Here is a 240,431-nt window from a genome sequence, read left to right as displayed (position 1 = left end):
TTGAAAGATATATGGAAGGGTTACAAAAAGGAAACCACGAATCATTTCACAACTTCGCTACTTTGAGCTTAGTTAGAACAGTGGGCACCAGGTTAGATAGTATAGCTACATTTTTTGAATGCTTAATTTGTGTCCAGCACGGTCCTTTATGTATACATTGTTTTGCTGAATCTTTGTACAACTCCCAAGAATATGATTATCCCTATTTTACAGAAAAAGGACACTAACTCTTAGAGAGGCAGCCTACAAATCTGGCACAATTGAGACCAGGATTTAAACTCACATCTGAGTCCAAGCCTTACCTTTTGACTATTGCCTGACAGGTGAACTTTGGGAAGAAGTCAAATATTTAAATGCGATTCAAAAAATCTAACTTTTCACTTTCAGATAAATTAATATTCACTCATTCAAAGGAGGTTGCTATTTATTTTGTTCTTAAAAATTGTCTGGAATAGTGATTCCTACAACTACCCCTGCTGTTCAGTCTGTGGATACAAAAGGGGTTCATGGAAAGTAACCTCCCAGGGTGATCCGATCATAAATTCCTAAATGAGCAGGTCATGGTGGCTGATCACACACCAGGGGTATAAGTTCTTTAGCAAAATGCTTATCTTTGCCTTAAGTAAGCCCTGTCCATTGTTTCTGTGCATCTCGGTTAACACACCTGCGAAATCCGCTGTAACCACCCTCAAGAGAGCAAAGACTCTTATAATCTGTTAGCTACCTTGCTTTCTCCGATCTTCCTTAAGTCCCCTCCCTAATTTCAAATGCATAAAAGAAGCTGCAAAGCTATTATTCTCTTGAGCATTTGAGATCTTGCTCTCAGCATGGTCATCAGTTTTGTTCAAATAAACTCTTATAAAAATTCTCTACAGGTTTGAATATTTCTTACATTGATGAGTCTAATGATTTTTGTTGCCGTGATATTAAAATATATAATTTTTTACGCCTTCCAGAAATCTCTTTTTCTAGGAAAGTGGAAAAATGAGGTAGCATGGTTTTGGCTGGATTTTCAAGCAATGAGGAAGTTGTAGGACCTTCCTTCTGTTTCTACTAAATCTTGTCATTTCTTCTAAAATTGTCACAAAATAGTCATTGTAGGGCTAAGAAATCTGGGATAAAGTTACATTTGAAATCTTTTATTGTTAAAAATACCTGCAAATGCCAAAAATGTTTTTCTCAGATCACAAAATTTAGAGGCTGATTTTTCTCTTTTTATGATTGTCTGATATATTCTCCATTAATAGGAAGTCCAGAAAAAATGCTTTTGATGGCTCTCAGAAATGTTTGCATAATACTTTATTAATGTCGTCTGCTTTTGCTTTATTAATGTTTTATTAAGGACCATCTGGCTGTTGCTACAGATCATACAGACTCTCCAATGTGTCGGTTCTCACCCATCAATAAATTATTAGGGTCATCATCAACAAAAGAGAGATTAAGGCAGGTAGTGGAAAGAGCAGGAGACCAGGACACCCATGTCCCAAGGCTGCCCCCAGCTGGCCTTGTGGCCAGCATCGTCCCTTTACCTCTTCTGTCCCTTGTGTTTCATCTGAAAATTGAAGGTTGCGCTCTGTGGACAAAAAAAAAAAAAAAAAAAAAAAAAAAAAAAAGCCACATAAGTGAGCTGCACCCTCCACAACTAGATTGAAGTCAATGAGCTGCCGCTGAGCCTCCGGAGGGGCAGCCAGATGGCTCAGGTGGTTAGAGCGCAAGCTCTCAACAAGGTTGCCAGTTCAATTCCCATATGGGATGGTGGGCTGTGCCCCCTGTAGCTAAAGATTGAAACCGGCAACTGGACTTGGAGCTGAGCTGCACCCTCCACAACTAGATTGAAGGACAACAACTTATAGCTGATGAGCCCTGGAGAAACACATTGTTCCCTGATATTCCCAAATAAAATTTCAAAAAGGGGGTGGGGGCACATGCTAAACCTGACAAGCTCAGGGGAGGCCAGCATGGCAAGCCTTACAAAGTCAGAGACCAAAAGTAACCACATAGGATGGTCCCAACATAAAAATTCCTAACTAAAAGTGGGTTATGGCGGGGAAATAGGTTTTATGCCTCTAGCTTCCCTGACAAAGGTCAGTCTTTACCTTAAGTCAGCGCATCTAAGATAACACACCTTTGAAATGTCAGTGTAATCTTTTTTTCCAGACCCCTCAAGGCACATAGTACCAGAGCACAGAACCCCTCCTCGTTGTTCTCTTGTTGCCTGCACACTCTATGTGCTGTAAAATGTTAATTATTAACTATTCTGTGCTGACTAGTATAAAAGAAGTATGTGTGTCTCTGTTTTACTTTTTATCTAATCCAGAGATTTCCCGCTTTGCTTTCTCCCACCCCCTTAATCTACCACCAATGGATTTCATGTAACCCTCCTTACATCTCCTCCTTTGATTCTAATGTGTAAAATAAGTTGCAAAACTACCATTCTCCAGAGCATTGTCTCAATCTATTGAAATTTTGCTTCCCAGCAATTGTCAGTTTGGCTCAAACAGCCTCTTATAAAAATTCTCTAGTGGTTTGGACATTTCTTACATTGACAACTCAATCTCTGAGATTACTTCAGACTTAAATTCTGGGTCAGAAGCGCAAATGCAGTACGGTGGACCAAAAACAGGGGAGGGGATTCTGCATGGGAGGGCAGATAAAAACCATCCTGGCTGTGGCCTGGGATCTAATGGACAAAGAACTGGTAAGATTTAGGACGGGTGGGGAGAGAGAATAGCATACTCCAAGGTAGGTAGAGTTTGGGGCTCTAGTAGGGAACAGACTGGACAGCAGTCTGGGGGGGACTTTACATGATAATGGGGCATCACCAATTAGATCTTTTCTCTACACCAATTCTAGGTTAAGCAATTGGATATACATTTGGTGCCTAATAAATAATACCTGTTGATTTCATGGAAGTCCTAATCAGATGCCCGTAGTTTCCATGAATGACTTGGTTTTGTGGCTTTGCAAAAACTATTGGGATTTTAGGAATGGATTTCCAGATGGTTCAGTACTTTTTCAGATATCCAGGTCACTAGAACTTAGGTGTTTCTTCGGTGTGGTTGCTTCTCCTTCCATATGCTGATGCCCCTTTTCCTTATAAAAGAGGCCATGAGATGAGACTTGATTTAAGAGAGAAAGAATCAAATTGTGAGGGACTTGAGTTATTTCAAACAATGAAACACCCAAGGACATCTAAGGACCTACGGAGACGTGGTGGGTACTGGTTAAATTATAGGGACACCATGCTCTTGAACCCTAGGCTGCCTTGTTGGTCTGGCAGGCAGCACTCAACAACAGACTAAGCTTTTCTTTCTCCCACCTCCATCCCTGAAGAGTCTGTCTGTAGTCTCTCGGAAACTCATCAATGACAATAAAAAAATTTTTTAATCTTATTTTCTTCATGAGCTCAATTCTGTTCAGGCAGAGCTTATAAGCTCTTGGGTAAAAACTAACTCGGTGTTTAGTTTTACATCACTGTTTAAATCATTTGGACTATAATTCTGTTTCATGATTTAGACATCTCAAATTATATAGCCAGTACCTGAAACACATTGGAAAAAAATTAAGTTTGATAGCATAAGGAAGAATGCTATTATTTATTCTTTCACATTTTAGTGCAAAGCATAAATCCACACATCCGTGGCCTTCATTTTAAACGCGTTTATGACTAATTCATTTTAATTGTGTTCACACTTGATGGCAATTCCTATTGTTCTTACACTTACTGATTCGCAATCAGTTCTTATTTTCATGTTCTCCGGAGACACTCAGCTTCAGAGATATTATGCAGAGCTAAAGAATTTTTAAGACTAATTAACTGTCATGGTTATGTTGTAATTTGTCAGTATAGCTCCCGCCCTCGCCCACCTTCATAAGAGCCTGTCTGTGTCTTCTGAAATATTGATGGCATGGGCCCTTGGGTTTTGCAGCGCCAGGACGCTTACAGATAATAAAGATGAAAACATGCCCTGGAAGAAACTTCCTAGAATCCAGTACTCTCCTTCTGATTTGATATAACTCTCTTTGTTGGCTTTGGGAAACTGTGATTCCTACGTGCGGTTACCAGAAGGCTCAAATGCCACAACCACGTCTTCCCTTGTTCTCAGAAGAACTATCTCCTTGCTTTTTCTTCATGGAGTCTTTCTTTACCTTGAATTTTCCAGTGTTTACAGATAGTAGATGTGTGTCTCTTAGAGGCACAGATCTCTTTGGAAAGTATGTGGGGTCTAGGTTATAACAAATGGTCCTGCTTTCTTTAGGATGGGAAAAGTCTGTCTTTCTGAGAGACTCTTGTCTGTACCAGTCTGAGTTATGAGGGACGTCCATGCTCCATCTCCTCCGTAACTGCATCATGACTACCTCAAAGAAGCCATCTCTCTCTAAGTCATTTCCTGGTGACACCACTCATTTGCCACTTAGTACAAACAGTAGCATAGTCACTTTTCAAACAAACAAACAAAATCCATATTTCCCCTTAAGCCCTCAAACCAGAACCAGCACCTCCCCAGAAGGGTTTAGGCATTTCCCATGATGTTTATCTCATGCTCTCTTCTGGCTTTAACATCCTGCGTCTGCAAAGTCCCCTATGCTTACCTAGCCTCTCCTCTCTTCGGAGGTGATCCAGCTATGGAATCCAGCCCCTGTCTTTCATTTACACAGATACCACCCACACAGGCATATGTGTGTGAAAGATGTTACTGAATGCTTGGAGAAACAGAAAGAGTTTATAAGAAAGTAAACAAACAACTAAAATTTACATAATAGGTGGCGTTGGGATTTTACTATCGCTGTGGTTTTCCTTCTTCCAAGCCACACTCTTGGCGTGTCATGTTTTCACCCAGTGTTATATCAAGTTCATTTTCCCAACGAGATGATTCCTTTCGTAAGAGGACTTCCAATACCAAGTTTCATGGTAATTTTTTCTCATCCTGTTACAAAACATTACATGGACACAATAACTTCCTCACTCTGCTGTAAGGGAGTGAGGAGTCTAGGAAGGCAAAGACCCTTCAGATTCAGCATGGCTCAGGAGAAGGGGAGGGATAATTACTGGTCATCTGCTGTATGTCAGCCATACTGCCAGGTAGTTTTTGTTAATTAATTTTTTTATTGAGGTACGATTGTCATACCATTATATTAAGTTCAAGGAAACAACGTAATGACTCAATATTTGTATATGATCATTTTTATACCTATTATTTTACTTACTTCTGTGCTATGAAGGCAGGGTACTTAGCTCCATTTTACTGATTTAGAAACCGAGGCTCAGAGAGATGAAATAATATGCCTAAAAACCACATTGGTTAGAATGCAAAATCAACCCAAATTTGCGAAGCAACTAGAATCCCATGACATTTCCAGCTTGCAAAGGGCTGTTGGGGACTCCTCGAGATTGCCGCCTCCCCTCCCAGCCACCTGCCTCCCCCTGCGTCTTACAGTCTGGGCTCAGGATGTGCTGTGGTGGGGACGAGCTCCTAGGCGCGGGCATCATGGTCGCGGTGGTTTATTTTACGTGAATAATACACTGGTCGTGGCAGTGGTCCTTTAGAGAAAAGAGAACTCTCAGAAATGGGAAGATGGAAGGGCCTGAGTCAGATTTTATTTGTCATCATGCACCACTTCCAGGGCTTAACTGTGGTCTGTTTTAACTTTTTATTATGAAGCTTGTCAAACCTATACCAAAGAAGATCCTAAACCCCCCTATCTCTATTATCCAGCTTCAATAATTATCCGCCCGTGGGCAATCTTTTCATCTCTATTGACTCTCCACCCCACACTCCCAATCTTATTTGGAAGCAAATCCTAGGTTTCCTTTTAGAACCAGGTCTTCACCACCTCACCAGGGTGCACTTCCATGTCATTTAAAAATTCAATTAAAGTTAAAGCAATAATGGATTGCTTTAATTAAAACTTCCTAGAGCAGATATAAATTGCGATTACACAAATGAACCCGGTAAGATGGGCACCAAAAGGGCACTCTGTCAGCTTAACATTGGCCCCGTTTTACCCTTTCTTAGCCCAATATTCTCACCTCCTGCCCCAAAAGCAATTTATTTCCCAAACCAATCTGATACAAATTGTGTCTTTCTATTTCTTAAAACACCAGAAATTCATTTATAGGTGTGATACAGAAACGCACATAATAGAATAGTGCTGAGAAGTGAAAAGTTATGTCCCAAAATATTAACAGTATTTTCTTGAGGTGATATAAACTCAGGAAATTTCTAGTTTATTGTTTCCTTTTGGTTTATAATTATTTCATTTTTCCTATTTCTAAAAGTAGGGAATTATTTTTATGGTTAAAAAAACGTAACAAAAATGTCCACCATGAAGAATATAACCTCAACGAAAATAACTTATTGGGTTCTCTACACAGGTTAAACATTTTAGGACAAATGGAAAATGGGGAAAAAAATTTTTACTCACTCCACAGAATTTGGACCCCCTGAAAGTGCCAGCATTGTGCCTATGGCTGGATCTACATCTGGCCCTACATGTTATCTGAACCAAAAACCATACCCCATGGCTTTTAGGGTTGCTTCAGGGAGCACGAAGCAATATAGAAAATGTACTTGAGGAATCGAACCATTGAAAGTTTGGGGGGATTTAGATGACTCTTAGTGACAAAAGGTAGGACATTTGAAACTAGGCTTTGCTGGAAAAACCCAGAGACACAGAGGGTCACTGGCTCCTGTTTGGGCTGTCCTTGCACGTGACTTCACGGAGAAGCAAGGCCATATCTTGTCACGGAGCCTGAACTCCTCTGCTTCCAACAAGAACACCCCATCATGCCCCTCACCAGAGAATCAGCTCAGCTCAAGTGTCCTTTGAAATGAGAGTGGTATCTCTTGGGCCACCAAAGGGGATTAAATCCTACTGAGTTGTACTATTCCCATTTATTTTGCCTTAAAAAAATAGTTTATGTAACCAAACTCCATTCTCTAAGTCTTCTGTCAAGAACTTGTATTGTGTGGTTTAAAAAAGAAAAACAAATCTATTTTGCCCTTGAATCCACTCTAGCTTCTGCACAAAGGCTCCCTCTAAAAGGCTGAGTATCAAAAAAGGGGAGGGGGAGAGGGGATAGAGGAGAGAGAAAGCATGTGTATATGTGCATGTGTGTACGTGTGTGTGTGTGTGTGTGTGTGTGTGTGTGTGTGTGTGTGTGTCTAGGGGAGTTAGCATGGACTAGTCAATAGGTTTCAGAAAGTCACTTCCCATTCAGGACAGGAAGGAGAGATCCCAGGAGAGAGACCAGGTTAGAGCTGTGAGTCAGTAAGGTCTCAGCCTCCCCAAGAGTCTCTGTAATGAGAGGTTGGAACCCAAACGGGAGAAGACCAGACAATGGGCTTAGAAATCCAGCTGAGGAGCAGCAGACCCCAGCGTCAGACCTCAGGCCGAGCAACAACAAACAGGTGGTCTTTAGACCAATGTATTTGTATTCATTAGGAGATAGGACAGGGTGATGGAAAAAAGAACCTCCCAGATACAGTGGCTGAGTCATGATGGAAGGGTTGTGGGGTTTGCTCTCCCTCTAACAAGGGTTCGAGTAGGTGGTCCAGAGTTAGTGTAGTGGCTCGATGGTGTAGGGTGACCCACTGCCCCAGTTTGTCCAGGACTGAGGATGTTTCTGGCTTGCGGGCTTTCAGTGCTAAAACCCGGAAAATCCTGGGCAAAGCCAGACAAATTGGCGTCCCTAAGGGCTGGGTGCCAGGATCTATCGACCTAGTTAATTTGCCAACATGCAGTTTCCATCTTGAGGTGGATGATAGCTGCTCCAGCTTCCAACATTGTGTTCATGTGCAGCCAGCAAAGAAGGGGGCATATTTCTTTCATTTTAAAGGCACAACCCAGAAGCTGCACATACTACTTCTGCTCCCAGCTTTATACTCAGGATATAGTCCGATGGACACACCTCGCAGGTGTCTGGGAAATGTCATTAGCTAGGTAACTATGTGCCCAGCTGAAGCTTCTATTATTTTGGGTTAAGAGGAAAACAAATTGAGGAGGGGCATCGGGCAATCTGCCATCTACTGAATAGATAATATGTATTTTGCAATGCCTGCCGTACTCCACAGTCCCCTTCTAAGTGGATCTTTCCGCAACAATTGTCATACTGGTTCCATGTGACCCTTCACCTCGGCCTCAGCTGGGTGGACCAATGACCCAGGTGCAATTTATAGTGTTGTCAGCAGCTAATGAGATGGCCTGACATGACAGCCTTACCTACAGGAAGTGACCTTTTCTAGAAGAACTGAAATGTAGATACATGAAGTTAGTCAGTGGCAGAAGCTGAAAGATACCCAGAGAGAAACGAGGGAGCAGAAACGATGAGCAAGTGGAAGCCATGAGAGAGAAAAGACGCTCGGGGAAGAAAGTTGTTGCTGATTGCAGCATGGTACGTGCAGACGCAGAGCAGAGCTGAGAGGGGGACTAACCCGTCCTGGAGGAGGAAAAGATCATCTTATTTATAGAAGTAAGTGGGATTCTGAGTAATTTTCTAGTTCCATAAATACGTTCCAGGTTCTGAAGTCCCAGGAGTAAGGCTGCTCCTACCTCCCCTGTGACACCTTAATTCCAGTTCCTAGGTTGAAGCAGTGGCACGTGGTATGCTATGTTTGTGTGTGTCGGTGTGGGCAGGGTGTCATTAGTGTGTATTCAGCTGAAAGAAAAAAATAAATAAAACACCAGAAAAACTCACAAAAAATGGCCTAACGAATAAAGACAGTTGTCACTGCGTATATCGAGCCGTGCAGGGTGGCTGACTGAGAGACTCAGCGACATCATCAAAGCCCCAGGCTCTGTCCCCATCTCTCACTGCCATCCCAGCTCCCTGGTGCTGCCCTCAGGCTGGCCCCTTCCTGGTTGGAGCATGACTGCAGAAAGCAGCCACACAAACCACAGTCCAAGGCTGGCAAGGAGATGGCCCTCTCTTTGGTCCCTTGTGTGAGACCGTGGAAAACATTCCCAAAGCTGCCAGCAGATTGCTCCCCTCATCTCATGGCCAGCACTGCACCCTGTGCCTGTTCCTAAGTCAGGGATGGGCAGGAGGAGAAAGTGCCATAGAGGCTTAGCCTGATCAAGATGCTGGGGCTGGGGAGAGGGCTTGGCGCCACTTCAAACACAATGTTGCCCACATCCAAACAGAGTCAAAGTTCTGTTAGTAAGTAAGGAGGAGGGTGCAGGGCTGACTAGAGAACAATGTACAGTATCCCGTCCAGGAGGGGAGAGAATACACGTATATATGCCTGGATATACGTGTGAGGCCCGAGGGCTCAGCTGGTTCTCTGGCAGACCTCACGGGGCAGTTCATGATTCGTGAAATCACAGCGAGGGCCTTAGTGTCACAGGTTAGAAACTTAACTCTGACGCTTAACACGTTCTGGGGTACTGATAGACCCTAGCCAATGGTTAATTTATAAATCAAGATTTCCATTTATTGATTTGTAATGCAGGATGCACAAATAGCTCCAATAGCTGGAAAACTCATGTTCACCATGCATCCAATACACGGCCACTAAATAGCCGATTTAATACGCAGAAAATTTCTTGGTTGAACATAACATCACAGCAAAGCGTGCCAGAGGGTTTTGTGCCCTTTCATGTGTGTGCCACACACTCTCATGCTCCTTTTTCATTGTGCACGTTCTTCTCCTCGCCCAGAATACCCTTGTTCTCCTTGTCTGCCTAAAGATGACCATTTAAACCGACTCAAATGTCACATCTTCTGTGAACGCCTCCTTGAACCCCTTTGCAATAGAAACAACTCTTCCCTTTGTTATATTTCCATACTCAGTCAACATTCATTGTGGGTTATTTCCCCTCTCACTCTACTATAATGTCAGTGGGACACGAGCTCCCCAGGGAGCAGTGTCTTAGACATCTTTGTCTTCCCAGCGGCTGGCACAGTGACTCTTCTGGAACCTACTAGAACTAGAAGTGTGGTTCTCAGAGTTGGCTATGTATAAAGTCACCACATCAACACAAGACTGTGTTTTCACAAACCATATTCTCATCTGACACCCTACAGATGGGCACTTGTCTTATTAGGGAGACCCCTTCACGGACGGTGCAGATGCCTGACCACTGTGCTGTACTCCTGATACTGAAGATGAATAATATTGAATGTCAACTATAATTTAACATATATATAGTAACAGGAGGTGGAGTACAGCATAGGGAATAGAGTCAATGGAATTGGAACAGTGATATACGATGCCAGAGGGGTAGTAGATTGAGGGAGGGTGGTTATCACTGTGAGGGTGTAAATGTCTAACTATGACAGTTTTGTACACCTGAAACTAATAAATAAATAAATAAGAAATCATATTCTCAGGCCATGTCTCCAGGGAGTCTGACTCAGTAGGTCGTGGTGGAGGCAGGAATCTGTGTATTTCCTGGCACCTTAGTGACCGGGTAGCAGGGATCCAGGCCACATTTTGGGAGGCACTGGCCTAGCCCATGATCTTTCTTGCATGGTACGTATATTGTTCTAGGGACGGGGAAATGGCTATATACCAGGAAGAAGGCCTCTTTCTCAAGTGCAATCAATGGGCAGCAACAAAATCTTCCTCGTTAGTCCCTTTCCAAGGAAATCAACAAAATCTTTCACGACTCCCTGCCCAAGTCACTAGGGTTTAATGGGAAGGTCACTGGACAGGGAGTTAGAGCTGTAGTGATTACTCAAGCAAGTCTCCTAAAAGATGCAGACGCCTGAGCTGAGGCTTAAGGAGGAGAAGGTGTGAGTTGGGTAGACATGGCAGGAGAGACATTTCTCAAACAGGAAGAGTGTGGAAAGGCTTGGGGATCTGAGACTACAGGCAGTTCAGTGTAGTAGGAGAGAACAGTGCCTGTGGGAAGTGACGAGAAATAGGCTTAGAGTAGTCACAGGCCAGTAAATTTATTATTCATCCAGAGCGCCCTATCAAATAGTAAAAACTACCATTTATTGAGCCTTCGTTCTCCACTAGGCACTAAGATAAGCAATTTACACATATTATGTAGGGCTTAGTGCTTAGTGTTGCATTTCTCCCACTGTTTGGTCTCAAAACCAAACATGAAGTCAGACAATTATATTCGCAAACTCATCCTAGAAAAAGTGCTACACACTTCATTGCTGAATATCACTGTGGTGACCTTAAAAGTACTCCCCTTGGGAAGCTATGCACCGATGCCAGCGCCCAGTCCACCCTTCAAAGCAATTTTGGAACTCTTTTTCTGGAGTGGCCATCAGAGCTGCTATCATATTACCCTTGATGTCCTGAATGTCATCAAAATGTCTTCTTTTCAATATTTCCTTTATCTTTGGGTAAAGAAAGAAGTCATTGGGGGCCAGATCAGGTGAGTAGGGAGGGTGTTCCAATACAGTTATTTGTTTACTGGCTAAAAACCCCCTCACAGACAGTGCTGTGTGAGCTGGTGCATTGTCGTGATGCAAGAGCCATGAACTGTTGGTGAAAAGTTCAGGTCGTCTAACTTTTTCACACAGCCTTTTTAGCACTTCCAGGTAGTAAACTTGGTTAACTGTTTGTCCAGTTGGCACAAATTCATAATGAATAATCCTTCTGATATCAAAAAAGGTTAGCAACATCATTGCAACAAGTTCTCAAACTTAATTGTCACATCTCCTATGCTCTTAAAAACTACACACTCTTAAAAAATTTTATACTCTTAAAAATTATAGACAACTCCAGATAGCTTTTATTTATGTAAGTTTTATCTATCAGTATTTACTGTATTAGAAATTAAAACTGAGAAACTTAGAAACATTACTTCATCTAAAATATTGATAATAAACCCATTATATGTTCACATAATATATATATATATAAATGAACTATGACTAGAGTCACCAAAACAAACAAATGGAAAAATAGAGGAAAGACTAGCTTGGCTTTATGTGTTTGCAAATGTCATCCATGTCTGGCTTAAAAGAAGAAAGCTGGATCTCAATCTGCTTCTGCAGTAACCTATTGCCCTCTCACATGTCATGTGGTTTCTGGGAAACTCCCCCAGACACTTGTGAGACAATGAAAGTGAAAAAGACAAATAATGTCTTCATATTATGAAAGTGTTGTAGACCTTGTACGCCCCTTGAATGGGTCTGAAGGGTCTCCAGGGTTGCCCACACCACGTGCTGAGAGCTGCTAGCTTAGAGGCGAAGAGCATTGAGTCCTGGCTTTACTGGGTACCAGCCTGTGGCTGTGAGTGACTCACCTAAGCTGGGTGTCAATTTCTTCTGAGATGATGTGGGGGTGTTAAGGGAGCCTTGGACTCGTGATTGGCGCAGAGTGAGGGCTTGGCATACGGCGGCCACCGGTGACCCTCACAACAGCCCTTGGGGGTTAACTCTCGTTTGCAACTGAGAAGACAGATAGCAGAGCCAGCGTTCCAACGTGTCTCTCTGACTCCAAAGGCTGGGCTTGTGACAGCTGTGTTACGTACACGCCATGGTCAGGTGTTTGTGCCGAGAAGGATTATAAAGAGATTAATGATAGGACTAGAGCTTAGAAAAATCACTCTGGTTGCAGCTTAGAGACTGGATGAGAAGGAGTTGGGAATATGGACAGCGGCTCCATTCAGCCGGGCAATCTGACCTGAGCAGGGCTGCGAGGCTAAGGAAGGGAAACTTCACAGGTAGGCTGAGCAGGACAGTCCCCGTGACCGTGGGGATGAGGGCGACAGGGGAGGATTTCTCACGTGAAGCCCTGCAACTACTATATGGGACAACATGTTCAGGGTACTGTCAGCCAGGGAAGCCTTGGTGTCCAGGGTCGGTCACATAGGTATGAAGCCCCCGTGTGGCTGACCCCAGTTACTTAGTCTCCAGCCCCTCCAGAGGTCAAACTGATCCCGCTTGGCCAAAACACCACACTATAAATCACTTTTTTCAGCATAAACTATCTGGCATGGCCCAAGGTCCCTGATATACAGAACCATGCTTTTCAGGAGCGATATTCCAAAGGCGTGGAGAATATCTCCCCGCAAATGATCAAGGGCTGGCTATTTCTTCATTTAAACATGCATGGTTTAAACAATCGGAACCTGCTGCATTACCCTTTACTACGTTCGTCTATCCACTGCCTCCTTAAGAGTACCTCCTGGAACAATTCACCACCGATTTTTTTTTTCACCAGAGCACCCAAATCTGCTGTTCCTAGTTTCCCTTATTTTAGTTCATGGCAACTCCATCCTTCTAGTAGCTCAGGCCACAGACCCTGGCGTCCTCCTTGACCTCTCTCCTCCCAACTCCCAAATCCTTCCCATCAGCCTATCTCTGGGTGGCTGAATGCTTTGATTCCACCTTCAAAGCATTTCCAGTTTCTTTCTGCTTCCCTCGACTTCCACTACTTCCACCCTGGTCCAAACCACCACCATCTCTCTCTGGATGAGTGTGATCACCTTCAAATGTGGCTGCCTGATTATGCCCCCCAGTCTCCACCAGGCAGCCAGGTAACCCTTTAAAATAATAAGTCAAATCATGCCATTCCTCAGCTCAAAACCCTTTATTGACTTTCACTCTCACTCAGAGTACAAGCCAAGTAAGTCCTCTGACCCCAAGCACCTCCCTGCCCTAATTTTGATTTACTCCCACTCAGGCTGCTCCATCTACACCGACCTCCTTCCAAACCCTGCCACACGCACCCTGGCCTCAGGCTTGTATTTGCTGTTCCCTCAGCCCAGAATGCTCTGCCTTCAAGTTCCTTCAAGTCCTGGATCTGTGAAACCCTCCCTCCCGCTCGATATAACATAACACAGCAACATCCTTCAGTCTTTCCTCCCCACCTTCCTGGGGTATTTTTCTCCATGGCATTTTCACACCTGTCATACCACACTCTGATCTGCTTATGTGCTCATTGTCTCTGCCCCACACCCTCTGCCCCACTAGATTCTAAGCTCCAGGAAAACAGAAACACTACTTTGTTTCCTCTTTCCTGTAGTCCCTGTATTGCTGGCTGGGTGAATGTGTACAGGCAAAGGCTCATATCAACAGGCTTTGCAGCAACGCTCACTTGGAGAATTTTGATCCCATAAATGTACAATGATTCAGAAGCTGACGGGATTTTCTAACCCCCTGCAATGTAATTCTTCCATACAGCCAAATAATTCTCATTTTCAGGGTAAAATAGAAAAGAATAATTTAGGGCAGATTCTGCAAGCTCCAGGAGGGAGCTGTCTGGCATGTGTTTTGTGTTCAGCTTAGAGAATGGATGGGAAGGAGTGAATGAATATTTGATGATTGACCAAAGAACATGTCCACCTAATCTTGAGCTTACTGAATGGCAGCATAGAGAGATCTTTAATGACAATCACCCCATTTGCTATCAGGGCTAAATGAGATTTGCAGAGGGCAAGTGATCTACCCACTAGAATTAGGTTTCCCAAGTCCCATCCCATGGTTCTTTTCCAACCATTGAACAGCCTGTGTCAGGTTCAAAGGCCTGAGGAAAACTTTGGAACAAAGTTAGAGAACAAGTATTTAAACTTGGAAGGGACAGAGGTGTTGGGGTCACACTGTTTGCATCTCATTCTGTAGCAGAAGGAACTGGATTTGGAAACAAGTCAGACACATGCTTATATCCCAGTAACGCTATCACCGAACTGTGAGAATTTGCTCAAGTCACTTAACTTCTGGTCCTCAGCAAACCATTCTGTCAAATGGCGATTGCCCACATGGCGCTGGTGGGAGGCTTCCGTAGTGGGGTCGCACACGCTAACTCACAAGGGAGAAAAACACAATGCTTTCACCTTGTCAGTAAGTGACCTCGTCTTCCTCAAGAGCATTTCCCCATTGGTTAGCAAGACAAAATGAACTCGAGGTCCAATTCTGTCGCACGCTTAGTCTAAATGGATAGAGAATTTCTGTACGTGATGATGAAAAAGTTCTGGAGATGGAGCGCGGTGACGGTCGCACAATGAGAACGCACTTGATGCCACTGAGCTGTGCACTTAAGAATCGTTAAAATGGTACACTTCTGTGTATATTTTACCACAATAAAACCTTTAAATAAACAAACTTAGTCTAATCAGATCATTTAGACAGTCTGCTCCGCTAATGCTCAGTCACTCCTGGATGGATGGTCAGCCTCTCAGGTTTCTCCGACGTGGCCTCCCGCCCTCTCACTAAGACTGTTTGGATATATTAATGGGGGAAACCCTGGAGGGGGCGGCTTATGTGACCTTGCAGCAGACAGAGAAGAGTGGGGTCCTTGGGCGTCATTTCCTTAGACTTCTCTGATTCCCTTGGGCATCTGAGCGCTGCCTGCCTCCACTCCCCACGCTTTGTCTCACGGCTCCAGGCTGAGGAAACAGGGGATATTGTGACACATCAAAAATTTCATTGTGACACTAGTTGGGAAGCAGTGTTGTGGCTTAACTGGCGTGGAGAGGAACCAGTGTGTAATTCACGTGTGTAATTCAAGACCCAAGGTCTTGCCACTAACTAGAATTAGGTTTCCCAAGTCCCATCCCATGGTTCTTTCCCAGCCAATGAACAGCCTGTGTCAGGTTCAAAGGCCTGAGGAAAACTTTGGAACAAAGTTAGAGAACAAGTATTTAAACTTGGAAGGGACAAAGGTGTTGGGATCACACTGTTTGCATCTCATTCTATAGCAGAAGGAACTGGATTTGGAAACAATCCTTCTCTGGTGGCCAAATTCTCTCATTCTCATCACTGTCTCTTCTCTGAGGTCTTTCTCGCCTCTCAGTTCCTGTCAGAACGCAGCTTGGTTGAGCTCTGCCACCTCCCCCCTCATCACCTGGGTGTCCTCTGTTACGGAGCCTTCTTGCCACATTGTGGTTGCTGACGGACCCCCCGGCTTCCTCCAGACTAAACGCTCCTCAACACAGAGGACTGTGTGTTCCCAGTGTCTGGGAGCATTCCTGGCCCACTAAGTCTTTTTTAAAGAATCCATCACAGCCACTGCTGGCTGCTGCCTGTCTTCAAGCCCCTCTTAAAGTACCCACGAGGTGTCACAGGGGGAAGAGGTGATGGGCTCCTATCTTTACCTTTCAAAGATACTACAAAAGCAACCTACAAAATTTCATGAAAAGGAACACGTAGTTGTTACCCACATGCCACTTTTATAGTCCTAGAAGAATCATGAAATTAGAAAGTGGTGTCCCAGCTCAGTAGTGAGCAAAGGCTGATCAACAAAATATGTGGGGATGTCTGGGTCTGAACCACCTGGGAAAAGCGTGTGGTGTGTGTGTGAGTGTGTGTGTGTGTGTGTGTGTGTGTGTGTGTGTGTGTCTAAAATTACCCCCAGGACATTAGCCAAACTTGAGAATCCCTGCTGAAGTTGATATCTTTCCCAGTCTGCTGTTTAAATTATGGCATTTAATAAGGAAGAGAAGCTGCCCTTAGCTCATTAAAAATGTTACAACAGTAATATCATGGAGAGCCAAAGACTTTTTAAGAGCACAGTTAATTCATCCTTGGTAAAAATAACTGCGAGCCAAAATAATTTAACAAATTCTAACCTCTCCAAAAAAGAAAAACATGGCTCTTAAGCCCATTTACTTACTGTAAATTTCTCTGGAAGCGGAGAGGTGAACTATTCTGGTGAATGTAGGGTCCAGGTCCTTGTTTTTGCCTTGCTGAGCCCTCCCCCTACCCGGGGCTGAGTTCTGAGAACTACACTGTTGGGGAGGGCGGCTCCCCAGGCTCACTGGGGTTCCCAGGGAGGCTGGAGGCTGGAGGGGACAGAGGTTGAGACAGTTCTCACTTACTCCGGTCTGGATGTTCTGGCAGAGGCTGCATGGCCCTCCACAGCTACAGCCCCTAATGGGTCTTCCCTCCTGGGGTCGGAACAACTTCCAGCTGTAGCTAATGTGCCTTAAACTTGCTAACATCTCCGCTAGCAGCCCTTTCATGTAAGTCTCTTGAATTCCAATAGGCGCTGGAATCTGTTTCCTGCAGAGACCCCAACTAATAAGACACCTTTGCCTGGTGTCAACTAGGACAGGTGATGTCCTGATTTGCTGGTCACTGATGGACGTTAACTATGTTAATGCTGGTGTTTCATTGGTATGACCAGAAGATACTATGACTAAGTTTCTAAACTAGGGGCCTGGAACTTGTAGCTCCAAATTTTATGGCCTCCTCAAAGTCGATGCCTTAGGATGCTTTAATTCCTATTCCAATGATGGCCCACATGTTAAAATATTCTGAAATTGCCTTTAAAGATCTCCTTTAGTGTCCATAACACATCCTTTAGAATAATGCTGGAAAATGGTTCTCCTTTGGTGGCATATTTGATTCAGATCAACAGGTAGTGTCACAACACATATACCGTGTTTCCCCCAAAGTAAGACCTAGCCAGACAACCAGCTGTCATGTGTCTTTTGGAGGAAAAATTAATATAAGACCCAGTCTTATTTTACTATAAGACCGGGTATAATATAATACCTGGTCTTATATTAATTTTTGCTCCAAAAGACGCATTAGAGCTGATTGTCTGGCTAGGTCTTATTTTCAGGAAAACACAGTGTGAGTATAAAAATTAGCAATAATTTCATGTTTATATGCAAATTTCACTAATGGTCCTCAAAGTATCTTTTATAGCTTATTTTTCTTTTAAGCCAGAATTTAAACAAGTTAATGAATTGCTTTTGGTTGTCTCTTTCGTGTTTTTAGGGATGCAGAGATATGACTTTATGTGTGGAACTCTGCAATTCTGTGCATTATATAAACATCACAAATGTATCAACTGAATCCAATGGAACTTCAGTGAAGGCTAAGAGCGTTCTGGCATTGCAAAGGGCACACCTTAAGTGTGGGAGGAGATGAGTCAGTCATTCGTAAAGGCCATTAAATTGGTATGACTATTAAGCATGCTCCTTTTTTCTGTTAGCACACACAGAAAATGATGCTATTTCCATAGCGTGCTGGGATTAACAGAAGGGGCCCTTGGGGACTGGCTGAGGTTCCAGCTGCCTCCGCTTCCCAGTGCTAAGGGCTGGGGACCTACATTTGTAGTACACCTTGGAAATGTTGGGATGAAAAGTATGGCAACTTATGGTGTCCAAGTTTCTTTATGCCCCAGGATATTATTTCCAACCCCCACCACTTTGGGTAACCTGATGTGTTTCTTCCTCAAAAGAGCCTTGCTTTGTTCCCTTTCAGCGGCCACATATACCCATTAATCTGGAAAAAAACAAAAACAAAAAACAAAGACAAAGGTGGCCTTTTCCATGTTATTTATTCACAGTCAACTAGCTACATGAGGGGGATAAACAAATTAGTCTTTTGGGGGAAGCATATGGGGATGGGTGGAACAGAAAAGAATCGTACAAATGGTTAGATGGAAGATTTACAAATATCCATTAAAAAAATAGTATCCTCTGTGGGTAACAGAGGAAGATAAAATCATCACACATAAAATACATTAGCAACTTCTGATCATTACGTTCCTCAAAACCAAAGTCGCCAAAAATGGTTTGCATTTCCGGCTTCATGATTTGCAGGTACTTATGGGACACATATTTCCAACACAGAAAAAGAAAGACTAACACCGAGTCACAAATTAATACAATGCAGAGGAAAATTGAACACGTGAAAATAGCTATCATCTGGTAGCAAAAATAGATTTATGCCGATGTTAGTATCAAAATTAAAGACATTCAAATAAATTATGCCAATACATTGGAACTATTATTCCTAAGATCATAAGAACAACTTCTTATTGCTTCTACTCATAACTAAAAGGTCTGAGGAAATTCTATGATATCTGGAAGGCATATAATAAGTTAGAGAACGTGTAGTAGACTTACAACAAGTTTCAACAGCCAAATAAAAACTTTGCAGTGTATTATTTTTCTTTTAGGGTTGACATTATTAATAGCAGAACAAGACTACTCATCATAAACCTGGAAAACACAGATAAAGGACAGTGCTCGAAGCCCAAGCAAATGATTTATGGGAAGTCATTCAAAGTAGAATATAAGAAAAGCCGCAGCCCAAATGAAGTCAACATTTTAAAAAAGTGGATTTCATATTTTTCTCTCCTAGAGTGTCCCATGGGAAGCACACGAAGACTGTGGGACTTATTCAGACATTCTGGGGATTTGACACATGACTGGACTGTTGTACCAAAGTGAATTGTTTAATTAGTACCAGAATCAGCCTGGCTTCCGGGAGGTGGACTGCACAGAGAAACTGCACTGAGACTTTGATTAATACATTTGACTCAGGGAAATACCAACCTAGGCTTTGGGGCCCTGGGAGGGAGGTGATCTGCTGCCTGGCTACATGGGGACTGTGGGCTCCTCCTCGGATGGCTCTCCTGCACGTTGGGGTCGGCAACGGTGGCCACAGGGACGTGTGAAGGGCCACACAAAGTCCTCCTTCTAAGAATATCTTTGTCAGTCACCATAAATTTGGGGTAGAATGTCAGGAATAAAAATGGAGGTTAAAACATGTGTCTCAAATGGTGTATTGATTGGTGTTAGTCAGGAGAGTCAAAGTCCAGAAAAATTAGTTTTTGTCTCGATTCTTCCCAAACAACGCCACGTTTCTGTTTTCTTCATCTTAAAAATATAAAATGCCGTTGAATTACAAATTAGGTGGGAAGGTGCTTTTGAGAATAGGGACTGAAAGGGAAAAAGAAGCCATTTCCCCCTCAAGGTAGTTTTAAAATTATAATATCAGGATGCATCAGCAAGCTGTTCAAATGTCAGAAAAGTCCTTTACAGATGCTGGTACTGATTAGTAGATTTTAAAATTTGAATATAGTTCTGTATCATATTCTAACCTCCCCCCTCATCTCAAATAAAATGACTACAAAGATGATAGTTGGTCCATTTATCCTTATAATTCCAAAACGAAGCATAATATCAATTGAAATCATAACATTGAGACAAAGAATTTCCAAATACTGCATGACAAAGCTACATCCGTTCAGGCTGGCACACGTCATTTTTATTTATTTGGTTTGGGTTTTTTTTGAGCCAGCTTCTGGAGCAGGCTTATTTAACAGTCAATATTACTAGAAATCTACATTTACCTTCACATTATGAAAACTAGATTCGCTCCCCCCTTGAGTACCCTTACATACACAATCTTCTTCTTCCTGTCTGCGAGCAGAATTTGGATACATGCTTGAAAAGCAAAGAACAAAGCACACACCAAAGAACGTGTTATTTAACCGCTTAGAAATGGAAATGATATTAACATTGTGTTCATTTTGATATCTTGATAAAATGGAATGGATGAACGCAACATTGAATGAATGCATTTATTGTTTTTAAAACGCTAGTCACTTGCAGATTCCAAAAGGCTACTGATACACTTTCCATAACTCTCCATTTTGAAAACGCAAAACTGGTTATTTGGTGTGACACTGAAAAATCATGCATTCTTTTTTTCTGTTATTTATTCTACTTTTTATTCATAGCATTCTACATGCTTTGAAGTTACTTAAATATCTAAAAAGGTTTTGGGGAGAAATATTTTTACCACACCATTTTACTTGATACTCCATAGAATTATTATGGATATTAGAGTAAAAGACTTAAAAATTAGGCTTTGGTTTTAATGTAACCTTGGCAGAAGTTTGAATTGCTTTGATAACACAATTGAACAACTGCACAAATTCTTATATTGTAATTTGAAATAACACATTTAAAAAGACAAAGTTTCCCCTTTCTGTAGTTATAATCTGTGTTATTCAAGACTGCTGCAAAACTCACAAAATAGTGATATAAGAAAAAAGTGTAGGAAAGGGATAAGACATTTAAAGCTTTATCAGAATACAACACAAAGGAAGAACAATTCTCTACAATTGTCTATAAGGCAGGTGGTCAAACTTTTTATACAAGATCTAAAATATGGTGCTTATTAAGAGGTAGAAAATACCAAAACAGTATTTTAAAACAATCAGTTATTTTGCTGAACTTTTACAAAGTCAAAGTGCTCGTGGAATGTGCTGTATGTTTTATACTAAAACTGGGACATTCCACACTCAACAGAGAGGTGGTCAAACACAGGACGGGAAGCTAGGGGTGGGGTGGGAAGCAGAAAATCGTTTCTTAACTTGTCAGGCATTCAGCTGTCACTATGGAGAAATTTCCGACTGCCGCTCTGGGATTTCATTATGACTTTAATTAATGGGATGACCCACCATTTCTCTGAGTAACGGTATAATTTTGCACACAAGGCAAGAAAACTATAGGGACAGATGAGCTCAAATGCTTCCTATCCAGGAAGGTGCCATATGCACCTTATATAAAAACATACATTCACTAAACTTACACTATCCTCTCAACCACCAAAATGTAAATGTAAATATTATCCAGACTCCAGCACCAGCAGAATTGGTCTGTCTGAGTAGTTCAAGAGCTGTCTGAGGCAAAAAGAGATCTGAGCTACCAAATTAAACTTGGGTAGCTTCCACATGAGTCACCCTGGGTATTCTTATTTCTTAATGCACCTGGGAGAGATGGATTTTTGTCTTCTCCAACTTAATTGTATAAGGCATAAATTTAATGTCAATTTTCCTAACCTTTGGAAAATTAGTGTTAAAGCTTCTTTCTCAACCCACACGTTAACATTCAATCTTTCATTTTTATTAAATAGTTTATATATAAAAAGAAATATCAAGGTGTTCTACATTCATATAAACAATCGTGATCACATTTGAAATTGTAAAGAAACCTACTGAAGAAAATACATAATTAAATACAATGCTAAGCTAAGCAGAAGTGATCATTCTAGATAATATCTGTTATATAGACACACGTTTGTGGCTTCAGAAAGCAAACACAGGAGAAGTAGAAGGATGTATCGTTCTTTCCTTTTTCACCACAAGACAGGATGGTCCAGTTTGGAAAAACCAAGATCTTTCCTAAGTTCCAAGTAGGTGCCATTGCTCACCCAAGAATCATCATCAGATTTCCTGTGAAAGATGAAAGAATTTCTTGAAGGCTCTTGAAAGTATTATCCTATGTTCTCTCTTCCTTTCCCTCCTCCTACCCCCGCTCCCCATTATCATCCTCACATGCATGAAATATCCCTAACAGTCCAGTACTGGAGCTGGGAGGGAGCCAGAATTCTGGAAACCATTTTGTTCCTTCTGACTTGGACGTCTCAAACTTACAAAAAGAAAAGGAATGGGAAGCCATAACAGTCTGGAGAAAATTGCCTTGGTTCACTCGTCTTTGAATCGGTATCATATTATATAAATCAAAATTCAGAAGGTACAAAAGGGTGGATAACTAGAAGTTTTCTTCCTACCCATATCTCCTAGCCTCCTCATTCTTTTCCTCAGAGGCAATCATCTTATCGGCTTCATTCTTTCAGAGAAACTTCATGCACGTGTGCACGCGTGCAGGCAGACACACACACACACACACTCCGCCCCTTCCATTTTTTTACACTGTATGGTGTCCTACCCCTTGAGTTTTTGACATAATAGTATATATTGGAGATTATTTTCCATTGTCACATTAAGGTCAGCAAACTACAGCTCACAGGCCAATCCCAGCCTTCTGCCTCTCTTTGCATACTGTTGTACTGGAACACAGCCATGCCCATTTGTTTAAGTATTATCTATGGTCGCTCTCCTGCTGCACAGTGGGGCTGAGTAATCACTACTGAGACCTTATGGCCTGCAAGGCCAACTATTTTTACCATTTTCCTTTTATCGAAAAAGTTCAGTGACTCTGTCAGTAAGAGAGTCTTCATTTTTTAAAAACAGTCGCACAATATTCCATTGTAGGGATGGACCAAAATTTAACAGTCACCCTACTGGTGGGCATTGAGGAGGCTGTTTTCAACATTGCTACTATGATAGATTAGTAACTAATGACTCCTACAAGTGTTTCTGTTGCTCATGAAAAAACAATGTCAACCAAAAATATCCCCCTAAACAACAACCGAAGCCTGCATGTCCTGAAAGCAGCACTGGGTGGAAGGGGTAAGGCAGGAGCCTGTGGTTTCTTTATATGTACCTGCTTTAATGTTGACTTTTAAAAAATGAATGAATAACCAAGTCGCTAAAACCATGTAAAGCCCTGGCCTGGTAGTCAAAGAGCAAGGCCCCAGTCTGGGACATCCCACTGTTCCCTGAGACTTTGTTTCTTCTCAGTTAAAATAAAAGAGGGGGTGAGGGGGGCTGATGATTCCTGATGCCCCATTCTATAGCTTTAAGTCTGTCTTTAGCAAGACCTTCTGGGCAACTTATTTTTAAATGAATAGTACAGGTTCCAAATCCAAGCCAAGGTACACTGAAACTTCTGCAATCCCGAATTAGACTACTTGGACTTTCCATTTTGATAACCAATGAGGTGATCATATATTATCTCTGTCACTCTGTAAAATACACCGAGGTGGGTGACTAATCTCAGACACGGATTTAACAAGCTGGCTTGGTATGAAGAGCCAGGCTAGGGCGGTTTCATTGCTTCTTGCACCAACACTTACTGAACACCTCCTGTGCAAACTCATGGGGTGAGGTGCTGAGAGGCAGCTGGGAAAGAGTGAAGGATGCAAAACAAGAAGACACCACTGCTGCAGAGGACAGAGGAAGGGACAGCCCAGAGCCAAGAGTCCATAGAAAGTCAGGCGCGCCCACAGAAGGGAGCTTTCACCACTCTGAAGCAGGAAAAATATAGAAAATGCTCGTATTTTAGGGAGGCGACACACGTGTTCACTCTCTTCATATCAGAGGCATCAGGTGTTGCCAGGACTTACCAGCCAATGAGCCACACAATCTGGATACACACCTGAAAAACCGCGGCTGGTGGTCCACGTTATTTTCTTCTAAGACCCGCCGCCTTTCTCTCTGTAGCTGTTCAACCCTCTGCTTTTGCATTTCAGCTTCTTCTAAGTTCCCTTCTTCTAGAAACCTGAGGCATGAGGGAAAAAATAAAGGAATATGAGTTCCATGAAAATATAACAATCATTACTACCGAAATTGCATGTGTCCAAACTAGATATTCCACATGCTTTCCTATACAGAAGAACCTTCTCCATCCCTTAAAACAATATTTTGAGGTAGTTAGGGAAGATATTATTTTTTGAATTGGTGATATATACAAGATATATACAATTGGTGATATATAGCAAGAAACTATAGCTATAAAAAAGAATTTGCGGTAAAGTCTCCTTCTTATCCTTGTCTCTAATTCTACCTATTTCCTCTCCATCCCACCCACCTTCACACCCCCCAAACAGGTAACCCACTATTAGTTTCTAGTGTACCCTTCTAGAGATGCTTTCTATGTGTACATAAGCAAACATACTATTCCCCTCCCTCCGTTTTTACAACATAAATGGTAGTGTGCTACACATACTGTCTATGCCTTGGTTTCTTATTTTGTTTTACTTTTTATTTAACAATACATCTTGGGGTTCTCTGTTGGTAGCACATAGACATCTTTATTTTTTAATAGCTGCATAATATTCAATTGTGTGGCTATACCTGAATTTATTTAAACCATTTCCTATTGTTAGACTTTTTGGAATGTTACCCATTTTTCAATGTTACAATTAATGCTACAATGAATGACCATGTATACCTGTCACTGTGCATATGGGTTAGTATGCCTGTAAAGAGGAATTTCTAGAAGTGAAATTGCTGGGTTACAGGGTTAGTTTGTAATATGGATATAAGCAAACTGTCCTTTATAGGGATTATAGCAATTTATATTCCTATCAGCAATGATATTAGAGTGCCGTTTCTCCATAACCTCAGAGTACATCAAATTTTGAATCTTTGTCATCTGAGAAGTTAGGAAATGATATGTCAATGTGGCCTGAAAAATTTCCATTTCTTTGAGTGAGATGGAGCATCTTTTCACATATTTAAGGGATGTCTGCCTTTCTTAGTTTGTGAACTGTTCATTTTCCTATGCCCATTTTGTCATAAAGGGTGGATCTTTATTTCTAGAATCAATTCATGAAATGAGTTGCACATACAGAGTTCTCAGTTTGTCATTTATCTTTTGACTCTGGGTATATATTTTACTTGCTTTGCCATGAAGAAGGGTGTTGCTGTGTGTGTGTGTGGGTTTTTTTTTTTTTAAATAAAGTCAAATTTTACCTTTCTTTTTTCCTTCTGGGTTTTGAGTCTTATTAGAAAGGTCTTAGGGAAGAGATTATTCTTTCCATTTTACAGAGTAGGACACTGAGGCTGAGAAAAATTAAAAGACTTATCATATGTAACACAGCGTGTTAGCAGCAAACAGAATCAGAAGTTAGATCTCAGTGCACTAAAATCATTGAAATTCGAGAGCTCGGGGGAACGGGACGCTTTTTTACTCTTTCAGCTATACAGGATCGATTGCATGCACTTAAACTCTTAAAAATAAGCACCTTTTCTTGACATTTCAATAGAAATGGGCTCTACTGATGAATAAAAGATATGCCACACACAGATCTAGTTGGGGTCCGTTCTTTCCACCTGATTGCATCAAGTTCCCATGGACCTCTCCTCCTGATGACATTGCCTATCTCTCTTAGGCTCCTTTGGTGGCCTGCGAGTTGTTAATAAGACTTTTCATAAAGAGTTTTACATCTTTGGAGATCTTTGAAAAATCCTTACCTTTGGTCTGGCCTAAATCGAGTGTCAGTAGGTGGTAAGAAAGATTTAAACAACGGATCGATTTCATTTAATTCTAGTGCAAACTGTGTGAAGCCATAATATTGTTCATAGCCTTTTGGCATGGGATCTGAAAGAAAAAGAGATCATTCATCCGTAACCTGCATTTCATTTATGTTACGTGTTAATTCCTCTACCTTTTTCATCTGAGATTAGCTATAATTCTTTTCTCTCAGCGCTAAACTCTTCCATTTCTATTAAAATATTCTGGCTAACAGATAGGGCTGAATGTTTCTCTCTAAATTTTCTTCTCTCTAAATTTTCTACCTACAAGGATAAAGCCTTCTTTGTGTAGTCATACAGCAAATTTACAAACACCGTGAAGTTTCTATACTGTTTAAACTACAAAAATAATTTGTTACCAAAATAAACATGTTAAAAAGAACTCTAGGTCCATTTTTCCTGACTAACAAGACATGCACTCTGGAGAGTCCATTTTTCATTTAAGTGATGGCAAATTCTCCTGAAACTCTGTCTAGCACCTAAAATAGTGCCGAACACCTAACAAGTGGTCAATAAACGTTATTCTTTTCTCCCACACCTGCCCTTCTCATCATTATCTCTTGCCTTTCCAAATCTTACATATTTTCATTTAAAACCATTTTAGCAGAAGCCAGGAACAGAGATGGATGATAGTGGCAGAAACTTTGCCACCTGGAACTAAAGGGGACAGAGAAACTAGACTGTTGGTCCTGCTACTCTGCAGGATGGGACCACAGAGCTACCCAGCTGCAAACATGTGCTATCCTTCAAGGGCAGGGAAGAATAACTCTGCAAGTGACTCAGAGATCCTCAGACTGCCACTCCCACCACAGGCCCAGGGGGCAAGGCAGCCTCCACCTTCTAAAGGGTGGGGCCTCTGCTGCAGCTTCAACATGCCAGGCTGCCACCACCCAGAGCCTTAGGGCCCTTGGGGGCAGGGCCACTGCCCCAATGGGCCCAGAGGGCTGGGCATTGAACCAAAGAGGATTATTCTGGAGACTTAAGATCGAATGGCATTTGCCTTGCTAGTTTTCGGTTTGCTTGGGGCCTGTCACCCCTTCCTTCTTTCCTATTTCTCCCTTTTGAGATGTCTAGCCTACGCCTGTTCCACCAGTGTATTTTGGAAGCACATTTTGGTTTCAGAGGTTCACAGTTGGAGAGGATGAATCATACCTCAAGTCTCACCCATACCTGATTTAGACGATAGTTAGATGAGACTTTGAACTTTAGAGTTGATGCTGAAATGAATTGAGACTTTTGAGGCTGTTAGGATGGAATAAATATATTTTGCATGTGAGAAAGACATGAATTTGGGGGGCCAGGGGCAGAATGTTACGGACTGAATATTTGTGTCCTCCGCAAATTCCCATGTCGGAGCTCCACTCCCGGTGTGGCTATATTTGGAGATAGGGTCTCTAAGGACATCATGATGGGTTAAATGAGGTTGGAGGGGTGGGGCCCAGATTTGGCGGCTGTCTGCAAGCCAGGAAGAGATCCCTCACCAGAACCCAAATTTGCCAGGACCTTGATCTTTGATTTCCCAGCCTCCAGAACTGTGAGAAAATAAATTTCTGTTGTTTAAGCCACCCAGTGTGTGATATTTTGTTATAGCAGCCCAAGCTGCTGAATGCAGGTATAGTGAGTGCCCTAACTTAAATGCCAGCTGAAAATACCTACATTTACATATTGGGTAAAACAAATGTAGACTAACAAAACCCATGGATAGCCTGAGCTCTAATTGTGCACACATACAAATACAAATGCTTTCCGTGAACTTTTCTGCAGACCATTTCTGAAGCCTCAGAAGTCCTTTTTCGGTCAAATTCTAGGTCTAATTCTCCGTGTGTTCTAAGCATGGAAAGAATATCAAAGCTTCCCAATGGGCCTTCAAAAATCCACCGTGTCCCTGTCCATCAGAGTGAAGACAGTGGTTTTTCTTGAAGAAGAGCCAGGGGTATTCAGAAAGGCCAAGGTGAAGATATAAACTCAGTGAATAACAATGACAACCAGAATAACAGCTTATGCAGTGTTCTTTCATCAATGTATTACTTTAACATCCAGAGAGGATGGTAACTGTCATCTGTGATACATACTTGAAGCAAAGGAGAGTGAATGTGTCAGAATCTCATGCCTGCCCCTGAACCTCTGAAGCTAGAAAGGCGGCTACTGGTGCCAATTCATTCTAGCTTCACGGCAACCTCTGCGATGGAGGAAGATGTGGCTGCTGCCCATAGGAAGAGACATTGTTGGCTGCCTCCCTTACATTCACTTCCCTTTCTTACTTGCTAACAGGAAACTGCTCTGGTCAGGTGGCATACTGCCCTCCCCAGGGCATGAATCTTGACCCATCAGAATCTCTCCCACCTACCCAGTTGCCCAGGATTGGTGCAAGGATGGGTTTGGGTCCACATCAGGCTGACAAAATATAAAGACACATTTGCTGGGGGACCGCAGGAAATACTTCATTTCTGAGAAAAGAGGCACAAGCAAAGAAAGTTCTTTTGTCCTCCCTTCTTCCTGCTTGGTGAGCTGCCACGTGGGGATATGATATTGAATCGTGACAACTGTTTCGCATCCGTGAGGGGAAATATCACCGCAATACTGGCAGTGACAGAATGTGCCCTCATTATCTGTGCTCTTGGCACAGGTAAGTTGCCTGTCAACAATCCTGGAGTCACCCACCCCCTCACTTATTATTAAGTATTAGTCCATATCCTATGGTTTAAGCCACTATTAGAATAATTTTCCTATTTCATTTTGATCAGCCTAAAGCATCCTAATAGTGGTCTCCCAAAACAATGGTTTTATAATATGACCATGACTTGGAAACATACCTGTCAGATTAGATGACCTAAAGTCTTAAGATGCTCTGGAAATATGTTATGAAGGTTTGGTTTCCCTAATCCTTCTCCCCATAGCTGCTGCTTCAAGGACTCAGCCTCCTTCTGGAATTGGGTGAATCTGGGGGATACCTAACTCTTGTAGAACTCCCCCCCACCAGGTCATTCTGCTTTTCTGGAAACAGTTTTCTCTTTGTCCTACTGTAGAACGACCTCTTGTACTTCACTGATATTCCTTCTTAGGGCCCAGTACAGATGCAGGAATGATGTGTGTTGACTGGAAGATAGAGTGACCGTGGATCAGCAATGGCTTTGTTCTGGGATTAAGTACCTAGACCCACCAGCCCAACGGAGGCATCAGAAGCATGAGTCTGAGGCATGATCCGGTGAATGAAAGAAGGGCCAGTAGCTCAAATATAGTCCAAAGCAGGCTGGAGACACCGGTGGACACTGAGCCTGCCCACCTGCAGTTCCTCTGGCCATGCCCCTCGCCCCCCTGGCCTGGGGCTGATTAACCCAGATACTAACTCGCTCTCCAGACACAAGAAGACGAGGACGAGCCACCGCAGTAGATGCTTTCGTGCCATTTCCCAAATAGCCGATGCACCGCTTTTCCACTCTTGTCAAACACCGTACCTTCAATCTCACGGGCGTTAGCGCTCCAGTATTTTGCCTAGGATTCAAATGAGAGTTGTCTGTTTAGTATTCTGGGGTCAATGTACTACAGATATTAAGAGAAACAAACAAAAAAAAAGGTGGGGGGGGAGTGAAAGAACCATAAAGATAATTCTACACTGCATATAGTTTGCTAGTTCTGGGTTCTAACTTTTTTTTAATCACATTTTTAATTATTTAATAAAAATTAGTAGCTACCCCTTTATTTACAGTTTGCAACCCAACAATCAACATTTGATACATTTTTTTTATGCGTATGATACATTTTTTTCCGTTCTTTTTCTACATGCAATGTAGGAAGGGAAGGCTCAGCTCTTAACCATCAGCTAAATAGTGTGGTCGCCCCCTCCCCTGGAACAGCTGTTCCCTGACTCTCACTGTGGCTTGGACTATTGCAATTTAAAAGAAATGTAACATATAATTTTTTTCTCTAAAGGAACTAGACAGTCCTTTGTAAATCATTCAAGGGAGGCTGCTCTGTAAACCAATCAATTTTCAGTTTATCCTGTTACTTTTTTTTCCCAAAACTAGATCTGTTCAACCAACCCGTGGTACCCAAGGTACCCCATATTCACCCTGCAGTTTGGTCCTGAAACCAGCTCAGCTCAGCTCAGCCCAGCCTTGTGGATTTTATACAGTACCACATTGCGGCCAGCAGAGGGAGCTCCAACTCTCTAGAGTCGCTTTTTATTTATTTTATTTTTTTCAAATCGCCCAGTTACCCGGTTGCCCTAAAAATCTCTAGGAAAAAACAGAAGGCATTACTCCATAAATCAAACATCCTAGTACTATTTTCAGCCCAAACAGAATCCATATTTGGAAACCAATAAAGTTGAGTGGCACTTCCAGGCCATATTCTGGTGGGTTGGCTTCCCCATTCCAAGTCTAGGGTAAAAACGGGAGGAAGGGAGGCGTACAGCAGTATCTCAGAGCTGAGTAACAAACGTAAAAGTGAGTTCTCACGTCATGTAGACATGGGGAAAAGGGATACAAATACTGTCCAGGCTCTTCAGTTTAATCTGAAACTTCAGTCAGATTTTTCTCTTAAGAGATATTTGCCACCAAATCCAATCCTGGCAATACACTGAGATGCCACACAGGGAGACAGCTACGTTCCACAGGTAATGGCTGCATCTGCTTTCAGATTTTCTTTCAACTCCAGAAGTGCGTCCAATATTCTAATTCTTTTTATCTCTCATGGCTACAAAAGAACTATTCTCCAGTTCTAAGTGGGTGAGTGGTAGAACCGGAGAATAGTTTTCTGTAGCCATGAGAGGTGGGTGGTAGAAATGGAAGTTGAGCGCATTTCCCTGGAGAACGTGCTGAGAACTAGGTGGTTCTCACCTGCATCAGAGGTGTATAGATTCTTGCTCCAGGCGGCCTTTTGTTTCTTTTTTGCAGAGAGCTTAGATGACACTTTCAAGGCAGGGTCATTTTTATTTCACCCCGAATCACTACTAGCTTTATGTCTGACTATAACCCAGCTTGACTTATAGGATATAAGGAAGACCCCAATCCACCTCTCCATAATGTCCTCCACCAACTACAGGTCGAGCAGAGAGGTACCGTGTGAAATTCCACAGTTAGAACCCAATCTCTCAGCTTCTGATCTTGCTCTTCATTCTATGCAAATATTTCCTGAGAAGGGTAACACTTTAAGGCCATTTTAGAAACATACGATTTTTAAGAGCAAGAGGGACTCTCAAGAGGAGGAGAAGGTGGGAGAAGGGTTCCAATCAAGGCAGTTGGAAAAGTACACAGACTATCCCATGTTTTTCCGCTTCAGTCCAATCAGCCAATCTATTCATTTATCCTGTGAATATTCATGAGCCTCTGCTGGGTGCCAGACACCATTTCCAGAAATCAGGCAACATCCCTGAGCAAGACAGACCAGGCCTTTGCTTTTCTGGAGTCAGGAATGATGAGGAGGGGGTGGGGAAGAGAGAATAAACAAGTGAACCAACAGCGAACAAGCTAACTACAGACAGTGCTAAACACTTTGCAGAAAATGGGATATGTAGAGAGTGACACAAGATGGGGCGGGCAATGGAAGGATCTGGGAGAAGAATCCAAGCAGAAGCAAATGAAGAGAGAGAAAGAAGGCCAGTGTGGTCAGAGGACAGTGAGGAACGAAAGGGATGAGGGAGTGATAGGAGTTTAGGTTGGAGAGCAATGAGGGTGGGTGTGTGGGGGTGGGGCCGAGGGGGGAGTGCAGGCTGTGCAGGGGCTTGTGGGCCATTGTAAGAATGCAGGATTTTACTCAGAAAGATGGACGTTGTTAGAGGATTTTGGTCAAGTATGACATGACTTTCTTTTCTTTAAATTGTGGTAAAACACACATGACATAAAATTGATCATTTTAATCATGTATAAGTGTACAGTTCAGTGGCACAAAGTACATTCACAATGTTGTGCCACCATTGCCTTATATAGGTCCTGAAATGTTTCATCTTCCCAAACTGAGACTCGGTATTAAACAATAACTCCCCATTCCTTCTTCCCCCCAGTCCCTGGCAACCACCATTCTACTTTCTGTCTCTAGGACTGTGACAGCTCTAGGTGCCTCATATGAATGGACTCATACAATATTGGGCCTTTTGTGTCAGGCTTATTTCACTCAGCACAATGTATTGTAGCATGATGACAGATGTCACAAGGGCCCCTCTGGCTGCGGCCCTGGGGACAGACCATAGGAGAGCAAGGATGGAAGGAAGAACCGTGACCCTGATCCAGGTGAGAAAGGTGGGCTGGGAACAGGGAGCCCCTAGCATTGCACATCTGCTGGCACAAAAGGGAAGGTGAAAAATCCCCCAAGACCCCTGTGCCCCGAGACCACAGCTCTGCCAAGGCCGTTCCGGGATCAGAGATCCCAGCCCCACCAGGGTTACCTTTATAAAATTCACTTTGCAGTAACAGGAATCATCATTCACGTTCTTGATGACGATCTCTCCGTAGTGTTCAATCCACCTCTGACCACTTAAGATGTTATGGATGCAAGAGGTCACTTTGTTCCACTCAAAATGGTCTCCAAACCTAAAAAGGAGGAAAAGGTGAGAGGAACAATTCCTGGAAGAGCCGGCAGCAAACGCAAACAAACACTGCTATTTTTAACTCTAAGTCACTTAATGCATTACTCATTCCTTCATTTACGGAGCCAGCCCTGACTGAGCACCGAAGCCATGCTGGGCGTCCTGAGCTTTCCCTCTCCGAGGAGGTGTGCACACAGTGGAGGGCCACAGCCGTCAGACTCGGGTGCTCGAGAAGCAGCCGGAGGCTCCACTAGCAGCTGCTGATTCCCTGGAACAATTCACCCCCTCCTTTGACTGAGGAGGAAACTGAGAGCCAGAGGTAACTCATCTAAAGTCACCAAACTAGGAAAGGGAAGTGGCATAGTAGGGGTTTTTCACAATTTGCTGTCTCTACTCACACCCATATATACACATACAGGTACATACATATGTATGTGTGTCTACGCATATACACATGTATACAAATACAGAGATCTTAAATCTTTTACAATGAGAAAGTATTCAGATACTACTTACAGAGTTAAATAATAATTGTGAGGATAACAGTAGTAAGACCAAACACTGATCTGGCACATACTATGTACTGAATACTATTTTACGTACTTTGCATATATTATCTGTTAAATCTGCACAGCAGCAGATGGTTTAGTATCCCCGTTTCACAGATGAGGGCACTGCTAACCAGAAAGGTTAAGTAACTTCCCAAGGACTTGCAATTAGCAAGTAGCACAGTGAGTCCATGAGTCCCAGTAGCCTGGTTCCAGAGGCGATTCTCATAACCATTTTTGCTTTATGAATAAGTATCAGTAATCCCTGAAAGGTCAAGGCCATATCCTTCTTAAAAGGAATTTTGACAATGAGGCAGCACAACACTGTTAAAGAGAAACCACTATTCTTAATTTTGTTAGAAAGTAGAAATGAGTTTTTTAAAAGCATCTGTTCCGGGAATTTTGGTCTCTGGGAAGCATTTTCATTTCAGGGAAAGAAAATGTGAGGTTGTCAAAATGAGGACCATTTAAACCTACTGTGAAACAGATGAGAAGGAAGAAACAGACACACAAGGCCTTGGGGGACAGTGGGCGTCCTGTTTCTAAACCTGTATCTCGGCCCTAAATTCTATAAAGTTCCTAAACCACAGAAGAAGGACTTACGCGGGCAGAGTCACATGCGTTGTGCCAATGGGAACAATTTCCATGGATTTGCCCCAGAATTTGTTTTTCCATCTCACGTCTGAAATAAAATTATACAAAATATTACATCTTTAGCAGGAGAGCTAGGTAGATAAGAAATGGATCACGTAGGCGGCATAAATGATCCATCACGATACAGAACAACCTTCATAATAAAATCCATTATCATACAGGATAACTTTTTATTCTCTATAAGTACCAACTGAGTACCCAGAACAGAATCAGGGAGACAACAATTATAAGATCAAGTACCTCCTCTGGAAGAACTTACAATGTGAGAGGCAGACAGAAGTGACAACTTGTAAGGCCCACACAGAGAGTATGTTGTAAAGTGAAATGGAACCAAAGAAAAAGGAATAACCAACATGCTTGGAAGACATCAGAAGAGGCTCGTCTAAAGTCGCCACTTAAATCAGGCTTTGAAGAATAAGCAGAGTTTACCAGGAAGCGAAAAAGCAATTGCAGGCAGAAGACATAGTTTGTTCAAAGGGGGAGGGGGGAGGTCTAAGAGAACATGGTGTGGTTCTGTCCTACTAGTTTCAGATTGTCTAGAGAAGAGTAGAAAGATGGAGTACAAAAAACAATGGACTCTACAGCCTGGCTAAGAAGTGGTTTGTGTGTACTGGGGGGAAATAAGGTGTTTGTTTAGCCAGAGAACTGATGTGATTAGATACAGACTTTGCAAAGACAACTAGCAACAATATGGAGAATGGAACAGGAGCAAGAGAGATAAAAAGAGGTGAAAAGTGACAAGGTTTTCACTGGTTGCTCATGTGTTAAATGAGGATGTAGTGGTGGAAATGATCCCAGAACCACTAAAGAAGTAGAACCAGAAATGGGGGACAAATCAGATGCAGATTGTGACTGACCGGGAGAATTTGTGGATGATCTCAGACTTTTCTAATTTGCATGAATGATGGTGCCCACAGGGAATAGAAAAAGAATGGCAGAGACAGATGATCTCTCTGGCTGCTGCATGACAATACACAGACCACAGGGCCCTAAAGGTGAAAGCAGGGAGGCCAGCAGGGGGCCATCCATGGCCATGGGCCAGGAGAGAGGTGGGCTGGGAAGAGGAAGCCCCTGGCCACATATACATGATTCCATTTATATGAAATATCCACACTAGGCAAATCTATAAAGACACAAAGTAGGTTAGTGGTTGTCTAAAGATGGAAGAGGTTGATGGAAATTGGAAGTTGGGATAGGAGAGGGCATTGGCTAAAGGGGTTTCTTTTTGGAGTAATAAAAATGTAATAAAATTGATTATCGTGATGATCGTACAAATCTGTGAATATACTAAAACCCATTGACTACCTCAACAAAGCTGCTACAAAAAAAAGATAATTGGTTGTTTAAAGGAAGAACAGCAACAATGTATTGAAGAGTTTATAACATGCATAAGTAACACGTATGTTCACAATAGCACAAAGGTTGGGAGAGGAGAAATAGAAGTATATTTTATAAGTTTCTTATACTATAGGTGAAGTGGCATAATATTATTTGAGGACAGACTACGATGCGTTAAAGATATATAATATGAATCCTAAAGTAACAACTAAGAAATTAAACAGAAGTATAGCTAATAAGCCGACAAAGGAGATATACTGGAATCATAGAAATTACTCAGTCCAAAAGAAGGCAGCAAAAAAGAAAAAGGGGAAGGAATAACAGATGCAACAAACAGAAAACAAGAGGCCAAATTTAAACCCAACTATATCAATAATCACAATAAATGTAAATGGTCTAAACAACCTAATTAAAATGTAGAGAAATGTCAGATTGAATTTAAGAAAGATTTGGGAGTCATGGGCCTATAGGAGTAGGTGGGATTGCCCGTGAAAAGCCTGGTGAGGAAGAGGAGAAGGGAGCTGAGGAGAAAGCTGTGAGTAACATAAGGAGCACACAGGAACTACTTCGAGAAGACCCTTCGCATTACATAATAATAGCTTAATAATAAAGTGCTTACGAGGTCAATGGCACTTAGGAATTAGGAGGTTAGAGATTTTAGGAGAATTATTTCCAGAGGGTTTCAGTGAAGTTAGAGAAGTTTCTAGTTAAGCTTTATTCTAAACTTTAGTAGCAAAGATTCAGAAACTATGGTACTTGGAACCTAACCTGGTAATACTGATTTGCCTCCAGAAAGAAGAACTGAGTGGCTGGGGCTAGGGTGAGGGAAGGAGGTTTTTTACAAAATACTTTTATATCTTTTAAATTCTGTAGATTTTTTTTTTTTTTTGGCAATGTGGCACATCGGGTGTTACCACTGTTAGCAGAGAAAAATGTTTTAAAAACTGGTATGTGCTCAAAGCATGAAAACCCAGGATACTCAAATGTTCCTTCTGTAGTACACTCCAACTTTTGAATTAATAAAGGAGTTAACAAAATTAATTAATCCATTTAGGAAATATTTGCAGCCTTATATACTTTTCAGAACAATCCATCCCCTCCCAAATCTAAAAACATAAACTGAATATAGGTACCACAACTCCAAATTGAAACAAACAAAAAAAGTCAGCAATGTAAAATGTGATTTTAGAAATAAAATTTAAATTTATTCAAAGCAAAAAACCCCTGTGCTATCTAGATTCTGATAAGTAACTAAATATCTTGTGTCTCTTGAAATACATGAGGAATTTCAAGTGGTGTGAATAAGAGAGAAAACGTTACAGAAATGAGTGGTGGTGGCCCAGACAAAGATGGAGAATTTTTTTAAAAGGGAACTAAATTATCCTCCTAAATCTTCAATTATGAGGTAGACAAATTCAGTTATTGTTCAGAGATGAGAGGCAAGAGTATCAAGTGTACAGATCCTTCCAACAAGGCCCAAGTCCAGGGCCCACTGTGACCTCGACATGCATTTACAGAAGTTTCTGAATAAAATAAATCTATAACATTACAAAAAAATGATGGGGGTCAAATATATCAGCACGTTACCTTGCCAGAAAACAAAATTTCCAGACTCAGCGTGACATGCAGAGATAGGTGGATGGTGGCTGACCTGAGGGAAACAAAGTCCGGAAACGAAAAATCGTATTAACTTTTGTTTTTCATGAAATCCAGTCCTTCTCCCTATGTCTAGATGCTCAGTATCTAAGTGAATGAAAACTCTTTTAGTTTTATTTCACCAAGTCTATTCTTGAGAGGATGCTCCTAAAACAAGTCAGCTCTGATTTGCTCAACTTTGTTAGGGGTGAGAAGAAATTGGGTGAATGGAAGCCTCTGGAAGCCTCAGAGAAAAATGGCCAAGTGGCCAGTGATGAAGACAGAGAACTGTTTTGAAAGACATGAAAACAAAAGCAGGAACATGCTAGGGTTGCCTGCTCATAAACCATATAACCTGACAGTGTCTGCCAATGACAAAATCTCTATTAGCTGTTCCAAACGTAACTGTGTTTAATTAAGAAGCCAAATAGTACATATTTTTCAATGCTATTTCTAAGCAACACAAAAACTCTGTTTGTCTCAGCAGATTTCATTCTTCTGAAAACATTATCCCAAAGTCCAGCCTCTTTTCAAATCACCTACAAGAAGACTGATTCAAGAAAAATTTTTTTAGAGAATAATGTTTCTATTTTAAAACGAGCTCAACAAACACATACTGAAGAAATGTTAGTCAGCTTCTAAGAAAAAAATTGTCTTCATATTCTGTCAAGATAAAAATAATTTGAGTAAATACGCAATCATGTTCTAGAAAAGACTCTTCTGCAGCAGAGACTGGAGCACATTCCCTGCCTTTTGTCACTGGGGTCATTACCTCTGTTTTAGTCACTAATAAAGAAGCTAATGAGGAAATGTCTCCTCAGTTAGATTTCCTCATTATCTTAGTAATTCCGGGCACGTGAGCAGTACATGTACTGTTATTATAATTCAGTATTAGTGACACCAGAGTAATGCTGACTGTGGTATCCCCAGACATCTCTCTGGCTGAGCTGGTCCTCTTAGATTTGGAGCATCATATCACAAATGAGACAGAAACCATAAAGACAGAAATAATGTTTCCCAAACACACTGCTAGGGAAGAAGTGGAGGTAAAACCCAGCATTTTGGGTTTATGTCAATGTTTTCAGGGGGGAGGTGACAAATCCTCAACCTCCCCTCCTGGCCCCAATTCTTCCGCAGTGGTGAGGAACATGTTTTGAAAAGCACTTGTGGGTGGAGAATGGTAGGGACTGGATAATCTAGAGTCATGTCAGATACCTATTTAACTGATGGGATTTCAACTGTATCTACCAGCTTGGCCCAAAGAAAAGCAGAGACAAAGATTTAAATACTGCAGGTATCTCTCAGGTCTCAATGAACATAGAGGACGATGCAAAGTTGCTGTCCTGTGGATGGTTTTAGTTCCCACCGGCCTCTTAAGAATGTGATCCCTTCCTGTGCCTATGGGGTTTTCAAGGGCAATGTTCACTTCTAGCATCGTTTAGAAACCTAACTCCCAAAATGCAACTCTCTGCATAAGCCACTCCTTGAATGCAACTCCTTGAAGATACTTCGTATAATAAAATGCTGTACTCCTACTTCCCCCACCCTCTCTCAATGAAAACACTGCAGTCAGCTTTTAAACCCTGGGATCACATAAAACTCAACCAGGACAAGATAATATCCCCAACTCCCCCTCCCTCCAGTGGAATAGGAGAAGAGCTATGGAATGCTCCCCTTGCCCCTTAATGTAGGCATAGTTTAAAGTAGATTATTGCAAAATAGATCATATTTATTCTTACAGAAATGATGCAGTAAAAAGTGTAGGGATCACAGCTTTGATCAAGAATTTGGCATTTTATAGGTTTGGCCCAATGTAAACATCAAAGCAAAATAAAGTATATAAATATTATAAACTTCTTTGGTAATAATTTTACATCCCATAAAATGGGAATAAATGTGCTTGTTCATATGAATTATAAAAGACGCCCTATCATACCATAAAGTAGATATATGTCCCATAAAAATGCAACTTTGACCTTTAAAGCTATTGTGAGCTTAATGAGTCGGCACCTTTTAGATGGGCTCAAAAATGTTTTCTGCGTGAATACGTTTCAACATTCAAACATCAATGATTTTGCTTATTTCTTTCTGGCTTAGAAAGGCCTTTGGGAGTGATTTATTTGGTACACATTGCTTTTAAGATGTTTACAAAGCTTTCCAGGGAAATTAAATTGATGCCTTAGTATTCTTTGATATATTTCCTTCTGACAGGTATTTCTTCATGAAACATTTCTGCCAAGTGCTACCCTAGTGTCAGGGAATGAGGGAGAGCTTTTGGAGGTCACAGATCCAGGTCCTAACTGTGCACTGTCATCTACTGGCTGTATGACCTTGAGGTGATCTTGAGCAAGTTTTTAAGCCTTTTGGGCCCCAGTTACCACATCTGTAAAACAGAGTTAATACCACTGATTTTGCAAACTAAAAAACAGAGGACACATGTAAAGTGACAGGATCATAAGCTGGTAGGAAGTAGGCAGGGACTAAATTTTAGCCATTTTTCATGAGAAGAATTTCCAGTTGGTTCTCATGGTGACCTTGTGTCTTCTTTATTCTTATTTTATAAATTCAGAAACAAATGAAAGAACCTGTCCAATGCTTCACAGTTAATTAGTGACAAGGGCAGCTCCTTAAACCAAGGTCCTCTGATTTCAAATATCATGTCCCTGCTCCCTCTCTATGGCCGCTCTCAAGTTGGGCTCTGCTACCGCCCCAAAGGGCGTTGTTGAGGTCCCATCTCATGAATATTTGAAGAAAGAATCTCTTCAGTCTGACCTTTCCAACTCTTTGAGTCTCATTAATTTCTTGGTAAAATGATGTCTGAGGGTCTCTCTGACTTCAAAATGCTCTAGTTTTAACATTTGCTTTCGATGTCTTCTTCAAAGCCCAGCGTCAGTGAGTGCCAGCCAACTGAAAAAGATTATTCTAAGGCTTTAACTAACTCAAATGCCCATGGAAAGGGGGAAATTCATGGCTAGTCATTTAATCTTTGTTGCTGGAAATCTTTCTAAAATCTACTGGAGTAGAGGAGAATGAGCACGATCTAACCTGTCTCAGTGTGAAATTTCATTGAGTTTCTATTCACCCTACATTACATGTTAACCCAGGTGTAACTCAGAAAGGCAGTAGATTTTGAGTTGGAATCTGAACTGCCCCAGCCCTGGAGTAGACCCTGTCTGTTAGCCTACTGGATAGTTTAGAGTGGTTTTGTTTTTAGCATCCCTCTCCACCCCAATCACACAAGAGCAATTTCAGATTGGGAAGGATCCCCAAACATTCAGGAACTTAGTATATATATGGTTTTTATTATGCAAATACTTATATGTACCTTTCTATAAGCCTGAAGTCAAGGAGTTCCAGTTAGTTAAGAATTCTTATCATTTATTTGTCTATCTGAGGTCTTTCTTCAATCTGACCTAATCATTTTTTATTTATGCTTTGAATGCATTTTATACAAGAGGTGGGCAATAAAGAGAGAAGCAGATGAAAAAAGAGTGCATTTCAATATTTGCGTATATTGTAAACTTTTGGATTCAGAAAAAATATCCTTTAAATGCGTCACTTTTACAGCTGTCTAGGGACTTTATGGTCCTCCTCGTCTTGACTCGCCTCCAACCTCAAAGGGCAGCTTATGGAAAAGAGAACAAATAAGTGCCAGGTGAAAAATCATCCAGGGAGGGGACCAAGAGGCCATTCATTCCATGGCATTCATCACTTACTGATTTCCTACAGGGTATCAGGCTTTGACCTTGTCCTGGGAATACAATAAGAAACAAAAATCTTTTCCCTCATGGAGTTGCCATTTTAGTGCAGAAGTGGGTGAGACAGATGATAAACAAATAAGGACATAATTTGTCAGGAGTAACATGTGTTAAGAATAAAGCGAGGCATGAAGATGGGGGGATGGTAAGTGGTGGTTGGGGCAGGACTCTCTTCCACACAGGGTGGTTGGGGCAGGACTCTCTATAATGGAAACCTCTGAGGCTAAAGATAAATAAGGAAGCCGACCACCCAGAGAGCTGGGAGAACTGTGTCCAGGCAGAGGCACTGGTTTAGTTGCCTTATGTTTGATTTATTGCTAGTTTTATTTGAACAGCTTAAATTTCCTCTGATAATGTCTTTAAATAAGATGCCCCTTTAAACAGTAGGAAATACCTTTGCCTAATAGTAGATAAAAGCACTATTCAGATGGGTGACGTGAATGTGCCAGGGGGGAAGTGATAGGTATGGCATTTATAGTCTGTCCAAGAACATATGTTCAAAGTTTCCTAATGAATCACAGAAAAGGAAGAAGGGCTGGGCCCACAGAGCAAAGGAAAAAAGACTTCATTGGACTCTTCCATTTTAGTCACTTTTGATAATTCCACTCAGCTCTTCTGTCACGAACTCTTACCAGTATGTGGCTGAGGTGGTACATGGTTAAAATGACCTGAGCAGGGATCTGACAATTGAAGTTCCAGGTAATTAGAAAAAGCCACTTTTAGGTAATAGCTTAATTGCATATCCTTTAGACACCTTTAAACCTTTCCCAAAGGTATAAAAGAGAAGCAAAGCTAAGTGAAATGAGTTTTTTGACCCCTCCAGTCCCTGGTGAAGCTCAAAACTAGTTAGCTTTCTCTCCAGGAGAAGCAATTGGGGAACAACCTGCCGGCAGGAGTTTCGGTCCCTGAGGAGAGAAAGGAAGTCCTTTCTTCCCGAATTCCCCTTTTACTGGGCTTCTTTAGAAAGCCAAGGCTGAATCAGATTTCTTTGCACAAAGGAAGCTCCTTGCCTGAGAAGGTGGAACATGTGACAGGAATGTTTATGATTTACTCCTGAATACCTCATTCACAAACGCCACTTCCCAGCCCACAATGGGAGCTGAAAACAAAGTCCTGTGTGAGTTTGGAGGATGAAAGGTTCAAGTGACAATGACAGACAAAATCCCATAGTCTGAACAGTGTGCGAAAGGCTATTTTTACATTGGCAGCTGATGAATCCAGCATTTCTGAGCACAATACCTAAACCTACACAAGAGACCCCCAAAAAGAGGAGGGAGAGAGGACACAGGAATGGAAACAGAGGGCGTTAGCTGAGGGGTACGGGAAGATGCTAATGCTCTCGGCCTCAGTTTCCTCGCTTATCACTGAACCTCACCTGCCACACAGGGAGTATTTTGAAGATCAAATAAGAGCCAGTACACATTTAAAAAATACAAAGTATTCTGCAAACTTAGTATATCTGGTCCCCAGGGTTGGTCTATTTTTCATAGTGAAATGCATATAATAGCACTCTACTGTATATATCAGTATCTTGTAAGCTTAGCTATTGTGATTCTATCCCTGAGAGATTCATCCATTCTTGGGTGTATTAAAAGAACCAACTATCTGAGGCCATAAGGCTATATTCCAGACACAGGAAGTGACTCCATCAGGATCAAGACGGGCAATATTACCATGGTAAAGCCAGCTGTGAGGACGATTCTTGGCTGCCTCATGGCTGGCTTTTTGTCAGAGACTCACCAGTGACATTATGCCCCCTTCAAACCACTTGAATTAGTAGCATAGATATAGTATATCTTACTTCAACACTCCTTTCACTATTCTTCACACTGCATATTTAAAAAGATTTTAAAAGTTGCGTTTGAATATAAGAGCAGAAACCATGTTCTGAATGTCTACTAGCCTCAGGACAAGCACTCCACACATTAGTGTATTATTTCACTTACGCCTTCCTGCAACTTAGGAGGTAAGTGTTACCATTTGTACTTTACAGGTAAAGAAACAACTGAGGCTCAGAAAGTTTAAGTCGCTTCTACAAGGCCACTCACAGAGTAAGTGGTGGAGTTAGGATTTGAAAGCAAGTCTGCATTACATGCAGCACACCCTATGCTACTAACAACGGCCAGATCGCTTTCTTGCTTGTTTCCTTGGGATCCATTTCACGGAACTAAAGACTAAGTTATGCAATGCTCCTTCCATCTTTGTGCACGTGTTCCAGGAGCCATCATAGGAGATACACAAGCAGATCCTGAATTTGGACCCTCCCACCCTCCACCCCTCGTTGGAGGCTCTGGGGGTTGAAGCTTAGCTTCACACAAGCTCACATTTACTACTTGTTCTTACACCTATTCATGTTGTCCTGATTGTCTGCTGTAGTTGGGGGCTATTTTGGGTCTTAATTTTTTCATGTGAGTGCATATAATGCCATGGCAACCAGGTTATATTTTCATTTATTCTCATTCCACTTCAGATTTAGGATTTATATAACCCAGTTGAATTTGAATCAAATTCTTTTACTACTGATCTAACCCCCTACCTCTCCAAGAACAGTGTTTAACTTCCCGTTTTTAGGTTCTAACTGGAAAGCCGCTGCCGAAAATGTGCTTTGGGATTACTGTGTATTCATTTTCCTTCGAGTTTCAGAGAACACTGCTTATAATTTACAGTTAAGTCAAGCACCGTCTTCATAAGCCTCTCAGCCACACTACCCTTCCCTTCTTACCCCCATAATGCACATCTATTGATAAAGAGGGCAGCAAGGAAACAGGAAGGAAAATCCTATTAAAGCAACCCATCCCTTTTTTCTAAGAATTGGGAGGAGAGAAAGGTACTGAAGCAGTCATGCTTACTGTCCCTCAGGTGACATTTAGGGATGTCCATGCATGGCAGACATGGTCAGTTGCTGCCTGAACCAGGGGAGAGAATGGCTTTTTATTTTCAGTACCGTTGCACCCTATTTTAGCTACACAGTTGCTTATTGGTAGATATTTTGGATGTTGCCAACATTCCACTCTTGCAAACTCTGCTGCTGTGCGTCAGTAACACGGGCAAACACTCCTATAACACTCTGTATACTTCCTGTATCAGACACCGGTCTAAGTGCTTTGTAGAGAGTATTTCATTTCATCGTTACAGAGCTTTCCAAGGTCTGTACCATTATCATCATCTTCACTTTAAAGAGGGAATTGAAGCACAGACAGGCCAAGTAATTGGCCCTGGGTTACAAACATAGTAAGAGGTAGAGCTGAGATATGAACCTACACTGTCTGGCTCAGAGACCCTGTTCTTGAATATTATTCTCTGCTAATTCTGAGGCGGGAAGAATCTCGCAGAAGCTCGGGGAACGTAGGCTGCACAAGAATGCAGTACTATGCCCATCCATTCGATGACAGGCCTTCTGATCTACCTTCAGCCCCCACCCCACTGCATTCTGCCAGCAACTGGAGCAATGCCAGGCACGTGATACATGTCTGAGAAATATTTATGGATTGAATGAATAAATACACGAACGAATGATTCCTCTTAAATAAACTCAAGAAGAATGCATTTATTTGGCGTGACCCATTCTGATGAGGCACTCATACTCTAGAACAGCGATGCCAGTGAGTGAGGGTGCACACTTTAAACCTCTATATTGCAATGTGGGCAAGCGCTTCATACTTTGAAAAGTCCTCTCACTATGACTGAACAGAAAGGGCACTGCTGGTGCATGGGGCCGAATGAGATTTGGCATTGCTAGGACCTTTATGCCCTGGGGGTGGCTAGGTTTCAGTGGAAGACACTTGATCCCTCTCTTTATGTGCAAAAGCACTGTAATTATCTCAGGGGCTTTGAAGCTAGTGAAAGGTGGAAAATAAATATTTCAGAAGTACATGTAATGGGAGGCATAAGCAACTCCTCCAGTGCAAGTGGACAAAAGGGTGTACACAACAAACAAAAAGGTACATATCCACCTGTTCTGAAAAAAACTGGAAGCCCTTGTCCTCGCGAATACACTCGTAGGTTTCTCCAAGAACGGGGTTAAAAGGCTTGCTTCCAGCTCGGAAATAGCTAGATGCATATGCTGATACAGCAAAGGCTGCCACGTACACCTAAGGAGAGGAAAGAAAGAACGTTGTTATTTCTCTGTCACCAAGAAATTTATTTTTACAAAGGCATGAGCAAAATAAAACCTTTATTTCTTTCTTTATGGTTTATTTTCAAAAGTCAAAGATGTGTCTCTGGTTTCACGACAACCAGATCAACTTTGATTTCAAGTTGCAGGTTTAATTAATGTTCGTTATGGCCTCAGAGACAAATGAACCAAACACGTTCAACTGTCCATTTGTTCTGATGCTTACAAGTTGGTAGAGGCTTTCAAGATGATGATACTTATCAAATGAACTCCTCTGTTTTTGAGCAGTCAGGCTGAGTCCAGTACCTCTAAACCTGACAAATATCTGAGAATCCTGATATCATGCTAAGGTTTTCGGGGAAGACAGGGCGAGAAGGGCATAAAAAAAGCCACACTTCCTGCAAATTTCGGGAACAGGCATCCTAACTTTAGCCATTCCCAATGTGATAACTGTATAAACCTCAAAACTCATTGTGACAAAAGAAAATCTGTGAGTCATTTCCTCAGCCTGGGCAACAATCCACAGGATAGAGCACAGTGCCTTTTCAAAAATTCTGCTTTTTAGGAGGATAAAGGAAAACTATAGGTGAAGATGAAATGAGCAAGATCCTCTAATGACCCTCGCCGTGAGGCTCTCAACATTTTTATCAGGTTTCAGGGCAAGAAAAAACACACATTATTCTTTTTGTCTTTTTTTTTTTTGTGGGGGGGGGGCAGCAAAAAAAAAAAATTAAACCTAATAGTGATAGCAACTTTCCCTTTCTAATATTGAGTAACAATCTCCATGTTTCCTCTTCCTAGCACATTTTATAAAAGAGCCGAGTGCCTTTCACAAATGTTCACTAGTTGCATAACTTTCCTTAGCCTTTTGAAAATAGGACCTACCTGATAACCTCACACTATAGAACTTTGTAGAGCAGCTGTAGAGTTTATAAGAATTAATTGACTATGCGCAATTCAGTCTCTGCTCTTGAAACCTGGCTATTTGTGCCTCTTTCTGCTTCCTCAAATGTTTGTTACCGTTAAATAGTAAAATCACAGTGTCTATATTGAATGCTGAATCCGCCCTGAATCACCTTCACAATTTAAAATATAACAAAATTGATAAAAGTACCTCCCTCATAGTACTGAGGAAGCAGGGGGGTGGGGGGGTGGGTGCGGTGGAGAGCAGACATACCCGTTTTGGGCTGGTAACAGGGGAGGAAATCTATGCAGGGGCCATGAGCAGACCCAGAGAACAGTAAACACAATCCCAGGATAAAGTTCCTGCTCAGTGCTTTCCGATACTTTCTCTTCCTGATGTATTGCGCTGGGAGGCAAAGCCTTTCCTAGAACTTCTCAAGGTCAATTATAACCAGTCAGCTGAATATCCTAACGGTCTCTAAATTGCCACAAGCATGAGACACCTTTATGAGTACTTTCATCTTCAAAGTCAACCGGTTTCTTTAAAGAAAAGAGCTGTCCACAGATGTTGACTTTTACCACTTGCCTTAGAAGCTATTTGCTTCCCTTTGTTCAGCAGAAATTCTCTGGGGAAGAGGAACAAAAAAGATTGAAAAGATACGCAGCCTGTTTTTCTCTCCTATTCTTATTATCACTAGTATCAAGAAAGCCTCTTTGATGGGAGAAGTCCCTGGGGAGTGTGTGGAATGCCTATGGGATGTCTCTTTTCACCCAGTAGTTCGATTTCCACGTAATCTTTAAATCACTAAAGAAATGAAGCTTTAATGAGGGCTAAAACTACAGAATGCTTAGAATTTAGAAAAGAATGGTGTCTTCCACCAGTGAGAGGGTGACTTAATGGCAAGTTCCTGATGCCAAGGGGGCATGCCAACTCCAATTCAGCCAGTCAGCAAATGCCCAGGACAGAGACTATGCACTTGGGGGAAAACACCAGTGTCCCATACAATGACGTTAGTGTTGAGCAGGTAGCATCTGAGAAGGCAAAAAGAGGAAGAGACACCCAATTTTGAAGAACAACATCAGCCACAGTCACAGAGAGGGCTGATTTGGCCAGTCTTACAACCTAGGTACCCCTTCCTGCCACCTGCACAACACAGGGAAAGGATGGGAAACTCTTGGAACACTCTGCATTGGAAGGGATACCGAGAAAAGAAGGTACATTTTTCTAGGATGAGGTGTTTTTGTTGTTGTTGTTGTTGTTGTTGTTTTTATCTCTCTATAATAAGGGCAGGGCACAAAAAAACAAGAAGAATCTTATGTGAAAACCTGTTCTGTGAATGTTATTTTTGAAGATGTAGGATCCAAAGGGACAATTCCAAAAATAAACAAAAACATTCTCAAGGGCAATTTACCCCGACAAGAAAAACAGCTTGAGAATTAAATTCTGTCCACCCGGGATAGTAAAAATAAATACCCAGACAGCCCTCCAGACATATTTTCCAGACAGGCATATCAGAACAATCACATGGAAGGTTCTGGAGAATGAGGAAGTGCAAATTCACAGACCAGAACTATCCCAGGGGCACCATCTGTCACAGGAAAGCCCCCACTACAAATGGCAAATCCTGACAGGCTGACTGAACAGAGCCAGGGAGAGGGGAACCAGATGTCACTGAACAAAGAACCTGTGTGTCTAAAGAACAATCCCAACGAACACCGGAGGGGACTAGAGCTCTGGCTCAGCCCATGTTGGCTCTGCTGGCCGGTGGATGGCCAGGTGATGCAGGCGGAGGCCGGACAATGCCCTTGGAAGGCTGACTCCTCACCATCCTCTCCATGGCGTTGGGGATGTGTGCGGCCTTGTCCAGAAGTTCGCTATACTCCAGCTCCTCGCAGAGCCTCTGCAGCGTGTTCAGAGGTTCGTTTAGCTCCACGGGCATGGCCACTTTAGACAGGTCCTTCCCTATGTTGTTTCTCAGGATGTTCCACAAGCTGATGTTACTGGTGTTGGGGCAGGGCGCCGGCAAGCAAGTTCTCCTTTTGGACTTCACTTCCGCACGACTTTCCGTAACAGGCTCTGAAAAGGAAGGAAGCCTCCTGGTCACTATAAGGTTTTTTACTCTAAATAAATATTTAACGTTTATCTTTATAAAGTCAGTCATTCTGAATAAAGAGGCTGCTTTGATGAACAGAAAAGGATAAAACTGGAGTCACACTGTGCAGTCTCATGTAAATTTAAGTACCTGATTAACTGTTGAATTTGTTCTTATGGCTCAACGTGGGCAAAAATCTGATTTACCAGTAGCTGCAAATGATAGTAGTTTTCAAAAACAGTTTTGCATGTAATCTCAAAATATTTTCTTTGATTACACTACTCTAATCTTGAAAGAATACTGTGTGATGACTGCTACTAACAGCTAATACAGATCTACCTTTTACTCTAGGGCAGCAAGTCTTCTAAGCATTGTATATATCTCACTTATTTTCATCACAATCTCTTGAGGTAAACAGTATTATTATCCCCATTTTACAGAGGAAGAAATTGAGGCACAGAGCAGTTAATTAACATGCCATAGAACACACAACCAGAGAGTGGCAGAGTCGGGGTTAGCCGAGGAAATCTGATTCCTGAATCTATATCCCAAATAATTTAACCTCCCCACAGTACCCATCATGGTGAAGATCCTAGTATGTGCCTGCTGATTTGAGGGGGAAGAAATTAATAGGAAGCACTCTAAATACCTAGTATGTAGGATGGGCTCAGAGAAATTCTCGTGTATTAATTTACCAAGACCTGGATCCAATCCTATTTCATTTTGTAGGCAAAATAGCATCATCAACACAAAGGCTATTTCTAGATCCAATCTTTTCAGTAGAGTACTGATGTTGATAAAATTAAAATTACCTGCCTTTTTTGGTGATCCCCAAAGAGTAGCCTCTTTGGCATTCAGATAACTCATCATCATCGTAGTTCACACATATTGACTGGGCTGGGAAAGCACTGAAATATCAAAAAGGACCTGCCATGGTCCCTGCCCTCCATGTAGAGATGAAAATAGGTGGTGCTCTGGGTATCCAATGCAAGGCACAGACAAACCGAGAGACCTCAAGGCACACTGAGTACCGAGACTGGGAGTATTTGATGCCACAGAACCAAAGCAGAGAACGGCCAATGAGCACATTCCTCCTAAGGGCACTTTGTGAAACAGACCTCAGTCTGCTCACTGAATTTTTAAATCAGAGCTGTTTGGGGATAGTCAGGCAGTCCAGGTACCCCGTGGTTCCAACTAACATTTCCTAGGCACCAGCCAGTAATAAATGGGCATCTTAGGATACCTTGAGGGCCCCTTCTCCCAGAAGGTATAAGTTTGTTATTTTAGATGTGTTATCGTAATGAATTTGGAGCTTAATTACCACTCAGACTAGACCTTTTTTATATAAGCCCTACAGGACTCCTAAATTATGAAAACTGTTAGATACCTAGAGGCAAAAGCTGGATTCTAACATTCGCAGACAGAATGTTTGTCCATCAGGGATATCTGTCACACTGATCTTTGATGTTTATATGTTAATTGGTACACCCTCACTTTAGCATATAGAAATTTATGCAAGCAGACAAACTTTTTTGAATGAATCTACTTTTCACATGTGAGTGCTGTCCCCCACCTAGGTTATAAAAACCTTGAGGGTGGGACCATGTCTGAATTGTCTTGTATAGTACTTGATACAGTTTTCTACCTGCAGCAGGTTCTCTGTATATGCTTATTAATATTCTGTGAAAATCCAAACTTTCAGAGATCAAATAACTTAAATCTTACCCAAGGTCTGTCTCTCATTATCTAAATCATTACTGAGATTGTCCAAGGAAAGGTTATCACTTATGTCACTGACATATGAATCATCCTCAGAAACCTACAGGAAATAAGAAATGCCACGCATTAGAGCAAGAATAAACAAGCCAGAGTTTCATAAAACTTTTACTCAAATCATCAAACATTTTGAATCCCACATTACAAACCTAGAGAAATAATTTTAGATGCTGTTTTCATAGAAGCCCATACACCAATCTGCCTCAGAGGTGTTTGCAACAAACACCTGTTATTAAAATCCTTATGCTTTCCTGATTTGTTCTCACAAGGAAAACACACGTAAACTCAAGATTTTAGTTGCTATTAAAATTCTTATTAATTCAGGCTGCAATGTTCAGAATGTGTTAGTGTTAAGGTAGAATGAGTTACAATTTGTCTTTGAACTAGTTGTGAAAAAAAGAATCTGCGATGGAAATTAATAAACAAGATTAGTATTTCTATACTGAAAGGGTAAAATTATTAATACATGCTTACACACAGCAACGCCAGCTAGGATACTTGCCTATTCATGAAAGTATGATTTTGTGCATCAACTGGAAACATATTATAGTATAATAACCACATTATAATAATCATAATATAATTGTATATTAGAAATTAATATAGGTCAAATTCAATGATTCAAAAATATATAAGGTGCTAATTTCTGGCCCTGTAGTAAAAATATTACATTATCAAATAGCTCATAGTCAAAATTATTAACCTGCAACTGAAAAGATGTACAACAAATCAAGTAACAGAAATGAGGAAGCACCCAACACCTACATTCACAACCTGTTTTACTAAGATCTTGTATCCTTTTGTGCTTCTGGGGTATAAAGGCCATTGCGTTTAGTGTTTCTAAACATGGGTATTTACTGGACAGGAAAAGCAACAAAAGAGATGTTGAGGCACCTAACTGAAAATAGTGCTCAAACCTCATTTTCTGAAGAGCTTGGAGATAACAGAACTTCCTGTGCGTCAAAAAACTCTGAGAGGGAGTCAGTGATGGAGAGTCTACTCTCATTGGAAAGCTGATGGACCAGTGGTCGGTTGTCATCTGTGGAGTTTTCCTAGTTGAAATACAAAAAAACCAAAAATGCATATATTTAGAAACAATCTCAAGAGAAGCAAAATAAACAACAGATTTTCTTGCACGATACACAAGGTCACAGGCCCATGCAAAGAAGAAGCTCAAAGCAGAGGTTAGCTCCTGAGTTGAGGGCAACAAGCATCACACAAGGTAAAAGGAAAAACGAAGGTCTCCCCTAAAATGGGCCCCTTACTGACAGGGACCATCACTGCTCAGGCACATGAACAAGTCTCAGACCACTCTTTGTTCCATTTAAGAGGGGAAACATTCCAGTGCTCTCTGAATCATATCCACTTACTCTCTACTGCTGCAAGATGTTTCTTTTCATCCTAAAATTTCCTCTGAATTATACTGAATGTATATCCTTGCATGGCTGGTTCAGAGCAACATAGCTTTCTTCTGCCCCGACACGCTCACTGAGGCCAATATGCTGCCTTTGAGGCGTCCCTTGACAAATAAACATTGTTTTTGGGTTGTGGTGGCAGATCATTCATTTTTCATGGATGAATGAGGTAAATTCTCTTTGTCTCTCTCCAACCACAATGACTCTGCAAGGGAAGGAAGTCCCCAAGCCCCTTTAGAAGCCTCTACTCAAACAGCACAATAGAGTATCATGATTTTCTCATCTCGTCTGGCCCTCCACCCCTACTTCACTGGGTCTAGACTTTCCTTCTGGGAAGCATCCAAATACATTGGGAATGTGCTTTCTATTCAAGTTGCAAGTGAAAATTCAGTTGACCTCCACAAATTGAGCAACTGCTTTGTGCTGGCCAGGGAGGGATATCATGATGAATGTGACAAGGTTTGTGGCCAGAACGAGAGGTGCAGAGAATGCACCCGACACACAAGACCAAGACCATGGAGCAGAAAGAGCTTCAGAAGCAGAGGGGAAGGCGAGATTGACTCTAGAGGGGGCTTTGCTTTGGCAAGGGCTTCACAGCAAAGGTGACACCCGACTCGACCTTGAGGAATGAGAACAGATTCAGGACAAGAGGCTTCAATTTCTCCCAATCAGAGGAGATTGTTGCCTTGAACTTCCCGACAGCTCACATTTCTCACTGGGCTCATAAAGGAGCTGTTTCTGCATCAGTATGTGTCTGGCCATTGAGTCCTAGGATCATATGGGGAACAAAAGTTATCGCACAGTATGTCTTTCCCGGAAGTGTGGCACATTCAGGACACAGTGCTCAGCCTCCTAAACAAATTACACCCAGGATGGGGATGCTATGACAGGAGGGCCACAGCAGATTTGCATAATTCATAAAGGGCAAGCGATCTCTTTGTGAAGTGTTTACTTTAGGAACATATTTAAATGTGTGTCCCTTCCTCTTGGATTCTTCCTAAATAAGATAGCTGGTCAAGGGATTTGTTGAAAGATCCTACACATTTTAATATCCATGTATCTTTCTGAAAAGCCGTCTTCTTCCCTACCCTAACAAAGAGATCACTGGAGGAGCTATAAATATGTACCACAGCTGTCACCTTCAAGGGAGAGGTCTCTCTCCTCAAAAGAAGAGACACACTGTAGCGAATAACAGAGCCACTTTCATGCTCACTGAAACAATAGAATTGTTCTTTGGTGTGCCACTGCCACGTAAGACTCTAATGATTTATTTACTTGTTCTACTCATTAATTTAGTACCAGTCACTCCTGCTTCTCTCTACCTTTCTCCTCTGAGACTGATGGGTCAGAAGGATTTCTTGGCTAATCCACACTGAAAATAACACACCTAACCCTTTCTGCTGTTTCATTCTTCTAGCAACTTCCTATTAATACCTGCTGAAACCTCAGTGGGACTGCAGCAGCCCCAAGTCCCCAGTGCAGTGTCTTGGACAACACAGGACCTCATCTATTAAAATATGGATCTAATCGATTCAATAATATCCCCTCAGGTTTGTAAAGCATGAGTGGTTGTTTATCTATTTTTTACATCACAAAAAGATAACTAAACAGAAAAGGGAGGGGACCTTCACAATCCGATCACGCTAAAACAACCACTGTAAGTATTTTGATACAATGCTCTACAATCTTTTTATACATATAGCTTTGCTTTGAAATAATTGTAATCTCTATCTAATTTTATAAACTTCCCCCAAACAACAGTGTGCCATAGTACATTTCTTTTTCAAAATTAACATTTGTTCTGAGGATAAAAGAAATGTGTTCAAAATAGAAAACAAAAAATATAAATAAAATAAACCTTACTTAGTCCCATCACTTAGGTGTGGCTCCTATTAAGCTGTTGGTATATTTTTTTTTTGTATTAAAATATATGTGTATAGATTGTCTAAGTTTGGAAAACTGGGGTCACACTGTACATAGTCTTTATATATAGTCTGCTACATTCACTTACCATTACTGTGAAATTTCCCCCAGGCTGTTGACAGTCGTTTGAGACCATGAACTTGAGTTGATAGATAATATTTTATTATAATTGTGTGTCATAGAGGAACCATTTCATTTATTGGATATTAAGGGTGTTTCCAAATTTGTAAAGATGGTGAGCCTGTTCGCAAAGGTGTCGCTGATTGTTTCTCATTATTCCTTAGACTCAATTCTCAGAATTAGAATGGTTAAAAATGTTTAAGGCAAAATATATATTACCTAATTACATCAACGACTAATAGAACTTCTGTTTTCTCTATACCCTTAAAGACACCAAATACTCTTATTTAGAAATATTTTGTGCTAATCTAATTGTTTTAATTCACATTTCTTGGTTAAGAATTAGGCTGAATGTGTTTTTTTTTTTTTCCTTTTTCAAAAACTAGCTATAGAGATGTTAGCATTGGAGGAAGTTGGGTCAGGGTACATGCCCTCCCCCCCAATTTCTTTACACCTCCCTATGAATTTATAAGTATTACCAAATAAAATATTTTTTTAAAAAACATCTGTATTTGGGAGTTTTAGTGAATTGTGTCTTTTTTCCCCATTTATTTGTTAAGGTCTTAATTTGCCTGCTATTATTTATTATTTACAGATTAAATACATTTTCACCTATTTATTAGGTTAGTGCAAAAGTAATTGCAGTTTTTGCAATTATTTTTATTCAACATTTTAAACTGCAATTACTTTTGCACCAACCCAATAGCATTATCTAAGTCTGTTGTTCTCAATGAAAATATTTTTCCTAGTCTATTATTTGCATTCTTATTTTTTCATACACGCCATCTTTTTTTCCCTAGCGGGGAAAAAGGTAGCCAAATCCAGTCAACATTTCTTTTGTAACTTTTCCTATTGCTACCACATTTAGGAAGTCCTCCCTACTCTAGCCATTTGATAAGTGTTTCAATCAATGCTTTTCAGTTTGAATTTTTATATTTAACTCTGATTCACTAGTGATTCATTTTAGTGTGGAATGAAAGATTTAAATTGCTTTCCAAATTGCTTTTGAGCTGTGCCAACCTAACTGATTGAATAATCCATCTCTTTCCCATTGATGTCTGAGCTGCTTCTATCATATATTTTTTTACCTGAGATAATTATCCTTCCCATTCTTACACTATTGCCACTGTATTTTCTCTCCTGGAGTTTCACTCTGGATGTTATTTTCTGGTTTGGCATGTCTTTCCTCATTACAAAGCAGGGGGATGCTGTTGAGAAAACAAGTGCTCTGGACTCATTAGACGTGGACTTAAATCCCAGCTCTAGCTCTTACTAGCTGTGTGCCCTGGAGTAAGTAATTTAACCTCTCTGGGCTTTAGTATCCTTGTCTCTTAAAATTTAATCATCACTTATCTCACAGAGTTATGATTTTGCAAGATAATGCATTCACACACACAGAAAATAGCAAGCAGGCAGTTAAAAGAATTAAGTTCCCTTCTTCTTTTTTAGACTTTTCTTTAATGTTCTTGCTAACTTAGTCTCTTAAATAGACTTTAGCTTTCCTAGAATGTTCTCCCCGGTGTCACTTGGCCTTTCATTTGGCATACACAATAATATAAAATCACCTAAGAACACATAACCCGATAATATTAAGTGCTCCCATTCAGAAATATAAACTAACAGGATTTGATAGGATGTGGGAGTAATTTCTGATAGGAGAGAGGAGATTTTAGACTCCAAGTAGATTTTAGAACACTAAAGGTGGGTAATTTGTGCAGCTAAAAGGTAGCAGAAAGTGAGGAAAGAAAGTGAGTGGCCCTAAAACCAGAGTATCCTGGGCTGACCCACTGTGGGGACGGTCATTCCCCACAGTGGTTGAGGTGTCTCCGAGCTACTTAAGAAAAATAAACTGGAGTTGGTTTGTCAGGCTCTGGGGCGGCCATTTCCACTCACTCTCTTATTTCCTCAGGAAACAGTGGCTTTTCCCTTACTGGGAAAGTTAGCCTGTGTCACTCTGTGAAAAGCAGGATAAAACATGGGAAACAGAAAAACCACTGAAAGAGGAATGAGATAAATGAGACAACTGCATCATCAACTCAAGACTCCAGAAGGCTGTTTCAGAAGGTGTGAGTCAGAGGCGATGTTATCACTCTTCCTCCAGGACCACTGACAGCATTTAAGCCTTCAGGTACATTACTTGTGAAATCAATGTAAAAACATGCATTTTAAAAGACGTGTGGTTTCGGTTTCCTTTCCAAAATTCAAAAATCCATACATGAAGGGTCCACTTGCCATAGAACTGTAATTCTGTGATAATGCTATTCAAAAGGTAAGTACTGCCTGGAAGCAGACACGAAACCCCATAGAATACCGTGACATTTGGCATCAAACAACTCTCAGCGATGGCTGGTATGGTGACTGGGCCCGGCTTCAGCAAATGTGCAGATTCGCGAGACAGCCCACCCAGTTACCACATGTCTCTGCCCAGGCCTAAAATGAAGACCACCACAGGTCAGGTTTAGGGGCTCCGTCCTGCAAGGGACTCAGTTTCGGTGTGGGCTAAACTGAGTGAAAAGATGTCTTTGGGGGGAATGAGTGTGTAGAGGAATTTCATAGTCAACCACTGACTTGTGTCTCAGAAGTAGTAAGAAACCAGTGAGCCTCTGCAGAGAGAGGGGAACTCCCTCAACAAAAGAGGGGGTCCCTCCCAGCAGCATGTGGCACAGTCTGTGCTTCAAATGGGGGTGGATACCTGGGCCTGGCAGTCTGTGCACTGACTGATTTCAGCCTCTAGTCTTTTCATATCCGACAAGACACAATAGCTTCCCAAGGAGGGAAGACACTGTGTGAGGGTGAGGATTTAGTTTTCTTTGAGGACAGGAAAAGGGTGGATTAAGATTAAACATTAGAAACTCCTTTTAAAAATTTACACACACCCCCACCCCCACACACACCTTGTATATTACCTTCCTTATTTTTTTTTTTATCTTAAATGCACTCAGTCTAATAAATTCGTTAATAAAAACACTGGCACATCTGAGACCGGCATATAAATATAAGGGAGAACTAAAAACAGTTTTAACGCTTAGTACCCTTTTCTACTTCTCAAGCAATCCACTTGTATTTTTCTGAAATTTCTCATATGGAACACATTCAAAGAGTATTTTGGATAAACATCCCACGTCTTAAGAAAAGACATTTTTAACATACTATTCGCCGACCAAGACACTTCAATTGTTATACAATATTTTTTTCTCTCAGAAGATAAGGTTGTACTTTTAAAAGAAAAAAAAAAATCACAGGCAAGGAAGACGGGAACAGCTGCAAAAAAAGAGTGGTTCTCACAGAGGAAGCAAAAGACTTGCAGGGAGGAAACTGGGTTACTAAGGTCAGAGAAATTGGGGTTTCTTCAGAAGTAACAGGAGAAAATAATGTCTGTCTCTCTACAGTTCCCACTCCAGTCACACCTAACAAAAGGGGTGATACTTAGGAGGAACATGGGGGAAAGAAATACAAAGGGAAGAAGAGTTCTGAGGAAGAAAAACAGCTGATTTAAAATGCAGTTAGCAGCAGACTCTCAAGAAAGCCTTGGGGGGGCGGGGGTCGACTCCCAGACACTGCCTCTGTGGGAGGCAGCGACGTGAGCAGCACTTAGGAGGGGGAGGCAGGGAGACAGGGAGCCAAGTGAGGTCGGGGAGACATTACCACACAAGAAGCCATACCCACCTCTGCCAGGCCGTCACTGGACTTGGCAGCAGCAGGGGGGTCGAGGAGCAGAGACTCAGCATGGATTCTGCATAAGCGTTCTTTAAGATCTGTGTTTTGTGCTAGGGCCTGGAACATATTAAAAACAGGGTTTCAGAAAAGCACAACAGTGGGCCCCTGGTAACAGAACCCTGGACTTTTTACTTGAATGCTATCCAACAGAATACCGGTTCTGATATGCCTGGGAAATAAAAGATATTAAACTCTGCAAATGCTGGCTCTTCTCTAATCTCATTTCCAGAGACAGAGGGGTGGGTAAGGTTCTCCTTTGAGTGGAGAAGGAAATCACCAACAACTTTGGCTCTTATTCTGACTAGTGGTTTCGTAGCCCCTCTTCCTTCCCAGCTGTATTTACAGTGTCCCTGGTATCCCCAGGGGACTGGGTTCCAGGTCCCTACATGGATATCAAAATCTGCGGATGCTGAAGTCCATTATACAAAATAGCGTAGTAGTCACATGTTAGCCTATGCACATTCTCCCGTATACTTTAAATAACCTCTAGATTACTTATCATATCTAATACAATGTATATGCTATGTAAACAGTTGTTATACTATATTGTTTAGGGAATGACAAGAAAAAAGTCTGTACATGTTCAGTACAGATGCAACCATCACAACCGTCTTCAGGCCTGACTACGTAATACACATCAGCAACAACATAACAATTTTTTAAAGAATATTTTCTATCCTTGGCTGAATCTGTGGCTCTGGAACCTGCGATGTAGTCTCTTTGGCCAGCTCCCTCCTTAATGATTCCAAGCTTCTCTCATCTTTAAAAAAGATGCTTCTCTCACCCTTTAAGATTGGCCATAATTTACTGTCATTTAATTATCATACCAGTTGAATTGGATCTTAGGAAGTATGCTGGGAAGTAGGATTATTTTGAGGATTAATTTTACTGTTTCCTAATATAGGTGTTGATTGTTTTATTCATTCTTCATGATTAAGATATTTTATTTTAAAAAAAGAAGTTACTTACCTGGATCAGGGCTAAGGATCAGGGAATGGGGGGTTGTGAGACAGGAGAACATGTAAGCCTACCCAGACCTCTTTTATCTCTCCCTGGGATGGTCCGATTCCCTACCCCAATCTCCCAGCTAGGAAGGAACTGGCTTGATGGTAAAGGAAGATGCTTTCATGCTGATATTCTGCGTGCTTCATGACCCACTGCTCTGCAAATCATCTGGCTTTGGAAAGGGACATGTTCACTGATTGTCCCCCCAGACACTCCCATAGTCAGCTCCCCAGGTGCTTGTACAGGATCTATCCTGTTAGCTGTCTTCCTGACACTCTTCCAAGAATCTCAGAGCCTTTCCCATCCATCAGGGCCCACAGGGTCCACCTGCTGAGAACACAGAAGGCTGTGGTACTGTCCAATCCACGGCCTGGATCGCAAACAAAACTGTTGGCTTTATTTGTTAGTACCCATGGATGGAATAGGTTATTTGGAAATTCCTGAGAATCATTTAGGAAACACTGAGTAAATGTTTCTTAAACACGCAAAAACAGGCATTGTTATCATATATCACTGGTATTTTAGGATAAGGGGCTAGAATCTATATCAGTGGCTAGAATCTTAGTATGGCCTGAAACATGTGTTATTGTAGTAGCTTCTTTTTTTCCTTTGCAAGCCATAGGCAGAAGAAAGAAAAATATCAGGATTGCACATACAACACAAACATATCCATCCTGATAGCTCTGAGATGACTCTAAAATTTTATTTTAACAAAGTCTTGACTCTAATTGGGAATCCAAGAGAAAAAGGAAAGAAAGGATCATTATGTTTTATCTTAAGTTTCCAAAATCCTAAACATGGGTGAGAGGGGACAACAACTCTGACCAAGGATACCTCAGCCAAACGCGTCTCTTTAACTAGAGGAGGGCAGATCTCCACTGGGGGAGGGAGAGGGAGAGGACATCACAATGAAAGGGACTTTGGGCGCCCATACAACTGAGGTACCTTCTAAATGTACTGAAAGCCAACCTACCGGGAACAAGAAGAAATGTTTTTCACCACTAAAAAACAAACTTAAAAAAAAAAGAACCACCTTGCTTCTCTCAAACCAAAACAGCATCCAGTGTGTATCTGCCTGTCCATCATCTGAAAGGGGGTGTTTCTATCTCTGACCTGAAGAACTCGGGGCCCGGAAGGGCAGACCACGTTAAGACTATACATGGAGTTGGTCTACTTTATTTCTTCTTTCTTTCAAAGGTAACATACTTGGACTGAGTGAATGAATAGTCCTTAAGAATTTTACCACAATAACATGTACTACTGGTAATGTATTTACCATTAACATTACACCAGAACGTTAGTTTTCTCAGTGACATGACGATAGAAAACACGAATGGATTGTTTTCTAGTTCTCTCAGTGCCTGCATTGGCTTCTGCAAATAAGATCCTAAAATTCATCTCCCCTACCTGACCCTAAATAGAAAGTTCAGGATTGCTTCCGATGGTAACTTCACAGGTGTGCACGCATTCTGCGTCGGAATTCCAAAGTACAAGCAAAGGAGAGAAGCAAATAGGTATGTCATTTTAAAAGTTCTCCAGCTTTTAGATAGATACAGAATGAGTAACCAGACAACATCAGCTATTGAAAATAGAGTTCAAGGACCCTGCACTTCAATGGAACCCAACTCTTCTGAGGAATAAACTGGAATCGATGGAAAAAAAGGAGAAAGAATGACTGACAGAATGGCTCACTGTTGCTACAAAGCAGAATGACTACCAGATGTTCCAGATGACTCACCTCTCTCTACCCATGGGTGGGGGGAGATAAATGTTTTGTGCTATCAAATCAAATCAAATAATTGTCACATCTTTGGAAGAGCGGTAAATAGGATCAGTGCTGCACAGCAGAGAAGATAACAAGAGTGTGAATTTAAAATTTCACTCTGCTGCCTGTCATTGGGAAAGTCAGTCTAAGCTTGTGAAGCCCGAGGTGTAGAAATCTCCAAACTGTCCGACTTTGTAAGCATAAACAAACGAATGTCACTCAGACACACATAAACACACACAAAAATCAAGATAAAGAGGAGGAAAGCAAATGTGAAGTATCTAATACTCAGTGAAATACTAGCTACGACGATTTGAGGTAGGCTCAGTTTTGATCTTTAGCATAAGCAGATCTGATGAAAGGTTAGCCTATAATTTGGATAATTTGTTTGGTTTGCTCATGAATTTTCAACACAACCATGCAGATGGAAAATATAAAAAATTCACGAGCCTGGACATGTTGTCAGACATTTCGGTGACATTGACGTGTAACTTACGGATGACAGGGCGCGTTTCAGGCCAATGACCTGGGCAGAGGGGGACGAGGACACATCCTGCTCCATCAGCTGCTTCAGTTTCTCTCTCTCGGTTGATATGGTATTAAAAGTTGACCTTAGAGTGAAGTAAACTATAGAGATAAAAAAAAAAATCATAAAAGGAATAAAGGAAGAGGCATAATTAAAAACAAGATACAGAGAGATGAGTGTCTTATAAAAGAACTTAGAAAAGTAACGACCCTGTATATTTTGAGTACAGCAAAGGTACACTCTAAATTGACTTTTAAAAAACACATCTGGAAGGTACAATACAACACCAGCAGTGAACCCTAATGTAAACTGTGGACTCTGGGCAATAACAGTGTGTCAGGGTAAGTTCTCTGATTATAACAGATAATCACTCTCGTGGGATATTGACAGTTGGTGGGGGAGGCCATGTGTGTGGGGCGTGGTATATGGGAATTCTATAAGCCCAGTTTTGCTGTGAACCCAAAGGCTGTAAAAAAAAAAAAAGTCTACAAAATATTAAAAATTACACACGTTTGTCAATGCCAAAGCCCCTGTCCACTATAACATTCCATGATTTTGTGACTTATCATCAAGATATTTTGACACTTGAAAGGACCATACTTCTGGATTCTCAATTATCAACAGTTAGCTTTGTTTGTATCCCCAAAGACTGGACATGTTTGGAAACAAAAGCTAATTTGTTCTCAGGGGGGAAATAGTAAAAATGCAGTGGAGAAACAAGACATCACCTTAACTAGGTGACTGAAATTAACGTCCAGTGAGAATGGCTCAGGTGTAATGGCCTGAAAAAGACACACTGTCATTTTTGTTGCATGCCAGCGGGGAATCATGAGGAAACATCAGACAACCCTAAAATAAGGAACATCCTATTTTTAAAAAGTGGCCTATATGTCCATTTCATCAAAGAGAAGGACAGGCAGAGGAACTGCTCCCAATTAAAGAAGACTAAAAAAGCATGACAATTACATGTAACACATGAGCAGGGACTAGATCCTGTCTACACTTAAGGGAGAAAGTGCTATCAAAGGACATTATTGGGATAACTGACAACATTCAAATATGGAAGATAAAATAAGTAAAAGTTCTGTCTCGATGCTAAATGTCCTGAATTTCATAACTAAACTGTGGTTAAGAATATCCCCTTTCTTAGGAAATATACACTACAGGGTGCAAAGGTGTAAAAAAAGACATGACGTTTGATTTCTACTCTCACCCAGTTCAGAAAAATAAGCTCACAGGCATGTGGATGAGTGTACAAAGAAAGAAAATCAATGTGGCAAAATATTAAAAATGGTGAATTTGGGTAAAGTATATATGAGAAGTGTTTTTCTGTATTATTCTTGACATTTGTAAGTTTGGAATTATTTCAAAAATACATTGGGTGCTACCTACCCTCTTCCTTATTAGTCCTTCCAGCTGCTTGACCCAGAATTCCCCACCTCTAAACTGGGCAGTCGGCTAGTCTGCTCACTTCGGTAAGCGTTCAGGTACAATGAGAGCTTAGCACCTGTAGGCACTCAGATGCCTGAACTGACATTTTAGAAACCATTCACACAAACAGCAAAAAATTCATCCGGTTTTGATTCCGGAATGTATAAGTCACCTCCTATGGATGAGGAGACTGCCATTTAAATTACTGATGATGGCTGTCACATTTGAATATTATTTTTCCAATTTCACTTATTACATTTTGTTTCAGAAGGGCAGGAAGAAGGAACAGACATCCTTCTCAAATGGCCTGGCATATGATTGAATTCCGCAAGGCTGCATGTTTAGAGGTATTGTTATTCAAGAGTGGCCTATTTAGTAGCACAGAAACTAAATACGTATTATTGGCTTACTTCCTTCATTGCACAGCCATGAAGACAACTGAACCTCTCTATAGGTTGTTGCTGAACTTGTCTGAGGTTGTGGTATTTAATGATAGACTTAGAGAATCTTCACAGTCATAGTACAAATAAGCAATTTGTTTAAAAACACAAATTACAGTGCTTCTGCCGACATATGACGGGTCAGGGTCAATAGGTACTAAATTTTCTCATAATGTCTACAGAACACACTTAACTCTCTGATTGGAGCAATTCAATAGAGCAAAATAATGGGCAGCGTAAGAGACTGACCAATAGTGTGGACTCTGACATCAGCCCTGGCTTCTTCCCAGCTCCATCACTTACTCATTATATGACTTTGGACAAGTATATGATGTACCTGAACCCCAGGTCGCTTATTTGTAAACAGGGATAATAACACCATTTACTTTATAAGATCATTATGTGGATGAAATGAGATAATGCAGGCAAAGCACTTAACCCAATACATAGCACATAATAAAGAATGTCACTGCAATAATAATAGGGACGCTGATAAAAGAAACACATGATAATGAAAGTGGTGGTGCCCTGCAATCTCTTAAAATATGGGCAGTAGTTTGAGGAGGATTCTTTAGTCTCTTGCCAGGACAACACCTGTAAACAACTGCATGCAGGGTAGAGGTCTGTGAATGAGATTAACCAGAATCTGTTGAGCAGTAGAAGAGCAGCCTCAGCTGGAAAGCAACAAGCCCCGCAGTTAACTCACTGCATTTATTAGATAGGCACCCCCTTCTTTGCAGCGGCCACAGGATACCCAGGCCCTTCTGAGTAGGATCCCCGGGGGAAACCCCTTCAATGCTATGTGTTGTGTTTTTTTTGTAAGTTACCTTCAGTTTATTACAATTTTTTTCTTTTTTTTTAAGTGAGGTATAATTGACATATAACATTATATTAGTTTCAGGTGTACAACATAATGATTCGATATTTGTACACATTACAAAATGATCACAGTAAGTCTAGTTAACATCTATCACCTTACACAGCTACAAAAAAATTTTTTTTCACTGTCCTGTTTACTGCTCTAAATGAAATAAACGTGGCACTCAGCTGGCTGCCACTTTACTAAATCAATTCCTCTGGCTTTCAGATGGCCTGCAGGAAAGCAAGGCATTCAACCAAATTAAAAGATTCCTATTAAAATTTTTAAACTGGCAGAACATACGCCGTTTGGTTCAAAACGTATAGCTGACAAGACAGTGGTGGGCATAAAATAAGCAGAAAAATACACATATAGTCACTATATTTAATTTTAAGATCTAAGGCCCTTTCTAAACCACCTGACAAAGGGGCTCAGAAGACCAGATGCCCATGTATCAAATTTCTTAAATGACTGTTTAGGCCTACTCAGAGGACATTCAAATGGTCCTTCACAGCCTCCTAATGAGCCAGCACACACACAGCAATGAGGACAGGCTGCTCATGGGAGCCCATAGTTATACTAATCGTTAAAGACACATGATCCCAGAGGTCAGGAATATTCTCTGTGACAGGAGTGTTTTCTTCCTAATTTCTAACGTGATGCTAGAGAAAAAGAAAAAAGGAAAGATCCAAGTGCGTGTATCAGAGCTATGGATATTTGATAATAAACAAGACTGCAGCCAAAGTCTTAGATGCTCACAGCTACAAAGACTCTCGGATCACGAAGGCTACCACCACACAGAATGACCCACTGCACTCCATCTCTAATGTTCCTTGTCAAACGGCCTTCGGGCCCACGCTTCTCAGAGCATTTGCTGTCTCCCAAAGCCGTCCACTCTGTCTTTAGACTCTTCTAGGGGTAAGAAAGCCCTTTTTTCTCCTAAGTTGACATGTATCTCCGTGTCTCCTCATTGGTAAACAGAACGACTTCCTCTTTCGTCGGGTGTCCAAATAAATTCCGGAAGGCAATTATGGCATCTGTGTTTACTCATCTCTTTCCCAGACTGTCCCCCTCACTGGACAGCTTTTGAATTGAACGCCATAAGCACCATACAACCGACTTGGTGATCAGTACCTTTCCCGTTTCTACAGGCGCCCGTGCCGTCCATTTACGGAGTTAGACGGGGAGAGTACAGACAGCATGTTTGGATGGCCACGGCTGGTCAGGAAGGACACCTGGACTTATTACCTGAGCTCTCTTTTTAAATATGCTCCTTCTCTAGAAGTTTCTCAGCATTAGGAAAGAATAAGATCTTGAAGAAGACCGGAAACTCACAGACATCACTCTACAGCGGCAGTGTGATACAAGGTTAAGAAATCATAAGGCAAACATGAACCGAAATCCTACCTCCACCACTTCGCTGCCATTTAAATTCTGGATAAATCCTCAGTTTTCACATCTGTCTGTGTGGATCATGCCCATATGTCAAGAGGGGTTTGACGAAACAGTGACAGAACACGCTATTGTATAGCAGCCAATTCACAGGAGGACTCATTGTTTTTCTTTCCCCGTTTTTAATGAAAACCACATTTTGGTGAATTTTCTTTAAAATGTTAACATACCTAAACTACCTGGGGTAGTTGGATCTTCTGTAATCTGCTTCCTCTAATTTTCAAACCTCACAGGATGTCCATGGTTTTAAAATACTTTAACCCATATTCTAGCTGAATGGTTCTTTAAATTTAGACATATCAGGTAATTTAATTAAATGGTTCTACTTATTTACTGATGGTAATTTACATAAACACAATTGCTCCGCAGATTTTTATGCACTATTCTAAATTATGTTTGATAAATGACCTGGTTTTTAAGTTATGTATATCTTTTAGTTTTTAATCTATGAAAGTGATGTCACTCTGACACACTTGGCTTTTTATCAATACTTCCATAAGCGCAAAACCATTAAAAAATGACTATCCAATTAAAAGTCAACACAGGAAAAGAATCCAGGAACAAAAGAATACAAAATTAATAAGCGTTTAATTTTGTCCTACTGCCATGTTTCCCCGAAAATCAGACCTAGCCGGACAATCAGCTCTAATGCGTCCTTTCGAGCAAAACTTAATATAAGACCCGGTATTATATTATATTATATTATATTATATTATATTATATTATATTATATTATATTATATTATATTATATTATATTATATTATACTCTGTTATACTATACTATACTATACTATACTATATTATATTACATTATATTATGTAAGACCCGGTCTTATTTTACTATAATAAATAATATAGTAACATAAGACTGGGTCTTACATTAATTTTTGCTCCAAAAGACTCATTAGAGCTGATTGCCCGGCTAGGTCTTATTTTCAAGGAAACACGGGGTTAGCCTTTACATTTAAATGGAGATGTCTTTCAATGCAAATACCTTCCACAGACTGCAGAAGTATCTGTAAAACTAATTTATTTTTCCCTTCCAAGGGAGAACGTGAACATCCACTTCCATTTGGAGGACCCTGACCCCTATCCTACCCAATTCCTTGCTTTCCCACCATAAATCTGCTCACCTAACTCAGTAATTTGTTTCTATTACTAATAGAACACTCTGTCATAAAATACTCTTGTACCAATAAGCAACAGTATGAAATTATTTCTATTAAGTGCAAAATAATTAATCATAAGAGGTAATTACAGAATTTGAGAGCCAAAGGAGTCAGGACAACTACTTAGGATATTTAACAGATGAGGCAACTGAGGCCCAGAGAGGTTAACCAGTGAGGTCAGAGTCCCACAGCTAGTCAGTGACACAGGTGGCCTAGGATGAATGCCTGTCTTCTGTCTCTGCTGGTAATAGAGTGTTAGCTCCAAAATGGCTTATTATTTGCAGTGTTTCCTAAAGTATGTTTTTTAGGAACTTTAGTTCCAGGGTGGTAATAGCTGAGAGCTGTTTGGGGAGGAGGAAGAAGAATTTCCCAAATTGCATTGAAAATCATTGAGTTAAACAAAGCTAATGGGACTTCTGCTGCAGGACTTCTCAGGGCCTTTAATATAGACTGTTTCTTGTGTAAATGCAAAGGGGACCATAGTCAGCAACATTTTTAATCATGGAATTCTTTTGTTTTTAAAGCATGCTATGGGTAAAGTGTTCCATGAAATACAATTTGGGAAATGTAAAGGCTAATATATGCAATGTAAATTACTTATGACTTTTAGATGTTAGTATATTTTGTTCTTTGTTTGCTTATATGTGCCAGCATATACACAAAGCCAGACACATGAACCAATGCAAATTAGTTCAGCAATATGCCATAAAAATCAAATTTATAGTCCATAGTACATAACAAAGACTTTTTAGGATGGCTAAATGTTGGTTGCCTACCATTTGCTCTAACTTCTACAAAACAGGAAGGGTTCCAAGGCAATTAACAAGCTGAAGAAAAAGTAGGTAATACAGTACATTACAGCATCTGTAGAATTCTTGTCTTTAGTTCAGCGGCTCCAGAATCAGAGTCAATAGATTCGTGGTGCAGCCAAGAAAGTACAATCAAAAGTGTCAGTAACAAAATCAGGCTTACACTGGAGGAAAGGTGAAGATGCTTTGAGTCTGAATGCACGGAAGTCAGAAAGCATGCAAGGTCACTGGACTTAGCGCAAACCGGAGCGCTATCTTTATTCCACGAGGCCTCTGAGCTACAGCCTGTGTAAGAGATTCCCAAAGCTCTTTCAGCCTCTGCACAGACTTTATTTAATACCATAGGAACGGAACACAGCTTGTTAGGTTCCCTGTAGAAGCGGCTGTCGGTAAGCCCAGATGTTTGTGAACTAAGTGTGCCTGGACCTTTGCAGGAGCACAAACCTTGACCTAGTCGAGGTATGTGGCAGCTCTGCAGCCAGCTGGCTTTCACAAAGCCTGAAAGACAGAACAGCTGGCTGAGGTCCATTAGAGACCATCCCTGAGGTTGAGCTCTCTGCAGGAGGACAGGATCGATAGATGGACTCAAGATGGCCACCTCCGACCTGCTGAGGAAGCAGCTTCTTCAATGTAGGTACAATTCAGGCTGTTTCCCTTCTGCTGGGAGGCAGTCTTTTCTCTTCTTTAAAAAGACAGTTCATATTATTAAAAAGTAATGGTGTTTTATAGGCATTTTCTCCCACAAAGTCTAAAATGCAATGCCCTGATGACAATGGATCCTTTAACGGTAGAGAACACACAAGGGGTGTATGAAGAGCTTTAAAGGCGTGGGGCAGGCAATTCTGCCCACTTTACAGGTGGATCATACAACAGCACTGCAAAACACTGACAAAGTGCTAATGGGAGCTAGGACAAGAGTTTGCAAAGAGCATGAAATGGCTTCCTCATAACCGGTATATTTTATGTTTGTAGCATAAGAGAAGAAGAGAGCTGAGGACTCACCAATGTGAAGGAAGAAAACTACAGGGCTAGGAGAGCAAGATAACAGAGGAACTGTCTTCTTTCCTCCTTCAAACACCACTCCCATTTAAAAACTTTTAACCCACTTTCTCCCTTCAAAATGATAAATATAAGAAATTTTAAAATGTAAGCAGAAAGAATATAATAACTACTTGTAACTCCAGCTTCTATCACTAAAATGCTGGTGTATATCCTTTCACACTTTCGAGTGTACTTATATATGCCAGGTTTATATAGTTTATTTTTTCCAAAAAAAGGGGATCATACCTATATATCATCCTGTGGCCTTATATTTTTACTCGCTGACATGCTGTGAACATCCTTCTATGTCTATAAAAATAACCCTGGCTACCCCATCTGTAAGGGCAGTGAGACACCAGGTAAGGAGCTTGGACTGGGGTCAGGCCAGTTAGGATTTAAGTCTCAGGTTGGCTAATTTCTACCATATGACCTTCCGGGAGTTCTTTGGCTTCTCTAAGCCTCAGCTTTCTTATCTGCTCAACGGAGATTACGATAATGACTACTCCATAGGTTGCTGCTAGAATTAAATGAAAAGGTGCATGTAAAGTGCTGAATAAATACCTGACGTGACAGCTATGAGCTCAACATCAGTAGCTACTACTATTATGTGGCTATTGACTATTCCATCATACGATTGTATTGCATTTAAAAAAAATCCAATGCCTCTATTCTTGGGCATTTAGGTTATTTTAAATTTATTTCTACACGTTTTATTTTGAAATCATTATAGACTCATGGGAGAGAAGTCTCAGCTACCCTACATCCAGTTTCCCACAGTGGTAACATCTTACCTAACCACGATACACTACCAAAACCGGGAAATTGACAATGGGATAAACTACAGCTCTTATTCAGATTTCACCAGTTTTACATGCTCTCATTTGTGTATATGTGTGTAAGTACTGGTCAATGCAATTTGATGCTCTGTGTAGATTCATGGAACCACCCCCAGAAGGAGGATACAGACCTTTCTATCAGCACCAAGCTCCCTCTTGCTACCCCTTTATAATCACACCCTTACTTTTCCCCTTTCCCCCTCCTCCTTGTCCCTAACCTCTGGTGACCACTCATCTCTTGTCCATCTCTACAATTTTACCACTTCAAAAATGTTAATAAGTGGATACACTATGTGTATGATTTCAGTCAGCACGATGCCCTTGAGGTCCCTTCAACTGGTATATAACCAGCGTCTGCTCTTTCACACTGCTGAGTAGTATTCCGTTGTACAGATGTACCACAGTTTGTTTAACCATTTATCTGTTGAAGGACGTTTGGGTTGTTCCCGTCTTTGGCTAATACAAATAAACTTGCTCTAAACATTTGTGTACAGGCTTTTGTGTGGACTTAAATTTATATTTTCTCTGGGATAAATGCCCAGGAATGTAAATGTTGGGTTGTATGGCAAGTGTATTTTGTTTTATATAAAACTGCCAAACAATTGTCCAGAGTGGCTGTACCATTTTGCATTACCACCAGAAATGTATGAGTGATCCTGTTTCTCTGTATCCTCACCGGCATTTGGTACTATCAATATTTTTTTTTAATGTTACATATTCTATTACATGTGTGATAATCTCTCATTATGGTTTTAAGTTGCCTTTTCCTAATGGCCAATGATGTTGAACATCTTTTTCTAATTTTTGGATATCTTTATTGGGATAAATTTTTAAGTTAATTTCTACAAATTAATTCTTCAGTGTGGAGTTGCTGGATAGGCAAATTTTTTTTTTTAAAGTTGAAACATTATGTCATATTGCCCTCCAGAATAGTATCAGCTTATACCCCCATCAGCAGCATGTGAATTGCTCAGCTTTTAAATTATACCTAATGCTCTCACTATCTCCCCTAAAGGGTTAAAAAGAAGCTTCTTGCCAATATACTCCCTACTCCCAGGGAAATAAAATAAAAATTGGGTTGCCCCAAATCTCAATGGATCAGAAATGAGCCAACTAAAGTTCCCTCTTCAAGGACCTCCCACATTCAAACATGCATTTAACATTTTCATCAAACACATTAGGAAGAAAGGAAATTCATTTACCTTTATGGGCAATATGACACAGATCTTCTTGCATTTTAGAAAACTCTGATGAGGTTTCAGAGCCATCAGAAGAATTTTTCTCCTCTCCAAAATCTAGTGTTGATAAATTAGGATTGGAGGAATGTAGTCTTGGTTGGCCAGGAAAATGTTTAGGAACCTAGAGTGATATCAAAAGGAGATATTTGTTTGCAGATGCAAATTGCTTAGAATATTTACATGTTTCTAAGATTGGAAAGTAGTAAGAGAAGAACACTATACAGGTAAGTCTTTCTATTGAGTGATTACTTATAAGAAAATTAAATGAAAACTCAGGAAAGCACTTTCTTCTGTAAGTTGCTTTGGCTTCTTGCAAAAAATGAAAACGGGTGAGAAATCACATACACTAGTCCATCTTTATCTGTGGGGATAAGACCCCCAGTGGATATCTGAAACCATGGATAGTACTGAACCATCTAGGCACGCCATTTAAACCACATGAATTGTTTATTTCTGGAGTTTTCCATTTAATATTTTTAGATTGCAGTTGGTTGCAGGAAACTGAAACCACAGAAAGCAAAACTGTGGATAAGAGGGGACTGCTGTATTCTTTGGAAATGATAGAAGCATTAAAGCTATATGTTGAAGATGACAGCGAAAGCTGCCAGGCTCTTTCTCATTTGTACTTAATTCCTGCCTCTAAGCAATAATCATCTAGGATCGAAGTTGTTAATACAGCATAGGTTTAAAAATGGTTTCTTTATTTGCTCCTGGTGTTTCTACAAAATGAACTAACTTTTCACATATTTGTACACAAATCACTCTTTACATTGAAAGTATTTGAGTTTAAGTGTAAAGTTAAGTTTAAGTATAAAGTGCTTTGAATCAAAGAGTATACAAGAATATAGCAGATGGCCTATCCGTAACTTTCTGATTTATTTGGACCTTAACAATGTCACAATTTAATATGCAATGGCCAAACTGCAAATCTTGGCCTCTGGCTTAGCTATGCATTGGGAGAGTCAGCGGCTAGTATGACATAGTACACCTCTGATGGGAAATTGGGAGGTTGGAGACAAGAGGCAGAAGAGTGTCTGCACAATGTCCTGTTCCCAGAAACTCTAGCCAGTAGGCTCAGAGGGATGAGGAATCCACTGAGCAGCAGCAGAAGACACAGGTCAGAGCGCCTCCCCAAACAGGGAAGCGGGCAGGCAGGGGAAACCTAAGCTGTAGAAATGGCTGCAGCGCCCCTAATCTTATGCCATTTCCCCTTACTCAATATCCATTCCATGCCTATTCTAGTACCAGAAAATCCAAGTGACTGCTTTTATCTGTCTGCACAGGGTAGTTGAGGGAATATTCATTTATCTATTCTCCTGAGTCCAAATAGCTCTCAGCAGGTGGCACGCAGAGCAGGGCCAAGGAAGAAACCAGCCCGTTGGGGAAGCAATGGTTACCTGCAGCATTCCTTTAGTATCTTTGCCAATAGCTCTGGACCGCCACCTCCTGTGTGGTCTTTTCTCCTTTTTGGGACTTTCAAAAGCTCCACCCTTTGTTTTAAAACAGGAAAGAGAGCACAGACAGTAAGGTCCACCAAACCAAGGGGGGGGAAACGCACAGCAAAGTGACCACCTCCATCCCCTCGACACTTGGCCGAAGCCACTGACCAGACAAGATCCCACTGATAGTGGAAGGCGGGGAGGAGAAAGGAAAGCAGAAGAACGTCAGAATGTAAACAGAAGAGGGAGCTGGCTCACCTGGATGGCGTTGATGGCTGGCGCTGAGTATGTGCGATGCAGGACATCCATACTTTGAAGGAGCTGGCTCATTTCCACCAGGTAGGCGTGACAATGTGCCAGGTCTGCAGGGCCAAAGCAAATGGCGATTGAGAAGCATTTCTCTTGGCACTCAAGGTTCACTATGCTAGCCTCAGCTACTTTTCTTATTTATCTATAGTGATTTACATCTGTTAGAATAGAAAAATTTTCACTTCCTTTTTTACAAGAGAGGCAGTAGATGGCTGTGGTGAACAGCATGGATCTGGAGAACCAGGATGCCTCCGTTTGAATACATGGAATGACCTGTGAATCTTGGGCAATTTATATAACTTCTCTGCGCCTCAGTTTTCTCATTTGGAAAATGAAGATAATTATATGCCTAGCTCACAGGACAGCTATGAGTTAAATGAGTTGATATGCACAGCACACTTTGAGAGTGCTGGCACCTTGTAAACATTAACTAAATCAGCCATAATCACCATCATCACCATCATCATCATCGTTTCTAATACTCAATAACAGGAGGTCACTCTCTGATTCTCTGATTATAAAGACCCCATACAAGTTAAATGGTTGAAAATAAAATGAAGGTTGTACTGGTCTCTAAGGATAACTGTGTCAATAGTGGAACTGCATGAGGACCCTGATGACGCCCTTCAAACTGACCTTGGAGGACCTAAAAGTATTCTTGGACCAGTTCTTGAGTCACTAACTCAAAAATAGCCCACAATTTGCTGTTCGCTGGGTGACAGTAGCTGTTTCTGCCAAGGAATCAAAACCCAAATGCATTAAGATAGTGGTCTCAAATGTTGGCATCTTCAGAATCACCTGGTGAACCTGTCAAACCGCAGGTCGCTGGGAATACAACAACGTTCTCTGACTCAGTCTACCTGGGTTGGGCCTGAGAATTTGTTTTTTAAATTACACGTGTCCATGTCCCATCCCCAGACAATTAAATCAGAACACTTTCAATCCCATTGGTGATTTTTGTTTGTTTTTTCAGTTCCTTGGGTGATTCTTAGTTAATTAAGGTTGCGCACGCTCAGCTCCCTAATGGCAAGAATTCTCAATCCTGGCTCCTTATCAGAATCACTTAGGGAACTTTGGAAAATTAGTGATACCAGGGCCCTAATCTAGGCCAATTTAAAGAGATTCTTCTGGACAGGGGTCAGGGCCTGGGTATTCTTGCATTTTAAAAGCTCTCTTGGTGATTCTAATGGGCAGCCAGGGCAGAGGACACTGGTTTGTGGGGATCTCCATTTGGTTCACCCACTCACCCCTCCAACAGTGACTCTCAATGTTGGATGCACATCAGAATCATGTTTGGCACTTGATAAAAATGGAGAGCTGTGCAGACCCCAGCCCTGGAGACTGCGATTGTGTAGGCCCACGTGGAAATCAGGCATTAGTCAAGAACAGAAAAGAAAACCTGTCTGCATGCACACCCAGCTGAAGATGTAAAGCTCTGCAAGGAAAGTGTCTTTGGGTAATTATGAGTGCAAACTTAATAACTAAAATATGAGATGGAATGTAGACCAGTGACAGGGAAGCATATAAATTCATCTGAGGTGTGCATGCTAAACCAGTATAATCTAAGAGGCATGACAGAAACAAGCCGAGGTTTCAAGTCACTTTACCTTTTGAGCATTTTTCCATGTCCTCTGAAGACTGTAACCATAATGGAACTCGAGTCTCACCACCACAAGAAAATGATAAATGGCTTCCAGTTTGAAACGAATTCTGCTTTGATAAACTGCTGCGCTGTTCCACAAATATAAAAAAGCACATTATAAATGAAAACAGAGCCCAGTCGGAACACATTAGGGTAGAAGTATAACAACGTGGGTTAGTGGCTAATGGAAGCCATCTGCCTGTAATGAGGAAGAAGCTTCTAGCAAAACACTCCACTGGAGAGCTTAGCTCCAGCTGTCACCCCAGCGTGGCCATACCATGCTCTGAAGCCTTGGACTGTAATCCTTACGTTCTTCTTTGGTCAAATGATAATCATATCAAAAAATGATATAAATGTTGGGAGATTTTGCAATCCTGTAACGCTATAAATGTACCTACTGCATTTTACAACCAGATAAGAAAAGCAAAGTCAAACTGGTGAAGCGTTCAGGGCTATTAAATTTCTCAGGGCTATTCTTTAGTTACTGTCCCAGTGATAACAGGTGCTCCCCGGGCCCTGGTTCTGACTGACTGGGCAGACACCTTAAATACCAGCTCAAGCTTCCCTGCTCCTCCCCGCACACCTTTCCTTCTTCAGACACCACCCCACCAAGGTGGGACTCCACCACCCAAAGCCACCCCTTCTTTTAGATTCATTATCGGCAAACTATTACCTTCCTACTTGAAATGGAGTCCGAGACAACAGACGGAGAGTCTGTGACAGTGGATGCTTGGAAAAAGTGATTAACTTCGTGTGGAAACATAGCGATTTCATTCTGACGATACATTCGGTGGTGGCGGAGCTTGGATACCCACTCATCAAAGGTTTCTTCTGACTTGACCTAAATTGTTAAGTTGAAAGAAGGAAACCATAGCTTCACTCACTGAAAAGAAAGATTCTTCATCAAATTGAGGTTACTCCTGACACCCTCTCTTGTCAGATTGGCACACATAGAAACGTAGAAATATCAGCTTATTGACTTAGTTTACATTTATGGGACCAATGGGAACAAGTTTGAGGAGGAAATGGAAAGTAAAAATGATCTTCGTAAACTATATATTTAGGCTTTCTATGAAAGGGTCCAATTGTTATGCTATTATTAAGAAAGCGAAATAGTATCAATTACATTAAACAACAAATAAACTGAAATTTACATTTGCCTGTCTCTTAAAGCATTTCCAAGTTCTCTTGTTCCAACTTCTCCTTTCCCTACTGAAATTAGTGCCCTCTTTCTTTATAAACTCTTTTATGATCCAGACTTTAAAGATCAATCTTCTCTGAACTCAAATGAATTAGTAAATTCTTCCTAAAATATTTAACCTTGTTAATCTTCTCTGACAAAGAATATATTGCTGAGGAATACGTGTTAATGAATGTGAAGGTTATTTAAAAGAACATTTCTCCTGCCCTCAGAAATTGAAAAAAATCTGGTAAAGTATTATCGGTGATTTCCAGGATTTTTCAAACACACACACACACACACACACACACACACACACACACTTAGCCATTCTCTCCATAAATGAATATCTATCAATGTCTAATTTTCATGAAGAATAATATTTGTAACTAGTAACTTTTATTATATTTCAAATGCACATAAACGTACTAAAAAGAATATCATAAGTATTGATGCACCATAGATATTTCTTAATAGTCAATATTTTTGTGTGCGTATGAGGGTATTTTAATATTTTCAAAATGAAAAATCATAGATACCTATATACTAGAACATGGAGGCTCCTGAAGTGGCAATTTATAATAACCCAAAAGGAAGCATGGTAGGCTAAGTTCCAAGAAGAAAAATCCAGGTCAATTCTGTTAAAATCTTTATAAATGCTACTGCTGAGAGCAAGGATGTGGACATAAATATCAGCAGCATCATTCACTTAGGAAATGTTCGGTTGCCTCTTATGTTTTTTGTGTTGATTAGAAGTACATACAAGACTTCAAACCTCTCCAGGTGCTAGTAAACGTGTCACGTACAGGAAGAAGCAATACAAATAGAGTCATCTCTCTGTTTCCCTTAAATTATGTTCTTGAAATAAATTTGATTTCCCAGATGTGGTTAACAGGAATTTTAACAGGAATCTTGTGTCATCCTTTACACTTATCTACTCTCGGAAGCCCTTAAAAATCAGTGCCCAAAGCATGCATCTTGATTCATTTTGTATTGGTTAAACAAGGTAGAAGAATAAAATAACTTTATTAAATAATTTACTAGGGACCGGAGTTCTATGCCAGCCCCTCAAGTAGTTACAGGACTGTGGATAGAGAGCCACTTAACTCTCTGGGCTACGATCCCTCCTGTATAAAAGGAGACAATGGGACTGGATGGCCCATATTTAAAAACTGCCTGCCTCTGAGGCTATTAACGAGGACCCTCCGATAGCTACACCTACCTACACTCACAGTCATAGCTGATGTTCAAAGGAATGAACAAAAAGCACAAAGAGAACTTAAAGTGAATCAATACAGAGACATAGTAAACTGTTGATCATGGTGTTAGTATTTGATATATTTTAAGGCATTCTAGTTCTTTAAAAATTAGGAATTAATAATCAATCACTTTTATTCTGTTAACTAGAAGAGTGAATGAATGAACAAGAACTTATAATTTCCTGACCAGGTCAAAGCACAGAACTAAGAGTCATTGGGAGTACATGGAAAAATAACCTCATTATTGTCAAGGAGACTGACCATTGAAACAGAGGTGGGGGTAATAGTTATTTATTTATTTGTTTATTTATTTATGATTCTAAGTCTCTCCCTCCTTTACTTCACACAAGTTGTTCTCAACCAGGGGTGACTTACCCACTACCCCCAGGGGACATTTTGCAATGTCTAGAGACATTGTTTGCTTGTCGTACCTGGAGGGGGATTATTACCAATGTGTATTAATATTAGGTAGAGGCTGGGGACACTGCTCAATATCCTACAAGGCACAGGACAGGCCCCCACAAGCAAAGAATTCTCCAGCCCACCATGTGACTAATGTCGAGGGTGAGAAACCCTGCTTTACACAATTAACTACAACCACAGGCACAGGGGCTTCTGCTAGGAAGCAGTACGGGTTTGACTATCTCGTGCAGTCAGTCAGCCTCATGAACGTGGAACGTGCGTATTTGCCCCAGCACCACATCCCTGGGGAGGACAGGGAGCTCATAATCTCATGCTTTTATTCTTCCAACCCCCAGCCCCCATTCCCAACATTCCAAATAATTTGCCCAAGGTAGAAAAGAGTTTTAACATTTTCTCAGTTAATTTATAACATTCGATTACCACCTAATAATTTTATATACGTACACGATAACTAAACTTATTGAGACTACTGTGGGTCAGGCACTATGCCAAGTTTTCTACGTGCAGCCCTACAAGATGAGTACTATAATAATTCCCATTTGGTGGTGGTGGTGGTGGGGGAGGAGGCATGAAAACCGAGACTTTCAGAGCTTCAATCATTTGCCAAAGGTCAACAACTAGTAAGTAGCCAGGTCAAGAGCTGAACCAGATCTGAATCTCCAAAGCTCTTGCTTCGTGCTGTTCACCCTCTCTACCACCTGCAGGAGAGAGGGCACAGAGGGTAGTTAAGCAGCCTTGAGAGGTACTGTTTGGAGGCCCACACTTTAGGGCAAAGTTTCCTGACATTCACTGTAATATGAGAATTTTAACGGAATCCCTATAAAATTAGCCAAAATTGTATGACAGACTAAATATTAAATATTGTATTTCAGGGAGCCCATTGAAAAACTATGGTAAATGGTTATTTACTGAAGATGGTACTACCTGGGGAAAGGCGGAGGGGGAGGTATGTTTGGAAATATGCAGTTTTTTTGTTATTGATCGTTGTCACAATCATGGGGAAGAGGGTTGTGGGGGGCTGAGGGGGCCAGGATAAGAACCCTTCAGCAGCATGAGAGACAGTCCTGCACATGAAGAACTGTCCCATCGAAATATCAACAGCGTTCGTTAGAAATAGTTCCATAATGAAGATCTTCTACGTGTTGGCGGGATGTTTTGAAATATTCAAAAGGCACCACCAATAACAGTGGGACCGACGATCCCTTCGCAACATAAAGGGACTTTGCAGTGGGAAACTGCGCCTGGGAGGCAGCCTCACCTTCAGATGGTAGATGTGCTCCTCGGTGTCTAGATCGATGCATTTTGACGATTTCTTTACTGACATCACCGAGAGTCCAACATCAATGCAGCCATGCAGCTTCTCTCTCTCTATCTGCAGAGGCACGGAGAAGCCACTTGAGAACCACGTGTTAAAATGGTAGTAGCACCCTTGACACTCCTTCCCTCCACGCTCACCTTCCACATCCACTAATAGCAAACATAAGAACGATGATGTATCAAGCATTCAGGGTGAACCAGTACTGAGTTGTATGTGCTGTACATGCATTATCTTATTAATCTTGGAGGGGTTATGGAACAAGGGGTCTGTCTACACAGCCTGTAAGTGAGGAAGCTAGAAAGCGAGCCCCGTGGACTGACTCCACGGCCGCGAGTTCACCTTTAACTGCACTGCCTCCCACAGAGTTAGTTTCCAGGGTCTAAATTCTTTTGGAAGTGCTTTAAGAAGAGGAGGGGGGGAGGAAGCTAAGACAGGCTACCGTGGGTCTGGCATTATGTCACGTTTTCTACACATGACCTTCCAAGGTGAGCACTGTAAGAAAGGCGAGGAGAAGAAGAAGGAAGAGTGGGATCAGAGAGTCCTCCTGGGCCACCTGCCTAGTGGTAACACAGGGGGAACTCTACATCACCTCCACCAAGGTCGTTCTCCACCAAACCCCTCAGCCACTGTGACAGTGGGAGTGACACTTGTACTATGTTTTAGTCCTGTTATCTCAATACAAAAATATCTTCTCCTATCCAGAGAACCGCTCAGCGTGACCCTAAGACCAGAACAGACTCCTGGATACACAGTAAGATGTTGAGAGGAGCTCCCTTCCTCCATTTGGCAGGTGAGCTGAGCCCACCTAGACCCCGGAGCTGGGGCAGTGGAGAGCAGGTACCTCTGTTCCCTGTGAAGGAATTATTACCCTTCCGTGGTTCTCAGTTCAGAAAAATGAAATCCCCACATGTGCACAATTTCATCTATGGGCCCTTCAGAATTCTTCAAGAGCGTGTTGGATTAATGAGAAAACTTACATCAGTTTGGCTCTTGGCGTATTTCAAGATTCCTTTGTCCAGATAGAAGAATCTCTGTGGGGAGAAAAGTATAATTCAGTAAGATATTCCATTTAAACGTTCTTTTTTCCCTGGGTCCCAATTTTCAACTTCAAATGAAATATAAGTGTCTAAGAACTGGTTGCTGAGCGCAGTGGTGTGGGTTCAAAGAAAGGTGAGGCCGAGGCCATCCTCTTACCTTGTGCCAGCCTTTCAAGGGCCATTTCCTCTTTTTCAGCAAAAACCCTTTCTGAACTGATGGCTCCTGGGTGTAATTCATCTCTCCCCTCAGTCCTTCCACCACTTCCCAGCTGTCCTGTTCCAATAAAAGAGTTCATGCTAAATGGCTATCTTTAAAAATAATAACAACATTAAGAAGCACTTCATCCGACCAGTAAATCCATCCAAGATGGTGAGCCCGGCTAGGTTTGTTGGGGAGAAGAAATTCAAATTTAATTTGTATACCATGCCTGGATCTTACAGACTTAATGCTATAATTTAATGATATCAAATTTGATTTGGATTCAAAAAGCTCTCTCTTAGAAGAGAATGTTTCTCTCTTTGGTGATTAAACCTTGACTACCACAGCTGAAGGTAACGATTTCACTGTAAGCTCCATTTTGGTCCTCTTTGAACATCATCACACAGTTAACTGTTTACTCACCACTACGCCTCAGTCTGAATTTTAACCAAAAGCTACAGATATCAGGATGGCAGCGGGGGTGGGGTCGTGGGGAGATACGGGAAGGTTGGCTAAAAAGTATGAGACTGGATGTAAGTTGGTAAACATGACAATTTGGTTGAAATGATGATTTAATTGTAAGTTAATATCTTCAAATTATAGATATTTAAATATTGAAAATCCTGAAGCATCCAAAAGGTGCTTTAAGCAACAAGTATTTTCGTCCTTTTTTTCCAGAAGTTTTGTTTTCCCCTACTTTCTTTGGTTTCGAAACTTTTTTTGGAGGGGTGGGTAATTATTGCTGTACTGAGCTGTTTATAATTGTGAAGAGGTACAAATAGTTCTTACAATTTATCGTCCATTGTTGGCTATTTAGGTTATTTCAATTAATTGACTGAAAAAGAATTTAAAAAGGAATACAAAAGAAAAACTCTAAAAATTCTGAAAATGTAGGTTTAAATGCTTGAAAATGCTTAAATCATTGTAAAATTACCCCGAGATAGACCAAAGTAGGCCATACTTCAGCAGCTGAGATAGTGGATTTTTGGGTTATTATTTTTACATTTATTTTTGTGATATACATGAAATGCACAAATCTTAAGAGTACAACTCAATGAATTATAAACCTGTACCATCAGGAACTACCATCCATATCAGAGAAAACATTTTGAACATAGGAGAATTAAGTTTTGACAAACATGCCCCCCTTATTGAGATATTTTTGGCATCTGACATATGTAATTTTATGGCATACAATGTGACAGTTTGGTGCACTTCCATCTCCTCACATAATTACCATTTTTCTTTTGGTGGTGATAACATTTAAGATCTACTTCTTTTTAACAACTTTTTTATTATTAGTTTCAGGTGTACAAAACAACGTAGTGATTAGACATTTACACACGTCATGAAGTGATAACCCCAATCCTATCTGACACCATATGTATGAGCTACTATAATACCGCTGACTATATTCCCCATGCTGTACTTTACATCCTGTGACTATATATATTTTTTTCATTATAGGTGACATTCTATATTATTTTGTATTAGTTTCAGATGTGTAGCATAGTGGTTAGGCATTTATGTAATTTATGAAGTGATCCCTTCGATAAGTCTAGTACCCATCTGACACTATATACAGTTTGTGCAACGTTGACTAGATTCCCCATACTATACTGCACATGCTCATAACTATTTTGTAACTATCAATTTGTACTTTGTAACGCCTTCACCTTTCTCATCCCCTCCCATTAACAACTTTCAAGTTTGTAATACAGTATTGTTAACTATAGTCACCATGCTACACATTAGATCCCCAGAACTTTCCCTCTTATAGCTGAGAGTTTGTACCGTTTGACCAACTTCTCCCCATTCTCCCTCCTCTCTGAACTCCACTCAATAGCCATCATTTTACTCTCTCTCTGAGTTCAGCTTTTTCCGATTCCACATTTAAATGAGAACATACAGTATTTGTGTTTCTCTGTCAGACTTATTTCTCTTAGCATAATGCCCTCAACATCCAACCACATTGTCACAAAAGGCAGGATTCCTTTTTTTAATGGCTGAATAATATTCGTGTGTGTGTGTGTGTGTGTGTGTGTGTTACACAGTCTTTTCCATTCATCCATTAATGGACACTTAGGTTGTTTCCATGCCTTGGCTATTGTGAATAATGCTGCAATGAATATGAGGGTGCAGATAGATATCTCTTCAAAAGACAAATACGTCCTTTTGGCTAAGATTTTATGTTGACTAACTTGCTCTTAGTCAAATTTCCAGCCTATAGGCATGCAGCATGGGCAGAAGCCAGAAGGGCTGGGAGATAGATGATAAGTGTGGACCAACACCAGGGAGCTGAAGAAATTAGATTCAAGTCCCAGGAAACATATGATCTAATGGAGAGGGCATGGCACACACAGCGAGTGCTGGGTGCTCTGGCCTGGTTTCCATGTTGTCCTCCAGTTCAGTATATGGGAGCACTTTGTAAAAAGAACACTTCCCTACTTTAGCAACTGAACTCTTCATATAGCTATCCTGCCAGATCTGCCTTTTAGCTGACTCATCGCACGTTACTACGAATGCAGTCAAACGTACACGCCAGGGTTTTACAATATGATGGTGGCCCCCCAGGATCTGGAGTTGTAAAAGGAAATTAATTCTTCCTTGAAAAAAAGCAATGCTTCTATTCAGCTCTTAAATTAGAGGGCTTTTTCAGAAAAAACAAAAACAAAAACAAAACGCAGCAAAGTGAAATGAGATTTCTTTAGACAAATTATTAAAAGCCACTTAGTTATACCCAGACAATAAATGGAGAATGCATATTATTAAGTGATACGAAGCCACACACACACACACACACACACACACACACACACACACACACAAATCTGCTCAAATTTATTTCAGGCTCAGAAAGCCATTTCTCAAAATTTGTACTATCTTACATGTCAAAATTTTAATGAATCTTAAAGATCAGCAAGTTAAAAATTCCACCTCCTCCAGGAAGCCTTCTTCAGAGGAAAGTACTATTTCATCCTTAGAGACTCTATCAGTATTCTGTTTTACCTTTCCAATAGTTAACCAGTTACCTATAATACATAGTGAGATTTCTGTCATCCCTCCTGGACAATAGACTTCTTGAGGGTTTAAAATGTCTAGTGCACTTCTGATTGCCTCACAATGCCAACCTCACCTACCGTCCTGTGTATGTATGCACCCAAATGGCAAATGAATAAACTTGGTCCTGGAATGAGACTGAAACCAATTTATGCTCTTGGAATATCATAAAATTGGCATGCATTCCACGTGTGCCCAATATCTTTTGACCAAATGACTATTTACAAATTAAATACAGCACATTCATAGTTGTAAAAAAGGGTATGTCTGTGTGACCACTGTTCAGTGAAAAGCTAAGGCTCGAAATCTTCTGGAAAGTACTCTAAGGGGATCAAGCCCTTTTTGCTTTGCTTACGACTCCCAAGCAGAAGGCCACATGCAGAGTGCTATCACTAGACCATCGTGCATATGTGATCCATACACTCAACTGGACAAAATTAGACGTTACGGCATACTTCACAAAACTGGAGAAAAAAAAAAGGAATGAGATTATATCTGTTGTTTAAAGGAAAACAAGATTCAATTTCAAAAATGTTTCAAGGATTCATGTTAAGACTAGATTTCTCCTGAACTCTTGAGACACAGTACATTCCTAGCAATGTACCAACACAGAGGGCAGGGAAGTAGATGGGGTTTGTTTCCTTATTTTATCTTCAGCTGGGCTCAGACCTTGACACTCTTACCAGGGGAAAAACCAGATTAGAAGTGTTTAAGGAAGGGAAGGCTCTCTTTGACTGAGAGAGCATCGCAGCCAACTCCTTTTCTAATCCTCCACATTCAAATCCTCCCCCTCCTAACTCCCCTGTCTGTCACTGTTCTGTAGTCACACAGCTGAAACCTGAGAGCCAACACAGCTAGTGTGCTCAGCAGGGCAGGGGGGTGGGGGCGGTTCTGCTCTCTCTGAGGCTGTGGAACTCTGGGAGCACTTCTCATCGCCACAGTGATGGGAGAGTATCTAAAGGCTCAGTGCCAGGGACATGAGATGTCCTGCAATGCCTGCCATTTAAAACACCAAAGAATAGTGCCTCAGAATACGTTATCCTCTGGGGTCAACTGAAACAATATATAAATGCAACAACGTAAACAACAATAATGTAAATGACTGGAGCATACTTTCTAGCTCCATGAAAACCTTTTCTGTCTTGTTTACTAGTTAAGAGTACATAGTCGATATGAATACATATGTTGAACAAATGAACAAAGCAATTACAATAGCTAACATTTATTAAGCATGAGGTAGTGTGCTAATGACCTCCAAGATTGGATGCATTCGTATCTTTATTTTTTAAATGTGGAAACTGAGGAAGAGATAATTAGATAACTTCCCCAATGCTGTAAAATTACCAAGTGGTAAAAGTCACCTGCCTGCAAAATCTAAATTTTTAATCATTCTGCTCTATATGATCACGTATTGTATATTCTACTGTAATTAAAATATGTGAATTCTGATGATGACCCAGAATGTCCTGGGGCAGGGAGACAGTGCTGGGTAAATCCAGGAAGTGGCCAAGATCCTGAAACAATTGGAAGGAGTGAAGAAGCCCTGCCCTGTGGACAGACAAGCAAAGTCTGGGACCCTGCTCAGAGTTACCTGGGTTCTTATCCTGTCCTCCCACCATACCCCCCACACCGAGCGGGAAATCAGCCTGTGCATTTTAACGCTGCTAAGTCTTTGCTCATTAGCTCTTTTCTATGTGAACATTGGCCATGGAATTCTCACTTAGCCCCAAACCTTCTCCCTGGGCAGAAATTCTCCCCCTCCTCAGCTCTTGCACAAACCTCACCTGCAATGTCTGTCTCCTTAGCTGGAATGTGGGTTCCATGAGGACAGGGATTGGGTCTTGATTGTTATAATCTCATTATGCATCTGGGACAGAGAGGCCATAAATAAATACTTACTGAATGAATGAGTCTGAGGAGCAAGGTGGGCATAAAAAGGGTCCCACAGGGCCCTGGGGGTGAGGGACGTCAAGAATGTGTGCTGGATTGGGGTAAATTGGTATTCAGGATAGAAAAAAGCAGAGATGCAGGTTTCTCTCGGCTAAGAGGACTGGGGGTAAGGGAGGGGCTCTACCTGTTCGTCACATACCCAGGGATCGGGGTTAGGACACGCACCTAGAGCTGAATGAATGTCCTGAGATACACAGTACAGGGTGGACTTGGGCCTTAGGGGAAATCAAGGTGCTCCTGACTTAGCCCAGCCCTAGGGGTGTCAGGCTTAAAGCTCAGCATGAATATCAGCTGGAGAGAGAAATAGGATTGGGTCTGGGGGAAGTCGCTTCTTAAGGTTTTTGCTTGAATTAAACAGAAGACCGTCTGGCACTGCCTTCCGGCATTAAATTCAGTCTGCTTTATTGAATGCCTAAAAAAGTGCCAAATACAGAAAACTGCTTTGTGATTGGAAAGGCAGCTAAGCATTTATTCATGCTCATGAGCTGGCAAAGTTCATTTCCATATTGCTGAGTGCACGCATTGAAAGCATTTCCCTCCAGCACAGCTGTTTCCATAGTGTGCATCTCCTGGGCACCTGTCAAATGTTGGATTCTCCATCCCTGCCCTTGTAGAGATGTCAGAAAGAGAAAAGGATTTCAACTTTCATTCTTCCTGAAGTTGAAGAGTGTGGTGAGAGGATGTTTTGTGGCTGCCGCTATCTGCCATGACTCGGAGAGTGGGTTGTTCTGATCAGTTACTTACCCTGTTTTTCAGGGTTTTAAAAATCACAAGGCAATACCCAGCATGCAGTCACGTGGAGTATAATTTCATGTGTCTTTAATGATTAAAGGCATCTGTAATCTTCTAAAGCCTTTGGACCATCAATAGCATCTTTTATGATTGTACTATGAACACATGGAAATACTTGTTAGTAGAATTCCAGGTAACGTAATGACAGCTTTAACTTATGTCAGACAAATTCTGTACTTATATTTCAATCCTTGAGATTTGGAATCGTTGCTTCTTGTCAGTTGTTTCTTCCTCAACTAAGTTTTGTTTTTGTTTTTTTAACACCAGCATGCATGATAGGACTAGCAATTAAAGCAACAAATTAGTTGGGGGTGGGGCGGTGGTGTTATGTTATTTAATGTAGTGCTTCTCAAGCTGTAATATGCATACCAATCACTGAAGATCTCATCAAAATGCAGATTTCAGATCAGTATGTCTGGGGCAAGGCCTAAGCTTGTGCACAGGTGAGGCCCCTGCTGCTGCTGGGCCACTTAGAGCACCCACACTCTAAGGAGACCAGGCTGTCTTAAGAATTGGGACTTGACTCCATAGGCTCTGAGGGCAAAACCATTACTAATGGGTGGGAGTTATAAGGCCCTGGAGTCCAGCTCTGCATCAAGGATGGATTGTCTGATGATCTAATAATTAGTGCTACGAAAAATGATGAAAATGAACCTGGGCAGCCCTACGAAAGAACAAATTCCCTAGTCACTGGAGAGCTCGGTCAGACTCCTAGACCAGAACAGAGGTCAGAATAAACGAGCTGTGCAATCTCTTCCAAATCTTATATCATGAACTCATGTCATATTAAATGGGTATAAAGTCTCTGTTATGCAAGTTGACTATGTTCTAGACAAGTGCCGCACAACATGTGCTAATGACGCTGTACTGTGCACTTAAAAATGTGTTAAGATGGGAGATCTCCTGTTGGCAGACAGGCTGTGGAGGAGCGCCTGGGCTGGCTCACCACACGTGGGCATGAATCGTGTGATGACGGGACAGCTCCACTACACACCCCTACGTGAATGGGACCTGGCGGGAGGTGTGAAGAAGGGAAGACTCTCGCTCTTCATTTTATACCTTCCAGCACGGTTCTAATGTTTTAATCTTTATTTCCTTTTAATTTTTAAAAAAATCACATTTCTTTGGCATATTGCAGGGCTCTGCCCTTTGTTATCTGGGCCTTGGAGAGAATCACAGACTATATTCAGACAGAACACGTTTGAACTCCAATTACGGGGCATTCGTAACTCAAGAAATCCCTTCCATTGCTGGGTGGCACTAGCCGATAGTGTTTTCTCTCTGAGGGTGCTCCAACTGTTTTTGGCAGAAGTTTAGCACAATAAAATTCCTTATCCTTGATCCAAATCATCAGTGATTTTTTATTTTCACAGTACTATACAAGAAAAACGGGTTCTCATAATGAGAAGCTAGCAACAGGTTAAGGTCCCAGACAGCCTTACGTATCAAGAAGGAATGACTTTTGTGTTAAGTAGGTTATATTCTAGCTCATTACTGAGCTTCTATTTAATAGGGTAGTCTCTCCTCAAAGATCTAAGGCCCAACACCAGGTACTAGAGATGCAAAGATGTAAAACCAAGTGCTGGCCTCTAAGAAGTTAACGTACATTAAAAATCAACAGACATCACAAGACTGAACACTAGCAAATACCGAATGGGAGATTCAAACAAACCCATGGCAGGAGTTCTCAGGGAAGCCCAATCACCTTAGGGGAAGACTTTGAGCTGGGACTCCAGGAAAGACTCACAGAGTGAGAAGCAGGGTTTCTGAGGCCACCCTGACAAATTACCACAAACTTGGTAGCTTACAACAACAGAAATTTATTCTCTAACAGTTCTGGAGGCCAGAAGTCCAAAATCAAGGTTTTGGCAAGGCTATGCTTGCACCAAAGGCTGTAGGAAAGAATGTGTTTGTTTTAAGTTGGGCTGCTATAACAAAATACCACAGACCGGGCAGAAGCTCGGGAGTCCAAGGTCAAGGTGAGGGTAGATTTGGTTCCTGGTGAGAGCACATCTCCTGGCCTGTACACAGCTGCCTTCTCTCTGGATGCTCACGTGGCCTTTCCTCCAAGCGTGAGAAAGAACGGGCTCTGGTGTATTTCCTTATAAGGACACTAAGCCCATCTTAGGTGCCACCTCAGGACCTCATCTAAACTTAACCTCCTGAAGACCCTGCTCCTAAATACCATCACGTTGAAGGTTAAGGTCAACATATGAACGGAGGGGAGGGAGACACAAACATTCAGTCTGTAAAAGGGTTCCCTGCCTCTCCCCATTTCTGGTGGCTGTCATTCCTTGGTTTGGAGCCACATCACTCCTATCTCTGTCTCCATCTTCTTGACTTCCCCTCCATGTTGGTCTTCTCCTCTGTGTGTTGGTTACAAGGATATTTGTCGTTGAATTTAGGGCTGACTTGGATAATCCAAGATGATCTCTTCATTTCAAGATCTTTAAATTAACGACATCTGCAAAGACCCTTTTCCAAATAAGGTAGCATAACCAGGTTCTAAGGGTTAGGACATGGACATATCGTTGGGGGTGAGGGGCACCATTCAGCCCACTATACAGGGCAAGAGGGACCACTAGGCGAGAGATTGCAGGGAATGTGACTCATCTGGAGTGGGCACAGAGAGGAGATGATTTTAATTGTGATGCTGCTTTGTGTACAGGTGCAGAGGGGACTCGATGGTAGGCCCAGGATGTAGAGAGATGTCAGATTATTCTAGGGAAGTCTTCTGTTTTGTCTCTGTCCTACTTCTTACAGTGTCACTCCTGGCCTTTCGTATCTTAATATCATCATATCACTGAAGTAGACTTAGACTTACCCCTCCCTCAGAAAGAAGTGTTGAGTCAGTTCGGTTCACACTTGCATTGATAGCTTCTAGAGAAAATTCCAGCAACTGCACAACTAGTAAGCTGTGCTCTCAATAAAAGCATCTGGGTCAGGGTTCTGCCTTCCTGTATGCTGCCCCATGGCCAACGCGAACGATGAATACTTTTATTTTCTTAAGGCACCCCATGTAGTTTTTATCAAAGTACTGCTTCTAAAACCCACCAAAATATATTTGCTGCACTTGCTGTTCTGGAACTTCAGAACAGCATAGAGAGTACAATAATTCCCAGGAGTGTTTTAAGAGTTCAGTTTCTCCTGCTCCTCAGTGTGGGATGTAGCTGACAGCATAACATCTGTAGACATGGAAACTATCAAAGATACCCTGACAACTCAAATATGTCATTTTAGCTGAAGTTTGAACCTCTTGCTAGATCAATGGTTTTTCTTTATAAGACTTACTCAACTAGAAATATATTGAGAATTGAGTCTAGTATCTTTGCTCTTCCCACTTTCAGTGTATAACGTCAGTACCATAGGTGTGACCAAACAATAGGCAGTGAAAGGTCCCGAAAGGGGGAATCTGGTAAGCTTCTGGAAAGCTAAGACAGAAATATATAATTATTTGTCTCTGTGGAGCTCCTGATAGTCAGACGTCAGGGATCCCTAACGCGGCTTCACTCATCCATGCATTTCCAGAGGTGTGGGTGTCTGGAGGCTTGCTTAAACCACGATCATTTTACATAGGTATGTGGAACTTAAATTTTAGAAGCTTTCTAGCATCTAAAGAAATCCAGTCTTCTCCAAGTAGATGGTTGCCTGATCCCCTACCACTTATTAGCCACGTGACTCTGAACAAGGCAGTTAATATCTCTGGGCCATATTTTCCTTCTACAGTGTAGAAAACAGGACAGACCTCACTGGATTGTTTGGAGACTCCGAAGGACAGTATGAAACGATATTGTGAACTGTAAAGCTGCTGTCAGATACTTGTTAACTGCTAGTGTCCCTGGCTGACTCTTCCTCTCAGAGCAACCTGGACAGAAGCCACATCATCTGACTGCATTGTGTCACTTGCCCCCCACAGCTGAAAGGATGAAGCAAGGAAACAGTCACGTGTGGTACTGCAGGGTCCTCGGACTCCTGCTTATGGAAGGTGAATGGTTTGTGTGTCAAACACTTAACGTAGCACTCTCTGTGTGCAGGCTCTGTTCTATCTAAGCAATCTGAACAACCTTATAAGAAACCAAGGCACACATGGGGTTAAGTAGCTTGTCCAAGGTCAAACAGCTTATAAACAGGCCAAGATTTAAACTCAGGCCATCTGGCTCCCGAGCAAGTTCATACGCATTGCCTTTCATCTTCAGTGTCCATCCATCAGAGAACAAAATGACAAATCAATGACATTCCCAAGTCCCTCCTCCCTGATGGTCTTTCTTGTGTTTATTCAGCCCGTACGTAAGCAAGGCCGCTGATAAATGCCTCTAAAGACATCATGAATGAAAAGAAATAAATGGGACTAAGTATTTTCAGTACCCAGACAGCTGAAATGATAAACACCTGAGCATTATAGCCCTAATTTACTTTTTTTCTGTTTGGCAAATTCTCTCCCATTCAGCTCCTTGTCTTATGGGTTCTGGCACCAAGCCCAGCCCGCCTGGGCTCTCTGGAGGACAGCATAATCTAATAGCCGGTATAAATAAACTCTCATCAGATGATCCAGGGAGAGCTCAAAGGCCACCTCAGATTAGCTCAGGCGCAGGAGGGGGACAAGAACAAACTGTATAACTATATGGACACTTATCCCAGCAATAGATCTCTCCATTTCAACTCCCCTATAATCATGAGACAAGCACTTGTCAATTATTTTAGTAGGATTCACTTCCTGATTTCTGACTTATACAGCAAAAGCTAGCAACACAGGAAAAAAAAAAAAGATGGAGGCCATGCTCTCTTTACAATCCATAGTCTCCCCAGTCAGAGTCGATTTCTTATGGTAGTTGTCTGCCCAGCTGTCCTGTCCTTTATAGCTTCACATCTCCCTGCCCAGAGTCTTTTAATAATAGGTGCTCAACAGACAGTAGGTGAAAGAATAAAGCTTAGGGCACATAAGATTCTTTCAATTAGACAAATCCTATTCACTCGTCTTTAGTTCAATCTGGCTTCTGAAATGTGTTACCTGATCTTATAAGACCCGGTATAATATAATATGATATGATATGATATGATATGATATGATATAATATAATATAATATAATATAATATAATATAATATAATATAATATAAATATAATACAATACCGGGTCTTACATTAATTTTTGCTCCAAAAGACGCATGAGAACTGTTTGTCCGGCTAGGTCTTATTTTCGGGGAAACATGGTACTTAATGTACCTACAGAGCTTTGTGAATAGTCATCTTTCTACCCAGCAACTGCATGTTGATTCATTCATTAATTTAATCCACACTTATCGAATGTTTAGCTAGATACTTTATATTTATTATTTCATTCAGTTCTCAAAAGGAAGCACAATTATCCAAATTTCACAGCTAGAAAAACTGAGACTCAGAGGTTTTATACAACATGACAAAGTAACAAGCGGAGCCAGTGTGAACACAGGTCAGTTTCGACAAATATAGCCTTCACTCCTGTTCCATAGTTTCTAATAGAGCAGCTCGGTCAGAGACCACAGGTATAGAAAGTACTTGGGGATTTCATCATTTGCCAGAAGAAATTCAATGGAGAGGCCTTTGTTCATTTTTTTAAGATCCTCCCAATATGTCACTGGAGAGAGGGAGCTCAGGAATTTGTTGCTGTCATTCCTCATGTATTCCTGGCCATACGTTCCAACTTGCCCTCACGTAGTGATACTTGCTGCTGGCGTCCAGTAAATTCAGTCCAATAATTTGCATCTACCATGTGCAAAGCCCTGTGCTAGGTGCTGGGAGAGCTAAAAAGATGTGTAAATAGGACCCAGAACTCAAAGAACCATACACTCTTGACATAATCAAGAAAGTAATTCACGTGTGGAGACAGAAGGGCAGTATTAAGATGGTATCAGCCAAGCTCAAGGGTCCCAAACAGGACATTTGGGAAGATCTCTCTCAAACCCTATCTGGGTGCCCAGAAGAATTGGGGTACCCTCTTCCTCTGTTGCTTATTTTCTCATGAGTCAACTCTAACCAGCCTTTCATGCCCACTACTCCAAGGCAAAAACTCGACAATGTCACCGATGACCTCCACAACCAACAGCCATTGTCAGGTGCCATTTTGTTTGAGGTATCCGCAGTCATTTAAAAGTAAATTAAGGTACTGCAATTCACACAGATTGCATGCACCTTGGAAATGACCTATAGTGAGTATATATGACTTTTATACAAAAATCATTTTTAAAGTGTTAAAGCAATAAATGAAGATTCTTTTCAGGAAAATCACAAAATTCAAGAGGGCAGGGCAATTTTGAATGGATCAGTTTCGCTAAAGGGAGAGCTGAACTAAAGCCTGGGGTGGGGAAGCACAATGAAGCAAAGATTAACCTAGAACACTACAAATAATAGGGTATGAGTAAGACAGCCAGAAGGGACCAACAACCCACTCTTTGTGCAAGCTGGCTTCCTCTACTTGGGGATTTCCTGCAAGGAGAGGAGATTCCTTTCCAGTAAAGGCACTAGATCTGAAGGATGGACTACAGCAAAGAGGTCATCAAACAAGGCCATCTTAACCCCGGCTCCGGAACTGGCCAGAATAAAAGGAGCTCATCTGTCATTGTAACTGTTTCTGGAATTTACAGAGGACCTTCATTCAAGGAGTTTCAGTATCTTCCAGCCAGAGAAAACAATTTACTCTCACCAAGTCCCTGCAAAGGACAGAAGAAGTGACTTTTGTCTCCATTTTATGGATGAACTGAGGCAAACTTTATTTGCCTGAAGTTCATCCAATAGCAGAATATAAAGACTATAGCAGAGATCTCTTGATTTTAACTCCCTAGTGTCACTAAGGGGTGACACATGTGGCATCCATGCTGCCACTCACCCTGTCTGAGCCCATGAGCCATAGGTAAAAACATGGCACTCTTTCTCATGGAACCCAGAACCAGACTCAACACAATCTTTTTCAACTGCAGAATCCTTTACAACACAATGCTCCTAGCAGCTGCTGTCAAGTAGGGGCTGGCCTGGGGGGTGGGGCAGGTGAAAGAGGTGAAAAACATTTATACCCATGCAAGGACCAATGTTTTTCACTTGTTTTAGGTGGAGGTTATACCAGATGTTGAAGGTATCACATGTAGCCTAATTATTAAACATTCTATCATATGCTTCCCTGAAAGCATTTTTTAAATTATTTGTTTTCAGTTATAGTTGACATTCAATATTACTGTACATTAGTTTCAGGGGTACAGCATAGTGGTTAGACATTTATATGATTTATGCAGTGATCCCCCTGACTGGTCTAGTACCCACCTGGCACTATACATAGTTGTTGCAACATTATTGACTATATAACCTATGCTGTACTTTACCTCCCATGACTATTTTGTAACTGCCAATTTGTATTTCTTAATGCCCTCACCTTTTTCACCCAGCTCCTCCACTCCCTCCCATCTGGCAACCATCGGTTTGTTGCCTGTATCTATGAGTCTGTTTCGGTTTTGTTTGTTCATTTTTCTTATTCTTTAGATTCCACATATAGGTGAGATTGTATGGTATTTGTCTTTCTCACTCTGAATTATTTCACCTGCCATAATACCTTCTAGGTTCATCTATGTTGTTGCAAGTGGTAAGATTTCATTCTTTTTTATGGCCAAGTAATATTCCATAGTATATGTGTATCACATCTTCTTTTTCTAATCATCTAGTAACAGACACTTGGGATGTAAAAGAATTTTGTTAATGTATACAAAGTAAGGCACTTTTTATTTTAAAATTATATATCCATCTATACATTGTATGCTTTTGAACAGCACTAAACAGGTATGGGTAGGTACATGTATGATGCCCGCAAACGTTTCTGAGGCCAAAAAATAGAACTATTCACGATGAGCATTTAGGTTTCCAACAAATAAGAATGAAGTTCAAATTAATGCTAACTATAATAATGAAAGTGAATGTTAATATTAACCCAGCACCTACATATTAGGAGTCCGACCCCGGATTTCAATGCTTGAGTTTTAATTCTCACAATAATACTCTGAGAAAAGAACTATTATTATTCCCTTTTTACTAATGATCAGACTGAGGCTTAGCGAGTGTAAGGTCACAGAACTGATGAATGGGTGGGACCAAGGTTAGAGAGTTCAAGTTTGAATCATTATGCAAACCTTCCTCTCCAAACTATCTCGATATGAGTATATGTACGGGTTATTTCCATACTGACAAAATGAGGTATACTATATTTTAAAATTTCAAAAGCCCCAGTATTTAAATTAAAAGATGATAGAACCCTCCTCCTTGGGTTTTCATGGCCGTAAGTTATAAAGTTTGCCTTAAATGTCAAACTAAAAACACAGATCACAATTAATATCCAGGTCTCAATCATTTTCTCCTCCAAGGAAGCAAGCGTTTAATATAAATAAAAAGGTAAGGGAATATCTATACATAAACGCAGAGCTTGAAATTTAATGTATAACTAGGCCGTGGGATAGGAAGGACAAGTTCAAGTTCACTTCAAGAAACAAGGACAGGGCAAATTCAGTGCAAGGAACTCAAAGAAGGCCAGGGTGGCTGGAGTACAGAGACTCTCGAGGTCATCTGGCAATGTCGGATGAGAATTGAAGTGAAAATGACTTAAGAAGACCAAGTCTTCTGCTGTGAGCAGCTGACCAACGACCAGAAACCGACTGCCTCAGTGGGGGGGGGGGGGGGGGGGACTGGAGCACAAGGCTCATAACACCAGCTGGGCCAGGGAGTGTGTCCTACACAACTAGACTGAGAAACAACAGCTTGAACCAGAGTGGGGCGGGCGGGGGGAGGCGGAAGAAGGGGAAAAAAGAAAACAAAAAGACCAAGTCTTTCAGCCAAGATGGTATTATAAGTTCATGCACTTGATGTCTTTTCCCTATCACCACCCCAGCTCCCAACAGCAAAAATACACAAAGTCATAAACAGGGTTTTTTGTGTGTCTGTCTGATAAAAAAAACAAAATTAAGTATCTCCATGGGTCAAACACAAAATAGAAATGCAAAGGATGCCGTAGCCAGAGATATCCAGAAGTCCTACTTCTGTGGGCTCATGAGGCTGAAAAATGTCCCCAGGAAGAGACTGGGACCTGAGCCAGGCTCACTGCTGGAAATCAGAGAATGTGCTGAGTGAGGGAAGCCCCATACCACAAGGAAAGGAGGCTTTCAAAATCTGCTTATTCAGGGAGGTAGCAGGAGGTAGACACAGCCTCACAACTGGAACCTGGGCCATGCTGTGAGCTGACCTGGTGGTGAAGCTTGGATATTCTACCATCAACATGGAACAGAAGCTCCATGCAAATATAAGGCTTGTCTCTGGACTGGAGTCCTCTCAGGTAGTAAGTAGGTAGTAGCAAACCCCTACATAGGGCAGGGCGAGTGCAGAGAAAGAACATGGGGAAAGCAAACCCAAGATGACGCTCTAAACCACAATTTCAAAGCACATGAGAAAAACCAGCACCAAGAAAGATGGCCAATAAAACTAACATCAGACTTATGCCCTTCAGGTGAAATGAATAGAGCAACTTGAAAATGACTTTCAGCGGGACTTTTAAAAACAAGTAGGTTGTTGCACAGATTATTTTCAGTTCTATTTTAACATTCCTCAAATGAAATTTCTGATTATATAAACCTGGAAGTTTGAAATGTTGAACTCGTACTTCCCAGGGAAGCAACTGGAAACACAGTGTCATCACCGTATTTAGCGTCTGAGAGACCCCTGAATATGGCTGTGCTTTCTTAGCACCATGAAGTAAGAACTCCCCAGGTTTCTGCTCCTCTGTGGCACCTTTAGAGACTGAAAGACACTCCTGGGACAGTTTGTGATGGCAGGATGACATGGATTGCCAAAGTGGACAACACAGATGGAAAAGGTAAGCCAACCCAGTGACAGAACACCTTTCTTTGACAGAAGGGTGGGAAAGCAGACAGAGTACGAAAATGGTCCCCCAAAACTAAACATGGGCTTTAAAGGTTCAGGCTACAGTTGGAATAAACTTATCAAATTCTCCATCTTCTCTGCCACAGAGGAAAAAATAAGCGTTTATGTTTATAAAGCAACATTACATGCACATGAAAGTGGGAGGTCTGAAATGTAAAAGATGACCATTTGATGAATGAAGAGCTGAATGACCAACCATTCTCCGTCAGAAAAAAGTTGAGGCATCAAGCGCATTTCTCTTTCTCTTTATGAGGTAACCTCAAAAAAGGCTCTGTGAAAACCAAATCAATCAGCTACAAATTACACACCAAAAAAATAGTTTCTGTAGTATTCAATTCTATCATTTCTCCAATTCCTATGGTGTTATCAGCAGTGGCTGCTGAAATGAATCAGTTCTCTCCCTTCCTCCAAGAAGGACACAGCAATAGACACTCCCAGGTGCAAAGTGTGGAGGAGAAATCGTACATTCGGCTCTAACCCCAACCAGAATTTTGACTTAGGGAGAGAAACACCCCTCCCCCACCCCCCCGAAAGCTGACAAACGGGGTGAGCAGAACTACCCTCATGAAACTGGGACTCCCAGGGAGCCATGATGCATCAGCCAAGGACACATTTTAGTCATATTTTTATACCAGAAGGAAGTGGTGACAGTGCTGAAAACCATTCTTCTTTCTAACCCCTCAGGGGAGACTTTGGGTGACTCCCCAAATGTCAGGCCTGTGGCAAAATCTAATTTGTCTAGAATCATAGAGTCTAATGACGAAGCAGCACTGTGAGAGGCAAGCTCCCTGTCCCAAGCGACCTTTGAATGGAGGGAGCCATGATGTGTTATAAATGGTGCCTGTACCCCAGGTAGGAGATGGCTTGACTGTTGTTTCCGAATCTGGAATCAATGATTCCGGGCCAATTCTTAGGCCAGCGCTTCCCATGGGGGAAAGGCAACGCCAACATAGGCAGCAGATTCCTAAAAGGCTCAGAGACCACTTTGGTTGCAAACCCAGGGCTTCCGGACAGCCCACTCTCTCTACTTAACTGAAGGTGGAAGAATTATAATGATTAATGTGCATTTACTGCCATTGATCTAAAACCAGCAAATTCTGCCAACAGGGATTTCTTAGAAAGGAAACAAACAAACAAACAAACAAACAACAACATCTAATTAGCTGATGGTTATTTAGGAGTTCATTATTCAGTCCTTTGTTTCACTTCTTTCTTCTTCCTACTTAATTCCTTTTGACCACTTCTCTGTTGATTTGCTTCCCTCATCCCTTAGGGAAATAGTGCAGGTGGGACTCAAAGTTACTGACAGGGCAGCCTGTGGTTGGAAGCTGTCATAAAAGGTTTAGTAAAAGGAAGGAAGAGGAGGGTGGGAGGATGTTTTAATTACTGGAAAGGTGACTGTTTGGGTTTTGGTTTTCGTTAGTAGGGTATAAAGGAAAGTGTAGGCTCTGGCATCAAACAGACGGAGCTTTGGTTTCTTATTCTGCCACCTACTAGCTGTGTGTCTGTCCTTGGGAGAATAACCCAATTGATCTGACTCAGCTTCCTCATGCCGAAAATCGGGATATTAATATCTGTGTTGGAGGGCAGTTGCAAGGATTAAGGAAAATAATGCAAAGCGATACATACAGTTCTTTCCATCTGGCAGGTACTCAAGCTGCGTTATAAAAATTATCTACAATTTATTCTTCTCATGTCATTAAGGTATGACTGAAAGTAAATGCTCTTACACTGAGAAACAGGAGTTCTCCAGTAATGGACACATTTTAATTTGCAAAATTCCTGATTTAAATTTGCATGAGTTAAAACTTTACCTGTCGACTTCCCTGCTTGGAGGAGCAGCTACTGATGCTTCTTGCAGGGGAGACCAATTTTTGGGACACCCCAAGGTTCTTCTCATCACTCATCATGAGCAGTGTGTCACGTGGCCTCGGTGCAGTCAAAATGCCATCAGAAGTCAGTGCAGCAGAGAGTATGGACCCTCCCAGGCAGGTGGTTCAGCTGTTATCCAATATGTTTTCAAAGCATTTTACATGACCCAGAGGAAATCCCTAAAACCAAAAGAAAAAAAAAATGAGAGAGAAGGTCAGAGGCATCACACATCATCCATAATTAGTCACGGGTTGTCTGTAAGTGGTTTATCTACAGGACAGATTCCAGAGCCACAAGGCTTAGCTACATCGGGGCTATGAAGGAAAAGATGCTTTACACCCACCATCCTTTGATGGGAAATTCTGTGTAGGTGGTTTTTCATATCGCTTTGCAAAATGACTTAAGAATACTACATGGTAAGACAATTTGAGTTCACACACATACAAAATCGGTACTATAAAAACCACCCCAAACCACAAAGAGATACCACTTCATATCCACTATGATAGCTATGATCAGACAAACAAAAATGTAGAGTAATTGGAAGTAAACTGAAAGAAATTGAAACCTCAGGCATTGCTACTGGGTATGTGAAATGGGCAGCCATAGTGGACAACAGTTTGGCTGTATTTTGAAAAGCTAAAGAATTATCATATGATCCAGCAATTTCACTCCTAGATATACACCCAAAAGAATTGAAAGTATTTAAACAAAAACTTGTACAAGAACATTCATAGCAATGTTACCGTGTTTCCCTAAAAATAAGACCGGGTCTAATATTAATTTTTGCTCCAAAAGATGCATTAGGGCTTATGTTCAGGGGATGTCATCCTGAAAAATCATGCTAGGGCTTATTTTCCAGTTAGGTCTTATTTTGGGAGAAACACGGTTATTCACAACAGTCAAAGATAAAAGCAACCCAATGTACATCAACCGATGAATGCATAAACTACATATGGTATATGCTATGGTCTGTATCAGGGGTGTCCAAACTTTTTTCAATGTTTTTCACCAAGGGCCATATGTGGTAAAATACACAAACAGCGGGGCCACTCACTCAAGGTGAAGTATGTATTGCCTCACCTGATTTATTTAAGTAAACTAAATATATTTTTTGAATTTGCTGCAGGCCAATAAAAAATGGATCGTGGGCCGCAGTTGGCCCACGGGCCGCAGTTTGGACACCCCTGGTCTATATGTTTGTGTTCTCCCCACCAAAAAAATTCATGTGTTGAAATTTTAACACCCAATATGATGATCCTAGGAGATGGGGGGGTTGGATCCTGAGGGCAGAGCCCTCGTGAGTGGAACTAATGCCCTAATACTTGTAAAAGAAACCACATAGAGCTCCCCAGCTCTTTCCATCACGTGATGATACAAAGTCTGCAACCCGAAGAAGGCCCTCCAACTAGCCTGGCACCTTCACCTTGAACTTCCAGCCTCCAGAACTTTGAGAAATAAATTTCTGTTGCTCATAAGCTACCCAGATTGTGGTATTTTGTTACAGTGGTCCAAAGGGGCTAAAACAGTATATTCACACAATCGAATATTATTTAAAACTGAAAAGGAATGAAGTACTGACACATGCTATAACATGGATGCACCTCGAAAATGTTATACTAAGTAAAAGAAGCCAGACACAAAGGAACACATACTGTATGCTTCTATTTATATAAACAATACAGAGTGGGCAAATCCATAGAAACAGAAGGTCAATTAGTGGTTGCTAGTGGCTGGAGGGATTGGCGAATGGGATATAACTAGATAATGGCTGTGAGGTTTCCTTATAGGGTGATTAAGATGTTCTGGAATTAGATAATGGTGATAGTTGCACATTGTGAATGTACTAAATGTCACTGAATGATATACCTGAAAATGATTTAAAGGTGAATTTTATGTTGTCTGTGTTTTTCCACAATTTTTTTAAATCTTGTGTTTGTTTGTTTGTTTGTTTGTTTGTTTGTTTTTGCCAGGAGGAGGGATGGGGATGGGGGTTTGTCCTACCAAAGGTTTTTGGAGACATCTTCTAAAAAACCTGTTACACGATGTGACAAAAACTATGGAGGAAGACTGAATGTTCTATATCCTCTATTAGCAGAAGAGTAATGAAAACAATGATCATTTGTTGAATCCATACTACTTACTGCCAAGCACTGCAGTAAGGGTTTCCCACACACATTGTCTCATTGAATCAACATTCTGACAGGAGCGCATTAGCTCTACCTTACAGAGGGAAAACACTGAGTCTGAAAAGTTAGGTAACTTGGCTAATCACACAGCTGGTGAGAGACTGAATCCAGGTGAGATGCCAGGCCTTTAACCTTGGTGCTGGAAATTAGCATGCCAGGTAGGTGACAGCAGCTACTGCCCCATCTCTGGTACTTAAGAGAACCGAGGAGCTGGATGAACAACTTGGGAGGGAGCCCGTCAGACGCCAGCTCTAAAGAGGTAACATCTCATTGATTTCTCCAGCAGAGTACCAACCTCCAAGATGGCCAATTTTCCACGTGGAAAAGGGGCTTGACCAGGGCAGAGACAGGGACACCCTTTACAGTAGTTAGTGGGGCTGCCACCCACCACCTGCCACCGCTGCAGCTTTACAGGGATGAACCTCTACCATCGGCCCCAGCCCTGAGTTAAGGGTGACTAACGTGTTTGGTTTTAAGAAAGCCAGACGTGTATTTGACACACCAGTTTCAAATAAATTCTAGAACTTTCCCAAGCATGTAAACAATAAAAAAAAAAATATATCTAATCCATTTGGTTCTTAGTGCGCATATAGCGTATTTTCAAAGAGGGGTATTACATAATTGTCCAGGAACCAGTTAGTTAGATATTATATCAACGTTTGGTTAATTATTACGTACTCAAATCTCCCCTGCCTTTCACTAACACTTAGTCCTTTAAAAAGTAAGAATGCTAAAGCCATAAACTAAAATCAAGACAAGAGAAACAAAATCACAGAAAATAAAATAAAGGTACCTGCAGTCAAAGAACGCAATCCCCATGTTGCTTTCATAGAAACCCTGCAAATCTCTGTATTCATTATGTATTGGATCCGACAATAAATAAGACTAAAAGCAAACCAACACCAGCTTCTTCATAAAATTAGCTTTGTTTGTGGGGCATGACTAATTGTACCTGAAGGTAGCAGCAAATTCAATCTAGTTAAAAACTGCCAAGAGAAATATATTAATAGTTTGCTTAATAACAGTGTTGGCTGTTGCTGTTTGACAAAAGATAAGAAAAACAAACAAACCTGGTGGGAACCCCAAATGATGAAACATGTGTGGGGGCAGCCATCGCTATGACAACTGATTCCACAGTGCACCAGGAATTTCAACAAAGGGTTTCTGTGTGTGCGAGTATTTTTCTTTTAAGGCAGAGATTCTGACAGTAAGTAGTGGATGGGGTGGTGTGTGCCATGGGAAGAAGACGGAGGAAAGCGCCCTTGGGCAATAAACAGTCACTGGCATTCTGAAACTGAAAAGTTAGAAACACCATCCCCCTGAGGGAGAGACAACTGGTAAAAAGCCTCCTCTTTATCTTTTAACTCCGCCAAATTTCACTTCACAGGCCATAGCTACTAAGGCCAGACCTGGGAGTAGGCCAAATCCTGTACTGCTTTAAATTGGTACTTAAAGGTAAGGCCTCTTCACGTACCCCTGGCTGCGGCCCTGCCCCTGCTGCTTCTTGTCTTTCATGAAAAGAAAGGGTGGGAATTCACAGGCCCTTCCCCACACCCGTCCCCAGGTGAGTCAGGAATCATTGCCCAGGGAAACAGATCTGTTTCATCCCCCAGAACCTCCTTGCCTGGCCTCATGGAAAATTCTGTTAAAATTACCAACGATGGCTTAAAGGGAATGAGAAGTCAAATTCTGGGGAAAGGATATGCTTCAAACCGGGCAGAATAAAGACTAAAGGTGGCAGTGGCCCCAGAGGTGAGGCGATCAAAGGATTAAGGCAGCCACTGCTTCTAATCCGGAGAAGAGGGCTGGGGGGGGGGGGGGGGGGGGCAGAGGGAAGACCTCGATGAAAGTCCCCAAACGGAAGGCTTTGACAGGGGAGTCACACACAAGCCTGGTGTCTTCTACTCCATCTAGCTGACTTCACGGTGCTAACCTCCTTCAAATGGTGAAGAAAAAGCCCTTAAGGGAGATAGATATTGGCCAGGGGCCAGGCCGCCAATTCAGGGGTGTCTGAGATGCTGAGTTGGGGGTACCAATGAAGACCCTTGTGTGATCTCACCTCTCCCCATGGCTCTTCCATGGAAAACCTCTAACTCAAGGGGTTTATTGCTTTCAAAATATAATAGTTTCCCCACTCATCGTCTGTGAACAGTTTAAGGACCATATTTTATTCCTCCTTTTTTTTTTTTTTTTTTTTTTTTTTGCTGAGGCATAACTTACGTATAGTAAAGCAAAGAAATCTTAAGGACACAGACAGAAATTTCACATTTGCAAATACTGACATCACCACCAACTGGATCAAGAAATGCAGCATTTGCAGCCTCCCCAGAAGGTTCTCCATCCCCTGGCCATTGATCTGATTGGTCGGGGCCAATCCTCCTTCGAAATGCTGTGGTACCTGTCCGGAGTAAGCCTCTCCTGCAAGTACTTGTCCACGTGCCCCAGCACAGAGCTGGGACGTCCCTGAGCTGACAGGGACAGGTTGTATGACTGCTCTTGTGTCTTCTGTCTCATACAAGTGTCTGATATGTGACAGAATTCAGTCTGGGACCTGCTTTCATTTCAACAAACCACCTGGTAGCCAAATCCAACAGATGGGTAAAGCCCGATGCATTTCGTTCAAATAAAAAATGGCCCCGCTGAAAGGAGGTAGGTCCTCTCTCACCATTGCCACCCACCTTGGGAAGCTGATGGGTCAGGCCCAGGTGAAAATGATGTTCCAGCTAAAAGTCCAGTGGGGATAAGGCATGCAAACATATGCCATCCTGGGGCTTCAATGAAGGAGAAGAGAACTCTGATTTCTACCAAGAATGGGGAAGAATAAACGACCAAGCCACTGCCAAGCATTTTGTCAACAAAGGCAGATTTTAAAATTTATTTTAGAAATTTTCACTTAGAAAAGAATATACAGTTTGGGAAATGATGTAAAGAAGACATACATGGTGCATAAATGCCTCAGAAGGAGTCAGACCTAAGTTTGAATTGATGCTCCCTCATTATAAAGTCTGTGCATCTTGACAAATGTATTAACCTCTCTGAGCTTGTTTTTTTATATAGGAAATGAGGAATTGTCACGATGAAATGGGAAAATGAGGATAAAGTACCCGTCCTGAATAAAATAGACACTCAACAGATGTTAGTTTCATTTATTTCTCTGCTGGCTTCCTGAAAAGGGCATGTGCAGAAAAGATCCTATACTCCTCTGGCAACCAAAACTATACGAGGACTTTATAGAATTTTAAAACAGCTTTGTCTTTCAACATATTAACATTTCCCAAGATCCGTAGCACAAGTGCGAACAGATTTTTAAGTGATCCAAGTAGCGCGTGCTTACTTTGGAACAAGACATAAATGGCGAAAGATAAAAGCTACATTACTCATGACCATTGGATGTCCAAAAAAAACCAATATTAACTAATAGATTTGAAACAGTGGCATATAACACAGCTATTTATTAATCTATCAGGCGTGGGCGTCTGCAATCACACACTTGGTCAGGGTTTGTTTGAGAAAGAGGTTTTACTTCCGTCCTTGGAAACAACTCACATGAAGACCAGATGGCATATAGATCCAGTTAATTTACAATTTCCCAGGAAAATGTATAGATAAATTATGTTCTGAATTAACACCAAGAAAACATGTATAACATGTATAATGGAATATCCATTTGTGGTCTCTGGTCTTCTTTGGTAGAAGAAAAGTATTCACATCCTGGATATACATCTTTTTTAGAAATGATGCTCTCTGAAATACCTTCATTTCTAAAATGTGACGTGATCACAAGTAAGGCTTTGGTTATTTCGTTGTATGCTCCATAGAAGATCAGAGGTTTCAGGAAGTGGGTTCTAACCACAATGCCCTCAGAAGGCTGATCCCGGATCTCTGTGTGAAATGCGACAGATCTGTGTTCTATCTGGACCACTGGCCTGATGCAGGGACGCTATCTGACTGTTCCTGGGGGATAAGTACTGAGGCTCAGAGTCAAAGACTCTCCACCCTCCCTCCTCTATGGGCAAACAACACCTCCAAAAACCATTTTTGTCTTCTGGAAAGACGGGGTCAAGAGGCCTGAAGACTCAAATGCTTATTCTCTTGCACTGAAACAGAATATCCATTCCTACACCCTCACCACCCAAACAAAAGGTTTCATGCCCCTCGCAATCCACGTCTTCAGAGAAGACTCAGTTACTGCTCAGAGCCCAATCCTGCAATAGAAATGCATGTGGGCACAGATTTAAAGTGCGGCTGCTTCCATAAGACAAAAAGCTTGACAGTGGCACCAGGCTGTAAGTTTGGGCTCAAACGATTTATTTGCCACCACTGAATAAACAGAACAAAAAGCACAAAAATACTAGTCAGTCATTGTCCAGAATCATGGCACCTACGAGTGAATTCTAGCCACGCTTCTTACCCAAAGCAAGAATTCTTCCTGGAACATTGCCAGACCATCACTGCTTGACCACTTCCTATGACAGAGACTTCATTTTTCATTTAAAAAAAAAAATCTATTCTAGATGGTTTTTCATTTAGAATTGAAATTTGTCTCACTTTAATTTCCACACACTGGTCCTAGATCTGCCCTCTGTCACTACAGAGAACAAGATTAACCATTTTTTTCTCCATAACCTGCATTGGAACTGCACTCCCCACTACTCCCCTCTTCCACTAGCAAATCTTTTCTTCTCCAGAACAAACAGCCACATTTTCATCACCCATGTCTTATGTGACATGATCCAGATCCCTTATGATCACAGATGTCCAACTCTGATTACACTTCAGTGTGTCCGTGCTTTCCTGAAAATGGTGCCCAGATCTAAAGACAAGTGTGGTCTAGCCAGAGCAGGAGAGAAGGGAGCAATCACCTTCCTTGCCTTATACACACTGTGGCTGTATAAGTTTGCCTTGGCTTTGGGGACGCCCACACCTCTCTCTAGTGGTCACTGTCCTTACAGTTCTCTAGGACTCTGATGTGGCAGGAATCATGGAGAAGCTAGGCTTCCTTCTTTCTGAACAAGGACTCTTTTACTTCCTTTAACGAAATTCAGGACTTGACTGTTCTTTATTAGTCAAGTATTATTATTAAATTACCTCCTATTAATTTTGACCCATTATTCCAGTCTGCTAGGATATTTCTGGGGACTGACTATTATTCGATGTATTTGGCCCACTTTTCCTTTGTCACAGCATCCACAGTTTGCATAGGCATGTGAATTCCGTCCTCACCCAAGTAAATCCGACTGGGAGATTGACAGGATAAGAACGCCAAGGGCACCGAGGTCATCTCTATAGCTTGATGTTAATTTTGTTCATTAGTTAACATTTCTGGGTCTAGATTAGCCAACCCACTGTAAATCCCCATAACTGTACAGTCATGTCCAATTTCTCAGTGTCCAGGTCCACCTTCTTCAAAATCTACTGGATCCTCGTTTAAAATGTAGACTTTGAAAGCTCCACGTTAGATGGATTGAATCAGATTGAATCCCATCCAGGGATGGGCGTGATAGTCTGCACATTCAACACATTCTCCAGATGATTTTTGGGCACGTCAGTTTGAGAACCCCTGATATAACCAGTAGTTTTCAACCCTTCTTATCTTACCCTGAACTAATACTTCCATTTGTGTGTTTGTGACACAGCAGAGAGGGTAGGAAACCGGAAACCCCATTTTATTATTGTAGGCCTGTGGTTTTAAAACAGTGGTCTTCAGACCAGCAGCATCAGCAACCCCCAGGAGCTTGTTAGAAAAGCAAATTCTCAGACCCACCTACAAACCTGCAGAGTCAGGAACGGAGGGCAGGGCCCAGCAACCTGCTTTGAACAAGTTCTCTGGGTGACTTGGATGCCCAGGTTCAAGAACCACTGCCAAGGTTCATATTTTACCCAGGGCAGAGAATCCTGAAGCATCTCGTGTACTTTTGACAGCAGATTGGAGTCCCTGAGCTCTTTTTCAAGGACAGTTCTGTCCTGCCCCATAGCTGCTCCTGCCATCGAGCCAGGGATGGCAAATACTACCAGATACATGCGCTTCCAGGCCCCACTCCCATGCTAATCATCAGGGCAGATTTTCTCAAACCGCTCTCTCGATCAGTAAGACATACGTAGTTGGCCAGACAGATCCTATTCTGCTAAGGTCTGCGTGGTCATGGTGGGGTGAGCAAAAAAGTCCCTGCACTCCCTGCTCCTGATGTGGGACCCTTGTCTTCATTAAGACATCGACTGCAGTCTGGTTGTAAGAGTCAGGGTCCACGGCTCTGTACTTGATGCTCAACACAAAATATCCACCCTCCAGGCTTTTGCCAAACAGTGTAACTTTGAATGTGACACTGTCCAGACTTTACAGAACAGTGGATCGCAACTCTTTCTGCACATTAGAATTATGTGCAGAATTAGAAAAATGCTCCTGACCAGACCCTATCCCAGGCGGGGAACCAAGGTTAAGAGCCACCGAAATCATCTAAAGATAAGGTAAGGAGTGCACCTAGCTCAACTTAGATTGTCACATGGAGAAGCTGGTGGAACTGTACTGTTCTCATTGCTGAAGAACTGTCTTTTCCTGCACTGTGCCCTGGAATTAATTATGCCCTTGATCTACCATGAGGGAGATTACATATATAAAAGTAAATAACCAACCAACCAACCAGCACACTCTACGATACTGGGAAATTTTGTAGAGTAATGTAATAATTAAGATTACAAGCTCCAGATTCAAACTGAGTTCAAAACCAGTCTTACTAAGTGGCATTAGGCAAGTTTTTGGCCTCTCTAATACTTAGGTGTTCATTTGACAAATGAAAATCATTAAAGGCTCTCCCCAAAGGGGTTACTGAGGTGATTAGATGAGCTAATCACATAAAAGGTAACAGGGCAGTCACCTCTCCATGAGTTAACAAGTGTAGGATGTAGTGGTCACTGTCATGCTTTCACAGTGGCTGCTTTTCTCTTTAATCAGAAAAAGGCAAAGGATATATGTAAATACCCATATTCTTATCACCCCAAATTAATAGGTCTCTATCGATATTTATACAGATTATCTTTATCCACCATTTTTCTGGCTTTGTAAACAATTTTGCGTAATAAACAGTATCATTCCATACATTCCTTGTTTTCACTCAACATTATTACCCACAGACACACACACACTCTGTTTCATTCCTACAACACAGTTCCATGATACGACTATGCCGTGTTTAACTTACTCTTCCTTTAGATTGTATCCGAGTCTTTGCCATTAAACACGGAGCTACAGGAATGGCTCCTTGTGAGGCTGTGGTATAATTTTCTAAAATAAGTGGAACTGCTGAATCTTAAGGAAAAACTAGTTTTAGTTTTACTAGATGTTCCAAATTGCCCCTCAAAATGGCCATACCAATTTAAGCAAGGCAAAGGTTTCTTAAACAACCTTGATGAGAAAATGTTTAGGTGTCAGTAACAGAGTGCCACTCCTAAATGACTTGTTTTTGTCTTTTAGACATGGAGAATTTACTTCTGCAAACACATGCCTCTTTGTTTGGGATTCTAGGATGGATGGTGGGCTGCTGGGAACCTTTAGTGGACAAGATGTCTGGGTGCTTGGTTTACCTTTGTCACTGTGCTCCGATTCTCAACTACCCACTATCCACTAGTATAGTGTGTATGTTATTAGAAACCACCTCGAATACTTTGTGAAATAAGACAATGTTTAAATAAATTATCATGTTTTTAAGCTGGAAAGTCATCATTCAAGCTGTTGCTGGGCTCTTGGCACGATGTTCTGATAGTGGGTAGTTTTCTCCTCAGCTTCCTACTCTAGGGTGTCTTGTATTTAACCTTCTTGGGTGAGCTCTAGCTTCAGCCTGACACTTCCAACTGTCTCAGACATCTACAAGGAGGAGGGAGGGAGGGACAGACACACAACTAATAAGCCCTAGCTCACAGAATCAGAAAGTAGCCTATCAAAGGTACCTGCTAGTGAAGAAAGGAAGAGAAAGATTGGGAAAATCCAGGTGGTCAAGGTTGTTTACTATTAGGTTGGTACAAAAGGAATTGTGGTTTAAAAAGTTAAAAACAATTGCAAGTACCGCAATTACTTTCGCACCAACCTAATATGAACCTTTCAGAAGTTTACAGATGGACAATTCAAAGCTGGTGGGATTCCTAGGAGAGAACACTTGCAGGTCGACATGGAGAAGGTAAAGGTAATTTCTAAGTGATTATTATGAAAACTCCGTGCACACACCTGGACAACCCTATCCTTCACCAGAAGAGGAGCTATTGACTCAGACCTTAATTTCCCACCTGGTTCACAAGGATGTCACAAGATAGGTACTTAACAAATACTTCACACTTAGAAGGCTGACATGCTCCTTAAACAATGGGAAAGGCGCTTCCTTCTCTTAAACACTCTTGTCTGGCAATACTGGCTGGTGCCTTGATGCCCAGGACTTCCAGCCAGTGCCGAGCCTTTACTCCCGGACACTCTGGGCCCTTCCCCCCATCACCTTAACCACAGGCTTCCCTCGGGGTGGTGGCTTTTGCTGCTGCCTTGACTTCATCAGGCTGTGTCTTCCTCACCACCTACCATCTTCTTCCCAAACATTCTTCAACGTGGGTGGTTTACAACGTTGTAGATCTCACCTCTTATGCCATCCCAGCCCCACCTGAGACAAGTTCCTGAGCCGTGGATGACCCTCCCCCAATCCTCCGGTGTTGACTAGTAGAAATAAGATTTACTGTGTCTGTGGTTATTTTTATGATCCAGTAACCTCACCACAAAGGGAAACAAGGGTACTCCAGCATGTCTTGTGTTAAGTGAACCCAAACTGGCTCCTTTTCTAAATGTGAACAGTTCAGCTGTTTTAGTAATAATACATTCAAGAATTCTGCAGTGATGGACAGAACGTGTCAGTACGGAGTTATGCTTCTAACCCCTGGATGGCTGTTAGAATGTCATACGGATAGTGTAATGTCCTTATACCACTCTAACCATAAACTTTGGGGGGGTGGAACCTGGGCAAAAGTATTTTGCAAAAGTTCCCCACCAGAGTCCAATGCGCAGCTGGGCTTGAGAAACACTGGTCTAGAGTTCTCAGAAATTTCCTTTCTCTTTCTAATAATCAGGACAGCATCTACCCATTTTCACACTTCTGATACCCATCTTAGTCTCTTTCATCTCGTGCATGTTACTCTCAGAGGTTCTGTGAAGACTAAAGTGATTCAGTTTCTGGTAAGTTTTGGGGCTGAGCTGAAACCCAGAACCTATTCAACACATCTAGGTGCCCATTTCCTAGACTTTCACCTGTCTTGGGTCTCAAGTCCCTCTTCTCCGTGTTTCTTCAATTCTATTCAGTTAGTAGTTCTTTAGGAAAGACATGGAAAACAAGCAGATTTGGAACAATTATTTTGACCCCTGATGTTTTGTGAAGCAAAATCTTCCACACCCAGGTGTTTATCTTTTATTTGTTCATCGAACTCTGGATATATGTTTGCAAACTGTTTTGTAGTTTTAACCACTTTCTGCAAGCCTCAGCTTATTTCTGATGTTACTGCCGCAGAGATTATCCTAGCATATTTGTGTCATGCTCTTACCTATGTAGTTCCTCTTAACTTGAAAGGGTTGCTTTCTGGCTCCTCTTTTTCCCTCCCAGTTACACAGGCATTTACCAAAGTGTTGTCTTCCACCCACTTCTTCCTATAGACTTTAGCTCTTGATCACCTCACCCACACTGATGATTTTAACAAGGCAGCTGTTAATACCCACTCTGCTATCTTTACTCTCCTTCTCATCCACTGTCTGGTGGATGGCTCCTGGATTTGTCACTGGGACATGAAGCCACCTGGTGACGTCAAGAGCAAACTCATCACTCCCGCATGCTGATACCTCTGACTTCCCTAACTCAGATGAAGACACCCACCCTCTCCCAGATCCCCCACTACAGTGACTTGGGGCTAGACTAGCTCTCCTTGTTTCCCGTTCTCCCATGCCCACAACCACCAATCCATTTTAGGTCCCCATCAGGGGGGTTTCCACTTTTTCTCTCCCATCACATCAATCCACCTTATATTCCTTTGCCCAGTTTATCTTCCCAAAAGGTTCCCAAAATCTCTTCTCTGCTCCAAATTCCCAATGGTCATGGAATTAAGTTAAAAATCCTAAACTCTTCACAATACAGTTAAATTGAACTGGCTTTAGACTCTGGCCCTATCTACCACTTACTGAGTGTCACTAAATTTCTGAGTTGTGTCCTCATCTGAAAAGACGGATAAAAAGAAGGATTAATTTTTCGTGAGGTTTTGACTGAAATAAGGCATGTAACACACTCAACACAGTCCATGACAGATATCACTCCATTATATGTTAGCTGTTATTACTCACACCTCATCTCCCAGACCTCACACAGACATATGCTATATCCTACACTCTCCCGCAATTATCCTGTCCTGCCTGGTCCTTGCCAGTCCTTCTGTGAGGAGCGCCCTTCTAACCCGCTCTCTCTCCTCTATCTGTGGAAATTCCCTCCACCCTCCAAAGAGCATTTCAAGTGTCACCTTCTCCGTGAAACCTTTTCTGAAACCACTCCCACCCCCGGTTTTGTTTCTCTTCTGAACGCCCGCTTTACGTTTGTGCTCTCTGAAAGTATGCCATATGTTTCCTGCATTCTGACTCACTCTTCATACCCTGACCACTAGACGTTACATCTATCTCTCACGGCACTTTACTCATCTTTACATTCTGTGGGAAAGTAACTTACAAAGATGGGTAGCAATCACTGTTGAACCAGCCTTCATTAATCTGAGTCACAGGGAAAAAAAAGTTCTCTGTGTGAGCACGTGTATCTATTTCCATAGGCGCCTTCTTCCTTCCCTCTTCACTGGAATCATTTTGGATTATATGTATGCTTCAGAACATTTTAGCTCGCCTTTCCTTCTTTGAGGTCTCTTTACCATTTTGTCTTTGGCTGTGAGAGAGGTCATTTCTTTTGTCTGAACTGTTGAAATGTTTCTAGAGTACATGGCTTCTTTAGGGATGTCACCTCCTGGTTCCTGGCATTGTACACCATTGGCCAATGTTTCTGTGTTTCTTTTCAGAGATACCTCTTTGTATTATTTTCTCAGTCTTCTTACAAATCAAATGATCAGAAAACAAGTCAAGAGTGTATCAGAAGTTAGCAGAATGAAACTTCCAGCGGGTTTAATCAGCACATTCGGCATCCATTCTAGAGTTATAGTCTCTGGGGAGAAAGCACCATCTATGTCTATAACCTCTGCCTGGCAACCCAGCAGATTGATGCCTCTACAACAACTTTTCCAAGCAACCTTCCCCCTTATCTAGCAATTCACCTTTAGGGTCTGAGTTTCCATAAGCCTGTGTCTTTAAAGCAAAATATTCCCTTCTATAATCATATTTTAGTCATGAGAACCACCCTAACCTACTGGATGGGACAAATCAGATGATCCTGTCTATGTCCAAATTGTAATGTTTCAAGTTTACTTTGCTTAGTCCTCAGACGCTGCACAATGGAAAACAACTATAGGTATTATAACCACCAAGCTTCCCAGGTATTTATTATTATTATTATTATTATTATTATTAATTACTGAAGTTCTCTTCCTCTGTTACTGGTCTTGTCTATGCCGATTGTCCTCCATCCAATCAAGTTTTATGTTTTTTTTCTTTCCATCAAATTTCAGTTGAAAGCTCTTGATCAGCTTAGCAAATTTCTTGCCAAACACATTTGTCCTCAAAGGTGCCAAGAGCCTGCCCCACAAACCAAACCCTGTTTGTCAACATTATCTGTGCTTCAGTTATGTGTACACTTTCCGTATCTTCTTTCAACTCATGGTCTACCTTCCCTTGAAAGGTAGAAACACCACACATCGCTCTCCCATCCTTCAGCTTCCTACCATGACTTCATAAGACTAGGGATACAGCTGAAGTTTCTTTTGACAATTTAGTGTATTCTTATGCAAACCAATGTCAAGGGTGTTAAGTGGTAGATCTGATATTTTGGTAAATTATCATGCACGCCTTTGCTTGCTGTTTACCAATATCCATTCTCCCTGTCTTTTCTGTTTTCAAATTCTAGGAGTATATTATCTTCTCCTGAAAAAATCCCATATTCTGCAACATGCCTTCCAGTAGAGGTGCATCCCTCAGATCATTTTCACCTTCTCCAGTAGGACAGTTCCCTTCCTGTTGCATTTTCATCCACGTAATCCCGAGAGCCACTCTAGCACAGGACGACTGAATTTCTCGTTAGAGGGGGAGGAGTCCACAGGTCAATATTAATCCCCTCACTCTTGAATAGTAAAATCAGAAATGGGCTGAATTTCCTCCTCCTTCTACAGTTTCGTCACTCTTCCTTATCCTTCCATGTCTCAAAATGAAGAAACACTTATGGATAAATGTGTGCTAATAAAGGAAGCTATAGTGCAAAGACCAGAGGCTAAAGGAGAACAGCCATGCTGATGAAAAGTCAACTCAACACAGACCTATAAAGTACCTACTATGTGTCCATAGCTGTGCTAATCTCTAAGGGATGGAACTAAACGACAGAAGTTTAGTCCAAGGAGGAAATCACTCTGATCCAGGAGGAAGATGTATGTAAATGAAACAAGAAGAAAACAGGTGGGGGGGGGGGACGGACATCTAATCGGTGTTGTGGGCAGCGACAGGGAAGTAGGCAGTGAAGCTGGAGTTGTGAGGGAAAGCTTGAAAGACATGGCCTGCGGGGAAGCCTTAAAAATATGGGTAGGAATTGACTAGGTAGAGAGGAATGTGGAGAGGAATACTCATGCAATATTTCTCAAGCCTGGCGGCATGCCAGGATCACCTTGGAGAGCATCTATAAAATACCAACTTCTGGGCCCACTCCATTCCAATTCATCCAGACACTCTGTCTAGACAAGGGCATTTTGACAAGCTCCCCAGGCGATTCTGATGAACAGTGAGGGTTGAGAACCGCTGCCCTAAATCTTGCAGCCATTCAGAAATGATAGAAAAACTTACTCCACAGAACTGTCTTCTTTTATTTTAGTATTTACTTTCGTGTTAGCATCTAATACCAGATCTACATCTACTGCATCTAATTTGCATCAAATTAAAATGCAACGCAGGATGTGACTGAGCAGTTTAAAGGGCAAGAGGAGAGAGCACCCCCCACCACCACCACCAAGAACTTTAAATAACATCTTGTGGTTTGAATTTTATCAGTGGGTGTTGTTATCCTCCCTTAACTGACAACTGCTGGCGGAAGCAGGGTAGAGTTTTAACAATTGGCAACCACAGACTGCATTTCATCACTTATCTAAAAAGACTATCAATCGAGTCACTATAAATTGTGAATGTGAATTTTAAAATTTTCTCTATCTCCTATAAAAACGTACTCATTGGTCTTTTCAGAAATGTAAACATGAAACTAAGAATGAATATTGCTTCATAAGCATTAACTGAACGCTCTCAAATAACAAGAAACTAAATACCTAATGGTTAATGTATCAGACGTACATTTCGAGTGTACCTCACTTTGTCTACCTCGCTAAAAATAACCCTAGGACTGAGAATCTAAGTTTAACCAAATTCTGTAAAACAAATTTCCCTAGATATATTTTGGGGGTGTCCTTCTAGAATGGCAGGGGCAATAATAAACAATGCCTTGTACGAGGCCCAAAAGAAAGCAAGAAATCACTAATTCATTGAATCTAGGTGGGGAGAAAAAGAGGTACAGGAAGTTTTACTCCTAGGGAAAAGACTGCTGCAAGAAAATGAACCATAACATTTTAAAACTATACAAGCTAAAAAATGTTACAAGGAGAAATAGAAGGAAAAGGCAGAGAAAACAGGTTTTCAAAAGCTGGGGTGGTTATTGTAGACTAGAGCTCAAAAGGCAAGAAAAATGTAAAAGCCCCCTTGTTACTAATGCCAACAATACAATAGCTATTTTTCTCCCTCCAGCACAATATATAGATCTGAAGTAATATGAAGACTGTCTTATTCTATTTTTGTTTTCTTTTAATTTCATACAACTGGCACAGAATCGGGTATGTGGCAGATCATTTATCAAACTGATGACCTGTGCTCCCTCCCCCTTACACTAACTACTAAAAGATTTTTACTAAAACTCATTTTAGCTCAGAAATAGGAAAAGAAATATTCTAAAATATCCATTTATCAAGCTTAAAAATTTTGTAGAAAGAAGGATCCTAATTGTTTAGGAGTTTGCATCAAATGAGAATGTTACAAAAGAGAAATAAGCACACTAGAAATTACAAATGAGAAAACCTCAGTCAAAATGGGAGTTGTAAATCATATTATCAAAAGTCTAGCTGGATTCCATCAGATTAAAGGTAATTTTCAGCAACTACGACCTTGATCTTCACTCTCAATTCCCCTATGTTGTGTATTCATTGCTGACATCAGTTGAATCAGAGTTTAGCACATTGAAGGTGTTTCAATACACCATTTGGTGTTTCAATATGCCATTTGGTGTTCTTTCATCAAAGAAGTCCCAGTGCTATGCCAATAGTGACTCCCCCACCCTTACATACAAAGGCAAAGCCACCCCAGCACAGAGCAATGACAGTATCTCCTGAAAAAAATGAGAAATGCCTCCGTTTCCAGACCCTGGTCAGACCTCAATGCTTATTTATGGCTTAGAGAGAGCTGATGCCAATTCTAATTCACCATGACCGGGTGTGGAAGGTGTATTTCTCAAAGATGACGAGACACATATACATTTCAGCACAAAGCTCTTCTTACAAAGTAACATGGATACTTCTCCGTTGATACTGCTCCCTTCCCTTGAGCCTGAATGGGTTTGTGATTATGGCCAAAGCGATGTTGTGTGACTTCACAGCTATATTAGGAATAGTAATATGGGGCTGTTTGTTACACAGCATTAGGTAACTACAACACTAGACAGGAACCGTTGGCAGACTCCATGCTAGTCAGGTGGGTGGATGAGAACCTGGGGTCAAAAAGACTCATAGTTCAACCAGGAGTAATGCCACCTCCTCCTGACCCTCAGGGCAGCGGGCTCTTCCTACCACAGTATCCCACTTCTGTCCTGTAAGTCAGACTTGAAAGAGGTCTCCTTGGTCAACAAACCCAGCTCTCCCTTAGAAAGTCACTTACATGAAGCCCATTGTGGAGTGTAAGGACCAGTTAGCTCATCAAGGTGGGTATGTGTCTGCTAGTGACAGACAGACCACAAATGGGACATTGGAAATCTAAAACTGGGCACAAAGATGAAAAGATCAACAAACCCCTAAAAACCTTTTCAATATACTTTTTCACAAACCTCAAAACTTCTCATTTGGCATTTGTCTTCAACAGCTTAAGCAGCAGTTGGGAGTGAGTTCTCAATGGACAACTGAGCCACAGAGAAATTGTCTTACTAACGTCATAAGATTAGCCAGTGGGGGTACCACTGGGACAGAACCCAGGACTGTACTCTCCCTCAAAAACACACATCCAGAATGGGAAGAGGGAATTGAAGTAAAAGTCTAGGTGGATACATTTAATTATTGCTAAAGGGTAGTTTTATTATTAATGAGTCAAAATCCCAAGACCCAGTCAATCCTTTGGTAAGAACACTGAGTAACTCCTGGGCCTTGACCAGAAGGCCATCTAGTAGGTCCCGCAGTGCCAAGTGCCAAGAGCTAGTTTGCACCACACACAGGACTTGCTGAGGGCAATCTGTACCCAGAAAAGACAGAAAACCAACTCATTGGGGCCGAAATGAACCCTGAAGGACCATGAAACAAAAGATCAGAATATAAACCAGAGCCGTCCAATAGTTCTTAGGTGCCATCTGGTACTGCAGCCGCCAGCCACGTGTGACTATGGAGCCCTTGAAATGTGGCTAGTGCAAACTAAGAAACTGAATTTTAAATTTGATTTAATTTTATTTAAATTTACATAGCCACGCGTGGCTGGTAGCTACCACATTAGACAGAAGAGCTTGAGACCACACCATTCTAAGCCATTTATTTCCTCCCTTATTTCCTTTAGCACAACGTGAGAACAGCTCCGGACATTTCTGCCTCCTGAAATCTCCCAGGTATGCGCTCACTCTACCAACTCTGAAAAAGTCCATGGGTGGCATACAGCTGAGTCACCATAAAGTATGATGGCCAAAACTGAAATGCATTAAGTCATTTAAGAAATTTTCTTTCCCATTCCCTCCATTGTTTGGAGAGAATACCTTAAAGGGTGAAACAGGCTATTAGTTTTCTACATGAGGTCAGCAGGGATTTACAGTAATAAACCCAACTTCAACTTGCAGGTATTTCAAATTGTGTTAGTACAGAGATGAGCTTCCCTAAAAGGACCAGACCCTCTGACTCACACAGCTGCAATGGTAAACCATGTTACAAAAAGATGTGCGAAGTCCATGTGTCATTTAGGAATGGTTTATACCGTGTTTTCCCGAAAATAAGACCTAGCCGGACAATCAGCTCTAATGCGTCTTTTGGAGCAAAAATTAATATAAGACCCGGTACTATATTATATTATACTATATATTATATTATATTATATTATATTATATTATATTATATTATATTATATTATATTATATTATATTATATTATATTATATTATATTATATTATATTATATTATATTATAAATACCTGGTCTTATAGTAAAATAAGACCAGGTCTTATATTAATTTTTGCTCCAAAAGACGCATTAGAGCTGATTGTCCAGTGAGGTTTTATTTTTGGGGAAACATGGTAACAGCTAGTCAGTTTTTAGAAAATAGTCTATGACATAAACAAAAGATTATATTTCAGAACAAAGAAAATGTTATCAGTTCAAACAATTATCAGATGCTATTTTTTTTTTGTAGATGTAAATATTTACTACTTTCTACTATCTTCAGATGGCAACAAAAGTCTACCCTCAGCCAGCCAGATGCCTTTTCACAGAAAGTGGGGAGGGCTGAGGAGAAGCTTTTTAAGAGGATTCCAGCACTGAATTTACAAAGTCCTAGAAACAGCTCAGCAATGCTGCCTAGTAGCTATCATTCGGCCTGCAGGCAAGCTGTGAATTTGGCAAGGAAAGTAGAAATTCACCACGAAAACAGCCAATTTCCCAACAGTCAAGTGTTTCCATAATCTGATATCCAATTTACCAAATCAAATTTACGTTAGCCACTGCCCAATGTAATGCCGCCATTTCAAACAAACAGATATTTTCAAATAAAAGTTCCCCATTCAAGACAGGCATTCTCATAGACTGCTAGTAGAATATAATTTAGTACAGCCTCTTTAGCAGACAAGTTGGTAATAGAAAAGTGGTCTTTCAAAAAAAAAAAGGCAATAGGCAACACCGCCCAAAGACAAAACAACTCAGGAAACACGACATCCAGAAGCCCTTTCTAAGAAACCTTAATGACTAACGATGATGAAACCCAGCAAACAGTAAATTATCAAGAATGACAAAGCCGTGGAAAAGACTGATGGTTAAAAGTGCATTGATTAGGGTTAAATATGTGTGTGGGTGGGGGTGGGGGGAATAACCAGGGGCATTATAGCTGAGTGTTAAAATTATAAACCCTAACAAAACAAAAACCTAACATCTGAAATCAGGGAGTGACACTGACTGAAGTGTTAGATTGTTTATTATGTTGTTATAGTAGGTTGGTGCAAAAGTAATTGCGGTTTAAGAAGTTAAAAATAATTGCAAAAACCGCAATTACATTTGCACCAACCTAATGGCATGCTCAAAACCCTTTCTGACTCCCAACTATCTTCTGAACTAAGAAAAACTAAGAAAACTAATCCACTTAGCGTAAGGAAGATTAGCCATTTTTTCCCCTTTGTTACATTCAAGTAAGATCAAGTGGAATATTTTTCTTTTAAAACTGTTTAGTTTCAGCTCAATTTTATACATTATTTCTGCCCACTGTATATCTATCCACCCCTCTATTCGTCTCTCTCGTAAATGTATAGAGGCAGTCCTGAAATAAATGTTAACATTGGTTATTTTCTGGTTGAGACTTTTGGGTAATATTTAATTTCCCCTATGGACTGTTTGTTCTGCTTGGTATTTATTTAAATAAGGAACACGTATCACTGAAATAAAAAGAAAACAGTCATCACTGGTCTGAGTTTGATGGTTCATTTTCCTAAAATGGTCACCTGATCCAGGCTTCTCTCAAGTTCCCCAACACTCACCAATTTCAGATTCTGACTCAAATCCCTCCAGCAGTCCTCAGGCTCTGACCCTGCTTTCTCTGGTTGCTGGAGAAACATTACGCTCCAAAATGAGAGACTCTGCCTAAGTCACGCCTCCCCAGTCATCTAGCGGGGGAATGCAGAAACCTTCCAAGAATGTAGATAAGAAAATCAGTGGAGCTTGGGTCTGTTATCTAGAGGTGTGAATGGAAACCCCTGACACTGGGAATCCCTTCCGTGCTACTGGTACACCACAATGGTGACACACCAACACACACAAACTAGATGTACAGGAAGTGAAGGTATCTGTACCACTAAGACCTATTCCAATACCTACCTACCCCCTCCTTTCTCTCCTCTCCCTTCCCTCCTCCCTCTCTCCTTCCTTCCCTCTTCCCGCTATCTTTTAAAGAAAGTTAAATAAACAAACCCTATTAGATGACTTGGAGGAAAGAAGGAAGTGTGGGGTGTCTGGGTCCAGGGAGGGAAGATGGAGGAACTATGAGGAATATAGGGCAGCCTGTATCCAAATTTGTAACTGGAGATGGTCTGCTCTACCACAGAGCTCCAAAAACGCATTCCAGCCATAACAGGTCAGCTGTCTGTGTTTTGCTTATTGCATAGCAGAAGTCAGTGGTCTTGTTTTATAGGGGTCCCTGTCCTGCTCTTCCTGTCCTCCATCTTAAGGAGTAAGAGTTGCAGAAATCAAATTTTATGAGTTTATGAGTTCATTACATCAGGGCTTATTAGGTACCATATAGACCAACCTATACAAGTAACACATTTTTAAAAAGTTAGATCCTGGAAGGTAGGGTATTTTGTAAGTTATATATATATATAGATACAGATATAGATATAGATATAGATGTAGATATAGATATAGATATATAGATATATAGATACACACACACACACACACACACACACACACACACACACTCACACACACACAGTGTTTCAGGAGTTTGATTTTTAACTCCTAATTTAAGCTCTCACTTTTTTGACAGTTCTCTTAGATAACAGTCAGTTAGCTTCCATGTAATGTACCAGCAAACATGACCCTTCCTAGAAACAGCAATACACAAAGACTAACAAATTAGACTTCACATCTGAAAAGTAAACGTGTTATCCTGGATCATAATTATTCAAAATGTGCTCTGCTAAATACCAGTTTCACAGGGCTCTCTGTGGGGGAGAAAGTAAGTCCCCATAGACCAGTCACCTTGCGGTGTGCTCCTACATTCCCTCTTAAATACATATTAACACATAAATGGTCTGAGAGGTCCTGCAGTTAAAGTAAGCAAACAACAAAGCCAGATCTGTTACTTTTGTTGAACTTATTTCCAAACCTATCTGCCCTGAGGTGACACTTACCAATATTCCTTCAGCCTGATGATGTGGTCTAACTTTAAAACTCCATTATCCTATGAGTCCATGAAATGATTTGAACTCCTACCTTTAAAGGTTGGTTTATTCGTCATGTAGGTAATAGCTTAACGTGCACAGGCACCATTTCTTGGCTACGAATCGGGCTTACAACAGCCAGTAATACTTGGATACTTTCTGCTTATAGTTTCATGTCTAGACTTGGGAGGTGGAGAGAGTCATGAGAATCCATGACTATGACATAAAAACCATTTGCAATGTTCAGGGACTGGGACCATGCTTTTCTGTTTGACCTAATCTTCCCTAAGCCTCTTCTTGGTCTCTCATCACATATCTTTCCCTAAACCCCACTTCCTTATTCGCCTCCCTTGCTTTCTAAAGTTTACTACTGGGACTCCATCTTTTCTATTTCGGTCTGAAATTACTCTCAAGAGGAAACATCTGAATGGGAAGTACAATGTCATCTGAAGGAGAGGAGACCTACTCCAGGGAAAGGCACTCTAAGCTAACTGGACAAATTGCTCAAAAAAATCTTATGGGAAATATCTCAGCAATGAAACACTCGTGCAACGGTTATGCAGACTTACCTAAAAACACATCTCTAAGAAGTCTGCACTATATTTACCAAGCAAACAAGAACATGGGTAAATGGAATCCATAAAGTATTCACTTAACAAATGTTTATTGGTCACTTACTGCTGGTCAGGCACAATGCTAGACACTGGTGATTGAAAAGTCTGAAACACTGTGCTACAAACAAAACCACAGAATAGACTAGAAAATTCTGTAATACCAATCCATGTGATGACTTTGGGAAAAACTTTCTAAATGGAAGATGGCTGACCTTACGGAAGAACTCAGAACCATCTTACAAGGTACAAGGAACGTTTTCGCATACACGAGAAGGGCAAGGAAAGGCAACAGATATTTATTTTGTATCTAACACTTCCCAGGCATCATGCTGGATGCTTTTATATATGTTACATTTTCTTAATTCTCAGAATTATCCTTTGATTTGGGTTTTATGCTTTATTTTATAGTTAAGAAATTGAGACAGACAGAGCTAGTGGTCAAACTTTTGTAATATGCCTGGTTCCAAATCCAGACATTTTATACTGGAACTGTGAGGTCATACATGACACTGAATTCACGGCCAGTTCAAAGTAACATTCCAAATATGACTTTATGATGGCAGAGAAAAGATATCTCAAAGAATGTGAAGTAGAAGAGTGGATATAAACATCCATCAAAAAATTATCTTCACACATTTGTAGGACGCTTAACTTCCCAATTTCAAAACTTATCATAAAGGTATAGGAATCAAGATAGTGTGCACCAGCATAAAGATAGACATGGAATAGAAATGAGACTGTAGAAATTAAATTCACATTTATGGCTAATTCATTTTGGATATAGATGCCAAGACAATTTGATAGGGAAAGAAAATAGTCTTTTCAGCAAATGGTGCTGGGAAAAGTGGATTATTCAAATGCAAAATGACCTTTAAGTTCTGAAACATAGTTCTGAAATATACATAGTTCTGAAACATCTGATGCAGCAATTCCACTCCTTGGTATATACCCAAGAGCCTTTAAAATATATGTCCACACTAAAACTTGTACAAGAATGTTCATCGTAGCCCAATTCAAAATAGTAAAAAAGTGGAAAAACCCAAATATCTATTAACTGATGAACAGATAAACACAAAGTAGAATATCCCTATGTCATCCCAAAATTCATATGTTGAAGCCTACTCTCCAGTGTGATGATGATATTTGGAGGTGGGGGCCATTGGGAGGTAATTAGGTCAGGAGGGTGGAGCTCTCATGAATGGGATTAGTGCCCTTATAAAAAGAAAGCTTGCTTCCTCTCTCTGCTCATAGCCAAGTGAAGACACAAGAAGATGGCCATCTACAAACCAGGAAGCGGGCTCTCACCAGACAATGGCTCCACCAGCACCGTGATCTTGGACTTCTCAGCCTCCAGAACTGTAAGAAATAAATGTTTGTGGTTTAAGCCAACCAGTCATAACAGCCCGAACTGACTAAGATACTATACAATGGAATATTATTCAGCAATAAAAAGGAAAAATTGAGTCATACTAAACATAGATGAACATTGAAAACATTATCCTAAGTGAAGAAAGAGAAATAAAAAAGGCTACATATTGTATGATTCCATTTATGTGAAATCTCCATAATAAGCAAATCTAGAGAGACAGAAAGTAGGTTAGTGTTCGCCTGAGCCTGAAGGTAGAGGGACTGGGGAAGTACAGTGTGATGAAAATGTACTGGAATTAGATAGTGGTGATGATTGCATAATTTTGTAAATGTACTAAAAAAAAAAAAATCACTGACTTACATACACTCTAAAAGGGTAAAGCTTGTGGTATGTGAATTATATATCAATTAAAAAATCTTCCCTGCCTGAAAATAATCTTTGAATCAAGTAAAATCAGATATGCAGTTACCCATTTCCTTCCACAAAATAAAATCAGATATGCAGTTACCCATTTTCTCCCCCCAAAACCACTGGCCCTGAGGGGAATATCTACTTTGCTGAATTGGATATGTGATGCTGGGATCTAGTCCTAAGATTCAAACAAGAACTATTCTATGCTCTGAATGACATGGACAAACTCCAATAGAAAAGTTTTGAGAACTCCACCATGATTGCTTTAAAATATCATACTTCATTAAAAACAAATGAGCAAACTAATATCGACATGGGAGCTTATAATTTCCTCCCAGTCCACACAAAGCCTTCTGAATCTATATGCTCTAGTGAACTCATGGAAAGGAAAGAATGAAACAGTAAAAGTCAAAGGTCAAAGTCAACTCCAACACGTGGAAACACAATACAAAAAGCAAGACTTGTCAACCCTGGCTGCCACATTAGTCATTCCAGAACTCACAAATAGATCACAGAGATTCCTCATTTTAGAGGTTACTGACAATCATCCAAAAATGAAACATGAGGTCCTCCAAGATCTTGAAAGCTTTCTTCTATCTTGGTAGGCAATACCAGCTTAGATCACTGAGGGCCTTTTTCTAAGCAATCAGGAGTGTAATTAAAGCCCTTACAGAAAGACTAAAAGGCAAATCTGGATGTGATGTGAAAATGACCTTTACATTCTGAAACAGCTGGTTGATCTTTGATCTGTATGCTTGCTTTACATTTAGCAAAGACTCTGGCCCACATTTGAAAACCAAGTTACGGCAACTCTAATTCTTAGAAATACCACCACATAGGTTAAAATAGATACACATATGTACACAATATTCACACAGTCACTCATCAAAAGAACAATACAAGCTAATGAAAAGCCTGAATTCCATTGTTTGCAGTCAAATGAGCAAGGTAAATAGAGCAAGCACAAATAATCTCAACTTTTGAGAGGTTATGTTGCAAAAGGTAATTATAAATCAGCTATTGGAAACTCAAAGCACATTCTTTTCATAGAAGTATGTTAGCTTGTGGTCATGTAGCCTAGGGATCCCAGAGATATCTAAGCAATGCACTTGAATCAAGAGAGCTGATGGCACTTCTTATAGGGGGACGTTGCTTTCCAAGTTCAACTCCAGAAAGCAGCTCAGAGTGGCAGCACCCCAGCTACAGCATCAGGAAATAGGGTGCACACTCTCTGGTCCCATCATTCCCCGGGAACCCTACACCAGTGGACAAATACAGGCCATGACCCACACTGGGAATCCCACCCTCCTCTCATTCATATGTACAAATCCTTCACAAGGAATCTATATAAGGCGGGGAGCATCTGTGGCTTTTTGCTACTCCCCCAAAGTTCTAATTTCAGTAAACGTTAGCTTATCTGGAAATGAAAGTAACAAATGACTTCACATTATGGGATTTAAAAAAAACAAAACAAACTTTTTGTTGAAGTACAACATTCATACAGAAAGTCCAACTGCTGGATTAAAACAAAATACATTTCAAAGAGAAGATAATGAAAAGTCATGACTTGCAGCAACTTCTAAATGTCCCTCAGTGAAAACAGGTGATTTTTTTATCACCATTAGTATGTCCTCCACCCAGCACGGAGGAAGTACACAGCAGGCACCCCAAATTCATTTGTGGAGTCTGTACCTTTAACACTTCAGTATCGTGGATGTGATTCATTTTTCAAAAACCCTAGAATAACTCACATACACTGCGATGGGGACTAATGGGAATGGGCGGGCCTCAGAAGAGGTATCACTTATGTAGAAATAGAAAACTGATGCTTAAAAAAATATGAATAATAACTACCCATAAATGCTGAGTGTCCCCACAGAGCGCAGTGAGGTAGCTTGGACACAGCACACACCTCGGTGTTAGAAAGGCAGGACTGCCCTTGCCAGAGGGTGGCCTCGAGCAGTTTCTCTCTTTGCACCTTGATTTCCTCAACCAGGAAACTAATTCTCATCCAGGGAACTGTGTGGCTGAGTGACCGGGGTGGGAGGGAAATTCATTTTCAGTGGATACCTTGGTGCCTTTAGAACGCAGTTTCACAAATATGTATTACTCATTAAACAATGAAAGAAACAAAGTGTATTATGGGCTGCATCATTATATTAATAATAAACTCCAATTGAGAGTTGTAAGGACGCAAACCACCTTCGGTCGTCCGCCCCCACCCTCTGCTTGTCCCCTCGCCTAGCTCTCCTCTGACTTACACTGAACTGCCACCTTAGCCCCTCATCCTCAATCTAACCTCATTCTAGCCTGACCACCTGGTTCTGACTCACGGCCTTGCTGCCAACCCTGCTCTTTGTGCCTAATCCCCCAGCCAGGCTTCAGGTTTGCAGGTCAAGGATCTGTGTGCCCCCCACAGAACCTGCCACACTCTCACTGATGGGGAACTCCTTGGGGAAAAGTGATGGATCAACCTCCTTACGGAAAACCACAGGGTTAATTGTGAAGACAAAGTAAACTACTCATCTGAGGGTCCATACAGAAGGAAAAAAATAAAAGAAAAGCCAGGGTTGAGTGACAGTTTTAGGAGCAGGGGAAAAGAAAAGAAAAAGCAAACATATAATCTGACCATCAAGTGTCTCTGCGGTGTAGCGCCCCCTCCCTACACACATGCTATAGCAGCAATGGGACCAGTTAAGGAAATTCTTCTTCACCCTTAGGGACAGCAAGTCTAAGCCTAGAAGATAGTTTCCATCAATAACAACAGATTATCTTTCAAGAGAGGGTCTTCGCAAATCTCAGTTCTTTCTTTAAGAGGGCCACCAAAGAACACAAGGCACACGTGTTGAATTGTCTCTGCACGTTTCAGATACTGTTTCAGATACCAGTTTCAGATACTGTTTTCCATGTATAACATTAGAAAAGGAATTTTAAATATCAATACCCAATGAGAGGAAGCACTGGCAAATTTTGATACATATCGCTGATACCCGTATAAATAAGCAAAAATATATGGGAAACTTATTTAGTAGTTGTTATCAAAATGTTGGAAAATATTGTTCCCCTCTTACCAAATATTTGTAATAGGGGGAAAGTGAACACAACTTTAATGCCCAATAGTAGAGGAAAAGTTAAGCAAGTTATGTCTAGAACATATTATTTTGTACCATGAATATTGCCTCTAAAAATATTCATGAAGAATGTAACACATAAATTGTTCAGGTTAAAAGAAAAATGATAAATATAAAAAGTACATAGACTCATGTAAACATGTATTTTGAAAATAAGGATCACAGGAAAGAGCCAAAGAGATATTGGAGGGCTAATCAATAGGGATTTTGCCCTCTCTTTCTTACTGATTTTCTGTATTTTCAACATTTTTATGAGAACATAGTCAAGATGATATATTTAATCACTTAAAATGAGAAGGAAAAAAGTCATAAGAGTCCATCCCCTTACACTTTTGTACTTGTTTTTCTCAAGTTGTGACTTTCCTATGACACCCAGTATGGATTCCTACATAGAATTACCGACAGGAGAACCGTGGTCACCCAATCCAGTTTCTTCCCAATAAGGTCACACTGACATTTATTTACTAAACATGTCCTCAATGCCTGCCCACCTAGCGTCAGGCTAGGTTTCACTGCTGGGGATACTCCACACAGAAGCATCTTATTACTTCCTGAGGCAGTCAACTCCATTTGTCAATGTTTGGGGGACGTGAGTGATCTCCCGCTTAGTCAGAGGCCCCACAGCTACATAAGCGTCTCCCCAACCTGATGGCGGTCAGAGGTTGTTCATGTGCAACAAGATCCCTCTGTCCTGGGCTACTTAGATCTATAACTGCGCTCCTCAAGGGTCCACCCAAGAATCAGATTTGTCCTGGCTCAGGGTGTTTCTCTTCTTTAAGGATAATACAAATCAACTATATGTAGCTATTGGTGTCCTCTTTTTCATGTCTTTTTTTATGCGCACATATGTATATGCAAAGGGGACAAGGGAGGAGGCATAGCAATGTCTCATTTTTATATACGTCTTTGGGTCTTTATAACTGAAGGGCACAGTGGACCTATGCATATAATTAACATTCAGAAAATGTTTTAAAGATTACCGAATGGTATGACCACAGAGTTCCGTGTTTTAAGTACCACATATATGAGCACAGGAGCCAAGAGCCTGGCAGGCTTTCCACTGACCTGTAGGTATAATATTATAACAAACTCTCCTCAGTTACCCCTTTCAGCATGAACCCCAGAAGCATGTGGAGAGATAGAGGGCGGTGAGGTCAGTATACTTATCAGACTTTCTTGTTTGTCATCTGGGTCTTGGAACACTAGGAAGGATGCCCACCTATATCTTTTCAAGATTTCTATGCCAGATATCTTTTCAAGAATAGCAGAAATAACCCTATTCCAGCCCAAATACTCCAAGACCCAATTGTTCCCACATCTCTGCAGGCAAGGCCTCCCTTTTAATAATAAACACTTTCTTTCTTCCAAGTGGCCAGTCAGCCACTTCTCTGCTTAAGGTGAGAAGTACTATAATAAAATGTCTCAAATTCTGTAAGGACGGCTTTCCTTCCAAGTTAAATTCCTGAGGAAGAAATCCTTTCTTGCAAGAGCATTCTCTAGCATCTCAGGGCTAAATATGCATTGAGCGGCTCCTATTCAGATGGGAACATTTCACTGCCTTTCTCTGTCATGGTGTGTAGCAAGCAGCATCAGGGAGTTACACAGAGAGGAGAAAAGCAGGAACAGAGGTGGGTTCCACTAGCTGTGTGTTACATCAGGCTTTCTCCTGTACACTTCAGGGAACTGGCTGGTTTGTCATGTCCAACTCTACAGCTATTATTTTACTCATATTGGAATAGGTTGAGTAGAATAGCTGTTTTGGTTTCCATGGATTACTTTTAAGACCGAATGGCACACCTGGAGTTAGAAAGATAAAGAGCTTATTCAGTTACATTAAAATGATCCTTAAATAGCTATAGAGTGAAATCATATCAGTTTTCAGTTTTGCACTGATGTGATGAAAAGGCAGACACAGCTACTTGGAAGGCTCCAATAACAGGATGCAGTAGTACCTGGAACTGAGTATTTCTTCATGTCTAGAACAATTATCCCCTACGTATTCTGAGTGGAGGAAAATGATAGTGACCCATTTGCAACTACAGAAGCGACATATTCAAGATGAACACCAGTTCGTAAAAAAACTCTCCAGTTTTCAGTTTAAACATGTCAGGTCTTGCCATGCCCCTGTTCAAATATCTTCAGTGAATACTCATTGCTTACAAATCGTAGATAATCTGGCTACAAATCAGAATCATCCATGAACATTTTAAAGAAAAATACATGCTCAGGTCCTCTTCCTGAAGATTCTAATTTAACAGTCTTGGGATCTAGGTATGAACATTTTTTTTTTTAAAGAGCTTTTCAGAAGATTAAAATGCACAGAAGCTTTCCAGAGGATTAAAATACACGGAACTGAGGGCTACCACCTTACAAGGAGCCTCAAGTCTCTCAATTCCCATAACTACCCTCCTCACATTTCACCTTCCAGCAACACCAATCCACTTGCAGTTCCCCACAAACTGTCTCTGAGCCTTCGCAGCAGCCACTCCTGGCCCCATGGTGAGCCTGGTAGAGTAGCTACCATCTCCTGGTTGTAACGCAAACGAGGCTTTCTATCCATTCCTGCTTAACATTCCCAGGTACACAAAAGATAAAGGAATCTAAACATACCACGACAGAAAATCACAAAGGAAGAAAGCAAGAAGAAAGGAACAGAGGAATTACAAAACAGCCAAAGAACAATGAACAAAATGGTCATAAGTACATGCCTATCAGCAACTACTCCAATCAAAAGACACAGAGTAGCTGAATGGGTTAAAAAAAAGAACAAGACCCATCTATACTCATTTCAGACACAGACTCACTTCAGATGTAAGGAAACACACAGATTGAAAGTGAAGGGATGGAGAGAGATTTTCCATAAAAATGGGAACCGAAAGAAAGCTGGAGTAGCTGTACTTATACCCGACAAAATAAATTTTAAGACAAAGACTGAAATAAGTGACAGAGAAGATCATTGTATAATGATAAAGGGACCAATCCAACAAAAGGGTATAACACTTATAAATATTATGCACCCAACATATGGGCACCTAAATATATAAAGCAAATATTAAGAGACCTGAAAGCAGAAATAGATAATACAGCAAGACTGGGGACTTTAATACCCCCCTTTATCGATGGATAGATAGATCATCCTGACAGAAAATCAATAAGGAAACACTGGGTTTCAACTCCACATTAGACCAGATGAACTTAACATTCCCAGGCTGGCACACACCGGGCTGCCCTTGTGCATACCTTATTCTAGCAACTGTATTTATTACAATAAAAAGATTTGTTTGCATGCCTGTCTCCTTGTTGAACTGTGTAAGCTTCTGGAGGACACTGTTCTTTTTCATTTTTATATCCTGCTGTCTAGCAAATTACCTGTCATATGATAGGTACTCAATAAATGTTCAGTGAATGAACTAATACATGCACCCAACATGAATGTAATATAGCCAAACTGTAACAAAGAATACTGGCGGCATTATTTGGTTTTAGTTGAGCAAAAGAAAACTTGAATGAATATAATCACTAATTTTATTAAGTTAGCTTCTCCATAATATGCTTTGGGTTCTAAAAATTATTTAATAATCCTCCAGCACATAAAGAGAAAGCTCTTAGCAATGTTTACCTCAGTTAGAAGCAACGCTACTTTCACCTTATGTCTAGAACTCATGTCAAGATGACACATGACTTCAATTCTAGTCTTAGACACTGCAGAAAGAAATGTCTGAAAGAAGCTGGCAGAGGAGTTGGCAAGACAAAGATATACTGTATGTGCAATTCAGAGTTTTCAGAATAGCATTTTGCTAAGCTACATACAGGCTTACAGGGTTTAAAATATGACTCGGAATACCAACTGTGATGCCACCTTTTTTATTTTTAGATTTTTTTAAGCAGAGCCTATGGCTGTAAACTCAACCTACTCAGTCTACAAATCCTCTAAACTTCCTTCTAGAGAACAGAAAAGCACTTGGCACTTCTCCAGGTTTCATTTTATTGGCATATGTAGTTGTGCTGGTAAAATTTTGGTAACTGAAGAAGAATTAATAACGGAAGCTCTAAATGATTCCCAGGATTACTGCTTAACTTGGCAAAAAATATCCTCAAGCACAGGAGAAGCTTGCTTGTGGAAATGTGCATGGGTGGATTGTTCAGTTCTTTTTCACAATGGTACGTTTGCCTGCCGTTATGTCTTGTGTTCTCAGACAAGTGGCGAGGGGACGATAACAGAAGGATCATAATTTTCAGAGAGAAAATGAGATTAGAGAAAATTCAGTGACATGGTAAAAATATTTTATGTTTTATACCAACTGTGCTTTGCTGTTCAACACCTTAGCTTCTCAATATTTTATTTCTTATTTTTTTAAATCAACTTTATTGAGGTAAAATTTATATACAGTAAAATGCACCCTTTCATAAGTGTATAGTTTGATGAGTTTGGACAAATGGAAATGCCGATGTAACCACCACCTGAAGCAAAATATAAAACTTCCTTCACCTGAAAGGTTTCCTGTGCCCTTCGGCAGTCAACTCCCACATGCACCCCTCTGGTTTTTATCACTATTGATTAGTTTTGTCTGTTCTAGGACTTTATATAAATGGGATCACATAGAACATGCTCTTTTTGTGTCTGTTTCTTTTTCTCAATGCAATGTTTTTGAGTTCCAGCCACAGTGTTGTATCAGCAGTCCCTTCCTTTTCCTTGCTGAGTAGCAGTATTCCATTATATAAATATACCACAATTTATCTGTTCACCAGTTGAACACATGAGCTGTTTCCAGCTTTTAGTAGTTATGATGATGAAGCCGCCATAAAATTCATATGGAGGCCTTTCTCTTGGGTAAATGCATAAGAGCAGAACTGTTAGGTCATAGGGTAAGTGTGTTTCACGCTAGAAGCTGCCACACTGCTCTCCACAGTGGTTGTGCCTTATTTGAACTCCCACCAGCCATGCCTGACAGCTCCAGATGTTCCATGTCCTAGGCTACACTTGGTATTGTCAGTCTTTTAAATGTTAGCCTTGCAGGAGGGTGTAGGTATACCTCATTGTGGTTTAATTTATAAGGTATGAAATCTGTTTCTTTCAACATTCAACCTGTTGGTCTTTCTGTGGAACGCAGGCACTACGGAATAACGAAACATCACAGGGTTCGGGTCTGGAATCTTGAGTTTTATCACCAACTTTGTCACTAAAAAGTTGCATAATGCTGTAAAGACTATCTACCCTGACCTGTTATTTTCCCTATCTACAAAATGGTTAAGTCAGGCCAAATGAGATTTAAATTCTTGTTCTAAATAAACATGAACATAAATGAGTTTTACCAAAAACATTATATTCCTTTCATAATCACTAGTTATTTTTGCATAACGTCCCATGGTTTTCAAATAAATTCATATATATCCTATTTAATGCCAAAGGAATAATTCTCTCCTCTCCAAAACACCACACATTATAAAAAAAAAAAAAAAAAAGTTTTTCAAGAAAGGAGATTCCATCTATGAAATTCTCCCTCCTTTGTTTGGTGCTTCGAAGCTGGTTTGCCAAATCAGTGAACCTTAATGAATTCTCTTTCATAGTCAGCTGGCTTAATTTCAAATTGTACCTGTTTTTAAACACTTTTATGATTCAAAAAGCATAAGTAAACACCTTCGGTCATTTATGTTTTGCTCACTAAGTTTTAAATTGTATAGAGTGACTCAATCAGCACAGCAATGAACTTCATTTGCTATTATGCCTTATCCATAGACAATATTTCTTTACTATTGTTAAGCCTCTATCTAGTAATGTATGGAAACTAAGCAAATTCCAAAAGTCAGCCCTCATCCTTTGGGTTCCTATAAGGCAAGATAAGAGTAAAGTGAAGGTGAAGGAAAAGTGAATGATAAAGGCAGGAAAATAGCATACATTCTTCATGAGGAAACTTAAGGAGTCAGGTGAAAGGGTAAAGCGTAATCAAAGGTGAGGGAGAAATGCATGGCAAAACACTAAAGGAAATTAGTTTTCAGTTCCAAAGAAATGTGTATGGAAAGAAAAAAAGTGCAAATAAAACAACTGGGATTCAGGAGGATATGAGAAACTAAAAAAAAAACACACTTTTTATCTTTAATTCCTGTCTAAACAAACAAATTATATATTGCCTATCCACGATTCAGCTCACACTTAACAAAGGTTTCCCGTACCTTATGCTAAAGATACCTCAGAATATGCCAGCAAAAACAGAATAAACCTTTTGTTGCTGACAGTGAAAAAGACATGGGCTCCAGTGGGAGGTCTATTTTCATATGAACTGAGGGAGTTGAGTTGCAGCTAAAAAAAGATCACATCAGACATTAAAAAATATATAGGCAGTGTACTTCTAAGGGCCTTCCCCTGTTGCGGAAATGGAAAATAACCTACCTGCCATCAACTCAGTTGGTCATTAACCTTTCCCGGGTCACTAAGCTCTTTAAAAATCTAATGAAAGTTATGGTCCAATCTTTCCAGAAAAATGATCAGATGACTGCACAGCCCCAAGAGGTCCAGCTCCCTGACAACCTTGCATGGAGTCTTTAAGGGTTTAAGGGCGTTGGTTTAGAGGAAGGACCCCTGATGACATAAATTCATCAGTGAGATTTCTGCTGGCAATCAGTCAAATATGACCTATATCCAAAAAGAGGAAGGCAAACTCCTCCTAATCCAAACCCTAAATACACGGTAGAATTTAAAGATGATTTTTTTTATCCCCCAAATTATTTAATAATCTCATAGGAAGTACAGGTTGAGAGGGAGAAAGCGAGCTGTGGGAATGCTCTCAGACATCCATTTCCCAGCCATTGCCTCAATAGCAGGGTAAGCTGAGAAGCACGAACAGTCATTTGAGTAGGTGGTGTCAGTGCCTTGCATTTCTAGAATAGGTTTATTCTAAAAAAGAACCGAATTCATTACGGGGCACAGAGAGAGAGTGAATGGCTAGCAAAAATGCATGTGAGCAGACTGATAGATGTGCTTTAATTGGAAACATGCAGAACTATAGGTGAAAAAGAAGGATAATTTGGGCATTCTGGGTTGTAAGGCAGGTATCTGTGGTAGGTAGAATAATAGCCCACAAATATTTCTACATCCTAATCCCTGGAACCAGTGAACGGTACCTTAGATGGAAAAAGAGAATTTGCAGATGTGATTAAATTAAAGCCCTAAAGATGGTGAAATTATCCAGGATTACTCGTGTGGGGTCAGTGTAATTACAGGATCCTTAAAAGAGAGGGAGGAAATCATAGTTAGTAAAATGCAATCTGATGCGATGTGATGATGGAAAAGGAGACATGGCGTGGGACCATGAGCCAAGGAATGCAGGTAGTCTCTAAGAGTGGGAGAATGCAAAGAAGGAGCTTGCCCACAAGAACCCCCAGAAGGAACGGAGCCCTGCGGATACCTTGACGTTAGACTTCTGACCTCCAAAATTGTAAGAAAATACATTTGTATTGTTTTAAGCCACTCCATTTGTGGCTAATAGCAATTTAGTTTGTTACAGCAGCAGGAGTAAAATGAAGAGAAGTATGAAACAGCATATGCAAAAAGTATTTTCTAATGAACAAGAAATATCTCCATCAACAAGGCTGAGAACAGTTCACACGTGGCCCGAGCCAGCGCCATATGGGGAAGTTCCATGATATAATGGAAACACATAAGAAGAACTAGGAGTTAGGGACTGGGTTCCCACCCTCACTCTCCCACGTACAGCTATGTGTCATCAGGTAAGCAGAGCCTCTTTTGGTCTCAGTCCCTGATCTTTAAAACGGAACATTTAGACTATATGAACTATAATATCTCCTTAACAAAGGCCTTTGTCTACTGGCTAGTTCTAACCAGTGGTCAGCTTTTCCAGTAATTAGTTCTTACATGTCTTAACCCTTATACCACACTGTGAGAGTGGCCACATGTTCCCTATTTTAAATGTAAAGAGGTTATGTCATTTGCCCACCACCACTGGGATTCGAATGGACGCCTGACCTGAGGTCACCTTCTTATTCACGTACGGAGCTATCTTTCCTGGTCATGGTTCACACTGTGCACCTATGGCTTGGAGGTAGGTTAAAACAGAGAGCAAGAGAAAACCACCAACACAAACCAGCCAGGTTCATGGATCTGCTAGAGAAAATCAAAGCAAAAGGAAGAGGCGGTGGTGGGGTTGGGGAGAGACCAAATTGCCTTACAATCAAGCGTTTTAAATGCTAGACATTCAAGAATGAACTTTCTGGGATCAGTTTTTAAAACAAAAGAAAAAATTTCAAGACACAAAGTGGCCTCAGTGAGCACACACCCTACTGTTCTATGACGTTGAGTGCTATGTTACAAACTCGTAAACCTTCTTTCCTTCACATTCAAATTCCACACTGGACCTGTGCTGCTGTAGCATCTCCAGCCTTCACGGTTCAAGGGAGGAGAATGGAAAGGCTGCTGCCCAAAATAGTTTAATAAGGCCAGCAGTGATTCATAGAGTAATAATAGGCCAGGCAGGCAGCTGCCTGCAAACCTGGGGCCCAGCTGAGAGGGGGTTTCAGGGCTCGAAGTTAACATGGAGGATAAAAAGGACATTCATTACACATGTTCAAGGAGGGAAATATCACTAGTAGCACCGGCAAACTTCCAAAAAAGGAGTCAAATATGAGGCAATTCAGCTCAACAATTTATTAATACTGTCCTGGAATTCAAAAGCAATTGATCCATGAAGGTAAGAAGCAACTATGCAAACACAAGCTGTTTAGAACATTTTCTCTCCCGATGGACTCTGATTCAGTCCCCAAATTTACTAAATAAATTCATGTGCATAACAGCATCTTAAGTTTACGAATAGTTTAAAAGAAGCAGAACATGTAAAGGAGAACAAAAACACCCAGAAAACTGTGAAGATACTGACAATCACAGTTCAGTCTAAAAATCTAAACTAGATTAACCCCACAGTACAGAATGCTTAGGTCATTAAGGATATTTCTGATTATGCTTCTGTTCCCAAAGAAAATTAATAGTTGAACAAAATTTTAAGCATGTTATAGAAAGAAAATTTGCTTTTCTGTAATTTTTTTATATTAAATTCTAGTGGAAGCAAGTATTTGCATATGCTCCTAGTTTTTATCCAAGGTTGATGCTTACACAATTATATATTAGAAAAGTAAAATAGATGAATTATTCACAAAGTTAATAACTTCACATTGGCTATCAAAATTTGGAATTTCAGCCAAAGAAAGAGCAAATATACACCTATATAAAGATATGTAAGAGTTATATATGGCATAAATAAAAAGGATAAAACAATAATACTAAGATTTGTTGGCATTACATTGGTTTAGACTATAAATAGCTCCCTGCATAAGAAAGGCCAAGTTTTAAAAAAGGAAGGGATGGAACGTGATGAAACTGATAAGAGAAGGCAGACCATATGTGTAATTGCTCTAAAATGGGAATCTGAGAGAAAGTCAATTTTCTCAGCTGGAGTCAAAAGTAAGAGTCTGGAAATGATGGAAAATAAAGTCATGTGAGAACAGTTTTTTATGTGTGAAAAGTTGAATATCACCACTTCAATGCAGGTCTCATTTGAAAAATACCAATATCAATTACCTCAACAAATTTGTATTCAAATAATAAATACAGCGTGCTCAACACTGATCTTGTTGATCAAACAGAAGTCTTCTTTGCTGGACATCCGAGAAACAATAATTTTTTCATTATATTCCTCTCGTGTGCCTGAGTTAGAAGCTTTAATGATAAACAACATTGTTTCTTGGATCAAAGATAAAAATGGTCAATAATAGAAGTGAAACGAAAACTATTGTTATAAAATAGCAGAAACAAAAAATGCCTTTATCATCTATTAGAGTATAAGGTACCTGCTGGGCTAATATGGAAGGCAACCCTCACTTAACATGTGCTGTACCAAAAACATATCTGTCTTTTTCCCCCGACCATTGAGGAGTAGCATAAAGTACACTATGGTTTCAAGAAGCCCATTTTCAGGCAGGTCTTCTCAAAATCAGATTAGAAATCAAAATGAACAATACCAGGAAAACTTGGCATAACTTCTGAAATGGATTTATCCTTTAAATAAAGACTGTAAAATTGATTTTGCCATGCAGGTTAGTTTGGAATGAATCTTTTCTAGAAATATTTTGCCTTTGAGAAGCAATGTAATGATCTGCGTTTGAATTAGACTGCACTTTCATTTACATCTTCTATTCCTTGGTGCACAGTTCAACACCGCTGGGCTTTTGGCAATAGGCAGCTGAACAAGCCAGAAATTACAATTTTGCTGAAATGCCTTCTTCCTGGGAGAGTTAATTATCCCTACTGCACAGGTTTGTCTTATTTGATGTAATGCATGATCGTGAAAATTGTATGTAGTCATTGAAAAATGACTTACAAGAACCTGGTAGAGACTTTTTCTTTTTTAAACTCCTCTTTTCAATAAAATGTACAAGGTTGCTCATTACAAAGTTGTCTGTATTAGTAAAAACTCTGGAAAATAGAGAATTGGTTAAATAAGTTATTGTATAGCTACACAATAACCGATAAAACATCTATTAGAATAATAAAATAGGCATAAGGGATATTTTTAAAAAAATAATTATAGAATCATAAGTTGCCAAAATAGTACAGAGCAGCCAGCATATCCTTCACCCGGTTCCCCCCCAACGGTAACATCTTATACACAACTAGTCAAAAACAGGAAATTAACATCGGCACAACACAATTAACTAGACTACAGAGTGTATTCGAATTGCACCCGTTTTTGCATGCGCTTATTCTGTGCACCTGTGTGCATGTATGTGTATTGTGCATAGTTCTATAAAATTGCATCACATGTGTATGTATTCATGTAACCACCACCAAGATACAGAACTTCCATCAGCAAGGACTAAAAGGAAGCCTGTCGCAGTACGAGAAATGTTCTGTATCTTGATCTGGGTGGTGGTTATGCTATACACTTAAGATTCAATTTAGAATGTAAGTTATACCTGAGTTTAAAACAAAACATATGAAGCTCTATTGGTTGACAGGAACACTTGTTTAAGATTGATGAGGTTTTAAAAAGTTACAAAACAGTATTTATAGGGTGATCCTGAAGCAGGGCCTGGTTGGCACCCCCATAGTAGAGGCCTCTCCGAGTCCCCGGCCTCACCTTTCCTTGACCGACCTATAGCTTAACACTAGATCAACCCCCTGCGGCTTGAGCTCTGGAATGTCCCCTTTCCCACCCACGTCCCTGTTTTAAAAAATTGCCCCGCAATTTACGATTAATATCCTTGGGTCCATTGATCACAATCTCAGTGGTTTACCAGGCTACTCCCATCCTTGTTCCTGGACTGACGACTCTACCAAAGAGCCGCATTGCCAGAGGGAAGGCAGTTCTTGGAGGTGTGTTTGTTTGTTTGTTTGCTTGTTTGTTTTTCTCAGACTGCTGGTGTTCTGATAATAAACACTTATTCTATGACGCAACTCCTGTGTCGGTCTATTGGCTGAGTGGCGCAGGCAGCGCGAGCCCCGGACTCATTTGGCCTCTGGTTTCAATCCCATTTTTGTATAGTTTTAAGTCTGTACATCCACAGAAAAAGAAATCCAAAAACCAAAATTTCGCTTTTCTCTAAAAATTCTATTTCATGTTTTCTGATATTTATTGTGCAATGAGTAAGAATTACTTTAATAAAGCAGGGGAAAGAAAAGACTGGGGGGGGGGAAGGTATGTATATTCTCAAGGAGGGAACCTTTTCCTTTTGCCACCACTTAATTCATTCTTAGGTTGCTCTTGGTTGAAAAGTTGACTTTAGTATCTCCAATAGAACCCTTTCTATCACTCCCCTAAAACACAGCATCAATCAACTTTATAATGAAGGGGCCTTAAGCTACCAGTTTCCTTAAAAGATGAACTTGAACCTCAGTGTGTTAGAACGTGTGTGAATTTTTCAAAGGAAACCGAGACATTGAGTACAGACTTATTTAGGACTAACGTTTCCTCTCACAATTTACAAAAAAAAAAAAAAAAAAAAAAAAAAAAAAAAAAAACCCACCCACTGATTTCTTTCAATACAACCTTTAATGACCACAGACCTCATGCTGAAACTATGCAAAAGCATTCCAGAGACCTCATGAGGCATAAGACAAAAATCCTGCTCTTTACAAGGTCAAAATTGCTCTACAATAAGCCAAGTTCTTCTACCACCATGTGAGAAGAAAGTCCTGGGAGTAGATGAAGGAGTAAACAATCCATTCTGTCCAGGAGCAGGAAGGTGGAAGGATTCTGGGCAAAGGATGACTCCAGATGTGGGCTTTGAAGGTTTCCATTTTTTGCTTCTGCCAAGTGAAAAAGAAGTGGGGTCGGGGGAGGAGAGGAAAGCCTCATCCCAGTCTGAGACTGTCTGCAGGTGCAAGGATCTTGAGGACCCGCTCAAAGGATAGGTACACACCCAATAGGAACAACAGGAAGGGAGATGATTTTAGAAAACAATCTTGAATACCATGCTAAATGTCTGGACTGCGTTTTGCTATCTGCAGTAGGAAATCCAATGGTGTTTAAGTGAGGATTAGACTGGTAGCACTGTTTAAAGTGAGTTGGAAGGGAGAGAATGGGGAAAAAAAGATAAATTCTTGAACGCAGCACTGTACCAGGTGAAAAGTAATGAGACCCTGAATAGGGGCAGCAGCAGCAGCTATAATAGAAGATACTAATTAATCAATTTTTATTGGATTTTTCAAACTATATAGATGGCATCATGCTGACTATAACCCACAACTTAACTTTTTTGTTCAACATTATTCATGAGATTTATCTATAATGACATCTGTAGTTCTTGTTCTTTATCAGTTCTATATAATTTAGTGGATTCAATACAAAATTATTTATCCATGTCTTGGTCATGGACATTAAGGTCGCTACCATTTTTTGGTTCTAACAAACAGTAGAGCAGTGAACAGAGCACACACACGTCCTAGTACATGTGCAGGAGACGTTTAGATATCTGCAGATAGAACTACTGGTTTTTGGAGTTCTGAGGTTTTAACAGCTTAAACCTGACTACTTCTTGCCAAATTATTCTCTAAAGTGGTTGTTCCAAATGTTATTCCCATCAATAAAATATGAGTTTCCATTCTACATATCCTTGCCCACACTTGACGTAGTCACACTCTTTAATTTGAACAAATCTATATGTGTAGAATGGGGATTCTTATCCTGGTTTTATATCATGTTTCTAGGACCTAAAGCTGTTTCCAAAATAATCCATAAATTAGGTAGTGAGGGAGAGGTAAGAAAACTATAGAATATTCTGCTTGGGTAGCAAGAATAGAAATATTTGTTCAGAAGTACAGTTCGCTGCAATTAACAGACACCCCAACACACACACACACACACACACACACACACACACACACACGGTGGCCTAAATAAACAGGGGTTTATTTGCCATGTAAAATCCAGAGGGAAGCATTCCAAGGTTTACATGGCAGCTCTGTGGTCATAAAGAACTCGGATCCTTCTATCCTGGATTCCACTTTCAAGATCACCATCTTCAGGGTCCAAGGTGGCTTCTGAAACTCTAGTCATCATTCACATTTGAAAGTCAGAAGTAAAGTGATATGGGCAAAAAGCACATACCTTCCAGCTGAAGAGTTCTTTTTGTTTTGTTTTGTTTTTCAGCCTTCCTGGAAATCCTACATGATACCCCTAAGTAACACACACTGGCCAGATCTTAGTCATATGGCCATACCTACCTGCAAAGAAGGCTGGCTAATGGGACTTTGTTCTTGTTTTTGTTTGTGCTTTTTATTTTTTTTATTTTTTTTGAGATATTGTACCTGGGGCGGCAAAGGGATTCTTTCACTAAAGAGTGGACAGTAGGAGGCAACATTTTTTTGCCACAGTAAATGGTGCGATGCATCAAGATACAGAACAGACAGAAGAAAGGACACGGAGCTCAACGGATAGAGGTCACTGGAGAAATACAGATTTAAGAATTGTCATCATATAACTATTAGGTTGGTGCAAAAGTAATTGCTGTTTTTGCAATTTTTAATCTTTTAAACTGCGATTACTTTTGCACCAACTGTAACATGAAAATCGTTAGGCATGACTAAGATAGCCCCAGCAAACAATGCTGATTAAGAGATGGTGACATGACTACACCAGGAAAGCCAAGATTTCAGAGGAAAAAAAGGGGGGGGGGGAATCAATGAAGGAAACCAAGATGTAGAGAATATTCAGAGAAGGAAGAAAAGCAGTGCTCACCATTCAAGGGAGCAAAGTTTTTCATTGCTGAGGAGTGGTCCTGGAAGCTACTAGTAATTGTTCACAGAATTGCAGTTTAATTCAGCTACTAGAAAGTTATGTACTTGAGGGGAGCTTGGGCTCCTCCCATGACAAACTTATCAGGTAATCCCATTCCCCAGCCCTTGACTGGTTTAGAGAAGAGCCTGTTATGCAATCCTGGGCAATGGGACCCCACGGCAAGTTTGGAGAGAAAATTCACCGTGCTGTGAATAGCAGGGAGGAAAGACTAAAGAAACTGGGTCCTTGATGATATTGTCAAGCCGTGAATTAAGCAACTCTGGAACTGCCCTACTTCCCACCTTCTTTTATGTAGCCTCTTATTTAAGCCTCTTCTATTTGGGTTGTCTGTTATTTGCAGGCAAATTCATCCCAAACTGATGGAACAGTCAACAGTATCAAAAGTGATAGAGAGGGCCAAGATGGCGTCAGAAGGCCATGGGAAACTGGATTTAGAATGAATGCCACAGTTCCATCACTGAGGGGGGAAAATATCAACAACTCTGGGGTCTATGCATAAAGTTAGGAGAATTTCTTCCTAATGACCTCTGTTTCTAGACAAAATGAGGACAAGTTCAAATGCTAAGAATGTGATTGTGAAGGAAAGTTGTATCCTTCAAGAAAATAATAAAGGTTTGGAATAGCTGATACAGAAAATGGAAAGGGGTATATAAACTTTGGATCAGCAAAAAGATTTCCAAGTAACATAAAGGGTTTTGTTAACCTTAAAATCATACATTTGTAAGGAAGACAATAATTAGTTATGAAGTGAAAACAGAGACAGAAGTAGACTGCGTTGATTCAGAGTTCCGCAGAGATGAGTACTTCTATAGCAGATCCATGGGAAACTAATGTACCAGTGACAGATGATTAAAATGGTTGACCATACCGTCCAGGTACATCAGGGAGGAAGTGATGAAGTGAGGGAGGAGGTAAAGGCCAGACAGACAGAAAACACGGTGGGATCAAGGGAATAAATTCACAGAGTCTGAAGAACAGGTTAAGTGAGAAAAGGCAGATGGGAAAGATAAGGGTTCGGACAGAGGGAAGGGTATTTCAGAGATAACCACCTCAGAAGCAAGAGTACTGGGATATGGCCATTGAGTGCGTTGCTGAGGTGGTGTGGGAGGAAAGGTCACTGAAACCAAGGAGATGGGGAACAGTGATGAGGATGCCAGATTGGTCCCCAACATGGGCACAGCACAGGCCAGGCGCTCAAAGGAAAACAGGACATAGCTACAAACCGAGAGCAGACAGCTCCCCAACCATTCTCCTTAATGTTTCTTCTCCTTTCTGAACACTTGTGGAGTCCAATGGTTCCTTAAGAAGGAGAACTCTACTAGCCTAGGCATTAGTTTCAGTCAGATAACCTTTTAGACACACACACACACACACACACACACACACACACAATGTGGCCCCTAACCCTGGGAAAATCCTAGAAAACCTGGTCTATTACCAGATTACTCCTCTTAATTGGGTCTTTCTTCTTATCAATTTGGAAGTACCCTTCAGGAATAAAATAAGAAAAGTGGAGACAAATCAATTGCATGTAATACGTTTCTTAAAATTTCTGTTTCCAGCATTTCCCTTTTTTCTCTTCCCACTGCAACCTGACAGGCTCCAGTAACAATTATTACTTCTTGCCTAGATGACTGCAATAGCGTGCATCTAGCTTGCTCGCCTCACTCAAACTATCCCATACACAGTTACCAAATTAATTCTAAAACATCTCTCTGATCACATCACTCCTCTCTGTGAAAAGATCTGCAGTGACTCATCATCACCTAGAGGGGCTTTCAACTCGAGCACTTACAGCTCCTACATCCCATGAGATGAGTGAGGGGGTGTTCTCACGAAAATGAAATGATGCGGGTGGCTGGTTTGTTCAGTGGTTAGAGTGCGGTGCTCATAATACCAAAGTTGCCGGTTCGATTCCCACATGGACCAGTGAGGAACAACAGTTTGAGCCTGGAGCTGGGCCAGCAGTGGGCGGCCTGTTGGCTAAGTGGTCAGAGCAAGGTGCTTCTAACACCAAGGTCGCCAGTTCGAGTACCACATGGGTCAGTGAGCTGCGCCCTCCACAACCAGATTGAAAAAAACAACAACTTGACATCCTAGGAAAAACACACTGTTCCCCAATATTCCCCAATTGAAAAAAAAAAAAAAAATGAAATGATGCAATCTGTTCTCCAATTTCGGAAAGAAAAAAAATGCATGTAATAGATACTTTTCCTCCATTTTAACCTTCTCACCCTTCACATTTTCATAACTGTTGCACTAAGTCCCACACTTGTCTATATTAGCATCTAATGGAAGAGAAACCTATTCTAACATAAAATAATATATTTAGTTATTTGAAGTATAATACATTATTACATAGAATTCTTCCACATGCAAATCTTGTGAATAAATGATAAGAAAACAAGGTCCATCTATTCAGTGGCAGATTGGAGGCCCTCTCTAGTTCTGACCCAACCTCCCTTTCCAACTTTATCTCTCACACTTTACCCCACTTACGCTAAATGCAAAGCAAGCTGGGCTGGCTTTACAGTTGTTTGTATCCACACCTATCTCTCTAAGGACATGAGGCTGAATGTTGCTCACCTTTCTCTGTGTAACACATAATAATACAACAAGATGGAACAAGCTTTGTTCCCTAGGCCTGGGGTTTATCTGCTCCACGTACTTTGGAACCACCAGACTTTCATGCTGAGTCCCACCTGACGCAAATGACCTCTCCTTAAAAATTTCAAAAGATTCTTTTATGGAACCTTATAAAGACAATAATGGATTACTTGAAAAGAATAGAACTCACACAATATGGAATAAACTCTACCAAATTTACTAAATAGTCCATCTAAGTATAGCTATTTTTATTTGCAACTAATATAATGAATGCATAGTTCTAAATAAAGCAAAGAGCCACCACCATCTGGCCCACAGAATTAAGTCCAATTGAAGTTGGCATGACTAAATCCATGACTATTCAAAACCTATCCAGACACTTTGCTTTTGTTTCCTGGATTTAGATTCTTCCACAGGCCTCTTCTCCGTCCATAATCTACATATTCCACACTGATGGTTATCGGAATAGGAATATCCCGGTATCAGGTCTTGTCTATATGTAACAAGAAAGAATTCAGAGTCCCTAAAATGTGAAATTAGGATAAATGCCAAGAACAAGTTTCTGTGTTTCTATGATCATGGCCGCTTTTCTTCCTGTTACTGTAGGTGCAAGTTTTCAGTCCCTTTTCTGAAACCTTTGAGGCCAGAAATATTTACAATTATTTTTTTGTTGATTTTAACCTTAGGAAGGTAATATGGTATATATATCACATAATAACAGACCCAGCAGGACCTACAGTGGTATCTCATAGCTAAACACATTAACATTTTTATAACAAAATGTGTGAATACTCTTATTAACTCAGAAAGACCAAAATAGCTTTTATGTCAGTTCAGGTCAGAGTTTGCCATCAAATGAGCTACAGAAAAAAACAAAACCAAAAACCTGTTGTATTATTCAGATTTCACAATGATAGTAAGAGCTGGAATCACAAATCAATGTGCAATGCTGAGCTTTACGAGGTGACCACTGCTACTGCTCCTTCTGCAAAGATGAGATGTGATGGCAACAACTGCCAAAAGGTTGTGTTCTTTGTGGCTCCAAAGTGAACACTGGTTCAGGGGCTGAAAGAAACTTCCTCGTGTAAGATGTAACCTCAGAAAATTTTCCCCCATAACTTACCAAATTTCCTCAATATATTGGTTATGAAGTGCTATATATCACTAGTTCCTGACGAGAATCATCCTAGCTTATGATTCTCAGGGTTTTATGATTTAACCAATTTCTGCCACTTCTATGGTGCTCTATAGCGATATTCATTCTGGAGAATCTGGACCTCTCGTTCCACAGTGCTCTGGGCCAGCAAATCACAACACTGTGAGCGAGACGAGAATGCTCATCCACAAAGGCAGCGTTATCTATCTGCTTGTTAATCTTACAGGTTTAAAGGAAAAGACGGGAAACAGTTCACTCTGTTCATTCATTCAGTTTTCATCTAAAACAAAATAACGAAAAAGGTTTTCTAGTCTCTCAATTGGCCCTTCTCCATCAAAGACTCTGAAGCAGGTGGATATGCTTGTTTACTCAGACCCAGTTTCTTGGCCTTCTGCTCTGGGAAGTGATGTTTAGTAATCAGCAAGTTCATCACCGTAACCCTTAAAAAACACAATGGGAAGTGAGCAAAAATGAACCACAAAAACCTGGGCATACGCATACCCAGAGATGTAAATAAAATAGTCCGAGTACACATTTGTTGACAAGCACGACTAAAGAAAATAGTCTGAAAGCTATAAAAGTAGTTATCAAGCAATGTCTATGTCAGATCTGTCCCATTATTTCTATATGATGTCAGTTGACATTTCCACAGATTAGGTGGCAGCATAACAGTGCACATCTGTATTTGGCATAGTTTGGGGGAAACATAGCCCAATTTAAAAAAAATAATAATAACTGGCTCAATTTTTCTCTGAGCAAGATTCCTTCCCAGACTTACTCTCTACTTCTCTAAAGTCTTCAAAGTTTTGCAATTGAGAAATCAGAATACTTTTTCTCTTATCAATAAATAGAAAATATCAGGTATATACTCCCTCTTTCAACAGTCACATGAAGTCCTTAAATTGCTGGGATTGGATTGGGATTTAACAAGTCTGTTCTTTTTGGAAGACCTATCTGCAGCGATACATAAAAATGCTATTATTTCCCCCAGTCCTCATCCTACCTTCAAAATCACCCCTGAAATAAAGCATCAAATTTATAACCAGAAATTTACCACCTCAAATCTTATCTCCATAACTTCTATATTTGCTCCTGTGGAATATTTTAATGATGTAATAAAAACATGCTTTTCTAAAACCTCCATTAAACTAGATAAGATCAGGGTTAACACCAAAACTCTATATCTATGCATATCTCCAAGGAAACTTATCTAATATTAGAGACATGCTAAGAAAATGACTCGATTTTGAAATAAATCAGGCAAGTAGAATTTAATAAGATGGAAATGTGGCTGTAAAAAGAGCTTTCATGTTTCCTGATGCTTATTATACCTTCACTATGACACAACTAAATTGGGATGGACTATTGAAAATGTCACTACCCAGAATAAATATTATAAGCAGGTGTAACTTTGGTTGGTCCATTCTGGGTCGTTCTTAACACTTATCATTGTTTTCCAGGGAAGTCAGTAGTCAGTTTACCTTGTGTTTCAGGTGAAACACAAACGAGAAGGGATGATAATAGTTAACTTAAGGAGTCTTCCCAGCATGGATAGGAAACTATAAGCAGTCAATAGTTTCCTCTAATATGCAAAGAACCTAGGAAGAAATTTTAAATGTGTCAACCTGAAGTCAAGAATAATTTAAGAAAATAATTTAATTGGGAAGAAACCAACGATTAAAAAGTTATCTTGACTTTGAGGGATGACTGACATCTTTGTATTCTACATTACAACATTCTGGTTACAAAAGTGGCTGTCACACCTCCTAAACATTGTGAAACTTTGAGCAAGAGCTTCTATGTTCTTATTTGTATTAAACTTACCTGATTCAATTACTGAGACAACAGCAGTGATGCTAAGAAGAAGAAACTCCAGGTGTTAAAAATGCTATGGCGACATTTAAGAATTAAAAATCTCCATAAACCTGACTCCCTCTCCCTCCCAAAAGGGAAGGAATGCCGATGGCTCTTCTGTATGCTCTATTTCATCCAAAGGTTTGTACCACAGAATGATATTCGTACTTGTATTCTTCTCATCTGGCAAGGTGCATAAGTCCTCTCTGAGGCCCTTCTTACTCTCTCTAACAGTGACATTTTAAATAAATGAACAACCTACATCTATATTGTTGTCAAAAATATTTTAGAAACCATAAAATGTGAAGCAATAATTCTGGCACAAAGAGTCAATGTCTGTTTGTTGTTTCTTTTCTCTGATGAATTCTACAATTCGTTTTTTTCTTGAATTTGAGCAAGCAACATTCTTAAGCCAAAACAGCCAGTGCCAAGTTATCTGATAAACACCACCTAAGGCATTATTTAATAACAGAGAGACACAACAAAATCTGCCTTGTTTCAAATCTAGCACCATTTCTCTTCCACATGACAACCCTTCCATCCTTCAAGGAACTTCTTTATTCCAGGCCGAACATCTCCCACAAGATGGTTTCCAGCACCTTCTCCATCCTAGTCACTCCCCTAAGGACAGAAGCCATTGTGAATATGTGCTCTGACCACCTAACACAGTGTCCTGGATCTGTTCAGTCAACAAAGGCTTAGTGAGCAGCAGGTATTATTGTAGGAACTGGGGATACAGTAACAAAGTCACTGTTCTCTGGAAACTTAGCATCTCATCTAGCACCTAGGACAATGCCCAGCACAAAGTAAGCACTCACTAAATATTTTTTAAGACATGTCTCATGAAATGTAGTACCTGAATTTGAACACAATGATTCCAAATGTGGTTTAACATGTTGAAAGTGGCACACTTGGGTATGGTGAAAAGATTACTGGCAGCAGAGGAAAAGAAAAAACTAGAAGCATGCATACGACTTTGAAAAACTGAACAGTCTAGAATTTCTTTGCAACTCATTGTATAACTCAAAGACATAAGTGCATTAATCACAGTGTGAGATATAAGATGTTCGTGGTTCATTAAGAGGTTCAAGTTATATCCATACTCTGTTCAAAAATGTAGCTAATACATTTTAGAAAGATGCAAAATACTTGACTTAAAATATGTCATTTCTTAGTATTTGTTTTTATTGCTATGTTACAAATCACATTAGTAACTTTAAACAACTATTTTATTTGGCTCATAATTTCGAGAGGGGTGGAGTTCAAGAACTTAAGAAAGGCTTGACTGGGCAGTTCTGGTTCAGGGTCTCTCCTGTGCCTACAATCAGATGCCAGGTGGAGCTGGAATCATCTAAAGGCCCATTGCGTGAGTGTCGAGATGGCTCCCTTACAAGGCTGGTAATTGATGCCAGCTGTCAGCTGGGAGATCAGCCTGGGTTGTTGACTAAGCTTCTCCAGCATGGAAAACTCAGAATAGTCATATTTCTATACGGCAGTTGACTTCTTCAGGACTTTTATAGTAATCCAAGAGAAATGGGCAGAAGTTGCATGGCCTTTGACGACCTAGTACTGGAAGTCATATAGTGTCATTTCGGCCATATTCAATTGGTTGAAGAAGTCACAAGCAGACTCCTATTCAAGAGGAGGGTACACAAATCCCACATATCATTGTGAGAATTTCAGGCCATTTTTTAAAAACTGCCACAGTTCTTAAAGGGGTAAGTTTCAATTACTTTAAAAAAGTCATCAGGTAGAACACCGCCTCCTAGATATGAGTCATTCTGAGGGAACTATTATCTGCTATTTTGTTGAGTCCAAACACCTTCTTTTGTTAAATCAGCTAAGCTTAACTAATTGATTAGCTTAACAGGAGCGTCATAGAACAGCTTTTGGACTTTTGGACTCTTAAGCAACAAAATGCCACACAAGCAAAGGAGTCCTGCCCATTTCTTAAAAACAGGGTCCAGGTCCACCTTACCCACTCCAGGTGGCACTGACCTCTCCCTCCTCTGCTCTTCCCACTTCACTTGTCATCATACACTTTGGATTGGGGAGTTGTAATAGCGGGGGGGGGGGGGGAGGCGGGGGGTGCGGAGAGCAATGAGAGAGCAAGAGAGACACTGACTCCATCTAGCTCACCAGCTTTGTGAGAATAAGAACTGTCTTCATTCTTTCTCTCCCACAGCACACAGCAGGTACCCAGTAAAGGTTTGCTGTTTGCCTTGTGCTCCAAGTAAAAAGCATGAGCCTTACCGTTCATTCTTGTTGCCCCAATCACACCTTTAAATTGCTAAACAAGGCAGACAAGCTGTATCACAGGAGCTGGACTGCTGAGTTCCAGGGAGGCTTAGAGCAGTCTACAAACTAAGTCCAGTAGAGAAAGACAAATGCCATGTGATCTCACTTACATGTGGAATCTAAAGAACAAACCCAACAAAAAACAAAGCTCACGGATACAGCCAGCTGAGTGGTGGTTACCGGCAGGGCAGGGGGGAGAGTGATGGGGGAAGGGGGTCAGGAAGTACATAATTTCCAGCTGTGAACTGAATACACGAATAGGTCGTGAAGGTACGGTGTGTAGCACCGCGACTGTAGCCCACGGTACTGGGATGCATAGTTGAAAGTTGCTGGCAGAGCAGATCTCGAAAATTCTTCTGAGAAGAAAAAAGGTTTTTTTGTAGCTTTTTATGATCACAGATGGTGGCGAGTCTTACTGTGGTGCTCATTTCACAGTGTGGAATGAGTATGTTGCACACCTGCCACTGGTATCATGTGTGTCAGTTATACCTTAATAAAAATGAAAAATAAATAAAAACAAAGGCAAGAGTGCCCCATCCCTGACGATGACCAAGTCAAGGTGTTTAGAGAAGATTACAACAGCAGATGGAGGTTGGACTCAAAGATTTTAAGGTCCGTTCTAAGTAAGATTCCACAATTCTGTGAAACAGGATGTATAAAAGCAAAGCTGAATTCCTATAAATGTGTGAACTGCTACCATTTACTATCTTCCTTCCAAAAATGTATTAAGATAAAGAAAAAGACAACTAAAGCTCTTCCAGGTAAAATGCAATGGTCTACAGCAAGAACCAATCCATCGGGTACATGCAATCTGGCTTTACCAGAATCCTCTAAAACTGCATTCCCAACTGCTGCTTTCGCTCCCCCAGAGGCTCCCCCTGAAAGTTACATAGTCTCATCCTAGTCACTAACAAGGAATGAATCTCAAAGTCACATGATCCTTAACCATACCAAGAACTTACCTATACATCTAGGAGTCACTATTTCTGAGTAGTCGGCAGAATATCTCCTCATGTGAAACAAAGGATATTTTTAAACAGAATTTGAACATAAAAAATAAGCAGTAAATTCATACACTGACCTGAACCTAAGTTGTATGTATGTGTATTCATTACACACCTATCATGCATCAGATTCTGTGCTGAGTTGAGTGTTGGTGATTTGACAGTGGATGGGCAGCAAAGTTGTGCAGACACTATACTGGCCCCAAAGAATTATATCCACTCACGACGTGTCAATGGTGCAAAGAGATGGTATCATAGATTAAACTTTAAGAATATAAGGATTTTTTTTATATATCCAGTGTTCACTCACTTCTAATTCTTTTACAGGAAGTAAGAAAACCTATCAAATACCATACAGCAAATGCACCTATAGAGACCTATAGAGAGAGACCTACAGAGAAATCCCCTGGGCTGGACCTAATATGGACAGATCAAAAGAATCCGTCTCCTACAGCTACTGAAGACACAGAGACAGAAACCTTGTTTCCAGTCCAGGAATAGTAGCCTTAAAAAAAAAGTCTTCAAAGAAGAACAAGGTAACTGTTTCCAAATATTTGAAGTACTGCTATACAGAAGACATCAGACTTATTCTGCTTCAGAAGGTAGACCTAAGCTTATAGGTAGACGTTAAAACAAGCAGATTTACCTTATCATTAAAAAAAGACCCCTCTAACAATTGAATAGCTCATAGCTAGACTGGGTTTCACAAAATGGTACCAAATTCCCTATCACCAAAGAACCTCTCAGAGGCTAAATGATATCTGCCAGCAAAGTTATGTAGACTGCAGAATCAGATAACCATTGGGTTCAAAGATATTTAAGATCCAGTCTCCCAACCCTAAGATCTATTATCCATTTTGTGGAGGAAGAAGTCTCCATCTTTCTCTGAGTAGATAATCCCCAAATTACCTATTAAAAGTCTTGGGCTCCTTAATTCTGGGTATTTGTCTGCCTAGGCCAATATGGTATCCAGCTGGTCTCACTGAGCCCCTGTCATCAAGGGTGGGGGAGGGGGTCAGAAGCATGTTATTGGGAGGGCACATGGGGGGACTTTCTGGGGGAAAAAGCTTTTCTGAGATATGTGTACAAAGTGTATGGCTGCATATGATTCAGCAAAGGAAACCAGTTGCTTCTAGTGGTAGTGCTGCTCCTAGTCAACAGAAACAGTAATTAATTGAACAATATTCAAGAGAAGGTTTTAGACCTGACTTTCCTGATCTGTCAGTGACCTACCAAAAGACTCCACAAGTCAAAATGTCTCTGGGCTGCTACTTCTTTATTTCTTCTTTGTCATGGTACCGTATACCTTCTCACCATGAAAATGTCATTAGTGATCTCACTGAGGAGAATTAATGTTTGCAGTTTGGTGTTAGCAGTTTAATTTATTTACATTAAAGGAATTATATCTTACATATTGTTGTACGCAATGTATTCTGCAGTTTTCACTTAACAACACACGCTGGATATCTTTCCATGATAAGACATACCTACAGCTTCACAGTATTGTTATACTGTGTTTCATCACTTCTAGGAAATGCTCTTTTCCCCACATTTTAACTTCTCTGATATTAGGTGTGGCTCACACTTCATGGCCATCATAGTCCACTGGACAGCATATTTTTCTTCCTTAGTGGTACATTTTCTCTCTTCATGGTACATAAATTAATAGTGGGTCTTACATTTAAGAGTCTTTGTGATTCAATGATACAGTTGGCTGTACTTTATATAATCAATCCACTTTGGGGATTGGTGTTGGCAGCAGACACTCCTGATGTTCCCTGTCATACCCCCTCAGCCCAGCTCTGATTTCAGCCATAGCCATTGTGGGGACTTCCAAGAAGGGTAGACTCAAGCTCCCAGCTCCCAGCACAGGTAGCACAGCTGTCTCCTTCATCCTCCAGGGCCTTCTCTGCAGCTGGGCACACCTCAGCCTAAAGGCAAAGGCAGCCCAGAAGTGTGGGAGAATTAATGGCCCGGTTATAACATCACTAGGAGGTGACAGGGACAGCTGTATAAATGTTCCAGCTTTCCAAAGGAGCAGAATCGAGCCAAGACTGCCTATAGTATCAGCCTTCATAACACACCCTTACATTCAATTTTCTTTCCTCTCTGCCTCTCTTCCTGCTCCCTCACTCATGCTTCCTAGAATCACCTCCCAAGTGAACTATTAAATACCTGCACTCAACTCTGTGCTTCAGGCTATGCTTACAGGGGACCCAGACTAAGGCAGTGGTCATTGAGGTTATTTCTATGTCTCAGTTTGTTCATCTGTAAAATGAGCAAATGGAACAAAAATCCCTTCCAGCTCTCACATTCTCAGACTCCAAGGGATCACCTTCTTTCACGAATCATAATGAGGGTGGATCTCTTCACTCTAGAGGAGCAAACTGCCTCTTTCTTCTGAATCTCTGTGATCTATCACACCCATAAGTTCTGATATTATAAAACAAAGTCATTAAACTGTACGGTAAAGATAGGACCAGGCCTTTCCAGTGGGACAGAGGAAGAGAGAACCACTGAGAGACGTTTCCAAAGGGGAGTGTTGGGCTTCAAAAGGATGACAATCACATTACGAAACTCCCTTGACAGGTCCTTGACACAGACACAGCCCCAACTGGAGAGCCTGGTCTTACTGGGCTATTTAAACAGCTTCCAATTTTCCAGTGCTTTATGCTTCAAAAGTATGTTTGTAAAAATCACCTGCTTGGAATTTACTATTTGTTTTTCCCACATAAATGCTATTATAAATCATTAGGTTTCCAAGCCAGGCTATTAAAAGTATTCATTCTGTAAAAGCCCTAAGTACCAGCAGAAAAATCCCTAAGGAAACACGTAACTTTACCACACTGCTTTTTTTTTTTTTTAACCAGAGAAAATACTTAGTAATGGAATCAGGGCTCCAGGAACAAATATTCACCCTCCCCAACATGTACACACAAAGACACGTACAAACACACATACTGGTGAAAGAGGAATCTCAAGAATGAAAATGCCCACAGTGAGGTTCCTTTAAGTGCTTGTCACTATAGTCTTGAAATCAAGATGGGAAAAAAAATAAATAAAAAATCAAAGTACACTCACCTAAGCTCTCAAAGGCAACAGTAGAAACTATTTAGTTCAACACACGAACCTTGTAAAACTTCTTGGCCAAAGATAAAAGGAAAGAAAGAAGGCCACTCAGAACAAGTTTGCTCAGAATTAAGTGGTTGTGTAATTTGGAATTAAGATCACCACAAACGAGGTTCAAAGTCAATGCCCAATAGCTAAAAGTCAAGTTACAAAACCACAAGAGACCGAACCTGAGTTAAAAGAAGCAGCTTAGCTTCATATTTATATAAAGCTAACTCCTATATCTTAATTAATTGACCAAAGTTGCATTTATGTGAAATCGTACCAAAGCCCCACAATTAACATTTGTTCATTTTATATTTAAGCAATAACCACCATCACCACCACTCACGTCCCCTCCCTCCCCCCGAAAAGAATGATTCTCCTAATATTTGCAAATCATGTATCTCATAAGGGGTTAATGTCCAAAATATATAAAGGAGTCATTCATTGCAATAGCAAATAATAGTAATAACAATAATAATCCAATTAAAAAGGGGTGGAGCATATGAACAGACAGTTTTCCAAAGAAGACATACAGCTCACCAACAGGTACGTAAAAAAGTGCTCAATATCACGCATCATCGGGGAAATGCTGATTAAAACCACAATGAGATACCACCTCACACCCACCAAAATGGCTATTATCAAAAAGACAAGAGAACCCTTGTGCACTGTAATGAGAAATGGAAATTGGTGCAGCCACTATGGAAAATAGTAAGGAAGTTCCTCAAAAAAGTAAAACTAGAACTACATTATGACCCAGCAATCCCACTTCTGGGTATTTATGCAAAGAAAATGAAAATACTAATTTGATATCTGCACGCCCATGTTCACTGCAGCATTATTTACAGTAGCCAAGACATGGAAACAATCTAAGTGTCCGTCAATGGATGAATGGATAAAGAAAATGCTACTATTTGTGACCACATGAGTGAACTTGCAGGGCATTGTGCTAAGTGAAATAACTCAGTAAGACAGAGAAAGACAAATACCATACGATTTCACTTATCTATGGAGTCAGAAAAAGAAAAACTGAGTTCATAGGTACAGAGAACAGATTGGTGGTTGCCAGAGGCAGGGGGCCGGTGTGGGGTAGGGGGCGGGAGATGGTGTAAACTTCCAGTTATAAAATAACTAAGTCACGGCGATGTAATGTGCAGCTTGGTGACTGTAGTTAAAAATACTGTATTGCATATTTGAAAGTTACTAAGAGTAAATCTTAAAAGTTCAAAAGAGAGAGAGGAAGGGAAGGAGGGAAAGAAAGGAAAAAGACTCTCATAACACCAAGTATTGATGATTGTGGCGTCAGGGAATAGAAAGTGGGAAAGAGATAAATGAATAAATCTGGGATTATAGAAATAGACTGTCAAAAAAATCAATCAAAATCTTATGTAAAAATCTTTTTTAATGGCTTAACATAAGTGAATCCTTAGGCAATCTTTTTTCACATTTCTTAAAAATAAAAATGCCTTTAAATAAAAGCAACTCCTTGTTCAAGTAGAAAGCAAATCATAATTACTTTTTCCATTGTGCATTGAGGATTTATATTCAATTTCATATCCCTTCTGGTCAAAAGGGGGGGAAATTAAAAGTAAATGCAAACCAAAAAGGTCACTCAGTAATATTAAATATATCTATAGAGTCCATGAATGTGGATATAGAAACAAAAAACACTTCTGGAGTTGGGAAAGAAATTTGGTTTACAAAAGCCAGAAGACTATTAGTGTTTATGACCTAAACTTTATTATTGTATATATGTACACAGACACACACCACTACGTTCTTTTTCTTTTCCACCAAGTTCCCTATTTACTGGTAAAGATGTAAGGATTGAGTTTAAAGAAAATGACATTCTTTCACTTTTTTCCTTCCATATAAGGATTGCCAAAAAGCACCACAGGGGAGAAATCTGTATTAATAATCCTTTTGCAAGAAAAGCTCTTTATTAATTTCAGTCTAAACAAATACAAAAAGCATACAAAACACTCTAGACATAAGCCTGCTGCAAAAGCTCACCGAAATCAGACATAACACCCACGGTACCTCTTTCAGCTTAAATGAATAAACACTTCCAGTGAGACCTCAAATGTGTTGTTTTGTTTTGTTTTGTTTTTCTAAACATAAAAGGAAATCTTTTATTCAAGCATAAATGAGACTCTAGAGAGCTTTTGTATTCTTGATAACAACACTTCTTGGGGATACTATTAACTGGATTATATCACTGAATAACTAAAAGGAAGAACAAGCGTGATGGTGGAAGGGCCTCCTCCGGGCCATTCTTTCATGCTTTGAGAAAGGAGCTCAGGCATGGATAAACCCAATAGTCAAGAGGGATTCGAACTACGCAGGCACCAGAATGACACATATAATTCTATTCAACAGGACTAATATTGATGTGAGTTAGAATTAATAATCTAAACAGAAATCAGGGAGAGAATTTAAGAAGCTAAGCAAAACATAAATAGTTCAACCTTTTACTTTTGGGGAACTGAGGCCCATAGGCTCAAGATTTTCCCAATGCCACGTTACCGCTACCATCTACCTGATTATCTAGGTCTACACCTGATTATCTAGTGTCTGCTTTGACTCAACTCATTACAATGCACTGCAGCAGATTGAATCCTCAGAAATCTCAGAAGGTATGGTCTAATATTCCATGTCTGAAAAATTATTTTTTACATTCTTAAACAATACCTAAAACTGGGTGAAATGCCAGGTATTGCTCTCCTGATCAAGAAACGCCTCAGGGGAGTCACCTCAAGAGTCTAAGTGGCAACATCTTTCATCTAGTTCAATGTACTTCATGCCCGGCATATGTATATTCATAGACAGAATCCTGCAACCTTCTTAACTGTGTATTACACCAATCCTGAGGAGATTATGGTTAGGCAGTTTCCAGGATTCCCCAGCCCTCGCAATCTGCAAACTATTAAATGAGAGAGCCATCAGGGTTCCCAGATTTAAAGCATTTCTCCTCCTCCGCCTCACCTAAAATAACTCTGGGCTTTTCAAACGTAATACTACCTTAAAAGATTAAAACCTTCACTGGAGTGGTTTTGCTTCATCATTCTAATTGTTCTGGCGACTCATCTACAGCCCAGTTCCCGGCATCCAAATATTTGCCAGCTCTGCCGGGGAGTTAGCTCTTATCTTTCCAAACCAAGCACCTCTTCCCTGGGGATTCTTTCAGGGAGAATTATACCAGCAAGTTCTAATTTCCTTTCCCTGCAGGAAAGGTTGCTCAGAACTTGGGTTTAACTGTCTCTTAATGAAAGTGTTGCATGGTTGCTGGATTATGACTGGATTTGTAATCTTCATCTTAAATAGGAATTTATTAATTGAGCACTTGTCATTATTCTCAGTATGAAAACCAAATTGACTAACAGAAAAGGAATTAAGCACGTTAAAAAACAGTCAGATGGTATCACTGATTAAGTAGTTCACAGCCAAGGAAGCAAGCTCGCTTTAATCAGAAGCTGTAGATTTATATCCATTCTCTATTTTAGGACCTGGCACAGTATCTGCTTAATAAATGCTGACTGAACGAATGATAGTCCAAGTAACTTTCGACAAAGGCACAATTGAGGCTCCATTTAATAAATGGTCTATGCCATCTAGCGCTCTGTTAAATGGTCAATGGCATGAACTAGAAGGATGCAGCCTGCATCCCAGGATAACTCTTGCTACAAAATGTGAGATAAAACAGTTCATGAAGAAAATAACCTCCCCGCTTCAACATAATAACAGTGACAGACAATCTGGAACACTTCCTCAGTCACTGGGACAGACCTTAGAACATACGAGGAGGACAAATCTGGGTAACACCGGACATAGAAGCCCCAGAGAGATCACGGGAAGCGTTTTTACTATTCAAGACCTTTTTCCCTCTGTCGTGGTGTTCCACTCTCCTACCTTCTCCAAGAACTAGTTTTCATGCAAAGGAGCTATGATGTCCAAATATAGTCACTCAAGCCAAAATACCATCCTGAACCCTAGGAATAATCCAGCTGCTTTATTAAGTTATGAAAAGTCTAGTCAAACACTTTGAATTATTTTTTTTGTGTGCAAATTAAGTTATCTTAAGACATGAAGTTATTATTTATTCTCCATACCAAGAGAGACTATAACTTTTTAATACTTTCTCAATAAAGATGTCAAAATCTTCCACTCACAAGGTAGGGCATCACACCAAAATAGCCTTAAAAGTTCTGTATAATTGTGAATGTTATTACACCTACTCTAATGCTAAGAATCATTTACATGACTTGAACGCACATAAACACATTCACTAGGGACCCATTAAACCTGGACATTTCTGCTCCAAAGAAAGTATTTAGACAAACAGCGCTCTCCCCATTCCAACCATAGTATTCACTGCTACCTGGCTAATTCTCTTGCCCAGATCAGGAAAAAAAAAAAAGTGGGGGGAGGAGGGCTTACAAAAAGGCAAGTCCTGCCCTGCTTCTTATTCCACCTCCTGCAAATAAACTAGGTCTGTTCAAATAGCACAGTGAAAAGAATTTACGACTTGGACCCCAAACAAACGAAAAATCATCCTGCAGTGACACATACTTTAACTTCAGATCTGGAAATTTTTAACAGGACTATGGTAACCAAACTATGTTGCCTAGAAAACATACAGCCAGGATATACTTCAAAAGGAGTTTTTAAAAAGAGCATAGAAAATATTATATTGGGTCTGATAAGAGGTCCCTCTGGCTGATTCTTGCAAATAGCACTAAAGGGACGGGCTATTTATCCCACCCAATGGGATGGATCAGGACAGCGTAAAGAGTAAAGCACTTGAGCAGATAATGAAAATATAATCGCACCCTCTATAACCAGGACTTTAAAGACCCATGATGTCTCTTGGTCACCAGAAGGCTCATGAGACCAAGGATTTTATTTTGTTCACTGCATACAGACCCCTAGTACTTGAACAGTGTCTGGCACATAAGAGGTTCCCAAAAAATTATATTTGAATGAATACACTGTTACAGAACAATCACTCATGAATTCACTTCAAGCCAGTTGCATATTAATTTACCAGTTAGCCCCACTAATAAGGTGAAACATACGTAAACCTTTCCCATAATGTGACTGGGTGCCACCATGGCATTTGGGGTTCATTTATTCCAGCAACAAAAATATAATGAGCACCTACAAAGTGCTGGGAATTTTTCTGACACTAGGGATACAGTGATGAATAAGACATGGTGTCCGTCCCGCCCGCTCCCCCCGCCCCTGTCATGGGGATTCCATTCTAGCGACTCACCCTGGCTGCTGTGCGAGGACACACTGTTGGGGTGGAAAGGAGAAACAAAGAGGCCAGTTAGCAGCTCGTGGAGACCAAAGGGGAGATGATGGTGGCTCAGATCAGGGAAGAGTGAGTGAGAGGAGATTGGATTCAGGATATAATTTGTACATTTGGATGTTGATGGGAACAATCGAAGAGATGCAGCAATTGATAATGCAGGAGAGAGGAATGAACCCACAGGCAAAGTCCTTGAATAAGCAATAGAGTTGGGGACCCAGAGCACTGGTGGATGACCTCAGGCAGGGACAAGTGATTCACTGTAACAGGAGAGAGGCAGCAAGTGTGGATACCATGGTCTTCTTTAGTGCCTAAGTCTGCAATAAAGGAAATTCCTATCTAAAGAAAACCTGTCTGGCTGCAGGTTAAGCCCATTTTTTCCCTCAGAAATGTAATACATGCTCATTGTATTTAGAAATTTTAGAACATACAGAACAGTATTTAAAAACTCACATTGATATCATCTGTAATTCTACCATCTAGAAGATAATTACTATAAACTTTTGTTGCATTTCATCCCCACACGTTCTCTAGTCAACTACCTCATTTATTTTTGTCACTGGGTTCATGTTCTATAAATCATTTGTGCATTCTGCTTTTCACAGAAGCATGTGCCCTATTTCGCACTCACACATTTCTCGGTTTAATGGAAAGACGGACTTGGAGTCCCAAGCATTGTGTTCAAGTTCCAGCTCTGCCTTCAACTCCCCAACAGACTCCATAAGTTCCTTTGCTGCTCTAGCCTTCAGGACAGCTGCAATGGCCTCTGGGGAACACGGGGACACTCCTGGTCCTGTCCTCTTCCTACCTCCCTGGAAGGGAGGGTCAGTCTCCATCACCGAGCTCTCTTCCTTCTGCACCCACCTGAAGGGCTCTCAGTCGCATTCCTATGCTACCTACTCTGCCTGGGCCATCCCGCCCATCTCCTGGTTTAAAGATGCTTCTTTTCTTTCCATAAACTAGACTCTTACTCTGAATGTGCCAGTGGGTACCTCTTTACCTGTATGCACTTCTTCCCAAAGCTGTTCCTGGTTACATGATTATTCAACACCATACACCTAATTACTCTGCCACTATCTGCTAACATCTGACCTCTCGTGTACTCTACCTCCTAAATCTATCTCTTCTGTCCTTTCCTTATATGCAAACAGTCTACATTCTTTTCACATGTGTCCTACATCATCTAAGCCCACCCCATACCTCTAGTACGTCCTCTACTATTTCTCTCCACTTCATTCCACAAACCCACGCGGGGCTCCTTGTTATTTTTCACTCGAGCACCCTCCTGCCCCAGGGCCTTTGCACTTTCTGTTTCCTCTAGCTAGATCACTCTTTCCCCAGACATTTGTGTAGATTGTGTTTCCTCTCCCTCCTCAGACCTCTGCTCAAATGTCCCCTTATCAGTGGGACCTTTGACCATTCCATATAAAATCAAATCACAACACCTAATCCCTTATGCTCTCGAGCCACTTTGCCCTGCTTTAATGTTCTCCGTGGCACTTAATATCCCCTGGTATATATATTCCTTTGTTTATAATGCAAACTCCACCAGGGCAGGGCTTTGTTCACGGTTGTATCCCCAGGACCCACAGGGGCCTGGTGCACTCCTAGGCCTTGGATAACTATCTACAGAAGGAACGTTTTTGAAAGCACACTAATTAGGCTCCTTCAGCACACCCACTGATGTGCAGGTTAGTCACCACGACCTCACAGCTCCTTTCCACTCAACTTAGCTCTTGGTACAACCGAGGAAAACCTGTCCTTGTAACTAAGAGATCAGGCTATTTCCCAGCTGGTCGCACCATCTATAAACTTAAACAGCAGGATTTCCACTTCGTATTCCAGATGGCTAATAAAAATGTCCATTTCTTTTAGGCCTTCAATCAATCTCCATGGACAACACTGACTGACTCATCCTAGGACGACAGTGACCCACAAGTCAGCCCCTGAGTGTGGACTCGGGGCTAACTCCCATCACCCGGGAACCCACTTAGTCATGTACAAGTTTTAATAAAACTGCTGTGTGAAACGTTGCAAAGCCTGTCCCAGGGTGGTCCTTCACCCAGCCTCCAGGCTCCAACTGAGCTCCCAATTAACCAGCCTTTTTCTGTTCTTCTGAGGTAGTTCTACATCTGCACAGATGTCAGTGGATAGATTATTTTATCAACGAAAGCATCAGGCCACTCCGATCAGAATATAGCTAATTAAAAAAAAAAAATCAGTTTTCCCTACTCTGGCTTTATTTCCCTCCTGCCTATTTCATGTATTTGTTGTTATGAAGACCTGAGAGTAAAACACTAGAATATCTGTTTGTTTCCTTTTTCGCATCTTAATTATCAAGTGAGCATCTTCTCCTGTCTTTATCTTATACACACGATGCACATGTTTGTCATAGGAGGTTTTCATGTTTATAAAGTTGGTCTCCTAGTTAGACTTGAAAGTGAAAGTTTTAGATTCTTTGTATTCTTTCTTGTGAATCTATCTTTTAGCTACTTGTGTAACTTTATTTCAATAACAAAATTTTATTTTTCAATGAAGATATATTGTTTTGTTTCTCTCTTTTTTTTTTTTCAAACTACTTTATCCCTCAGCCATTACTTTCTTCTCATGCAGTTCCTGGGGTATGTTGAATTCCTTTTTAAAATAGACTCCCTTTGTTCTACTGAACTTCTAGTTCCAAGGTTCATGGTCGGCTCCACCGATTGAACTAGTGAGATCTTGGACGTATCATTTCACATGTTTTCTTAATCTTTATCAATGCCTCATCTCCTCGCCCTCAATATGAGCTCTGACAATTAAGTTCGCGAACTCATCCTAGAAACAGTGCTACATACCTCACTGCTGAATATCACCACAGTCACCTTCCAAGTACTCCCCTTGGGAAGCTATGTACTGACACCAGCTTCTAGTCCACCCTTCAAAGAAATTTTGGAACTCTTTTTCTGGAATGGCCATCAGAGCTGTCATCATATTACCCTTGATGTCCTGAATGTCATCAAAACGTCTTCCTTTCAATATTGCCTTCATCTTGGGGTGAAGAAAGAAGTCATTGGGGGACAGATCAGGTGAGCAGGGAGGGTGTTTCCATACAGTTATTTGTTTACTGGCTAAAATACTCCCTCACAGACAGTGCTGTGTGAGCTGGTGCATTGTCGTGATGCAAGAGCCATGCATTGTTGGCAAAAACTTCAGGTCGTCTAACTTTTCACGCAACCTTTTCAGAACTTCCAAACAGTAAACTTGGTTAACTGTTTGTCCAGTTGGTACAAATTCATAATGAATAATCCCTCTGATATCAAAAAAGGTTAGCAACATCGTTGCAACAAGTTCACGAACTTAATTGTCACACCTCCTATTAAACATTTAATAAAATGTTCTAACTGCTCATCAGTAAAACTGGAATAAGTCATGTCCTAGCTGCCTCTCCTGGGTCTATGAAGATCAAACAAAACCAAGTGGGTAAAATTGTTACTCAAACCATTCTAGAAAGTTCCAGTCTCTATACTTGAATAGGCCCTTTGCTTCTGATAAAAGAGGAATGTAATACCTCTGCAAGGAAAGAGCCCAATGCTATTGAAGCAAGAGAATCCACTCATGTGCTCTTTGTGGAGATCATGGCAGAACAGACACAAAAAGAAAAAATTCATCCTCATCAACTAAGGTTTGTGAGAAACAAATCCTCCCTATCAATAAACAAAGATTTTACTTCTAGGCTCCTAAACAAACAAATCCACAGGTTGCATGAAGCAAAAACTTACCAAGTCTTCAACAACCTCTTTCTTAACGGCTTTCAACGTTTCCACCCAGTGATAGAGCTTGAAACAAATCTCTAATTTAAATTTAGATGGCGCTGAGAATTGATCACAGTGGTAGTATTGTGTGCCGATAAAGATCTACAAAAAATTGCTAATAAATTTCTCAAATCACTAAACTTCAACTACTATTATTCGGTGCATATTCATTCAGTCAAAAAATAATCTAATATTTTGCCTTTTGTTTGTTGAATAAAATTCTACTAGTGAAGCTAGTGCTTAAACGATATGCCTGATGTTTTCAAATCTAATATCAGTTACTGAAAGATTTTATGCAAATTACCTTAAATACCTGACTCTCACTTGTAAAACAGAAATAAAAACTGCTTCCTCAGTTGGTTATTGTGAAGATTAAATAAAGATATGCACTTGAAAGAATTTTATAAACCCTAACAGACTACACAAAAAAATATAATTGTTAGACTGTAATTCAAAATCCTCTATGACTTCATTTCTTATTTTGGGAGAGTCCATTTTATTTATTTTGATCAAGTAATACATTCATATGATTCAATATTCAAAAGTTGCAAAAAGTCTGTACGGTGAAAACTTTCCAATTCCTTTGCATCAACCACCTAGTTCTCCTCTCAGGAAGGCGCTGATATAATCAATGTCATATTTAGTTTTTCAGATACATGTGCATTTCCCCCCCCCCCCATTTTTACACAAATGCTAATACTATACTATTCACTGTTTTACATCTTCTTTTTTCCAGTTTAAGAATATGTCTTGGAGATTGTTTCATATCATTATATCAATAGAGAGGGACCTCCCGCAATTCTTTTTGTTGGCTGTATGGGAAGCCACTAAAAGGAGGGGAAAAGATTTATTTGACCATCTTCCACATTTCAGTTATTTCCCGTCTTTTATCATTATAGCCTTTGCTCATGCTTTTTAAAGGTACATTTCTAAAAGAGACTTACTTGCTGGGTCAAAAAGTATACACATTATCAATTTTGAAAAAGATTTGCCAGGTTGTCTTCCATAGAGATTTATAGCAGTTTCTTCCCCTTCCAGCTACAAATGGAGACTATTTTTCCACACATTTGTCAATATAAATCTCTTGCCAAACATTGTTGTTAAATTTTGGCAAATAGGATAGTGAAAAATGGCCTCTCCACGTGCTTTCATTTGCTTTTCCTAATGAGTTTTTTAGAAAAACTCATTAGAAAAATAGTTTGGTTCTTTATGAGTTGATAGTCTCTCTTTGAGTATTAAGAAAATATATTTCACTCCCTTTAAATTTCTTCCTCTATATCCTTCTGCACATCCTATGAGCCAGCCATTCTGAACCACTTTCTGTTCCTCAAATGGGCCACATCTGGGGAAATGCCCATTACTTCCACCTCCAGTCACAAAAATGTTTGACAGTCAAGTTCAAAGGCATCTCAATGTTTATGAAACATTCCTGTATTCCTCTCACAGGATTTGATCTCTCCTTCCTCGGGGTGCACAGAGCACAGTTTCAGAGCTTCATAATAACATCATTACACTATGCCATGTACATATATGAGCTTCTTAAAGTTCGAGACCAAATTCTCCATCTTAGCATCCCTTACGTCCAACACATTCACTCAGTTAATATGGGAAAAAAGACTGAATTAGAAATAAAGACTGTGATTCCATGTCTTGGCTATTGTAAATAGCGCTGCAATAAACGTAGGGGTGCATATGTTTTTTCGAATTAATGTTTTGGATTTCTCTGGATACCTAAGAGTGGAACTGCTGGGTCATAAGGTAGTTCCATTTCCAATTTTTTGAGATACCGCCATACTGATTTCCATAGTTGCTGCACCCATCTGCAATCTCACCAATTAATCCAGACAGTAAACAACTGGATTAAGAAACTGTGTTACATTTATACAATGGAGTACTACTCGGCCACAAAGAAGAATGAAATCTTACCATTTGCAACAATATGGATGGACCTAGAGAACATTATGCTAAGTGAAATAAGTCAGATGGAAAAAGACAAATAACATATGATCTCACTTATATGTGGAATCTAAAGAATAAAGGAGCAAACTAATCAGAAATAGTCTCAGAAATATAGAGAAAGAACTGAGGGTTGCTAGATGGGAGGGAGGTGCGGATGAGGGAGAAGGTGAGGGGACTAGAAAATACAAATTGGTAACCACAAGATTGCCACGGGGATACGAAAGACAGTTTGGGGAATATAATCAATAATGTTGTAAAGATTTTGTAGGGTATCAAATGGGCACTTGTCTTATTAGGGAGACCACTTCATGGACGGTGTAGATGCCTGATCACTGCACTGTAAACCTGAAGCTGAATAATAATGAATGTCAAATATAATGTAATATATATATATATATATATATATATATATATATATATATATATATATAGTCACAGGATGTGGAGTACAGCATAGGGAATAGAGTCGATGGAACTGTAACAGCTATATACGATGTCAGAGGGGTAGTAGATTGGGGGGGTCGTGAATTTCTAATTGCATGTGTGTCCTTAAACTTTCAAAACAATGTTGTAAATCTAGGGATAGGGATAACAAAATAAAGCGAAGATCTGGAGACTTCCTCTTTGACTTACAAGTTCATATCACAACTTAGTAAATGCTAATAAAATCCTTCTTCTAAGTTTTATTTTCTATTTAATGTTGTTTGACACTAAAATTGTGGCTGTGACCTATATGACTAAAGAACATAACTAAGATCAAAGCATTTTTTAAAAGCAAGGTACTACTGTCCAATAAACCCAGGAAAAGGTGACCGTCTTCTCTACTAACCAAGGAAATATGATTTTAAAATCACGACATACCATTAAGCATCCAACAGAATGGCCAAAATGAAAAAAGACAGGCAACGTCAAGTGTGGATGCAGCTCAAGTAGAACTCTCATATATCACTGGAGGAAAGTGGCACACCATTTTGGAAAATGAGGGGAATCAACGAAAGCTACACATTGGCCAACCCTGTGCCGCAGAAATTCTACTCCTAGAAATTCTACTCCGAGATTCTACTCTTTATGCTCGATAAAGATGCACACATTGTTCATCAAAAGCTACGTACAATAATGTTCACAGCAGCATTAATTGTTAACAGCCTAACGTGGGAAAAAACCCAAATGTTTATCAATAGTAGAATGGATAAATTTTGGTATTCACAAAATACCAAATGGTAAATTCACAAAATACCAATTGGTAAATGTAATTTTCACAGCAATGGGAATGAACAAGCTACAACTTCACACCAAAATATGAGTGAATCTCACAGACCCAAATAGTCATGTAAACTGTAAAAACAGGCAAAGCGAATGCGATGGTATTATAAGTCAGGGGCCACTTTTGGATGGAGTAGGAACTGGGGGCGGTATGAGGAGGTTTCTAAAGAGCTGGTAATATTCTGTTTCTTGATCTGGATGCTGGCTACACACATGCATTCATTGTATGAAAACTTATCAAACTATACATTTGTGCTTCGTATACTTTTCTGCATGTGTGTTATACTTCAATAAAAAGTTGACCTAAAAGACAAGAAAAGCAATACCTCCAAAAGAGAATATATTCATTTTAAAACACCTTTCATGAATAAATATATTTTTAAATGTCATGGTATCAGCCACTTGCAAACCAACTGACTTGCTCTGGTTTGACCCAAGCGTCTACTATTAAAAAGAGATCCCAGAGAAAGCAAGTGTCTACTTCTGAAACAATGCAGGAGCCACAAATGGTATTCAGAACTATTTGATTAAGAAACAAAATGAAGTGACCAGAGGAGATCAGCTAGAGGGAATAAGCGAAGATTGCAGAAAAAGATGAAAAGAAAGAAAACCTCCTTAAAATAGTTACCAAAATAGCAATTACTCTTAAATGAGCCTTCTGTTGAGCTACTGAGAAAAAAACCAGCCATTTATTCCAATGCAGATATGTGCCTCATCACCCAACTCCCCTCCCAATATTATTTTAAAACCCTGCACAACAAAGAAAGAGAGAGTGCCATGGGAGTAGTAATTAACAGCAACTGCAGGTGTCTGAATAAAGGGAAACCAAGGGAAATGAAACACAAATCCTTCCACCTCATTAGTCTTCTAAAAATATTCTCTTAATACAAAGGCATGCCCTGCTTATGCAGGATATAAATGAATGAGAAACATAATCGAAATGGTTTTTCGAAATGGTGAATCTTAACTACATAGCCCTGATACAAATACTTTGGAGATTTAAAAAAAAGGGGTGGAGGGAATTATGGCACTAAACTAGTCGAACAGTGCTTCAAATAAACACAGAAATGGACAAAATAAAATCAATGTACAGTAAACTCAATTATCTGTGCCAATGGTGACAGATTTCTAAAAATCTTTTCCATTAGGCTGTAAAATATATTAATAGCAACACAGGCACTTTGAGACTGATGAACAGACCCCAAACACTTACCCTCATCTGAACTTGGCATTAATTCATTTTTAACTTGATCTCAACAGGCCTCAAGAAGCAGGCAAAAGGAAAAGATCTGGAGTCTAGGCAACCACCAGAGGAAGGGGACTTTGCAGCCAACTTCCAACGTCCTGTAGTGAAAGGAGATACCAAAAAGATGATTAACTGAAATTCACAAATACTCCATCACAGTTCATGTTGGTCAATTTACAAACCAGGGTTGCACAGAAATATCACCAAGTAGGTAGCCCCTGCAGAAAGAAATCGGAGAAAAAGATGGGATGCTGTCGAGGTATTAATTATACCCCTTGATCTTATCTTGTCTGCCTTCAGGCAAAGGTGCTAATAAGCAGTGGGATTTGGAAAAGGCAGGTAGAGACAATGAAAACAAGCAAGAGACTTGAATAACTAAATTTTCGAGTAATTTTTTTTTTTAAATCTAGAACTAATAATTCTTGGCTCATGTAGGAAGGAGGAGGAGGAGGAGGAGGAGGAGGAGGAGGAGGAGGAGGAGGAGGAGGAGGAGGAGGAGGAGGATCTAACAAGGGCTGGCAGTCAGGTTAGTCCATGAATCAGGGAATGACTAGGAGGTCTCTCTGGAAGGACTCACAAAATAGATGAGTAGCTTGGGAAGAAACTAAATAAACAAATGTATGGATAGCATCAGAGTTGATCATTCACTTGTTCATCAAGCATTTACCCTGAGTGTTCACAGCACTAAAGGATGGACATCCATCATATTTGTCCAGCCCATTCATCCTTCTGCTCCCAGAACCTCAATCTTCCGCTGAGAAACCATCCCTTCCGCTGGTTCCCCAGGGAGCCCCTGACACCCTGCGTGGCCAGTGACAGCCCTGGTAACTCTGGCCCCACTTACTTGTTCAGGGTTAGGGGCAGGACCATCAGAGGCAATGAGCATCTGCAGAATAGTTTTTTAGCATATAGTAAATAAGCCTGTAGCTGCTAATGGCTTGTCATGTGGAGAAGGCCTGCCTGAGAATGAAGCCAGGTGAAACAGGAGATGGCAAGAAACAAAGCCCTGATGACATGATTTGCACCCCTAGATCCAGCCATGCCTGAAGCTAGCCCTACTCCTAGACTTTTTAGCAACAAAAGCCAATAAATTGTCTTTTAAATTGTCCTTAAGCTGGATGGGTTTCTGTTACTTGCAAACAAAACACCCTAATACATTGCTACTGTCTATTCCTTTAAACCCCTTTATAGGAATAATTCTTTGGCCAGAGCACCCACCCTCAATTATTAAAAAATCAAATATCTTTTGAAATGGAACATTCTGAGAAGTGGATATGAAATAAGTTTGTCCTTTGTTATTCCCTGCATTTTATGAACCTTTTGATGACTGACTTATTCCCTCCCACAAAGGAAGACAAGCTTCTCGGTGGAATTGATTATTCACACCAGGTCCAATACCAGGTTGTTCGGGCCTTTAGAACACCAAAAAACCTGTCTGTTCATCCTGTCTTTGTGGCTCCCAGAAGTTCATAGGATGACGTGAAATCGGAGGGTTTTGCTGCTTGAATTCACTTCATTCTGCCTCTCCCCTGGGAAGGAGAACCCAAATAAAGAGCATGTGGATTCTACATCCTCCCTTCTGACCCAACTTCTCCACAACACAGAGGCCGGTCATGTGGTCCACCCCAGTTGCAAAGTGCTGATATCAGCAGTCACATTCTGTGGGGTTTTTACCTTTCGTAATAGTGAAATTACAAAACCCCATTCTAATACGAAAACACAGATTTGCCACAAGAATCCACAATATTCTGGCCGCTATGCTTTGCCCCTTTTGCTGAGATCTGTACTGGGTACACGGTGGCACACCCATGTGATTTCACATCTGGTTGCCTCGGCGTAAGGGCATTGGTGAGGGGAGTATGCTGAAGCAGGTTCTGAATCGTAGAATTTGCCAGGAAAAAAAAGGTAGAAGAGGCACAGGACTAGAAGTCCAGGGAACCTGGACTTGGTCATGGCCCATCTTTGCTACCAACTACGTGTGACCTTGGATAAGCCATTTCACCTTTCAAGGTACCCATTTTCTTATTTTTAACATGTGACAGATTAATGTTTTTCACTGTCAGTGGTGACTGAGGTAGTGGATGGTGAAATCAATTCAGTGAATCAAGACCAACATTAAAAATATGATTCTAGGGTTGAGACAAGAATTATACAAGACGAGTCTAGAGCACCTTGTAATGCCAGAAAGGAAGGATGCACTCCAAATACTGACAATGATGGGCTTATGTCAAAGGGACACAAGTGCCTACTAACCAAAGCTGGAACAACTGGAGGACCAAAATAAAGTACTATTGGACTATAACCCAAATAAATATCCATGAACCCATACTGGTATACTGATTAACTGAATAAATAAATGAAGGCGGATAGACAAACCTGCACGCAGAAGAAAATAATTTTACGTAGATACTCCGCCCTTGAGGAGGTAGAACATAACTCCCCACGCCTCCATTGTAGGCTGCACATAGTGGGCTGGGAAAAGAATAGCTGTTCAGTAGAGCAACTTGACAAACACTGCCTCCGCCGGCTGATCAAGGTCAACATCAGCAGTGACAAGTCCTGTTGACAGTATGTACCCTCACTATGATGCGATGAGAACGATACTATACCAACGTGATCTTTCTCCCCAAAACCCATAACCCGAGTCTAATCATGAGGAAGAGCATCAGACAAATCCCACCTGAGGGACATTCTACAAAATATCTGACCGGTATTTCTCTAAACTGTCCAAGTCATCAAAAACTAGGAAAGCCTGAGAAAATGTCACAACCACAAAGAGCCTGCTGAGACGCGGTGAGTAACCATAATGTGGAAGCCTGGATGGGCTCCTAGAATAGGAAAGGGATGTGCGGTAAAAATTAAGGAAATCTGGATAAAGTACAGACTTTTGTTAATCATAATCTATGAGTATCGTTTCATCAACTGTGACGAATGTCCCTAACTGGTGGGAGATAGTAATAATAGGGGAACTGAGGGTGGGGCCTATGGCAAGTCTGTACTATCTTCATAAACTTACTGGACATCTAAAACTCTTCTAAAATGAAAAGCCGTTTCTGTGTTGGGGGGCGGATTAAAACAAACTCTGAGCATCATCAGAGCAGATGAGCTCTAAGCTTTTCCTAGCTGTAAAGGCAATGTAGAGGAAACACTAAAACTACTGTAAGAAAAACTAGATGCAAATCTCAGCTCTGCCATTTGCCCCTTGGGTAAGTCACTGCCTCACCCAAAGTCCTGTCTGATTTTCCACAACTGTACCACAAGGGCGGTACCTGTCCTGCCTATCCCACGGGGTTCTGTTTTGTTGGGAGAAGCAAAGTATATTAAAGTGATTTACAAACACGGAAACACTATACAAAATATGGAGCTTATGATAACCTAAAGATAATCAGAATTCCCTGGTTCTTCCCCAAATCAGGGTGGACTTGTGGCTGGTTGAAATTTAGTCTTTTGCCTCCTGAACCTGTGCTGGGAAGTTCAAAGGAATCTCTGGACCAGCAGCCTCTGCATCACCTGAGAACTTGTTAGAAACACAGAATCTTGGATCCCACCATGTATCCCCTAAGTCAGAAACTCTGGGGTGGTGCCCAGCAATCCGTGTTGTTACAAGCCCTGCAAGTCATTCTGAGGCTACTGAGGTTTAGGCCACTGCCCCAGAGAAAGCCACAGATGATTGTGATAACTGAGTCCCATTTGCATGGGCCACCCTCCTCCAGCTGGCTCCCTGCCCAGCTAGCCATCACATGGCCCTCAGCTCTCATCCCCTTCACATCTATTAACAGTTGGCTAATTCTCACACAACTCCACTGAGGGAGGGGAGGAGAAACAAACAGCGCTACCCAGAGGGGTGCAGGGAAGTGCGTGACATGCTAAACCCTTGCGTGAGTTACTAAGCTAGAGCAAGACCCAAGAACATGGAGGGTTGTTTTACCCAAATAACCTGTGACGTTCTTAGCAATGAAGGAAAATTGAGGCATCTCTCGGAACCACACATCACACATTTTACAGAGACCCAAATTCCAGCATCCTGTCCTTCCAGTCGCAAGCATTTGTCAGACAAAGGTGTCTTAATCTGTGGGCCAGAAAAGGCAACAATCTTATATAAACATCCACCTACACTCGCCTACATACCCATATGAAAATAAGACCTTCAGATGCCAGAGAACAAAAGAGGCTTCCAGGTCCTTAATCCAGGAACAAATGATGCAGAACTGAAAGTAACACACTGCAAATGCTATTTTGGCGCATGGGATCAAAGACTAGAAAAACAGGAATTACAAGTCAGGAGTATGATCTTAGCTGGGCAGCATGAAGATGTCCTTTTTCTGAACCACGCTTAAACCACACCTATTATTCTTTTCCTATGTTGACACCTCATTATTGGTATTATTCCTAATGACACGCCTACAACAAACTTAAGACAACACTAGGCTAGAGAAAGGCAGCGTTGAAAAGCTAATTAGGGTGAAATTTTATACTGTTTGTGTGCATGTATATTTACAAGGTAAAAGAACTGATGGTACAAGCACAAAGCCTCTCTAAAGAATAGAGGCAGCACTTGGTGTGTCTTGTGAGACAGGAATATTACTTCTCAGCACAACTCATAAATAAATCATTCACATAAAAATGTCAACAAACAATCATTTCTTTCTTCCCCTCCACTTTCCTTATTCCCCATTCACAGTCTTCTGGAAAAACAGAACCTCCATCCCATAATTTACTGACAGATTAAAAAGGAAAAAGATACCCAATACGCCACCACACAGGCAAATTCAGCTTCACTCAAAGAGCCAACCACGAGTGAATTGGCACTAGCCATCACCGCTCCCATCTGCAGATACTGAGTACTGACACTCACAGGCCATCTGCACAATCTATCGCAAAGTTTTACGTTATTTTTTCCAGTCCCCTACCATCCCTCCTCCCTAACAATGAAAACACAGTAAGTGCTCAAGTCATACCACATTTAAGTTTTGTATTTGACCACCAGTCGAACTGATTCAACCATATTCCGCCGTTCAGAACCATTTTGTGACTGGCTCTCCAATTGCCAGAGAATGGAATGGCCACACACTGCCCTCAAGCCCCCAGGACCCTCTACCCTCCAGCTACATCAGATAGCTCTCTTTTGGCCTTTGCTCATCACTCCTCTCTCCCTGAAATGACTTGACCTTTAAAGTCTTACCACATTTCAAGGCCATGCTCTATGAAGATCCCTCCCAGGCGCTCCTTCCTGGCTTATTCCTTGGAATTACCCTACTCCATTCACCAGCAATCACGAAAATAATACCAACCAGAGAGTGGTTGGGAAATTAAATCAGGTGATGTTCTTTCAAAAAGTACTGAGAATAGGGAACCTAAGAGGTCCACAGTGGTGGCAATTTTTAAAATCAGGAAGTAAAAGGTCTTAGTGCCCCCCACCAAAAAAAGTACTGAGAATAGTGCCCCCACTTTCTGTTGGCCATCCATAAAAAAAAGTTACGATCAATATCTTTCGATGGTCCTCCTAGTTTTGTGGCTAGTTACTCTTTCCCTATCTACCTCTTGGCTGACATTCCCCAAGGTATCACGTGCATTTCTCTTTCTCTCCCAGGACCTGCCCAAAACGTTGTACAGGTTGAGCCTCCCTTGGAAACCTCTTCAACTGCCATAATTTCAACTAAACTGGCAATGCCCAGAAGCATCACCAGCTTTGCCCTCTCCTTTGAGTTACCTGCTGGAAATCTCCACTGGTATCACCCACACTCTTCAAGCTCAGCATGTTCGAAACCCAAAGCATTCTTTTTCCCTAAGACCTAGTTGTCTTCCTATGTTTCCCTATAGCAGTCAATGGCTCCTTAACCTTTTCACTGCATTAATTGATTTCAAGTTTGTTCTCCAAAATGTGTCAAAAATCCACAGAAAACAATTACAGTATTTCTATTTGTAAGTATTATAATAAAGACAGTGGAGGCGCTACATTTTATTAAAGTGAATGATTAAAGTATAAAAATTCCCTATTGTTATTCATTATTGAAAAACACAAAAATATAGAAAAATGTACATCTGCTTTCCTAAACTTCCTTTCTGGAACACTGAGCTCGTGGGGTCGAATACAGCAGTCAGCAGCATGGAAGTATTCGACTATAGATGAACGTCGCAGCGAAAATGTGAAATAACAGTCATCTAACACAGTCAATAACATACACCTTTAACTCTGGTGTCATTAATTCTTTTTTTGTTTGCTTTCTAGTATATTTAATGTAGAATAAGTAATATATTTACACGAAACAACGTTTAAATCTCCTGCCTGTCCTTGTGACACCACTCTCCCTTCCTTGTGGAATCTGATGTTACCAACCTCTGGTGTATTCTTCAGAGGTATTTTATATTTATGATATACAATGGGTACCAGTAAATGTTTATCAAACAGCTCTCTGGAAAAACAAAAACAAAACTCCTGGTTTGTTGCCTTTGATGATTTCCATGGTGTAAATACTTGCACCATGGCCAATTTCAAACTACCAGCCAAGGTCACTGACCAAGGAATTGGGAAGAGATACACACAATTGGTTCTCCAAGCCTTTGCAAGCTGGCTTCAGCCTTGTAGTTTGAGCCTGTATACATATGCATGAATATGTACATGCTTATGTGTATGTACATAGAAGTATGTATTATATATGGATTTATTTTTACTCAAATGGAAGCATCCCATTCATACACGTATATGTACTATGTATGCCACAAACCTATGGATTCTACTCCTTCCTTTTTTAATTTAACAATAAATCTCAGAGGCTGTTCCAACTCTCAGTAGATGTAGAGCTGCCTCATTTTTAACCACCCCATTATTTATTCACCAGTCCTAACTGATTGACAATTAGGTTATTTGCAATCTTTTGTTTTATTCAAATAACACTGCAATAAATAACTGTGCACATATATCATTGTGCACATTTAGAGATCTGTAGAATAAAATTCATAGAATTGTTATGGGTGGTTCAAAGGATACATATATTTGCAATTTTGATCAATACTGCCAATGGCTCTGCACAGAGCTTGGACCGATTTACACCTGTATCCACTAAGAATACCTGTGTCTTCAAACCTTTGCTAACAGTGTTTTCACATTTTGTTATATGTGCCAATACAATAGGTGAAAAATAACATCTCACTAAAGTTTTAATTTGCATTTCTCTTTTTATGAGTGAGGTTAAAGTTTTTATATGCTTAAGAATCCTTTGTAAGCCATTTTGTAAACTGTTCATATCTTTGCTTCTAGAGTAACTGTTCTTTCTCTTATTGATTTTTTTGTTCTTTATACATTGATGAAATTAGACCTTTGTGACATAAATTGCAATTATTTTTCTAAATTCATTGATTGCCTTTTGATGTACTTTTTAAAAATTCGGCCTTGCAAAAATGATATCTAGTTAAATGAATCGATCTTTTATTTCATAGCTTCTGGATTTTGTGTCGTATCTTGAAAAGATTTTCCATCTCTGTTATTATTAAAATGGTATTCTATTTTTCTCTAGCTGTTTCAGTGTTAAAGTTTAGATTCATGTGAAATTTATTTTGGTGGAAGGTGTGATGTAAGACTCCAACTTTATTGTCGACCTGATTGTACCAACACCATTTATTATCTGCCAACAATTATCTTCGCCCTCTCCCTCAACCCCATTCCCCAACTGCCTAGTTCCTAGAGGCTCTCTTTCTAACTTTCCAATATTTACGTGTGGTCTTTCCTTTCTTCTCCCATTGTGACCACCCCGGCTCAGGTCCCATCACGCTTGTGCTCTCAGCCTCTGACCTTCCCTACCACCACTAGAATACTTTCTCTAAAATAGCTCCCATCACATACCTCCTTGTTCACTGTCTACAGAATAAAATCCAAAACCTTACTAGGGGATTCAGGATCCACTCCCATTGGGCCCCAACCTACCTATCCATTCTCATTTCCTGTCACTTTTCCCATTTAAAACATTCCTTCTCAACAAACTGCAGGGTTCACCATTCCTTAAAATGCTATGCCTTGGCTCATCTTGCATTCTTTGCCTGCGATGTCCTTTCTACCTAGCCTTCCATTCCCTTCCTGCGTCTGTCCTGCGGGTCCTTCAAGGCTTGGCAGAAATGCCCTTCTCGACCAAAGCATCTCCCATCGCTCTTTCTGTGCTCCTACAGCCATAGCGGCACCGCTGGGACTGGATCCAGATTCTGATTCTCTGACTCCCAGCTCTGTGCTTTTCACCACCCTGAGGGGCCACCCGGTCTATGGCCTGGCAGAATGACAACGGAGAGGCAGAATGACCCCACTACACCCCATCTCTGCCCTTTGTTCCCTTTGTGACAGCGGATAAACTACTTAAGCCTCTGGAGGCCTTTGACAGTCAGGGGTTCTTTGGGTGGAAGCAACAGTAACTAATCTGTCAAATAAACCAAAGAAAACGTATTGGAAAAATATCAGTTTAAGGAACTAAGGGGAGGCTGGAGAAACAAACAAGCTCTGGCACAGCTTTATGGGACCAGAAGCCAGACCCCAACAATGTGGTCCAGACAGGGATGGTCTGGTCAGGACACACCCTTGACAATAGAATGATACTTGGCACTGGACCCAGACTCTGGCAAGAGGCATTTATCTGCCTGGCCTGGCTCACAGGGCCACCCATGGCGGAGGAGAATAGGACTCTCGCTCTGGTCCCAGCAGACCATATCCAAAGGCAAGAAGTGATTCCTTAGATGGAAATCTGGAAGGGTTTCCAATTGGATGTTGGACAACCAAAGCGCAAGTACTGTAATTGCTCCCTGGCCACCATCAAAGGCAGGATGGTTCCCCATTCCCAAGCAACTCCAACAAGCTCCAAAGGACACCTCGGTTAAGTCCATGTACTCGAAAAGTTTGCTTGAAGCAGCTCTGAACCTGTGAGAAAAACCCAAGTGGGTCTTCCCTATATCCTTTGAGGCCTTTGAATACCCCTAACTCACTTCATCTCAGCTGCTAGACAACTAAACTACACCCAAACTGGAGCCAGCAAATTATCTTGAGCTACTTTCATGGCTGTGCTGAAGAACAGGTTGTTAAATCGCATTCAGTCTCAGTTACAAAGGTGCTAAAAATTCAACTTTGGATTTAATTCCCAGTAGCAAATAAACAAACCTACGTGTAGCATCATACAGAGCAATTTAAAACCTCAGAAGAAGGGTTAAACCCCTCCTCGTCCTCAGTCCACCTGGCGTCCTGCAAAGACACAAGGGCAGAACTTTCCAGGTTCGCATGCCCTGAGGATTCCCCAGCCACATTCTCTTTCCTCCTCCTGCTTCAGCCCATCAGCAGCCTGAATCATGACCCACAGAAAGACGGAACTTTTCTCTCAAGGGTCCCAATTAAAATGCAGACTCATTCCCTTTAAGCCACACATCCCCACTGTAATTATCGACATTTCTGTGACTGTTTAATATCTATATCCCTTTCTAAACTGTAAGCTCCTTGAAGGGAAGTTTCACATCTAATTCATCTCCATATGCCCTATATCCAGCCTGGTTCCTGCGACAGTGTGTGCTCAATAAATATTTATTAAATGTATAAACAAAAACCATACTTTCATTCCAGGAAGGCATTTACTTCAAGTTTAATAATGCTTCTGAGATTAGAAAAAAATATTATTTAGCTCTTGCTTCTAAACATTTCAGATCACTGCCCAACACAAATAATTTGGGGAAGAATATTTGTTTGACAAGACCTAAATTGTGACTTTAAATTTCTTATGTTACATTTGATATCAAAACAGAAGACAAGTACAGGGATCCTTAATAATAGTACCACATTTTAATACATGTGGGCAGAAATGTTATGTTGAGAAAAGTGTTTGACCCACAGAGTATTGGATAAACAATATTTGGAAAAATACAGTTAATATTTTAACCATAGAGAGTAATCAAAATAATAAACTTGATTTTATATTGACGGCTACAAATCCTCTGCTGATCTCTTGTTGGGTTGCTTATTGCAAATTTGATTCTTTTCTACTTTATATTCAAGCTATTTTTTCAATTCTCTCTCATGATCTCAAAAATCACAGATGAGAAAGCATATCCCCTGGGGTCATTTGTCTAACCCACATCCCAGAGATCTGGGTTTATTTATTACCTTGGCTATTATTTTGTGAGGAAACACAGGCATCTAGAGAGCGATTTAACGTCCATCTAAATAAATTTTATATGAAAGCAATTTGCTTCTCAGCCTAAAATCCACACTTTATTGTTACTATTATCTAAGAATCATATTCCACTCATATTCCAGGGATCTTGGGGACTCTAGAAACAATCAGAGTGTGGCTCCCAAATAAACAGATCTAGGCAGAGTAATTATACGAGGTTGGACAATTAAGTTCATGAACTCATCCTAGAAAAAGTGCTACAACCCTCATTGCTGAATATCACTATGGTCACCTTCGAAATACTCCCCTTGGGAAGCTATGCACCAACACCAGCGCCTAGACCACCCTTCAAAGCAATTTTGGAACTCTTTCCTGGAATGGCCATCAGAGCTGTCGTCATATTAACCTTGACTTCCTGAATGTCATCAAAATGTCTTCGTTTCAATATTTCCATATCTTTATAAAAAAAGAAGTCATTGGGGGCCAGATCAGGTGAGTAGTGAGGGTGTTCCAATACAGTTATTTGTTTACTGGCTAAAAACTCCGTCACAGACAGTGCCATGTGAGCTGGTGCATTGTCGTGATGCAAGAGCCATGAACTCTTGGCGAAAAGTTCAGGTCATCTAACTTTTTCACGCAGAGTTTTCAGCACTTCCAAATAGGCAACTTGGTTAACTGTTTGTCCAGTTGGTACAAATTCATAATGAATAATCCCTCTGAGATCAAAAAAAGGTTAGCAACATCATTGCAACAAGTTTGCAACTTGATTGTCAACCTAGTAAAGCAAGTCCAAGGAAAAATTCAATTTCAGGGTATAAACACACTGCATTTCCTATATTTCTCCAAGATAAAGAAATATGTCATCAACTACAAAAGAATCAAATGAACAACTAAAGGAGAAATTCTTCTAATTGCTCATACTGCTATTCCATTTATGATAAAAGAAGTTGTAAATTTTCACAGATGAAGTAAGCCCAGGAATGATATTGGAAGCGCCACCGCCTGCCTGCTATAAGCTTCTACAAAGAAACATCTTTGAACAAATCAATAGTTCCCAATCTTTTCATATAAGAGGAATCCTTCATAAAAAATATTTCACTCCAGATGTTTTAAAAAATTAAGATGTCATTGGTTTTCTTATGAAAAATTTCCAGCATATACAAAAGTATATAGCAGCACTTTCTGACAGTAATGTAACATGGGTCATAGAGGTAATTTTAATTTTTTAAGTAACCAATTAAAAAGAGTAAAGGGAAATAGGGGAAATTAGTTTTAAGTATATATTATCATAATATATGGAAAATATATTCCTTTCAACACATACATGATAAAAAAAATTGAGATAATTTTTCATTTCTTTATACTAACTTTGCAAAACTCAATGTGTATTTTACACTTACAGTACATCTCAGTAAGGATTAGGCACATTTCTAGTGCTCAATAGCCACATGCAGCCAGCCAATGGCTACCCCACTGGACAGCAGATACTATAGAGAATAGTATTAAAACCCATGAACTCATCACCCAGCTTCAGTAATCATTAACTCATGGACAGCCTTGTTCACTCAATGCATGTTCCCTCCAACCCCCAGATTATTTTGAAGCAAATCCTAAAAATCGTAGCATTTCATCTATGCTCAAATTTCCATGGTTATCTCATAACTTTTTTAACAGTTGGTTTGTTCAAATCTAAACAATCAACTATGAGGATCTCTTTTTAGTGACAATGTTTTTCATGACACCAACATAGCGAGAGTTATACTTTTAGTAAAAATTTTTTTTTTCATTCAGATGTTTATTAAACATCTGTCTTGTGCCAGGCACTGCTCTAGCCCCATACAACGAAGAGCAAGACTCAAAGGAACTTCCTGTTTAGTTCCTGACTGCACCTTAGGATCCCTGGAGGAAGCTTTAAAAAATACCAGTTCCATCAACTGGCAAATGGATAAATAAAACGTGGTATATACATACAATGGGGAGTTATTTATTAGGTAATAAAAAGGAATGAAGTACTGATTTATTCTACAACAGGAAAGAACCTTGAATACAACATGCTAAGTGAAAGACCACCTAGTGCATGATCCTATTTACATAAAATGTCCAGAAAATGCAAATCCATACAGACATAAAGATATTAGTGGTTGTGGGGTAAAGGGGGGACTGCTAATGGGTGTGGATATTTTGGGGTGTTATGAAATGTTCTAAAATTATGGTAATGCTTTCACACTGTGAATATACTAAAAACCATTGAATTGTGTACTTTAAATGGGTGAATTGTATGACATGTGAATTATATCTCAATAAAGCTGTTATTTAAAGAGAAGAGGTAACTGGATAAAGTACATTCCATTCACACAATGGAATACTACCCAGCTACTATAATGCAGAATGAGAAAACTTTTAAAAGAAAACAATTCCAGAGACCAACCCTCTTTACCCCAAGCCACTTGATCCAGAAACTTTGGAGTGGGGTCCAGGCAGAGAAAATCTGTAAACAATCACTAAGCAATTCTAATGTAAGCCAGGCAGAGTCAGTGGTTTCAGGGAAGATTTAGTTAAGTGACCAACAGTTGCAAAACGGTATGATAACTGCTCCCTATAAAATGGGAAGACACAGAATGACATGCGCATTCTCCACCTTCCTACAAGCAACATCCATGCTGAAACGTGATGGATGAGTGGGAATCAGATGAATACAGGAGAGTTGCTCTGAGGATTCAATGCAATAATTCAGGTACAGCACTTAGGACTGGACTGGTATAAAAAGTTCAGCAGCTGCTGCTCCTGTTATTATTACTAACTATACTCCTATAAGCCACTCAAGAATTTTTAGCAATATAATGTCAGGACTTACAGAACTTACCTGACTGTGATGTGAAGGAGAGACTGAGGGAGGACAATCCACCTGGAAGCAATGTGAGGACAGAGAGCAGAAGTCCCTGAGACCCTGAGCTAAGATGGTGCAGGGGCAATGGGAAGAGATGGACGTGAAAGACACTGAGGAGGAGAGAGACCAGGGTTTGGGTGAGTGTGGTCTGAACACTAGTGACTAGTGATTGGCAAGTAAAGGAGGGAGTTTCCAGAGGGCTAAAACGCTAACGAATAAGATGTAGACAGGAAAGGAATTCACAGGGGACCTTAAACTATGCATGGAAGGCATTTTCAACTTAATTGCTTCCATCTTCCTTACTCCTATCACTCCTGTGGGCACTCTAGGTTGGAGGGTTCTCCAGCCCTCCCTGGACCACTCCTGAAATGGAATTAACAATTAAGAAAATATAGTACTGCTAAGAGGCACAGTGTAAATAAAACTGGATTTCTCAGACCCTCGTGCAGGGGAAGACATTATACTAATCCCTAAAACTAGAATGGAAGTTAAAAAAAAGATCTCTAATTCCTTCCCAGCCCCTATTTTGCCATGAGCCCTTTAGGAGGTAATCACGACACTCTTATCTAACTTCTCCTTGCCCTCAGTTTCACTACAAGAGTACAGAGTTGAAATGTCATGTTACTAAGAGATTATTGTAGGAGCTTTTGGTGTTAGTAGTGGTTTCTCAATCTTCTCAATCTCCATTCCACATATGGGAATTGAGGAACTTGCTGCCTTTCCAGCACTTTCCTTAACAGGCATAAAGGATTACCATGTTCAAAGTCATTTGCCACAGTGAGTAAAACCCATCAGATTTCTCTTTAGATTTAGGTGAAAGTAAATTTAAATTTAGGTGAAAGGAGAATTTCCTTTCTTCCTATGTTGAAAGTCCCTCAACTACCAGGCCCACAAAACCATAAACGCAACCACAAAAATCAATGGCAGTAAGAGCCTCAACAATTCAGAAAAGCAGTACAACTAGAAACTTGATATTGGCAGTGGAAAGTTTGTAGCCCAGCCTTAGATGGTTTTAATATATTACATCATTAGACTCTATGATAATGTGTTAACATCTAATTAAGTAGCGGAAACAGGAAACATTTCTGTATAGTGGAAGGAGCTAAAGATTTAGATTAAGAATCTAAATCTAAATTAAAGATTAAGACTATTAACAAAATCTAGCTCAGTAATTTACTACCCACGCTGGGCAAGTTCCTGAAACGAGGCAGCAGTTTCTTCATCTGAAATGGACGTAACATCACAACACTGCCTATGATGGTAAAGATTGAATGAGATAATACTACGGCTTATGGCAGCCTGGTAGTTTCTGGCCTGTAAGATAACTATTAACTACCGTTGAAACTATACTTGAATGAGAAAAAAACAAATGAATCTTCTTTTGGCTAAACAATAGCTTTTGTTATAAAGCTAAATGTCTATTGGCTGTAATGGTGGAAACCCACATTCCAATTTCTTGGAAACGGCCTAGCACAAGAGAAAGAAAGCGAACTGGAATTTTAGTTCTGCCAGGATAATCCTGGAAAAATTGGTTAACCTGGGGAAGCCTCCATTTCCCACCTGGTTAGAAATACCAACCTTATATGACTACTGTAATGTTTAATGAGATAACCTGTACAAAATTCCTAGTACATATCTGGTTCTTAGGAGGTGTTATTAATCAATACCAATCAATAGTAGTTATTGATTGGTATTTAATTTTACCAATAGCAAAACAAACAAACAAACATGAAAATCAAAACTAGCTAAGAAATCACCACTCTTCATATTTTACAGAGAAGTTTTCATCATTCATTCCATAAATATTTTTTGTGCACCTACTGTGTGCCAGGCACTGTCCTTGACATTGGGGATGAAGTGATTAACAAGCAGATGAGGTCTGCTTTCCCGGAACTTCCATTCTAGTGGGGAAAGGCAGACAGTAAACAGCCCCAGGAGATAATTTCAAAAAGAGATGAGTGCTGTAAGGAACACCGAACAGCGTGATGTGCTAGCAAGTTGGAGGAAATCCTCACTTAGCTTGGGTGCATTTTAGCCCAGGTCTGCCTGACTGGTCTCCTTTGGCCAGAAGGGGGACCTCACCTTGTAGGATGCTCGGGAGTAGAGTGTGGGTGATCAGAAGCCAGACGTACACTTTTACCAGTCCATGGAAGGATCTCTTTTGCATCTCCAGCTTAAAATATTTCTAAATGCCCCTATCCCAGTACTCAAACTCCGAGGGTCTGTGCAACATCTGGCGGGTCTCAGATACAGCTCAACACAGTTTCCAGATACATCGAAAGCGAATTCACGTTCTCTTAGCTCAGAGTCCCGACTAGGAAGACTGGTAGATGTGAGACGGAGGAGAGAGCGTACTAGTGTGCAGAAGGTGGCTGACAAGTTTCATAACCAGAGGAGGGTTGCGCACCCCGGCTTAGGAAATATCTGGACGATCTACGACAATGCCCAGGGCGCTAGGAAGCCCAAAGAGGAGAGTGCCCTCAGCCCCCAGCGAGGACATGGGGAAGCGGACCAGGCCGGGCGAGCGAGGCAGGCGAGCCGGGTGCCTGCAAGGCCAGCGTCACCAGGGTCCCCCAGCCGCGCCCCATCCCGCGGATGTGGTAAAGCCTCGCGCTCAGCCCAATTAAACAGGTTTCCTGTACCTCCCGCCCCAGCGCCGCGCCTCCCGGCTGCCCAGGACAAGCCCTCTGCGCTGCATCCCCCGGTGCCCCGATCCAGGCCCCGGGGCTCCGCTCCTTCTCGCGGTGAATCCCTCCCAAACCGTCCCTCTAAAGACAGAGCCACTGGGTGGGCAGCACTCAAACCCTACCTCCAGGGAGGCTGGCGCCGGCACCGAGGAAAATCTCCCCGCCTCGGGGCTGCTCCCCCGGCCGGTGCTTTCCCGGGCGACAGAAAGCTGACTCCGGTCCTGCGGACACTGCTGGCGCTGCCCGAAATCGCAGCCCTTCCGAGCCCGCGCCGCCGCCGGGTCCCCACCACACCCCAGCACCGTGCTGGCCGGCTTCCCGGTGCTTACCTGCGCGCCGGACGCCGCCGGGTCCCCGCTGCCCGGCTCCAAGGTTCGTCCCACAGCCCGCAGGAGGCAAACCTGGCTTCCTCCGTCCTCCCGCAGTGCTTGGCTGACAGTTCCCGCACAGCCGCAGGAGACCGGCCACTCGCCGACGAACAGAGGGACCACAGCCGGAGCCGCGCACTGACCGCCTTGCGCTAGGGTCCCTTTGCCCGCTCCGCTCGTGCGCGCTGCGATCTCGCGTCCAGGTCCCAGGACTTTGCCCAGAACTTCTCGGCACTCGCCGCGGGGCGATTACCAGGAGTGGGTAAGCGAGGAGGCGGAGCCTGAGCCCGCCATAGGGGCGGGCCACATGTGGGATGGAAGAGTGACCTACACTCCCACCAATCAGGAGTCGGTCCCGGGAAAAGAGGTGGGGCGATGCAGTTGGAAGAAGCGGGCGGATTCCATGACGTAGTCAGGAGAGTTGGGACCCCCAGTTCCCGACAGGTGGGAAGGGCGGAGGGAGGTGAAAGCTGCGGCTGGGCCTAGAAAGCGGCTCTCGGTAGCCCAGCGACCTCAATAAATGTTTGTCGAGTGGCGTTTCCGGGCCAGGAAAGGAAGGAGAAAGTGAGGGCGGCGCGGTAAGGGCTGGTTTAAGGAGAAGGTTCCAGGAGACACACGTGGTCGAACGGGCAAAGAGGACTCGACCTTTTGACAAAGTCAGACGGAGGCAAAGGGATAGTGAACTGAGAAAACACGTAAGGAGGATTGCAGGCACGGGATGACGAAGGACAGACTCGGCGTGGGATCCCAGCCCGAGACTAACCCTGCCACCCAGAGGCAGAGATGCAGATTCGTGCTGTGGTTCCAGGAGAAAACCTGAGAGGAGACTGGTTGTTCTATGCAGTTTGTGTGCGGGGCGGGGCGGGGGGGAGGAGAATGCGGGGGCGGGGGCGGGGACGGGCGGGAAAGCTTCGTGCTTACAATGCAGGAGCTCCTTGAAACATGATGAAGTCCCCTCCTTTGATCCTAGCACGAATGCAAGCAATTGATCCCCTGGGGTCAGTTTGGAGCCTGCAAAGGTGTCGGGGGCTGCAAATGGAGGGGTGGGAAAGGCATTAACACTTACTGAGAGCCTACTGTGCGCTCCCAGAGCAGTTGTGGGCATGCACCTGACGATGGCACACCAGGTTCCTGCATCGTGGAGCTTACATTTTAGTGGGGAGACAGACCATAAAGAAAGTAGAACACATACAAATATAAGCAAACGAGAAAATGCTGATGAACTACGAGCACTGAAGTAATTGCCAAGCCGAGCTTTCAAAATCGGCGATGTCGCGAATGCCCTGAGAGCCTCTCGGCAGAGGTGGCTTTTGCGCAGATTCCTGAAACCAGAAAAGGAGCTGTCACTCCCCGGTCTGGGGAAGAGCGTTCCAGGCAAAGGGAACGGGAAATGCACGGTATTTAACCTCCCTGAAGATCCATCTAATGTGCCTCAGGGAATTGGACACTGCGTGTGGCTCTCTAGGCTCGGTGCCTGGCACAGAGTGGGGGCTCCAGAATGTGAAATCCCAGTGCCACCCGCCATGTGCGGCAGTCGACGCATTTCCAGTTTCCCAACTAACCCACCCTAAGGATTCTGAGGCTGTTGCCAAAGCCATGCTATTCACATCTCATTCGCCACGCTTGGTTCTCCTTTCCTCGGACCATCCCGGTCCGGGAATGTCTGGGACTTTTTGGGACCTAGCAGGCAGCGAGCACTGTAAAGAGAGGGTCCCCACAAGCTAGAGAGCAAACCCACTGTCAGGCTGCCCGCGTTCGCACTCGGAGAACCTTATTGGAGATTTAAAATCAAATGACTCAGAGGTACTTTACTCATCGCCCCCCCGCACCCGACCAACGCCAGGTGGATGGACGTATCTGGCTGGCGTCGCGATCATTCATTCCAAAACCCAGGAGGCACCTTGCCCACGTCCAGCACGGATTGCCTCAGCGTCTCAGACGTCGTTTTCCCACCCTACTTGCATTTTCCAGTAATTTCTCTCAGAGGAGCTGGATCTTGCCTCCGCCTCTTGCCTCAAGCTCTTTTCTCTCTGTTCCTCTCTCTACCTCCCACCCTCACCCTGTTTTATTGGCATTCATTGTTATTTGCATACAGCTTTATTGTTGAAACTAGCGTTTTGTTCTTGCCTTCTTCAGTTTCTTCCAATTAACCAAGTGTGTGTGTGTGTGTGTGTGTGTGTGTGTGTGTACATATATATTTCTATTTGTCCTTGAGGCAGTTAAGTGGACAGGATGAGTTATTCATATTCATATTGTACCTTTCCTCCCAGAAAAAAAAAGAGAACTCGTACTGTCTTTTTATAGTTTCATTTCCTCTTCGACTCCTAAATAAGCTTCCAGGCTTACCAGCTCCTAAAAACAAAAGGGGAAAAAACTAAAGTTGAATCCCACGCAGAGCTAATTATTCTTGAAAAAGCTTGCTAATGTCCTAAAATTAGCTTTTTCCTCCAAGTTTTATTTTAAAGCAAGGATCTGCATGTCTACTCCAGCAAGATCAATGGTTCTATAGTAAAAACTTCTAAAGATCCTCATTAAACTGTTGAACATACTCTTTTCATCTTTGGAGACGCACCCACCATGGTGGGAGTTGTTCACAATTGGATAAATGTTCTCAGCTTCTGAAATTCTTACTAGGTGAGCAGGTGTTAAGAGTTTACATGTTTTGATAGTAAAGGAAGCTGATGAGAATGGATTTCCCTGGAGCGGTGTCTCCAGAGGTCCCTAGAATCAGACTGCCTGGGTTCCTGCCTTGTGCTGACCACTTCCTGATTCCAAGAGCACCGTTCGGTATCTGTAACATGGAGACAGTAATTGTACATACTGGGCTACACGAAAAGTTTCATCATCCGTGTGAAACAACTTTCACATAGCCTTACTCAGAGTTCTTAGTCTCAGCACTGTTGACACTTTGGGCCAAATACTTTGTTGTCCGGTTCTGTTCCATGCAGTCAGCAGAATCTCTGGCCTCTACCCACTAGATTCAAGGAACATCCTGTCCTCCCTACAACCAAACGTCTCCAGACATTGCCAGATGTTTTCTAGAGGGCAAAATCACTGCTGGCTAAGTACCATTAGCCTAACACAGAGGAAGTGCCAACAGATTTGGAGGCAGTATAGGGAAGCACATAAAGAGAAAGATTTCCAGAGTGGCAAAGTATGCTGCCCTAAATCTCATCTGCAAAATGAGAGTCGTAATAGTGCTAGCTTCTTAAGACTGGCTTAGGATTAAATAAAATTGTGCATGGAAAAGCAATTTGATCAGTGCCTGGCATATAGTAAGCTTAAGAGGTGATCTTCTGTTCTCATTTTCTTCCTGTGAAGGGAAGGCATTGGACTAGATCAGGGATGACATATTTTGGCTTATTTGCTGCTATTCCCCTCCAAGCCTCATGCCAGATATCACTGTTAAGTCAGCACTGTCTTTCCCACTGAACCCAAATGGGGTCTCAGAATCCTTCTCAACACAGGCCTTTAGAACGCTACTACTGACAGGGTCAGCATGTATGTGGGATGCTGCTGAATTACTGTGCTGGGGATAAATGAACTTGAAGCCATTTTAAGAGTAAGATCTTAAATCATCATAAGATTAAAGCTTCCATCTTATGGAATGGTGACTACAAGACAAATGTGATGAGAAGGAACTATAGTTCTTCACCACATCAATCCCTTTTATGAGGGAGGAGGAGATAGTTCTAGCATCTTAACTAGAATCATCCAGCATATGACTCGTTAGAGGCTGGGTCTCCTACCTTCTTAAAGTGTCCCCTATTTTTGCCACTCCCACCACCAATGAGAAGAGGAGAAAACACTTGTCTGAAGCAATGAGGCAACCCTCCCCATCCTATATACTCCTTCTCATCTTTCTCCTTCACTTCTATCCGGAAAATGAATCAAGGTATTTACCTGCATAGGAACCCCTTATAAGCATTCTTTCAAAGGTGTTAGTGCTCATCGCGCAGGACTGCACGAGAATTCACCAATTCATCAAATACAGACCAACCGTCTCCTTTGTGTAAGGGACCATTCTTAGCAGGCACTTTCAGAAATCCAAAGATGGATGCGTGGGTGTCCCTGCCCTCAATGTTTTTACAGTTTCATATATTGGGCACATCAGACATGGACATAAATAACTACAATACAAGCTAAAAAAAAACGGAAAATGTCCTAAGAGAGGTACCAAAAACGTGTTCAGAGAACGGAGAAATTATTTTGGGAATTAGGAGCAGAGAGTCACTTCCTGCATGCCTTTGTTGACATTTTTAACTTTTTGATCCAAACTTCTTATTTATTACCAAGTTATCCTTGTGGAGGACGTTGCAACATTGTCAGGGTTTCTGATTTAGACACAGCTCCTGAGTAGGTTAAGTGGCTACTATCAGTGCAACTAAAAGTCACAGTATATTCTAACTCTAATAGTCATTTTTCATCAGATGTTTAAAATTTCTGGGAGGTTCTAGAGGAAGATTACTCACCTTTAGTGACAATAGGCTAGCTTTCTCCCAAGCTTTTGAAAGAATCAGATTTTTAGCATGTTATACTGTGGGAACGAACATAGGCTAGTTATAAAAAGGAACATAATGGGTGAAGGGACACCAGTGATGTATACAGTAAACCGTGAAACTGTATATCCTTCAGGACTGAACTACCTCAGAAATCAGGCTGAGCATTCCATTATCTTTTAGGTACTCTCTCCATAGCACGTGGACATCCTATAGTATTATTCAGGGTAAATACTGAGTGTATAATAACAGTCCACATGTATTCAGCATTTCTGTGCCAGGCACTGCCAAACCAGGCTACCAAGATTACTGCCCCTCCTGCCACTATCAGGAGACTGTAGTCAAACCAGAAAGACTTAGCAGAACTGTTAGAACCACGCCTTCTCACTACAAGCCACACAGTAAAATGTATGCCTTAAATCCTGCTTCTCCATTTCCGAATTCATGCCTTGCATGAATGCAACTGATTGGGACAGTCCAAATCACATCTGCAAATCCAGCTGCAAAGAAGGCTAGAAAATGAAACGCTTCCCAACCTCTGCAGTAAAGCATACTAGAAGGAGGTTGGGCTGGAAGTTGAGTGAACAAGTCACAACATCCACCATCTTTTCCTTCAAATATCCAACAAGTACTATGTTGGCAGATAAAGGCTTTGTATGTTCTATCCTCTTTGATGTGTTTCAGTTTTTATAGAGCAACCCAGGAGGCTTAGTCCTTCTCCAATCCGCCTAAATTCCCATCTCAGTCTCCCTCAGCAACACTACTGGCGTTCAAGCCACCATCATTTCTTGCCTGGAAAACTGCAGCCGTTCAATTCCCAGGAAACCACTCCTACTCGCCTGTAAGCCATTGTCCACTCTGCAGCCAGAGTGATTTGTTAAAACCCAAGTCTAATCTTAAAACCCTTCCATAGCTTCCCATTGCTCTTAGGATAAAAGCAAAATGATTTACATGGTTTTCAAGGTCCCATGTGGTCTGGTGTCTACTAACTTCATCTTGTGCCGTGTCCCCCTCCTTCCTACCCCTGTTTTCCACACTGATCTGCTTCCAGGACTTAGTTTCTTCCTGACGTGGGACATGTGCTCCTTTGGAATGTACTTCTGCCTAAAATTTGCTGCTCCCTTCTCTGCGTATAATTAATGCCAACTCATCCTTTACCTGTCATTCTGTCATCAAATTGTTCTATCTTATGCTCCTTAGAACTGAAGTGTGTGTGTGTGTGTGTGTGTGTGTGTGTGTGTGTGTGTTGGTAGGACCTATCACTGTTGTGATTATATTTATTTTTCTGATCAATTTTTGTCTCTTAACTGAATCATAGGTTCCACAAGGTGAGGACCACATATGGTTTTAATCTCCTAATGTTTGTTTCAATACCTTGCAGTTAGTAGGCCTTTAACTATTTGTTCAATAAATAAAGGGAATCCCAAAGAAATACTCTTTCCCGATGGTAGTGGGGATGGGGATGGAGGGTGTAGGCACCCACCACAGACTCAGTAGACAGGATGCTCAATCTCTCAGGTCATACAGAGGATCTTACAGCAACTGGACATCAGAAAGATGCTGTGTCCTTAAGTTACCATTTTGCCAGGGTCATAAGTTAACCAATTTTTATTTTACCCTTTAATATATTTCCCTACTCCTTAGAATGCCCACATCAAGTCTACCAAACCATATCAAAAGGAACTTCAGGGGAAGGCTTGGTGTAGCTGCTTCCACGCTAACCCAGCCCCATTCCGACACGCCTTCCCCTATTTATAGAAATAAAAACTAGGAATCCTTATTGCATGTATATTTTTACCTTTTTTCCAACTGGGTTTTCCACCTTTGTGTTAACCTCTTCATGTCTCCATGGTGGTGTTAGGACTTGTATCACGTGGCTTTCATCAAAAGAAAGTGCCCTGATCCTTAGCACTGACACACCATTTCCTATCAATTCACAGCAACTTGGAGGGTCACATTCAGATGAAATTAGCGCTTCAGGGAAGAGACTCGAACTGTCTCTGGCTGGCTCTTATAGACTGTTAAGATAGAGAACTGAATTCCTGGAACCGAAAACAACCTTGTCTGTGAAGAATATGTACTTGAAATACGGTGTAGCAATACCTAGAGTCCATGTTTTTCCTCAAAGTCAGTGTGATTTGATGGGACTGTGAAAAAAAGAGGACAAAAGAGGAAGAAAGTCTGATTCTGAAAGAACGAGGTTCCAGTGTTTGCTTTCCATCATTATTTCTGGCAGGAACTACTTTATAACAAAAGTAATAGAAGTAAATATCTAACCACTGTGTGGTACACTTGAGACAAATATAATGTTGAATCTCAACTGTCTTAAAAAACATTTAAAACAGTAATAGAAGTTAAAGAAAGGGAATAAAATCGGCTATAACCCTACCTACAAACAGTATTACCACCAAGAGCCCTAGCTTCCATTATTATCATTCGATGTTGCCTTCTAGTATTTTTTCATGCAGTTGTAATTGTTGAGTAAATACAAACCTAAATTGTGTTTTTGACTTAATAGTATATTTTCCTAATTGCTACTTCATAATCATCAACAAAATATTGTGAATGCGTTACAATGATTTTTGTGAAGACTAAAACACCCTGAGAAATATGTATGATATCAATTAAACTTGTACCATAACAGCTACGACTGAGTTTTGAAAGAATACAAAGGTTTTAATACCCGTCTTCCACTGGTTGGTCCTTTCCTCTTGGGCCTATTCCAGCCAGAGGCTGCTCTGTCCGCCTGGCTCCCAGTGTGAGAAGGATGAAGATGCAGGAATATAGACTCATTCAAGCTGACATGTACTCATCGCACAAATGAGAAATAAACTTGTTGTTACATCACTGAAATTTTGGGATTGTTCCTGTAGTGTCTCTTAACTCATTCCTACTGATACAGCAAGGAAAAAAAAAGAAATGGATGTGCAGAATGCAACCAAGAATGTCCCAAATGGAAAATGAAACCTGTATGAACCTAGAAGTGAGTCACATGACACACGTGACATCTATATGTCAAAGAAGTCCTTCATGCCCTAACTCAGAGCAGCTCCCTTCCCAACTCTCCAATCACCATTCACAGCATCACCACCCTTCCTTTTATCAGAGCTCATAGCATTAGCTGTGAATCTTCCTTTCTCCTGCCCATCTCCTCCCACGTGCTACCATTTTTTCATACCGGTGCCTCCCAGGTATGCTGCTGCTTCTTCATTAGCCCAATCACCTCTCAAGGATAACACCTCAACCCCTGTCCAAGTATCCATTCTGATCTTCCACTCAAACGAACTGGGCTCAGAAGAGCTGTCATAGAAAAAGAAAAAAAGAAGTGCCATCCTGTTCTTCTTCATTTATAATTTTCATCACACAAATCTACTGCTTGAGAAATAGTACTAAAGGGCCTTATTATCTGACTTATCTTCTGCAAACTCATAGCTCATTAGTTTTAAAAAGATATTGCGTTGCAGGTTCCTGTAAGGCCATGCTATTTACCATACCTAACGCGAAGTTTTGATGGAAATCCATCAATGTGGGGTCATACTCATCCTTACCTTCTTCCCCAGAAAATACTGATCATAGTGTCACTGTTAACCTTCCACGTATGAGTCAGGGTCACTATTTCTTACATTAGCTATTGAAGTGATACAACGATGACCTCAAGAATTATTGAGATGTATAAAGTTATCTGTCCTGACAGAAACTGACTCCTGATGTTTTTTGCGTTCCTATGTATTAAAAATATAATACAACAGTAATAACAAGGATTTATTGAACTTCGGCCGTATTCCAGGCACTATTCTAAATGCTTACTCCTCATTTAATCCCAACAATCCTATGAGGTAGGCATGCATCATTATCCTTTCCGTTGTAGAGATGAGAAACTGAGTTGGCAAAAGTCAGGGAACACACAATTTTTCCTAGCAGCATTATTCATAAGAGCCCCAAAGCGGAAACAACCCAGATGTTCTTCAACTGATGAAAGGATAAACAAACTGGAATATCCATACCATGGAATATTACTTAACCATAAAATGGAAGTACTGATAATATGCTACAACATGGATGAACCTTGAAGAAACCTGATGCTAAGCGAAAAAAGCGTCACAAAGACCACATTGTATGATTCCATTTATATGAAATGTCCAGACTAGGTGAATCCATACAGACAGAATGCAGATTTGTGGTTGTCAGGGGGGAAAACTGTTCAATAAGTGTGGGGGTTTACTTTGGAATAGTGGAAATGTTTTGGAACTAGATAGAGGTGGCTGTTATATAATACTATGAATATTCTAAATGACACTGAATTGCTCACTTTAAAAGGGTTAATTTTATGTGATGTGACTTTCACTTCAATAAATTATTTAATGTTTTAAAAGTCAGGGGAGAGGGAAAGAGAAGTCAACATTTAAAAATTGCTGGCTAGAAAAACAATTCATAAAAGAAAGAAAGAACAGTATTTTCCCAGGGAAGGCACTGATGTCTGTTGAGAGTAGTTTTCATGGAAGCTGAAGACATGTATATTTACATATCTATATATCTATATATCTATATATCTATATATCTATCTATATATCTATATATATATATAGATATATATATAGATATATATATACATATCTATCTATCTATCTATCTATCTATCTATCTATCTATCTATATATATATATATATCTTTGTATCAAGTAAGAATAAATGTACTCTAGGCAAGGACCAAAGTAGCAGTGCTATGAGAAAAGCATATGGACTATGTGACATCCTTTTTGATTATACAGAGACTTTCTGTGTTTAATTTTTAAGTTTTTTTTTGGATTCTAGGATGTTGGGATTATTTGGTAACTCATCTTTCAATATATAGTTGACACTTCTGGGTAAATTCCTTGTATACACATTTCAAATTGTACATGACTTGAAGGCCGAGAATGTTCCTCTGTCTCCTTCCCTGCTTCCTCAGGCTGTGTCCCTGCTTCCTCAGGCTCCTTCCCTGCTTCCTTGGGCTCCTTCCCTGCTTCCTTGGGCTCCTTCCCTGCTTCCTCAGGCTGTGTTGTGGGTACCAAAAACTATTAGCCATGTGTTTCTGTTTCTTACTGCTGGACCTCCTCTCTTGGTGAAGGCAGCTGCAGTCGCTCTCTGGGTCATTCTTTAGGGAAAGCAAATGAGCCACACGAAAGCCAGGATCATCCTGGAGTTGTCTGTCATTCCCACACTTGGACCTTTGATGCCTGGAGCTGCCAGGTTCTGTGCAGGGGAAATGGGAGGCACGTGGGCCTCTCATTAGCATATCTGACATGGGACCATTTGGCTCCTGGGTCTGTCCTGAGCACTCTGAGAATGATCCAACTGATAAAATGCACTGAGAAATTCCAGGGCTTGGCTCCTAGTTCCAACTTCTGCAACACCTTGGGTGAGAGACTCATTTCTAAGGAACCCGAGAACCGCAAGTTAGAGATCAAAGAGTCAGCAAGTAATTCCCTGAGGACAGCCATCCCAGCTTCAGGCATACTCATTATTCAGCTTTGTTTTCCTTTCTTAAAGTGCTTTTTGTTGTTTTCTAAAATGGTATCCTTCTGAAGTTTTCTCCAGAGACTGCCTTCAAGCTTCAGATAACAACATTTGTATATATTTCTGCAGGACCCATCACTCCATTAAAGAAGGGCTTGATCTAAACCTTCAAAAGCAATTTGAATTTTCCAGGTAAGTTATTTGAGTTATTCCAAGTAAGTTATTCCAAGTAAGTTATTCCAAGTAATTTGAATTTTCAGGTCTGAGATTAGGTGTCACTTCATCTTTTAGGAGAAAAACATTTTTTTCATGTCAGCTCGTAGGTAGGTCCCTGCTTCCAGCTCTCTCATGGTTTTTTAGGAGACTCTTCCATAAAAATTAAAAAGGGTCTTCCACTTGTTTGACTGCCTTCTAACCCAGAAAATTATTTTTTATTATATAGGAAATTACTTTCTGCAATAATCCCAACTGGAGTGCAATCACTGGAATAATGTAAAAGTTCCAGCGACATCAAGCATCACATTTCTGTAAACATTTAGTTCAGAGAGGCTTTTATTTCTGCTGCCAGCGGCGCTTCTGTGTCAAGGACCCCACAATCACCTCCATGCTGGAGGACCCCTAGGAGGATGCATGGGACCCAATGCACTATCGTACTCGTGGCTATGAGTTATTCCAGCTGAAGTATACAAAGCAAACCAGCAAGGAGAAAAGGCACATGGGGGGAAGTAGAGGAAGCTTCTCCCCGTGAAGTCACACAGGACGGGACACACTTCATTTCTCCAGGAGCGAGTGTTGTGACAACATGTTGTGACAACACATGTGAAGGGCTGCCACCCAGGGAGGCTAAGTGTTCAGTGTTTCTATTAGGGCTGGTCCCATAGGCACTTTTCTTGCATGTACTGGAACTCCAGACTCCCACAAACACTTTCAGCACCGTTAGCCACTCCGGGCAGTTAGGGAACTGTGGGAACTCTCCCTACATCTAAGTTCCCAGGTGCCAGCCAAGGCTCAGCCTTGAAAGTAAGCCTTTCTAAGGTGAGAAGTACTAATCCTGCCATTAACTCTTTTATGCACATTTTCTCTACACTCAACGTGTGGCTTGCCTTACCCACTAACCTCCTTAAAATAATGTACTTCATTCTTTGCTTCTCAAGAGCAGGCGGAGCAGGTGCATTTTCAAGGATCTCTTTACTGTCTTGACTTCCTAATACATGCATGTTAGGACCCAGATGGCTTGAAATGAAGCAGTGTTATGCTGGGAAATATGCAGTGAGACTGAGGGAGCTAAGGTGGAAATCCTTCTGGAGCTGCTCAAAAATACCCAAGATACATCAGTGAGGCTTTGGTCAAATCAAGTAATAATGAGTCCATATAGTCACTATTTTTTTTAAAAAAAGAGCCTTACTATTCAACGTCATATGTTATCTTCACGTGCATCCTCTCAGTTCTCTTGCCCCCCCCCCCCATCAGTGTCACCAGTCATCATGAAATGTAAACCCAAGTGGTCGTGTGTTTTTAAGCACTTGCCCTTATTTTAGTAATAAGCAAGCAAATAAGTCCATTGTTGACTTTGCTAGCAGAGGGAGAAATCACATTTTCAAACATTGTTCATATTGGAGAAATGAAGACTCCATATTGTCAGAAAATACGTTGAGACATCCCACAGTGTTGTGGTGAGACTTGGCCCCAGCCACCCCATGGTTTGGGGAGAGGGTAATCACTGGCCCTCACATAGAGACTTTCCTTTAGCGTGGTGTGGGCTTAATTTATTTTCTCAACCGTGCTGGTGGATGTGTGTTGCTCAGGCTGTAGGTTGAGAGTGGCAAGAGTGGAATGTACTTCATTCTGCTGTGAAAAATCAGTCATATCTTGGTTTTGCAGGGTGCATTCAATACCCAACTGAGTGAACCATTGCTATGGGTTGAATCATGTCCCTGAAAATGTATATGTTGAAATCCTAACCCCCAGTGCCTCAGAAAGAGACCTTTTTTGAAGATAGGGTCTTTAACAAGATAAAGTGAGGTCATTAGAATGGGCCCTAATCCAATACAACTGGTGTCCTTACAGAAGGGGGACATGTGGACACTGACACACACACCGGGAGAACACCGTGTGAAAACAAAGGCAGAGGTTACAGCGATGCTTCTACAAGCCCAGGGTACACCAGCAATTGCCAGCACACCGCCAGAGGCAAGGAGAAAGACAGAAGACAGATTCTTCCTCGCAGCCCTCAGCAGGAACCAACCCCGCTGACACATTGATTCCGACTTGTAGCCTGCAGAACTGTGAGCAGTACATTTCTGTTGTTTAAGCCACTGTGTTTGTGGTACTTTGTTACAGTAGCTCTAGCACATTAATAGAACCCGTCATTCAATTCAACAAAGATGCACAGAACTCTGAAAAGGCAGAGAAGGGGATTAAGTGCTGCGGGGGTGAAAAGTGCTAGGGGAAGCTTCCACTCCAGTAGGACAGGCAGCCGTGCACACACAGCACACAAAACGGGCTGGCAGGCACCCCTGAGAATTCTACCAAGTTTGTCATGCCTGTTTTTCAAAGAACCCCGCCCTGCCCCCAAAACAAAATCTATAAATAGTTTATACTGTTGGGTTGAACTTTAAAAAATGCTCAGTAAGGATAACAATCAAAATTGCTTAAGGTTCTAATCCCATTAATAAATAATACTGACGACCACAAACACTTCCCACGGCTTTCCACCTGTGCAATGTCTCCTTTAATCTCACAGAAACACCGCAAGGTGAATTCTGTGTTATCCTCGTTTTTCTGATGACAAACCTGGAGTTGAGAAGTTTCACCTCTCCCTCCAGGTTACATGGCTTGCAATGTGGCAGAACCCAATGTGACTCAAAGTGAACTGACAGTTTCTCCAAGTGTGGTCTGTGGAGCACCGCACCAGAATCGCCTCCGTCCCTTGTTAGAAGGAAGAGTGCAGAGCCCAGCTCCAGAATTACTGAATTTATTATTCTCTGCGCCAGAGAAATCCTTTTTGTTTGTGTGTTTGAACAAATCCTCCTGATGATTCTGATTGACAGGCGCTACTAAAGCAGCAGATAAACTCTGCTGCGTCTGAAAGGTTTCTCAACACTGATCTGTTAGAATCAACAGAGTAGTTGGTAAAACTGCCATCCTGCCCACCACAGCTGAATCAGAATCCCAATAGTGGATCTGGGGGAATCACTTATCAAAACTCCTTGGGTGATTTGGATGGACAATGAGCATTGAGAAGTGCTGGTAGGACACCCATGCTTCTAACTCAAAATGTTGAACTCTGTTTTAATGAAAGATAAATCTAAACAGCAACAGCCAAACAAACTTTTGATAGCTAAAATGGTAAGCCATCTGAAGGTAGAGGATTATGATGGCGGAATGGGGACCATGACATCAGTGGGTACTTGATGGGGAATGACTACAAGTCAGTGTGGAAAGTACTAATAGTGGGAACTACTAATAGATTAAATGAGCAAAAGAGGGGAACTTACAACAAGAAGTACTGACTTCACAAGTGGATTGAAATCAACTTTTGGAAATAATATAGGATTGTTATATTTTTAAAAAGGAAAAAAAAGCTTGTTTAAATTTCTTTTTTAAATGAGGGATCGTATGGTATTTATAAGTGCCAACATGATGTCATGGGATGACCAGGGGCTTTGGAGCCAGAAAGGCCTGGATTTAAATCAGGGGTTCTCTACCTGGGGCAAGGCACCATTTTTGTCCCCTGAGAACACTGGACAATATTTTTAGTTGTCACAACTGGGGTAGGGAGAGTTCTACTGACATCTACTGAGCAGAGCCCAGGATGATACTAAACGTCCTACAATGCACAGGACAGCACCCCCAATGAAGAATTATCAGCCCCGAAACATCCATTGTGCTGAGGTTGAGAAACCTGGTTCAAACACGAGTTGCACCATCAACTAAACATATAGCCTTGAGCTCAACCCTTCTGAGCCTCTCTCAGGGTTCCCATATGAAAAATGGGGAGAACAAAACCTATGGCACAATAGCAATACCTAAACCACTTAAGAAGTGCCTGTTAGGTCCTAGGCACAGGAAACCGACATAAAGAAGTTGAAGTTCAGAGAGGCTGGTGACCAGCTTAAGTTGCACAGCTTGTGAGCGGCGGAGCAGGCTTAGAACCAAGTCCAAACACTGTTCCTTACATCACGGTGCCTCCCAGCCTCCAGAGGGAAGAGTGTAGGGCTCCCTTGGTCATCCAGTTGGACAGGTCACTTGTACTCCCACAGCCTCCTTCCTAAGAACTGATCAGAATCATGGATATTCATTGGCAACAATTAGCTCATCTGGATAAAGCTCAGGTGTAAAAAAGACAAGTGACAAGTGTTAGCCAGGAGCTAAGAACGTAACAGAACTGAGAACCAAATATCTCCATAGGGTTGTGATGCAATGCAATCAGTGACTAATAGTCTTACTGGATGTAAATGGACAAACAATCTAACGTCACTTTTCCAGGAACAAAAACCCTAACTCTAGCTTTCCAGAATCATAGGGTATTTAGAGTCCCAACACCACACCCTTTACTGCTGCCAAAACATGCAGCTAAAGTGCTTTAGCTGGAAGCTTCTTACTCAAATGGGTTTCATTAACAGAAAATGATGCCTCCGTAAATACAAACACCAAAGGTCCTGTTTTTTCTTTTGTGGATTTATATTTCCATTGCCTTTCTGCCTTCAAAGCAACAACACTTATTTCTTATCTTGAGAAAGATTTCATGCACATAAGGTACAAACTTCTAATTTAGATATCAGTTATGGCTCTAACGCTGGACAAACTACCCGATTTCCCTAGTGTTAGGGGTCCAGATTTAAAAGAAATAACATCCTCAGTTGTAAGTAATAAGAATAATAGCTAATTATTGCATGTGTATTATGTCCTATGTGCTTGACACATACTATTATTTTTATTTCATTTTACAGCGGAAGAAACTGAGACTCCAAGAACTCTAATGGCTTGCCCAATGTCACAGAGGTAGAAAGTGACAAAGTGAGCATTTGCAACTGGGCTCTCTGAATCTGAAGCCTGATATTGTGCTGCTATATCCCAGCAATGACAACTGTGATGCAAATATGACAATGTCAAAGAAGAAAAGGAAATTCCAGAAGCAGGATTAGCAATAGTATCTTTAGGATGGGATTCTGGCTACTCAGGAGGCAAAGGGTGGTTGGTAAGAGGAGCAGGGAATTTGAAATCAAAGTAGATTTAAATCCCACAATCAAGTTACATAGTCTCATTGCACTATATTGTTTTCCTTTAGAACTTCATCAAAATTATAATTTTATATTTACTTGTATAATTATTAGATCTATCTCCTCTACATACGCCAAGATAATTGAAGGCCAAGGTTTTTGCTTACCATTTTATCCCCAGGACCAAAATGCAGAGCTTGGCACATAGTAAGTGCTCAATAAACATTTGTTAAATGAATAGATGGACAGAGGAAGAAAGAAAAGGAGGGAGGGAGGGAGGGAGGGAGGGAGGGAGGGAGGGAGGGAGGGAGGGAGGGAGGGGGAAGGCAGGACGGAAGGAAGGAAGGAAGGAAGGAAGGAAGGAAGGAAGGAAGGAAGGAAAGAAGGAAGAAAAGTTACTGTTTGATTTTGAGCAAGTGCCTCACCCTTTTCCCTCTCAGTAACTTTCATAATGGAAGTGTTTATAAATGCCCAAAAAACCTCATTGGGTTGATGTTATGAAATGTGGCCTCCTTGTTATTATTAACCATGCCCAGTTAATATCTGTTTCTCTGTATGATGCAGTTTTGTATTTTGACCTTCAGTAGATGGTCTCAGTTTACAGTCGCTACTGTTTGCTGGGTGTGACTTCTCTCCTTGACTGTATTTTAAGAACTGATAGGTAGGGACATATCCTGTAGGATGTTTGAATCCCTTGCCTTCTGGCACAGTTCCACACAGAAGGACGATTCTCAGCAAACAGTCATTACACCAGAGCAAACTGAATGCCCCTGGGGCGGTTGCACACCTTTTCCTAGTCAGAGGGTTGCTAAGATGTTTGGGGAATGTGAGCGTGGGAGCTTACATGGAGAATTACTTTCCTTTGGACATTTTATATATATAAACTGTATATATATATTTAATAGAAACTATTAAAATTATGCTGATGGTAACCACTTTGAGCACCTCTTGTAATTGCGGAAGTCAAATGTGACTTGTATTCATGTTTTGTTATTGGTATATATTGAGTGTGACTATTTCAATACAGTTTGTTCCTCTCTTAAAATGTGTACACATTGTTTTGGCCCCCTGTGTATATATAATTTGAAGATCTAATTGGCTTTCTTAAGTGATTCATGAATGGGGCAACATCCCATCTAGCAGCTAAAAGGGCGTTCCCAGGATGTTTTAAAATCCAAACTCCCCTCTACAAAATTGCTTTGTTTCGGCCAATATACTCTCACCAGCAGCATTGAGTGGTCCCATTTCTAATTACCTTTTCTGCCAGGATCTGTAACTCACTGCCTATCCAACCCTGAGAACAAGACGAGACTTTCAGCATACTTTTTGTCCACTCCAACATCTGCATTTTCTTAAAATCAGTTGAACTCTTAGGCCTAGATCTGAGATGTGCCTTAAGTATAAAATACACACTGGATTTCAAAGACTTAGTATGGAAAAGGAATGTACACTGTATTGTGAATGATTTTTATACTAATTCTATTTTGATTATTAGTGATTCTGATGTGCAGGCCGCATTGAGAATCACTGCTGGCTTGAAAATACACAACAGTGGGAGAGGAAGAGAAAAGGAGAACTTCTTATCAATAGCAAACATACCTATAGTATCCGAAAAGCAGAACCTAGTGAACACGCAACTTACCCTTTTAAAATAAATCTTAAAAAACAAACAAACAAAAACACGACCCCAAATACAATAGATCCTTAGAAATGTTGGGGATTTGGTTAGAACTTCTTTGTGTTGAGGAATAGAGACACAAGGAGTCTACAATGGCTTTTTCAAATGATTTAAGACTCAACTTTAAACCACAGCTAAGATTCAGGAACCTAAACCTGGCCCTACAGACTCTGGTAACTATGGCTTTGATCACCAGATTTCAGACCTTGAAGATTTTTTTTTTTTTTTTTTTTTTTTTTTTATGACGGTGTCTCCTCTTCTCTGTCCATTCAATGGATACTGCTAGAAGAGGCTACTCAGGGTTTGTAACCTGAAGACTAAGTGTTAATAAAGCCTAACTCAAAGCCAATTTTCAGAACATGCTTAGAGGACAGAAAAAAATGTAGACTGATTTTCAAGTGCCTGCAACTTTTTTGGAGGGCGGGGGTGGTGGAAAGGGTTTCTATAGTAATTGTAATTATCAAAGGGGACTTAATAAATGGTCACTTGTTTATGTGCTAAGGGCTTATGCAAATTCACTAAGTACCATCCCTTAGAGATGATGAGGGTCTTAGAATATTTTGCTAGAAATCAACACTCAGTTCTACAATGAGCTAGAAACTCAACCACCTACAGGACTGAGACAAATAATCAAACACAGATGACATACTGGTAATGAAATGCCACAGCAGGTAATTAAAACTTGCAATATTGATCACTGTGTTTTTAATATTCCATTCACTAAAGCCCTTTCTATTTGATCACTTTTTACTTGAATTCCTACAGCCACTTTCCAATGTACAACAAATACATGAGTGAGACCTGGTTTTATACTTCAGTATGAAAAGCAAAAACTGCAGCTGTGTGAAAGCCCAGAGGGAGTATACATGAACTAATTTCTTTTCTAATTTTTGGACTCAGAGAAGGGGATATTTAAGCATCCAGCTACCTAAGGGTCTCTGCATCATACCTCTCATGCACTGTACATCATCCTTTAGAAAACGTATCCTCAAACACCTTTCAAAGTGCTTCCATATAGGAACCCTATGGGACAGGCAAGAAGTATTACTGACTTCAACTTACAAGGAATATGTCAGTCAAGAGGCTTTTGGCTGCAAGTAATGGAAAACCCAATTTACACAATGGTTTCTAAACTGGTCATTCTCAATGTTGGTATAGTAAAATATACACATTCTCAATGTTGGTACAGTAAAATATACACTTTCCTATACTGTATGTTGGCAGAACTATAAATTGATTCAACCCTCCTCGAAAGCAAATTAGCAATAAATGTATAAACATATTTAAAAGTCTGTGCTCTTTGACCCATTAATTCCACCTACACGAATCGATTTTAAGGTATTAATCCACTGAAAAAAAATAACACGGAAAAAATTTGTGACAGGACATAAAACTATGTATAAAACTATGTACATACAATACAATGTCAACTCTTTTAAATACATTTAGGAAAAAACTGAAAAGAAATATACCAAATATGATTGTTGTGGGCTGAATGTTTGTCCTTTGCTTTTATCGCCCCTGCCCCCCAATTCACATGTCAAAACCCTAATCCCCAATGTGATGGTATTTGGCAGTGGGACCTATGGGAGATAATTAGGTTCAGATGAGGTCACGAGGGTGGATGCTTTCATGATGTGTTTAGTCATCTCCTAAGAAGAGGAAGAGCTCTCTTGGTCTCTACTTTGTGGAGATACAGTAAGAAGTCAGCCATTGACAAGCCAGGAAGAGAGACTTCACCAGAACTGGACCAGGCTGGCATCCCGATTTGGGACCTCCTGGTCTCTAGAACTATGAGCAATAAGTGCTTGTTGTTTAAATCAACCAGATTATGGCATTTTGTTAGAGCAGCCTGAGCAGACTAAAACAATGACCAATAGTTATATCTGAGTTTATGAGATTGTGGATGATTTTTTATCTATTATTTTTATTCTTTTGCAAACTTTCCACAACCTTTATGAGTTACTTTTTAATTTTTATAAAGCATAATGAGTCATTAATACATGGTTACTTCCCCATTGTAAAAGTTAAACAATAGAGAAATATAAAGTAAAACAGAAAAAGTCCCTTTTAACATATTCTCCCAACAATCCTTCTTCATCAAGTTTGGTTTCCCAAGGGAAAATACCAATAAATGTTTATATATGTATCTTTCCAGGTATTTTACTTTGCATTTACAAACATGCATACATATGTAAGGAAACATACATATACAGAGTTGGGTTTTTTTTTTGTTTTAATTATGGCTTACAAACAACCTCAGGGGAACTGGATACTTCCAGTATGGTGTTTTGTTTGGCCCACACAATGATTTAAAAGGTTGCATAGCTACACAAGAAGGACTTTTTTTTACAACATAAACAGCTTGGAATTGATCGTCATATACCTGGCTCTTCACATTTTGTTTTCTGCTTTGTGTGTGTGTGTGTGTGTGTGTGTGTGTGTGTGTGTGTGCGTGTGTCGTTTTTTTAAAAAATTTTGGCCCTTTAAAAACATTTTTTGATGCCTGCTTGCCCTCCCAAGGTTTTTGTCTTTGTCACCCTGTATCGTTTTCACAAATAGCTCTGTAAAATGCTTTTTTAAAAACCAAAACATTAAATAATAAATAACATTTGCAGGTCAGTATGTCTAGATTTACCTCATTCTTTTCTACATAGTATTGCATCGTACACATTACTTTTATCATCAAAATTTTGAAAAATGTATGTTATTTTATTTTAGCGGAATTTAGATGCAAATTTTCAATTTGATTCCAGTTTTCTAAATGTGTTCCTGTCTGCTCATTAGCTATGAAGCGGGAAGTCTTTTAGTCTCTGTTTAATTTTTCATCAAAGATGGTTCATGAAAGGGTGCATCAGTGATCTGGAAGGCATTCTTATCCTGAATGCTACATCAATAAAGACTCTTGTTTGTACAGTGGAAAAGCAAAATTATCATTTAGAAACTCCCTTGAGGAAACTTGCTTTTCATACAGAATGGATTATTTGTCAAAATGTCAAAGGACTCTCTGTAATTTTTTTTTAAATATCTTTCATGCCCAGAAAACAGCCATTGGTTGGAAATTTTGTGAATCGTGATCGCCTCGATCACCCTAGATAAAGCTTAAATCTGTGATCAAACTCAGTTCCATACATTGCTGTGTACTGTCTTATCTTATGTTGCAATCATTCCATGCCTCCTTAATTTAAACATTTAAACTTCTCATCCCCAAAATACAGTAATTTCCTGGGGGGGGGGGGAATCTACATATAGATTTTTTAATCTATATGTAGACAAAATAAAGCCCAGACACCCACGTGGCTGTCTGAATAGGAAGTTGCAGACTATTGCGGCAGTCAAGAGTAATTAGAAGTAATTCTAGTCGTACTGACATCGCTCAAATATCATTAGAGGGGATCCAATGCACAGCCTACGGTGACAGCTCTCCACATGTTCTTTCTCTAGTCCTCTGCATCCCCTCCTCTTCTCAAAATTCTGCCCCAAAGCCTCTCGCCCTATAACCCAGTTTAGTCTCTCTTTTTTCAAAGCCAATTCCCATTCTTGCTTCTCTAGTCTTCCTAGTAGATTACCTCTAATCCATTGTTTAGGACCTTGGAGGAAGTGCAGAGGTGGAAGGGAACAATCCCACCAGACAACACCAAAATTGACCTAGCGGGAGGGGAGAAGACATAAGAGATAGAACGAAATCTAAATACTTTTACTTCATCTTTTTTTTGTTTTTGTTGTTTTTGTATTTGTTAAATATACCTACAGTTAAATATACCTACAGATTTTTCAGATAAACAGTTTCTACGCATGGACTAGAACTGGGCAGCATATTGAAGGTGGGATTATTTCGGAAAATCAAGGGAGAGTCTTTTTGAAGATTGATTGTTGGTTTGTTTCTTGAGAAGAGAAGGAAAGTAACATTTACTGAGTGCATGCTACCTTGGAATGCCCCTTTTACATGTTATTTTTTTTAGCTGGATCAATAACCCTGAGATGAATGTATTAATGTCTCCATGTTATATGTGAGGAATTTAAGAGGCACCTGCATGCTCTAGGAATTGTCCTGTCAAATTCCCTTTTCACAGAGGCAACGACTTCTCTGGCTGGTTCTTATTGAACCAGAGGTGTGAGCATGTGACACGAGGCGCACCAATCAGATTTTCTCTTGCAGAAAGGTGGAGTCCAGATTCAGAGACACAGGTGGCTGTATTGTAAGAAGATACTGAACCCTCTCAGAGAATGGGTCCTGGTATCTAGAGAATCTTTGTTTGCTGACTGCCATGGTGGGACAGGTGGTGCTGAGAATTCACACTCAGCTGTAGAAGATGGGAGAAAGTTCATGTTCCTACTTACAAAAGGGCTGAGAGATGGAGAAGCGTGGCTGCAGGTGACGTGGGGTTAACAATGGGAAACTCGGAGCAAACCGGATGATGTGTTTGGGGTAGGAACAAAAAGAGAAGAACCCCTTAAGTAGCTGCTGCGGGGAAGATTTGGGAGCAGACGAGGGATTTGAAAATAAGCCAGGCAATGTGCAGGGTAACCCCTCCTCTATCGTTCATATGAACTCCTCAGTAAAATCGGATGAGTCTCGTGTTTTCGAAAAAGCAGGCTGTTTCTGGAGTGGTTATGAGCCCTGTGTCAGCGCTGGTGTAGGACAGGAACAGGGGCTGGACATGGGGACAGCTGGCATTTGGGGGTAAACCCAGAGGCTGTGGGGGTGTATGTGGAGAGGGTGCAGATAAAGCTGGACTATAGAGAGAGGAGAAAGCTGGCAAGCACAGAGAAATGAAGACTAGTGACAGTAAAAGTCTTGTTTTGTGGATAGTGTTAGTGTTTTGTTAGCCCCAGGTCCTGGTTCTAGCTCTTTCTGAAGCCCCAATTTTTTCCTCCCCTCACTTTCTGGGAGAGTCATTTTGTATACTTATTATAAATTCTCTTTCTCAGTTCAGCCTAGTTCCAAGTAGGGTACTATTACTTGCAACCAAAAAAAAAAAAATAAATAAATAAATAAATCTTAGTAACTACAAGGAATCTGTGGTTCCTAGAGAGTGAATATGTTGAGAAAAGTTCTGCAGCTCCTTAGTGGTACGTAGGAGTTGGGATTCCAACCCTTCTCCTCACTCTACCCACCTCACACTCTCTGCTCAGTCCCGCTGGCTACATGGCTATTTCACAAACACACCAAGCTCACGCCCATCCATCCTAGTGGAGTCTTTCCCCGTCTAGAACTGGCTCATAGGCCATTCCATCGTCTTCTTCAGGTCTCAATTCAAATGTTACTCAGAAATAACGACCCTGACACCCTCATCGAAAATTGTCACTCTCTAACCTCTTCCTCTACTTTATTATTATTATTACTATTTTAATAACACATCACTGCCTGAATTTATGTTATATATTTATATGTATTCTTGTTTCTCTATCATCCCCCCCACCCTATCCCCCCACACACCAGAATATAAGCTCCTCCAGGGCTGGAATCAACTCTCTTGTTCCTGGATGTTTTTTCAGTGCACTGACTAGAACTGTATGGGACATCCGGAAAACACCCAACAAATATTTGTTTAATTTATCCATTCATTAAACCTCGATCTCTTTCTGACTTCCATGCTATTTTCGTGGTCTCATAGTACATGATACAATTCTAGAAAAATCCTACTGGGCCAAGGAGGAAAATAATGCCTGAAGGACATCTGTGAAAGTCGGCTCATTATTGTGCAGGGACTGGATGTCTGCTGGATCTTCAGATGGACTGACGGGATATAGAAGGTGAGGTGCATGCTGTGGCCCAGCACTTATGAGAACAGAGCTGAAAGCTGGTAAATTCATTTCTAGCTGTTCTCTCCTAATTAGTTTTTCTGACCTGGGAAAACAAAGCTTCAGTGACAGTAAATAATGCTTTTGATCCCGTGATACCTCACGTTAAATCACAAATGCCATCTACTTTGTTCTTGGGTTAATGTTATTTTCTGGGCCTGTTCCTGTTGCTCACTTGAATCATGCTCACTGTCCCCAGGCTGCCTGAGACAGGTCCTGGCTCGCTGGGGGTACCCTGCCCCCACAGCTGTACTGGGGGAAAGCTGCTGGACTTGGAAAATGTCCAAATAGTGTCAGGAGGGACAGCTGAGGGAAGAGGAGAGGAAATGGGACGCGCTCTCTCATCCAAGCCACACGAGGCTTTTTCAGAGCAGCACTTGGAAACCACGCTGTCAAACAGAGGGTCACTTTGGTTATGGCTTTCAGATCCTGCTCCCCCGCCTAACCTGTCTCATATACCAATGTTGACAGTAGCTCCTAACCGGTTACCTTAACACATGCATTGTTCAATCTGTTGTCTTTAACAATGGGCGAATGAAGGGACGCAAGTAGCACGGGAGTCAGTACCAACCCACAACCAATACTGGAAAAATAAAATTGAAAAATAAATGGAATATAATATTAGCTTCCACCTATATATAACTCTTTCACCTTAACTACTTTTTACTTTCACGGCACTTAATTTTAAGATAAGAAACTCGCCATGATCAAATGGCCGATATTGATGATTCAATCCGTTGGCGAGGCCAGGCCTCAAACTCGGATCTCTTGCCTCCAAGACTAGAGCTCTCCCTACTGCAATTCCCTCCCGATCTTTACATGCAAAGAATGGCTGGCTACACAAATTATTTTTCTTGACTATGTTGTATTGCTAAATAAACAGAGTCTTGAAGGGCCACAAATTCAGAGAAAGCTAACTCAGCAGCCTGTAAAAGACAGCCTGTAGCTTTTAGTTGGCAAATCATGACACGAAGTCAGACGTTTACCCAAGATGGAATGAGAGCCTCATTGCTAATGAGAGCCCATGCTGAGGCATTGAAAAGACGTAGAAACTTACATTCCCGGCAAGCCATCTCCACAGGCTCAGGAGCCAGCGCCTGGAGCCTTCTGAACCAGCCATGTGGCATCAAAGTCACCACGTGGTTCAGTTTCACAAATAGCAAAGATCACTTTGCTCCTTGACTGAGTGCCACCAAAATTTAAAACCTGGCAGTTGAAATGGCCAAGCAGCTGTCGTTCTTTCACCAAGCTCCTCATAGAAAACGAAGTGGTGAGTTCAGTAACTCTCTACCTAATTCTGGTGATTTTGAAGCCATTAATACTTAATTCCAATTCTCCCTCCCTTCCACCACTCACTCCTGACAGACAAAGGGGAGTCAAGGCTTGCTTGAACTCCCCAGATAATTGTTTATCCTTTCTACTTGCCTGGGCATGTTCCGAAAGCATAGATAGCAATTACCCGCAGGAAGTGGTGGCTTCCCCCCTTACCTCTTTGTTTTATTTATCGTGTTTTAGAAGTGTAATGTGACTACTGGAGGGATAGTCCAATGCCCAGAGGCTGAGGCATGTAAACAGATGGAATGACAGAGGGGAAGGGCCCTGAGCATATACCGAGAACTACAGGTGGAGGAAAGGGCTTAAGGGACAGAACGACAGCAGGACAAAATGGCTTTAAACGTCTAGTTTAAAAATCTTAAAAATGTTGACCCAGCAATTTTACTCCTGAGAATTTATCTTTATATCACCTGGGGTCTCACCTGGGGGTGAAGGGGAGAACAACTGCTCTGAGTATTTACAGCAGGGGCACCCTAGAGCTGAGCACCATCAAGAAGCCTCTCCAGCTCTGTCGGCTGAGGGGACCTAGGAGAGAGGTGACATTATCAGACCAGGGCCTATAGTCACCTGACAGGAGTGGGACCTTGATGGACCTGCCAGGCAGCGGTGGAACAATTAAGGAGAGAGATGGTCCCTGGGTAATGAGCTTCTCCCATCCTCCAGACTCCAGTCTCCCACTCGCACCTCCCATCGGACAAACCCAGCTGGAAATGGCTGACATGAAGCCCAGAAGCTCAACATGCAGGGTTCCCCCCACCCTGTGATGCAGGGCGGGACTCAGGGAGAGCGAGAAGTGGATCTGAGTGCTCACAGGCCCAGGAAAGCAACCTAGAGTGGAATGATATGTGTTTCAGTAAGTAAATGCTTGCAAATCGGTAGGTGAAGTCATTAGGTATAAATGCTTATACCTAATTATAAAGAGTAGGTTTGGATTTAAGAGAAGTGAGATAATCAAAACCATTCCAGGAACAGACGTCTTGGAAAATGTAACAGAAACATAGGTGGAATAAAAACCAGAATTAGGAAACATAAAAATGGACCACATATTTGTCAATGATAAGAGAAAGAGGGAAATAACTCTAGTTGAAGTCGAGAAAACATGCCAAGACAAACTACACATTACAGCTTATTTTCTCACAAAATGAGCTGGGCCTTATTTATAAGAAGAGAGTGTCAAAATAATTCCCTGTCATATGACAAGAGATGGGGGAAGTGACTAAGAATCATAGAAATTATACCCTTTATCTTGAAGTCTTACCACATGTCCAGACACGTGTTCCGCATCTTGAGACCCTGGAATCCATATCCTGAGAGATGATAGGGAGTAAAGGATGAACTAGACAAACCAGGGGTCGTGGTGAAGCTGTGGCACAGACCTCTGGGGACATGACCAGAATAAGGCTAAAAATCAAGAGGCAAGTCAAAAGGAGGACTGACAAAAGACAACCCAATTGTTACTTTGCCAAGAAAAGCCTAAACAAACAAAAGCTGTGAATTACAAATCCATATATCACTAAAGAAATAGGAGGACAAAGAAAATCTTAGAATAAGTCCAGGTCTTTAAATTGAATAGATTTAGATGAAAACAAAACTTACTACATTGTCCTATTTTTCTCCTTTTGCTACGACGTGGTATATGGTAACCACTGGAGTTGATGACTCTTGACCTTCTTAATCCCAAGATTCTATGATCTTGCCCTATTTTATTAAAGTAGTTTGTGTTCGGTTGGAGGTACGAGCTGAAGAGACTGTTAGGGTTAAGAGTATATTTAAATTTAATTGATATCCAGCCAGGCGATTGATTTACCATCAATCACCCCTAAAAACCCCTATTGGTAGGGGGAGAAATTGCGCTCCTCAGCAAAAGCCAGGGGGAAACATACTGGTCGCACCCTCATCCCCAATAGCCCCTTTCACCATGTTTGTACCAGATGACCTTAATTTCCATTGGCTGCTGCCCTTTGGACCACACTTAGCGTCGGACTCCACTGCAATCAATCTCTAAATTGGTTAGAAGTTTAGAGATTGGCTTGACACAAGAAACATTATCCAAATGGGGGTGATGCTAAGTCAAAGTCTCTTGCTCTTTTTGGGAATTTGACTGTGAGATGTATGTGGAAAGAATTTAGTTCCTGATTCTTCTAATGGTGGTACTGTTGTGAAGCGAGAGACTTCCTGACGCCGGCGAGGTAGCAGCTCTCTCAGTGGCCCAGTTCTGCAGTGTGGCTTTGTGATTCGTTTCTGAAAACCTAACCCTGAGTCTTTCTTTTCCCCCTCCCTATGACTTGATAGCCATTTAATAGCTGTAATAAATCTTTTCCTGCTTAAACTGGTTAGAGTAGATTCTGTTCTCTAAAACTGGCCTCTGACTGACACACACGTAATTCTTGCATTAAAGGCATTACACCCTTTTGGGGAGACTGGCACGTAAACAAGTCCTTTAAGACAATGCTATAATCCGGGCACATGCAGAGAATACCGTGTGCACAGAGGAGTGAACAGCTAACCGTGAGACTGCCGAGGAATGATTCACAGGGAAGGTAGCACTGAAATGCGAAAATTGTGTGTAGGAGGTCACAGACGGACAAGGCCAGGAGGGCATTCCACACCGAGGAACTGGCAAAGATACAGAAGATGAGAGAGTAGGGTTGGCGAGTTGAGTTGAGAGGCAAGAACAATGAGAAAAGAGGCGGGTCAGGCTACAGGTGGAAATCAAAGACCCATGTGTGTTAGGGCTCTAAGAAGCTTTAGCAACAATCGGGTGCAGTCCATTTATTTCACACATACAAAAACAGAAGCCAGAGAGATAACATGTCCAGCTCAAGACCAACAATGAGCCTCACCGTCCACACCAGAGCACAGGTCTTCTGACTCCCGGGCCTTTTGACGCCTTCCAGGTAATAGACATGGACTCCTAAATGTATTGTGTAAAGGTGAATGTTACAAACAAGAGAATGGGTTCAATGTTTGACTTGTAACTTTGAGGCACCAAAGACTATGAGAGTGGATAAATACGGCAGTGGCCATAGACAGGTAAAGAGTCAAGGGAAGACTTGTTTTTATTTATTCCTCTATTGGCTGCCTTGACTTATTTATTTGGGCAGAGCAAACGATGTCCTTACTGCTGCGAGCCATCTGCCATTTGCTCGAGAGCATAGTCAAGCTCGAATGGGTTCCTGGAAGTAGGGGCAAGAGACCTGGCATGTTTCCAGTACGAGGGAAGGCGCCAGAAAAGAAGAGAAAGTTGAAGACAGAGGAGCAAGGGAGTCATTGTGTGATATGGGAGACTGAGGGTAACAAGCTTGGATTTTTATTAGCACCTAAGGACAGAATTGACAGGAAAGTCCTGCCAGGGAAACAAATTGTGCCAATTATTCAATTACCTGCAATTATGAAAATTGGCGTGATGCACCTCCAAGAAGAGGCTCGGGGAGGCTGTAACTCAGAAATGAAACCAATTAGTTGAGCTCTTTGATGAGAATCTGAGTGGCCTCTCCCTGCCTTATGCTCAACTCTGGCCATCTCATAAGTCTCCTTTCAGGAGAATCGATTGGAGATGCAATGGATGGGCTCTGAACAGCAAAAGGCACAGTCTGCCAAAGGCAGAGCTGGGAGAGGGGGTGCCCTCTTCCTTCCCCAGAGGAAAGTCTTTCTGCCTCATTTACCTGCTCCTGCCTGTTGACTCCAAAGACAACTTGTGGAAACGTTCTCTTCCCTCAAAAGTGGGAAGAGCCCCAAGTACCCACACTTCTGTTCCCATTAAAGAACAGTCCTGCCAAATGCAGTATATTACACTGTGGACAATTGTATGTTCTTTACATATAATTATGCAGCTATGTCAACATGTTAGACTCTGAATTCTTCCAACAAAGGGAATGACAGTAGCTCCTCTATATCTCAGAGCCCTTTGCTTATCTGCCTGTTATAAAGCCTATCATCTCATTATATTAATTCCTCTTCTTTTCACGTCTATTATCCTCACTACTGTGTAAATTTTTCAAGAGCAGAGACCAAGGGCTGTGCACCTTTATGTTCTCAGAGCGCAGCACAAGTCCACTCACAGCAACAAAGTACCACCATTTAGTCAAATTATTCAATGAATGAATGGCATTTACTCAAACGGGAAGAAACACACACCAGCATATAAACACCGACTATAACTATATATTGAGAAATGCACGTTTAGCAAAATATCAGAAAAGCATTTAGAGTTAATTCATAAAAAAAATAAAAAATAAAATGCATTGTGGGTGTTTTTTTCTCCCATGAAGTTATGTTCATTAGGAATTTTAAAAACTTTTTGTTTCGAAATAATTCTAGACATACAGATAAGTTGCAAAAACAGTGCAGAGTTCACATCGGGCATTCAACCTGTTTCCCCAAATGCTAACAACTTACAGACCATAACACCATAATAAACATCAGCAAGTTGGCACTGGTCTAATGCTATCAACTAAATTATACACAGTATTTGAATTCCACTCGCTTCCTCCCTAACGTCCTTTTTCTGTCCCAGGCTCTAATCCAGGACCCCATGTTGCATTTAGTTATGTCTCTTTCCTTTTCTCTCATCTGTGATCATTCCATAGTCTTTCCTTGTTTTGCATGACCTTGACTTTCGAAGAGTACTGCTCAGTGATTTTGTGGAATGGCTGTCATTCTGGGTTTGTCTGCTGTTGAATGTGATTAGACTGAGGTGATACACTTTGGGGAAGATGCCACGGAAATGATGTTGTACCTTTCTCAGTGCACAGTCTCAGGGGCACGTGATGTCTTATGACTGTCAGACCCATGCCTGGTTAAAGGGGGAAGTCTGCTGGAGTTTTCCACTGTAAAGTTACCCAATATCTTGGAAGAGATACTTTGAAAGTATGCTTCGATACTGTTTCTCTTCACATTTTAACCCACTGATGTTAGCATCCGTTGGTGAATGTTTCCTGCAATGGTGATTTTCTGTTTTTTTTTCATGTCTTCTACATTTTAAAATTAGAGTTCCTCTGTAAGAAACACTTGTCTCTTCTCCTCCTTTTAAAAGTTAGCTAATTAGTGTTCAGTTCACATTGTTGTAAACAGAGCTCCAGAACTTTTTCTTCTGGTAAAACCAAAATTCTGTACCCATTAAACAACAATTGTCCATTCAACCCTCTCCCTCCCTCTCTCAGCCCCTAGTAACCACCATTCTACTTTCTATTATTATGAATTTGTATACTTTAAATCCCTCATATAAGTGAAATCACACAGTATTTTTCTTTTTGTGACCAGCTTATTTCATGTAGTATAATGTCCTCAAAATTCACCTGTGTTGTAGCATGTGGCAGGATTTCCTTCCTTTCCAAGGAATACTATTTCATTGTGTGTATGCACCACATTTTGTTTACCCTTTCATCCATCGATGGACACCTGAATTGCTTCCACCTTTTGGCTATCGTGAATAATGCTGTTATGAACATGGGTGTACAAATATCTCCTCAAGACCCTGTTTTCAATTCTTTCGGATAAATACCCAGAAGTGGGATGGCTGAATCATACCATAGTTCTATTTTTAATTTTATGAGGAGCCTCCATACTATTTTCTCAGACAAAATTCTCAACTCCTCTCCTCTCATTGTCTCCATATCCCATTAGCTACCCAGTGCCATGAATCCTTTCTAATTTGTGCTTTTATGCCAGGGTGACACACTGTGGCTTTCAACATGCCAACACATACATTTTGGCTGGAATTAGAGTTGGGACTAGGGTGAGGTGAGTAAAGCACTTCCCTCAGATGCTAAAATTTTAATGGGGTGCCCCCAAAACTGAGTCATCACGATAAATAATATTTTAATACAATATTTGTTTTTAAATCAAAACCAGTGCCAAAGAAATCTTATGAACAAATGCCAAATTTTTAAATAAAGAAGTATCTTGATGCGTCATATTAGATCCTGAGGCAAAAGGAACGCTCAGTAACACTGATCCTATCTTTATTTAAAATTTTGTTTTAAAACAAAATTTTGCACACAAGACACAAGACAAAAACCTTACTTGCTTCACCCTCGTCCTGGCCCTGGCTGTGATACTTCTAGCTTGTTTAGGACAATTATTCCAGACTTGATTGTATGTTTCAAAAACGCTATTGCACCATCCTTACCACTTTTCACGTTCCTCTTTTACTGAATGCTTTAGTCATACTAAACCATTAGGCGATCCCTCAAAGGTCTTTGCTTTTTTCATATCTCTGTCCTGTGACTGCTGCTTGGAATGGCCTTCTCCCCACTTGATAAATCCCTGGTCATTCATCTGACCCAGCTCAACCATCACCTCCTCCTTCAGCCTTCTTTCACATCCCCAATTGGAATTTACTATTTACTTCCTCTTTCTGCTTCTATTACAGCACCAAACTCATTCCCTTGCTACTATGTATTCATTGGTATATTAAGAAGAACACAAAATGTTTGTTTCAAATTGGTTCCAGAATACCATTAGGGAGAGAGTTGTCTTCACATTCTCTTTGAGGGCACAAGCCATTTTTACTTAGACCTTACAAGGCAGAGTGAATTCATAAGGTTGGAGAGTTTGGAGATAGACACATTTTTATTTCCCGATGGACTATCAGTTCCCTGAGAAGACGGACTAAGTCTTTTCCATTCTCTAGTAAGCGTGTGCTGGGCTTTCAGTAACATTTGAATAGAATTTGGGCTCAGTGTGTTAACACTGTTCACGTTAAGTGGAACAAAAGAAACAAAACATTACTATGAAGAGCTATTTGAAAGACAAATTCTTTTTTCAAACAAACTAAGAACTAAGTATGTGAAAAAATAACCAAATGTCAACTTAGTGGTGGAAATATAGTTAGTGGTGAGATATGTGAGCCCTGCAGCAGAGAAACTGGGCTGGAAGCCAAAGAGGCAAGAGTCACGTTAAGCAGAAGCTGCCAATTGAGCTGCCTCTCCTTGGGTGGGGGCTGAGTTAATTTGAGTGAAAGGCTTTGGGGGCATAGGAAAATAATCGCTGCCCTGCTTTCACTGGGAGTCTCAGGATCAGAAAACTATTCCTTGGAAAGGAAAGGGTTAGCAGCTGGCTATTCTTTCTCTTTCCCTGAGAAGCCACTGGAAGGAAGGAAGGATGTCCTGCTGTGGCGAGAAAGGATCCAGAGAGCACCTTTCATGGACCAGCATCTGCAGGACTCACCTGCACCTCACAATTACCTGTATTCTTGGGATTCTTAGTAAGTCTTGTTACTGGGGAAGAGCTCCAACTACTGTGAATCTGATGTTACAATCTGCCCCTTCGTGTTATCTTATCTTGAATAGCCAACTGGCACACAGTTTATATTTTCTTTATTTTCCATAGTTTTTAGAAATATTGCTTTAAATGAGTTAGTGTTTATAAAGTCCTTAGTGTCTGCTACACAGTAAAGTACTCAACAGCTGTTAGCTTATCCTCCTTCTTGTTCTTCAAAAGTATAAGTCTGTCTCAGTTACGCTTTTGGAAAAAAGAGGGCACCCTGGGGCGATGGCATTGGGGTAGAATTGAAAGATTCCACAAATATAAAAGCTCAAGATGAAAGACTTGTTGAATATGTAGACAGCCTTCCGTTCCTTTTGGAAACATTTTCCATCAGGAGCTCTTCTCTGCTTGTTCCTAGAGAAGTTCCAAAGGGAGCCCAGAGGAGGTCATGAAGGTCATGAGTGGAAGGTCAGGGCTCGGCAAGCAGCGCGCCCTTCCTCAGTGAATGCCCCTCAGTGTGCCCGCAGCTCTCAGGTCTGCAGGCTCCGATGTCTGATTTGTGAGTGCCTCAAGGGAGGAGTCATCTTTTAGGGACAGACTCCTATTAACCAAACTCACAGAGACTGAAGTATACAAACTCAAGCCTCCATGTATTTATTTATATGAAAAATAGCGGGAGCCAGAGACATCTCTGTCCTCTGGCTGGCATATTGTCTACAAACAGTCTCTTTGGAAAACTACAGTCAGTTCACTTGGTAAGCAGGCACTCATTCAGATCATTTTAGTTGGTGCCTACTAGGTAACAGAAACATTTGGAAACAGAGGTTGCAATAGTCAACAATGTTTACACTATGGGAGGGCGCACATTCCCATGAAGGGGAGCCAAGAAACAAGTACATAACAACCAAAACTATTTCCCGATAGAGATAAGCCCTATAAAGAAAATCAAACAAGATGAGGAAATAGGTTGTCCTACGCGACAAGGGGTAGGCATGTTATTTAGGAAAGGCTTTCTGAATGACAAGAAAAAGCCAGCCTCATGAGACAGGGCTCGGGGAATGGCAAGTACAAACGTCCTGAGGCAGAGTTTGCCAAGTGTAAGGAACAGAGGGAAGGCCAGTGTGGCTCTAGGAAAGTAAGTAAAGGACAGAGTGGTAGGTGACAAAATAGAGAAGGAAAATGGAGGTCAGTTCTCATAGGGCTTCAAGGGCTACCAGTAGGAGTTAGGGCCCTCTTCTGTATGCAGTTGGAAGCAACTAGATAATTTCAGGCAGGGGAGCAACTTTATAAATGAGTGTGTGGCAGCTGGGTGGATGAGAGGGCAGAGCAGCAGCCATGAGACCAGTTAGGAGGCCACCTCAGTGGTCCGGATGGGCGGCCATGGGCCATAGCGAAGGCGGAAATAGTCAAAACCATTTTGGGGGTACTGCTGTTAGTGCTCCTTGACTGAACATAGAGGAAAGGAAAGGATGAAGTAGGCCCCCGGGTTTGGATCATCAGAAAAGGGTATTGACAACTCATGATTTCAATAGTTTAGATATCTGGCTGCATTCACCTGCTGCATTCTTCTCTATTCCTGCCTCCGAGACCAGAGAAAAGGGTGAGGGCTGTCCTTCTCCGGGCACAGGGTAGGTGGACGGGGCATTACCAATGCTGCCCTTTGAGCCGCTTTTACTATGCAGCCATTCAATTCATTCAATTCACATTTATTAATCACTTCCAGCGTGACTAAAACTGTTTTAGGTCCTGGGACGACAATAGTGGGGAAATAATGCCACCAGACATCAACAGGTCTGTGGGAGAGTTTGTGCCTGTGAAAGAGTCATTTCCCATCCCTCCCTTCTCCTCAATCCCCGCCTCCATCCTCTTCCTCCATCCTCTGCTATCAAGCTTCCTGTGTCTCATCTCTCTACCAGCCCTCCCTCCCACCCACTTAATGCCCCCACCCCATCCTTGCTGTACACTGGGCAGAGCCTCAGCAGTCTTAGGCAATCAGTTTCCCCAAGCAGTCTCGCTGGTCCCTCCCCCACCTCCAGCCATGGACATTTGGCTCTCTTGAGTCTTACCAGTCTAGCCTGGCAAACCGAAGATCAATCATCTTGCAGATGAGATGAGGCGGGACTTCCTTCAGACACCACCTAGGGGATGAGCTGAGAGACTGCAGGACGCAGCAGTGGTCGCCACAGGTTCAGCGTGACTAAGGAAATCCTAAAATACCTTCACCTCCGTGTCCTTAAAAAGCCAGCCTCCCTCTCTGTCTATCTCCTCCATCCCATCAGGGCAGTGATTGGTGCTACCCAGACCTGAATTCTTATTTCCAAAATGGCCCCCTCCCTGACACTTGCTTCTTCCCCTCTCCTCATGCCCAATAAGAACAAACTACTTTATATTTGCACAACATTTTGCAAGTTAAAATGTGCTTTATCTATTTGACAAGATTTCATTTCATCTTTAAATAACCCTGGGGAAGCAAATAGTGCAGATAGGGAAATGTCATCTGAACACGTGACTGGCTTGTCCAAGGCCACAGAGCCTATTGGTCCAGTGGTACCTTAACTGTCACCTTACCCTTTTGCTCAAAGCTTTTTAAAGAGTGAGTTCTCAGAAATCCCCATATCTCTAAGATTATATCCATATATGCTATATCTGGATATGGGAAGTGCTCCTGACCTGAACGTATGCTGCTCACACTTACTTTTCTCAAAGATAGATTTCTGGGAACTATCTGATCAAGTGAATCCAAGTTTCCCATAGGACGATGTAATCTCTGAGAATTCCGTTGCTAACCAATGACCCAGTATCAACTGAATCACAGATGAGAATCAGAGTGTGTTGCCCTATCAACTAGATGCTTCTACAGTAATGTGATTTACCACTTAAAACGTTAAGTAGTGGAATTTCAGAGTTAGAAGGAAACTGTGAGGTCATCCAGTGCAGCTCATTTATTCTGCAGATAAGGACCCTGAGACCAGAGAGAGACATGAATCCCACAAGGTCATATAATATCTAAGCAGGGAAGGGACTGAAACTAGAAGGAAGCTTCTTGCTCCTGCCTGGTGCTCTTTCCACCACACCACTCACTTCCCTTCTAAAAGTCTATGCACACTGACTATTCAAAGAACCCCAGTGTGTGAGGATTTTTTTTTTCTTGTTTTAACAACTCGTGTTTTGTTTTGGTTTTCAAAACTTGAGATAAATTACGTACAGAGGTTTTAAGCAAGGAGTGTGATGAATTTTGATAAATGTATACACCTTAAAAGATGTAGCTAGGAGTGAAATTGACAATAATAGGGTAGATATATATTTGATTTTATAAGAAACTGCCAAACTGTTTTTCAAAGAGGCTGTACTGTTTTACATCCTACCAGCAATTTATGAGCGATCCAGTTTCTCTGCATCCCCACCAACACTTGAGTACTCACTCCTTTACATTGTAACCATTCTAGCTGAAGTGTGGTGCTATCTCATTATGGTTTTATTTTATATTTCCCTGGTGATTAATGATGTTGTACATGTTTTTTTATGACCAATGTACTATTAAGTACACGTAGAATAATTTATAAATTCAACCAAATGAATAAACAATCTAAAGAGTGATTATTTTGTTAGTCCATTTAGAATTAAATGCTTCCACAGTGAAATTTGTATATTCTGGTTTTCTTTCCATGAATTCTGATACATTTCTTTTTCTCTCCATAAACTCTGATGTTTCCTTTTCTCTCAACAAATTACTTGTGGCAAGCAGGGATATTCAAAAGCATGCCATTAGTGATTCTCTAAAGTAGTTGTTTCAGCAATTAAATATTTGATGATTTCAGTAAGGGTATTAGTTATAAAATTTTAAGAGGGGCACTAATGGTGTACAGGGAAGAATGTGGCCTTCGAAGTCATAGAGAGTTAGATTTCAGTCCTGGCTCTGGAGCTTACAAAGTTCCATTTCCTTCCCTGTAAAATGAAGACAAAAAAATCTACCATACTAGTTTTTCATTGATGCACTAACAAATTACCACAAAGATGGGGCCTTGAAACAAACAAATTTGCTTTACAGTTCTAAAGGTCAGAATTCCAAAATGGTTCTCCCAGAGCCCAATCGAGTTGGTGGCAGGGTTATATTCCCACTGTGTTTTCTTGCTTTTTCCAGCTTTTTAGAGGTTTCCCACATTCCTTGGCTGGTGGCCCCTTCCATCTTCAAAGCAGCAATGGCAAGTTGTATCTTTCCAACATCGCATCACTGACTCTGCTTCCATTGTCACATCTTCTCTGACCCTAACTCTCCTGCCTTCTTTCATTTTAAAAAGGGTGTTGACATTGGGGCCACCTGGATAATCTAGGAACTCTCTCCATCTCAAGGTCCCTAATTCAGTCACTTCTGCAAAGTCCTTTTCCCCATGTAAGGGGACATAGTCATAGGTTCTGAGGATTAGGATATAGACAACGTTAGGGGGCCATTATTCTTATTCTGGGAACCACACGCACTTTTCAAGGTTGTTAAGAAAATTAAAATTAAAGATATATAAAAGTTCTGTCTTGTGAAGACCGTTTAATGATGAAAGCCCATGTTCAAAGCTGTGTAGAGTTCAGCACACAAAGCCTCAAGCGTCATAGGGCTCAACAATTTCTCTTCCCTTCCTTTCCTCCCTGGAAGAATTTGGAGAACAGTGGTCTCTTCATTTGATTCTCTTGCCGTTCTGCTCTCCACTCCGTTTACAGCAGTAGGCAGTCTTGGCCAGAGGAAAGAGGTCCAGATGGGAAATTAGAGTGGTCGAGAGGAAGGGGAGAGAAACAGTCAAACTATTTTCCTTCAGGCATGATCAGGAGCATTTAAAGGTATTGTGGGCATTTGTGGCTTAACAAATGTTCTCCCAGGTTAGGGTTCTGAGAGCTCAATTGACCACAGTAATAGCAACCCAACAGCACTTCTCTGGCTTAAGTCCCAGCCCGAAGAGTTGCAGGGCCCCTAACTCTCTCCCTCACCCCCACAAGAGCGTTCTGGTTCCAGCAGAGCCCTGGGGCAGCTCACAAGCTATTCCTGCGGCAGATTGTATTTCCAATTGCTGCTTCCCAGCGGAGGACTCTCCAGCACATGGCAACTTCCTCCACCCTCTGCTGATGTACTGGAAACATCAGAGAAGCCTGTTACACTAGGGTTAAGTCCTGAGCGGGGCCACTGTCAGCCCCACGCACACCTAACCTTCTCCAAGTCTCCACCTCTGTTACCTGCTCTGGGCCCAGGACCGGACTTACACTTTTACTGCCGCCACCCACATGCCAGTTCTACAGAACTGTGTAGACCATCAAGGCCTGGTCTCCCCTGAAGTCATCGAAGGCATGCTCACTATTTTCTCTGCCTTCACTTCCTCTGACCATCCTGCACACATCCAGAGAGCACCATTCTTATCAGTATCATTAGTATATCTGCATGTCTATTACAACAACCGTCCAACAGATGGCAGTCTAGAGCCTCTAGGAATGGACGCCTTTCCTAATTCACAAAAAAGTGCGGTGAGAACGAGCTGCAGTATCCCTACCGTGGAGGGACCTTGAGAGCTTATTATCCTCGTCATGGTACATGGGAGGCAGTCCTGTGGACCCTGTACTCTCAACTCCTGGTATCATCCCCAGCACAAAGGATCCAGAGGCAAATGCTGGCATAGATAAGCCCAAAGTGCAGGTACTCCCACCCAGGCTAAAGGAGAGAGGTGCCCCTGCTGGGCTGCAAGTACATCCAAGGGCCATCTCTCTTTTCATCCCTGGAATGTGCCCTGGAACAGAAAGTTGCTGTCATTCACGGCAGCATTTTTTACAACAGCCAAGTTATGAAAGCAGCCTAGGTGTCCAATGATAGACAACCCGATAAAGGAGAGGTGGTACATGCATACAATGGAATACTACTCAGCCATAGAAAAGAATGAAACCATAGGTAGACCTAGAGGGTACGACGCTAAGGGAAATAAGTGAGACAGAGAAAGGCAAATACTGCATGATTTCACTTATAGGTGGAATTTTTAAAAATCAAATTAAAGAACACAAAACAAAAACAGACTCACAGAAACAAAGAACAAACTGACAGTTGCCAGAGGGTGTTGGGTAGAGACAAGTGCAAAAAGTGAAGGGGAATATGGTCAATCATAGTGTGACAACTTTGCACGGTGACGGATGGTTACCCAACTTCGTGTGGGGATCACATTGTAAGCTATATAAATGTCGAATCACTATGTTGTCTACCTGGAAAACTAATATAATATTGTATACCAACTAAATGTTAATCCAAAAAAAGTTTTAATTAAAAAGAAACTGAAAAAAAGAAGATCTCTTTCACTGGAATGTGAGAGGGATGAAGCCACCCACTTTCCCTTTCTACCCTGCCCCCAGAGGCTGCCCCACAGATGTACTGGGGTCAGGGGTCCATTTCGTTTTCCCAGGTACCAGAAATTCCTCCTTTTCGGGCACTGTGACTCCATGAAGGCATTGCAAACAAAGGGGTGCCTGGACCGGCCTTGAAGAGTGACGTTCATGGAGTTCACTGGGTGACCTTGAATGTGCTCAGAGTGAAATAAGAGGCATGAGAAAGCCCAGGCTGCCTCTTCTTACAGAATGAGTCACACTGAGCAGAGGGTGTGAAATATTAAACAGTACAGCCCAGAGCACCCTGAGAGCTTAAATGCCAGTCACTGGCCGAGGAAGCAGGGACGGTGCTGTATGTATGGCAGGAAGTCACAGACCCTAAGGCTTAGGCAACCAGGCCAAGGGCAAGAGAGTCAACACAGAGGGAACAATCACATCAATTAGTGGCTGCACGGGTCAGTGGAACAGACGACACCAGAGAAAGATGATTTCTGGGAAGGACCCAGTCTGTGGGGAATGAGCTGTTACTGACTGACAAAGACATTAATGATGAAATTAATGATGAAATTAATGACCAACTGGCCATGCGTGGCAACTCAACAAACATCCGCAAAGAGATTCCGCAACGGAAGAACCTTCCAGAACCTCTTCCTCCTTTCCACCGGAGATGATGAGATGATGAAGGTCCACAATCACATCGGTTCAATGGAAGTGAGGATTCTAGGAGAGTTTCAGTCTTCTTATGCGATACACATGGTTACCAAAGAGAGTTTTAGGAAAATGTCTGTGTTCTCCATTTCTTAGCTTTTTTCTCTGAAATGGAGCAAGTCTCAGCAATTCGACTGTTTTCCAATCATTGCTTTCTGGAAAGACTGATAGCTAGAACAGTGATAGAAGAGTAGAAGTATAATAAGAGTCATAATGATATGATAATATCATCGGACTTTCTGTACTTTAAAATCTCTCCGCTACATTATCCCATCTGAAGCCATCAATATTAGGTGCTGTGGAGAAACCCAAGTAAAAGAGTTGGCAAAGTCGTTTGTAAATAATTAAATACCAATCATTTATCCTGGTAGTGTTCTAAAGGAAAATTGCCTTAGGTGATTTTAAGGGCTTGCACCATCAAAGAAGCCACCATAAAATCTGCTAGCATCAGATCTCCCTTTAAATTGTTGTCTTTTAAAAGTTGCTAAACTGAAAGGAGGAGAGCAAAGGTTTCAAAACAAGTGGATAAAGAGGGCTTATAAGAGGCTCCTTAGGCAGGAACAAAGAGTGCAATATTAACATTTAATTGATTCACAAAGTGTTTTATGACATTGTTTGTTTGTTGTTTCCTTGACCTTTTAGCCAATATGCAGAGTCATGCTTCTCCTGGGGAGACCGCCTCATCCCTGGCCCACATCATACCATCTCACCCCCCACCCATAGGAAACATTACCCAAGAGATTCCCCTCCCCCATCCTTTTAACAACAGTGATAATTAGCATATAATCTAAAAGGTAAAAAGCCACCTATGTTTTGATTTACTTGTTTTCCTAAAGAACAAGCCAGGTAGAGTTGTTAATTTTTGTTGCTTGCCTTCTGGCTCTGAGTTACTAATACCTAATTTTACAGTTACAAATTTGCAGGTTAGTAACGACTTTCTCTCTTTAAACAGTGGAGGTAGTTTGCCTTTTTTGTCACTTTGCTTTTTGACTTATTTGATATTGCCAAAAACAATGGTTATGTAATAAGGGGCAAGTCCCCCTCCCCCAAGAAATGGCACAGTCTTAGAAAGGAAATGGACTGAGTCTTATCTGAGAAGTGAGAAGGGGATTCCCCCAACTGTTGATCCCAAGATGCACAGGTCAGGGTGGAGGGGTGGTTTCTCTGGATGGATATCCTGAGGCTGCAGCCAGTAACCTTCTGTGGACCTAACAACCCTGGCCCTGAGGAGGTGTCTTGGGACACTCGTAGTGAGCCAAGGGACAGAGATGTCCTTTTCTGAGTGACCCAGGACCCGAGGCATGATGGCAGACCAGAGATTGTGAGCTCACTGGTGGTTGTAGGCCATCAAAGCCTTTTACTTGGGTGGCCAGAGATCATGTTAGACTATTAGATCACCAGATATCGGTGGTGATATCTGCCCAGGTCCCATAGATGATCTGACAGTAGATGGAAAGAGGACATCAGATGGCCGGGGACATCCCATTTGTAGGGATTATATTTGTCCCTGGCAGAAAGCTTTGAAAACATTTGGGGTGATAGTTTAAGGATATTATTAGTGGGTTTGGAAATCATACAAAAAATTGCTGTGTATTTATTTAAAAAAATATTTTGAATTGCTTTTAATTGACTATTAACAAGAATTAAATATCTAAATGTAATACATTTTATTGATTTTTTTTTGAGAATGTGTGTGTAAGATGCTGTCATAACTGTGGGTGCTGGTTGGCTGTTGGGAGTGTCAATCTACTGACTGAATGGGTAAGACTTATGGAACAGGTTTTGAGGGGGAAAATAAGAGTTAGGCTGTTGATACATTAAGCTTGATTTACCTGTTAGATGACGAAGGGGAGATGTCACACAGGCAGCTGCATATGGAGGCTGGAGTTGAGGGGGGATGTTAGGGACGAAATATTAATTGGGGAGTCACAATATTTAGATGGTTGCTAAAGCCACAGGGCTGGATGAAATCCCCTAGGGTGTGGGCATGGCTACAGAAGATGCCCAAGGCCTAGCCCTGAAGCACTCCCCAGTGAAGGATCATGAAGGTGAGGATCATTCAGCCGAGACTAAGAAGGAGGGGCCAGGGAGGTCAAAGGTCAATCAGAAGAGTGAAACCAGGAGAGGAGAGGAGAGGGTTTAGCAGAAGGAGGCCATGGTCAGCCATTGCACTCACGCTCAGGGTGCACAGGGACTGCAAATCAGCTGAACACTGGATTTGACAACATGGTGAGAAATGTTTTTCAGGGGACGTCGTGGAAATAAAAGGCTGATTTGGAATGAAAAGGGGAGGAGAGGAAGTAGAGACAGTGAGTACAGTCAACTCTTGAATTTTTCTGTGAATGGAATGAGAGAAATCCGGCATAAACTGGGGGTGATATAGACTCAGGGGAGGACTTTTTCAGAATTAGGAGATACTGTGGCATGTTTGTTTGCTAATGGAATGATTCAGTAGGACAGAAAGACAGTAATGATATAAGAGGCCCAAAGAATCCCAAAACAAATAATCCAGTTTCTCAAAGCTCTGGGATTCCAGGACGCGTGCTGCCCCGCATCCCCACCTGTTTCACTAATACCTGGAGTATATTGGTAAGGGTCCCAGACGCAGAGCAGGTGGGTGGCAACATAGGTCCATGTACTCTCATGTCTAAGGTTTTTTGTAAATAACCACCTTACTGAATGATGACACTTTGCAACAGGAAAAGGACTAAATTGGACCAGGGTCGGGTGGATAATTCAAGTTTCAATAGTGACACCTACTGGCAGTAAGTAGCACTAGCTGGAAAGAATTGAATTCCTGACTGAGCCAATTTTCCGTTTTTTCTTTCCTCCGGTGATAGTATCCAGATTGACTCATTGTATTAAATAAGCATTTCCTAAAGGTTGCTTTATGTCATCTGAGGAGGGAGGTCCCCAGAAAAAAACGTTTTCCTGGTGGGTAGAATGGGCACCCAGAGTCATAATTTAATTTGAGTATCAAGCACAAACTATGTATTCATTCTGTGAGCTTAAATGCTCTTTGGATAATTCACGGGTCTGGGTTCTCCCCTGACTGGAATTTTCTGAGTGACTCGGGCTGTTACAGACAATTGTTTTGCTGTATAAACTGCAAGGAGGGTTGGAATGGACTCTGGCCAACAGGGTCTCACCTTATTGCTTTGAACTACAGAATAAGAGCAGTAGCAGGCGTTCAATTCCAATGACTTTTGGTTTGGTCTTAATTTATAGCCTCTCCCAAGTCCCCTAAAGGAGTGCCGCAGCCAATTTTAAAGACACTTTTAACTTCCATCCTTTGTGCCAATAGCTCGATGACACAGAAAGTCCTCAAGAACCTACACTTCCCCAGATGCAACTCATGCAATCCCAGTAGTGTTAGGGCCCATCATATTCTCAGTCTTTATTTTAAATAATCACAGACTGCTGTACAGACTGTTCCTTAAGTCTGTGCAAATAGACGAAAACATCCAAAGTCATAAAGGGAGAAACTCACACGGCTGAAAAAATGTTTCTGCCACGAAGTATTTACCATAATAATATCATAAAAGGTCATCACACATATGGGACTATTACACAGATTAGAAGATAAATAAAATTCTTGGGATAGACTTGCAAATCAACTTCCCAGGTGGATTCTGAAGCAAATAAACATGAAGCACAGTGCTGGTAACCCTCTAGATGTGTGGTAGTTTGGTTTTCAAGTTCTTTGTGAAAACAGAATTTTTCCCATCCTATTCCGACCTGGTGTATATTTTTGTATTTGCTTCATTCTTGGTTTTGTTTAGCGTATAGGGCAAAAATTATGCTTGGTTGGAAATTGCTTTATCTGTGCACTAGAGGGCACCCTCTGGGGTTATCTGATTCCGATCATATGGAAGCCATTTTGTAACTGGGTAATGTGTAGATAATAATAATAATAATTGCTATTGTCTATAGACATGCAAATTCTGTCCTGTCTAGCAGAGGTTTAATTGACCTCCTTCCCCACAGTGAAAAGGGACAGTTTTGCCTCTATTTACACTTTCACTTCAATATTCTTCATCTAGCATTATTTTTTTCAACTTCTCCCTTAAATTGGTCTGACCCTTACCCGTTTCCTCATTAGCATTTTCACTTTGATATCTGTATTTATGTCGTGAGTCTACCCCATTTTGAAAATTTTCTTCAGAAAATTATCATTTTTGAAATTATCAAATTATGTTTTAAATAATCTTTTTAAAATTTACCATTTTTTTTAAAGTTCTTACCTACTACTTCTATTTTACATTGTCTTACTATAGGTTACATAACTTTTAAATTGCCTTAAATTCTTTCTGAAATAAGCTAGTATATAAATGAATAAACAGTAAGCGCTTAATAGTCAAAATGTTTAGGTGATACCTAAGTTCTTTAAAAATAAACAAACAAATAAATAAATTTCTTTGATATTCTATGCATCTGAGAACAGGAAGGTCAGAAGTTCTTGTCTCATGTAACTTTTTTTATGGTAAAATACACATAACATAAAATTTACCATTTTAATCATCTTTTAAAGGCATACGCTTTTTTAAGGCAGAGTATAATATGAGAGTTCCCTGAGAAAATACAATTGATCCAGAAAACAGTGATGTCTTAGCCATGTTCCAAGTTCAGAATTCAGCAAACCTGGGCATTAATTTGCTATCAGGATTTTCCCTCAGCCTGGTTTTACAATTTGGAACCGGGTTAGAAAACAGGGCTTACCCCATTTCCTACTGTTATTGATAGAAACCACAAATCCTTGATTTAAGTAAATTTTTGAAAAGGGAAGTTAGTAATGAAATTCCTTATAATCACCATACTGCCTGTGACTATAGCTAAGCAGGAAAGAAAACCAATGAGGCATCGACTTAATACAGGGACTTGTAATAGATGCTGACTTTGACAACTTTTGCTTTAGAAAGTTGAAAAAAAAGGGGGGGGGGGTTGGAGGAAGGACTAGTTTGAAACTGGTCAGGGTTTTTAATCATCTGTGTAACTCAAGACAGAAAAATGTCTGAGTAGTTTTATAAAAGAGCTTAGAGAGGTTGCTCCCTTTTTCGTTCAAGAGCAACGAGAAGAAAGCCTCCTTTTCATTCATTTAATATTTAAATGGCCCGTTGGAGGGAGGTAAACACAGGCTGCTCTTGGTTGCCAGCAACCAGCCTGGGAGCTGGGCCTCCTTGGGCCCTGACCACCCCTGGAGGGTAGAGAGCATCAGTTTGTCGGCACACTTATAACCATTCAAACCCCTGAATCGGGAGGCCCTCTCTTGGTAATGGAGTCTCCAGCCCTTCCAGAAGTAGAACAGACACTGTATGGCCTAAAGCCCTCACCGAAATCACACTGTTAGACTATCTGGTGTGGTCCAAGACCCCCGGGTAACAAAGACCTGTTATCAGGTAGGACATTTCCAAGGGCCTAGAGATGAGGGTCCAAGGACAAAGGCCAGACCTCCTGGGATAAGGTTACTTCTTTACTACATACGAGTACATAGGCAAAAGCTATCTACCAACCAGGACCTCCTGAGCGATGAATAGGAAAATGAATCCAGACAGACACAAATCCCCTTTTATCACCACGAAAGCATGACTTCCCAATTTAGGTAGGAACCTAAAGTTCTACCGCTTCCCACGCATGTTCATTCCTCTTTAGAGAAGACTTGACTCACAGCACTGGGGTGTGGACTTATTCTCAAAATTCAGAAGAACAACCATATCAGCAGACAATATCACTGCCCCCAATGCCCACTGAAAGAATTCACACACATGGGTGGGTAGAGGAGAGAACACTTTGTCACAGCATATGATCAAAACAAAAAGTCACAGTGACCATGGGTCCCCAATACAGTCCCACGCGTAGGGAAATTCTTTCAGTGCTTCTGCTCAGTCCTCCTTAGTCCGTAGGCTCCCATCCCTCTGTTTGTTAGACTTACAAGTGTTCAGATGATTGAACAGCAGCTTTCAACAATCAGTTAACAGTGGCCTTAGTTGAGAATATTTTAGTCCAAGTTTCCCCCAGAAGTATAGCCTGAGAAAAAGGCTTGGGAGAAGATGGTTTATTTTGGGAAGTGGCCCCAAAGGGGCAAGGAGGGACTGGGGAGAGTGAAGCAGGTAAGGAAGGAAAGCCCATATAAGGATATGTTATCAAGACAACCACCCTCTGGTGAACTGAGGCCAGGGAATACTGCTAGGGACTCTCCAAGGAGCGATATAGACTGTATCTCAGAATTGTCTGCCCTAGAGATAGAAGAAGACTGTATTTATACACCACCTCCCATTTCACTTGGGGAAGGACTGCTTCCTGAAGTGCTAAATCCCTTGTGCTTCCAGGTCTGCACAGGTGTTGGGATGGCTGAGTGGTTCCCACAGGTGGTGTCAGAAAAGCAGAAAGCAAGAGATATGTAGGGTGATACCTGTATGGGTTGCTGTAGGAATGGGTGGAGTAAAGAGGTGAGCCAAGAAGATGGGAGGTAGAACATGGGTGTACGATATGGGAGGGGGAGGGGCAGCTCCAGGTAATTTGTTCTTAGACTCTCTTCTACTCTGTGATAGTAGCATCTCCTTTCACCTTCCACCTTCCACGTTGAATAGTTTTCATCCCTCAACTGGTCTTCCTGAGTTATTCTCTTTTTCCCTCCCCAGACCTGTGTTATCTGGTTTCCCAGAAGTAAAAATATGGCCCTGCCACTTCCTCCACAAGGAGATAATCTTTGTCTATTATCTAAGTGGGCAGTGTCTTTGAATTTTATATCTGCCCCATGGTGGGCTTGAGGCAAGAAAATAGCCCTGGGTGGGGGGAATGAAGAAGAAGATGGAAAAGGAATGTAATATAGAGCTGAACATGCATGAAGCAGAGACTGGGGAGTCATTGAAGTCTCCTGTGAAGGGAAAGAGTGACTGGCTGTGTGACCCCCTTGAACAAGTCACTTTACCTCTTTGAACTTACATCTTCTCATTTCTAAAGTGGGTTGAGTTCTCTGTAAAGACTCCTGGGCCTAAAACTCTGTTGAACAGGGAGGGGGTGGTTAAGGAAAGGTGTACAGGATGGATTAAAGCAGGACCATCCCAAGGTAAGGGGACTAGATGAAGTCTGTCACCATTGACCAGGTCCCAGGGATGGAATTAGGGCCTGGACTGAGGTGGTGACCAGGAAAATGGAGAAGAAATGATTTAAGGGACATTTTAAGAACGACATTAATATGACTTGGTGATTGGATGGTTATAAGGGAGGAAGAATAGAGATGAACCAACACTGCTTTTAAAGTTCTGAGTTCGGATGCTTCAAAGACTGTCAGAAGCAGAGTTCCACCAGCCCCACCAGAAGCTCCTGGCCCTCACCCTGGGTCACTGATGGGTTGGAGGGCTTCGGACAAGCCCAAATAAAGAGAAAACAAAGAATGTTTTCATGGAATCTAGGAATCTGGGAGAAACAAATCAGCTGGACAGGTAGGGAGAAGTAGGACCTAAAGGGAGCAATTGGTCAGTCATGCTGAGGTTGAAGTAGCAGTGGGATTGGAGTTAGGGATTGGGTGAGAGGAAATGACCAGCTAAGGGATTTTGAAGTCATTCATTCATTCATTCATTCATTCATTCATTCATTCATTCATTCATTCAAAACTTTAGGAGCAATTACTATAAGTGAAGCATCAGTTAGATAAGAAAGTTAAATTCTCAGATGGGAAGGGTTTGGGGATAACAGAGACAAGAGACGGAATCTTAGTCATTGCCCAAGGCTAGGGATTATGATGAGGAACAAGAGTCAGTGGCGTAAAGCTTGGAGATGATTAGAGAAACAAGAGAAAAACAGAAGCCAAGGGAGCCATTTAAAGAAGGCTGTCCATGTGGCCAAGGCCACACAGACTTCAACAGGGGAAGAAAAATTTGATTTAAGGGAGCAATTTTAGGAGGTGCCATTTTCAAGGCAGCTTTGAACTCCCTCTGCTAAACCTGTCACAATATTTTTGTGTAAAATATAATGCTTGGTGAAAACAAAACATTTTGCAGGAAGCTATAATACAGAGTGTCTTTTACACTTATTGGATTTCCAGATCAAGGAGGAGAAATATATGGCTATCTAAGGCAGAAGGATTTTATAAAATGAAACTCAGCCAAAATTTCTCTCAAGTCAAAAATTACTAATAAAAGAAAACCTCACTTGTCAAGAGCCAAACGTGAATAACATTTTTGTTGTTTTTATTATATTTTTTATCATCATCTTTCCTTAGAGGTGAGCACAGCAGTGCCATAAAATTAAGTAAAAAACTGAAACCGCTACATGACCCTGAGACTCTGTTTTATGATCTGTCAAAATTGGAGGTGCATCCACTCTCCAGGACAGACCTTTCATCATTGTCATCATTATTGTCATTATTATTTATGAGAAGAGACTCAAGGGTCGGGACAAGATAGAGGATGGAGGAAAAGATGCTACTTTCCCTTTCTTCCTGACAAAATACAAGGCCAAACATGACCCTGACATCATCTGCTCTGCTCCTGCCCTCTTCCGGAAGGAGCAAAGTCTTAATTATCCAAATAATGCAGAGCACCAGAACCTGGGCATGCAGGGGTGGGTTCTCAGTGGTGGGGGTTGTCCCCACTCCAGGCCACCATATCTCTGCCAGTATGAGAAGGGGACTGTTACAAAAAGGGAAGGTATTCTGACTGCTTTTATTGCTTTCCTTCAGGCAGAAAATGTAACCTCAAAGAGATATGCAGTGATAACTCTTGGAAACAACGGTGGGTAAGATGTTTTTTTTAAATTGGGCAGTATTGGGGAACGGTGTGTTTTTCCAGGACCCACCACTCCAAGCCAAGTCATTGTTTTCAACCTAGTTATGGAGGGCGCAGCTCACTGGCCCATGTGGGGATCGAACCAGTTAGTGACCCTGGTGTTATGAACACCACACTCTGACCACTGAGCCAACTGGCCATTCACCGGTGGCTCAGCTCTAAGCTCAAGCCATTGTTTCTCACTGGCCCATGTGGGAATCGAACCAGCGACCTTGGTGTTATGAGCACTGAGCTCACCAAGTGGCTGCCCAAGATTTTTTTCTTTAGTAGAAATATTTTTTTAAATAACCAGCATAATATTTTTACAGAGACATTCTTCACAGAAAATTTCTAACATTAAAAGTACTCCCGTATAACAAATCCATAATCTGTGTTTTGGGAAGGTACACACAGATACTGGCAATAATTCCCTTGAGAGAAATAGAGAACACTATAGAAACTTATTTGACCTATTATATAATCGTATAGATTATATATATATACACATATATACATGATTATATAATAGTTTATATTAATATAATTAATTATATTTATATGGTAAACATAAATATTTTTCTATTTATGTTATGGTTATATAAATAATTATATTACTATACATGATATTAATAAACAGAGTAATATGATAATCAGGACCTATAGTTGGTCAGCTAATCAAAGATTTCAGTTAAAAGTAGTAAAAATTTTATTATAATAGATACATATATATCGTCAATATTTTATTTTAACATGTAACATGTAAATGTACATTTACTTTGTCGATTATTTGATTTAGGCTTTCATCACAAGGCCCTTCCCTGACTATCTTCTGTGGATCTGTGTACTGCCATCTTTCTTGCATAAATCACTTCCGTAAAGTATCATTTGTGATTTCCAGTTTCCTTTCTTGAAATAGGAGCTAAGAATTAGAGATACTTTTAAAATAATCAGAACATAGAAAGCTTATAAAAATTTCCTGCTCATCCCAAATTTTTAGAGTCAATGTTACTGTTCCTAATCTGATATTTTTTAGTGACTCAGTGTTATCACTGTAGGATAGGAGATCTATCTCAAAATTTTAAAAATGGAAATGTTTATGGACTAAGATGTTCTATGCATCACATCCACATTAACGAAAGAAAAATTAATGTATCCTAAGTAAAAAGTAACATTTGCCCATTCAAGGGAATACTATAGAGCCATTAGGAATTTTTACAATTATATATGTCATAGAAAGTGCTTATTATAAAACAAGTGAAATATATGACATAAAATCATATAGGGAGCATGACTATAAATATTTTTTAAAATATAATGTATATTGAAAAAGAATGTAAGGGAATTCAAATTAAATGTTAATGGGAGTTGTGTTTGTGAGAAATTTAAATGATGTTTTTTTTCTCTTCCCTTTTATTTTCCTGTTTCCCTTGTGATAAAAATAAAATATTTTTTAAAATAACATTTTATCTCTGTTTAGCATTTTCATTTTACAAAGGTCTGTCACAAACTATACAACATATTTAGAAATGCAATGATCCTGTGTGATAAGCAGGGCAGGAAATATTAGTCCCAATTTATAGAAGAAGAAATTGAGGCTCAGTGATTTGTCCAAGGTTACATTTGTCCAAGTGTCTGCATAGTAGATAATGTTTTTAAATGCCCATGAAACTTCATTTCAAATTCAAACTATGTTCAGAAATTCATTATGATCAAACCTATGTCCATGAATCATTTGGATTGTCATCAAACAGGAAATGGAACAATAGTATTAATAACCGTAATTTCAATGGCAAGACTTATATGAACAGAAAGCAACCTCTTAACAAACAATTCAACAGTCTTGGGCTCTCATGTCTTGTCTCACTTAATTCTCATAACTTTATACAGTGGGTATAATTATTCCCATTTAATAGATAAGAAAGCTGAGCTTCAGACAGGTTAAGCAATTGCCCAAGGTTGTATCGCTAATAATTAGCAGTTGACATTTGATGCTAGGTCTTTTGACTCCAAGCTCAGAGATGACTGTTACACCACAGCTGTCCCTCAAAGGCACGTACCCTCTCCTCTCTTCTAGACAAAGTACTGCATGTGGCTTTCCATTATCTGGGCTTATTGCTCTCTTTTGAGGATGAGTCTCTATCACTGTGGCAGACTCAGTGCCCAGTATGATTCTGGGCTGTAAAACAAAACTTAACACATTTAAAAGAATTGAAATCTACAAAGTATGCTCTCTGACCATAATGGAATTAAACTAGAAATCAATAACAGAAAGATATCTAGAAATCCAATATTTACAAATTCAAATTTAATAAATATTGCCTGAGTGTTTCCTCAAAGGTTTTTACAAAGCAAATTCCTATGTATGAGAGTATTTGTTTCTGGGAGAGAAAAGTTCTTTCTTCAAAGGTGGTTGGGAGGACAAATAAGATTCATCAATGATCTCTTTGGAACAAATGCCTTAGAAGAGGAAGTCTGTATAAGAAATAGCATGGTGTTTGGGGCTAACTGGCTGTGTGACATTAAGAAAAACACTCCACCTCTCTAAGTTTCACTTGCCCATAGCAGAACCACTACTGACGCCTCTAGAGTCTGACTACTATTGATTGGGCTTCCTCTCCTGGCGCCATCACTTACCGTGTTTCCCCAAAAATAAGACCTAGCCGGACAATCAGCTCTAATGAGTCTTTTGGAGCAAAAATTAATATAAGATCCAGTATAATATAATATAATATAATATAATATAATATAATATATTATATTATGTAAGACCGGGTCTTCTATCATAGTAAAATAAGACCCGGTCTTACATTATAGTGAAATAAGACTGGGTCTTATATTAATTTTTGCTCCAAAAGAGGCATTAGAGCTGATTGTCCGGCTAGGTCTTATTTTCGGGGAAATACAGTACTAATAGGTGATCTTAGGCAAATGAATTAATGTCCCTGTACTTCAGTATCATCACCTGTATAGTAACCATAATAACGATTCAGGTCACCAGAGGTCCTAGTTTGCCTAGTTTGATGTTCTGCTATAATTACTAATAGTGTCCTGGTTTCAGTGATAAATGCATATATGCTCACTCTAACAATAGTAGCTATATATATTACAGGGTTGTTGAGAGGGTTAAGTTCGTTCTCTTGTCTAAAGTGTTTTAGAAGGGTGCCGGGCAGTCAGGCTCATATCCATCCCTTCAGTATATTTGAGTGTCTGCTATGGTCCAGGTGCTTTCCTGGGTCTAGGCTATGTGGGGAACAGGACGGACACTCAGAGTCTGGGGCCTGGCATAGTGGTTAAGTGACACAGACTCCGATGCCAGACTACCTGCAGATGAATCCTGGCTCTATGCTCTATTAGCTGTGTGACCTTGAGTGAGTAATTTTAGCTCACACATGTTCTAGGAGCTGTTACAAAGATTGAATGGGTTGATATTTGCAAAGCACATGGACCAATACCTGGTACATAGTAAGTGCTATGTAAATATGTGTTAAATAAAATAAATAGAATTTGTATTCCCAATGTTAGGAAGATAAGATGCATTGGCATACGCAATGGTTATATGCACGTATCCTGGGGACTTGCCTTTTTAAACTAAAGTTGTTTGTTCTGGTGGTTTTCTCCGACCAAAGGAAGACTCCTCCCTAAGTGGACGGATGGCTCCTCCACTCCGAGAGCCAGAAGACTTCCCATAACTTTTAGAGGACGTTTTTTTCCAACTTAAAGAAATAGTAATCACAGTCCCATCGTGTTCTCACAATAACCATAGAAACTCGATAGTATTAACAGGGTTCTTATAAGGAAACTGATGCTCAAGAACTCTCCAAGAGTTCTTTGTGTCTTTTTTATCAAGTTTTTGGCAACGTTGTTAAATTGAATGTGGCATTTACTGTGCTTGCTAGAGGACAACAAGCAAGCTTCATTTGCTGAATTAGGACAGAACAAGTTCAAATAACACATGATCAAAGCCAGTGTGAAGAAGCCAGACTGTTCCATTATTGCAGATAAAAAAACTACCGTAGTGAAACCTGAATGTGAACACAGGCAGTCTAGCTCCAGAGACATATACACAAAACTGCAGCGATAGGAAGAAGCTGATGAGTGCTCTGGATCCAACACTCAGCCTGTGCCTTTCATGGGGTGGGATAATACACCCACCCAGGTGTGCCACCTGCAGCCTACCGACATCTGACTTAGTGTTTAAGGACCCTCCCAACCTACCAACTCCCAGACTTCAGCAGATTTCTCCCATCACTATTTCCATCATCCATAAGCACAGGAGCGTTTTATTTTCTGTCAAGAGACTCCAAACATTTTGAATGGCTAATGCATGTGGGTCTAATTCAGGCTTTGCTGACTGAAATCTGACTACAATGACCGTCTTTAATTGCCTTAACATATGTGCACCCATGCACTTAGCAATGCTTCCGCCCTCACCCCCAACCTCTTGGAATGTGCAAAATGTGCCTGTTAAATATCTAATTCTTTTTACGGAGTGCCTTTTTCCCTGGAGGCTTGCAAGTGCTCTCTACTAATGGCCTGTTTTTAAGGGTCTCCTTAAGACCGGAGATGACACTCGGGCCTTAAAATCTAATGGCATCAGCGCCTGTCCCTGTTTTAAGCATTTCTAATATGCTCAGAAAGAAGTCCTAAAAAATGAACTACCCTGGTCCTTGGTTTCCCATGTGCCCCAGGGAACTCCTGATTTAGAAGATGCCCTTCTAACTCTATTATGAGCTGCTACTGCTGAGGACCTATCTGACTGTGGGATCATGTTTGATATCTCTGACATAGGTCACAAGTCTTTGACCCATCTCCCAGTCTTCTCTGGATAACTGTGTGGTTTTTCACAGATCCAAACACAGAAGAATAAAGGGCAAAGACAGAAAAATCTCAGCATTATAAAAGAGAAGAAGAATCACGATTTTTAAAAAAAAATATTAATCATTTTAAATGCATAATTTTAAGGACGCATCGATGTTGCTGGGCAATCCTCATAAGGAAAACTTCTTTTCCTTACTTCATTCTGTTGCTGGACTTCTTCCCAGCTATTAGCTAGTCAGAGGTGAAGTCCCATTGAGTAATTCTGTGCTCTGCTAGAAATCCTATGACTCACTCAGTGGGCGGTTCTGAAGTAATCGTTAACCTGGTGGTGGCTGTTCCCTTTGTTCATAGTGGGTTCTGAGTTTCCAACTCTTGAAATGCCAGGCAAAAACACTGGGAGAGAAAGAAAAGGATAAAAGAACGAAGAATCTGAGAAAATGTGTTTTTTCCTGGAAGCCCTTTCTGCCTTCATGCCAAGGGAAACAGCTAAACCACCAAAAGCCCATTCATTCATGTTGGTGAAACCAGGAGCTCTGGGGATTCCTGGTCCTGAACAAAGGCACGAGTGGCAAATCTTGATAAATTTTGCAAAAGGGAAGATGAGATTTTTAAAAGTTGAAATACAGAATGCTATATGTTAGTTGCTAAACTCGTATGGTTCTACTTAAGGTAATTTTTTAAAACAAATGGGATAAGGGCAAATTCCTTTGAAAAAGAAACTATGTATTTGAGGAGGGGGAAAGAATGCACCTTTTTCCTGGACATTCCCACAGCCACAAGATGTCATTGATCTATATCATGCTGATTAATACCTGATCAGTGAGAGAAATCTGAGAGTGGGGTAGTTAAGTGGTGTCACCCAACTGTCCACATTAGTGGAGCATTTTTCCAGGGGCCCCATTCTTACTGTCACCTGATGTAGTCCCCAAAGTGAAATTCGCATTATCCCCTATGCTTCGCCAGAGGTGGAGAGGGCCCAGTCAGAGTATTAGAACAGTGGAGGCTGGAGCTGTGCATGGAAGGGGCTTATGTGGAGCCAGCCTATAGGCTCACACTGAAACCTTCTCTGGGTTATTAGACTTCCTCCTCCAGCTCCAGCACATCCAGTGATACAATCCGGTTTTCCCTTTTGCAATGAGATGCATCCAACTGGCCACAAGGTACTACTCATTCTGCATTTATTGCTCACATGCAGACAAATCAGTCCATTTACCTGCTCTAAAAAAATACTGTGATCTAAGGTCGTGCCACTAGAACATGCACGAAAGGGAGACACCTCGGACATGCAGAAGCTTCCTGGCACTGAGGAGCAGGGGGCACAGGTCATGCTGTACTTATGTAATAATCAGGTTTTTATGGTACAGCTCTGTTCCATTCACAACATTATTTTTTGTGCTTGTTTTGGCAATACATACAATACATGCAATTATTTTTTCCAGCATCATATTGATTGGGAGGCATCCTTGTTTGGTGGGGAAAACACAGCTTTGGAGTAAAGCAGAGTTATATTCTAACGCTGGAGCTTCTGCTCAGCAACTCTGGGACCTCAGGAGCTGAACACTTTATTCCTCTAACGTCCTCCATTCCTCATTGATAAATGTGGGTGATGATACCCAGCTATGCAGAGTATCATATTCAAGTTCTTACTAGAGTAGCTGGTCTGAGGAACATACGTTGAGAACCAGAGAGTTAGTGACTATTGTCATCTTACTGTATTTAGTCTTCTTAAATAAGACACAAACTTTCCATTCAAACTGATGTGTCTTGCTCTTATTTTTCTGTGTCTACCAAGATTTTCAAATTACTTCCTTGACAAAATCTCCTGTCTTGAGTTATTAACGCTTTTTTCCCCTGCTATGAATGCAATTTTTCAATTGTAAATTTTAGCTCGGTGTAGCAAGGTAATCGATTCGTGTGGGTTTCTCTTATACTCTGAACGCTGACTTTTTCATGTCCTTCGTTTTGCTGTGTTTGTTGACTTTCCTAAGTGTATGAATAATAGTGTAACAGGTGCATTAGCCAAAGCAAGTGCAAACAGAAAACAATTTTATCCTTCCTCCCCACTACCTGTTAAACTGCACTCTTTCATTCCCTGTCCCAGGAAGAAATCTGTGGCAGGTCTCATGATTTCTGTGGTAGGTTTTAGGTGGGTATGATATAAAAGTCCTTAACAAATTGTTCTGGCTGGGCCCCAAACCTATGAGAACTCACTGTGGCCCAAGTGCTGGAGCAGCCTCTTAGAGGTCCCCTGCTGGGCCAGGCGGTACCACTTTAATTTCTGCATCTTAGCATCTAAGAAGGGTCCAAAGAGGAGGGTCATGGCAGCTGCGTGTGCTGGAAAGTGCACGTCAGAGGGATCAGGCTGGGGCATTTACCATCAGGTACAGAAGTACTTATGCATTTTGCTGATTGGTCCAACCATACAGGTGTGGACTGCCTTGGGGTCAGCCTTATTCTTAGGTAATGAAAAGTCCTCTAGTCGTGTCTAGTGCCGAGTCACTGATTAAATTTTTAATTAAAATGTTATCTCATATATTAGTCAAAGGGTTAAACTTTATTTAATATGAAAGCCTTTCCTCTACCCCAACTTGAGGAAAGGAGGGACGATCAGATTCTCTCTTTCGTTACCTTCTGCTCCTCCTCCTTCCCAGTCACCAAGGATGACTCTGGCAACTTCACGTTTGACAGATCTGCGGGTCCTGGAGGCAGCTGATTGGATCCAGGAAAGGTGGAACTGCGCAGGCCCAGATGTGATCTGGCACTGGTGTCTTTGATGGTGACAGTATAGAACACTGTGTAAACAGTGGATAGCTACTGCCTACCTTCCTAAGACTATGATAAATCAGAGTGTGTGTTAACTGGAGCTGTGGTTCTGAGGGTCTAAAAGTAGTCAGGATCAAATGTTAATATCGCCATCCACTGGGCACAGAACATAATGCAGCCCTTCACTTAGAGCAAATTGGGCGATATTTTATAATTTAAAAAAGACCGTTAAAAATATGCAGTTGAGGGGTGACCAGATAGCTTAGTTGGTTAGAGCGCAAGCTCTCAACAACAAGGTTGCCGGTTCAATTCCCGCATGGGCTGGAGGGCTGCGCCCCCTGCAACTAAAGATTGAAAATGGCAACTGGACTTGGAGCTGAGCTGCTCCCTCAACAACTAGACTGAAGGACAATGACTTGGAGCTGATGGGCCCTGGAGAAACATACTGTTCCTCAATATTCCCCAATAAAATTTTTTTTTAAATATATGGTTGAGGCAGTATGTATATACCTTTTAAAAATAATTTGGTAAAAAAAAAATTAAGAGATAAATGTGTGTATGTGTTTTTAAAACAACTTTCAATTATCAAACCACATTACCAAGAAATGTAAATAGCACAGGAGAGAGAGAGAGAGAGAGAGAGAGAGAGAGAGAAAGAGAGAGAGGAAAACAGAATCCCTCAATGCTAATACAAATATGGTTAAATTGTTGATATTCTAACATTTTTCCTATAACAATAATACAAATTAGTAGGTATCATTTAGCAAACTCAGATTATAAGCCAAACACTTTTTAAAATGCTTTTAAAATATTCTCTCAACAGGTGAGTGAATAAATAAAATTTGGTATATCATACAATGGAATATTACTCAGTGATAAAAAAAAGAAAGGAAATTCTACATATGCTACAAAATGGATAAACCACGAAAACATTATGCTAAATGAAATAAGCCAGACACAAAAAGGCAAATACTGTACGATTCCCCTTACATGAAGTACCTAGTATAGTCAAATTCATAGAGACAGAAAATAAAATTGAGGTTTCTGGTAGCTAGAGGAAGGGAAGAATGGGGAGTTAGTGTTTCATGAGTAAAGTTTCTTTTGGGGATGATCAAAAAGTTTTGGAAATGTACAGTGGTGATGACTGTACAATATCATGAATGTATTTAATGTCACTCAATTGTACACTTAAAAACGGTTAAAGTGGTAAATTTTATGTTACGTATATTTTATCACAAAAGCATATTCTCATTCAAGCCTCCTAACAATCCTATGTATGAGTTACTCAACTAGTAAATGGATTTGAACTCAGGCAGTCTGACTACAGAGCCGGGATTCTTTGCCCATATTTTTAAAAAGAGAGAGAAAGCATTATAATGAGACTCCACAGTCCATCACCTGGCTTCAACAAGGATCTGTTTATGGACAATCTTGTTCTGTCTCTTCCCCGTCTACTCTCTGCCCTGTACATGGGGTATTTTGATGCAAATCTAAGCTACCATGTCATTTCATCTGCAAATATTTCAGTATATATCTTTAAAAGAATAATTTTTTTAGAAAACTATTGTAACACCTAAAAAAGAAATCTAACAATTTCTTAATATCATCAATGATTCAGTTACTATTCACATTTCCCAAATTGCCTAATAATGTTTGAATTAGGACCCAAATTAATCTACATATTGCAATTGGTTATGTTTCTAAGTCTTCCAACCCTAAGTTCCCCCTCCATCTTTTGTTGTTGTTGTTCTTACAGTTTTTATTATTATTATTAATGACATGTGTCACTTGTCCTGTGGAATTGCCCCATTTGAATTTTGCTCATTGCACCCTGCAGCCTCAATCAATGTATTCCTTTGTCCTCTATGTTTCCTGTCAACAGGTGGTTCAATTTGGAGGCTTCACCAGTGCCAGGATCTGCTGTTTTGGCAAGGAGGCACAGCTGGTGCTCCGCACTCCTGCCAAGAAGGCACAGAATGTCCAGCTGCCTGTTTTTCATGATGTTAGCTGTCATTGAGAATTATTGCCTAGATCCATTCATTCAACCAGGGTTGGGACATGACAATGTTCTCTCTTCGTGTACCAGCTGGAATACTTTTATAAAGAAAAATTTTCTTTCATCAACTTTTTGGTTACTAAGGTACAGTTTGTACAGGAAGGGCAGGACAAATACTTGATCATTTCCCTTTATTTATAAGTTTTTAAAATGCTGTATCAGTTTCCTGACAGTGAGTTTTGTTTGTCTGTCTTACTGTGTTTCCCCGAAAATAAGACCTAGCTGGACAATCAGCTCTAATGCATCTTTTGGAGCAAATTAATATAAGACCAGGTCTTATTTTACTATAATATAAGACCAGGTGTAATATAATATAATATAATATAATATAATATAATATAATATAATATAATATAATATAATACCGGGTCTTGCATTAATTTTTGCTCCAAAAGACGCATTAGAGCTGATTGTCTGGCTAGGTCTTATTTTTGGGGAAACACGATAATATCATTTTGAACTCATGCATTTAAACATATTTGAAATGTTTCAATCTGTTGTGGTTACTGTTTTAGGCAGAATAATGCTCCCCAAAGCTGTACGTGTCCTAATCTCAGGAACTGTGAATATGTCACCTTATATGACACAGAAGAATTAAGGTCACAAATGGAATCAAGATTGCTAACTAGTTGACCTTAAAATGGGGAGACATTCTGGATTACCTGGGTGGGCCCAATGTACCCACAAGGGTCCTTACAAGTAGAAGAGGGAAGCCAAAGTGTTGGCCAAGGTGATGCAACATGAGGGCTCGACCATTCTGGCTTTGAAGATGGAGAAAAGTGGTCGTGATCCAAGGAAGACACACAACCTCCAGAAGCTGGAGAAGGCAAGGAAACAGATTTTCCCCTAAAGCTTCCAGAAAGGAATGGAGTCTTGCCGCCAGCCAGATTTCAGGTCAGAGAGACCTGTGTTGGACTTATAACCTATAACACTGCAATTTTGTGTTGTTTTAAACCACTGAATTGTGGCTATTTGTTATAGCAACAATAGAGAACGAATAAAGATACTATCCTTATTAATGCTCATATTGGTCCAACTTGGGCCAGTGTTATCCTTTTCGAATTGGCTTCTAAGTCCTTGAGTTTTCTTGCTTTCTGGTGTGACAAGATGTTCCAAGCTCACCTACTGGTAAACTCTTAGAATTTGTTGACTTCTGCCTCAACTTCTTTTGTTCTCTTGATTGTAAATAGAAAAATCCGGTCCTTATCATGTTTGTCTTCTCTGAAGCACTTGACACTACTTTTCTTTCCAAAAGACATCTATCCTTCCCTATCCTCCCTTATGACCACAGACTCCTGTTCCTTTGCCCTTCTAGGGTCTTACTTCCTAACCCCCTATGGCTCTCCTCAGGTCTCTTTTCTTCCTTCTCTACGCTCTTCCTCAGTAATTCCATCCATGCAACAATCCCCCAGGCCAGTGACTCCTAACGCTGTATTTCTCTCATCTCTCCTGGTACTAACACAGGACCTCATCTCCAACTGCTTGTTGATAGTTATCACCTGTACAAACAGCACAAGCTTTGCTGCCATTGTCCCCCAACTCTGTCCCTCAACTCTTTCCTATTTCTGTTTACAGTTCTCCCTGACACTCAGATTCAAACTCTGGGTGCTATCGAACAATCTTCCTGGTTCTGTGACCCTCCTAAAAGAAGAAATATAACTGCCACCGATGCTTAATTATAATATTTTCATTCTTGTTTTGTTTTGCCATAAGAAATAAGATCTTTAAAGTTTGTTTTGCCCTTGAATATTCATCCATGGACACAGACCCCCCTGAGAGGCCCCATAATCATCAGAGGTTGCTTTGTGGGCACGGAACTAGAGTGGGGGTGGGAATGAGGTTAGATGACTCAAAGAGTTAATGGTCTCCAGCTAAAATGTTGTGAGTGTCTGGGCCTTCTTATGGGAGTGTAACTCTTGAAGTCTTTGCTAAGGTTCTCTGTTCGCTGAGAAAGCTTAGGTGGTCCCTGCCAATGCTTCTGCAACCTTTCTTTCTATGGCCCCATGTTTGGCCAACCTTCTTTTGTTTTCCTTAGAAATATTAACATCTTCATTCTGGTGACTGGCAAATCGTGCACAAAACATCACAAAATTAACTGAGATGGGTGTCTACTAAATTAGAGGTATATATATTTAAGAGAGAAGTTATACCACTTGGTATGACCTTTAAGAAACATCATTTGAAAATAACTATTTGTATAGGTACTGTGATACTAGCAGTACGCCTTGATTTCCTGGGCATTGCTGTGGAGCTTAGCGCCCTCTTGTGTTCACTGGAAAGCACAGCCGCTCTCCATGAGTTGCCAGGTGTGTTTTTTAAACGCATCTTATTTTGTAGGAAATGTCTGAATCTGGCTATCCGTTTTTAAAAGGAGCTGTCACCTGCGAATCACAGAGCCAGCTCTAGGAAAAACTGAGAAGAACATAAAATTCTTTAGATCTCTTATTTTCTCTTTCATCTTACTCTCCCCAACACTTTTCTTTCCCCATTGATTCCCTCTAGAGCTCCCAGATCATATTTGATCCTGTAACTTATTAAATCATCTAAATTTAAATTTGTATAATTTTTACATCCTTCCAAGAAATATTTTCATATATGAGGCATCAAAACATGTTGTATAGATGCATAGACGAACCAGAGAGAACTCAGTCAGTTGCATCAGATAATACAGGCACTGGGGGAGGCAGGGGTGATGAAAATGAGAGCTGGGAGTCACTCCCACTCTTCTGTAATCCTCAAATAATCCCTGTGTTCTGAAAGAGTCTGGAAAATGACATAACGTGGCTGGATGGGGGGATCACGCACATTGACAGCCATGGGTTTTAAACCTGCATTTATGAGTATATTTTCACCAATTGTGCCAACTTGGATAAGAACTCAAATTTTCTAATCTGTAAAAAAATAATATCGACCTCACAGGGCTTTTAGGACGACTCAATGAGATAATGTGTGTAGCATACTAATAGTATACAAAATATATTTGTTAAATTCCTGTTAAATTAAAATAGCAGACAGAAGGCTAATATAATACTAAAAGGCAGAATCAGGACAATGTGAAATTGCTTATTTTTGTAAAGGTGCATCTGGAATGATTCTGAGAGAGGAAAGGTCATAACACTCTGGAAAATGATCGCTTAAAAATAAAGTGTCATCGCTCTAAATTCCATTGAGAAAAACGTTTAACCTCAAAAACAAGTTGGCTTTTTTTGTCAACGTCATGGAACTTACTGTGAAGAGAGGAACAGATTCACGGACTCTTCCAGGGTCTCAAAGGGGCAATGACAGCGGCAAATCAAAGAACAGGACATGTATAACCTGGCTCAATGTTAAGACCCAAACAAATATCCAGGATACGCTAAACAGGATTAAATGATACATAGTCACGAAATTCTTATTCTCCCTTCAGATAATGGAAATGAACATTCATTTTGACTTCTGCGTAAGACCCTTAACAAACACGCCAATCACAGGGCCTGTGGAGACCACCAACTGCTTCCTCCTTGAGAGTCCCCGGCAAATGAAGCAGGCCCTCTCCAGGTTGTGTTTGGAGTAGCAGAAGGCCATGGACTGGGACAGAGATAAGCACCTTAAAACCCATGAAGTGACTTGGTTTAAAAAGCTCTCCCTATCAGGGATAATTAATAAGGTGATTGGATCTCCCTCCTCAGGGAGTTGAATAGGGAAGAGTCAGCTAGTTGATAACAGATGTAGACGAGACATAAAAGAGAAGCAAAGTCTAAAAGAGGAGTCATATTAATGGTGACATGTTAGATAAAAGATCCATAACTCCTACTGAAGGTGCAGACGTGTTCATCTAGTTTCTAGAGCTGCCGTAGACTGTGAATCGTGCTATTCTTAGAAGCCTGTGGGTTACCAGCCTCCCTCCTTGCAATACGTTTTTTGTTTGTTTGTTTGTTTGTTTGTTGTTGTTGTTTTTTAAATAAACCTCCATTACTACAGATAGTGTGAGATCTCTGGTTCTTGCAATAAAAGAGAAGTAACTAACAGCAGTGTGGGAAATAAAAATTAAAGGAGATGATCTCTGCCACCATAGAACCTAAACTGTAGTTGCATATTAATTCATGGAATATTTATTAGTTTCCTACTGTCAAGTACAGTGATCCCCCTTATCCACGGTTTTGCTTTCCACTGCTTCAGTTACCCTGGTCAACCGAGATCTGAAAATAGTAAATGGAAAATTCCAGAAATAAATAATTCATAAGTTTTAAATTGCATGCCGTTCTGAATAGCATAATGAAATCTCGTGTGGTCCCACTCCATCCCCTCTGGGACGTGAATCATCCCTTTGTCCAGTGTATCCATGCTGTATATTGCTGTATATGCTACCTGCCCCTTAGTCACTTGGTATCTGTCTTGGTTATCAGAGAGACAGAGAAAGAGAGAGAGAGAGAGAGAGAGAGAGAGAGAGAGAGAGATCACATTCACATAATTTTTATTACAGCATATTGTTATAATTGTCCTCTTTTATTAGTATTTATTGTTAATCTCTTCCTGTGCCTAATTTATAAATTAAACTTTATCATAGGTATGTATGTAGGACTGGGAAAAAACAGCATAGACAGTGTTTGGTACTATCCGTGGTGCAGTTTTAGGCATCTATGGGGGATCTGGGACCATATATCCCACGGATAAGGGTGGGAGCTACCATAAAAAACAACAACTTTTAAAGCAAATGAACATGTGCAAAAGCAAAGATGCATAAAATAGCTCTCTCTGTTTGGAGAACTGAAAAATTAGGACTTGAGCTCAAAGAATGGGGAAGGACAGGACGCTGAGATGACAAAAGCTAAAACTGAAACCGTAGTCCAGGCCCAGGTTAGAGAACAATGCTCAGTACGGCTAAAGAATTAGGACTTTGTCCTGAAGGAAGCTTCAGGAGAAACTTAACAAGGTCTGATGGCTGTGTTGATGCCTCTGCAGAGATTGGACTGGAAGGAGGGAGGATTGAAGGCAAGAACACCCATGAAAAGGCTGATTCACAAGTTCAGCCTACGCAGAATGTGGGTGTGAACTAAGGTAGCGAAACAGAGATGGAGTAAGGTAGTGAAACTAAGATAGTTTTGAAAAGTAGAATCAACAACTTGCTAAGCAATTTGAGGTTAATTCATTGTAAAGGACTGGAGGGATTCAAGATAAATCAAAGGTTTTCACCTTGAATGGTGATGCCATCAATTTAGAAAGGCAACAGAAGTAGAAGAGAGATGTTGGTGAGCAAATATAATGATTTCAACATTGGCCTTACTGAGTGAATTGCCTGTGGAGCAGCACATTGGGGGTTGGGGTTGCTGTGGAAATAGTGTTTTATGCCGACGCTAAGCTGAGGGCTGAGGGGTGAGTC

The 240,431-nt window shown here is 41.0% G+C and overlaps 1 protein-coding gene across 3 annotated transcripts; it reads right to left on the bottom strand.

Moving 5' to 3' along the window:
• Nucleotides 1–19,892: 19,892 nt before the first annotated feature.
• Nucleotides 19,893–178,471, bottom strand: OSBPL3 (oxysterol binding protein like 3). Of its 3 annotated transcripts, XM_074340882.2 has the most exons (25): nucleotides 178,335–178,471; nucleotides 162,266–162,396; nucleotides 118,769–118,837; nucleotides 95,059–95,295; nucleotides 77,456–77,572; nucleotides 77,239–77,292; nucleotides 76,202–76,315; nucleotides 72,755–72,922; nucleotides 72,047–72,170; nucleotides 70,389–70,492; nucleotides 70,089–70,181; nucleotides 68,656–68,812; nucleotides 59,385–59,515; nucleotides 56,068–56,175; nucleotides 49,861–49,995; nucleotides 48,893–48,986; nucleotides 46,901–47,151; nucleotides 44,011–44,148; nucleotides 36,252–36,315; nucleotides 33,276–33,354; nucleotides 31,984–32,128; nucleotides 28,949–29,093; nucleotides 25,542–25,668; nucleotides 23,722–23,844; nucleotides 19,893–21,893 (listed from the first exon to the last, which is right to left on the bottom strand). In XM_074340882.2, exons 4-25 carry the CDS (start codon nucleotides 95,152–95,154, stop codon nucleotides 21,797–21,799), a joined length of 2,664 nt encoding a protein of 887 aa, XP_074196983.2. In that variant the 5' UTR covers nucleotides 95,155–95,295; nucleotides 118,769–118,837; nucleotides 162,266–162,396; nucleotides 178,335–178,471; the 3' UTR covers nucleotides 19,893–21,796. The 3 variants fall into 3 exon arrangements, with proteins under 3 accessions (XP_074196983.2, XP_074196984.2, XP_074196985.2); XM_074340883.2 differs by lacking the exon at nucleotides 70,089–70,181; XM_074340884.2 differs by lacking the exons at nucleotides 70,089–70,181; nucleotides 118,769–118,837; nucleotides 162,266–162,396 and having other exon boundaries at nucleotides 21,408–21,893; nucleotides 178,335–178,461.
• Nucleotides 178,472–240,431: the final 61,960 nt, after the last annotated feature.

The sequence above is a fragment of the Rhinolophus sinicus genome, chromosome 4, assembly GCF_057876585.1.
Source record: "Rhinolophus sinicus isolate RSI-liver-muscle chromosome 4, RSI-T2T, whole genome shotgun sequence".
Lineage (NCBI taxonomy): Eukaryota > Metazoa > Chordata > Mammalia > Chiroptera > Rhinolophidae > Rhinolophus > Rhinolophus sinicus.
The sequence above is the reverse complement of the archived record's forward strand: the minus strand, read 5'-3'. Positions and strand labels throughout refer to the sequence as shown.

Excerpts from the sequence above, each read along its gene's own strand:
- OSBPL3 (XM_074340882.2), bottom strand. The coding sequence starts at position 95,154 with ATGATGAGTGATGAGAAGAACCTTGGGGTGTCCCAAAAATTGGTCTCC. Across the intron at positions 68,813-70,088 it reads ATACTAAAGGAATGCTGCAG|GTTCCTAAACATTTTCCTGG; the intron begins GTAACCATTGCT and ends ATATCACTCTAG. Across the intron at positions 33,355-36,251 it reads AAATTTTGTTTTCTGGCAAG|ACGTGAGATGGAAAAACAAA; the intron begins GTAACGTGCTGA and ends ATTTTATTTCAG.